This window comes from Bombyx mori, chromosome 14 (assembly GCF_030269925.1).
Source record: "Bombyx mori chromosome 14, ASM3026992v2".
Taxonomy (NCBI): domain Eukaryota; kingdom Metazoa; phylum Arthropoda; class Insecta; order Lepidoptera; family Bombycidae; genus Bombyx; species Bombyx mori.
Window position 1 is genome coordinate 4,613,000 of NC_085120.1, and position 288,358 is coordinate 4,901,357.

The 288,358-nt window shown below is 37.6% G+C and overlaps 7 protein-coding genes and 4 long non-coding RNA genes across 19 annotated transcripts in view; 6 read left to right on the forward strand and 5 right to left on the reverse strand.

The window, feature by feature from the left end:
- Nucleotides 1-1,413: 1,413 nt before the first annotated feature.
- LOC101745336 (zinc finger CCCH domain-containing protein 11A) lies at nt 1,414-13,523 on the reverse strand. The gene is made up of 7 exons (XM_004927248.5): nt 13,362-13,523; nt 13,048-13,129; nt 12,614-12,733; nt 12,295-12,432; nt 11,460-11,562; nt 10,413-10,511; nt 1,414-5,067 (listed from the first exon to the last, which is right to left on the reverse strand). Exons 2-7 carry the CDS (start codon nt 13,105-13,107, stop codon nt 4,034-4,036), a joined length of 1,554 nt encoding a protein of 517 aa, XP_004927305.2. The 5' UTR covers nt 13,108-13,129; nt 13,362-13,523; the 3' UTR covers nt 1,414-4,033.
- A 1,463-nt stretch (nt 13,524-14,986) lies between these two features.
- Nucleotides 14,987-20,186, forward strand: LOC134200082 (uncharacterized). The gene is made up of 2 exons (XR_009974838.1): nt 14,987-15,135; nt 19,688-20,186. It is a non-coding gene; the product is annotated as an uncharacterized LOC134200082 (long non-coding RNA).
- Nucleotides 15,841-59,212, reverse strand: LOC101745477 (protein mini spindles). 3 transcript variants are annotated; one of them, XM_012691332.4, is made up of 37 exons: nt 58,976-59,212; nt 57,505-57,730; nt 55,207-55,337; nt 54,674-54,918; nt 54,026-54,192; nt 47,976-48,214; nt 47,048-47,242; nt 45,520-45,700; nt 45,001-45,134; nt 44,769-44,889; nt 42,022-42,159; nt 41,514-41,721; nt 41,008-41,229; nt 40,303-40,540; nt 39,173-39,331; nt 38,503-38,722; nt 37,086-37,265; nt 36,437-36,606; nt 35,645-35,812; nt 34,942-35,059; nt 34,490-34,607; nt 33,648-33,885; nt 32,797-32,932; nt 31,674-31,864; nt 30,048-30,179; nt 29,302-29,408; nt 28,560-28,745; nt 27,847-27,961; nt 26,751-26,939; nt 26,013-26,209; nt 24,885-25,112; nt 24,046-24,169; nt 22,903-23,103; nt 20,907-21,060; nt 20,290-20,354; nt 19,682-19,810; nt 15,841-18,688 (listed from the first exon to the last, which is right to left on the reverse strand). In XM_012691332.4, exons 2-37 carry the CDS (start codon nt 57,719-57,721, stop codon nt 18,593-18,595), a joined length of 6,057 nt encoding a protein of 2,018 aa, XP_012546786.2. In that variant the 5' UTR covers nt 57,722-57,730; nt 58,976-59,212; the 3' UTR covers nt 15,841-18,592. The 3 variants fall into 3 exon arrangements, with proteins under 3 accessions (XP_012546786.2, XP_012546787.2, XP_062528001.1); XM_012691333.4 differs by lacking the exon at nt 58,976-59,212 and adding an exon at nt 58,791-58,910; XM_062672017.1 differs by lacking the exons at nt 47,048-47,242; nt 47,976-48,214; nt 54,026-54,192; ... (2 more) ...; nt 57,505-57,730; nt 58,976-59,212 and adding an exon at nt 45,775-45,920.
- LOC105841804 (serine protease inhibitor swm-1-like) lies at nt 48,688-55,118 on the forward strand. 2 transcript variants are annotated; one of them, XM_012691336.4, is made up of 4 exons: nt 48,688-48,844; nt 50,413-50,598; nt 51,250-51,444; nt 54,014-55,118. In XM_012691336.4, the coding sequence occupies exons 1-4, from the start codon at nt 48,781-48,783 to the stop codon at nt 54,022-54,024; spliced, it is 456 nt and encodes a 151-aa protein (XP_012546790.1). In that variant the 5' UTR covers nt 48,688-48,780; the 3' UTR covers nt 54,025-55,118. The 2 variants fall into 2 exon arrangements, with proteins under 2 accessions (XP_012546790.1, XP_012546788.1); XM_012691334.4 differs by having other exon boundaries at nt 54,081-55,118.
- Nucleotides 59,213-60,572: 1,360 nt separating the features above from the next.
- On the forward strand, nt 60,573-159,246 carry LOC101736508 (E3 ubiquitin-protein ligase goliath). 4 transcript variants are annotated; one of them, XM_038015299.2, is made up of 12 exons: nt 60,573-60,988; nt 113,058-113,741; nt 128,565-128,762; nt 137,178-137,277; nt 150,489-150,621; nt 151,218-151,335; nt 152,305-152,376; nt 152,549-152,631; nt 154,212-154,308; nt 154,771-154,866; nt 155,729-155,826; nt 156,586-159,246. In XM_038015299.2, exons 2-12 carry the CDS (start codon nt 113,547-113,549, stop codon nt 156,683-156,685), a joined length of 1,290 nt encoding a protein of 429 aa, XP_037871227.1. In that variant the 5' UTR covers nt 60,573-60,988; nt 113,058-113,546; the 3' UTR covers nt 156,686-159,246. The 4 variants fall into 4 exon arrangements, with proteins under 4 accessions (XP_037871227.1, XP_062528003.1, XP_037871226.1 ...); XM_062672019.1 differs by having other exon boundaries at nt 156,592-159,246; XM_038015298.2 differs by having other exon boundaries at nt 60,573-60,903.
- LOC134200079 (uncharacterized) lies at nt 61,012-77,512 on the forward strand. Of its 2 annotated transcripts, XM_062672025.1 has the most exons (3): nt 61,012-76,674; nt 76,758-77,005; nt 77,110-77,512. In XM_062672025.1, exon 1 carries the CDS (start codon nt 63,537-63,539, stop codon nt 64,554-64,556), a length of 1,020 nt encoding a protein of 339 aa, XP_062528009.1. In that variant the 5' UTR covers nt 61,012-63,536; the 3' UTR covers nt 64,557-76,674; nt 76,758-77,005; nt 77,110-77,512. The 2 variants fall into 2 exon arrangements, with proteins under 2 accessions (XP_062528009.1, XP_062528008.1); XM_062672024.1 differs by having other exon boundaries at nt 61,012-77,005.
- LOC134200084 (uncharacterized) lies at nt 77,742-78,726 on the reverse strand. Its single transcript, XR_009974840.1, has 2 exons — nt 78,174-78,726; nt 77,742-77,787 (listed from the first exon to the last, which is right to left on the reverse strand). It is a non-coding gene; the product is annotated as an uncharacterized LOC134200084 (long non-coding RNA).
- Nucleotides 159,247-160,328: 1,082 nt separating the features above from the next.
- LOC101736749 (histone acetyltransferase KAT2A) lies at nt 160,329-181,067 on the reverse strand. Its single transcript, XM_004922572.5, has 20 exons — nt 180,798-181,067; nt 179,526-179,704; nt 178,675-178,801; nt 178,152-178,297; nt 176,698-176,922; nt 175,613-175,662; nt 174,202-174,367; nt 173,193-173,331; nt 172,590-172,673; nt 171,283-171,446; nt 169,195-169,327; nt 168,563-168,635; nt 168,415-168,490; nt 167,693-167,837; nt 167,328-167,488; nt 166,445-166,522; nt 165,332-165,448; nt 164,675-164,765; nt 164,232-164,358; nt 160,329-163,381 (listed from the first exon to the last, which is right to left on the reverse strand). Exons 1-20 carry the CDS (start codon nt 180,877-180,879, stop codon nt 163,315-163,317), a joined length of 2,430 nt encoding a protein of 809 aa, XP_004922629.1. The 5' UTR covers nt 180,880-181,067; the 3' UTR covers nt 160,329-163,314.
- Nucleotides 181,068-189,280: 8,213 nt separating this feature from the next.
- The window catches only part of NGR-A25 (neuropeptide receptor A25), a 102,155-nt gene continuing 3,077 nt past the window's right edge, over nt 189,281-288,358 (forward strand). Inside the window, exons 1-7 of one of the 2 annotated variants that reach the window (XM_038015180.2) lie at nt 189,281-189,833; nt 196,347-196,437; nt 203,148-203,347; nt 235,483-235,624; nt 243,665-243,768; nt 255,026-255,209; nt 281,987-282,203. In XM_038015180.2, coding sequence (XP_037871108.2) covers nt 189,533-189,833; nt 196,347-196,437; nt 203,148-203,347; nt 235,483-235,624; nt 243,665-243,768; nt 255,026-255,209; nt 281,987-282,203 — 1,239 coding nt within the window. In that variant the 5' untranslated portion in view covers nt 189,281-189,532. 2 annotated transcript variants of the gene reach the window in all.
- Nucleotides 253,259-253,741, forward strand: LOC110386220 (uncharacterized). Its single transcript, XR_002431441.3, has 2 exons — nt 253,259-253,560; nt 253,636-253,741. It is a non-coding gene; the product is annotated as an uncharacterized LOC110386220 (long non-coding RNA).
- Nucleotides 265,844-266,182, reverse strand: LOC134200136 (uncharacterized). Its single transcript, XR_009974914.1, has 2 exons — nt 266,119-266,182; nt 265,844-265,973 (listed from the first exon to the last, which is right to left on the reverse strand). It is a non-coding gene; the product is annotated as an uncharacterized LOC134200136 (long non-coding RNA).

Below are 288,358 nucleotides of genomic sequence, written 5' to 3' on the forward strand. Positions count from 1 at the left end.
AGGGTGGGGCAGCCGTTGTAACTATACTTGAGACCTTAGAACTTGTATCTCAAGGTGGGTGGCGCATTTACGTTGTGGATGTCTATGGGCTCCAGTAACCACTTAACACCAGGTGGGCTGTGAGCTCGTCCACCCACCTAAGCAATAAAAAAAAAAAAAAAACCAAAAGATATATGTCAAAAATATATCACACATGACGCATACTTAAATATATATAGATTCACTAGCTGCACCCGTCCGCTTCGCTGGGCATTTAGAAATAACATTATTATTTCTCGCCCCCACAAAGATTATCATCATAACGTCCCCGCAACTGGTGTAGGAAGTCCAACACTAATATGAATATAAGCCTATCCATTAAGCACATGTATTTTCTACATGGATACCAAGTTTCAAGTCGATCGGATGCATGGTTCAGTAGATTTATATATTAGTATAGATGATCATTCACTGCTACATAAGAAAAGCAATTTTGTCTACTAAAGTAAAAGGAAGATGATGATGTCCGTCATTTCTTGGTAGACTGACGGTCCGAATGTATTTATATAATTTAATTAAATGCACGACCTACACTCCACGTTTTCGACTTCCTCCCGTTAAACAAAAGGCGTGCGATCCCAGAGCAACGTCGTGGTCTTGTTAGTACCAAACATTTACTTACACTGACCAGTGTGCTTAGTGCCAGTTTTTTAACGTTCTCGATAGCGTAAAAGTTAACACAAATTTCTATGGAGTTGGTACGTTTGCCTGCGTTTGTCGCTAGGGGCGCTGTTCCAACTGCATACAAATTTAAGTTAACTTTTACGCTATCGAGAACGTTAAAAAACTCGCACTAAGCACACTGAATTCATTCCCAGACTTCGTGATACAGTCGCTAACTGTTCGACCAACGACCAATCATTTTAAATATTTTATGGCTTCGGATCGAGACCTTTAAGCCAAGTCTAATATTTTCTTCTTATATTCTCTTAAAATATGAAAAATTATATGAAGCGAAATGAGATGAAGTTGATTAATTTAAGACTTTAATTCATTGGGATGAAATGGTGTAATCATCTCAATAAAATGGTGATTATTTACTGAAGCTTTTTTGTGGTCATTTTGGAAGAAATCGGGAAGCTTCTACCAGCGGCTTTGGTTTATTTTCTCACATTGTACGCTTCATAGATGCTTAATATTTAACAAACCAACCTTATGACACATTTAAACCTGAAGAAACACTAAAACAAAATTAAATAATTCACACGACCGCTTCTCGTGTTCCCGCCAAAAATTTTAGACTATCAAACACTTATACTGTGGTGTAACTTAATAATCAAAATCATCGACTATGTCAGAGCAATTTTATTAAAATTTTCATCGCCCTCTAAATAAAACCATATTGTTTTATGGAAAATTATTATTAAAATTCAATTAAAGCTTTCGTATTCTTTAATAATAATGCTTAAATGTTAACCTATTCAACTATCTAGTACTAAGTACAGTAAAGTCCAAAAGTGTTATCTAATTACTATCGCGTATTTAATTCTAAAAGTTTGAATTTTAAATAAGACACTTACGGATCGTTTTATTGTCATGGCTCAACACTGAAGTATACCGGGAGACAAAATTATGAGAGAAACTGTTTGAAAAAACCATACGTCTTAGTATTAGTTTAAAAGAGAACTAAAAAATCACTTCCCGAACATTATCTAAACAATAAACAAATTGGAATTTAATTGTCTCAGTCATACATATTATTTACGTTTTACGAATTACAGTTGAGGTTCAGAATAAGTATCAAAAAAACTAGTTTTGATCCGCACACATATAAAGATCTTTACGACTTAGTACCAAAAAAAAACCAACCAATCGACTACTAATAAATCAAGTGTAGAATTATTTAAAATAATTATTACTTTTATAACAATAATTGCAATTCGAACATACAAATTAATAATAGATTACTTGCACATAACGGATCTATGGAGCAACAATCATAATCTTTATTTCGGACGTAAAATGGGATCAAAAATTAATAATTATTGTCCTTACAGAAATATCTGTACGTAATCGTAAAATTTATTCTACATACATCTACTTTACCTAATGTAATAACTAATACTAATTTACAAAAAAAAACATCACAAATTACTTTAGAAAATATGTCCACTCTATTATCATCCAGTTCCTAAATCCAATTAGTCCTTAAAATAAAACCATAGCTTCCATGAGTTTTCCTTTTTTTATTACTTACATCTGTGGATGAGCTTACGGCCCAACTGGTGTTAAGTGATCACCTATAAGACACCAACAAACGTAAATGCCGCATACCCAACTTGAGACATTAGTTCGGAGTGTCAGTTTTATAGAACAACGGCTGTCCCACCCTTCAAACCGAAACGCATTACTGCTTCACGGCAGAAATAGGCAGGGCGGTGGTACCTGCCCGTGCGGACTCACAACACGCCCTACGCAGCAGTAAAACCTGATTGGTTATATATAGCTTAAGATTTATGCCTTTGCTTGACATCTGTATGATGGATGATGATGATAAGAAGGCAACCGGACAATAATAACTAAAGATAAAAACTAATCATTTGGATTGTTAATAAAATTTAAAAGGTAATTGTGAAACGAGTATTTCGGTTTAAACTTGCATTAATAATTTCATTGTATTCGAATACTATACATACATTTTTTCAACTCGTTGCTATTATTTTTTCATGGGATAAATTCTATAATTGGAATATTTACTATACACTGGACGTCACAAAATTAACAAAACGCACCTTTAGAATTATACAGACCTATTTCGAAATTTCTGGATATCGACTTTAAATAAAAAATTGACCTAGAACGACCTATTTCAGCGACTATTAATAATCAAATGACCAAAAGTAGCTTATAAAGGGACAAACTTATCTATCGGTCTCTTTCACTCCGTCCCCCTCCTCTACGTCTTTTCGGTTTGAAATATTTATTCGATATTTTCCAAAAAGCACATGTTTTGGGTTGGGTCTCTATAATTCTAAAGGTGCGAAAAGATCATGAATGATCAAGCAAACAATTATTATGATAATATGATTGCTAATTTAACCACCGCAATTAGCATGTACGCAGTTTTTTTTATCTGGAATTAGCTGAAAAAACTCTGTCATTATGCTATGAAGCTACCCATTATAAGGAGCACAAAGTAATTGTCGTCATCCATCTAGAGATATGAGGTAAGATTATTCATTGCATTGTATGACGGCTTTTCCACCATTCAAACCACACTACTTCGGCGCAGGATAGCGGCGGTATCTATCCGTACGCGTTTAAAAAACCCTACCACCAGTAAAAGCTGGTGGGCCAGTATAAACGCAGAGAACGTTGTTATCGATTCTCCGGGGAATCCCTGACATCATTCATCATTCTCCTGCCATTCTCCCAGTCACCTGGGGTCGGCGCAACATGTTTTCTCCTTCCATACTCCTTTATCATATACAATTTCTTCGCTCACTCCCCTCTTACACATATCGGCTTTCACGCAATCCATCCATTTCTATATCCATTTCCCTGACATCATTCTATGGTTATATTAAGTTATACAAAAATAAGTCTGCGTGATAGCCAATTAAAAATCAAATTTCGGTAACATAATACCGTAGCCAGATATTAATACTAATTAATATTCCAAAATATTTAAACACACGATCTAACTTACTTTAGATCAAATGGTCCATCACTGAGCAAATATTTCCAATGAACTCACCATATTTATGTTCCTTACAGCTACTATTACAATGACTATACAAAAGATATTGCTCTCAAAATGTTTACGTACTAAAATATTTTTCTACGTTTTTTCAATTATTGCTATTTTAATTCGAGTATTCTATAAAAACTTTATTATAATAAAGAGCACATAGAAATCTTTCATTTTAATTTTCAAAATATCATTTGTACTATCATCTTACCAGTCGATGTGAGTTCTATAACACTTTTCGAGTGTTCTATTCAATATACACAGTTGACCAAACTATTCATAGTCACGTCAAATTATATTAATTCATAGTGTCGATTCAAGTCTATAATTATTAAAATCTTTCAGTCCGTCATCGTTGACTAGTGCGTCTATTTCATTAATAATGTCTTCCTCCGATTTTTCTGGTTTGTTGTTCTTATGACAACTGGCCACTACGTCCGGTACATTTTTATCTAGCTCTATAGACGATCCCGTTTCTTCTTGATCCTCGCTCAGATCGACAATGTCTATAGGATCGCCCATTTTAGTCGAATCTACATCTATAACCTCAGTATCAGAAGATAGATCGATATGTTTTTCTACAACCAAATCGACAATTTCCACTTCGTGATCGGAAATGTCTGCGCTGATATCCGCTTCGTCTTTAGAAACATCCTTGCTTTGGCCGCTACTGCACAACCTATTTCGTATGAGCCTAGGTTTGGCGGTGCTCTCGGTGATTTTAACTCTTTTAAATTCGTAACAGTTGTCGATCAGTTCATCGTCTATAGATTCGTAAACATCGGCGGTCTGCTCCGACAATGTCCGTTTCCTAGGATTCAAAGCCGTCACTTGTTTATTATCAACTTTGGCTTGAACCGGCACAGGGGACGCGTTCTGTTCCATTTTCTTATAAACGATGGAATTACTACGCACCACTTTGATAATTTTATTACCGGATGTCGTGAGGGCCTCGTGGGTTGACAGCTTCCTTTTTCTGGTCAAGTTTAATGTTATAGGTGCGACGTGGACTGCCGTCTCTTTTTTCTTAGCTCTTATTTCATCCAACGATAAAACCTTGAAGTCTAACGAGCCCCTCCGTTCGAGGTTCGGGGTCTTACCTGAGATCTCGTCCAGCGATATCTTGTCGTACTTGGACGAGAGGTTCGTCCTGACGATCTTGCGCTCTTTAGGAGCATCGACGGGCGGCAGGGGGTCGTAGCTGTAAAACGCGGCGGCTTCCGCTTGTATTTTCTCCAGAAGCTGAAGCTCCTGAGACTTTGAACGGGCGATATTCTGCGCGTCGTCGGACATGTTCTTAGTGGGTGTGGACGAGGGAACGCTTTCATTATCGGACTCTGCAAGAACACACGAAACGAACCGCTTTATTGGGACGATCGAACAAAAGGTAACTGATTTTCGTAATTAATTTTGACGGGACCCGTCTGCGTTACAGGTTAGCGCGTCGGTGTGTTCTTGTCTGTGAATGAAAGCAGCTCGCTCGACCGGGGCTGAGAGGGTTGGGGGGACGGGGCGAGGGGGGGTGGTCAAAAATAATTACAAAAATCATGTTACGAAACATGTTTATTAACTCGTTGGTATATTCAACACAATTCAAGAAACGAAGCCAATGTAATAATCTGTGTTCCTATATAATTATACATGTGAATAAGCTTAAATGGAAGGTCTTATACATTCTTCGCGTAAAACATATGAAATTCTTACGATATTACATCTAAGATTAACATAACGTAACCCAGTTTTAATAGAAGCAGCCTCAGCGCGCCGAGACCGCTACATAAATAAATTCACCAACCTTCTACCCTTCCATAACATTCGATCCTATAATAACATGAAAAAACCTATATTTATGTATCAAAAAGTGCTTCCTTTTAAATATTAATTCTACTAAAAAATTTTGCACACGAATACATATTTATCCATTATATATTTAAATAAAAAAAAACCTATACCGATATAATATATACCCAACCGATCAATAAGCTCGGACAACGTGCCCGCCGCGGATCAAACAAAAACATCTAATACTAAACAAAATCATATTATTTCAGTCGTGCGTTGAGGCGTTTTAATCGGTTAGTTACAGCGTCAGAGCAATCTGTCAGGAGAAACGCGTTATCGATATAAAATCGTTGAGCCGCCACCGATATCGATCGATGCGTAATAGACGAACAACATTACCGTTCTAGTTTCGTTATACGTCGTATTTAAAAGACCGCTATTGTAGTTGCGGTCGTATCGAATTCCAGTCGATAAAATTATTGATTCGAACATCATTATGTACAGAATCGATTAATTGCATCTGCTCGGGAAAACTGCAATGTTAGTGTCACAGTAACACTTTTTGATATCATTGTACACGTAACACTTTTAGATATCATTGTACACGTATGTAACAATTTTAGATATCATGGTACACGTATAACACTTTTCGATATCATTGTACGCACAACACTTTTCGATTCCGAAGGAAACTTATTGATAATGTCTTTATATTTTTATCGACTTCAAATTCCGCCTTAAACTATAATAGTAAAACGCGTGCGCAACCCGTATTCCTACAGAAGTTTAACAGAAAAAGAATAAAAACAATTAACATTCCAACAATTAATCTAAAAATAACATAAATAAGTTGGTATGTATTAGAAAGAAAAAAAAAAAAAAAGAAACTACACTCTAAACAAAACGATTAATTTAATTATTATTGCTATTAATAAAAATTATTATTTAAGAGCGAAACCAGTTTTTGTCGTATTTTAATGACAAGGCAAACAAACCTGCGTTTTTGTACTAGGCGCTTCGAGAGACAGGTCAAAGTTTTCAATTCAATTTGAATTATCTTTAATATTTAATTGATTTTGCCTTATAATCTTTTATTGTTGTAAACTATAATACTTTTTTTTTTAAATATCCAAGCCAAATCAGAATAGCAGGTTTCAGGTTAAAAGACTTAGTAAAAGTTAATTAGTTTTTAGGCGAATAGATTTTAGATCATCTTCTCTCTATCGACAATTTTATTCAAAGCCTTCAAAGTGAAAACAGTATTTTGTGAAATGCCATTAAAAACTGAACTAAGGGAAAATATAAAACATTTATTTCATTCTGTATTTTAAGCTACCCATTCCAAATTAGAACTATTTTTTTTTTCATTTAAAAATATTTCCGTACATAAATAATGACTAGGCATACCATGGACCATAGACATTTTTTTTTTTTCGTGTCGTGTCTTAATTCATGCGGATTTTTTTTTTGCAATAAATATAGGAACTTCATTCTCAGTGCAAATATTACAAAACAATTTTTTTTTTATCGCAACGAATCTACAAAAAAAACTTTTTGTTTAATTCCAATGTTACAAACAAACGTACGGGCATCGGAAGCATTATTATTATTATTATTATGAAAAATTACCGCGAACGGCTACTTTTTTTTTTTTGTTAATTTTTTTTTCATTCCTAAAATTGATAATACGATCTTAAGCAATTTTTTTTTTCCGGGAAAACACAGTATTACAAGTTATCAACGCGTTTTGTTCACGACGATCATGTCACAAAACCGTGCCTTCATTTTTATATACCTATTTTTTTTTTATTATTAATATTATATTTATTAGCTCTATCTATTCTCAAGGTGCGATTATAAAGTATACCGGGATCTAAAACAGTGGGTATCAAATAAACTGTCAGACCCTAAACACCCTACACACTAACGTACAAACAATTTTAAAGGCATAAAGCTTTTTTTTTTTCATTTTCACCTATATAATATTAAATGAGTTACATTAATTGTGTATATATATTTTTATTTGTTTTTTTTTTAGTTATTTATTTATTATATTATTAAACTATACAAAAATGTACTTTTCTAACGTAGACAAAGATTATATCAACATCTAGTAAAAGAAAAACGCTGTTTCTCAACCTTTCAGAAATACTATTAATGACTTTATATCGAAATATCTCTGTAGAGGGAGCTAGCTGGAGTCATTAGTGAAGATATCTTCAAACACAATTAGACTGCAACACGTTCAATTTACACATACATAATAACAGAGAATTTTATGTGTAATATAACGCCTACATGCTAATTTTAAATGGAAAAGCATTGTTTTTCATAATTTCTAGCTAGGATATGAAAAGATCTTGTGGCTCCCTAACTACATGCAGGTATAAAAATGAGAAAGACACTTTACAAACGACTTCTTCACGGTGAGAGAGCTCGATTGATATTTCTTCGAATATATATATATTTTTATCTTTTTAAAGTATACAAAAACTAAAACTGCCCCTTCTGACGGCCGAAAAAACAAAAAGAACAACTAAAAAGAAACCGTATCGTTATTACAACCTAAGCATTATTTTAAATCCATTAAATATTAAATCTCATTTAAAAAAAAAAAAACCGCTATCATTATAAGGTACTTTTTAGCGTAAACGAACGAAAACCTCTAGAGTAGTGAAATCGAATCAGCTTCGAAATCGTAAATTCATCTAATCAATAAAAAAAAAAGAAATGGCATTTAAAACCGTATAGAATAATATAACCAACACCAAAAATAGAAATTATCAGTTCTCGTATATAAATCAGAACGTTTCAAGGGCTTCAAAGCCTTGACTGCTTTTAGATATTGCTTATCGTTTGCACAAATCGCCTTCGAGTCTCACGAAGGACTTTCATAACCATAGGACTCCTCAAATCACTTACGATGTGAATTAACATCGCAGATTCATTAAAATGTTGGATTCGCTTTTTACACGACACTAATTAAAACTTATTTCGTAGAAATTCACAACGCATCCCGGGTGTGAGAGGAAAACTAAAGCCATTTTTCTCATACTATCGCTCACAATCAGCTCGGACTGAGTCGTAATACAATTATATATCGATTGAAAAATTGCTTTACGTTTCACTCCGGTCAAATTCGTTGATGCAAACAAAAAACTTCACCAAAATGATAACCTCATCATCGTTGGCTTCAAAAGTATGAGATATGTTGGTAATGGCGATAATGTGTCGGGAAAACTTCCTCACCAGCGCGCTATCTAATCACAAGCACACTTCCAAAATTTTAACTAAAACTTAAAATTCTCCTCCGTTTTGCATTACATTTTTTTTTTTCTTTTCCATACCTCCCCTAAATCCAACGCGTCGGTTATTAAAAAAAAACCTCGAAAGTAGAATATTAAATGCAACAAACAACAAACAGCAATTTCACGGAGCCCACGAATAATTCATATCATAGTATTTCATTACATCTCCCGCAATAAGCGAACCAACGAAAAACAAAACCATTCATTATTATCCAACCCTGTTCTGAACTAGGCATGTTTCTATACGCTGTTCGCATTTAATATTCCATTTACATTTCCTCGCCCTAAAATATATTTCATCCCATAAACGAAGCTAGCTCAAACTCTTCGGATACAACGTGTCGTTAAGAGCGAGCGAATAATTTAATTTTATCAAAGAACCTTTTCCTAATTCTATTTTTATTATTTGGCCGTTACATTCAATAATCCCTCGGTTCCGAGTGTTGAAAATACTAATACGAAGAGAAACTCGCCGCAGATCCACTGCGACCTCACAAACACATAAAAGGAACATCACCCAATATAACATTATTGTTAAAATCAAAACTTTATCTTAAACAACGCTCCTTTTGGATTCGCATAGAACTAAACTACGTTAAAACACTTTGGGCTATTGCTGATGAAATGAACAAAAACACTAAACCTCCACTGGTTATCAATTAAAGGCGTGGAGTTCTTTTTTTTTTTTTATTTGTAGTATTGTATTTTCAACATTCAGATTACATTGAAACACAGCCTAAGCCCGAACCTGCCTATTGGGAAGTTTTTTTTTTTTTTTACATAAAACATTTCAAAAGAAAAGCACAGAAATGTTCCGAAGATTTTGTCCAACAATCTGCTTGATAAACAATTTATCCCATCAATAATCAATTAATACAAAATATAAAAAAAAAACATCCTACAAAATCTTCGAGAAACTTTACAGGTCTCCTAATGAAAAATTATTTAACATTAATCAATATTATCTCAAGGTCACCCAATATATGCATTTATGTAACACACAATCTTAATTATCAACATTAATTATCGATTCGAAAGTCATTCATCAAATCTTCACTTGGAGTTTGGACCTACAATCATATCTTGCTGTAGTAGTGACAAGCCTCGGTCACACTAGTACATACACATAAATAGTACAGAAGGCTGATAGAAAATTTTTCAGTCTCATCATACATAATCAAATTTTAAACTTTATATGACTTTACGAATAAAAACTGTGCCTTTCAAACTTGCTGTACTAATTAAGGACCCTTACTAAACTACTACAGTTAACCACAACTACTAAAATGAAGGACCGTTAATGTGTTACTCGGATGATACATTTAAATTTTCATGTTAATAAATGCGTTTCAATCTAATATACTTGTAGCTACGGTTTATACTATAAATTATCGGAATGGAATTTGTAGATGTCAAGCACAGATAACAAGGATCAGCTGGAACCAGCCTTCGGTATCTATCTATTGTGTGATATGACCGAGGACATTGTAAATGCGTAATCGAAGAGACCTTGAGAGGATATTAATTCTTATCCCAATACAATAAGTGTCGGCAGGGGGCTTAGTACATGTAATTTCAGTAGAGACGCATACCTTCGTCGAAGTTGACGACGAGGGGGTCCACGGGCAGCGGCGCGAACGGAGCGCCAGCGTCGTGACGCGGCACACCCAGCAACGTGCTATCCAGCACCACTACGGACATCATCACATAAACATTATTACTTCTCATTAGTATGACTTTCAATTAAAACAGAGTTTTTTTTTATTTATTTTTATTGCTTAGATGGGTGGACGAGCTCATAGCCCACCTGGTGTTAAGTGGTTACTGGAGCCCATAGACATCTACGACGTAAACGCGCCATCCACAAAAAATGTCACCCACAGAGATAAATGATTGTGGCTCACTAATGATTACCATAAGTTCCTTGTTATTACAAAACTCTTCCAGAATCGGTGAGTAAAAATTATTTTGAAGGACTAGAATCTAATATCTCAAAAAAATAATGTTATACACATTTTCAAAGTACCAATTCAAACAAAATCATCAGACCTTAGAACTTATATCCCAAGGTGTAGGTGGCGGCATTTACATTGTAGATGTCTATGGGCTTCGGTAACCGCTTAACACCAGGTGGGCCGAGAGCTCGTCCACACATAAACAATAAAAAAAAAATACAAAATTATGATACCAAAATAAATCTGCAGTAAAAAAACCAAAAAACAAATAAATAGTGTAAAAACAAATTATACATATAAATAGAATTGGAGTGTCTGTTTGTAATATTGAAATAACCGCTTTTGAAATCATCCATATGAATATATATACAGTACATAGACCAAAATAACATTTTTTACAATTTTTGTCTGTCTGTCTGTCTGTTTGTTTGTTTGTTCCAGATAATCTCTGGAACGGCTGGACCGATTTTTACTAGAATTTCATGATAGGTAGCTGATGGTATAAGAAGTAAGTTAGGCTACTTTTTTTAGACTAGCTTCGCCCCGCGGCGTCATTGCGTACCGCGGGTAACATCGCGGTACTCAGCTATGAGTAATAAAATTTAATGTTTCCGAAGCGAAGCGAGGGCGGGTCGCTAGTATATCATAGTTACAATTTTACTAATGCAATCAACATGTATATACCTTGTCTTTGTTGCTGCCACAGAAGCGGCACCGGGGCGGGCACAGCAGGGGGCGGGATGGCTCCCATCGGTGGCTGCTCCACCACACTCTCGTTTAGGCAAGCCTGAACACATGTGTGCCATAAAAAACTTTTAACACTTATATACCAATAATCTTTTGCATGAATGAGTGCATTATATATTCTTTGTGACTTTGGCCTATCCAAAATCAACAGACATGTGAAGCCCTTACCATATGAACGATGTTAAGAGGTATAACTGTTTCTACCATGAAATATTACAATGTGCCAATTTGAAAAATGGAATACCCATTTTACATGTTGAACCTCTTTTCTCAAGGTAGTCAGCAATATGTCTATGAGTAAGCAGTACTACAGTTATTAAAGCAAAAGATGAGTGCTAAACTATTATTATGGAATTGTTAAGGTTAGTGGGATTGTTACGTCAGTAATGGATTGAAACATGTACAGTGCAAGAAAAAAAGGGATATTTCCTGTTTTTAAAGTTAAGTGTTGTCAAGAGAAATGAGAAACAAAATTCTTCATTTGAAGTTTAAATCTAATAAATAAAAATCAATTTAAATTACAATGATTTTTATCACAATTTATAATTATATTTAAAAGTGTAATTATATTTAAAAGAGAACTGCATCACTCCATTTTTTTTAATTGTTTCAATACTTTCTATGATTTAAGGTAAAATTGACACCTACTTTTTGCTTTAAAATTGAAATCATTGTTTCAATTACTTTTAAAACTTGCTAAACATATTGCAATACAAAAACTATTAAACAGACAAAATGTCTGCGCTTGTTTAAGTTCAATAAAGTTGCTTACATGAACAGGTGGGGCAGGCTGACTTGGAGCAATTCCATCAGTACGTGCCTCGGGGTTCTTATGCATGAATGGGCAGTGAATCTTGCGGCAGCCACCAGGTTGGTTCTCCCAGTAGCATGGAATTTGTTTACGATTTTTCTGTAAATCAATAAGCTTAATATTAATTTATACTAAAGTAGAATTTTCTTTTGTATGCATCCAATCTACATAGCTTTAATCATAATTTTAAATCATAACTATTCATTTTAATCTCCTTTTCCTTTACTCCTGTTTTATTTTTAGATTATTTAAATTAAAAAGAAGCATTATAGACACATACCCTAAGCTCCATGTGACGTAGTTTACAGCGTTTATCAGTACATTTCCCCTGTTGCCAGGCTGTGCACATTGTTTCACAGCCTAAGGCTGACGGCTCATGGCGAAACACACAATTATCTCCCTGGAAACAAAAAAATTAGAGACTCAAATTTTTGTACATGTCAAATCAATTGGTAATGTGGTTTTAGTCATTAGTAAATAGGTTTACTTCCAGATAAATAAATTAATCTCTTTTAAAATAAGAGCTACTGTACATTCACTTTACAAATGGAATAATATTATTTACCAGAATTGAAGTGCATTAAATATTTTCCGATAGTTAAGTGTTGGACTAAATTTTAAATAACATGTGTTCAAATAGGTAGACAAAAATTAACACGAAATAACACTAGTACTACAAGAAATAGTAGTGAGTAATTAAACAATAACGCTTACCTTTGTACATGTGGAATAGTAATAAAAGTAACAATCGTTGAATTTACGTGGAGACTCCATGGTATTTTTCGCTATCCGGACTCTGTCAATGACAACACTTTATGAGTACCGAAACAACATAATGATTTCACGATTATTTTTAACACAAAAACGGTCTTTTATATTTTAAGGTTATTTACGTAAACATATGAAACACTATAAATTTATCCGAAAATCGAAATTTTTCGTTCTGACAGCACGTCTAAACGATCAGCGCGGTTAAATTGCAAATTACCAAACTTATCTCGGAACCCTAAAATGATTTGAATACTCACCGAGCAAATTTTAAAACACTAATTAACCTTTAGTTCGTGAAAGTAGTTTATAGAAAATAACAATTTTTGAAACACAAAATTATATTCAAACGTCACAACGAGATGGAAGATGTGGTAGTTGGTAGTTATGGCGGATGTAGAGCTTACGATCTTGATTCGATTTAGACAAAAATCGATTTGAATCTGTAAATCGATTCTTAATTGACTTTTAGAAAATAAGTGGATAAATCGATTGAAAGTACAATTTTAACCATCATAATATTGATTATTGACGAAAGAAATTAATTTTCAAAGCTTCGATCTTTGGCAAGAAACCAGATACGGCTAACTATTAAAATTTAATTACGGCACTCAAAAATTATGTCAGACATGCTTTAAGCTGCCCTAATCGCCACGCTTGGCATGTGGCGGATTGACTATTGCAGTGTGGTGCTATGATACTCGGAGAACGCTGTTGCCCATTCTCATGAAACGGCTGATTGTACTAGCCTTCAGCCATATGCAGTTTGGACGGAAGAAGAACAATGGCGAGGTTTTATTTTTGTATTTGTTAAGTCAATTTCACGAAGCTCGCTGAAGGATTTTTTTGTAAACTATTCTAGTGACTTAGGGGAAGGGGCCTAGGGGACTACATTAACCTGGCGAGTGAAGGAATATAAATACAACACGCACTTATATAACGGTAGGCAGCGGCTTGTCTCTGCCCCTGGCATTGCTGAAGTCCGCGATGGTAACTATTCACCATAAGGTGGACCGTATGCTCGTCTGTCTATGCAGGCAATAAAAATAAATAAAAACTAATTTACTGTAATACTGGCTGGTAAAACGTCAGGAGAGACAAGATAGACGTCATACGATGTGAAACTGCGTTTCGTCGTGTGTAAGTACTTGTACACCTGTACAACACTCACGGAGGAGGACAAGGGGAGGTATTTGTCGACATACGACATAGGGAAGATCTTCCACCGAGCGGGTGATATCGATCGGCAGACCACCGGTCCGAATGTTCTTATTCAAAGCTTGTATGTATGCAAGCTTATTTTGAAAATGTCGTAAGCGAGGTTCAGGCATCTGTCAAATATCTTCTGTTCTGTGATGGCTGCCACCATATCACTCCCCTCCAAGACCGGAAGTCGTCCCATTATGTTAGCGTTGTCCGTGCTGAGATTAGCTTGCAAGTGCTAGTGCTGCTTGGAATCTGCGGTGAGTCGAGACTGATTTTTGGCAGAGAACAGGACACACTGCTCTTAGAACAGATGACCACTGAGACCAAAAAGTTCTCGAGTGGCGATCGCGTACCGGAAGACATAGCGTAGATAGGCTTCCCACAAAGTGGATCGAAGACCTATTGGGGTTCGTAGGAAACCATTGGATGTAGGCAGCGCAGAACCGTGTGTTGTGGCAAGGCTTGGGTGGGGCTATATCCAGCAGTAGACATCTGTGTAGCAGATAGACACAACCTGTAATCCCAAATCGATTTTTAAAAAAAACTGTCACTTTTCCAAAATCGATATGATTCCAATCAGTTAATGTTTTCGATTTTTCGTCATAAATTGAAAACTAACAAGAGGTGACACTCTACAATATTTAATTATACTCATATCTCTATTTAGTCCATAGATAATATAAGAATTTAGTCTGTGATTGTACTCTATTATGGAAATTGGAGGGCTGCCTACTTTTAGCCTCCGTTATGGTATACCTACACAATTTGACGGAAATTGCGCATAAAGATGTCTTGTAATATTATTATGAGGTCTTCTCATGCATATAGGTAAGTAGATTGATGAGTCCGACGGACGGGTTTTAAATATTAGTATAACATTTTTTATGTATCCACACCGTACTTTGTGCGTAGTGCGAGTTTTGTAACTTCTCGGTCGCTCGGTAAAAGTTAAAAAACTCAGTCTAAGCACACAGATGAATTTTTGTTCTATCCCTTTATTCTTGTATCAGGCACTGCTTAGACAGCAAAGGACAAGTCGCTTACCCACTGAATTTCCTTTCGCAATTACGTAGTAGGTAGTAGACTCTTCAAACCACTGCTCTTGTTAGGGCTAGTGTTAGCACGTTCGCTCAGGTGAGCCCGTGAGCTCCTTTAGTCGTCCAGGCGTTGCTGGAATAGCCTCTATCTTCTCTTAGGCTGCCAGCGAATAGGTAGGTAAAAATACTTACTATTGGAAGTACTTGGCGAAAAAACTATCATAGACTTAATAGTTAAATTTGGCTACACTTGGTAAATCCAGCCTAGAATCGGTATTTTAAACTAAACTAACATTCTAAATGACCGAATATTACGGCACATAATTGGCGGTGGCGATAAATTCATGTCTATCGAGGTCCTTTGTGTTTTATACCCCATACCACCTACAATAAACCCTTCCAATTAGAATGTATTATATCTAATAAAGTCAGAGAATGAAATTAGATGGTCGTTTTTGTTACTGTTATGCTGAATTTTGTATAAAATAAAAGGCTGTTTATGTTGTATGAACTTTATTTATTATTTATTACATCATGATTTTTTTACAATAAATAAATGCTGATAATAATTAATATGAAACGTCATGTCTAAAATAAGCAAATTTAATTAACTAATCTATAGAGAGTAACATGTATTCTAATATATAAAAAAAACAAAAAAATAGAAAAATGTGTACCTTCAGTGTCCTTCAGCAATACAAAAAACAATCTGATATAGATGGTGATAAAAAATAAAACGTCGATAATACGAAATTCGTAACGACAACGTTTAGTCGTACGTAGTTTAGTCCAATTATAAAAATGATGATTCTGTGAAAATAATAGTAACTGGTAACAATTTCTAGGAATTGCGGCAACTTAATGTCTATTAAAGGATTTTATTAGTCACTAACTAGTACTAGAACTACAGCTGCTTGTAAACTAAAGAGACAACATTGAGTGAACGGTTTATATTTAACAAATAATTTCAAAAACGTCATAAGAAAATTTAAAATGTAGGGTACACAATTGATTACATACAGTAAGGAGGGAATGAATACATGAAAATTTTGTACATTAAAAAACCAATACTGACGGGAATGTTTCGGTTATAATTTGATTAATAACAGTGGTTACACGGTGTTAATATTCGTATTGCCTCATCTCAGCTTAACAAGTTTTCCAATAAACCTACTGGATGTCAGCCAACTCTTCGATTGTTGTAACGAACACATTCCAAACACAACACTAAATAACATACAATGTGACATCTTCTGTAGCAGAACAATCAATTTCTTTGTCATTATACTGCATGTTCATGTTACTGCCTAAGGCGACAAGGATCTTCATGAACGAGATTAAAATCGAAGTTACGTGCTGCCATATTGTAAAAGATGTTTTTTTTTTAAGTTGTAGATTTTATTCACTACTAAAACTCGTAAAAAGTAAGAAAATACAACTGTTCGGATCTGATGTAAAGAGAACATTATTAAATGTGGATTGCAGATATGCCAAAACCACAACCACAACGTATTCTAGTATATAATGCTCCACTGAAATAAATTACAATTTCAGACAAAAATAACAATTGAAATCAATTCCCAGGCAATATTATGACACGCATCACGATCCTTTATCATATTCAAAGAGTCTTGTCGCCCTAACATTTTTTGACTCAACACATTTTAATTTTTTTCGTCTCATCAATACGTAAGCACTTTAATCTACACAGACAAGTTGACGGAGACAGAATAAATTCGTGTAATGTTCAAATTTAGGCAAGCGTGAAAAGATGTCACATTCGAGATGAAATTTATAATACCACAACAAAACAAACAGAACACATTATTTTTATTCGAGGATCGCGCGTTGCAAACTCGTAAAACAGTCTTAAAACTCATCCAAACATAAATAAGGTTAGCACAATACAATCGGCGTGTGAAGTACTGACACGGAAGTTTCTCAAACAACATACAATATGTAGTATTCTAGAACAGTCCCGCCCGCGCAATACTTCCAACGCATAAAACAAAAATAATTTTAAAACGTTATTATTATTAGTCAAACACCTCCCTCAATCATAGTTTTCACCGGCCATGAAATCTACATTGAGTTCCACACGCGTACATACAAAAATTAGGTTTTTCGCATCTTTTCTATACACTACTTTTTTTTTCGTAAGCGCTATCTCCAATTTATTTATTTGCTAGGGTTTGTAATAATGTTGATGTATCTATAACTATTATGGGGCAGGATTAGTATTAATAAAAGTATATAATAGTGAAATCAAAGGATGCTGTATTACAAACCTATAACATTGTTTATCATTAATCACTTCTTTAGTTTCGTAAGATGGATTATATTACATTCCATTCTTGTATCGCCCTCAAATTTATAATTAATGAAGTATTAATGAAGTTTCATTGGATATTCCAATAATGAAAGTGATCTCCATTTTAAAATTATTAATAATGAAATCAATGAGACACGTAGGCCGATTAAACTGACTAATACATATTCTGTAGAAACTTCTAGAAGCAAGTGCATTACCGAACTGGAACATCACGAAAAAAAAAGCCGATCTAGATATACTGAATTGATAGAATATCCATTATATTGGTTTACACATCAATTTATTTTTGATAATTAATGTCTAATATTATTCTAAGCTCCGTAATATGTACTTCACATTAACTACGGCCAGACAACGTTAATTAATCACACGTTTCAATTTACGCCAATTTTAAATACCGATTTATGACTAAACATGTTTTAGTTCCCTTACTAAGGTCCCAGAACTCGCAAGCACACCTAATACCCTGTCAGAGGCGATACTGTTTAGCGGTATTGTCGTCGTTATATCTTAGCAAGGGATACGAAATTCTTGTGTATGAACTAATCAGGCGTCACAAAAAAATCTACAACGTGTAACTAAATTTCGTGCGTTAGTCGATCACAAGCAGTGGTAATATGTTAAATAAGTCGATTCAAATAATAATTTTGAACTACAAAGCGAATGATAAATCGAATTATTGCTTCGTGCCTCACGAACATTTAATTCTAAGGAAACCTCGAGTGCAGCGCACCGCTTTGTCTAAGGATAACAACTCACAATTTCTTTATCAACGAATGGCACACGGTATTTTCAACTTTTCAGATAAATCACAACAAGATTGAAACTAGTGTTGCAGAAAGAAATTGTGAGTGTGGTTATGAATGGTGTGTGAAAGAGAGAGCTACATAATCCGCGTGGTTGCAACAGGGACCGCCTATCTTTTGGAGGAGCTCTTGATTTGTTGCAGTTTCAGGCGCAGAGCGTCGACCGCCGCCTCGTTCTTGTGTGACAGCGGTTGTGTGGTGTGAAGCTGGAAAATATGATAATCATTAATTAGTATTAGTGTTCGCCTAATTAGTTGAAATTCAATTTCGATTTTCTGTATTACACTTTTGATTTGTCAGAAAACGATAGCAGGCGATTCCGACTTCTCTTTTCCAAAAATGGCAATGGTACTTTTTGAAGACACTTTCCATCTAACAATCTATACTAATATATAAATCTACAGTGGTTTTTACGGATGTTCCGTTATAACTACTGAACCATGCATCCGATTGACTTGAAACTTGGTATCCATGTAGAAAATACATGTACTTTATGGATAGGCTAATATTTATATGAGTGTTGGATTCCCTAAACCAGTTGCGGGGACGTTAATGATGAGAATCTTTGTGGGGGTGAGAAATAATAATGTCATTTTTAAATGCCCAGCGAAGCGGACGGGTAGAACTAGTAGTTGTATACTATAAAAATATTTGAACGCTTTATCAAGAACTTACTTAATCATTGCTTGTTAATACTTACTAGAGGCCACGCAGTAGTCGAAAGTCGACTATAATTCATTGAAATTACAAGTTTCAACATTACTATGGTTCTATTGTTACAGATTTCGCCAAGACTACACTATACAAAAATTAAATAATAAAGATAAACAATATTAACCTATTCTCAATTTGACTACAGACTTTTAAGCAATAACAAAAGTTTGACAATAAACAAAGAGTATATGTGTGTGTGTCAAATACATGGTAGTGTGTGTAATGTTTTCTTTATTGATTTAACGTATTTTTAATCCATAATTTGAAAAAAATATTAGTATTCTGCACTTCTTCTCTACATTCTCTATAAATGTGGAAAATTTCATACTCCTCCGTCCATGCAATTTTCGTAATAAGGGGTACAAAGTTTTTGCTTCACGTATTAATATATAGATATTTTACAAAAAAAAATATCCCCCTACGCATGTACGGCACAGACAGCTTAGACAAATATATTATTTAAAGTTGTGTGTGTGTATATGTACCTCCAGCTGCGGGTCGATGCTGTGCGGCTTGGGCAGCGTGCTGTCGTTAATGGAGTCGACGAGCGCTCTGTTGTCGGCGATGGGCGTGCGAGCTTGTGACGGGGACTCTGTTTTCATTCCAGCTTTCGCCTGAAAATATTCACAACAAAACAATGTATATCTGCTAATGTTCGAAACACAAACATTTTGGAAAAGTATTTTTTCGAATACGAAAAGGCAATAAACGACTATCCTAGGCCTAAACGAAAACAATACTTGTCGTTACAACATTAAGTTATTTTTTCACGGCGCCTTAAGTTTTCTAGAAACCTGCATTAGCAGACAAAGATTGGGCCTGCGTTAGCAAACCAAAATTAAAAAAACTTTTTTCATATTACTGTGTTATGAGTGTTTACGTTAGATTTTTGATAAATATTAAAATCTATTATAATCAATTTACACAAAACACAGTAATAATAAAAACTATAGCCAGAGAACCAACATTAAACTATTTTTAATAATATAACATTTTAGTTTTAATTTTTTAAAATTAAATTAGGAATACAAAGACTGTCAGAAACTTCATAAAGAAACTTTGAAAGCATAGTTAAAATATAAATATGGATTACCTGCAAAGCTCTGAGTCTTTCCAAGAAGATCACATGTGATTTCTCGTCGTGTTCATTACTTATGTCTGTACAACAATAAAACTAAATTACAAATCGTCCAAGGATTAATAAGTCAACAAACGTATGACCACTGGTGGTAGGACCTCTTGTCAGTCCGCACGGGTAGGTACCACCACCCCGCTTATATCTGTCGTGAAGCAGTAATGCGTTTCGGTTTGAAGGGCGGGGCAGCCGTTGTAACTATATTGAGACCTTAGAACTTATATCTCGAGGTGGGTGGCGCATTTACGTTGTAGACGTCTATGGGTTCCAGTAAACACTTAACACCAGGTGGGCCCGGTCATCGTTCTCGTCGAACCCGTCGCTTGTGACGAAGGGGTTGACGAGTAAATGAACCCTCAGACACAGCCCACGAGTTTCTCGCCGGATCTTCTCAGTAGGTCGCGTTTCCGATCCGGTGGTAGATTCTGCGAAGCACTGCTCTTGCTAGGGTTCGTGTTAGCAACGTCATCAGGTTTGAGCCCCGTGAGCTCACCTACTAGTTAAGGCTACGCTGATATAGCCTCTCAAGGCTATCAGCTCAAGAAGAAAAAAAAAAAAAAACAAGAATAGTTCACCAATGTTGTCAGCCTTGTAGTCGTGTTTGTACATGAGCATAGAGCCCAGTTTCCTCTGCTCGGCCACTTCGCGCAGGCCTCGCTCGACGAAGTTGCGGAAGTAGTACGACGAGCCTTGCATGAAAGTCCAAATGTCCACGTCCGGGTGTCGCTCCTGGAAAAACAGTTTTGGAAGCGTCAGAAATATTTTACCGTCGCTTGTGCTCACACAATGTGCTCCCTACTGTGGTTTACAGTGTCCTCGAGCAACTTCCCATAGAAACGAGACTATCGACGATTTGCTACCAGAAGGTTCTTGGTTACTTTGGTCACATTGCTCGGCGGCCACCAGACAACCTTGAAAGATTGACTGTGGTGGGCAAGGTAGAAGGGAAAAGACCCGCTGGCCGGCCACCAAACCCTTGGTCAGATCAGGTAACTGCGCTCACTGGACTCTCTGTTGCGACCGCCCTGAGAGAAGCCGAAAACCGAAGGAAATGGAAGCTGATGGTACAAAGAGCCACAAAGGGCTTTCAGGGACACGACCTTCAGCTATGAAGTATGCGACTAAGAGAGAGAGACTACTGAGAGTAACGTTGCAAATTCGAGAACGTAGTTTACCTTACATCTAGAAAAATAATGATTAATGACAATAGGCAGAGAGTTTGGTCGTTCTACCTTAGACCGTAATTCAGGGTTGTCGATAGCCGACATCGATAATTTTCAGAGCTCATTTTTTTAATGCTTATATTATGTCTTTTTTAATATAAAAAATAGAGACCTTAGGAATTAGAAAACTAGGTAGTAAAATAGATCGGGATAATTTTAGTACAAATATATAAAAAGGTTGAGGACACATACTTTTTTTTTTTTTTTTATTGCTTAGATGTGTGGACGAGCTCACAGCCCACCTGGTGTTAAGTGGTTACTGGAGCCCATAGACATCTACAACGTAAATGCGCCACACACCTTGAGATATAGTTCTAAGGTCTCAGTATAGTCACAACGGCTGCCCCACCCTTCAAACCGAAACGCATTACTGCTTCACGGCAGAAATAGCCGGGCCGGTGGTACCTACCCGTGCGGACTCACAAGAGGTCCTACTACCAGTAATTACGCAAATTATAATTTTGCGGGTTTGATTTTTATTGCACGATGTTATTCCTTCACCGTGGAAGCCAATCGTGAACATTTGTTGAGTACATACATGTTTCTTCTGATTTATCGACTATTACCATTTATATTCCCTAGCCTAAAATTTCTATAAAATCTAATCAGGAATATGTATTGCGATTACGATGTATACGATTCGTAATTCGTTTCCAAATAATTCTTGTCCACCTGATGGTTGTCTGGAAGAGATCGGATTTAGCGATAAGACCTCCAATTGTACTTTTTTTTGTATTTATTGATTTTATTTTTAGTATTTTTATTGTTTAGATGGGTGTACGAGCTTACAGCCCACCTAGTATTAAGTGGTTACTGAAGCCCATAGACAACTACAACGTAAATGCGCCACTCACCTCGAGATATGGTGGGGCAGCCGTTGTAACTATACTAAGATCTTAGAACTTATATCTCAAGATGGGTGGCGCATTTACGTTGTAGGTGTCTATGGGCTTCAGTAACCACTTTACACCAGGTGGGCTGTGAGCTCGTCCAACCATTTAAGCAATAAAAAATAAAAAATAGGTTCTAAGGTTTCAGTATAGTTACAACGGCTGCCCCACTCTTCATACCGAAACGCATTACTGCTTCACGACAGAAATAGGCAGGGCGGTGGTACCTACCCGCGCGGACTCAAGAGGTCCTACCACCAGTAAACAGTAATGTTTCGCATTGTTTTTTTGTTGATGAACAATTTTTTTTTCTATTACCCTTGTCGGCAGACGAGCATACGGCCCACCTGATAGTGAGCGGTTACCGTCACTCATGGACTTCAGCAATGCCAGGGGCAGAGCCTTGCCGCTGCCTGCCTATGTGTCGATACCGGAGTGTTAGAGAGCGCTCGACTGACCCTCAAGTCGTAGAGCTGTACGAGCGCCTCCTTGTGGTGCTCCTTGCTGCCGATGCGCTTGAGGATGAGGGCGAGCTCCTCGTGCACGGCGCGCGGCAGGCGGCCGGCGGTGAGCGCGGCGTTGGGCGTGACGGACGCCAGGACAGAGCCTCCGTTGATCGCGTCCGGAGTGTTTTCTTTCTTTTCGTCCAGTTTCAGTTGCTGTACGTGTAAGCGAACTTTAGAAAAGATTTATTTCAATAATTCATCATCACCTTATATTTGTTACTCTCGAAATATTTTTGAAGTTATACTTCTTTAGGCGCGTTATGAAAAATTGATGAGAGTGAAATTATACGATGCGCGCGCACCGTGACACAAAATTAACAGAATGAAGTTGCCCACTAAATCGCTCATTACAATACGACCGACGTAACTTGGCGAGTCTGGATATAGCCGCAGGTGAACTTTCCGAACCGTACCGAGAATTACCGAATTTATACGATATCAAGAAAAGGGATGTCCAATATGCGTGTTTGAGGATGTTGTTTAATCGATTTTTTTTCAAATTGATTATTATTTAAATTAAAAAAAAAGAAATAAATTTAATAAAAATAAAGTATAACTTCTTACGTGCGTACATAAGTACACGCACCCTTTTTTCTAAATAATAATCTGTCAAAGGATATAAAATTTCTTTTACTCTTTTTATGGTAATGTAAATTCTTTTAAAATACTAGCTGACCCGGCAAACGTTTTGCCATATATAAGATTTCTAGGGAATTACTAGTGTAGAAAAAAAAACTAACTTATTGTAAGTGTGTAAGGATGTGGTAAATGAGTGAAAGAGGCATGTAGCGCTGTGAACGATGAGGGAATATAAAAATGACAAAACCTCATTCAACCACATAATGCCGCATTATAACAAACAAACAAAAATGTTCAAAAAATAAATAATAAATGTTAGGGGTGGACAACCCTTATCACTTAGGGGTATGAAAAATAGATAGTAGCCGATTCTCAGACCTACTGAATATGCATATACTCAACCTCTGAACGAAACTCAAAGCTCTGAACGAAAACCTTACTTCTAATCGATTTGTGGCTATATTTTAAGTATATAAAAATAAAATATAAAACGATATAAACAATAGATTCACATACCTTCAAAACTTTAAGTAAATAAGGGTAGAGGTCAGATTCGTTGACGTCCGGTACCTGGGTGAGATGGTTCACTATCGATGAGCCTTTCATTTTGACTAGAGTATGTACCAATGTTTTCACTGTCCTAGAATATACAGAAAATACTGTTTATATATTATTATCATTAATAATTACTTCTTCTTCTTCTTCTTCTTCCTTCAGTCCACAACGTCCACTGCTGGACAAAGCCTCCTTAAGCCTCGCCACAACGAACGGTCACCTGACGCCTGCTTCCACCGGAATCTCGCGACCCTCAACAGGTCATCGGTCTACCAGGTGGGAGGCCTACCCACGCTACGTCTCCCGATACGCGGTCGACACTCGAAAACTTTTCAGCTTTGAAGGCCATGTGTTCTAACGAGCGAAGCGTCTTGCCCAATAATCACAAATATTTGAAATACATATTAAGCTTATGTAGTAATTTAGTAAGAAATAATTATTATTATCTTTAATCCTTTTTTTTAAAGTGAAACTTTTATTACATCGTCTCAAACTTTTTCGCCTGTGTGTTGAATGTCGCGTGACGGTCGGCTGCAGAGTAGGGATAAAGTGAAAGGGGCTCGTCAGAGCAGCCAAGGCCAATATGGCGGCGCCTATAGTTCGCAGCAGCTGACCGTGTAGTGTATAGACTCATTTGTGCCAGTGCTTCACGATATTTTGTTTGTTTTTGTTAGTATTTAATGTAAATGTTGTTTGTCAGAGTTCAATATCTATAATGTGAAAAAAAAATCACTTTTACCGTGGTTTCATAAAACCATACAATCCTTTTTTTCTTCACACTGAAATAGTAGTTTTCTCACCTGTATGGCGTATCGCTTATATCAGGATTCTTCTTCCAAAAGCTATTCGGATAAGCCTTATAGAACAAATGTATTTTGTACAGCACGGCGTCGTAGTCTATCGAATTGACATCCCAAGTGGAGATCATCTTCAACGTCTTCCAGAAGCACTTGAGGAGGAGGTCCTGGTAGCGCGGGTACTCCGGCTCTGACACTCCGATTGAATCATGGAGCAGGGAGACTATTGCGCTGTATGAAATAAACAAAAGAATATCATCAAATCTGATAAAAGTAAAATAAAATTTCGTATGAGCATGCAGGATATTTGAGTTTACACTATACTAAAGTGTAAACTATAACTATAAATTAAATCATATTTAAACGATCTATGCTATTTTGCTAGAATATTTTTAGGGTCTTTACTGTCTTCGGTATAGGTACAATATACTAAGTTAAATTATTTGTGTTCCTGCTCTTTAGTTTAAATGACAAACGAATCAACAGCCACCAAGTATTACACAGTGGAGCCTACAGAACTTACAAAATGAATGTCAGTGCTAACTTTGGAGAATAGTTTTGGATGCCCTTTAATACACAATGGACATTTATTTAGCAGCATTAACAAATAAATCTAAGATAATTCTTATGAAACACTGAGAAGTAATTTATGAAACTGTTATTTAAAAAAAGGACTTTTAAAGTTTATTATTGTAGACCTTAATGGGTTTTGTGTGTGTTTTTTTTGCTTAGATGGGTGGACGAGCTCACAGCCCACCTGGTGTTAAGTGGTTACCGGAGCCCATAGACATCTACAACGTAAATGCCGCCACCCACCTTGAAACATGAGTTGTAAAGTCTCCCTTTTAACATTTTTTATTGTTTAGATGGGTGGACGAGCTCACAGCCCACCTGGTTTTAAATGGTTACTGGAGCCCATAGACATTTAGTACGTAAATGCGCCACCCACCTTGAGATGTAAGTTCTAAGGTCTCAGTATAGTTACAACGGCTGCTTTACCCTTCAAACCGAAACGCATTACTGCTTCACGGCAGAAATAGGCAAGGTGGCGGTACCTACCCGTGCGGACTCACTAGAGGTCCTACCACCAGTAATAAATAACAGTACAAGAATGAAGTGTCGATGGCTCACCAGAGCAGCGGCGTGCGGGGCGAGTGCTCGAGCACGCGCACGCACACGTTGTTGAGGATGCGCACGAGCCGCTCGGCGTCCGCGCCCCCCGCCGCCCCCGCCGCGCCCCCCGCGCCCAGCACGCGGAGCAGCTCCCCCAGCAGGCAGCACAACGCGCTCTCGCCCACTTGCGAGCCGCAGCCGGCTGTGTCGTAGAACTGTGTGAACAATGTTAATCCAGTTTAATATAAAAATACAATCGATTCGATGTTCATAATAAATAAATAACAGTCAGATGCAATAACACATTCGTTTTATTTTTATTTATACCCAATTAATAAACAAAAGTTAGAACATTCATGATATACATGTCGGAGACGGTCATTAGTTTGATAGCTAAACGAAACGCAGCACGATTCCCGAAAGATTGCACGATTGCGGTATTTTAGAGACTCTGCTAACTGAGTGCTACGCCAGGGTCTAGCCGATGGGGGCGCTTAACCGTCACGTCACTTACCAACCAGCCTACTTGAAGAGCGGTAACTACGTCCTAAGAACTGTAATGCGTTTTCGTTTGCTAGCGTCAAGAGAAAAATTCTAAATTGTTCAAGATATCAAACGTGATGGTGTACTCAATATTTCTATTAGCTCGATCACCCTATGATGTCTGACAATGGTGTTAATAATTGTAGTTTCTCCGACATATATTTATATTCTGAACATCCGTAAAAAAGATTTTGAAGGGTATGGCATGCTGACATTGGTGAGCACCCCCGCGAGGCACTTGTAGGCGGAGAGCGCGTCGTGCGCTGGGGCGGGGGGCGCGGCCCGCAGCCGCCGCAGCTGCGCCGCCACCGCCGCCACCAGCCGCTGCTCGTGCGCGCCCAGCGCCGCGCCGCGCCCCGACACCACCACGCCGGAGATCAGCGACAACGCGCGCATGGCGGCCTGCCGAGCGACATTACATCATCATCATCATTCTCCTGCCCTTCTCCCAGTCACCTGGGGTCGGCTCAACATGTTTTCTCCTTCCATACTCCTCTATCAAATACCATTTCTTCGCTCACTCCCCTCTTTTCCATATCGTCTTTCACGCAATCCATCCATTTCTTCTCAGGTCTACCTCTTCCTCTATATCCTTCTATATTCATAGTTAACACTCTCTTACCAACGTAATTTTCATTTCGTCTCATCACATGTCCATACCATCTCAAACGCGCACTCCTCAGCTTCTCTGTCACAGGTGCCACTTTCAGACTTCCTCTAACATATTCATTCCGTATTCTATCCATTCTCGTTATTCCACACATCCATCGCAACATTCGCATCTCTGCTGCATGCAATCACCTTTCATCTACCACGCGGCATTACATACTGGACTTTATTACTACTACTACTACCCATCAGAGGTAGGCCTCAGTCACTCACGGCACAAAAGCAGATAATTAAGATAAAGTGAAATTTTATGGCAGATCATGAAAGAATCATACTTCAAATTATTTTTAACTTAAATATATTTTTCGAAATGAATATTTACGTATGGACTAGAAATAGTATTTTGCGAGCACTGCGGCCTTTTCTTTTTACATAACAGTGTATTTTTTTTTCTTTTGGCAGCAATTTATGCCAGTGTCATGTTGTAGTGTTTTTGGGATTTAACTAATCCACACTTCACAGCCAGTGTCACAGTGCTAGTACATGGTTATGTTATATTATTTGATTTAATTACTCTAAAACAATCGTGTTTCTGATTTAATTATGTAGTTGAAAATAACATATAGTATTAGTTAGGTTAGATATATATACAGATGAGAAACTAAATTCTAAACAGTGTAAAATAATGTGTTATACGAACATTGAGGTCGGGGCTGGATATGGAGTGGATGGTGTCCGCGAGTTGCGCGTCGTCGACGGCACAGGGCGGCGCGGCCGGCGCGGGCGCGGGGCGGCCCGGCGACGGCGGCACTATGCTGCAACCATATACAATGATATTACTTGTGGTAGGCCTTCTTGTGAGTCCGCACGGGTAAGTACCACCGCCCTGCCTATTTCTGCCGTGAAGCAGTAATGAGTTTCGGTTTGAAGGGCGAGGCAGCCGTTGTACCTATACTGAGACCTTAGAACTCATATCTCAAGGTGGGTGGCGGCATTTACGTTGGATATGTCTATGGGCTCCGGTAACCACTATACAATAAACATAAACAAAAAAAAAAACATTTTTATATCCACATAAATATTACACACAACATTTTACTCTACACAACTCTTTATTTTAAAACAGACAAACTTACATGATAATTGCCAGTTACTGATCAAGGATATAGGGGTGTGAAAATAGGGATTGGCCGTGTGGTGGCTTAGAACAGCTCTTCATCAACCCAGGAGGTTACTACACTAATATGTGTATCTTATGTTTTAGCGGTGGATTTTACAGGCTTGCACACTGTCTCCCACTGTTCATCTCTCTTTCAAAGTGCATTCTAGTTTGAAAGACAGAACTGCCAATGAATTTGATTTCATATACTAAGTTAACAGATAACATTAATATTTGGTTGTGGTTCTACATACCTGGCCCTGACTGGTTGGACGGTGGGTTTCCTCATGCCTCCAACGGGCACAGGGTCGTCCAAAAATTTCAAGTCTGGCTGAGCTAGTTCTGGCCTCCGTACTGAGGGAACTGCTGCGTCTAACTGTGCTATCAGGTCTGGATCTAGACCGAACGGGCCGGTAATGACTCTCGGTTCCAGCGGTGCACTGTAAGTTGAATTATAAAATTAATTAACACTTAATTAAAAATTTAGAAAGATCCTGAATTTCATACAGGTTTTTTTTCCCCTTTGTTATTGAGTTATTCTCGCCCGGAGAATCTAGTATAACCTCACGAGGTTACTAGAATAGGTAGGAAAAAGAAGAAAAAAATTGTAAATTAACATCTTTAAAATAATGACACGCCATTATCTCTGAAGCTGCTTTTAAACTGCGCTATAATATAATAGCATATAGTATATAGCTCATAGCACAACAATATCACGCACCATACATTGTTATGGACATTAACACTATACTGTCCTATATATTATAGGCTAAGTATAGGCTGCTAGTCTGAAAGCAGCTTAAATAGTATTAATCAAAGTAGCTACCTGACTATATTTCCACTTACTACATTTCTACAAAAAACCCTGTCGAAATCTTAATTTAAAGTTTAGTCCACACTGTTGAAGCGCCGGGCGAATAACTAATTACACCTAACCTAAGCCAGCAAGTTTATTTTTATTGTTTCTTTGTTTGCAACACCACTGGTCTAACTTACACGTTCACGGGCGGTGGAGGTTGTTGTTCTTCCTCCTCCTCTTCCTCCTCGTATTCCGCCTGCGGTATAGTGTCAGCTGATATCATGCGACGTGGTATTTCGGGCTCCTTCGATATAAATGTATATTATTGTAATATTCCATTGAATTCACGTAAGGTTTTTGGAGATTTTTCCTAATTAGTTCTCATTAATCGGGAAAAGGTAACCACTAGTAAAGGCAAGTATTGTTTTAAACCTCGCAAGCTTAGTAAAGCTTGTTTTATCGAAATTTTTGTTACTATATTATATGGCGCAAAGAAAAATGAATAAAAATGGAAAAATGACGGTATTTTAATTAGTTGTATACATCTGTATAATTAATGAATTAACCAATTTAATTAAGATACCTTTTAATGCTTATAAATACATTTTTATTAGCAGATTTAATCATTATGTCAACCCTAATAAAAAATAGTAAAGCCATCATTCATATTAAAAAATAATTACATATTTACTTTACTGGTGGTAGGACCCCTTATGAGTCCCCGCGGGTAGGTACTACCGCCCTGCCTATTTCTGCCATGAAGCAGTAACGCGTTTCGGTTTAAAGAGTGGGGCAGCTGTTGTAACTATACTGAGACCTTAGAACTTATATCTCAAGGTGGGTGGCGCATTTACGTTGTAGATGTCTATGGGCTCCAGTAATCACTTAACACCAGGTGGGCTGTAAGCTAGTCCGCCCATCGAAGCCATAAAAAAAAAATTACCTCTGGCTGCTGCAGAATAGGTTTCCCTGTAGCCGACAAAGGAACTACCATGGAACGTCGAGCCTCAGCGCTGCGAGTCTTGCCGGCTCTCTTGATGCGCTCTTCCAGTAATGAGAGGTCTTTGTCAGATATCTGCAATATGAAAAAGTAGTTCATCTTTTTTTTTTCTTCTTTTTTTCCTACCTAAGCTTTGAGCCTTGAGAGGCTATTTCAACCTTAACTAGTAGGTGAGCTCACCGGGCTCAAACCGGAGTGTTGCCAACACTGACCCTAACAAGAGCAGTGCTTCGCAGAATCTACCACCGGATCGGACACGCGACCCACTGAGAAGATCCGACGAGAAACTCAGTGAGCTGTGTCTGTAGGTTAATTCGCTCGTCGAGCCCTTCGTCGCAAGCGACGGGTTCGGCGAGGACGGTGACCGGTGCTTGTGGTACCTAAAAGCACCGTTAATGGATCGGGAGGATCCGTAATGACGTGTTTTGGGCGACGTCGACGAATTCATCAAGAGCACGCTAGTAACTTAGAAGCGCAGCATCCTCGCATCTTGTAAAACATGTCATTGTAATTATTTATTGTCATTCATTATTATTATAACGTACTTGACGTTTAAGTGGATTTATTTATATAAGTTTAGCTCATTGATTAAGCAGTTAGTATACATATCTTTGTTAAAGGTATTTTCAATTTGGGGTCTTGAATTTGTTTGTTTTCGCTACCCTTTCATTACTATATATAGAGGGGTGAAAGGCTATTTGGTTTGAGAGATATTTTTGTGACTTTACAGGCGAGCCATTTAAAGTATAAAAATATCATAAGAAAAACACTTCTTCAGCTATTTAAAAGGAGTAAACTTAATTTAATTTCAATTAAAAACGTCGAATTGTTGATGCCAGTACCAAATAAAACGGACCTTTGATTACAAATATAAATATCGCTTAAACCAATAATAACCTTTCACTCCTCTATATTAGACAACTTAAGTATGTATCTACTCAAGGAAAAAAGTAGTGTCGATTTTTACACGCTTTATATTAGCTTCACTTGTATGTATGTTTGTAACTGACTCCTTTAGACACGATTTTGATCCACTTTAAACGGCCACATTTCATTCAAACTTTGTAGATTCATCGAGGACCGATGACAATACACTAATTTGATAAGATTATTCCATTATTCAATTTCCAAAAAAAATTACCTAAAAAATTAAAAGTAAATAATAGTTTAAAAAAATTAAAAAACTCGCTTTATATAATGCGTGTTTTTTAGTTTTTTTAAACTATTATTAATTAATCTATATATATAAAAGAAAGTCGTGTTAGTTACACTATTTATAACTCAAGAACGGCTGAACTGATTTGGCTGAAAATTGGTGAGGAGGTAGCTTAAAACCAGGAGAAGGACATAGGATACTTTTTATCACGTTCCCATGGGACGTGACATAAAACGCGGCATAGCAAAACGCAACTGATATGGAATAAAAAAACGCAACTGACAGCTAAACATAATATATTTTATGGTTAATTATAGTAGAATTTTGAAGTTGACCGGTTGATGCGTTTGAAACAAACCGTGTGGCGGAACAAAGTTCGCTGGGTCCACTAGTTAATAATAAATCACAATCACCTGTCCAATCATCTTGTAGACTTTCTCTCCCTCGAGGAAGTAGGCGTTGGCGATACAGTTGAGGGCGGCGGAGCGGACCGCATTGTCCCGGTCGCCGATGTGACGCGCGAGCTCGCGGAGTGCGGCGGCGCCCGAGGTCAGCACCGTCGACCCGTACGTCTCCAACAAGTGCCCGATGCACTCCAGGCACTCTGTCGGAATACGACTTTTTAGCGGGAGCTCGAGGAGTGAAGTTGTGTGATTTGTTTTATTTTGTCTTTTGTAGGCAGACGAGCATACGGCCCTGATGGTACCTGATGGTAAGTGGTCACCGTCGCTCATGGACGTCAGCAATGCCGTCACGGCAGAGCCAAGCCGCTGCCTACAATTAAGTACTCTCCGCAAGCTTCGTTTGAAGAAGGATATGTCATACATAGCTCTCAGAAAACATCGTGGAGGGTAGTTCATTCCAAAGCCTGTGTTTCTTCAGGTTTAAATGTGTAATAACGTTGGTTTATTAACTGTTTATCTGTGAAAGTGCACAAATGTGGGAAAATGAAACAAAGCCGCTGGAAGTAACTTCTCGGGTACCTCCAAAAAGTCCAGTGAAAAAATCTCAGTAAGTGACCACCATTTTACTGAGATTATATTTCATCCCATATCATTTCATTTAATTTCACTGTATAATATAATCATTTTTCATAAAAATAAGAATATAAATTATAATAAGACATGACTTAAAGGTCTTAGTAACCAGGTCATAAAATCCCTTAAAAAAAATCTGTCGGAATATGTTGGTTCACGTACAATTGTTGGTACATGATACTGATACCAGATATACTTGTGTTGTGTAAATATAAATTTAGTAACCATTGACTGTGATAGCTATTTAACACCGGGTGGCTCATGACCTTAACCAACTATATTTATACTAGTAACTTTAATTCCTATCTACGCAATATGGTTTTACATCCTATATTTTGTGAATTCTTTTCAATTTAGGACACTTGGGAATTTCTATGAAAATGTATATACATATTTGGAAAACACAGAGAAACATCAAATAAAATTATTAGTAAGAGGATATATTTTTTTACAAGAGTTTAAGTTTTTTATAAGTTATTATAATATAATATGTGCTCACCGGCTCTTTGCCTCGCATTCTTAGATTTGAGTCCCTCCATGAGGTACCCAAACAATTTTGTAACAGAATACACAACGCATATTTGTCTGAAGAGTGCTTTGACTCCGTTGCGCACTGTATCTTTTGGATCCCCCACCTGTTAATAATAAAAAAAAACTTTTTGGATACTTACTATGGGTGAGAGTCAAATGTATTTATCACAAAACACTGCACATTAAACATCTGTTAATGTAGCTTATATTATATTAGATTTTTATTATTTTTTAAACAGTAAAAGTTCAGGAAAGTACTATCTTCTACTTTGTAATTTTTATTTTTATCTACTATCTAAATTTATTTTTTTATTTTTTTATCTACTATCTAAACTATTCGCGACACTTATCAGTGTTTCGATTCACATATTTACGACTTGAATTAGTTATCATCTTGATAGTTTAATCTATAATTTTATGTCATACACAAACAATAGAGCATTGTCAATAATCACTTTTGGGAATTAAACATAATCTCTCTAAGTCTATTTGAAATTTTGTTTTAATTTGTTACTGGCTCTTGTTGATATCATAGTCTGATGCACCTTCAGACATGAGCTTGAAGTTTAAATTCTTCTGTATTCTTCTGCTGTTTCCTGTTCAAACCAGAACACATGTCTGCTTTGAGATTGAAATGATTCTGATATTGTCATTATTTGCCATCTATAGATCAAAGTGCTAGTTCATAGAAATTCTACATTTTTAATGTTCTTCAGGAAAGTATCTAATGTCGATTTACTTAATTTTTTTTAGAATTATGATAAAACTATTTGTTAGATGAATTAAATATTATCAATATTTTTGACAAAATGAACTGACCTTTAACACCAAATAAGGAATAAAACAATTTGCTTCATATTCCGCCATTGTGTAGTCGCAATCTATGAGATGGTGAAATACCATAGACAAGTACTCGAGTCCCTTGAGTATGACTGATGGATTTGTATCGAAAAATCGCAGAGTCAGCCACTTGAGGACCAGGTCCAAGTTGGAAACTAACGCTGGACCATTCTCGTGAAGATCTTCAGATAATGCTTCGATCGCTTTTAGATGATATCTAGCAGGAAAAAAATATGTATACATATTTATGGGCAAAGAAAAATAATACCATATTGCTTCTGTTTCTCAATTGCTTTAGTTTTCCTTTTCTCTTATCTACAAGCTTTGGTGTTATCAATTTCAATGAGTAAACTAGTATTAAAATGAAACATAATAAAAAATAATTTCCGAGTACTAAAGTATTCATATTCATTAATGATATTTCTTTCTTTCACCATAGTTCCAATGATCACCCTTATCAGTCGAAATGTGAAAGGTTAACACAGAACTAATGTTGATGTTAACAATTTCGACGGAATCGGGTTTGTTACACCTCACTGACACCAGATGGCGCAGTTTAGCGACCTTACTAATGGCTGCTTTTGTCAGTGCGAGCGTGTAGTGCGTTTATCCTAGTGCCTCTGTGCTTCAAAATTAAGAAAGTTTGGAAAGAAGTTATCATTAATCAATTTTAGTAATATTTCCCTTAGAAGGAAGCTAAGGAACTTATTCTGTAGACTAATGAAGATGCAATACTAATTACCTTCGATAATCTTATAATAATAATATATCGTAACATATGGACCATCTATCACTAACAAAAAGCAAATTCTTATTTTTACCTGAAATCACTATGAAACATGTTGGCGATAAGTTGTTTATTGAGACCGGCGGTGCCCATTTGATCTTTGAGTAGCTCGAAGAACTCCTCTCGTGGTGTTGTGAAATTCCATTTCAATACTGCTCATAAAAATTATCAATTAATAACTTTTAATTATCAATTAATAACATAAATGTGCTATGCTATGTCTCGTGGAATGATTATCAAAATTAGACTACTCTTAAAATTTTTGCATTTGATATGTGAAATATCATTTTAATTTAATTTACTAAATTATTAATTTTTTTGTTTTTAGTTATTCCTAAAGGACTCGATAAATCATTATAACACGGATTTTCTTTAATACAGTTAATTAATGTTTTAAACTTTTTAAATTATTCAATACCAATAACAAAATTCTGCATTAATAAAACACACATAATTTTATCAGAGTTAGGTAAGAAATAAACAAACCTTTTAGTTTCTGGTCGTCAATAATACGTTGATTCTTGGCATTGTTGTTCGGTAATAGCGGGGAACAATCCTCATCGTCTTTCTTACCGCGACTTGATGCCGACGACGGTTTAACCACCTGGAGAAATTTCAGTTTCAGTGAATAGCACAGAGGTATCTCTTTAACATTGACTAAGATGCATCTACAATCAAAATTGAAGTCGTCATGACGTAAAGGACAATAAGGTTTGTGTTCTCGTAACTACTACTACTCTCCTTAGCCGATTTCGATCACGGCGACCACTTCACACTCCGTTCCTAATATATATATTTTAATTTATTGATGCACAAAACAAATTACAATAATTACAGTCCATATTAGCTAAATCGTACAAGTAGTACCTAGATCTAATCAGGATTGCAATCTAAATAATATGTGCACTCACCAAATCCATATTAATGTACATAGCTTTGGCTATTGAAAACACAATTGAAATTACAAATATTGATAACTAGCCATTGTTAAATAGGATATCCTTCACATATTTGACAAATGCCCGAGTCTAGGTTCAAAGATATCAAGGTTACTGTGACCTTTAGCCAAATCATTTGATCTTATTCCTAAACGATCGTGCACATTGCGGACAGTGTTTGAATTCCACAGGTAATTTTTTAAGGGAAACAAGTACTTACACATGTTCGTGAAAATAATAATTACACTAACCTTTCCTTTACCTACAGGGGCGCTTTTCTTTTCTGCTTCTTTCTTCATTGCCCCTCCGGTCTTAACTCCCTTGGTCTCCTCCTTCTTGGTTTTGGTTGGTAACGGTTGAATTGGCAAATTTGGACGAGCTTTGTCTAATGCTGCCAGAACTACTGTTTTGGAGCCGGGCTGTTGAAATAACAATTTATTTACGAACTATTATTAATCTTAATCAGTGTGATTTCAGTTTTCTTTATTTTCATATTATTATGTTTCATATCTGCTTTTTTTTTATCTTAATCTTAAAATCTCTACGTATGTTTAGAATATCCAGGGAAATAACAAAATAAATTAATTACTTTCATATATGCATAATTCATGATAAGCGAACAAAAGATAAGAAACGGAAAAACGCAATTGCAGTTGCATTACAGCATAATTATATTGATTATCTATTTCCCAATAGTCTATTTGCAGCACTCCATTATCAGTAATTTAGAGTTTAAAAAATTTACTCATGCGCTGGACCATTTTATCTAATTATTATCTTGTAGTTAGAAATTACAAAATCTGTATCTGTACTAATATATAAATCTACAGTGATTTTTACAGATATTTCGTTATAACTACCATGCATCCGATTGACTTGAAAATTGGTATCCATGTAGAAAATACATGTACTTAATGGATAGGCTAATATTTATATGAGTGTTGGACTCCCTAATAATAACGACAATAAATAATAATGTTAATTTTAAATGCCCAGCGAAGCGGGCGAATACGGCTAGTATACTAGCAAAACTAAACTCTAACCTTCAATTTTTCAAGCTGCTTGTGCATCGCTTCGTATCCCAAATGCAACATGAACGGGAAAACGCAGTCCCCTGCGGCTTTCCGCACGTCCGCCGCCCGGTCCTCTATACACGCGAATAGCGTCCCCACACACACTGAGAGCTCTTCTCTTGGAAATGATTTGGCAGGTACTAAAATAGAAACGATTTCATAATCAATACTGGTGGTAGGGTAGGATCTCTTGTAAGTCCGCACGGGTAGGTACCACCGCCCCGCCTATTTCCGCCGTGAAGCAGTAATGCATTTCGACCCGAAGGATGGGGCAGCCGTTGTAACTATACTTAGAACGTATACCTCAAGGTGGGTGGCGCATTTACGTTATATATTTGTAAATATCGGTCGGTAGGCAACGGCTTGGCTCTGCCTGTGGCATTGCTGAAGTCCATGGGCGACGATAGCCACTCACCATCAGGTGGGCCGTATGCTCGTCTTGCTAGTCTGCCTATAAGGGAAATAAAAATAAAAAAAAGAAATGTCTATGGGCTCCAGTAACCACTTAAAACCAGGTGAGCTGCGAACTCGTCCACCATCTAAGCATTAAAAAAAATTGATAATGATAGTATATTAAAATCTTCTGATACGAGAGGCTTCCAAGATCAATGGTCCTCACCATTAGGCAGGTGTTCAGCGAGCCACTGCAGCAGCGAGGCCCTGAGTACAGGCGAGCCCGCCTTCAGCGCGTCGAACAGCATCTCCCCGTCGAGCGGCGCGGCGGGCCCGGCCTCGCGGCACCACGCCTCCACGCACGACACCGCCGCCGCGCGGATCCACTGCTTGTTGTCGCCCAGGGCTGCAAGTTCAAAATCAACAATCACATATGTGGCGGGTAGCCATCACAGAACACAAGATATTTGACAGATGCCTGAATCTCGCTTACGACATTTTCAAGATAAGCTCGCATATATACAAGTTCCAAACAACAACATTCGGATATCCATTAACGGTGTTTTTAGGTACCACAAGCACCGGTCACCGTCCTCGTTGAACCCGTCGCTTGCGACGAAGGGCTCGACGAGCGAATAAACCCATAGACACAGACCACTAAGTTTCTCGCCGGATCTTCTCAGTGGGTTGCGTTTCCGATCCTGTGGTAAATTCTGCGAAGCACTGCTCTTGCTAGGGTCAGTGTTAACAACACTCCGGTTCGAGCCTCATGAGCTCACTTACATACGTTAGAGCGAAGCTGAAATAGCCTCTCAAGGCTATCAGCATAGGTAGGAACAAAAAAAACATTTGGGCCTTCGGTCTACCAAAAAAATATCACCCGCTCGGTGGAAGATCTTCCCTTTGTCGTTTAAGCCTCCCACACCATACATACATCTATCTAAACGTGCTTCGAATTTGTGATCAGGCGTATTCTTTAGTAATCAACGTTTTGAGGTTTCAAACGGTTATTTTTATTTTAGTTATTTTCTAATCTCAAGTGTGGGTAACTTTTCAAGCTCGTGGTCAAAATAAGCTTTTGTCCTAATTGCCGCTATATATAATCTCTGAGTTCTGGCCTCCCTTGCGTTAAGCAACGGCACTATGGTGATCTATTATAAATTATAGAAGAGCGACGGTGGTTACTGACGGACAAGTGGAGCACAGTCTCGAATGTGGCTAAGAGATAAAAATACAGTAATGTAAAATCAAAAAAATTAAATGTTTTCTTTGATTTACATTCTTCCTTTATAAAAAGAAACCACAAATACACATGAAAGATTACAAAATTGAAAATTCTATTTAAAGCGATTTAATTCATGTTAATATTTCTTGTCCCAATTCTATATTCAAACTTGTTTTGCGGGTAAATGATAAATATTATTGAAAAAAATACAGTATTAAAAAAATAATTAAAAAAACAGTAAATTCAAGAGGTTTGATAGCCAAATTAAAGTACTTCCACAATACATATATCAGATTTTACTACATTCTCTTAGTTCATAACTTTTAGTTTTATAAAACAAGACATTAACAAACTACTGCAACTTCAAATTTATAAATGCATTATAGAATTTGTGAAGAAAACAAAGAAATCAATTTACCTTGAAAGAATGCCGGGAAGAATGTCCTTACGTGCTGTTTGCACTTAGGGCCCATCGCTGTGGCCAGCGCCTCGCATATATTGAGAGCGGTCTGTGCTAGTTTGGAGTTGGAGTCCAGCAGGCGGGCGACCAGGGCCGGCGGCAACTCGCCCAGACTCGGTTTTATTGGCGATGAATTCGTTATTATTGCCTTCACTTTGTCTAAAGCTTCGTTACGAACCTAAGTGTTGAACATTCAAAATTAATACCAATGTTTTTATATTGAAACTTAACAATAAAAATAAAAACAGACAGTATCCAATAAAAGCAGTCACCGAAGTCCCGATGACAACACAGGTTGCTGCCACTTCCAGTTATATTTTACTATATTTTTCTTTTACATATGTTAAGATTTTTCTGTCCTCCATTTATTTAGCTTTTTAAATTAGTCTATTTATTGAAGATTATTTTTAACATGCTCAGGAGTTATTTTTGTAATACTCATCAGAAATACTCATCATATTGTAATGTGTCGTCAGTTACTGTTTAACTTAAAATACTTTTATCATTAAGCGACACTTCGACATCGATGTCGTAGCCACGACCAAATAAATATGTCAATATGCCAGATGTCTTTTACCCCAAAAATCTCTTAAACTGTAAAAAAAAACTCATTTTTTTTATTAATCACCTTCCAGTTCTTATCATTCATTTCGGCCACAAGCGCCTCCGTGATGAGGGGCGCGATGTCCGTCCGCGGCCGCGAGTCCTCGGCGGGGGCCGGCTCGTCCTCAGTCGCGTCTTCGTATACTTCTTCTAGGTCCTCGCCCATCGACACTTTGCTGGCGGACTATTATTATAATAAAAAATATATCTATTAAAATGTTATAAATTTGAAAAAATATACCATATTGAATTAATCTCCTGATAATGATACAATTATTTATTTGAACTTCTATCTTCATAAATGAATAGCTGTTCGTTAGTCTCGTTAAAATTCCAGAACGGCTGGACCGATTTCGCTAATTTTGGTCTTGAATTATTTATGGAAGTCCAGAGAAGGTTTAAAGGGAAGGTTTAAATAAATATGAAAATGCTCGGAATTAAATACAATTAACAATTTTGTTTTTCCTTTGATGTGTCCCCCGTCGGACGCATTTCTTTTGTTTGTTTTAAGTTTATTTTATACAAAGGTCTTTTATTTCTCGATTGAGGTACTAAGAAGTCTGCCGGGTCAGCTAGCGTTAAATATAAACCTAAAATGCATTCACAGCATTTTCAAGACGATTTATACTCGGAATAAACCTCATCACCGACAAAAACGTGGCCTGAACGACTTTGTCGTTATGTTAACTGTGAAGTCGTCGTGGCTTAAAGGATAAGACGTTCGGTGCATTCATGTTGAGCGATGCACCGGTGTTCGAATCCCGCGGGCGGGTACCAATTTTTCTAATAAAATACGTATTTAACAAATGTTCACGATTGACTTCCACAGTGAAGGAATAACATCGTTTAACAAAAATCAAACCCGCAAAATTATAATTAGCGTAATTACTGGTGGTAGAATATCTTGTAAGTGAGTGCGCACGGGTAGGTACCGCCTATTTTTGCCGTGAAGCAGTAATGCGTTTCGGTTTGAAGGATGGAGCAGCCGTTGTAACTATACCGAGACTTTAGAACTCATATCTCAAAGTGGGGGCTCCGGTAACCACTTAACACTAGATGGGCCGTGAGCTCATCCACCATTCTATGCAAAAAAAAAACTTGGAGGAAAGATTGACGCTTGTAGTAGGAAAGAGTAATAAGTGTTTGCTAAGCTACCTTGGTGACACTGCCGACCTGCCTGGTGGGGGTCGGAGGCGTGCTGTTGGCGTACTTGTCGAGCTCCAGGCTGATGAGCTGCTTGGTGGCCGGCTTCTCGCTGTCGAAGTGTCCGATGAGCGCGGGGCCCACGTACAGCGACAACACTCCCAGGAAGTTCACTACCGAAGTGCGGACATTGGGGTTCGTGGCCGACAGAGCCTTCTTCGAGTGCGCAACTATCGACTTTATGTTCATACTGCGAAAACATTTAACATAATCTTATTTCAGTTATTTGAGTGTTAATTATTAAATTTTTTACTAGTTGACCCGGCAGACTTCGTAGTGCCTCAATAGATAAATAAAAGACGTGAACTTATGTATAAAATAAACTTAAAACAAACAAAAGGAATCCGTCCGACGGGAGACACATCAAAGGAAAAACAAATTTGTTATTTTTATTTAATTCCGAGCATTTTCATATTTATCTACCTTTTAAACCTTCTCTGGATTTCCACAAATAATTCAAGACCAAAATTAGCCAAATCGGTCCAGCCGTTCTCGAGTTTTAGCGAGACTAACGAACAGTAATTCATTTGTATATATATAGATAGATAGAAGATAGATAAAAGATAAATAGAGAATAGATATACAAATTATATTTATTATAATTATATTATTTTATCTTAAAACGACTACTTTGTATAATACTGATGATGAACTCACTTGAATCCAAACTCTTTGATTGCATTAGACATCCAGTTGAATATTTCGGACTGAACTTTGGGATTCTTCTGAGAGTCCATAGCGAAAGTCAATCCTTCGTTTAAGACATGTTCGAGGCCGCACGACTCCGCCAGGGAGGTCAGACAATCGGCTGACAGAGCAGAGCAGGAACTCTCGCCCAATTTCGTGACTACATCTTGGAGAATGAAATCTGCGGCAGTTCTGTAAGTTGTTTGATGTTAATATTCTTTGTAGTCTTTGTGTAATTTAAAGTGCTTCACAAATTCACTTTGTTATTTATTATATTATAGTATTACATATTTGTATTTCAATTTGTTTATCAAATTTTATTAATATTCCAATCTATTATGGGAAAGTTAGCCTTATTTTATAATGGACAATTTCATTTACTGTATTCCTTACACTATAGTGGCAACACAATTTTTTTTATGTAAAAACCATTTTATTTACCCAATTACTTTACTTATTTAATAAATTCAACTTACGTGGAAATCGGAAAATTCTCTGTAATGTACTTGCATACTTCTAATCTTGCTTTGAGAACCTGTACATTAGTGTCTTTGAGACCTGGTTTTTTGTTCAATATACGATACAGTACTTGGGCTGTGGCGTCGTTTGTAGATAAGCTTTGTACTGTAGAGTAATAAGACTGGACAGCTGACAGACGAGTCTTCCAATTGCTGTCTCCAAGACCTGATGGTACGACACAATAACAATATAGAGCGATACAGACTTGCTGATACTGATAATATTAATTAATAGGAGTAATAATTATAGTTGTGTACCTTTTTTTAGTGCTATGGTGGTTGGACAAGCTCACGGCTCGGCTGCTGTTAAGTGGTTACCGGTTATCTATGTGATATGCATCCTATGTCTCAGTTTTATAGTACAATTTTTTATAATATAATTTCCTCATGATTGTACTATGATCTTCATGTATCGAATCGAATTAAGGGTAGTGTAATCATTATTTAGCAAAACAAACAAACTTACCACTAATAACATCAGGGTTAAGTAGTTGTTCAGCGCGTGCGTCTATTTCTTCAGAAGACAGTTCTTGTTCCCTCGGAGGACTGATCTGACCTCGTCCTGCTACGGGCTTCTTTGTGGCAGCACTGCTCTTTTTTACGGCTGTATTAAGACATTCTCAATAATAATAAATAGATTAGTTGTCATACTTCAGTTACGTTATGAAAAACGAAAACTATAAATACTCCAATTGACTTTTGGAAATACAGCTGCTAATGACTACTGTTAACCATCTTGGTTCTGTAATGTAGATACAGAATACAGATCCTGGTCTTTAAAACGTCAGATTCAAATATTCTTCGGTTTTTGGGAGTCGTAAACACAATTGAATGAAGATGAGCATGAAGATGGTACGCCTTTGCAAGACTTAGGGGCAGTGACGAGGAGATGGCGCAACTACTGCGAGAATCTTTATAGAAACTCACATGAATGCAACTCACCACAAGATACAACAAATTGGTGCGAGTTAACGCTAGAACCACCCATCCTTGAATCAGAGATCACGGCTGCTATAGACGCGCTTAAATACAGGAAAGCCCCTGGTCCAGATCGTGTTACATCGGAAATAATAAAAGTCATGGGTCCTAAAGCCGTAAAAGTCCTACACAGAATTTGCGACAACATCTGGCGAACTGGAAGATGTCCTTCAGACTGGACTAAGTCGATCATATTACCTCTTCACAAAAAAGGGATCCACTTTTTTTTTTTTTTTTTATTGCTTGGATGAGTGGACGAGCTCACAGCCCACCTGGTGTTAAGTGGTTACTGGGGCCCATAGACATCTACAACGTAAATGCGCCACCCACCTTGAGATATAAGTTGTAAGGTCTCAATTATAGTTACAACGGCTGCCCCACCCTTCAAACCGAAACGCATTACTGCTTCACGGCAGAAATAGGCAGGGTGGTGGTACCTACCCGTGCGGACTCACAAGAGGTCCTACCACCAGTAAATATTATAACTAAAATTATCTAAGTGCGATAATAATAGAACCCTTGCACTGATATCACATGCCAGCAAAGTGATGTTACATGTCATCAATAACAGGATTCGATACTATCTGAACTGGCAAATACCACAGGAACAGGCGGGTTTTGTAAAGGGCAAAGGAACCCTTGAGCAAATTCTAAATATTCGCCAATTGATCGAAAAGGCCTACGAGTTCAACACACCCACCATCTTTTGCTTTATCGACTACAGTAAAGCCTTTGACTGTGTTGTGTGGTCGGACCTATGGAAGGTACTTAGTGAACTGAGAGTACCTCTACACCTCGTTGCCCTCATCCGCTCTCTATACCTGGACAATCAAGGAATGGTAAAGGTCGAGAACTGCACATCAGAGCTTTTTGGTTTCGGTAAAGGGGTAAGATAGGGATGTATCCTGTCCCCTATTCTCTTTAACGCCTATGGAGAGTACATAATAAGGCGGGCATGTGAAGGTATGGGAAGCCGGAGTCACAATAGGTGGCACTAAAATAAGCAACCTCCGCTACGCAGATGACACCACACTTCTTGCTGCAAGTGAAGTCGAGATGGTGAACCTCCTTGCTCGGATCGAGAACATCAGTTTGCTGTTGGGTCTAAAAGTCAATCACAGCAAAACCAAAGTGTTGATTGTGGATCGAACCAACAGCCTTGAACTAACGGGAACGCTGAACCTTGACATCGTGAGCGACTTCGTCTACCTAGGATCTAACATTAATAACACAGGATCATGCGAAAAAGAGATAAGGAGACGTATAGGAATGGCCAAAAATGCAATGTCCCAGCTGCATAAGATATGGAGAGAACGTAACATCACGCGAAAAACTAAAACCAAATTGGTGAGTTCGCTAGTTTTCTCCATATTCAGTTATGGCGCGGAGACCTGGACAATGAAGAAGGCCGACAGAGACCGAATAGACGCTTATGAAATGTGATGTTGGAGAAAAATGCTACAGATTCCATGGACCGCCTTTCGCACCAACGTGTCTATTCTGAGAGAGCTTCATATCAAAGCCAGACTTTCCACTATATGCCTTCGTAGGGTGCTGGAATTCTTCGGACATATTGCTCGTAAAGAGGGTCACAATCGTGAACAGCTGATGGTGACAGAAAAGGTAGATGGCAAACGTCCTAGAGGACGCAGTCCCACGAGATGTTCGGACCAAATACGATCTTCTCTAAGCATCAATTTCCACAATGCCCTTCATGAAGCAAAGGATCGTAGCAGATGGAATGAAATCGTACGGGAGAAACTGATGCAGCGGGGGAGTCTCGACCCTCAGTAATGAGGAAAACGACGCGAGGAGGAAACATAATTAAGACTAGTTTTTGTCATTATGTTGTTTCCGAAAATTTTCTTTATCTTTAAAGTATTCGAGATTAAGGCGTAAAAGTACTTATAATTATAAGACTAATTTTGAGATTTAATCTCGCATTTTTTATTTGTTATTTGTTTGTTGTTGTTTTATGCTGTTTCCGAAAATTTTCTTTATCTTTAAAGTATTCGAGATTAAGGCGTAAAAGTTCTTATAATTATGACTACTATTGTATGCTTATTGACATACTGTTTACTTTTAAGGATAATTTTAATTGTTTGGATAACTAGAAAGCGTCTCGGTTAACAAATGTTTGATTCATTTGAAACATTACAACAGTGAGTGATGCGTTCAAGTTATTACAGGGAGTACAAATAAAATATTAATTACTATTTGCAGTTTGAAACTTACCTGAGGCTGGTCGCTTAACAAGTTTGGGCTGGGAGGAACCAGCTGTCTTGGTGTCTTTTGCAACAGGAGCTGATTTTGGTTTAGCTTCTTTTGGCGCTGTTAGTTTTACTTGAATAACAGCCTACAATATAAATATATTAATTATATCATAAATGCATAATTTATATTCCACATAATAGAACAACGACAAATATAATTTTTCTGGACCCGAATTGTATTATTTCATATTTACCTTATCTGCAAATTCCTTGATCTTCTGTTCCTTCAGGTTGTCCAACTTTCCAATATGCGGTGCTATGTTCTTCTCGCCCACCAGTTTAGTGGCCGTGCCTAGAGCTTCTGCAGCCGCGTCTCTTACAGCTGGATCTATTTGTAATCGATTATATTTTTTATAATTAGTAGACCATTATCATAATATTCTGAGTAAACATCATCAAACAAGTCTGGACAGGATGTCTACACATAGAGCTCCACTCATGTGTCCTTCGAGCACGATTTGACAGATTCATTCGCGAAGCAGCTGCTCTTGAGTTGTTAAGTCTCCTTTGGAGGCGCTCAGGCAGCTGTTAGCAAATACCCACCCTTCCGGGCTGAGCTTTTGCAACACCTTCGTCCACACATCCTGGTGAAACTGGAAGGCCTCAGGGCCACCAGTAACCCCTCATTCATAAAAAAAGTTAGAGCACAGTATCTATACACTGTTAGACGTCACTCATAAACTATCAAAGGGACAGTAAACTATAAAACTCACCAGCGCTCTCCAATAGTTTTAATAAGCCTGCCACATAGGCCTTTAAGAGTTTCTTATTAAAAGCGGCAGGCTGAGTGTGGCACAGCGCGCGAGCCAAGAACAGGGCGCTCTCGGCCTTTATAGACGGGTTCTTATTGTCAAACGCAGCTAGCATGTCTTCCATTATTACTTCCAGATTGGTCTGAAAAATTGTAAATTTTTGTATTGTTTGTTCATTCATTCAATCAGTAATAATATACTATCCATATTTATTACATTAAATTCTGTTAGAAGATCGAATTTACTACCAACTTGTATTGTTCCATCATTACATTTAATTTTGGGTAGTTAAAGTAATCATCGAGTGATTCTATCAAATGTTTTCTTCGATTTCCACAAGACATACAAATTAAAACTACTTTTACGGTACACCACAAGGCCTGTAAAGTTATCGAAATAATAAAATGACCATGATATACGCAAGATTAAATCACAAAAGTGGTTTTAATCATAATTTGTAACATCTATACTAATATATAAATCTAGCGGTTTTAACGGATGTTCTGTTATAACTACTGAACCATGCATCCAATTGACTTGAAACTTGGTAGTCATGTAGAAAATACGTGTACTTAACGGATATGATAATATTTATACGAATGTTGGACTCCCTACACCAGTTGCGGGGGCGTTAATGATGAGAATCTTTGTGGGGGTGAGAAATAATAATTTTAAGTAGTGGTCCCCGCAGTAGTCGAAATTCGACAATAATTAATTGAAATTATAAGTTTGAACATTCTTATTGGTTCTATTGTCAAAGATTATTATACTACTATAATCACATATTTCACCAAGACTACACTTTACACTTATTATTAAAGACAAACAATATTCAATCTATTCTCAATTTTACCACAGACTTTAAAGAATAACAAAAGTTTCACAATTGACAATTTAGAAAGAGTATATTTATCACTGAAGTATGAAACCAATGGAAATGAATAAATAATGTACAACCCAAAACAGACGGCTGAACTGACGTGACAATGACATTTGGTGCGCTAAGCATGGCAGATTTTCGGCCTCATTAGACATTTACGTATATTCATGTTTCATTTTATGTACGCACTGAAATGCTGTTATATTGTTTTCCTGCGAGTTACAGTGCTGAGTGAGAAAGAGATAGATATATGTTTGTGTGTGCCTTCAAAATGGGTGCTATTTGCAATTGTACGTACGTATAGAACAATATGTCGCGTCCCTACTTTAAAGGTCTATGATATTTATACATATGTGTTGTGTCAAATACACGTTAGTGTGTGTAATGTTTTCTTAATCCTAATGTATTGTTTTTAAAAATATTAGCATTCTGCACTTCTTCTCTATATTCTATATAAGTGTGGGAAATTTCATACTCGTCCGTCCAAGAAATTTTCGTAAAAAGGGACACAAAGTTTTTGCTTCACGTATTAATATATAGATTTTAAATGCCCAGCGAAGCGGACGGGTATAGCTAGTAGTCTATATATTCAGATGAGTGCGGACTCACGGAAGGGTAGATGGCGTCGATGGCCTCCCGCAGCGCCGCGACAACGTTCGGCTTCTTCTCTTTAAACTTCTCGAGGATGGCCTGCACGCAGGGCGCGGCGTAGGGCTGGAAGCGGGCCCGCAGCCCCGCCGCCACGCCGCCCAGCAGCCGCCCGCCCGACGCCACTAGCATCACGTTCGCGTCTTTCGCGATCACCTGATGAGAGGACCTCTTATGAGTCCGCGCGGGTACGTACCAACGCCTTACCTATTTCTGCCGTGAAGCAGTAATGCGTTTCGGTTTGAAGGACGGGGCAGCCGTTGTAACTATACTTGAGACCTTAGAACCTATATCTCAAGGTGAGTGGTTTATTTACGTCGTAGATGTGTATGGGCTCCAGTAACCATTTAACACCAGGTGGGCTGTGAGCTTGTCCACCCATCTAAACAATAAATAAAAAAACACGTGCTTAATGACGCAACAATGACATGCTACCGTTTAGATAGCCGACGTGGAGTACCAGGTATTGCAGTGAACACCAACATCTACGGACTAGCACTGCTACATTCACATTGATTAGGTAGCTATATTATTATTATTATTTTTTTGTTTGTTTCCCCACTAAAGTCATGTTGAACGGTATCGAAAGTGGATTGAAGATAAAATAAAAATAAAAATAACCATAAAAATCCAAAAAAGAGGTCCAGGTGGCAAGACCCTGAGTGGGTGTGAATAAAAATTAAAAATGCTAGTGAAAATACAAAAAATACCAATACGGCAAATAAATCTTTCCTCAGCTATATCACGATAATTACGCGTGAGCGAAGAATATTAAAGCATATGTGTTAATCTATTAGTACAATTAACTGGGAGTATAGTTAGTACTTTCCTACTTTCTATGAGAGTAAATAGCGAAACCAAACTTTCTGTCCCAGTGCGATATAAATACCTTCTTGAGTGCTCTGACAAGATCAGCATAATCCCCAGGCTCCAACTTGGGAGCAGTTTTCAGCAATGCCTCTAGAGCATCAAGTGCTTCTTTTCTATCTTTCCATTTCTTGGCTTCCAATTTATCATAGAAGTCTTTAGGTAGTTTGGATAGAATCTCGACAGGATCCAATAGATCGAATGGATCCACATCTGTGCAGTCTCCACCTCCAGTATCTGCATCCTCGTCTTCGGCACCGCCTGACAAAAACATAATAATATACTGATGATAAATGATTTTTGGAACGAAGTTCCTTACGGCAGGCTTGGAGGGATAGGGATTTTGCTGCGCGACCGAACTGAAAAAAATGTGATAGTAAACCGTAAGAAAAAATCCGTGGAAAAAAGTGCGTGGAATAAAACCATTAAATGAGACGAGCGCAGGCGCGACAGTCGCATACACAAGCGAGTAGTGTATAATACCTTTCTCTTTCTCCCTCTTTCTTTTACTTTTACATACTTTCCTGCACTTAAATAAAAACTAATCATCAAAATTTCAGAGAAAAATCAAGAAAACCTACATAAAATTGAGCACGATTTTTTTTTTGCAAATTGTGTCGATTCTACATTAGCCGAAGGAACTTCGTTCCTACCTGGTGTCCCACGACACCACATATTTTTATTTTTTATTTAAATGTTTACTAAAGCATCCTTAACATATGTTTAGGTACTTATATATTTGTACAAGTGCACGAACTTGTATAAACGGCGACTATAAAACAGTTAATAGCCTTGATAAGCACTTCAGAAACCATTCTTTGGTGAAAATGTTAAAGACGTTCTTGTTTGTAGCCTGTATTGCTAATGTGCTTCTGGCAGACTCTATTGAAGGTATTTAACTTGCATTATAAATTTCTTACGAAATTGTGTAACTAGAGAAAACTGAAAAAAAATATATTCATACAGCACAAATTTAGACATCGCAATTAATTTCTTTATTTTATTTAAAAAAAGTTGTTTAATATTTATATCCGAAAATTTTCATATTTATATTCAAAAAATCAGGCAGCGAGATTGCGTAACAAAAAAAAAGTACTCAACAGAAGACCACTAACGAAATTAAAGAAATAAATCACTAAAATAAAGTTATGTGGTTTGTCTCAGGATGTTTCGTGATAAAACAAAAAAAGTCCCTCCCAAAAAAACCTGTTTGCTTAGAAAAGACACTCTCTTAATTATTTTAGTAAAATATTTACGCTGCATAAAAATTAACTATGTCTATCCCGATATAACAACAAATATTTCAAATTTATAAAATGTGAATAAAAATTGTCGTAAAGTTCTGGAACTTTCGACGAATTTCAAATAATAGTTCACCTTTTATTTTATTTGGGAATAGTTTTTTTGACAGTGTTTTTTGATCCGCCCTATGCACCAATAAAATAAATTATTGATATTTAATTTCTACATTATACATGTATGCTAAAAGACCTCATTGATAAATAATAAGTCCCGATTAATTTTCAATATAGACTGGGGTGCCGTTATTCTAGAACCACTGTCTCTCGCAACTAACCGGTAAAAATAATACCCAATACCGTAATTTTATTAATACCATGAGAGTTGATACGGGAATGATATAGGCACGACTTGTACTTTGCACGATTTGTGCTTCACCAAAGCAATATTACGGTTCAATCTGAAGACTACGACAACTATTATAATTACTTAGGTAATTTAGATTTGAATTTTATTTACTGAGCTAAGTATGTGGGACCGTGCGCATAGCAATTAAAATGGACATTAACGGCTTAATAATAGTTGAGTTATGAGTACATTTTTGTAGACTGAAAAAAATCGGTTAAATAAATTCTCTTAATCTTTTTTTTTTTTTTAAAAGCAGTACCCTACTCACTCCGAGAATATATTTATGAAATGACTATAGTCTAGGTCATTTGTAATAATGCCCAAAGCTTATAATTCCTTCCTTCAGGAGAATTTGGAATTATTGTCTATCTTAATACAATATGGACAGAACTGAAATCTTAAGGTTCTTTGTTTTAAAAATGCAGAAATATTTATTTATGAAACTTCACAGACACAAATACAAATTGCCCAGCTTAATGCCATCGGCATCCTCTACCAGCGAAGCAAGGATGATGCAGAACAAAAACCTAATAGATTCAAGGGATGATAAAATAAACTAAAACAATATAATATCCTTAATATCTGGTAAGCAGAGTGAGGGCCAGCTCCAACAGTATCCTGAGCATGATCGCAAGCAGGCTGGACTGTATATACATGGGTCGCTGTGGTGCCATCTCCCATGGGATGTTACCACAGTAATTCATTGTGATGTAAATATAACTACTAACATAGGTCTAAGTCTTATTAACAATTTATATGAGTCATGGTTACTTGAAATAAAAACATTATTATTATTATAATATCCTTTATAGAAACATGCGGAGGAGATCCTAACGCAAGAGCCGGTTGTGGGAGTAATTGTAACAGAAAATGCTCCGATATTGGTGCAAATGAAACAAAAGCTTGTACTTCAGCTTGCCGTGTCAACGCCTGTGATTGCAAAGATGGGTATTATCTCGATGAAAACACCGGAAAATGTGTGCTTCCTAACGAATGCCGTACGTAGATTTACATTGTCGTTACATCATCATCGCCTCGAATACTTTAAGAAGGAATAACGTGATACGTTACTATAATTTATATTGTCAACATATATAACAACGTTATCGTCATCACCGTTACTACAATTAATTACAACCATGTTCACAAAACATTGGGATACTATATTTTTTAATTCGAGACCCCTTTTGGAAATTTCATCCAATAAAAAAAAACGGTGCGTGTGCCAATTGGTGCACGTGAATGAAGTGAAACTTCTTTTTCGATGTGTTAATAATGTGGTTTTCTTCATTTTTCATCCTTAAATCAGATTGTTCTTATAATAGGGAATGCTGTGTATAATATATGCGAAATCTTCAACATTAATATTTTAAATATGTTAAATTATAGTTAGAAAAATAAATATACATATTATTATATATATTTTTTTAAATACTTCATTAAAATATTGAACGCTACTCGTTGCTAACGCTCGCGCTGGCCTATAACAGGTATACTACGCGCATGCGTTCGAGTGCTACGCATTCACTGTCGGTCTGTCTCTTTCTAGTACGGTAGCGTTAAAGTCCCATTAGAAGCTTCACTTCAATAATAATAATAATCTTAACTTTCGACCAAGCCTTAATTAAATTTCATTGTTCGTTTTTTAGCTTCAATATGCGGTCCCGATGAAGTGTATTCCGATTGTACAAACGGCGGTTGTAATGCGAAAAACTGTACACAATTAGGCAGACCCGTACCTTGCGTTAAGATTAATCCTAAGAATTGCAAGAAAGGTTGCATTTGTAAAGAGGGATACTTACGCGACGAAAACGGCTTATGTGTTCCTGAACAATCTTGTCCTTGTGAGTATTTTTTTAATTCTTAGTTTCAAATTTGGTCATTGTATTCAATACATTGTTTGCTAACATTGAGCATTCAATGACACATGTATTTTGAAATACATATTATTATGTAATCATATTGAGGGGTGAAAGGCAACTTTTAAGCAACAATTCGCTTAATACGTGACATTTGTCTTTGTAATTAAAGGTCCGTTTTATTTGGTATTACTATCAACAATTCAGTGTTTTTAATTGAACTTCAATTGAATTTACCACATTCAAATAGCCGAAGAAGTTTTTGTTATTGTGTTGTGTTGATGACATGTGTAGTAGCGTAGATGCATGTGACTAGGAGATGTATGGAAATGGTAGTGCAAGGTAGAGGGGGAAGAGGTCGACCGAAGAAGACATGGATGGAGTGTGTGAATGACGATATGAGAGAGAGAGGAGTGAGTGTTGAGATGACGACTGATAGAAGAGAATGGAAGAGAAAAATTTGCTGTGCCGACCCCACCTAGTGAAAAAAAAAAAGAAGATTGTGTTGTGTTGATATTTTTTCCACATAAAACTTTAAATGGCTCTCCTGTAAAGTTGCAAAAATGTCACTCAACACAAATGGCCTTTCATCCTTTGATATCCAATATTCATATTTATTTTGGTTCATATATATTCATAATATATTTGTAAGTTCAAATATGGTTAATGCAAATCAATAATTTGAAAGGACAATGCCCATTTTCTATGGGCGTTTGGGCTCCTAAAAAAGTTGTCCTGTCATGATGGTTTTAACTTAATTTGATAGACAAAGAAATATCGTTTCATATTCAGAAAACGATTTTTATATTCTCACCCAGGTTTAAGAGAAATCTGTTTTTTTCTGCAGCTAAAATTAAGTTGTTGTTTTCTTCGAAATCAATAATCGCTCTCATAATTATTTACAGTATTAAATAAGTTAATTGTGGTTAATGTTGCTAGAAATAAGCCCTTACGTACATTTTATTATTATTATATCCTCATAATAATAATAAAATGAAAAGAAAATCCGGAAGCCGGCAACGATATTGTTGTTGTTGTTTTAAAGTCACCAATAAGCAGGCAAGGAGCGTAGCCTATACAGCCTAGTCTGTCGAAGTTATATATATTTTTATGTCAATAAAAAGCCGGTGTATCTCTTTTTATTGCTTTTTGGGAGTTTTGACGTCAACTCGACGAATACCACATTGACTGAGCATGAGTTTACGCAGACCTTTTATACACAATATTACAAATACAAATAATACAAATTACACAATAAACTATTAAAAAAACATTAAAATAAAAATTCAAGTGACGCTTCACTCGGGTTGCTGCCGAAACTCTCTGATCATATATAATAAGAAGAGTAATGGTAGGCCATTGATATTTTTACTAATGGAATCATTAATATCTAAAAATATTAAATAATTCATGGTTTTAAGTAATAATTATTATTACAATAAATATTGAATTGAACAAAAATAAACTAAGAAGCCTGTGAATTATAAGCATTAGCTTTTTTTTTTTATTGTTTTTCAAGTCACAAACAACTCTTTCGTTTGACAGCATATAGGTTTGCTATAAGGCTGTATGGGCTAAGCCCTTTGCCTATTGGCGAATTTAAAAACTATGGCATGGATAGTTTTGGGATGTTATCAATTAAGTAATTTTTTTTTTGGAAAACAATGCCAGGTTGAAAGAAATGTTGATACATAAACTAAACAACGTGAAAAAATAAGGCATAGTTTTTCAAGTACAAATAGTTTTGACATAAAGTTGGCCCACTTTTGGGCATTGTCCTTTCCTGTAAAGTTGTTAGTATTTCAGAGAAGATTTCAACTATAGTAACGTAAATATAAGTGATAAGAGGCCCCCAAGCTTTACAATTAGCCAAAAAGATTTGACTAGTGCATCCTACGGGCGAATGCATACATAATTAAATCAATAAATAAAACATTACGCACACTACATACCATGTATTTGACGCACACACGCATGCATACTATTTATTGTCAAACTTTTGTTCTTGACGTCTGTGGTTAAACTGTCTTTATTAATATTTTTTAATATTGTAGCCTTGGCGAAATTTGTGATTATAGAAGTATAAAATAAAATCATAATAGTGTACAAACTTACAATTCCAATTAATTATAGTCGAATTTCGACTACTGTGGGACCTCTAGTAATGTACAATTCCGCAGATTTTTTATATACATACAATGTCTATCTCAATAAAATATTTCTTGGAGGAAAAGCTACGAATAGTTCAACTTCATTTATTCTGGACGAGGTGCCCCGCAGTTTTACTTGTATTTTTTTTTTATTGCATTGATGGATAGATGAGCTCTCATCCACCTGGTATTAAGTGGTTACCGGAGCCAATAGACATCTATAGCGTAAAAGCTACCACCCACCTTAAGATATGAGTTCTAAAGTCTCAGTATATTTACAACAGCTGCCCTACCCTTCAAACCGAAACGCATTACTGCTTCGCGGCAGAAATAGGGTGGTGATACCTACATATGCGGACTCACAAGAGGTCCTACCACTGGTAAAAAATAATATATGTTTACAGCATCATACTAACCGTCTGTGGTATCAGCGGTGGGGGCATCCCTTGTCTTGTGTTGTTGGGATCGCAGGTAGCGCGTGGGCTGCGCGCCGCCACCGCCGCTGGTGAACGCCTCCCGCAGCTCTTGCTGCACCACCGCCTGCAGGGACGCGATGTGCGGCTCTATCGCGGGGCCTATCCATCTACGAGTAACATCGACGCGCTATTTGGTTTAAGCGACTATTTCGCAACGTTACAGGGGAGCTATTTAAAGTTTTAAATTTGGAATAAATATCGTAACAAAAAAACTTCTTCAGCTATTTCAATGGAGTAAGCTTTATTGTAACTTTAATGGGGGGGGGGGGGGGTTAGAATTTATCTCAAGATTGGTCGCACATTTACGTTGTAGATGTCCATCGGCTTCAGTAACCATTTAACACCAGGTGAACTGTGAGCTTGTTAGCTCGTATAGTTACAATATAATATATTTGTTATATGGTTCGTTTTTTTGTATTAGCAGATTAGTATTTAGCATAACATTAACCACAAAAATAAATGTCGCACATTAAGTGAAATGTCGCTTAAACCAAATAGCGTTTCATCTCTCGGTAAGTTCTTGATCACATGGCAGACTGTCGAGAATGAAGTATACAAAAATATATTTTTAAAACGTTCCACTCATACCTGTGCATTTCCACAACTAAGGCTTTCATCTCGTCCCTGACAGTTTTATCTCGGTCAGCGAGTAGTACAGGTATTTTCTTGACCATAGGTTTGATGGCTATAACTTTATTGCCGAACTGTTTGAGGGCAGTATTCAAAGTCGCGACACAGGCTGCTACCACTTTAGGATTCTTCTGCTCCATGCCTTTCAATAATTCTTCTTCAACAATTTCGTGTTTCTCTATTTCTATATACATTAGGGTTATCTGCAAATATTTTGTTTTGTTTTAGTTAATGTCGGTATGATATGAATATGTAGATTAACAAAATACACTGGAAAAGTTATAAAGTATATTATTATAATAAAGTTACAAAGTAGTTATTAAAAGATATAAATTATGAAATGTTATAATATTATGCATCCAGAGAGTTTTAAAAATAAAAACTATTATTTTGAAAATCAAAATGCTTTCTCTAATAAAAATTATGATACCTGATTCTTCTAGTAAGTAAGTAAACTTAATCAATATTACATAATATGATGTATCTCTCACCTGTAAGGCCAAATCTTTAGTTTTAGTCTTGGGTGCGGAAAAGCACTTGGCAATAATCCCGGACATGACCTCTCCAGTGGTCTTACCAGCATGGCCGCAGTTCTCAACAAATACAAGAGTAGCTTCCAATCCTAAACAATATAAATTGTTGAAACTATTTAAATCTGTGTATGTGTTTTTGTGTGTGTGTTTTCATTAAAATTAACATATTATTTTCATATAATTACTACATAGTATAAAACAAAGTCGCTTTCTTTGTCCATAAGTATGCTAAAATCTTTAAAACTACGTAACGGATTTTAATGCAGTTTTTTTTAATAGATAAGAGTGATTGAAGAGGAAGGTTTTTATGTATAATAACATCCATTAAATCCATTAATAATAAATTACAGCTTCCGAACCGAAGCGAGGGCGGGTCGCTAGTAGTCTATAGAGCTTTTTATGCCTCCAAACATAAATTAACCATTGATGTACCGGAAGAAGACAAAAACCTGATCATCAACATTCGTCGATTTTCGATATTTCAACACTTGAATTGATTTTAAAGTTTGTGTGAACATAATTGGAGTCAAGGTACATAACACGCGACAGTGTTAATACTTTGAACACGTGTCATAGATGCCGTACAATAAGCTTCATGTGCTCGCTCGCATGCATTGAAGCCTAACAATTGAGAATTTCGCAAATCGACTTACGAATTCGTTGATTCATTGATTTCATATTAATAATGACATACAATCCAAACTGGGGTCTGCAGACTGATTTAGAATAGGTTGTGCTGTGAAACTTTTTATCGGTTGTTCATAACCGACAAGTTGAAAACGGTTTGATGATTAGCTGTCTTGAACGGCACCGCTCCATCTCTTGTCATGAGTGTCGGAAATGACGAATGAGGGAATTAACGGAGAATAAGCGACAGCACTTTTCGAGTGTTCTATTAGCATACTGCAGTTGCCAAGTGGGAATTATTAATTACCACCACCATCCTATTCTTTTCCATGGCATAAAGTAAGCATTTGGTTCGAGAGATGGGACTGCAAAGAAAGATAGGACAACCTAATTGAGATTTCTAGCCCAAGTCAGTGGCAGCATTCAAGATATGTTGTTTATGATCTGTGGTCAACATTTAATACGAAATATATGGTGAGCGCTGCCCATCACCAACATTGCCATGAACAACAATCCTTTATTTTAAAAGTAAATGCAATTAGATTTTCAACTTCTATGCCTCAAACTTAATGAGAGTAATCTCTTTAGGTAAAGGGTATAAACAAAGCTGACAGTGAGCTAATCTGCCTCTAATAACACAAATAAAAAAAATCTGAAGTATGTATGTTTCTGTCAAAATGGAAGCCTTTTGGATCCAGTGATGTAGACCCAACTATGTGACATCAGTATGAATACCATAAACTGTGGCCAAACAAACCAAGATTTACTGGTTAAATAGGAGTATTGATGAATCATAACCATATCCTATTGCTTGCTGCATTGAACAAGAAAATGTGATTCAAATTGAAGGTATTAAATAACTTTCAACAGTTTAATTGTATGTCCAGACAATGAAATTCTGAGTCATACGTTATTATTTGAATGTATGAAGTCTCATATTAATCACTAAAAAGAGTTACACACTTGTATGCAAATCATTATTTTTTTTGCTCCATCGGTTTGTTGATTTATTAATTAAGGAATAATTTAAATTTTGAATAGTATAAATATATAATTAATTATAATGTAACAATGAATGAGACTTTAGATCTCAGACTTATTTATGACCTGTAAAAAACTATTCCATATTCCCTATATCTTTTTTCTATATCTTAATAATTTCTCTTTCTTTATTTTTATTATTGCCTATGGCTGTAGTCTAGATTGTGGTTTGCCCAATGTTTAGTATCCAGGTGCTAATATTGGTTAAAGGCACAAATATGTCACTATCTTAAAATTCTATCTTGTCCTTATGGTTTGTTTGAATAAATATATCAGATGGAACACATCAGAACAGATAGCATCTGAGAAATACTAAACAAGAGTTTTTTAACTATAAATTATAACACTATAAATTATTTCACTATTAATTATATATAAATTATAATTAAGTTTCACAAATATTTTTTAATTTATATTTCACAAGGTAAATGTAGTTTTCAATATTATCTTATACATATATAACTTAGCCTTTATTGTGATCAGTAACAAAAACACATTCAATGATTTTAAGTAGAGTACATTTAAGTAATCATTTTTAAATTCTCAACAAAAGCTTTTAAAGGTAAATAGATATTAACAATTAAATACCTTTTTCCTGAGCGGCAGCATTGCTGTCAGTCACAAACTTCTTGATTAATCCCAAATACTTGTTCCATTCCGGTGACTTCTCGTCGTCAATCTGATTGAAGAGTTTGATTGTCTCCTCATAGCCTGCCACTCTGGCCTTCCAGAGCTTGTGAACACATTTTTCTTCTGTTGGTAACTTCTTGTATTCATCTTCCATATTGTGAACAGTTTGTGTCATTTAGTACTTCTGTAGATGAAATTTAATTTAAATGAAATTTACCCGTAAGAGAATTTTCGAATTGCAGAAACATGTTAGTAAATATTATTTGATATTTTAACAATTCAAATAATCATCAGTTGTAAAAATAGCTTATTCAATAATTTTATCTTCAATGGTATTGAACTAAATATTAAGTGCAATATGATCGAAGATCCATAGATGAGCCACATTAAAAATTCATCTTAGAGATAATTGTGTATTGTGAGCCAAATAAATACATAAATAATAAATAAACAATTATGTTGTTACATTATAGATCTACGAAATATAGTTTTATAGTTATCTAAGTTCATTTTACAATCAAATTACACATTTCATATCTTCTATGGTAGTTTTAATAAAGTGCACCAACAGTTTCATCCATATTATAAGTTGAAAAAAAAACCACACTTTTTAATTTACTGTTTAATGTGAATTTGCTTTATTGTTTGTTAATTTAGCTTTACTGTAAGTTTTAACATTTGTTTGATCAAGCTTTACTAAGCCTTTAAGGATGCAATATCCAGGACTCTATCAGATCAGTCAGTTTAGTTCACACAAGTTGGGCCCTTGGCCGTAGTCCTAACAGCAAAACACACAATTCAATGCAATAAAAATCAATAAGCCCAGAACCTAAAATCTCCAAGGAATGCAGCCTACTGCCACATACATATGATCAATTAACTTAAGTACACAGTGATCACTCCGAATATTTAAATAATACATAAAGTATAGCCATTAAAGGAACATATATGGCAAAACAATGTCAAGGTGGGGTTGATCAGGCTTTAGCAAAAATAAGACGTATACAACCATCTTAGGAAGTATGTAGTATAGAATAATTTTAAATGAAATGTAGTGCATTCAAAGAAAAAATACATTTGAGGTATTTAAATTTCGAAGTTTCATACACTATGTTTATCAGTTAAGTGCCAACTTTCTTCACGTGTACGCGTTTATTTTTGAGCACGGCAGAACATTAAATTTGCTTTCATAACGTTTCACTGCAAAACAATGGTGATTCACCAACAGCTGAATTTGAATCTACCTGGGCGATATTGCGGAACAAATCGTTAATTGCATGCCAGTTCATTTATAGCCGTCCCCGATTCATATCGAGACATGAAACTGGATCTATACCGGCCTCGGCCAGCAACAACGCGAATTACGAACGCTCAACAACGGTTACTTTCCACTTTACAAACAAATCCAATCAAATGTCACGATACGCACCTTAAAAATCGTTTTCTCTGGGTAGAGGCTTCACCAAATAAAACTATAATAACTGTTACAGTAGAAACAGTTTCTTCGTCACATTATCTTAAACGAAATATATTTTAACCGACAAACAAGTCTGTCTTTTTTTCTTTAGTCGTCGTTTTTTTTATGTTTGCGAAATGAAAATGGACGGAAATGTTGTATGGTGTTACCAGCAAACTGTACTTACTTTCTGCTATTACGGGGCACTGCATGTACTCAATTAATGTATATCAACACATTTTTCAGACATATAACTTCAGTATATAAGCTATGAAGAGAAATGAGTTGTCCACTACGAAATCGATGTAAAAATACTAGAAGGGAATTGGAAATTAAAAAAAACTTATTTTAGATGAAAAAAAAATGAAAAAGAGGACGCACGCGTTCTTCCGAAACTTTCCAAATCTTCCTAGCAATGTCTTTAATTTAAATATCACATGAATAATATCAGCTTAATATCAGTTTTACTTCTCAAGATCAGTTATTTTCAATAATATCCGACATCTTAACAGCCGCATCATAATAGCCATAGATTAAATTTCGCCGCATTGGTTTTGCAGCAGAATAAATTAAATATGTTTTATAAGAAGAAGGGTAACTGATGATGACTGAAAAAGAGAGCTAGTTTTACCAGCCAGTCGTTTTAACGCTTCCATAGTATAAAAGGGTCTCTTTGGTGCATACTTTGCTGTAGCACAGGTGTCGTTCTCATGGAGAATATCCATATTAATGATAATTTTTACGATGGGACTTGAAAATTTATGTCAAAAACTTGTACTATCTATAATGGAAATAAAAGTTTATCAATACCGGTGGCTATACTAAATTAATAAAAGGTGTAAAATGAAACTGTTCCCAAAATGGAAGTAATTATTTAGCTAAATAAAACAGAAAATAAAATAAACTAAATCGAGTAAGGTCGACATAAACAACTACGCTGTTGATCGACCTTATACTTGGCAGACCAAATAATATTTATTGATCTGGGAAAATTCATCCTGTTTAAATTCAATACAAAAAAAAACTGAGTATGAATACTTTGTCATTGTGAGTTCACATAAAATGAGCACGCAATAACGTGGAAAACTGTATTTCATTATTTATAAGTGTAAAACAGTAGTAAATTTAATATTTGATTATTATTTTTTAGTGCTATTGGGTTATAAATCATCAGCGTTCCTATCTATTTCTGTTTTTGGTACGACACGCTATTTTTAATATAAATGAATCAAATCAAATCTACCGTACGACTTATGGCCTACAGTAATACTTAGAACTCCGGCTTTAGAAAAAAGAAAACATAAAAAACGGAAATAATGATATTTTTATGAAACTGATTACAAGAACTCACTATGGACAAAATGCCCATAAGCCCTGCTTAAAGTTGTTTCAACTTCTATTTTGTATATAATTTAATTACTGGTATTATCGTTCAAATTACTGTAATGTCAATCATAGAGTTACTATTCTAGGTACTTATTAACTCCATGATGTCAATCAACTGTCCACATTTCATTCGTTCTAAAATAATATTTTGCTCATCATTCATTCATTCAGAAGTGATCGTCATCAACTTGAGTTAGTTCAGTTCAGTCAGTCTCGCACTTACAGTATCTTAATTTCAATATCATTCAGTTGATAGAAGAGAAACGGGCGAGACGTATGTCGCGTTTCCATCGCGGCTACCGTGCGTTCGTAATTCCCACTGTCGAAATCTTGTAATCCTGTTTATTGCTTGTGAAATCATTCTTTTACCTTATTGAAGTTTCAATATCGTTGATAGTTTGAAGTATAAACATCTGTGTAATACATATTTATTTGGTGTGCAAGGTGTTAGGGCAAGAATTTTGGTTAAAACCAAGTGAACTCAATAACTGCGTTTGCATAGTATGCTTCATATTGTGAGTATTTTATAGTACGTTTGCAGTATTATAAAGATAAGGAGAGTGTAAACCATTTAATGTCGTCCACATAAGTTTTTTTCTTGTAAGTATTTAAAATATGTCAGAAATCACCATTGGGTTCTTTGTTTAGCTGTCCGTTACTGTGAGCGTTTTGATGTTTTATTTACACGGTTAATCTTCATTCAAGTAATTTTGTGTAATAGTTATCTTTAAAAAATTGCAGCCTAAAATTATTTTTGTGTTTAATTTTATTAATTTAAAGCCGACATCATAATTAGTATTGTACCTACTTATAAACGCCTGTTGCTAGAGAATACTATCAACAAATTTCTCTTATATCTACCATATAATGATAATAAGCTGTTCTTCGTGTCTTCGTTTATACGCAGTCTATAAATTAATATGCGACATTGAGATTGACAGAAAAACAACGTTGCACGTCATGTGTAAACTGGACTGTATTTTATTATATTATCATGCATACTCCACAATCCAAATCCACACAATTGACCGAGAATTGTACTTGAATGCGGGAGGAGCACGGGAATAATGTTGCAATATTAAGTTACTTTCCGTCATTATGACTGCCACACCACAATTACTTTCCTACCTAGTTGCCTAGGAATATAGTTAAGTAGGTATGTAGTTATTGTAACGAACACGGGCCGTAAGAGCGTAAAGGATTTTGAAAGGTTTCGAATGTTCAGACAAATTAACTTGTTATGTTAAGTCGGCGAATCTATTTTTGAACGTATTTTTATTTATCACATCACGCAAAACTTGAATCTGAACTTGATCCGATCACGTGATGTTCTTCATAGATCCGCATCTTTTTCTCAATTTTCTAGAAGGCAAAAAAGACCCAACCGCATCATGAGATGCGAACTTGCATCCTAGGAATTTACGTTGGGCGAATGATAAGGAGACGAACTAGATACTCGGCTGCCAATTAGAACTTCGAAGATCAAGGTTTTAGTCTAGTGGAAATATTTTTTCTTTTTAATGATACCCACATATTGTTTCATTAAGTATATCCATTGTTACCAGTCAAGCGTTGCAGAACTGTAATATAACTAGGTACGAGGCGATTCTCGCATAATGAATGGAGCGGCTTGAATAATATTATATCGAATCACCAATACACCAAAAAAACATTTAGTTTGCAACCCGTAACAAGTAAGCACTATCTCGTGTGCTACATACACCGAAGAAAATGAGCTTCATAATTTTTCAATAATCGTGTCGTACTCAATAGACCCAAGCTAAAATTTACTCTGTGCTATAAAATAGTTAACTGCTGGCAACACACGCGACAAAAACATAACCACACTCGGAACTCCTAAGAAACCTTTTACTAAAGATATTGATTCCGATCGGGAACGGGCCCCGTAGTAAAGTAGCCAGGGTCACTGACACATAGATCAGCGAGGCGATGAAAACATACATTGAAATCATTCGATCATTGTTAATGCATAAATTCTAAATATTCAAATGTAGTTAACCTTGAAAGTTTTGATAATAAATAAAAATAGAAAAACTTTTGTCGATTAAATATGTTCGTTTTAATTTAGTGAATTGTTTATTTCAAGTTTATATGTGTTTTTGCACACAGAAAAAGATAGAAGGATAAAAATAAAATTAACATAAAAATGTAAAAAAATTATATGATATTCCAATTTTGTGCGCTTAATGTATTTATTATACCTACACGTTCTTATATAGTCGTCGTGGCCTAAAGGATAAGACGTCCGGTGCATTCGTATCGAGCGATGCACCGGTGTTCGAATCCCGCAGGCGGGTACCAATTTTTCTAATGAAATACGTACTTAACAAATTTTCACGATTGACTTACACGGTGAAGGAATAACATCGTGCAATAAAAATCAAACCGGCAAAATTATAATTTGCATAATTACTGGTGGTAGGACTTCTTGTGAGTCCGCACGGGTAGGTACCACCGCCCCGCCTATTTCTGCCGTGAAGCAGTAATGGATTTCAGTTTGAAGGGTGGGGCAGCCGTTGTGACTATACTGAGACCTTAGAACTATATCTCAAGGTCTGTGGCGCATTTACGTTGTAGATGTCTATTGGATCCAGTAACCACTTAACACTAGTTGGGCTGTGAGCTCGTCCACACACATAATCAATAGAAAAAAAATATCCTTCACCGTGGATGTCAATCGTGAACATATTTTGTTCAGAAAGTATGTGACATATTAAATTTTCTCTTGATTAACTTACGTCACTCTCCGATCCATAAACTTCTAGTCGATTTGTAGATCCATTGTACGTAAAGTTACGAAACAGACAGTACCTTTTTTTTTCGGGCCGGGGGCCGAACCTCCTAGGAGGTCCCCGCGCATAAGGGGTGCGCGGGGTATGTGAGACTCAACGATCTGCATGGTGTTGTGAGCAGACCGCGGGCCCAAGGATTTTAGGGCCCACCCACTAAACGACTCCCCTGCACTCTTACACCCGACGTCCGATCCCCTCCGAGGCCAGAACCCGGATGAGGTAGGGGAGTTACCGCGGTCAACAATACAGCCAGACGGCGCGGCTCACCCCAAGGACGCCCAGCCGACGGAGCCTTCGAGGCGAATCGAAGGCTCTGAAACGTCGGCCGTCTCGGTATGGCAGCCCGTCAGGCCGCCCAAACGGTGCCGCTGGTGTCCCGGAATACCCTGCTGGACCAGAACCAGCATGCCGGGTCGGGGCGCGATAAAGAGCGGAAAGAGCGACCGCCAACTGGTCGCTCTTTCGTAACTCCTTGGCAGCGCGCTACAGTGCTGGTAGCGCGCCGCGCGGCCTATATCCCCTCAGGTCGCCCCTTGACCTTCACCGGGGGGGGGGGGGGCGCTACCTACAGGGGCCGGGACGTACGGGCGTATTCCCGCCTCCGGCCCCCGGCTCGACGGCGACTGATCGGTGCAGAAAGGGAAGAGCTCTCCCTCTCTCGTTCCGCCGCCTCCTTCTGCGAAACGGTGGACTCGCAGAAGTCGAACATCGCCATCCAGGACTCGTCGCTGCTGAGCATCGTAGCCACGACGCGCGGTAGCGAGAGGTCCTCTCCTATGACCGCGACGAGGGCGGCGCGTTGCTCGTCGAATCCAGAGCAACGCGCCGATGTGTGTTCCGCTGTGTCTTCCTCGTCGCTGTCTGCGCAAAGGTGGCACTGCGCCGTCGGTTCCCTTCCGGCTATCTTGAAAAGGTACCGGCCAAAACACCCATGGCCGGTCAACATTTGTGTCAGCCGGAAGGTGACTGGGTGGGCCGCATCCGCGGTCGCGGCCCACCCAGTCCGCGAGAACCGGGCGGACCGCCTCGACGGTACGGAGGCCGGCCGACGGGTTCGCCAAACGACGAGACCATGCCAGCACGGACCGCCGAGATTGAAGCCTCTGCGCTTTCACTACACCTTCGCCAGGGCGCCCTTCCCCCCTAGAGCGGAGGTCGCTACGCCACCTGTAATCGGCAGCGAGCGCCTCCGCCTCCAGGTCCAAGGATGGCGCCCCGGCGAGCAAGCACGCCGCATCGAAGGAGACGGTGCGGTATCCTCGGATCGCCCTGACCGAGATCGCGCGCTGCGGACGTCGCAGCGCGGCGACGTTCTCGCGGGTCAGGGCGTGGCACCATACGGGAGCGCCGTATAGTGCCATCGACCGCACCACCCCCATGTATAGGCGGCGCGCCACCTCATCGGGACCCCCCACGTTGGAAGAAGTCGACTCAAAGAGCCGGCCGTCGCCATCAGCCGAGGGCCCAATTTTTTAAAGTGAGTGAGGAAGCTCCACCGACCATCCAGTTCGAGGCCGAGGTACCTTAGACCGGTCACCCCGTCCCCGACGCGAACGCCTCCGATCACGAGGTGAGACAGTAAGTACCTACACTTTCGTTTTTTAAAACCGTGACTTGTATTTTTGAGGTAATTCTCTCTAATCCATTAATAATTAATTTTTGCGTGATTAAGTCACTAATATCCCACAATTTTTGTCCATTTATCATTATAGTAGATCCTAGATATCTATATATTAATACGTAAAGCAAAAATAAGTATATAAAATATAACTTATGATGAATTGCATAAAAGAATAAAATGAAAATTAGTCTGTAATGTAACTACGTCATACATGCCTTTTTCTGTTTATTCCTTTTGATTAAGATAATGAATTCGTGAATTCGCAATGTAAATTATACAAAATATTTTCAAGTCATCGCAGCCACTGATAATTTGAAGGTCATTTCCATATTGTCGAGGAAAAAAAAACAGATAATTGCCGTGTCGTTCCTCATAATATGTTCAGTGTTTTTTGCAATTTGCTAGATTCGTTATTACGTTTTTACTTATCAACTCTGCGACAAGTTTGTCAAAACATTTCTTTGAAAAAAAAAAAAAAAACTTGTTTCAAGAGTAAAATCAATTTCCGCACCAAATATTATTTGTATTCGCCTTCGAACTGATAAAAGTGTTGACATAAATCCTATAATGCTATCAGATTCAAACGAAATAAAATACGTACATACACGTCGTGACAAACAACACTAAAGCTTTGTTCGGACTAGGCGAGTATTTTAGTCGAGTACCGAGTAATTTAGTTACTGGTGGTAGGACCACTTATGAGTCCGCACGGGTAGGTACCACCACCCTGCCTATTTCTGCCGTCAAGCAGTAATGCGTTTCGGTTTGAAGGGTGGGGCAGCCGTTGTAACTATACTTGAGACCTTAGAACTTATATCTCAAGGTGGGTGGCGCATTTACGTTGTAGATGTCTATGGGCTCCAGTAACCACTTAACACCTCGTGGGCTGTGAGCTCGTTCACTCATCTAAGCAATAAAAAAAAAAAAAGTAGCTAAATGCGTCTGAGCACCAAAAATTTTGTCGAGTAGGCTAGTAAATAATTTAGTCAAGTCAGTCCATTTTGTTCTATTTTTTCGGGCGAGTAGCGAGTAGTTTAGCCACTAAATTACTCGGTACTCGACTAAAATACTCGCCTAGTCCGAACAAGGCTTTACACACTCGGGCAAGTTGGGTTTCTCCTATATGCCCTCACAGCTGTCGCTGGTGATGAATAATTCTTGAAATCTAGAGAAACTGTATAAATCAAACGTGTATTTGGTCACGTACACTTCTGCATACATTCTGCTTACAGCCTACACCAGTTCTCCACCGGCTCGCCAATAAACTACAGCATTTCACATTCAAATAACATGTTTGAATAGGTTCCGCGGGATTGAAATGCATATTTTATTTTAAACGAAGTCTCGTAATTTAACTAATCCCTGCAGTGAATACAGTAAAAGATTTTGTTGAAACATTAACTGATTTTACCATGACGAACGTGTAAATGTGTCGCGATAATTAGTAGCCCACTGAGTTTCTCGCCAGATCTTCTTAGTGGGTAGTAGATTCTGCAAAACACTGCTCTTGCTGGGGTTAGTGTTAGCAACGTCGTCAAGTTCGAACCCCGTGAGCTCACCTACTTGTTAAGGTTGCGCTGTAATGGTCAATCAGCTTAGGTAGGGAAAAAAAAGCGATAATTCTATTCATTTCATATTTTATAACACCTCTCTGGTCGTGAAGATGAAAACTCAACTCAAGAAAAGTAACAGACTTCAAGATACCGTCAGTTCTTTCAATGTGCTATCAAACTGAAATAAATGTCAATAAAAATTTATAGTTTTTTTTTTTTTAGATTTTTTTAGTTTTTTTTTTTAGATTATAGATAAACCTTAGTCTTTCGTAATCATGAAACAAAGTATACGCGACGTCTGAATTACTATGGCGGATATAATAACCATAGATAAGATAATATTTCTGGTAGCACAGACGTTACATAGTTGTACTTTTTAAATCCTCTTGCAGTCTCGATACATGTGGCTTGAAGTTTCAATTTAAATCTGGCTATCTAACGGATGATTTAAGGTCGAGAATTTACTTACCATTTGTATATTATTATTACCACCGCACTCGAGACGAACATAAACACTAAACAAATGACGTTATTTATGATACAAAATAAGTACAGGTGTGTGATGTGAATATAAATAGACATAAAGATTTTAAACTTTTTGCTGTGTTTTCGTATTTAAAAAATGGGAACATGAGAAAAATACAGTGCCGCGTCTCGAGAGCTGGTAAAAAACACCAATCGAGATAATTGATAACATAACAGGTCTTAGACTATCTATCTCCATATATAAAAATGAATTGCTGTTCGTTAGTCTCGCTAAAACTCGAGAACGGCTGCACCGATTTGGCTAATTTTGGTCTTGAATTATTTGTGGAAGTCCAGAGAAGGTTTAAAAGGTAGATAAACATGAAAATGCTCGAAATTAAATAAAAATTACAATTTTATTTTTCTTTTTATGTGTCCCTCGTCGGACAAGGATTCTTTTTGTTTGTTTTAAGTTTATTTTATACAAAACTTTAAATTAGGTCTTTTATTTATCGATTGAGGCACTACGAAGTCTGCCGGGTTAGCTAGTAACCAATAAAAATATTACGCGTCGGCATCAAAACAACCTGTCACAGAAAACTTTACACTCTTAGAAACATCATTTTTATGCTTACAAAATTTGACGTATATAAGTTCTAATTTAAATGAGAGAATTGTTAAGTACAACCACAATTTATCTGTTAAGAATGTGCTCACAATGGTGTATCGGTGTATGAATGAAGTGCGCGTATCCCACGGTTCTAATTGCGTTATGTTTCAAGTAAATAATATATTCATAGTTGAAATGGAGGTCAGCTAGTAATGGTTATACACGAAAATAAAAAAAATGGCGTACCGCCTCTCGTCAAGTGAGTTACGTTAATTACTATAATATACTAGTGTTCATAAAATAATCGAAATTCAACCATAGTTACTGACCCTGAAGATTTAGATTGATTTTATCCGTGTAGTGTAACTACATCGTTTTTTTTTTGCTTTTCGACTGGCGTTTTGAACAAAAAACATTCAAAAGAATAAGACGTTCATCGAAATCGCCTCAATAGTTTTTCACCGAACAAACAAACACTATTTTTTATTATTAGCCTTAACTTTACAAAAAAAGGTTTTAAAGTTAATTAGAACATTGCTGATGAAAAGCATCATACTATCAAACATCATCATCATCATAGTCTGTTACTCTTGGCAGAGCGGTCGTGGTCATGATGTGGAATCCTTGTTTATTATAGCCTTGACAGTTGTTCTCCATAGTTTGCGAACTGAGGTTTGGCACACGCACTCGTTAAATGAAGTTTTGGTAAGGTTTTTCACTTGGATCAGTCCAGCGCATGGGGCTTCGTCCACGAGGTCTTTTACCGTTTATCATACTATAGATAACCCTAAAATATATATATACAATCTCTCTCGCTCACACAGACACACACACGCGCACGCACGCACGCACGCACGCAAACAAAGACAGAAAAGGATTATTTATCAAATCACATGTGCTCATAAGTAAGTCGTCTAGTCTCTAATTCTGAATCCAATATGTGTTCGTAATTGGATGTTCGATGACGACAGACACGTGAGTCGCGATACGTGAGCCTGCACTCGTCAGGATTCCAAATTACATTATTTGATTGACACTGCAGACGTTACTTGCATTTGTACTAGAGGACAGAATACGACGCATTTGAAGCTTCAATTAAACAGCTTAGAGCAGGGGTTCTCAAATTTATTTTGTCTACTGCCTACTTTGAGAATAAATTATTTTTTAGCGCCCCCATTTTTTCGCTTTCTTAAAAACCACTATAGCGAGAACACAGCCGGAGTCTTAGGATCCTTCTAGATGAAATTACAAATCGCCTTTAAAGCCTCCTACACAACGCCCCCATTTTTTTCTGGGTCTCTTATCGCCCCCCTTTAGGCCTGTAGCGCCCACAAGGGGGCGTTGTCGCCCACCTTGGGAAAGGCTGGTCTAGAGAGACCATATCAGCGTAACCCTAACTAGTAGGTGAGCTCACGGGGCTCAAACCTGACGATGTTGCTAACACGAACCCTAGCAAGAGCCGTGCTTCACAGAATCTACTGCCAGATAGGACACGCGACCCACTGAGAAGATCCGGCGAGAAACTCAGTGGGCTAAAACAGTGCTCCGCTACGTAAATCAACTTTAATGAATACGTTTCGTATTCAATTCGATTGCTGCGAGTCTAAGATTAAAACGACTTTTACGCCTTAATCTCTAGTTTTTTATAGTTCTGATCACGGAATAGATAAATAAGGTTCCTTATTATCCTACCTTATTTATCTATTCCGTGGTTCTGATATTATTTGCGACTTTTCGAATACTTTACAGTTTTCGTTGTCAGTAACGACTAACTGTTACAATTGTACAATTGTACACAGTACAATTGAATTTGAGCGACATTTGAAATATTGTGTAATTTTGGAACGAAGTTCTTTATGGGACGATGCAGAGGGTTACCCTAACCGGGAAAAAACGTCCGTAACGTAAGATTTTTTCTATTTCGGCCGTAAAGCAGTAATGCGTTTCGGTTTGAAGGGTGGGGCAGCCGTTGTAACTATACTTGAGACCTTAGAACTTATGTCTCAAGGTGGGTGGCGCATTTAAGTTGTAGATGTCTATGGGCTCCAGTAACCACTTAACACCAGGCGGGCTGTGAGCACGTCCACTCATTTAAACAATAAAAAAAAAAACATCCATAATACTTCACACGGTGTTCGTCCGCAATCCATTTTCAGAGGTCCTGTTTTGGCCAAACATGATACGTTTTTTATTGAAAATAAGTCTTACCTCCCATGTCAGTGTAATGTGACGTGCTCTTGTTTTGGAAATTGTCTGATGTTCGACACTTGTGTGGTTTTCGTTAAATGCTATCAGATGTGTATGCAATGGAAACCACATGTGAAATATTCAGTTAAAGAAGTATAGGCTGTCGATACGCGTCATAGTATATACATCGGGTTTGTTGCAAGCGTAAAGTTCTATCGTGAGACGGGTCAACGATTTCTTACACAAACGCGGCGGCATTTATTTTAAAAATAAAATGTACTTCATAGAAATTCTGTTTTGATAACATAGTTTTGTTGCGTTAGTATTAAAATTAGAATCTATCGAATTTATCCTACGGGTTCATTACTGTGCGTTTATATTAATATAGTATACATATTTTTAAAAATATATCCACGGAAACAATACAGGGACGTATATCTATATTAATATATAGTGTTTTTACGGATGTTCCGTTATAACTACTGAACCATGCATCCGATTGACTTGAAACTTGGTATCTATGTAGAAAATACATGTACTTAATGGATAGGTTAATATTTATATGAGTGTTGGACTCCCTACAGCAGTTACGGGGTCGTTAATGATGAGAATCTTTGTGGGTGTGAGAAATAATAATGTTAATTTTAAATGCCCAACGAAGCGGATCGGGTACAGCTAGTTTATTTATATCAATATCATATAGTTGAACAGACTTTTAATCGCCAACGCAACGTTTAAATACAAATAACAGATCGAGACAAAAGAATACCTTGGACGTCACCCTACTAATGATATAAAACCTACGTGTTTTAATTTATTGTTACGATAAAAGTTTGTAAACAGTACATCGTAGTTGATTGTACCTTCTCATTTAATTAGGGCTGCGAAGTCAATAAATTTATGTACGTAACTAAATCCGGATTATAAATTAAGTTGAATGAATTCTTAAATAACAAATTAGAGGCTAAACAGGAAGTGTTGGCACAGGGAAAAGGTTTCATTCAGTCTCGCTTCGTGTCTGATTAAGAAATACTTCCTGCGGTGCTGACGAATATAGCTATACGGAAACTGAATGGCCTCGGGTTGCGCTGGTTGCTCTGTACTCTGCTGAGCGTGGGTGGTAACGGATGAGCATCGAAAACAAAATCAACAAACTTATTTTAAGAGAGATCATCAATATCCTGAACTGCTGTAACAGTTTGGCGATCTATAGTCAATCGTAATTATTGTATGAAAACTAAAAAAAAAAAAAGTGGTCAAATAGTAAACCGAACTAACAATTAATTTCATCTTTTTTTACTGTTTTTTTTTATCTTTTATTGCCCGTGTAGGCAGATGAGCATACGGCCCACCTGATGGTGAGTGGTTACCTTCGCCCATGGACTTCAGCAAATGTAATAATAAAATAGATTAACTACTGATGGTAGGACGTCTTGTGAGTCCGCACGGGTAGGTACCACCGCCCTGCCTATTTCTGCCGTGAAGCAGTAACGCGCTTCGGTTTGAAGAGCGGGGCAGCCGTTGTACTATACTATTGTATAAAAATGTTGTTGAGGTGTACTATTAACAATACATTAATAAATAAAATACGTACATTCAATAAATAGATATATACCGCTTGCATATAATATGAAATCACTATATGATTTATATACATAACGTAGTGATTATAGAGCTATTGACAATGCTTGTGGTCTTAATCTGTTGAATGTCGCGATATAAATAGACACAGCTTTGAGCTTTATATCGAGCGGAGAAGGGACGCGTGGATCTCGTTAAATTAACTTCGGTGCCATGTTAGTGTGACCATATGGTGGGACTGTGGAACGCATTTTAATTGTCTATTTGTGTTTAACGGGGTTTATTACGTTTTTAGCCTTCAATGTTATTACATGTGAGTGGACATATTCATAGCATCGTATACATTTAACATACCCTCTAACATCTGGAGGTATAATAACCATTTATTTGTCAAATTATAATAACTACAGAACGGGTACAAAACAAATAGAAGATATGCTTTTAAATTGAAATATTCTGTGATCGAATATCTACCTATACGTATTTATTCTCAATGTAAACCATTTTCCTTCGACAGACAATGTTTACCGTTATCATTATCCTGCCCTTCTCCCAGTCGCCTGGGGTCGGTGCAACATGTTTTCTCCTTCCATACACTCTATCATATACCATTTCTTCGCTCACTCCCTTCTTACCTATGTCTTTCACGCAATCCATCCATTTCTTCTTAGGTCTACCTCTTCCTCTATATCCTTCCATATTCATAGTTAACATTCTCTTACCAACCTCATTTTCATTTCGTCTCATCACATGTCCATACCATTTCAAACGCGCACTTCTCAGCTTCTCTGTCACAGGTGCCACTTCAGACTTCCTCTAACATATTCATTCCGTATTCTATCCATTGTGATGATGATGTTTACCGTTATATGAGTAAAAATCACAAAGGAACAATATAAAAATAGTTTTAAAATAATTATGGTGTATTTTCTATAGTAAACTACATTGTAGGCTATTTTTGAAGTTCGTCTGATACAGACATTCAAAATGATTTGTAAATTGTAAAATAAAACAAAAAATAAAGTTATTTCACGTTTAAATATGTTATTAATTTATAGCAAAACAAAGAAACGTCTCGAATCGTGTATAGAAAGAAAAAAAAATGTTAATTTAAACAAAGAGAATCTGAAATGTTATTCATTAACTTAATTAAGTGACGTCTACGTTAGAATAGTTGTTTTCGTGAAATTTCGTTAATTCAGAGTGTGTACTTAATTAATTTTCGAGTTTTTTTTTCCTATCTATTCTAGTAACCTCGAGGGGGTTATTCTAGATTCACCGAGCGAGTAGGTGAGCTCACGGGGCTCAAACCGAGAGTGTTGCTAACACTGGCCCTAGCAAGAGCCGTGCTTCGCAGAATCTACCACCGGAGAACGATGACCGGTGCTTGAGGTATCTAAAAGCACCGATCGGGAGGATCCGAAATGACGTGTTTTGGGCGACGTCGACTGTTTACCATTCGGTCCGCAGGATCGGGAAGCCACGATGAGAAGAGGGCTCTCGTGTTGTGCCGCTTTCTCGAAATTTGCGCACTGATACCGGCTGTACGTACATACTTACTGATGGAATTTAGGTCCATGTCGTCGTGGAGGTCCACGTTTCGGATGTATTGTAACTCCACTTGTACAATCTTTAGATATGTGCTCACTACAGAAAACACCGCTTTTTTCCCGTTTTTTTTCAGACTACCGCCTTTTTTATTATATCTTGTCCCCACTACTGCCATTTCTCACACCGACAGTGTTGCTATTTGGCAATCCGAAAATTTTCTTAGTTTTAACATGATCATTTTAGCTAGTTTACAACAAACCTTACAGTCATTTGATAGTCTTTATAATATAAAACTTAGAAATTAATATTTTCTTAATATGAGTCGTGGAAGTAACGTAATTGTGATATCAATAGGCTTTCTCGTAGCTAGCTACACGGCACAGCTAGCTACAAGGCACGCTAGCCACGAAAAGCTGGAATCACCTCTTAAGCTGTCTGCGAATATGTAGGTACATAAGGGGGAAAAAGCTCTCTTGTAGCGGGCATCGTTAAGAGAAGGTTAAGAGTTAGTTTGGCCAGCTGATACAATACAAAAACAGGTTTCCCTTTTTCCTGTAGTACTAAAGTAATTTGGCCTTGAACAGCTATTTTTTTTATTTTATTTCGTGGATGAGTATGCTAGTACGAGCTTATTGTAGCAAACTGTTATATAGGTAACAGGACTCATAGACATAGTAACCTGAATACCATGAACCATAAGGAATGAGGTCGAAATATTTGAAATCGAAATGTTTAAAATAAAGTACTGGTAAAATATAGTCTACTGGTGGTAGGACCTCTTGTGAGTCCGCGCGGGTAGGTACCACCACCCTGCCTATTTCTGCCGTGAAGCAGTAATGCGTTTCGGTTTGAAGGGTGGAGCAGCCGTTGTAACTATGCTTGAGACCTTAGAACTTATATCTCAAGGTGGGTGGCGCGTTTACGTTGTAGATGTCCATGGGCTCCAGTAATCACTTAACACCAGGTGGACTGTGAGCTCGTCCACCCATCTATGCACAAATAAAAATTAAATAAAACTGACAGTTTCATGATTTAATTGAACTTCAATAAAGTTTACTCCATTCAAATAGCCGAAGAAATTTTTTTGATACGATATTTTTTCCAAATTTTAAACTTTAAATGACTCCCCTGTAAAGATACGAAATAGTTGCTTAAACCATTTTTTATTTATTGCTTAGATAGGTGGACGAGTTCACAGCCCACCTGGTGTTAAGTCGTTACTGGAGCCCATAGACATCTGCAACGTAAATGCGCCAAAATTTACTGTAACAATACAGTAAAATTGTCTTTACTACTACTACGCAAAAATTTAGATAGTATTACAAATGCAAATACAAGTTAGATTGTAATATTAATACAGAACTTCACAAAAACATACATGCATGTAACCATTACCCAATTCCGTCCGAATCCTTGAAATAACAGCTCGCAAACGTTATATGTACATAAACCAGTTACATTAAAATGATGCAACTCGCTTCGTGCCGGTTTATTTTAGATTTTTATCGGAGTTTAAAATTTGAACCGAATCTCGTTAGTTGTAAAGTTCGATTTGTCTTAACGCATGATGTCGGTTCGCTGGAGATGTATCCAGTTTGAGGGGTTCCGAGTGCATTATTAGGTCGGATATCGGGCCTGTTTTGTAACAGTTTCACGATTAAGATACGGATAATTGCGTAATACTGTAAATTAAACACAATAAGGCTTTCTATAGAGTCTAAAATTCATTGTGTGGAAATAACTCGAATTGGATACTGGAGCCCAGACAACCATCAGATCAAATGTTTATGAAAATTTTGGGTAAAAGATGCACGGTAAACCCGTGGAGCTACGAACCGTCAACCTGTTTATTACTTTTTTAGGCAGCGGCTTGGTTCTGTCCCTGGCATTGCTGAGGTCCATGGGCGACGCTAACCACTCACCATGGGTGGGCCGTATGCTTGTCTGCCTAAAAGTGCCATAGAAAAGAATACTACGGTGAAGTAATGCATTCCGATTTGAAGTATGGATCAGTCTCTATATAATACAGTCGGCCTCATGTTGTGGTGTTTGTTCACTTATTACCGGGGCACCATAAAATCGTTCACTCAGCCATTCATTAAAAAAAGCCAAAAAAGGCCAGAGTAGGAAACGTAAAAAAAAAAAGTAACCCTTGACTTCTATACGTGTGCAAACCAAAATTTAACATAGATATTTCAACAAACAACCTCAGTTCCGTCATCATATATTTAAAACGTTTACAATTGCAAAACACAATTATATATCAGATAACATCGTCCAACCGAACAGAACATTTCGTGAATTCAGACAGTTAACTTAAAACTATTTATAATTTTAGTATCAACGAAAACAGGTTTTTAAGCAATCAAAATTCAAATCATTAGGTAGGTACGTTTAAAGATTTCGATAGTGTGCGAAAAATCCTTCCTTCGTCGATTAAATATGTTATATAACTTTGAAAGGAGTACGTGCTGTTGTATGCATCGACCTCGTTCGATTTGTCAAACTTGATCATGATCACGTGGAAACGCTAACCGCTATGAACATCAAGAGACCTCGACCAGGGTCGGTCCGTATTTCCAACCTCTGTTCGACAAAGACCTTTGATTATTCTTAACTTGATTTGGAATATGTCCTGGTGAATGCAAGTCGTAGCGATTCAGATAAATGCACGAAGGCTTCTAAAAAGAAATTCAAATGTGGATGTTCATTTAAATAGGCCTGTACGGGCACAAAACAGAATAATAGGTTGGGGAAAAAGTTTCTTCGAATTTTTTAAGAAAAATCACAAAGTTTTTTAATATAGTTTATTTACAAACTAAAGTATGTAGGTCCCATTTGTTCGATAACTTTATCATATCATCGTATTAATTATCAATCGATTGATTTATCGTATCATCTGAATACTTAAAGCGAATAACAAAGGATGGTTGGCCAGTTCACTATTAGGGCCATTTTGCCGAAATGGTATTCTTTATTATTGTCTCCTTTCAATAATTGCATTTTCGTGTTTAATTGGATTCCAAGGTCAAAAGCCCAATTTGTATTTTAAAATACAAAGAACAAATCGTAAATTCGCCATGAAGGTGATAGATTTCCGTGTTTAATAGAAGTTGTCGTGGTCTCTGAGATAAGGCGACAGATGCATTCGTATATAGCGATGCGGCTGTGCCAGTGTTCAAATCTCGCAGGCAGGTACCAATTCTTCTGATGGAATACGTACTTAAAAAAATTCACGTATGACTTCCGTAGTGAGATGAAGTGAAGAACATCGTCTAATAAATATCAAATATAATTTACGCAATCACTAGTGATAAGGCGTCTTGTGAGCCTGCGCGGGTAGAGCCTGGAATAGCCTCTTACGGCCGTTTTCAATAACGTATCTGAGTTTTCGGATAGATAGCTATCTCCGAATATCAGCAAGAGCGTATCTATCCTTAATTTGCGTTTCACAATCACGGATAAGTGCTATCTCTCTTTAACCAACAGTAGATAGCTTCTTCCCTCCGATTTATCCGAGCCTCTTGATACGTTTCGTTCTACTACAAATACGAAACAACATCAGGATCAAGACTTATTTTATTTTATTCTAAATTATAACTATAATTTAACCAGCATATTGTAGACTATCATAAACACATTTGTTTATAACAAAAAGTAATAAAAACATATGTAGATTTTTTTTAAATTGGACGTATTGCTATTTTTATCCTAGTCGAAATTATGAAACGAAACGTTTTGACAGTCCGTTTGCCAATAAGCAGTGATCAGTTTCTTTTGTTTGTTTTTCTATTGTTTACCTACTATATTAGATGATGACTTACCTCCAAAACGTTTTAAAACTTTCGTTTATAATTCTAAGTGTGTTTATAATTAAAGAGCTACAGTGAAATAAAATGAATTCTGTAAGTATCTATGAACTACATTGATAATAATAATTTTACTTTGAAAACTTTGAGTTCAAGTTTAGAAAATATATCTTTTTCAGTCAAGAAAGGTAGCACCCATGACAAAGGATGAGACGATGATTCTAGCAGAACTTGTGGCGGCGAAAAAACATATCAATAATGAGGCAACAAATGCCACAAACAATAAATTGAAGGAGCAGGATTGGCAAACCCTTGTAAATGATTTTAATTCATCGATTCGTCGTTTCCCATGAACTCCATCGCAGCTTCGACTAAAATGGGAAAACTTAAAGAACGCTGCGGCAATATAAGAAACAACCTTAGTAAGGTTAGTATAATTAGTTGATTGTTTGTCTCTAATAACACATTGATAAACATGATTTTTTCTTCAGGTTGCCGTAGTATTTGAAATAATTATGCTCTTTGTTACAGGCTGGAGGTGGTAAGGATTGCAGATGAAGTTTTGAATAAAGCATGCACATTGTTGTAGGTCACATATAATATTTTTAACACACAAGCGGAAACAAGATGGAAGAAAAGAAATGCAAGGCTAGCATAGGGAGAATGCATTAGCAGAATATCTAATAGCAAAAAAGAGACTTGACTTGGAAAATGAAGAAAAGGAGATTGTTGTAGCAAAACTTAAGTTAGATTTAGATAATTTAAAAAATTAAAAATTACTTAAAAGGAGTATTATATTTCATAAATTAAGTAGGCAATAATAATTTTATGTTAGATAGTTTTTTAAGTATATGTACAAATTCTAAATTAAATATCTTGCATGTACTAACTACCATGTAATTATCATTTTGGAAAATAAAAAATAGTCAAATTATCTTTGGAGTTTATTTCATAAATTATCTTTGGAAGCAATTATTTATAAGTACATAGTTGTATTTCAGATGTAAGTTTTGAAAAATTGTTACGAACAATTATATTATTTTCCTGTAATGTATCTGCGACTGAAATTTCTGATTCTAATTCTTCTAAATTCATACTTCTGATGATATTATGCAGCATGGCAGCTATAATAACAGCTTGCATATTTTCTAGTTTTAATATACTTTTCAATGATATACAGGGAGTCTTCTTTTACAAACACCAATGCATCTGAAAATTATACATTATTCTTATACTGTATTGTACTGCTTGTTATACTGTATAATTATACAATTATACAGTATAACAAGCTCTTAACTAAAAAAAAAGATTACCTCTCTATAGTATTTCTTGTTTTAATATGTGATTCATTTTAAATCGTTCCGATTGAGTATGTGGGTTAATTAATCACGTTAAAAGATAGGGTTGTGGGGATAGCCTCTATCGGCAAGCAAATAGCAATTTCCAAGTCCACCTTGTTATCAATGTTCTCTTGATATGTAGATAATTTATTATAATAGTGTCATATTAAATTCATATAAACACCTAAATATATAATATAAATAAATAAAAATATAATAATAATATATAATAATAATAATATAAATAAGAAATACCTTTTCAATCGGAATGGTTAATTATAGTTGTATCATGAGTAGACCCAGGCCATCAAGCAACAACATTTTGAAACATCAATGATGCATTGCACACAAATTGCACATTCAAAATACTCTTTTTCTATTTCTAAATTCCTCTCCTATATTTGAATCTGTAACACAAATATAAAATGTAGAGGTATCAGTGTGTAATAAGAATGAAGGTAAATAGCCTACCAGGTTATAGTATTAGTATATGAATGTCATTTAGGGCACCATGGGAATCCAGCAGTATTATAGAATTCCTATTGAGTGTGATTTTGTAACACAACAAAAATTAGGTATAATTTTGCTATTGCTATAAACAAATATAAGTTGTAATAACGAGTACTTTTATGGTTAAAATTTATCTTACCTTTTTGACGTTACACTCAAATATGGTCTCATTAAATTAATCAATTCATTCACAACACCTTTGCTCAGAAATCTATAGTCAAATTCGTAATTATTGATCTTCGGCATGTAATTCAGACGATCTTTATTTTCCTAACCATATGATATCGGCCTCACTATCACAATCCATTATCATTTGAAATAATTCCATATCACTATCATCACTGCTACAATATGCCAATATGGAGAGAAACAATTATTAAATTATAGCGATTTACTTTCGAAAGATAAACATGTAACCGGCCGATTTTGACAGATAAGCGAATGCCCATACTAGAGATAGCGCCGCCTACCGGAGAGTTACTTAAAACTCATATTGAAACGGAAGTAAGCACGATTTGTATGAGCGTTCTATCTTTAGCAGGCTATCCGTCCTCCCGACGATGGATAGATAAATCCGATAGGAACTGCTGCCCGTCGATAGGTTATTGGAACGTAAGTAAGGACAAAAATATAGATTTGTCTATCTTTAGTAACCGAAACTAGGGATAGATAGGTTATTGAAAACGGCCGTTAGGCTACTAGGGGATAGGCAGGGAAAAATAGTAATTAAAAATGAGACTCAGAACTCCTGTTTCAAGGTGGGTGGCAGCATTTAATTTGTTGGTATCTATGAGCTCCAGTGACCACTTAACACCTGATGGGCCGTGAACTTGTCCATCCATATTAGTAATAATAAAATTAACGACTTCAAACCACAAAAGATTTAAAACCTTAAAACCAGAGTTTAATTCGATTCTCTTCATTTCTTGCTATCTATCTATGGGTAAGTACTTCTTGAAAGGATATTGGGGTTTCACCCCAAAAACTTTTGCAACAAAGAAGATCGTCATTGTTTTCAGAGTTAGGTATATTATAGACAATAGCTGCTTTGTAAACGGTCATCTCTGTCGACTTTGCAGCTATTTTCGACGAAGTTTGACAACAGTCGTCTTGGGTAACGGTATATTTTCAAAGTAATATCGTGTTTTGTTGGGTAGGCCCTGGTCCAAATGTTGTTGTGCGGAACTTGTATATTACACAAGCTTATCTCGGGCATGGTTTTGCCAGATTTCTTTTATTATAATAAGACGGCTACCGCTGAATTAACAGCCTACAACACTGTAGCTTGTGCTAGTAAGCTTAGTAGGCTTGGTGTTGGAATTAGAAGTTCTGGTTGTAAACTGCGGTGGCACTTTTTACTGGTGGTAGGACCTCTTGGGAGTCCGCACGGGTAGGTACCACCACCCCGCCTATTTCCGCCGTGAAGCAGTAATGCGTTTTGGTTTGAAGGGTGGGGCAGCCGTTGTAACTATACTGAGACCTTAGAACTTATATCTCGAGGTGGGTGGCGCATTTACGTTGTAGATGTCTATGGGCTCCAGTAACCACTTAACACCAGGTGGGCTGTGAACCCGTCCATCCATCTAAGCAATAAGAAAAAAAAAACATAGGCGTGTTAAAGCGATGCGGGTGTTGTGAACTATACCATAAAACTTCTATCAGAAGTATAGATTATATTATTATCAGGAAAATATTTTTACTAGTCATTTCGGAATTATCTCGATCTCGAATTCACCCTAATAATGTATGAAATAATTTAATGATTATAATAATTTTGACACACCGAATGTGGGGCATGTTTTGAATGCATTTGGATTAATCACAAAATCATGTCGTCAACGTGTGTACACATTCCAAGTTGAATACATAAGTTTGCGCTAAGCAACATAACAAAAATGCTAACTTCAGTTTGTGTATTAAATACATTAATTTTGTCTATATAAGGTTTGTGTATAAGGAGCATCTCAAATTTATTGACCTACCTTAAATTTTCGAATAAATAATAATCAAAAAGCTGAATTACTTTTGAGTTAGTGAAAATAGAGAATGTAGGTGATGTTGTAAACGAAAGATCAAAGTGTTCATTTTGGAATAGAACAGAACGTAAAAGGTGTTTAAGAAAATAAAAAAATCAGGTCGCACTTGTAAATTTGAATTAGGCGAAGTTTGCTATATGGAACAATAACCTAATTCGTATAAAATTTACTAGGAATTTCACGTAAATTAATTCAAGTCAGTCAATTCGGAGTCTTGGAACTGTTGCCGAAAACTACATGATGAAATAAAAACCCTAAGCCGTGATAGTATGTTTAATTAGATTTACGGATTCGCGAAAACCGAAAAAAATGATGGTTTTTTAAGAAGACTGTAAACCAAAAAAATGGTACAGCAGGTAAAGAGCAACTCACACGATCGGGTGGGTCGAAATATATAGTATTTAATTAGTAATGATAGCTCGTTATCTTATTGTATTTTCGTAAATCGGTACCTACGACTGTTATCAAATAAGATCCTCGACCGTGACCTATTCAACAGTTTTATCGATTAACGAAATTAATAACATAAACAGCGTGTAAATAAGTTTTATTATAATGTGGTTATGTTACATTGAACATTTCCTCAATTTTCCGTTAAACGTCTTGCTAACAACATGAAATTAGTAGACTAAGGTGTGAATTCATTTAACTGTAGTTCCTTGAGCAAAGTTGTTTATCGTAATATCCTTCGAAGGCTCCTTCATTAGTGTAATTTTCTAGAATAGCTTAAGTGTAATAAAAGTTTAATGTAAATGTTTAAAATCATCCGCAAGGCCGAAAAAAAACTAGAATTTCGTAAGACTTGTATATTTTATTTAAGTTTTCACTGTCACGTATAAATGAAACGTTAGGTAAATGAGTGAGTCGTAATTGCATGGAATGAATAATTGTTCTGGGTAATGGATTATGAAAAAATCAAATAAATGCAAGCAAATGATTATGGAAATTTTATTTGAATATTTTATGAGTATATACGCCCGGGCGGGTAGGTGAATTCACTAACATTAGCCCACTCGCCCATTCGCAAAATCTACTACCGGATCGGAATAACGACCCACTGAGAAGATCCGAAGAGAAACTCAGTGGGCTGTGTCTATGGGTTAGTTCGCTCGTCGAACTCTTCTTCGTAATCGACGAGCTCGACGAGGATAGTGACCGGTGCTTGACCGGTGCCTAAAAGCACCGAGAGTGAATCCGGGATATCCGACAAGACATGTTTCGGGCGACGGCGGCTTTGCGTGCCCCCCTGCAGTCGGCTTAGTAATTAGCGACGGTCACGATAAGAGGGTTTTCGTGTCGCGCCGCTTTGTCGAAGTAGCTTCCTGACGCTTCCTTAAGGTACTTACGTATCGGTACTAACTTTAAGTCGTCGTGTAAATCTACATTCCTCGCATACCACGGTGCTCCGACGTCTACCCTACAGAAACGGGATTGTATGACCTGGAGAGCGTTAATGTGTGTGCGAGCCGCGTGAGCGAACAGTTCATTATAATTTGCATAATTAATGGTGGTAGGACCTCTTGTGACTACGCACGGGTAGGTACCATCACCCTGCCTATTTCTGTCGTGGAACAGTAAAGAGTTTCGGTTTGAAGGGCGGGGCAGCCGTTGTACTGGAATAACTGAAACTTAGTAGAGCCGTTGGTAGAATTATTGACGTGGTGGACATCTGATGTTTGGGTAACCACTTAACACCAGATGGGTCATGAGCTCGTCCACCCTTTAGAGCAATAAATAAAAAATATGGTTCCAGCAAATTTCTTTCTTTTCCTAAACTCAAATTACCTTTGCGGTATCCGTTTTCTTTCGGTAGAAGACAGACAGATAGATGATTGGACTATTCGTTTGGAGCAAGTGTATCGTTTCTGAAGGAGCATACTTTGTAGGTGATAAAATAAATGTGGGTGATCAACTGACATTTTGTGCATTAATGATATTTTCTCGGTACTTTCTTGACAAAGTAGTACTTAGTTAGGACGGTTACTTATTGTAATTAAACAAAATTTTATTATTTTAGATTTGCGCTCATCGCTTACCTGTCAATAAGCTGTTCGTTTTCAAGATAAAATGTAAAACTATACGCTTTAATAATTAAAAGAATGTTTTTAATCAATAATTGTTTCGAGCTGCAGGCGGCTTGTTCCGGGATAACGAGTTTATCAGTAAAGTTTTTTGGGTCAGGTGACCCAAAAAAAACTATAGATAAAAGTATTAAAAGTATGTAACAATAGTCTTTGCATTTAAAAGCCGTGGCATAGATACAGGCGTTCCGTACAACATTGACTTCGGTTATACAAACATCAAACATGAAAATCAGGACAGCAAAAATTTGAACTGAATGGTGCTACCGGGAGAGGGAGAGGGATAACTAACTAGATAATACCTGGAACGCGAATTACCCCAGATTTGCATCTACCATTGTATTGGAATATTGACAGTGTAGCTTCGTGATATTAAGAGCTATGCGTCACGTTTTTTATCTTTTTATTTATCGCATCTTTAGAATTATAGAGACGTATTTCGAAATTTTTTGATTTCGATTTTAATTGAATATGCAATTTCGAAAAGGGCACATGTCGCATATTTTGTCAAATACGTTTTTTCATATACATGTAGTTTTGAGGCTTATCTACACACCCATTTTATAATAATTCCAGTAATATTCAATTGCTAATTAACACTAAAATATATCTCAAAAGTTAATATTTTAAATTTTACACTGCTTTAGAAAATAATCAGTTTTTTTCATTTCCTGAACATTTTACATTTTCAGAGATGTGCCCTTTTCGAAATTGCATATTCAATTAAGTAATGGACATAGAACGACCCTCTTCAGCGACTCTTATAATCAAACGACCGAAAGTAGCTTATAAAGGGACATACTTATCCTTGGGTCTCTTTCACTCCATCCCCTTCCTCTATGTCTATTCGGCTTGAAAACTATATTGAATGTTTACCAAAAAACACATTTTTTGGGTTAGGTCTCTTATAATTCTAAAGGTGCGATTTGTAAATGAGCATACGGCTCATACCACTAAGGGTTTTGCGCTTTGGGTGCATGTAAAATAAAGTAAAATATTTTTTTTACCGTTGTAGGTAGACGAGCGTACGGCCCACCTGATGGTAAGTGGTTACCGTCGCCCATGGACTTCAGCAATGCCAGGAGCAGAGTCAAGCCGCAGCCTACCGAGCTAGTTTGCATACGTATATCTGCTGCGTGACAGGATGCCGCGAACTCCATACAAACTCCAGTTTTAACACGCTTTTTGTATGTAGTTTTTCTTAGCTTGTTATCTACGTTATTATAGTTTTTTGTGTGTAACGGAATCTTTGGATGTCATTTTCGCCGACTTCAAGACGTCCGATTAACTTGATTAACTTTAGTTGGAGTCATCGTGGCCTAAAGGATAAGATGTCCGGTGCATTCGTATCTAGCGATGCATCGGTGTTCGAATCCCGCAGGCGGGTACCAATTTTTCTAATGAAATACGTACTTAACAATTGTTCACGATTGACTTCCACGATGAAGGAATAACATCGTGTAATAAAAATCAAACCCGTAAAATTATAATCTGCGTAATTACTGGTGGTAGGACCTCTTGTGAGTCCGCACGGGTAGGTACCACCGCCCCGCCTATTTCTGCCGTGAAGCAGTAATGCGTTTCGGTTTGAAGGATGGGGCAGACGTTGTAACTATACTGAACTATACTATACCTTAGAACTTCTATCTCAAGGTATGTGGCGCATTTACGTTGTAGATGTCGATGGGTTCCAGTAACCACTTAACACCAGGTGGGCTGTGAGCTCATCCACACACCTAGGCAATAAAAAAAATATAAAAAAAAAACTTGAACATTTGCACACGCAAATGGTAGTGTGCGGATTCACAAGATGTCCTACCACCAGTAAAGGTGTAGTATTATGTATGTAAATAGTGCTACGCGCTGGGGTTCGCGATAAGTAAATAAAATTCTATCGAATTACAATTGAAAACTGTATTTGCACTTAGAACACTTAAAAACTTCACAAACACTTTTAAAATTCACAATTCGCTTCTTCCGCTTCGCTTCAGGTGATCCGTTCGCTGTTTCGCCTCGAGTATTTCCGATTACTGACTTCGTGCCATCTCTGCAACGCTTTTATAGCCGATACCACATCCCTAGAATTATCGAGATTATTTCACACAAGTCGAGTATTGTGTTTCCGCTATCTGACAATAGATGGCGTTGTGTTTCTCGAGCGCTCGAGGTGCTACTAGATCCTTCGATATTCGTTCGACTATTCGGTGATAGAAGTCGTTACTCTTACGGGCGTAACAATAGTATGTAAATCTGGTACCTACCACCTTGCCTATTAATGCCGTGAAGCAGTAATAATTGCGTTAGCCGTTGTAGTTTAATTGAGACCTTAGACTTATGTCTCGAGGTGGGTGCTGGCATTTATTTACTTCGTAGGTGTCTGTAGGTTCCGGTAACCACTTAACACCAGATGAGTCGAAGCTCGTCCACCCATCTACGTTATAAAATAAACGCATCAAGGACCGATGACAATACAATAATTTTGTAACATCGCTCTAATACCCTGACCAAAATCAACAGGATAAAAAAATTAAAACCGATTGTTAGCACGGTTTGCAATTTATGCAATTTATTTTTAAATCTTTTATACATTGCAAAAACACAATAATAAATTATAATTGTTTTCAATTTGAAATAAATAGTTAGAATATAGCCGGACAAAAAACAAATTAACATTTTTGAAGTTTTACCAATCGTTGCTTAAACTTTCTATATAATTGAGAAAAAGCCTTTGTTCTGTCTGTTGATTACATAAAATGCAATAATTAATTCGATTTATATAAGAGATATCTAATTTTAAACCAATGAGTTGGACAAAATTAGAAAGGCAACTTGTTTTAAGACTACTATGATGACCTATTGAGCACGGAAACATTGTAATAAAACACTGACTATAGTATATTTCTAGACTTCTAGACTTTTACGTTTCATCTTCACTATACGAGGATCGCGGGTGTTACATAGACATCAACCATCTTCACTATAAAAGTTAGGGTGTTTTTTTATTATTTCAATCACCTGTTCTTAGTGCGTCATTTGGGTTTCGTCAAATTTTACAATAAAATTGCACTACTGTCCGGAGTGTGTTGAAAAACTTAAAAATACAAAATAAGAATAAATTTCAATGCTCCGTCTCGAAAGATAACGCTAATGTACACAGCACAAAGGGGATGGCCCATTTTAGGCCCAAAGCGGACAATAGATTATAGAAAAAATACTTAGTGCATTAATTTTGTCATAAATAAATATGCATTTACTTTCTTGCAAATAAGCGCCACTATAGTTTACAATAAGTAGTTTAAAAAAAGTAAATCTATTGAAAAAACAAGGATTTTTATTTTTGCGGGAAAAATATTGCCAGCTTCAAATCCTTTTACGTATGAAGTAAATATTTTGAGTATATAAATAAAACATATAAATAAATCATTTTAAGTATTATCATTAATCAAACGATTTTAATGGATTTTATGCACATAAAATAACATCGAAGACATACCCATTGGACTTTAACTTGTAACTATACTTGAGACCTTAGAACTTATATCTCAAGGTGGGTGGCGCATTTACGTTGTAGATGTATGTGGGCTCGAGTAACCACATAGCAACACCAGGGTGGCTGTGAGCTCGCCCACCCATCTAAGCAATAAAAAAAACTTTACTAGTATTGTTATTTAAATATGTACAACTAAAACAAAAACATAAAAAATAATGTGTACTCGTAAAAAAAAGATTAAGATATAAATCAATTATCGGTTATTTAAAAAAATAATCGATATATGAATTTCATGTAATTATTTTTCTTTATACTGACAACACTGAATTTAATCTGACTGACTGATACTTCGCTTGCTGCTTGTGGTGTTGTGCTTGCATACAAAATGGATGTGTTTTGATTTTTCTTCGATTTATTTTACTTTTATCAATAACGTTTCATACTACGACTAAAAAACATTGTGTGAATTGTGGTTTTACTCTGACCGAGATTTAAAACCGTGTATATGCTCTCCTTTGCTATTTTTAGATGATAATAATTGTGTATGAAGATGAAGAAAATATAGATATTTAAAGAATTAAGTGTGTTTTTATACCCTATTGGATAAAAATACATTAGGAACATCTTAAACATTAAGAAAAGAAAAGTTCTTGAAGTATCTCACAATCCGACACTTATTTATATAGAAAATTAACCTCAAAACGAGTTTTTATTTTTATTATATTTTTTATAATAGTGGCGTCAATTTCAATATATTTTTTAGAAATCCAATACATTTAAGAATTTGAATCAGTACATTTTTATAGTAATATTTGATGTCCATCTTGGGCCTAGCACACTATGGAGAGTGGGCAATCCCCTTTAGCAAGTTTTAATTTGATTACAGGATGTTTTTGTGTTCGTAATTCAAGTCATTCTCGAACACGTTTTAGGTACGTGTTTTTATTAATTGAATATTTTGTGACCTTTATCTAAAAAGTAATTACTAAGTACGGAAACAAAAATGTGGTTTTTTTCCTTCTTTTTATTACTCTTGTAGGCTGACGAGCCTGAGTGTTTACTGTCGTTCATGGGAAGGCCTATGTCCAGCAGTGGGCAGATAAAGGCTGATGATGATGATGATGATGATGATGGACATCGGCAACGCCAAGGGTACAGCCAAGCCGTTACCAACTTCAAAACTACTATGAAACCGTTTGCCGAACTTTCTGTCCTTGACATCTGTCTAATTGACAGCCGGTTGTGAAAACTGATTTGACGACCGAAACAGAACCGGTTCTAATATTTTGTTGCGTTATAACAATAAAAAATATTATCACTTTTACTGTGCTGGTGCACAGATAAATAAGCAATATAAAATAACCTTGAAATTAACAAACATGTAACTGTAACATGTGTAAAATGTAAATGTAACAAAAGTAATACGGATCGCCCACCATTCCACCAACAACGCGAACTAGTTATATCCTTTATAAATTTACATGCAAACATATTATGTTGTATACACCATAATAATAGTGATGTACGCTCTCATATAATAATATAAAATATTACGAAAGCACGAGATAAATATGTTAAGCGAACCGAGTTCTATCTCTGAATTTATTTATTCTTTACTAGTCGCTGTTACAATGCTTTCAAAATTATTGTCTATACATCCGTCGGAGAATATCTCTTATTTTAAAGGTTGGAAAGGTCTAAAGCAGATAAACCGACAATTTAAGCCTCGGACATATATTTTAATAATAATAATAATAAATATTTACTAACAATCACGCCACGTTAACTGGTCCCGTGATAAGTTCGTAAAGAACTTGTGTTACAGGTACCAGATAACGGAAATAAATGTAAGATTTTTATTATACACATACATATATTTAATATACATCCGTAGCCCTGGAAAAGACATTTATATTTATCATACAAATATCTTCCCTTGGCGGGATTCGAACCCGCGACCCCCGACTACACCAGACGGCCGTTAAAATATTATCAAAGATACATTATCACTACGAAAATAAACTCAATAAGAGTCATACTGTCATTGTAATTTTTCAAGGTAGTTTCGTAACGATAATATTATGTACTTGTATGGACATTATCATATGAAAATTATTCTCAAGCATTTCTTTGACGTCACCGTTTCCGTATTGAAGTTTTAACGAGTGTTAAAACTTCAATACGTAACTAACTTCAAAATGTAATTTGTTGATGATATTAATGTTACTAGAGGTCCCGCAGTAGTCCAAATTCGACTATAATTAATTGGAATTGTAAGTTTGTACACTATTATGATTGTATTTTATACTTCTATAGATCACGAATTTCGCTAAGACTACACTATAAAAAATATTAACAAAGACAAACCATATTCTATTCTCAATTTGACCACAGACGTCAAGAACAAAAGTTTGACAATAATAGTATGCATGCGTGTGTGTCAAATACATGGTATGTAGTGTGTGTAATGTTTTCTTTATTGATTTAATGTATCTTTTATGCATTATTTTTAAAAAATATTAACATTGTGCACTTCTTCTCTATATTCTCTATAAGTGTGGAAAATTTCATACTCCTCCGTCCGCGCAATTTTCGTAAAAAGGGATACAAAGTTTTTGCTTCACGTATTAATATTAATGTTATATTGCAATAGTACGTACGCTTACAAATGTCTCGCTTAGAATCCGCTCGTTTATTTCCTGTAGCAAGCGCCAAGGATCTTCCTGTTTCACGTTAATATCCTTTTATCGAACACACCATATACAATAGTCTTACTAGTCTTGAACGGTTTAAGTATTTTTGCTTTTATTAGTATTTTATTATTCCGAGGTGTTCCAGAGTCGCAGAAATAATTAGAACAATTTTACGGATGAAACTCGCGGTTATATTTTTGAAAATAAACAACTTATTACGTCCTTGACCACGAAATATTGCAAACGCCTGAGATTTTCAACTGTAAGACAATGTAATTAAGATCATTTCTTAAATCGTTACTGCTGTATAGTTTTGTATTGTGCCCGTAATATTCAATCGTGATTTAAATCAAAGTTTAACATAAACTTAGTAGTTAATTAAAATGTGATCCGCAGATTAAACTTATTTACTTAAATTTGTTTAATTTAAATAATTGGTGCTGGTTTAAAATTTAAAATGTTTGACCAAAAATTAGTAGTTTTCGTAATTGTAAGTTTGTGGTAAAGTCCAAATAAGGTTTTAATGTAAAGAAACTGTGAACAATCCCATAGACGCAAACTATTGAGTTTCTTTTCAGCGGGTCGCGATTCCGATCCGGTCATACAATTAGCAAAGCACTAGTTTCGCTACAGAAAGTGTTCGCAAACTCTCACAAAAATTTGCACTTGCCTTATACGCCTTACAGCTTCGTGTGTTGGCAACCAGCTATTCGATAGAACGATAACAAACAAAAAGGAAATTTGAACGTGCTGTCTTTTTTGTATTTTGTATGTCGGAGACGGTCATTAGTTTGGTAGCTAAACGAAACGCAGCACGATTCCCGAGAGATGGCAGCACGATTGCGGTACCGTCGGAACTTGGCTAACTTCGTGCTACGAAAAAGCCTAGCTGATTGAGGCGCGTAGACGCCATCACACTTACCAACCAGCCTTCTTGTAGAGCGGTGCCTTCGCCCTGAGAACTGTCATTCGTTTTCGTATGCTAACATCAAGAGAAGATTTCTAAATTGTTCTAAGACAACAAACGTGATTGGTGCACTCAATATTTCTCTTAGCTCGATCACCCTATTCGCCCCTATGAAGTCTGACGATGGTGTTAATAATGCGGTTTCTTCAATATATTATATATGTTTGTAAAAAAATAAGCAACACATAAGTTGTGGGGTATTAGCTTAATATAATAAAAAACAATAGGTGTCTCTTTTCTCTAATTATTTAATGTAATTTTAGCCATAAAGAATTCACTTAAAATTAATATATAATTACGCGGTATTTACCCAATTAATTTTGCATTAAATGTAATCATTGCTTATCATTATCTTAAATTATAATATACAGCAAGTCGTACTAAAGTAAATGACCGTATATGAAACAAGACATAAGGAATGAATGTAATTTAACTGTTACATTCATTGCCACATTTGTTTGATTATCGTTCGACGTCGTATTTCGCCTTGCCTTCAACGATTGTATTGAGGAAACAATGGGAACACATGTGCATATAAGTATATATATGCTAATACAAATTACGTTGTCACGATAAACTCGAATTGTGCTTACGTTCAATGCGAAATCGGTAGAAAGAGTTGATCGACATAAATAAAAGAGGCATTGGTTTCGCTTGTTGAATGCGAAACCAGGACGAATATAAGTCGTCGTGGCCTAACGGATAAGACGTCCGATGTATTCGTGTTGAGCGATGCACCGGTGTTCGAATCTCAGGCGGGTACCAATTTTTCTAATGAAATACGTACTCAACAAATATTCACAATTGACTTCCACGGTGAAGGAATAACATCGTGAAATAAAAATCAAACCCGCAAAATTATAATTTGCGTAATTACTGGTGGTAGGACCTCTTGTGAGTCCGCACGGGGGGGTACCACCACCCTGCCTATTTCTGCCGTGAAGCAGTAATGCGTTTCGGTTTGAAGGGTGGGGCAGCCGTTGTAACTATACTTGAGACCTTAGAACTTGTATCTCAAGGTGGGTGGCGCATTTACGTTGTGAATGTCTATGGGCTCCAGTAACCACTTAACACCAGGTGGGCTGTGAGCTCGTCCACTCATATAAGCAATAAAAAAAAATTGTCATAAAGAACCACTAAGATACTATTAAGCCTCTGTTTTTGAAGTGAAACTTCTTTAGAATCGTTGTGATTTCAAACTCGATGAAACGAAAAAATAAGTCCATAGAGACACAAACACATAAATGTATAGGATTCAGCCGCGAGAGAATGAGATAGAACACATTAGACGTTCTCGGTCTCCTCTTTGTGCGACTCCTCGTAGCATCCCCACTATCGTCTACTAAACATTGTCCATATGTATGCTCCTGTGTAGTGGGATAGTCGGTATATCTATATCTTATATAAGTTTCACTTCTACCGTGTGTGACTTGCACACACACACACACTTTTTGTGTGCAGTGTTAAAAAGTTGAGTATAGTTTTAAAACATGCAAGGTAAACATGGTGACGTCAGTATACAAGGCGGTATGTCGATAGAGTCGAGATTTTTTTTATTGCTTATATGGTTGGACGAGCTCACACCCCACCCGGTGTTAAGTGGTTACCGGAGCCCATAGACATCTACAACGTAAATGCGCCATCCATCTTGAGATATAAGTTCTAAGGTCTCAAGTATAGTTATAACGGCTGCCCCACCCTTTAAACCGAAACGCATTACAGCTTCACGGCAGAAATAGGCAGGGCGGTGGTACCTACCCGTGCGGAAATACAAAAGGTCCTACCACCAGTAAGATTCGGAACGAAACTGTTGGCTTACCGTATTGCTGTGAGGACTATGAGTCTAAATTACTGTGGAATCAATATAGCTTTAAAGGCGTTATTGACTTTTACTACAATAAACCCGTTTACATCGAATACGAACGATGACGGAGTTGCTGCTCTGCCAGCCCTGACGTCGTTGTTTTCAATTACTATTCCAATGTCCAGACCATACTGTGCCAAGGTTACAAAAAAAATATACAAAACACTTACCTAGAAATCATCTATGAAATTGAGGTAAAACCAACATTGAGGTGATGTTTCAGGGGGCATATTGTTGAAGATAACAAATACATCTATGTTGCACAAACAAACTCAACAATATTCAAGAGGCTCTTTTGCTGTTTGGTCGCCAACATAACCTTGCTGCAATGTAAAACAACAGGCATACTAATAAACATTCTAAATAATCGCCCTTAAATATATTTATTTCAATATAATTGTTATAATCAAAACGTTTCAATAATCATTATTTTTTGAGAAATATTAGAGACCAGTACTTATTTAAAATAAGTAAATAAGATTTTATAATTTTAAATTTGTCACACAGCAACCCAAAAGCATGACACAATTACGTGTTTAATTATTTTAATAGTATCTTATCGATGGTGACGTCATCATTTCTTTTGGCCTCAAATGACGTCACAAATAATGACATTACGTTCAGCCGAGTTCCTTCTTGTGGTATAGTTCGAGGAGTAGGATAGTTGTGGTCGTTAGCCCAATGCGTTTGAGACTTCAAGTATCTTATGTCTCGAACCCAGTAACTATACTTGAGACCTTAGAACTTAACTACACACCACTCAAGATGGGTGGCGTATTTACGTTGTGGATGTCTATGGGCTCCAGTAACCGCTTAACACCAGGTGGGCTGTGAGCTCGTCCACCCATCTAAGCAATAAAAAAAAAAAAAATATACACATCTTTCATTTTTGGCACGCACCTACAAGCCCTACTATTTCCTAAGCTTTACTTAACAATCTCTTCTTAAAGATTTACGCAATAAGTATACTAGTTTCAAGTTTCCTGAAACTCGTACACACGTAACGGTATGTTGTGTTTTACAAGTACCCACAATAGGCTTTTATTAACATTAATGTGAACAGAAACTTAGCGAGCATAGGATGACCAATAAATACGATTCAACACAGCTGAAACTTACGTAATGAGCTTTAATGTTGTGGCACTGTGGTGTATCAAATGAAAGTGTTTGTTAAACAAACGTTAAACTAAACACAATGTATTGTTTTGTACGGTTGCAAACAATTGTGTGTGATTAATACAAGATTACATCACTAATCGTACCTCGTTATTATACAGGTATACCTTTATAATTCTTAAGATATTATTAATGAACGATCAGATGTTTATCTTGATTTTTGCAATACGTAATTATTTCATACGGGCATATTTAACCCTTTGATTGCCATGTAAGGTGCCTTACGTAGCGCACTGAAGTAATATAGCTTGCAAATATCTTTAAAAATGCTAGCAAAAAGGTTCAGATTGCATTGGCCAGACTGATGTTTTACATTACATTAAAGAAACAATATTTTTATCACCCTAACATCTTAATCGACACTTTCACTGGTAAACCCACTCTAAAACTGGGTACCAGTAATGCAACAAGTAAGCCCACTGAATTTCTCGCCGGATCTTCTCAGCAGGTCGTGATCCGGTGTCAGATTCTGCGAAGGACTGCTCTTGCTACGACTAAATACTCTCAGGTTGAGCCCGTGAGCGCACCTACCCGTCCGCGAAAATATGAAATAACTATCCGCCAGCTACCAGCTATTAGGTAAGAAAATAAAAATAAAAAAAGCTGGTTAAAATAATGAGTTCCGGTTCGAGGGATTTACCGACTAATTTGACAAACCATATCTTATCAGTCGGCCAGATATATTATTCTGGGAGTGGTTGTGTTACTAGTCTGTAAATAAATCTGCTTAGTGCATTGCTCACAATGTTGATGCGCCAATCATCAGCGTGTTGATTTATATTAAGTATTGAAAATCCAGTTTTCAAGGTAATAAGGATATTGTATCTTCTATACAATAAGTGAAGATGATCATAAACAGACTTTTTTCTGTTCGTGCGTTTGTAAACCTTAATTTTCATAATAGCTGAACTGGTTGAGGTGCAGTCCCTAACAGTATTCTGAGATAAAAACTTGGCGAAACCTTCAAGGCCATTTGCTGGCAAATAAAAAGTACTTACTGGTAAAATGATTAACTGTGTTGGGGTGCCTTTTGGATCGGCACAGGTTAGTACCACCACCCTTTCTATATCTGCTGTGAAGCATAAAATTATTGCAGTTTGACGGGTGGGGCAACCTTTGTACAATAAAACTAAGACGTAAACTGCATTTCTCAAGGTGGAATTTACGTTGTCGATATCTATGGGTTCCGGTAACCATTCAACATTTGCATAATATCAGGATTATATTTATAGCAAAAATTTGATCAGTGGTCCTTTTTAAATTAATAAAAGAAATATATCTACAGCTTAAAAATAATAATCTGACGATTTCATTATAAACTAAAGTTAATTACGACCAACAATTAGTACATAATAACGAATCATGACGATCAACAACATGCAAAAGTTCGCACGTAAACAAGATGGATGAATGCGATTGGATTGTCGTGATGAAATAATCGTTGAACTGTCGATAATTGTTGTTATTTCTTGAGAAAATTATATAAATGGAACACGACTACGTTATGACCGTTGCGAAAGTTAGATGAATTACATTTGCCGTAAATACTCGTATTTCAATCCGACAAAAATATACCTATAGAATATGAACAAATAAACAAGATTGAGGATGTTAAAGACTCAAAATCTTGTTTAAGGAATGCAGGGAGAAGATTGTTCGTGATAAATAAATCTTGCTAATGAGACTAATTTACACTTCATCTTGTTTATTTTTATCATAAAAATATCCTTGGAACGTGTTTAAATAGGAAGGCTTAATACTGATATCAGTTTTAAGAGATCTTGAAAAACCATCTCAAACAATATGCATCCTTAAATCTATAAAACGAACCTATCTTAATCTTCTTTAGTGAAGGCTGCCTGTCAGCTGCGGAAACTTTTGAAGACACAGAGTATCTTCAAATAGTTATACAATTGAATGAAATTTGATTTATAATTTATTCTATTTCTTCTTCTTGCGCTTATCCTACATTACGTGAGGTTGAGGAAGCATGTCTTTTTATTATGCTGCATAGGGATTTGGCAAAGACTTCACGTCTATCTGCTTGACGTTAACTCTCCTTAGGCTGTTTATATCTCCAGTAGTATATCCAAAGCGAGGTTCCATGGGGAGGAACTTTTCTATTTTTTCTGTTGGTGTTTCGTTTAGTTCACCCGTTTTTGGTTCTTTGAATTACGCTATATTATTATGAAAATTACACTAAAATTTAGATTTTCAAATACCGAAAAATAAAAATTGATTTTAATATTATGGAACCACGGAACTTGAAGATTTGTTACTATGAGGGTATTTAGTAATTCTAAAAATGCTTGAAAATAAATTCATGATAAATAAACTCCCGTTTGTGTCTTAACAAATGTTACCGATATATAAAAAATAAAGTTGTAAGTCGAAAATACTTTCACAAATTTGTGAAATAGCATGGTGAGTGATGTATAATTCTGCCTCGTTATAACGTGAAGCAATGACGCGTTTTAGGTTCTCAGAACATTCTAACCGTCACACTAAATTAAAACTGTGACCCGATTTGGCATTAGTTAAGCTGAGGGATGGATGGCTTTCGTGTTATATGTTTTCTACATTCTAGTATCTGGTTGAATCCAAATTGGCTCATCTCATCATCATCATGCTTTCCTATTACCCTCTGCTGGGGTGTAGGGCTCGAATCAAATTTTTCCATTTGTATCGGTCTTGGGCAGTCTGTTCTAGCTCCTCCCACGTCATGCCCAAGACCCCTAGCTCCTGCTCCACCGAGCGACGCCAAGTTGTTCTGGGGCGGCCTCTCTTCCTTTTACCAGACACTTTCCAGGTCAGTGCTCTCTTTGATAGGTGTGTATCGGGCTTTCTCAGAGTGTGACCAATCCAATGCCACTTCCGCGTAAGGATCTCCTTCTCCATTGGTGTCTGCCTAGTGATCCTCCACAGCTCTTTGTTAGTGATCTTCTCAGGCCAAAAGATTTTCAAAATCTGACGCAGGCACTTATTCACAAACACTTGAAGTTTTTTGATCAAGTCCTTGCGAACAAACCAAGTTTCGCTCCCGTACAGCAATACAGACTTTACATTTGAGTTGAAGATCCTCACCTTTGTTCGTCTTGTTAAGGTTGAGGAACTCCACACTGGCCTAAGTTGACTAAACGCGGCTCTGGCTTTATTTATACGAGCCGCAATGTCTGCCTCGGTGCCTCCCCTATCGTCCACAATGCTCCCCAGGTAACAGAAGCTTCCCACCTGCTCGATGTGCCTCCCTTTGATCGACATAGGAGCCGAATCGGTGGTTGGCTCATCTAGAAATACTATTTTAATGGGGGAAAAATCATAGCTTTTTTGAGCTCACTGGCTCAACCTGAAGAAATTCGCTAACACTAGCCCTAGCAAGAGCAGTGCTTCGTAGAATCTGCCACCAGATCGGAATCTCGCCCCACTAAGAAAATCTGGCCAGAAACTCGTGGGCCATGTCCATGGGTAAAAATTTGTACCATACGCTCTACTTCCGTATGATAGCAGCGAAACCTTTCTATCCAATTTTTATGCAGTATAACGCTTATCGGAATAACAAATACAGATAACAAATAGAATCACGTTTCTCATGTCTTAAGCAAATAAGAAAAGACAATAAATAATAACTCGCCTTTGTCTTATTTATCTAACGAAGTTAGGAACTGTAGTAAAAGTTTTAATTATATTCCGCTAGTAATGCAGTTAAATATACTATGTAATTAAAATGCGGTATTCCGTGGTGATCTGGAAGGAAATTATGATCAATCCATTCAGATACACTACACGACACCAATAAACATAAAATGCACTCCCTGTTTACGTAGATAGAAACCAACAGTGATAAATCTATACTAATATGTACATCTACAGTGGTTTTTACGGATGTTCTGTTATAACTACTGAACCGTGCATCCGATTGACTTGAAACTTGGTATCCATGTAGAACATACATGTACTTAATGGATAGGCTAGTATTTATATGAGTGTTGGACTCCCTACGCCAGTTGCGGGGGCGTTAATGATGAGAATCTTTGTGGGGATGAGAATCTTTGTGGGGATGAGAAATAATAATGTTAATTTTAAATGCCCAGCGAAGCGGACGGGTACAGCTAGTTATGTATATATCTCTTCTTCTTCTTTATTTTTTATTGCCATCTTCTGGGGTGTAAGGCTTGAATCAAATTCTTCTTCCATTTGCATCGGTCTTAGGCAGTCCTTTCTACCTCCTCCCACGTCATGCCCAAGACACTCAGTTCCTGCTCTACTGAGCGACACCAAGTTGTTCTGGGACGGCCTCTCTTCCTTTTGCCAGACACTTTCCAGGTATTATGTATATTATGACAGAGATAAATTATGACCCACTTTAAACACGGCATTCAATATTGAGCCAACCCTGCACCGAGTTGAATGTCACCGCGTGAGACTTAGGTAAAATATGCTAAAAAAATAATAATTATAATCGAAGGAAAAATAGAAAATAAAATTTTTTAATTGTCTTCGAAGGCAGGCGAAAATACGTCCCACCATGGTTAGTGATGACCAATATCGTCAATTTCAGAGGCACCACCAAATTGCTCATAGATGCTGATGATTTTCGTCATACTTCGTTTCAGAGGACACTTTGAGAGATAGTTCAGTCAGATCCGTGTGGTACATCGCGGAGTTCATCTCTACCAATGCCCTGTAGAAGTGGTTACCGTGGTCAATAAACATCAACAGCGTAAATGCAGCCACCCGCCTTAAAACATGAGCTGTTCTAAAGTCTCAGTTTTTCAGTACAAAATGGCTGCCTCACCCTTAAACCGAAACGCATTACTTCTTCAGGACTGAAACAGGTAGGGTGGTGATATCTATGTGCATGCTCGGAATCAAGACGTTCTACCACCAATAATTACGAAAACATTATTCTTTCACCATGGAAGACAATCGTTCATTTAAATCGAAAAATTTTTAAGTACGTACATGTTTCTTTAGAAAAATTGTTAGCTCTCTGCGAGATTCGAACACGGGCACAATTGCACCGCGTGGTACTAATACACCGGGTGTCTTATCCTTTAGGCCAGACACAGATTGGTCACATAAAAAAAAAAAAAACAATAATTACTATTATTATGCATAAATGACAGAAGATCACGATGTTTTGTTAACGTTTTGGTCTGAGTAGTACTTTTTTAGTACAGCAATGCACACGAGTATACAACAATAAAATTACTGTTTCACGACATTCAAGTCCGTGCCACGAGATATTCTATTGTTTCAATACAAAAACTACGTTCGCAATTCTACTTTCTAGACACTGGTTCATTGTCTGTAATACAATACCCAGTAGACTGGGCAGTTGAAGTGCTAGCGACTGTTTTGTTTTACTGAAATTGTGATATTACGTTATAGAGCCTTTGTTGGAAGATTTCATTGAGCGAATGCCTACAAAAACGGGGCTATTTTGTGTTTGAATAGCTGACGAAGGACTCGTAACCTAAAAATTACATACTCGGTTCAAGTTAGAATTGTTCCGAGTTTCTAGTTCTGTAGCAGGTAGGTACCAGTTTTTCTATACAGCCCTAAAAATATACACGAAATGTGACATATCCTTAAAACTCTCAAGATGTATGCGGACTTAGTGGCAGTAGGGACCCGCTCGTTGCTATATTGGAGAATTTTAATCTATCTGGGTCTGGGCGTCCAGAACCATTATGTGTGTGTCTATGAGCACCGAAATAGTTTAGCAATCCCGAGGCGTTAGCTAATTCTATAAGGTCCACGTACCACAGTCACTTGTCATTTTAAAAACGAGTATATTGAAATAAACTGCGATTCGTATCCATTCGTGCCATATTTTTCTTGTCTCATTAAGAATATATTACACTGTTGCCAAACTAGCGAGCTAAAAATCAAGTTTTTAACATACACGGAATAATACGGAACCGGACAGTTAATATGGTATCGAAGTTGTGGCGCATGCTCAACATTAACTTAGTCATAACACGTGACGTCATTCGGAGCCAAAATAATCTACGAGCTACTATGGTTAGCTCGTAATTCAGAAACGACGACCTGATTCTGCTGGTGGACTACTCATTCGTATAATATAATTGAACAATAAAATAAACATGAAAATACTACTATTAGCTCTGGCTACTTGCACTGTCATATCTGTATGACAGTGCACGTTTAAAATTGTCGTTATTTATTGTCTAAAGTAGGTATGCCACATATGCCCTCGCACTGATAATCGGTGGGGCACTGTTGGTAGGACATCTTGAGTCCGCACGGGTAGATATCACCATCCTGCCTATTTCTACCGTGAAGCAGTAATGCGTTTCGGTTTGAAGGGTAGGTTGATACAGACAACCAATGAGGGACAGACGACATGGTCAAAATAGGTGGTAAAGACTGGATGCGAAAGGCAAGAGACCGAAAAGATCAGAGTGCATATGAAGAGACCTACACTCGGCATTGACTGGACAGGGATTGAAGAAGAGAGAGTAAAGTAATTAATGCACTGTTTTGTTATTATAACTACATATTACATAGTGTATGTCGGCGTAGTGTACATCTGGTTCTCTCTTCGAAGTTAGGTACTAAGCAGACGAACCAAGATTAATATATACAAAACTATAGTCATACTGTATGGACGCGAAGAATGGACGATTGCACGGAAAGAAGACACAAAACTTGTCGTTACCGAGCAAAAGGTACTAAAAAGTTACTAGGACCAGTTCAGAGACATGACGCGTCCGGAAAAACAAAGATCTGGAGAGGGTTTTTGGTGAGCCAAATATTCTGGGGGAGATTAAGGCGCGGAGGGTCAGATGGCACTTCGGGGTCATAGCGTCAGTGCAGTCGTAGTAATATGCCGGCAATACGCCAGGGTTCTTCACAAGTAAGGTCTATTACAACGAAAATACACAACTAACTGTAGAACTCCGCTTCCAACAGTCAGGAAAGAATACACAGCTTGCAGTAGTTTACTTAATTCTGTATTGCTTTATTTGTAACTCCACTTGTGCAATCTTTAGACATTGGCTCACTACCGAATACACTGCTTTCGGTCCCGTTTTTTCAGACTACCGCCTTTTTTATTATGTCACGTCCCCCCACTACTGACATTGCTCCCACCAACAGTGTTGCTATTTGGCAATCCGAAAATTGGCTTAACCATAACATGTTAAATTTAATTTAATTATTTTACAATAAACCTTACATAACGGCTGTCTGGTGTGGTGGTAAGTGACATGGTCACTACACAAGGGGGTCGCGGGTTCGGATCCCGCCAAGGGAAGATATTTGTATGATAAATATAAATGTTTTTTCCACGGTTATGGATGTATATTAAATATTAAAATTAAATATATGTACGTGTATAATAAAAATCTTACATTTATTTCCCTTATCTGGTACCTGTAACACAAGTTCTTTACGAACTTAGCACGGGACCAGTTAACGTGGCGTGATTGTTATCAAATATTTATTTATTATTTATTTATAACGATATTTGTGATGGTTCTAGCAAATACAACTTCTTTTATACAAATAAATTGAATTACTACGCAACAATTTTTGAAATGTTGCTTAATATTCCAAATAAATATTTTAGTAAATTTTACATGATTCTGACGTGATTTATTTCACATAAATTACGTATAAATAATGTAAACAAACAATATTATTATCCAGTCTGAGAATAGATGGTGCCAACAACAAGATTTGCATAAACAATTATATTCATGTTAATTATAACATAATTTATTTTGAATATTTATGCTTATTAATATTTCTGTATTTTAACAGTCATTTGTGTTTTCAAACAATATGTTAAACATTAAACATCTTCTGAACATTATCACATCAAAACATTGTCTACTAAATATTAAATATGATAGAATAGCAGTTTCATGTTACTATTTTTTTATTTTATTTTTATTGCTTAGATGGGTGGACGAGCTCACAGCCCACCTGGTGTTAAGTGGTTACTGGAGCCCATAGACATCTACAACGTAAATGCGCCACCCACCTTGAGATATAAGTTCTAAGGGTCTCAGTATAGTTATAACGGCTGCCCCACCCTTCAAACCGAAACGCATTACTGCTTCACGGCAGAAATAGGCAGGGTGGTGGTACTTACCCGCGCGGACTCACAAGAGGTCCTACCATTATAACAAACAAATAATAACATAGAATAATCTAAACTATAAATCATGTTAATTGTTGTCAAAAATGGCGGTTCGCGCCCATATCTATGTACATACATAAAAAATATGCAAATTCCTCTTTTAATTGGAAATCAGTTAAATTAAGTAAATCATTTAATATATATTCAGCAAACGTGTTCCACTAAAAGTGTATATCGCAAACAACTCGTTTATCCATGAGCTTGTACAAACAACAAAAAAAAAGTTTCATACATTATTTTAATAGTGAAACAAAAGATATCATATGGGGTCACGTACGTTCGCGGGCCTTTGTATCCGATTTCAATGTCGTCTGCCTGTCGTCTTCTAGAATTAACACACCTTTATCATCGCTGATTCATTTTACGGCTGCATCGAGCGATTGTACAGGGACTGTGATAATGAACTTTAGTGCCGTATGGCGATTTATTACTTATGACAATGAAACAAAGAGATTAATTTGAAAAATGTTTATTATGAATAAGGTATTCGGTTTTTTTTAGTAGTGCTTTTCGTGTTGTGCTGATTAGGTGTGCTACTACATAGTAAGTAAGGTGGCTTATTAACTGTTTAGTATCTGTGAAAGTGCATAAATGTGGGAAAATTAAACAAATCCGCTGAACGTAACTTCTTGGGATCCTCCAAAAAGTCCTCTGAAAAAGTCTCAGTAAATGACCACAATTTTACTGAGATTATATTTCATCCCATATCATCTCATCTCATTTCATTTCATAATATAATTTTTCATATAAAAAAGTTTTCATTGAAATTAAAATAAGACTTGACCTAAAGGTCTTAGTTACCAGGTCATAAAATAACTTAAAAAATAAATAAAACCCCCTGACTAACAGTAAAAGTAGCCTTAATAAAAAAGATTTTGTGTTGTTGTGCTTAAACTGTTTATGCTCGATCGCCAATAGTCTAAAGAATTGTGACCTAGCAGGTATTCGAACCCTGACCGCAGTTTAACAACGCGACATCGACAAGGTCGACGCTTTTGGCGAGTTTTGTAACAAAAATACTAAAATTTTTAGCATATTTATGTTGTGCAGGATATTTTTCAGGGTATTAACATCAGTTGTTTATTTAGCTTGAATTGTTCAAGAATTGTATTCATGTTTCAATTAATAATAAATAAATAATAAATATTTACTAACAATCACACCACGTTAACTGGTCCCGTGATAAGTTCGTAAAGAACTTGTGTTACAGGTACCAGATAACGGAAATAAATGTAAGATTTTTATTATACACATACATATATTTAAGATACATCCATAACCCTGGAAAAGACATTTATATTTATCATACAAATACCTTCCCTTGGCGGGCTTCGAACTTTAGGCCACGACGACTTCGTTTTTATTATTATTTATTTTTATTTATTTTTATTTTGTTTAGTGGGTGGCGCATTTACGTTTTAGATGTCTATGGGCTCCAGTAACCACTTAACACCAGGTGGGCTGTGAGCTCGTCAACCCATCTAAGCAATAAAAAAAAAACGAGAAAATATTCATCTCATAACTCGAATGAATACAATGTTTGTCCGATTTGTGTTCATTAAGTTTCCCTCTTCAACTAATTAGGTCATCAAAACAATTTCAAATTGTTCTCATAATGAGGACAGGATGGTCATAAAATGGTAAACAAAATGAAGCAGTCATTCTTTGTAATTTCAAGAGAGCGTGATTAGTCATAGACGAAGCATTAGTCATTAATAAACGACAGTAGGCATTTATTATTTACTACTTACCTAATTTTTTTTTTTTATTGTATTGTAGGCAAACGAGCATACGGCCCACCTGATGGTTACCGTCGCCCATGGACTTTAGCAATGCCAAGGGCAGAGCCAAGCCGCTGCCTACCGTTTAAAACTCTTACTCTGATATTAAGAAATAATGTATAAAAGCTTATTGTGGTGAAATAAACTTTTTTGGGGTGAACGACGGTTGAGCTATTTTACTATAGAACTAGAATTAAAACATACTGGTGGCTGTAGTACCTCTTGTGTCCGCACGGGTAGGTACTACCACCCTGTCTATTACTACCGTGAAGCAGTAATGCGTTTCGGTTTGAAGGGTGGGGCAGTCTTTGTAACTATACTCAGACCTTAGAACTCATATCTCAAGGTGGGTGGCGATATTAACTTTGTTGATGTCCATGGGCTCCGTTAACTACTTAACAATAGGTAGGCTGTGAGCTCGTTCACCTGTCTAATCAATAAAAAAGGCTAGCTGTTTTTATCTCCTTATAATTTTATATTATTATGCAAAATTTACAATAACCTATTATAATTCGGAAATGCTGATGCGTGAAAATTTAAATAAAAAACTTATTACTACTCAGAGAATTATATTACACTAGATGATGACCGAGCTTTGCTCTGTTTTTTATTTTGATAACGCCATCTTGTTGTGTCGGTTATTTGCCATCAATTAAGAAAAATAGTATTATTATTCGCCAATAGATGTCGGGAAGAGTTGATTATTGAAAACACGCATAAAACAACATTTTCTGAAAAAAAAAAAAAAAAATCGTAGCTAGATCGATTTATCGCCCCCGAAATCCCCTGTATACTAAATTTTATGAAAATCGTTGGAGTCGTTTCCGAGATTCAGATTATATATTATTATATATTAATATACAAGAATTGCTCGTTTAAACGTATAAGATAAGATAAGATTATAGTAATAGTATTTAGTGCTATAACTTTTAAATACTAAACAACTGAACTAGTTTGATATGGCTTCCATCAGAAGCTAAGAAGGATAATGTTTAAAATGCAAGAATAAGATAAAACCCCGCTTAATATTGCTGCGAAATCTGAGAAAGTCGCTAGTTATTACCATTAAAATCAATTCCAAAAAACTGTCGACTCAGTTTTAACGAATAGAAAAACATAAATCGTATTGCATAACGTCAGACAAAAACCTGGAGGTTTTTTTTTGAACACGGAATCGAACAAATTGTATTGTAAAAATGTTCAAACAAAAAGTGTTCAATTAACTAAAGAGCCGCTCCATTTCGTCTCGTGATTGGCAACAGTAAAAACTGGCAGAGGACAGGAAGCCGCCTGGCGTTCCGTCTGACTAATGGAAGATACTATGGGAAAATTGATTTTATTTGGTTTAGAACAACGGCTCCCAAACTTATTTTGTCTACTACCCACTTTGAGATTATTATTTTTTAACGCCCCCATTTTTTCACCTACTTAAGAACCACTATAGCGAGAACTCAGTCGGCGTCTAAGAGTCCTCCTAGATGAAATTACAAATCGCCTCCCCGGCCTTTAGAAAACGCCCCCATTTCTTTCTGGGTCTCTTACATACCTACGCTTGGGTCCTCCAGCGCCCACAAGGGGGCGTTATCACCCACTTTGGGAAAGGCTGGTTTAGAACAAGTTATTGTGTATAGACTGATATATCTTTGAATATATAAATATCCTATTTTACCTTTAGAATCCGTTCTAGTCTAGTCGAATCTAGTCTAAAACGACTCGTTACATTATAACACCAATTTCATCAGTTACCATATTATCAAAGTTTTTATGTCTATTATCTGTTACAGCTTTGTAGTAAATTCTAGAAAATTATATTAAGTTAGTTGTAAAAAATTAATATGTGACAATAAAGTAATATTTATTAATTCCTATAGTAGTTTACTATTACTATTATTACTATTATTAATTCCTATAGTAGTTTTTAAACCTGAGTAGATAGCTCAGTGACATTTGTTGTCTTCAGAGATAAGATTGAGGTTGAGGCTCTAAAGATGAGACAGCCATTATATAAAACAATTGAGACTTTGAATTCATATTTCTAGTTGGTTTGTGGGCCGTGAGTCTCACCCATCTGTGCTATAGAAAAATACGAACTCTTAATTATATAGAAAAAATAAGAAGAACTTAATAGAAGCTAGGTGAGGCTGAGGTCGGTTCTTTGACGACTAACCTGAATAATACGTGAATATAAATATCCGGTAATTAATTAACTTATGCACATTGCCAAATGAAATTCTTCACAAGAAATACCAAATGTCATAAACCACTTTTCTTATAGCAGCCGCAATCAATCATAATATCAAAAGAAAGGCTGTAACCTCGACATTAATGTGAAAATAAATAACGGCGCTTTTGCCCTGAGTCCATGACCTTAAAGTCCAATGTCGTGCACCACCATTAAATCCCAAGTTCACAGCCTTCGTGCAAATGGCGAAGTTCAAGCCAGGTGGGCCAGTCACGCGATGTTTTGATTTAACTCCCCCCATGTTTAGTCATGGTGGTCGACCGCTGTTTATCGATATCGATAAAATGTATACATACTAGTGTTCGCCCGTTGTCTTATTGAATAATGCTATTTTAGACTTTTGGTATTTTAAAATGGAAATTTTAGTGTAAAAAATAATAAAATAAAGATTATAGAACCAAAAACGGATGAAGTAAAAGAAATAGCAGAAGAAAAAACATTTAAAGACTCTCGCTATGGTACGTTGCTATGCATTTATGGAGATATTATCCAAGGAGGGTTGACGTCGGACAGGAGGCCGGTTCTAAAAAACATTAAACTTATCGTTCATACTAGAATTGATTAGCGGTACCCGAGCCAAATACCTTGTCACCAGTAACGTAACAACGCAAAATAACGTTTCAAAATATTTGTTGATCTATAACAGGAGACGAATAAACGGTCTATCTTTTTTTTTTTAGTAAGGGTGTATCTCAATAGAGATTGTATGGCCTTTAAAAGAGGAAGGCGCCACTGTTTCATAGTAGTACTAGAGTGTCGCAATAATATATTTTTACTGGTGGTAGGACCTCTTGTGAGTCCGCGCGGGTAGGTACCACCGCCCTGCCTATTTCTGCCGTGAAGCAGTAATGCGTTTCGGTTTGAAGGGTGGGGCAGCCGTTGTAACTATACTGAGATCTTAGAACTTATATCTCAAGGTGGGTGGCGCATTTACGTTGTAGATGTCCATGGGCTCCAGTAACCACTTAACACCAGGTGGGCTGTGAGCTCGTCCACCCATCTAAGCAATAAAAAAAAAAGCCCAACATCATTAGGATGAATCCAAATAAACATATCCACAAACTTTCTTGAATAATTATTACAGGTTTTACGATTAATTAAGATATCAATATAATTATAAAAGTTTTCACGTTTTGTGGTGTTTGAAACTAACGCGATTGGCAATAAGTACTTTAATTTCTATTTTATCCACGTGGATATTTAGAGCTGTCATCAGTATTGTGAACACAAAACGGTACATTACTGACCAAAATTGATTTAGCTGAAGTGGTTAACGCGGCTTCATTCCCGTTGTAGTACGATTTAAAACGTAAATAAACTTATTAGATTTGATGATAGTGATTCTTTATCTGAAAATTGGCTGCGTTGTTGTGTTATACTTGAGAAACGTTGACCATCCAGAATAAGGCGGACCGTATGGTAATTGGAATTTAAAAAAATGTCGTCCAAATTATTTAAACGATCCAAAAATAATATTTAAAATTTACAATTCTTCAATTCTAATTTATTACGGACAAATTTAAAGTTTGTAATATTATTTCATCGGTTTTTGGACATTTTCAAACGCAAACATAATATCACGAATTACGTAATAAGCTTCCTCAATAAAAAGTGCTTAGTAAATAAAATAAACAAGAAAATGCTGCGTTGTTTGTGAATGTTACACACTGTTAATGTCAATGTCGTGCAGACCTTGAATATTTTTGAGACGGCCTCTTTAAAAATCAGTCGAAATATTAATAATTAACACAATTACATAATAATTTCATAACATATATATAACTATGCGCGTAAAGCTTTTTATACTTAACTTTTTGAAGTATCTAAGATATTTTCACGTACGATAAAGGAATGATATCAAAGCAGTTTTTTTTTCATTAATCGGAACTTTTTTATTGCCTATGGGGCCGAACGAGCTCACGGCCCAGCCGATGTAATTTTATCGGAGGCCATTGACATCAACAGCGTAAATACCGTCAAACACGCAAAATTATAATTTGCGTAATTACCGGTAATGGTAGGACGTGTTGTGAGTCCGCACGGGTAGGGACAACCACCCTGCCCATTTCTGCCGTGAAGCAGTAATGCGTTTCGGTTCAAAGGAGCAGCCGTTGTACTTTAAAAACGGATACATTAGAACTCATATCTCAAGGTGTGTGGCGGATTTTCGTTGTAGATGTCTATGGGCTCCTGTAACCATTTAACATCAGGTGGGCCGTGAGCTCGTCCACCCATCTAAGCAATAAATAAAAAAGCCCTCCTTGAGACATGAGGTCTCAGTCTCAGTTTTATAGTCCATCCTTCAGGCCAGAAAGCATTAATGTTTTGGGGCGGAAATACAAAGGGTATTTGTACATACTCGTGCGGTCTTACAAGACTCCCTGCCACCACTATGGGGGATCTGTTAATTCGCTCAGTTTTATTAGTAAACTAGCTTTTGCCCGCGACTCCGCGACCGCGTGAAATAGTTACTATGGCATGATACTAAATTTTATCCCCACTTCATTTACGTAGAAAGTGAAAATATTTTTGAAGAATGTTAAGGAGCTATTTAAACCCCTATTTTGAAACATTCTTTATTGGTGCTCCACTTGTATTGATATTACCGTGATGTTATATAACCTATAGCCTTCCTCAATAAATGGGTTATCTAATACTAAAAGAATTTTTCAAATCGGACCAGTACTTTCTGAGATTAGCGCGTTTAAACAAACAAACTCTTCAGCTTTATAATATTAGTATAGATTAAAAATCAGATGTGATCTCCCCGCTCAATAACAAGTATTGAGGTTCCTCATCGATATATGCAAGTTATTTAAAAAAAAAAAAAAAATTCATTTAAATTGTTGATGTCATGTTTGTTTGAAACTTGAAGAACTACATAGAAAATTCGCCGCCTTGCTCGTATTTCCAATTAAATCAGCTTCAAAAGTATAGAAACGAGTCTCTCGGCCTCAACATTCATATCATGGTCTTAAATAATATGAACTGTAATTCTACTTTAGGTATTTAAATAAATACATAGTTTTAAATTGTTACCTTAAAAAATTGATTATTAAAGTGAGTCTTTTTTTTCTTCTACTACAAGCTTTATACTCCCTTGATTTTCTTTATTTTTGATCGACCCTAATTCAATGCCTGTTCCAAATCCTAATATATTTGTTAAGACTTTCAACATTTATATTTCTCTGTGTTCGTGTCTCGTATTTGTGTTTCAACTGTGTTTTACTGGTGGTAGGACCTCTAGTGAGTCCCCGCGGGTGGGTACCACCACCCTGCCTATTTCTGCCGTGAAGCAGTAATGCGTTTCGGTTTGAAGGGTGGGGCAGCCGTCGTTACTATACTTGAGACCTTAGAACTTGTATCTCAAGGTGGGTGGCGCATTTACGTTGTGGATGTCTATGGGCTCCGGTAACCCCTTAACACCAGGTGGGCTGTGAGCTCGTCCACCCATCTAAGCAATAAAAAAAATTAAAAAAATTGATTCCCGTTGAAAGATTACGTTCGTGATAGATCGAACCGTGTAACTTTGGCGTTTAATTTATTAATAAAATTAACCAATGAAAATAAATGTAATTCGCCCGGATACCGGTAATAGTAGTTTCTAGAAACGCTAGAGAAGATCATAGCTTGGGTGATGTTGAACGTGGAATGAACGTTTGCCGGAATGAATTGTGCCAATATTCTGTAACAAATAAAGGATTAGAGACAAGTCATCCGGATCCCGGTCATCCGGTCATCTCCAAACCAGGATTCCCTGTGCTATGGAATTTTACAGGAACTAGGGACAGATATACATACTTATATACGCTTAGATGTAAAAAAATATAGATAATAAACACCTAGACAAAGAGAAAACAAAATTGTTCATACACGAAAGTTTGCCCGATGCAGGAATGTAACCCAAAAACTCAGTAGTCAGGGGCTCTGGCTAAATCGCCACCGATTCACTCAATTTGTGTTTTTATATTCGATATTATATACAGTCTCGAATTTTTGTATCGATAATGAAAACTGCGTGTTTCTACACTATAATCGAATACCCCGTGTTCTGTGTGAAGGGCACCCTCAGTCACGGTTACAACCTTGCTTTGCGGAAGGACCTTGCCAATATAAGCCCTATTGTGCTGTAATAAAATAATAATGATCAAATGGGAACGACTGACAATCAATGATAATAAACCTCATGGACTTCGGTAAGATTAATTTTACGATTAAATACGGTAATATCGGTAATCCGATTCCGATTCGGTGATAGATTCAGGGCAGCACCACTCTTGCTAGGGTCAGTGTTAGCAACTCCTCCCAGGTTGAGCCCGTGAATTCTAGTTGGAATAGCCCCTTAGGCCATCGACGATTGAGTATGAAAAAAATCATTAATAAGTTTTATTTCTTCGAATAAACGCAGGGCTTCCTGTTATAAGGAAATTAACAGGAAAATATACCTTCTTCCGATATACGATCTATCAATATATGCGAACAGAAGTATGTAATTAAGCAAGCAAATATTGAGGAACGGTAAGACAAATAATAGCACGAGTAATATAAGAAACAGTATCGTAGTATGAGAACGTAACGTCTTACATGTGCTTTATAAAGTATGTATTGGTTTTTGAAAATAATATGGAAAAACTAAAAAAGTAAACAAGAAAACAAAACAAAAAAGTTCTTTTTTATGTTTATTTTAAAACTAGGTACGAATTCTTTTCGAAGAAACTAAATCATTTCTTTCTAAAAGATCCACAAACAAACTACTGTTGTACTGCTCTACGACTTGCTTGTATATATGTTTACATTTAAAATTTTATCTATAAGTTATTGACCGACCTACTTTTTATTCGTATCTTAAGGCTAAGACAGAATTATCTTTTAACGTTACATAGTAACAACATTTGTTTGTGTTTGTGTGTGTTTTACGTTATTTTTGACTATCGCGGATTTTATCATCAGCAATATTTTATTGCCCTGTTTTGAGTGCATTGTGAGGTCGATTTGATACGACTGGCTCTTCAACTATGACAGTTTATCGACCCTTATTGTAATTGATCTATGTAAACATTTAAAAAAAAAATACATCTTTCTTTCAATTTTTTACATTCGACAAGCAAAGGGGGTCTAAGTCATAGCGCCAGCGCAGTAATAGTAGTAGTTGTACTGGTCTATAAAGTCGCCGTCTTAATTGTCGTTTCATTAGTCAGAATTATAAGGCATACATAATAAAAGGTTTAATTACGAAGGTTGTAAAGAGCCTTAAGATTTACCGCAATACGCTCTATGTAGTTCTATCAAAGAGCAAATACGTACTTTTTAACTTTTCGTAATCATTATCTCCGCAAAGCGTAAGCACACAGCAATAGTTACATTATCATAGAAGAATTACGAATGAGACGTTTTTTTTTGTTGTGTGTGCAAATAAGGAAACCTGCACGTGACATTGTCAGGATCTAACCGTAATAACCAGAAATGGTCGATTCGCATCTTTCCTCGTGCGGAATTACGTTATCAATTACATATTTCTCTACACGCGCATTATTATTATTATTATTATATTATAATACTTTGTATTAATTGTATGTATATTTACGGAGATATGTATGTGTATATGTATGTGTACATATATGTATATGTATTTCACTGGAATGGTACACCGCGCGTAGTTCGTTTCCAAATGATTCTTGTCCACCTGATGGTTGTCTGGAAGAGATCGCTTTTAGCGATAAGACCGCCAATTGTACTTTTTTGTTTTTAATGTATCGCACGGTTTATTTGTTTTTTGGTGTACAATAAAGAATACTCTCTCTCTCTCTCTCTCACGCGAAAGTATTAAATCCTCGTTAAAACCTTCATGCGTGATATTTTCTTTTATTTATTTATATATTTAGTACTCTGCGTCTACTTGAGAACCAAGCGTTATGATTAATCGTGATTAATCTATCTTCTTCTATCTTCTTATATATAAAAATGAATTGCTGTTCGTTAGTCTCGCTAAAACTCGAGAACGGCTGGACCGATTGGGCTAATTTTGGTCGTGAATTATTTGTGGAAGTCCAGAGAAGGTTTAAAAGGTAGATAAATATAAAAATGCTTGGAATTTAATAAAAATAACAATCTTGTTTTACTGTTATCGTAATTACTGGTGGTAGGACCTCTTGTGAGTCCGCAGGTACCGTGAAGCAGTAATGCGTTTCGGGTTGAAGGGTGGGGCAGCCATTGTAACTATACTGAGAGCATAGAACTCATATCACAGTGGGTGGCGGCATTTGCATTGTAGATGTCTATGGGCTTCAGTAACCCCTTAACACTAGGTGGACTGTGAGTTCGTCCACCCATTTAAGCAATAAAAAAATGTCTTCTACAAACATCGGTTTTCATTATTCAAAGGGCGGTGATAATCAAAACGCAAAGTATATAAAGAAGATATTTAAAAATACGGTAAGGTGTTTGGCGGTAGTAACGCTGTGATGTGAGCTTTAGCTACTAAACGCATATCTGTAATAAAATAAAAGTTGAACGAAAACACTCCAAAAATTAGGAGACTAGAAAAGTCGTAAACTCGATTACAATAAACAGTTACAACATAATTTTAGCGCTCTTGATTATTATGATTCATCGAATTTTTACAACGAATCGGTTCATTGACCGTGCTATCGAACTGTATCTTAAGTTTGAATTAAAACTACCATGTAAACAAAACAAACATATCCACCAGACTAAATTATCATAATAATGTTATCACTGCGACCGGTGGTGTTGTGTTACAAAAAAATACACTGGTACTTTTTAATTTTTTTTTGTTGATCAGGGTATTGTATGTACATCTGTATGTACCGTCTTATATATACATGTAAATTGTACTTATAATATTTTAAGCTTAGTATGTTTGTGAGGCAAGATAATATGTTGCTTTTTATTTATCTTTATTGGCTTTGATGGCAGCCGAGCTCTTGAACTAGTGATTACGTCAAGGATATGATAAAGTCATTGCCGCTTCAGAAAAGAGTTCGAAGTTTCGTGTATTTTACACTTCGCCTAGGACAACCCTTCAAGCCGAAACGCATTTCGGTTTCGCGACAGGAATTGACAAGACAGTACTTACTACACGTGCGATCTCCCAACACGCCTTAATTGTATAAATTGCGCAAATTGATTTTACGGGTCTTATTTTTGGTACACAACGTTATTCTCTCATTATCGAAGTCGTTAATGAGCATACTTAAGATACGCGTGCACGTACCGAAAATAATATCTGATAGATTTGAACTTTGAAACTCTATGCATCACTCTACACGAACACACCGGGCGTCTTATCTATTAGTTAAATTTTAAATGAATAAAATTAATTTATTTATTACTAATTATATTATAATTATTAATTAATAAAATTAATTAAAAAATCTGTTGTCTGTAAAGTCGGTTTACTGACGATAGTTGAACGTGACAACGTCATAAGAAAATACTGATGGAATGGTTTCATTGTTCAAAAGAAAATTTTAATTTTATTTGTTTGATAGATATTTTGTATGGACAATTGAGACCACATTCACTTTTCACTGAACTTCATACTTGACGAAAACATGTAAATGTATTATTGTATAGCAGCTGTCCACGCGGATGCATCGCTCACTCAAGTAGGAGAGAGACAGATGTCGAACGCTGCCGAACGCGGAGGCCGATTGTGCCTCTTTGTCGCTCGTTGCGCGCTCTCGCTTGCACTTCAAGCCTTAAATGGAACGCCTCAATGAGTCATGTTTTTTCGTGCGTGCAGCCGGCTCCATCGAATTATAAGACGTTGTCGTCAAAAAGTAATCTAATAAAAAAAGCGAGATAGTAGTAGAATATTAACTCTTGTTCGAGTGTTTACCTGGTGACATAGAGCTAGAATCTTCGCCAGTCAATCAATCTTTTAATGAACTAATAATAAAAAAAGCAGGAAATTACCAGACGATTCACACAAAAAAATAAATTGTCGGCTTCCCAGAAAATAAAGTTTACTTAACGCTGTGTTGATTCGCACAATCTTATCTCCCTTTAATATTATAGGACTTGCGAATATAACTAAAGTGACTGGTGCGTACGTGACCGAGGTATTACTAAGCATAACTGACGTCACAATTCCATTGTTCCAGGTGCCCGATGCTGTGAAGTTCCTTGCCGGTTATGGGGCCGCGGTCGACTACAAGCACATCGTGATAACAATGCAGTATAAATTCGCGAAGATATCTTGACGATAGCTTCGTTACCGCCGCTACGTGGGTAAATCAAGATATCGAAGAGTTTAAAAGTGGAACATCAAAGACCTCTCTCGAGTTTGCTTAGCACGAGAGTTCCTCAAAGGAAGCTAGTGTTGTGCGCATACTTCTTTCTCCAAATAGCGCGATATCGTTATCGCCCTAGTAAATCCATAAGTCTGTTTTCGTTAACCGATAGCAGTGATTGTCGATAAACTCGTGTCGATTTATCGTGTAACGTTACATATCTAAGGTTCGTGTTTGTGCCGCGACGTGTGCCACTCGAATCGCTACAGATGTTAAAAGACAATTAACAGCTGTGTTGCGTCACGTTCCGTGTGTTTGTTATCTATTGTATATCGAATATCGTATGAGTGAATTGTGAAAATGCGTGCGGAAGAATTGTGGTCTGGTTTAGCGGCTCTGGGATGGATGGTTCTGGTGGTGAATTGCCATACGCCCGGGAGCGAACTGGAGACAGTACGTTACGGCCCGACAGATGAGCGCTTGTCCAAGACGATAGCGAATATCAACATAACGTACACTGACGAGCACGGAGTTGTGTATTCGGAAATATCGGAGGTGAGTCTAGAAAATACTAATATGACAAAAAAAAAAATATTGCTTAGATGGGTGGACGAGCTCACAGCCCACTCGTGCGCACCTGGTGTTAAGTGGTTACTGGAACCCATAGACATCTACAACGTAAATGCGCCACCCACTATGAGATATAAGTTCTAAGGTCTCAGTATAGTTACAACGGCTGCCCCATCCTTCAAACAGAAACGCATTACTGCTTCACGGCAGATTAAATTTTAAGAGTAAATTGCCTTCAATGAACTCGACGAGTCTCATTCGAGTTTTCAATAAGCCGCAACTCAACTTGGTGATTGTGAAATATGTATATAAATTCCGAAATAATTTAGAATTAACAATACGATCCGTCACATAATATAAATTCTTAAAAATATATATTATAATATTTTATATCTACTATATTCGTATGTCTGACGATAATGTATTTAAAACCGTAATCCCTAATGCGATCAATTTTATTACAAGCCGATAAATACTGCCGTGACGGAATTAATGAGTTGAGAGAGTGTTGAATTATTCAAAACTTTACATTAAAATTTAGGCAAGAATATAAAATACATTAAATAGAAGAAAAAGGAAATAACAAAAGAATGGTGACTGATTTATTGTTCCGTTATCATCGTACAACGACAAAAATGCAATAGCTAATAATATTTTTAATTTATTAACACGACTTTCTTATCGGTGTTTCAGACTATTATAAAGCTATAAAATATTCGTCTATGAATGTGTTTATTAACCTTAATTTCAAGGATATTAATCGTTCAAAATCTAAAATAATCTTTAAAGTTAAGAGCTACTTCCGTATTATCTTTTAGGGCTTCATCCGCCTCTTTTGAATGTACTGTATAAATAATACTTTACGATTTGCACATTATGATTAAATAGGTCGTCTGGTTAAGGTAGGGTAATGGTTCGGTAATGTCGAAAATTATAGATAGGGACGTACCTTAACATCTGAAGCGAAGTTTAAAAGATCTGTTTTATTACGTACTAGCTGACCCGGCAGACTTCGTAGTACCTCAATCGATAAATAAAAGACTTTTTTAAAAAATAAACTTAAAACAAACAAAAGGAATCCGTCCGACGAGGGACACATCAAAGGAATAACAAAATTGTTATTTTTATTTTTATTCTGAGCCCGCACACGCATAGACACCCTCCAATCTCTACAATCCCGCATTTGCAGGTTAGCGGAAAAGATATGAAGTCAGCGTCGGAACAGTACTTCGATAAGGTATGCGTCATGATAATCGCCTTATCGTTGCCGCCGCTGACTACTCCCCGAGTCCTGATTACACATGAACCAGTCACCGTCGACGCCCTAAACACGTCCTTACGGATCAATCAGATCCAATAACTCTTGCATTAGACGCCTTAAGCTCTAACACTAGAAGCAGACTTAGGGTCCCCAGTAGCCGTACTCGTCGAACTCGGCAAAGAGTTCGACGTACAACCTAACCTAAACATCAGCCCGCTGAGTTTCTCGCCGGATCTTCTCAGTGGGTCGCGATTCCGATCCGGTAGTAGATTCATTCACGAAGCAGCTGACCTTGAGTTGTTAGGTCTCCTTTGGAGGCGCTCGGGCAACTGTTAGCAAATCCCACTCCTCCTGGCTGAGCCTTTGCTCGCCCACCTATCCTGGTGAAACTGGAAAGGCCTTCGGGCCACCAGTAATCCCTCATTAAAAAAAAGTATGTGTGTTCAAATTATACTTTAATGATTTTTTTCACAAATCACTGGTAGCGATTATAGCAATGGTAAGGGATCACGGTCATTGATCTGAGTCGCCAGGAGTGAAACGAGGCATCGCGGCGACGCCCCGTCACCTACACCTCACCTATTGGTATTCTATTGATTAATTGCGTTATTTATGTGACCATGACTAAAGATACTATAAATAAAATCGTATAAGTAATCGTCACCCATTTGAAGGATTATTTACAAAATTCTTATTGATGTGAAAGTTTTATGTGCGCGATTGGACTAAGATCAAGACCCAATGAATTTGAGTGCGTTCTTACTTTATTGGCCCATAGAATGTTCAATTTTGTTTATGTACTGAGCTCGACGCGATATTTTAGTGATTCGATATACGTGATCAACTTTGAAATTTTCACTCATTCTAATGTCTAAAATACGAAGAATAAGCTTACTTTCCTAAAATAAAATTGAAAACTTAACACAAAAGTATTCAGTATGTAAAGCTATTTATAAATTACAAATTACTTTGTAGACTTAAAATGCATTTTCATATAAAAGCACACATCATAGGGAAAAACATAATGGCTGAGAAATTTGAATAGATGGAATATAAATCCATATTTGATTTTAACTTTTTTCTTTTTTAGATAAATTAATAAAAAATCATGTTTTTGGGCTCAAGTGTATCTATCTAATTGGGATTCGTTTGTGTTTTCACAAGTCGTGTAACTGCGGTGACACGAACCACATAAATAGGTTTAAACGAATGTGTATCATAACAAGTGCATTGGCTCTCGTTGCGCTCGTGCTCGTACCAGTTCACACCAATTGATTGTGGCGTTCACTTCTACATTGGCCTGGGCTATAAATTTTTACGAGAAAACTGTTTTATTACTGTGGGTGTACGCGATAAAAATACCGGCTATTTATAGTGCAACATGTTTTAACTAGCTACAGTTGTAATTAATCTGATTGTTGGTAGGGCTTTGTTAATTCGCCTGGGTCGGCGCAAAGGCGGCTCTTGCTTATATAGCGCCCGTGTGCAATCATTACCCTAGTGCCCTTTTTTCCCTACCTATTCGCTGGTAGCTATTCTAGTTACACCCGGATGGGTAGGTGAGCTCACGGGCTCAACCTTAGAAAATTTGCAAACACTAGCCCTAGCAAGAGCCGTGCTTCGCACAATCTGCCACGACACGAGAACCCTCTCATCGTGGCCGCCGGTAACTACATTCCCGATCCTGCGGACAGTATGGAAAGCAGTCGACGTCGCCCAAAACACGTCATCTCGGATCCTCCCGATCCACTAACGGTGCTTCTAGGTACTTCAAGCACCGGTCACCGTTCTCGTCGAACCCGTCGCTTGCGACGAAGGGCTCGACGAGTAAATTAACTCCCAGACACAGCCCACTGAGTTTCTCGCCGGATCTTCTCAGTGGGTCGCGTTTCCGATCCGGTGGTAGATTCTGCGAAGCACGGCTCTTGCTAGGGCTCGTGTTAGCAACGTCGTCAGGTTTGAGCTCCGCGAGCTCACCTACTAGTTAAGGCGACGCTGATATAGCCTCTCAAGGCTAAAAAGAAAAAAAAAGGTGGACGTTTACGCCAATTAAAAAATCAGTACTCACTTTTAATCTCCTACACGCGTCTCATAACAATTTATAATTTAAATATATTTTAAAAGAATACTGTATTTGAAACTCAATATTTGAAAATAAATCATACGAGAGTGAGCTATTGATAATTCTCGAGGTATTATTGAATAGGGATAAAAATCAATATACACAGTTCGTTGTTACTGACCTAATTTGGACGAAATTCGTTGAAACAGTACTTGCGCAATACTCGGTTTACGTCCGATAATAAAACTACTTGTAATTAATTCAGTTTCGTATGTATTTGTAAACTCATAGTAACAAACACGATTTATGTTATGTAAAAAAGGGCAATGCGATCATGGCTTTTTCTTTTGTTCGCTCGGTGAAAAATACGTTAAGCAAGCGTCACCCGACAAACAGGGACAGACTGACGAATTTTCGAATTAAATTCTCGAATTTGTTCGAGCGTTCTTTAGTGGTCTCTGCTTTCATTTTTACGAATTCGTGACTTTACTATGTTACGTTTTGATCTTCTTTGAGTTTCTCTTTTCCTAGTCAAAATAACTAGGATTGCGATTATTATAGTCCTTAACATAATTTAGTGAAGATACGAAATCTTGCACTATGGAGTGCCCTTATGGATAATTGTCTATATGTATATTAATATCTGAAGGACAAAAACTTTGAACAGCTTCTTAGGCTCGTTACGCGTACTGAGCACCGTGCTATTTGGCAAAGGTTATGCGGAAACGGATTGTTAAAAGATTTTTTTTGTGGGATACGTATTTAGAGTACACTCAATTCCACTTCGATAAAGCGGCACGACACGAGAACCCTCTCATCGTGGCCGCCGGTAACTACATTCCCGATCCTGCGGAAAGAATGGAAAGCAGTCGACGTCGCCCCAAACACGTCATTTCGGATCCTCCCGATCCACTAACGGTGTTTTAGGTACCTCAAGCACCGGTCACCGTTCTCGTCGAACCCGTCGCTTGCGACGAAGGGCTCGACGAGTAAATTAACCCTCAGACATAGCCCACTGAGTTTCTCGCCGGATCTTCTCAGTGGGTCGCGTTTCCGATCCGGTGGTAGATTCTGCGAAGCACGGCTCTTGCTAGGGTTCGTGTTAGCAACGTCGTCAGGTTTGAGCCCCGTGAGCTCACCTACTAGTTAAGATTCCGCTGAAATAGCCTCTCAAGGCTATCAGCTTAGGTAGGAAAAAAAAACCAGTCAATTAAATTAAATAATCATTGTTTACTATCATCATATGCTATAAAAAATTATGTATCAGTTATATGACCTCTACAGTTTTTTTTTATTGCCCGTGTAGGCAGACGAGCATACGTCTCACCTGATGGTGAGTGGTTACCGTCGCCCGTGGACTTCAGCAATACTAGCGGCAGAGCCAAGCCGTTGCCAACCGAAAACTTACTGAACGTACTTACTCTTGTCACGGCGACCTAAATTAAATCTTGACCTCCAACAAGAGAATGTCACTTTTTGCGATTCTGCATTGTTACGTCAGTTGGCGAGTTTTCCAGACCTGTGTAATTTAGACGACATTCTAGCCTTACGTTTGTATTGTATTAGCGGTATAGAAACGCGAGCTCACGATTCATCTGGTATTGAACTATTGTCAGTATATCCATCCAACCTTGAGACGCGAGGTTTAAGTTTATATTAGATTTCAATAACAAGCTATACTTCATGAACCTGTTGGACGAGTGAAAGATCACTAAGTATTCGACCACAAAGTACGCTTTAACAAATGTTTTAGTTGTTTATAAATGAAAATTCATAAGCAAACTCACTTTGTATACATACCACTACGACTCAATTTGTAATATTAGTCATGATTAAACAATATGTTATAGTTTAGTATATTTTTATTAGTGTTTTATAAACTGTTAAAGTGAATCAAAATAAAACAAATTGAAAAGGGGACAAGTTTACTTCGTGCTACCTACCTATTCTCGTCGAAAACAAAGCAATATTTAGAAAAAGTCTTCCGTCATTTATTCTTAAGTATAGATAAAGAAATTGATAGTATTATGACACATATGTACCTACACGAAATTCATATGTGGTGTTTAGTCACGTAAGCGCTATCAAATAACTCTGTAATTTTCTCGGATGGAAGGATTGCTGTTGTCCCGGAAGCCTTTCTAGCTTCACCAGGTCGGATGAGTGAGCACGGGCTAAGTCGGGAGGGATGAGATTTGACACAAACCCCCCCAGCGCTTTATGACTCAAAGACAGTCACCAAGGTCCGCCGAAAAACTTAGTGGGCTGATGTTATTAGCTAAGTGTCACGTTGTCCAGTGATAGGTACGGTGGCCAGCGCTACAGTGATGCTAGCGTTAGCAGCGGGGTATTCCGTAGGATAACCCACTCTAACCGGCGCCAGCTAGGCATGCTTCGGGTAGCCTGCCGACCCAGAGGACCGCCGTCGCGGCGCGAACGACCGCCGGTCCGGCGTCCGATGGGGAGGTTGGTGGGAGAGATGTGCTCCGTACTAAACACTTCACTTTCCCCCCTTTGCCTTTTCATGAGTTCTGTCGCATCCGAGGTTCGGACGTGGGTTTTTGAGCGACAGAAGGTTTTAGTCAGTTCGACTACGACATGCCCCGCCCTCCATCCCCAGTAGAGAGCGGAAGCTCGGCGATTTCCCCCTGACCAAAAAACAAGCGCTAGCTCTAGAAGTGTCCAGTTCAGAGGTCAGCGGTGGTTGGCTGCTGTATGACCCAAGGTTGTAGTTAGCGGCGGTCACGATCGTGGCAATTATGGTGTTCCGAAGCAAGGTTCCGACGCTGACTTCAATATACTTGAAACATGTAAGACCTAGATCATAGTGAAGATCCACATGCCTGACAACGGTGCTTCGAGGGTTATCCTACGAAAGCGGCATTCTAAAATTTGGAGGGGGTATCGAAGACCACATTCGGATAAATCATAGTAGGGGCTGACGTGGATGGTCCCCAAGTTTGACTTACGACGATGATTCCGGTTTTACGAATGTATATAGGGGGCATGCTCATCATTTATCTTGTGACTCTTACAGTACTTGTCGTATGTTGGCAAATAAGAACATCATTTGGACATTTTATGAGTGTTCGCCTCTGTGATGATAACGATGGATACGCTAACATGCCCTCAATATTCGTTAAGTAGCGTTTTCAATTCAAGATTATTCTGGTCGGGTTCCGATCTGTCTAAATTATCATTTATACCATTGAGAAGATAGGAATGTTATCAATGTGAGAAGATTAAAAAAAATAGTCAACTAGTTAAACCGAAATCTTGAACAGAAAATACGATTGACTTTCAATGCGGCGGCCATATTGGCCATATTATTCAATATAATTTAACTAATCGAAGTACATATTATTTTAATTCGTTTAATTTTGTTGCGGTTTTAAAGGTCAACGCAAATATTGTTTTAACGGAAATATTTATTTTCACAAATTAATTTATTTATAATATTTATTATAATATTATATTTATTTTATATAATATTTATTTATATTTATTTTATAATATTTATTTTTAATAGGCCAGGCAGAGTCAAACGGCTCAAAATTAGGAATTAAAAACACTGAGGTAAAGAGCAAACAAACCTGTTTATCACACGAATGTTTGCTCGATCTGGGATTCGAACCCACGACTCTCGGCGCAATGGTCTGCACCGCCGAGTCGGTAATTTGTTTTATATTGAATTGCATATGTAAAGAAATACACTATGTCTGATTTTCGATTGTAAATTTCATTCGCAACGAGTCCAACCCAACGTCGACGTAGGGCTTTACCAAATTTGCACCACCAGTAGAACACAGAAGCAATATAACGACGAAAGATTGATAGTCCATACTACCTGGAGCCACTGCGGTCATCCACAGTGCGTTTCCAGAGATCTTTTTTGCCACGTACCATCCGGCTATGGAATGAGCTCCCCTCCACGGTGTTTCCCGAGCGCTATGACATGTCCTTCTTCAAACGAGGCTTGTGGAGAGTATTAAGCGGTAGGCAGCGGCTTGGCTCTGCCCCTGGCATTGCTGAAGTCCATGGGCGACGGTAACCACTCACTATCAGGTGGGCCGTATGCTCGTCTGCCTGCAAGGGCAATTAAAATTGTAGTGTTTACTAATTCAATGAAATTTTCGCTTTTCACTGATCTCCATACTAATTTTCATACATATCTATATATTTAATACGCGAAGCAAAAACTTTGTACCCCTTTTTACGAAAATTGCGCGGACGGAGGAGTAGAAATTTCCCACACTTCTAGAGAATATAGAGAAGGAGTGCAGAATGTTAATATTTCTTTAAATTATGCATAAAAAATATATCAAATCAATAAATAAAAAAACATTACACACAACACTATGTATTTGACACACGCGCATGCATTCTGTTTGTTTTTTTGTCAGACTTTTCTTATTGCTTATAGTCTGTGGTCAAATTGAGAATAGATTAAACATTGTTTGTCTTTATGAATATTTGTCTAAAGTGTAGTAATGGCGAAATCGGTGTTTATAGAAGTATAATCTTAGTCTTTGATAATAGAATCATAATACTGTACAAACATAAAATTTCAATTAATTATAGCCGATTTTCGACAACCGGGGACCACTAGTCTACATAATTACGAATCGAAATAGATTAGTAACAATTTTTTATTGGTTTGAAGATGATTTTGGTGGGTGAATTTTAGGCTCCTTATAATAATAGCCCTTCGCTCGTCCATCCAAAAAATGTATAGGTAAAAAAAAACTGCGTAACTCACGTTTAAGGAAGCGGAAACGCCTACTGTTTGGCATTACGATCACGAAGCGAGACAAGCCCTCCATACAGATGACTCAACACGGCAGGCACTCTTTGTTTCGGCTAATCTATTCAGTGGCGCTTTTGGTGTTGCCAAAAATAAAAATAAAATATATTATTTTTTTCTTGAGGACAGCTTCGAATTTCGGACGGCTTAATGTTCGTAATGCTTTTGATAAAAAATATTCGTATAATATTTACTGGTGGTCTCTTGTGAGTCCCCACGGTTAGGTACCACCACCCTGCCTATTTCCACCGTGAAGCAGTAATGCGTTTCGGTTTGAAGGGTGGGGCAGCCGTTGTAACTATATTGAGACCTTAGAACTTATATCTCAAGGTGGGTGGCGCATTTACGTTGTAGATGCCTATGGGCTCCGATAACCACTGAACACCAGGTGGGCTGTGAACTCGTCCAACCACCTAAACAATAAAAAAAAATCGTTGGAGAAAATTCGGACATGAAACATTACTGAATTTTCTTATTTTATCACGAGTAGTAGATAAAATTAAAACTAGTTTTACTACTTTTTAATTCGCGTTTTTTTATTAAGATTAAACCATCAAAGCAGGTTTTATTAAGGGAAACAATGCCCATTATTTGTCATGCTGTAGTAATTATCTATAACAAAATAAAATTCGAACTCAATTAACTCTAAAGCTGAAGACACGTTTGCATTTAAAATTAGTTAAAATTAGTATCGTCACCAATTAATTTATACTCTTGCTCCTCTGATGTTATCAATGACTGGTGCGGCATAATGTTTAAGCACTTTATTAGATAACACTATAATAACAAAACCCGGTCGCACACTTGAATTCCGTTTTAATAAACAAGAATATAAAGAAACGAAACTTTTAACAATTCCATCATGAACATATTCGAGTCTTAACTTTTTTTTTATTACTTGGTTGGGTGGACGAGCTCACGACTCACCTTGTAGTAAGCGGTTACCGGAGCCCAACAGCTAATAAAATTCGAACATTAATAACATTAGAACCGTCGGTCTACCCAGAAAGTACACCGGCAATTTTTTCCCTACATATACTGATAGCCTTGAGAGGCTATTTCAGCTTCGCCCTAACGTGTGTAGGTGAGCTTACGGGGCTCAAACCGGAGTGTTGCTAACACTGACTAACACGGGCTTCGCAGAATCTGCCACCGGATCGGAAACGTGACCCACTGAGAAGATCCGGCGAGAAACTGAGTGAGCTGTGTCTGTGGGTTAATTCGCTCGTCGAGCCCTTCTTCGCAAGCGACGGGTTCGACGAGCACGGTGACCGGAACACCGGCTAGGTAGAAGATCTCCCCTTTGCGTTACTCTCCAAACATTTAACAGAATAATTATAAATATAACTAAATTGTTAATTTATTTTTTATGAAACTCTGAATTGTTTAATCTGTGGCGGCTAGTCTAGGTTATAAACATCACTATTTAACGAGTTCTTACCACGAGTTTCACGATTTAGTAAGTTCCCCATATTTGGGTTTCGTTCCAAGCGCCATCTTCACGGATAGACTACCCACCCATACGCGTATTCATTAAATGTGAAAATCGTGGTAAGAACTGATGTAAGTTCAGTGGAATTTCAACTGGTAATCTGTAATTAACAAAATGTGTTGAGTAGGCTACGGGGATATCGAAAATCAACGATAAATTATAAATTTTTGCATGTAAAGATTTTTTGCATCACTTTATTAGAAGAATATTATCAAGAAAATCATCGTTAATACGATTGACGTCGACTATCCTACTTAATTTTATCGTGAAATTGGTACATATGTCAATGACCTCGCGTTTATTACAATCGCGAACAGATATATTGACATCGAGCGGCCAAATATGTAGAATCAAATAAGTCGATTTCAAATGTTTCTCGTATTTTTAAAAGATTTTTATACCTTATCTTCTTATTTTTATCATCTAACAGATAAAACTGAATGCTTGTGGTTTGTTTGTTTTTGTGATCGTAATCAATGGCAAATGTGGCTTAACCGATTGATTTGGAACTCCCCACAGCTGTTCTTAGTAAGTCGGGTAAGGTTCTGTTTCAGTACCATCAACGTATAATAGGGACACTCGACTAGATCTAATAAATGTGTCTCGCACGCTAGTTCCTGACAGTCAGGTTAAACACCAAAAGACATGGCTTGGGACAGTAAGTGGCCAGTTCCTCTACCTACAATCTACTTACAGCGAAGCGTGCTGTAAAATAATGCTCAATATAATATTATTTTTAGTGTCCACCTTAGAACTCATTAAAGGAACCCATATATATTATACCTAAAGTACTTGACGAAGAATATCACGTATTTATAAGGTAAATTTCTTGTCTCCTAGATAGGGTCGCCACAACATGCATCCACAAAGTTAAATTTCACTTAAATTTCCCGATCCCTTTCCCAGCGAAAACACTCCTCAAATATAGAACGTCAGATATTTAAAAAAAAAAACTGGTTAGTCATTAAGTAAATAAAATAATAATAATAAATATTTTACTAACGATCACGCCACGTTAACTAGTCCCGTGATAAGTTTGTAAAGAACTTGTGTTACAGGTACCAGATAACGGAAATAAATGTAAGATTTTTATTATACACATACATATATTTAATATACATCCATAACCCTGGAAAAGACATTTATATTTATCATACAAATATCTTCCCTTGGCGGGATTCGAACCCGCGACCCCCTTTTGTAGTGACCATGTCACTTACCACTACACCAGAGACCATTAGGCAACAACTAGGGATAATCTAGATATTGTAATCTGTAATTAGTAGTTTACCAGAATTTTCTACCATAAATCGAACAGAAATTAACAAAGCTTGTTTTAAACATACTGCAAAGTCTTCTGCACAGCCTTGAGTTCCGATGTTTATTCAACAAGCATGCGGTCGCTTTGCTGTCATAACCATATTAATTTACAATTCAAAATACAGACGAGAACTAATTTTATGTTCCGCAAAAGAGGTCTATATGTGTAAACTTGAAACATTTCGTTATCTTGTTCATTTTAGAATATATTATGTTGCGATGTGCAATATTATGGAGAATTAATTTAAAAATTATTGCGGTGAAATTTTTTTTTATATTGTGGTTTATCTCGAACCAGTCAAACCAGTACACATTTCTTCGTAACTGTCTAGAATGAATTTCAATGGTGTTATACCTAGAGCCAACAATTTACAATGACCCAAAAAAGCCCAATGGTTGAAGTGTTGGGCAATTGTGTTTTCCCATCCCCTAAAGTCCAAGTATCAATTCCCACCTACCATGTACCCGCGTATAATGACGATTTCACCTTCGAAAATTTACAAAGAAATCCATTTAGCGTCGTACGAAATATGAGTATATCAGTAGGTCCTTTAAAGTAAACCGATTCGTCCATTTAAAGTATGACTGTTTTATCAAAATTGAAAAGTGATATGAACACGCAATGTATGCTTTTGTGCGTGTGTTATATTGTTTCCATGTCTTGTTCTAAGCAGACAGTATGCGTATGTAATCATACAACACAATAAACAGAACATAAATGAATGTTTGAACATCCCATCGTGTTTGTACAACGAAAGTTTCAGGGATTATTCATTTTATTCAGTAACGACAATAAAATATTTAAAATTTTAAGCTAGTTGTATGTATATGATTGGCCATAAACCGCTAACTTACGGCTTTTTACCAACGTGTCTATCCCCGGTCTTGCATGGCCTCGAAATTGCGAATCATTGCTCGCGTATATGATGAAGCACAGGAAAATGCAAATGTGCAAAATTTCATGATGACACGTGGATAGTTCCACAAGAAGTTGTCTACATTGGCAGTTGACATTGGTTATTCGAACACGAACAATTAATAGACTCTTACACTCGCCTTGGATCATTTTGCCTCTGTTTGTTTTTACTTCGGCTTGGCTATCATCTAGTTTCGTTGGCGCCAATTAGGCCGCGAGACTGCCAACAAATTATACAACAAACACTATGATAATCGCTCACAATATAAAGTACAGACAGAAGAAACACTTTATAAAATATTGAAAAGATTGTCTAATGACTATGAAGACGATTTAATTAAGTCATTATCCAATGGAAAGAAAGAACCGGACCAAGAGTCCATTAATAATCCATTAATATTAAGTCAATTTGATATTAGCGTGAAGTGCGTTCAATATTTAAAAAATATATCGGAAAGGTTGGCACGAGTTGTATACACCCCTATTTTTTAATTAGTACAAAAAATTTAACTGGGCTCTAAGTATCTTTAACTAATCATATTTGTGTAGTTAAAAATAAAAAACACTAAGTCTCAAAACTGTCCACAAAAATACGTAATAACTGGTAAATGCTAAATAATTATAAAAAAAATCAATCAATGACCGATAGTAGGTACGTGCGGCAGGGTTTGGGTACCTACGGGGCGCTGCTCCATTGATAAATTCCGGGAAACTCAAGTCGAAGCCCACCAACCACCCCTTGTCCCTCTGCGCCCGCGCCGCGCCCCGACGCAACAACGACAAAAAACAGTGCTAAATTGTTATCCGAAGTGTGCGCATGCTTTTTTTCGTTGCAACAGTTGTTTGTTTAAGTTTTCCCTGACGCGATGGCTTATCAGTTCACATCACGGGAGTATGTAGCTATGCTTCGTGCGTACTTTTTGAGTGGAGAAAACGCGAGTGCAGCTGTACGTATGTACAGGGAAGACACCCAAACGCTCGACAGCCAAATGTGCGAACCTGGTAAATGCTTACCAGCGTTTACTAGATCACGGTTCATTCCACGCACGGTCACCTACGTACGTCAAGAACGAGGAAGACCAGCGTTGTCACAAAATCTGTACGACGATGTACTAGCGTATTTTGAAGAGGATCCCTGGCGGAGTACAAATGACGCTGATCGACGGTTTAACATCAGCCAGTCCTGTGCCTGGAAGATTATTAATAAGGCTGGATTACATCCATATCACTAAGGAAATCTCAAGAATTAACGCCCATGGACTTCTTTTTGTGGAGTGAAATTAAGAGACGTGTGCACAGAAGCGAGCGAATTAGGCTCGAATGATTAAAACAGCGCATATTGGACGCTATTCAAGAAGTGAAAAGACAGAGAAGCGTACTTTTCTCGTTAAAAACAATTTAATGAAACGAGCCCGTCTGTGTATTAACAATAGTGGCGGACATTTCGAAGGACAATTGAAATACTTGTAAGTTTAGTAAATAATACCTATGTAAATAATTATTGTAAATATCACCTGATTCTAACTTCATAAATATGCCAAAATTTCTCTTTTCTTTTAGTACAGAATACCTTATTTTATTGTAATATTTGTTTATTGTTTTCTAATCACATATGTATTTAATTAATTGTAAAAAGGTAATTTTGCCGGTCCTAGGCCCGGATGAATATGAAAGGAGAGGTTAGAATTTAGAAAATTAAATAAAGTAGGTAACTACATCACATGTTCTTTTGTTTCATTTTATTGTCTAAGGCCATCTACGTCACAAGTGCGACAGTACGAATGCGAATGAGTAGGATGGAATACCATCAATGAAGTTCAATGAACTAATGAATGGTTTGTAAAGTAATATGTCCATGATTTCAGTGAGATTTTTTACAATAAACAAATGATAATAACTTTGCTATTTAAAGGTATTATGAAATTTTTCCGTCACATATATGATAATAATGTCTTCCCTAATATGTCCTTAAATTTTTTGTACTAGTTATAAAATAATGGTGTATACTAACGAACTTCGAGCCAGACATTCAATTTCGTTAGATGGGATATAAAATTATTGTTAACTAGCGACCCGCCCTCGCTTCGCTTCGGAAACATTAAAACACAAATGAAACAAAAAAAAAAAAATAAAAAAAAAAAATAGTAGCCTATGTTCATCAGGGACAATGTCGGCTTCTAATGGAAAAAGAATTTTTCAAATCGGTCCAATAGTTTCGGAGCCTATTCGAAACAGACAAACAAATCTTTCCTCTTTATAATATTATTAGTATATTAGTATTAGTATAGATAACAAACATTAATAAGAATGAAAGTGTGCTAAATGGAGCAAAACCGGCCGGATCGTCCGACCGTAACCTAGGATTCCCTTTACTTTGGGAACAAGATATAAATGCGTATATAAGTTTAAATATATTCATATATAGATAATAGCTATCGAACGAAGATAGAGAAGAATACTAGACGAAGAGTAACTTGTTTATCACACGAATGTTTTCGCGATGTCGCAATCGAAAACAACCCTCATCGCAAGAGTCCGGGGCGTGAACTACCGCACGCTAAATACCGCACCAATTTTCAATTGCTCAATTGATTTCAATATGTTTTTGATTACATAGTTAAACCGTATTTGGGTACTCCAGATAGTTCTGGAAGCTTCATACATAATATGTTTCAATATCAAACAAGTATGTTCATTATTGTTAATGTTACGTGCGTATCTGTTATCGTAATCGTTTGCGGTCATCAGACGGGGTTATTGCTTACGGATGTTGTTACAGCTATTCCTTATCAGACTTTAGTGCAACAATTGAAGGAGCTCCAGGTCACGCGCACTTGTTAACGAAATTGAATAATGAAGTTAACATCCTTGCTTACTTATACCTCAAACAATTCAAACAGAAACTATTTGTATTTTGTTTCGTCGGTAATGTTATTGTATTTTTGTTTGACAGTCCGGAAAATATGGCGAAGGATTCGTTGGGTCATCGAGCGGGGTCGGCGTGCACATCAGAGCCAAGGGCCCGGGCGGGGAAAGGGACCACACCGGCTGCTCGTGGCCCCTGCTGTCAACCACCGCGCCCAATGAACCTTTACCTCAAGAGCCCTGGATTGCTCTCATAAGACGAGGCAGCTGCAATTTTGAACTAAAGGTAACTCTTCACCAGCAAATTTTATATTAAATAAATCCTCCAAAGTTAGTCACTGGTGGTAGGGCGTCTTGCGTGTCTGCACGGGTAGGTACCACCACCCCGCCTATTTCTGCCGTGAAGCAGTAATGCGTTTCGGTTAGAATGGTGGGGTAGCTTTGTAACTATACTGAGACCTTTAGAACTCATATCTCAAGGTGAGTGGCGAAATTTACGTTGTAGATGTCTATGGGCTCCAGTAACCACTTAACACCAGGTGGGCTGTGAGATCGTCCACCCATCTAAGCAATAAAAAAAATTTTGTAACGTCAATCATACTAATTGTTCCCTTCTCTTTAAAGTTATGTTACACACAAAATATGTACCGCATTATCTATACTTAATATTATAAAGAGGAAAGATTTGTTTGTTTGTTTGTTTCGAATAGGCTCCGAAACTACTGGAACGATTTGAAAAATTCTTTTTCCATTAGAAGCCGACATTGTCCCTGATGAACATAGGCTACTTTTTTAACTTTTTTTTTTATTTTTATTTTTTTGGTTTCATGTGTGTTTTAATGTTTCCGAAGCGAACCGAGGGCGGGTCGCTAGTAATTAATAAATCGGTACTTTTCTATATCAATATATAGTCGTCAATTCTAAATAATGTAGTATTCGTTGGTATACAAATAATATAATCTATATTAAAACATCATAATAAATAGTGGACTATTAACCCAACGAAATGAGTGTACCTACAGATATCAGACACAGAGTGAACACACCGGCCTTATCTTTATTGTTCACGTATTATCGACTTTTATGTCCACGTTTTTTCGTTTACATTATACCGGCCGGCACTCATTTGAAATACCACAATAGTACAACAAATATAAAAATTCTTCTTATAAAAATTCTTCTAATAAAAATTCTTCTTCTTCTTTTTCTCCACCTTATCCCACTAGGTGGGGTCGGCACAGTTAATTTTTCTTTTCCATTCTCTTCTATCAGCCGTCATTTCAACACTCACTCCTCTCTCTCTCATATCGTCATTCACACACTCCATCCATGACTTCTTCGGTCGACTTCTTCCCCTCTACCTTCCATTTCAATACATCTACCATACATAAAAAAAAACATTATTTTTCGTAAATAATACCTGCTTGACGTTTCTTTTAATGGGCACGGGCGTCGCCCATATCTAGATACGAATGTGTGTAAAATTATCGTTCATAAATTCGATGGAACTATGTCACGAGTGAAATAAATTTTCACCTACCCTCTTGAGGTTATATCGTTGCTTTTGCGGATCAAGATCGTTCGTATATTAATCTGAAAATGACTTTGTTTTAGTAGAACAACGTACTATTTTCTAACAGTCACATAATATAAACAAAATTTATAGCACATAAAATACTGAACACCAATGTAAAAAGTAGACTTGGTATCCGGTTTTCTTACAATACATTTTGTGCCGACGTGACGATCGCTGGATGTTACATAAGTATAAAGAATGAACCTATAGCTATCTTTAAATAAATTACACCGTGATGTCCTCTGTTAATTGGCATATTAAAAGCTTTTGAATCAGCGAACAAATGACAGTTTTTTTTTCTGTGTCGTTTTAAAGACTATCAGCTAAATTATTGCGAATACTTAGAAGGATTTTGTTTATATTCTATTCTTTATTAAATCTTAAACGTCTTTGGCGATAGCTCGATCAATGTTTGTATTGATTTTTAATAATATATTTACCTTAACCCTACATACATTTGATTTGTAATGTAGACGAATAGTGGTAGGATACAGTAACATAAAATAAAAGACGTAACAGAATTTTCTGACATAATTCTTTATACTAGAGCTCCCGCAGTAGTCGAAATTCGACTATAATTAATTGGAATTGTAAATTTGTACACTATTATGATTGTATTTTATACTTCTATAATCACAAATTTCCCCAAGGCTACACTATAAAAAAATATTAATAAAGACAAACAATATTTAATCTATTCTCAATTTGACAACAGACGTCAAGAACAAAATTTTGACAATAAATAGTATGCATGCGTGTGTGCGTCAAATACATGGTATGTAGTGTGTGTAATGTTTTCTTTATTGATTTAATGTATTTTTTATGAATTATTTTAAAATAATATTAGCATTGTGCACTTCTTCTCTATATTCTCTATAAGTGTGGAAAATTTCATACTTCTCCGTCCGCACAATTTTCGTAAAAAGGGATACAAAGTTTTTGCTTCACGTGTTAATATATAGATTTTCGTTCACACGACGAACCCAAGAACATTGTTCTGAATTTTTCTACAATGACGTTCTCTGATATCGAAGATTGATTATTCGATAGCAAACAGAAAACAAAAAATATACTGATAATAATTTGCATAAATTACTTGTAGATAAATAATTCGGAATTTGGGTTAAAAAAATCAATTATAGACGTAGGACAAAGGTGTTTTTATTATATTTTATCAATCGTACAGTCTAAAAATAAATTATGTCGTCATAATATTATTTATCTACATTATTTATTGTTTGTTCGTCATAAACTCACGGTGTTTTGTGATTAAAGTATCATATGTATAACGTATAATACGTATGCTTATCTATAAGAACTTTTTACTATATTAAAAAATTCAAGACCGTTTTTTTACCCATACAAATTATAATAAAGCCTAGTACAGCAAACAAGAAAACAAACAAATAAGTAAAATAGAATTTTTATTTTGTGTTAGGGTGACAGCGAAAAGCCTTTGAAAATTCAACTCTCAACTCAACTGCTCAATGGCTCAACTCTATTATTTACAATTTGGTCCTCCTAGCCCTTGTAAACATCATAAGACTTTCATCGTTTACAAAAATCGTCGTGGCCTAAAGGATAAGACGTCCGGTGCATTCGTATCTAGCGATGCAACGATGTTCGAATCCCGCAGGCGGGTACCAATTTTTCTAATGAAATACGTACTTAAACAAATGTTCACGATTGACTTCCACGGTGAAGGAATAACATCGTGTAATAAAAATCAAACCCACAAAATTATAATTTGCGTAATCACTGGTGGTAGGAGCTCTTGTGAGTCCGCACGGGTAGGTACCACCACCCCGCCTATTTCTATCGTGAAGCAGTAATGCGTTTCGGTTTCAAGGGTGAGGCAGCCGTTGTAACTATACTGAGACCTTAGAATTTATATCTCAAGGTGGATGGCGCATTTACGTTGTAGATGTCTATGGGCTCCAGTAACCACTTAACAACCAGGTGGGCTGTGAGCTTGTTCACATATCAAGGCAATAAAAAAAAACACGCAATGATTGTTTTTGTGCGTGTGTTAAGTAAGATAAGTAAGTCTTTAGCTTAGGGAAGCGGGTACCTCTATATATTTCATGTATCGCGAGATTTATTATAAAAATTTTTAGACGCTGAGTATAATCAAACTATTAAAACAAATCAGACCACAGGTGTTAACTAAAATATGAAATATACATTATTTCGTTTTATTGAAATTCGAGTATTTTCCATCGCGTTATTTTATTTCAATTCTGATTTATTTACGAAACTTAACGTGCATATATTTTTAATAGCTCTAATTTAATGCATCCATTTACCATTAAGAACTAATCATTAGCGAGATAAATAAAATAAAAAGTCTTGAGCATTAGAAAATGAAGAAAAAAAAACGATGACATTTAAAAAATACAAGTCGTAAACCGAATTCATCTAGAATCTTTAATAAATTATGATCAAAGATTTTTATAAAGCTCTCAACATTTACCGCAGCCTTTATAACCTTAGGAATTCAAGCAAGAATTAATTATTAAATACGTTTCGTTTAAATTTATTAATTCACTGATTTCTTTTTATCATTAGTATATTTTTTTATATTTAGGTCATGCTGAAGATTATTTCACAACAAAAGCTTTTTAAGTTTTTATTTTAACTAGCTGACCCAGCAGACTTCTTAGTGCCCTAATCGATAAATAAAATACCTAAACTTGTGTATAAAATAAACTTAAAACAAAAGGAATCCGTCCGACGGGGACACATCAATGGGAAAACAAAATTGTAATTTTTATTTAATTCCGAGCATCTTCATATTTATCTAACCTTTTAAACCTTCTCTGGACCTCTACAAATAATTCAAGACCAAAATTAGCCAAATCGGTCCAGCCGTTCTCGAGTTTAAGCGAGACTAACGAACAGCAATTCATTTTGTATATGTATAGATTACTTCTAAGTTAAATAGTTTTTCTCTACTCATGTTTTGACCTTTCCTATTGGTGTTAAATTTATTTAGCGGTTGTTATCTTTTCTTAGTTCAATTACTTAGCTAAATTCATGCAATGGTGTCGAAATATGCCTTTTGATCCAAAATACGTATACAAAAAACATGGTAGAAATATTATTGAAATTTTATTTTATTTACTTTTATTTTTCCTACATTTATTACTACTGAATATTAAGAAAAATATCTCGTACTTTGATTATTAAGTAGGTACATCTGCTAGTTCATGCATAAGCCCAATTAATAATCTCGCCTTGAAAGTTAAACGTTTTATTCGAAACTGTAAGATTGACATAAAACAATTAGCCTTGTATTAATTCAATTCAACTGCACACAAGTACTGGATCATTGTGACCCGGATTAATAATCCAAGACTGACGTAAAAAAAAGGTTATCACAACAGCGGGATAAGAGCGAGATAAAAATTTAAGCTAATTTATTGGTAAAATGGCGTCGGTTTTTTTATTGCCTTTGGCCTGGTATTAAATTTAAATTTGGTCCTGACCCGCTTTTCTGGTTGATCTTGGACCCCCCAAACCAATCTGAAGATTTCCCAACAAAGACCATCGGATACTTACAGCTCTTGCTTTAGATCGGATGATTTTATTGCCTTTGTAGGCCGACGAGCTTACGGCCCACCTGATGTTGAGTGGTTACCGTGGCTCATGGACTTCAGCAATGCCAAGGGCAGAGCCAAGCCGCTGCCTACCGTTTAATACTCTCCACAAGCCTCGTTTGAAGAAGGACATGTCATAACGCATGGCATAGCAAATGTGTGCTTGTGACTGACAGCATGTGTTTCTATGGTATGTAAAATGGGCTAAGTGATAAAAATGTGATACCGCAGACACCAAACAACTTTACAAATTATTTAAAAAAAAAACAGTCTTAGAAAATAGCCCTTCGATAATCTCAGCCCTTTTTTCACGAAAAATCCAGTAACTATCGGTATTCGTCTTGGAGGCCGACATAATCTGGCTAGATTCCTAAGTGGGCTGGGTGTAAATTGGATTCTCCGAGAAAACCTTGCGGTATCGCTCCTCTGTGCCATATTACTTGGGATGGCACAGTAACTCCTTATCCATAAAACTGCAGAGAAAAACACTGCATCATATTCGTGGTTTGCCCCATCCGGCAACAGAATGATCCTATCATTTTAATAGCGATATCTGATCATCCAACTCTGTCGCTTTTGGATTTATCCAAAATAAAACATTAGAGGTCAGGCGTGTGCGCTCATCCCGCAAAAATTATTGGATACATATTTTTTGTTTTACTCCATAAACCCTTGGTGTCTTATGTAAAGTAAAACAAAAAAGCGGCTTGGCTCTGCCCCTGGCATTGCTGAAGTCCATGGGCGACGGTAACCACTCACCATCAGGTGGGCCGTATGCTCGTCTGCCTACAAGGGCAATAAAAAAAAGTCACGATATATTATTTAAAATAAAGCTATCAAAGTTTATAAGAGCATTTACATTTACAACTCAATATTAGCCTTATAAGTTATTTAAATCGCGCTATGTTTATGATATATGTACGTATGTATGTATATTATGAAAATGAATTTCCATTCTATTATTTAATTTTACGCGAACGAAATCGCGGGTCACGTTTGTACTAATCATAACATGATATTTGGTCAAATGATTTTGTGTTACGTTAATTAAATGATTTCCATTCATTTATTCTTATATTGATCATTAAATAGAATTTGTAATTAACATTGAAAACTATTCATATCAGTTCACGGCGAATCGCAAAGTTGTGACATGTTTAAATTTGCTGTGTGTCGTTTGGCTATTATTTATTCCATGTATGCTTGGTGAAGCGGCTTGGTTCTGCCCCTGGCATTGCTGAAGTCCATGGGCGACGGTAACCACTCACCATCAGGTGGGCCGTAAGCTCGTCTGCCTATAAGGGGCAATAAAAAAAAGCTGGTTTAATCCCTTGAGGTTACCAGTAGTAGTAGGTAGGCAAATAAAAACATGTATTGTCAGCAATGTCTTCTTAAGATCAACTCTCTCTATATAACAGCTAACTAAAGATTTCCTAACCACCAAATGCCTATTTAATTAAAGTCATTTTTGAATCTTCTTCTTTTTCCTAGCGTTTTCCCACTTAAACTCCTCCACTTAGCCCGGAGTATCGATGGAAGAAAAAATATGATTGTTTCAAAATTAGGTATGGCTTGGCCAATATAAGCATGGTTGTTTATTTACCGTTGCCGAATCTAAAACGATCTAGACGCATATTGGTAATAATAATATTAACTTTGACTATTTTAACTCAAAACTTTACATTTGTTGTTTTGTTTGTTGTTGCAGTATATGTAAATAGACGAACTATCTCATGACGAATCTGATGATAAGTATGTATGGGATTCCATAGACATCACAACGCGTATTCCTCGACGAGCCCTGATCCTGCTAGGATCGTAGTTTTAATTGTATCAATTTCGCTAAGACTAGAGAATATATCGCGTTTTCTTGCGTAGAATTATAAAGCGTATTTAATAAAGCTATTTATAAACAAAGCGCTATTTCCGTTACAGCCCGCAACGACCACGCTAAATGAATGGCATTCGAAGCGTTGCTAAGACGTAAACATTTGAAAATAGCTGACTTTGAATATTCACTAATTTTCATTTGAATTCTTAGTTATGGTTTTCATTGTCATCTCTTTTGTTACCATTTCATGAGAATTTCTGAACGGAATCATCAATGATCAATGCAATAGCTTTTCTGTCAAGAGTCTTCGTACCTAGCTCTAGGAGGGGAAACTTTTACGTGATCGTAAAGTTAAAAAACTCGCACTAAACACACTGGTCTATTTATAGTTAAAAAAGATCGCTACTCAGCAATGCTAGTGAGGCAACTTATATAATAGTGATAACCGGTCACCATCCTCGTCGAACCCGTCGCTTGCGACGAAGGGCTCGACGAGCGACTTAACCCACAGACACAGCCCACTGAGTTTCTCGCCGGATCTTCTTAGTGGGTCGCGTTTCCGACCCGGTGGTAGATTCTGCGAAGCACTGCTCTTGCTAGGGTCAGTGTTAGCAATTCTCCGGTTTGAGCCCCGTGAGCTCACCTACACAAGCTAGGGTAAGCTGAAATAGCGTCTCAAGGCTATCAGCATAGGTAGGAAAAAAAAAATAGTGATAATCAAATACTATCTATTATAACGGGAACAAAAAAATCTTAACTTCTACGTATTAAGAGTGGTCATTGGAATTTTTAATGGGACTTTTGCATTTCGATTTGGCCGTGAATAAAACCGCTAATGGGCATCAACTGGATTTCTCTTTTAAAGTTTGACATTTAGGTCGCTTTTATTTTTAAAAAAAATCTGTTCCTTAACGTTCTACTGGTATAAATTTGAAAGTTAGTAAGCATTGATGGAGGTTTGTTAACTCTTTCACGCAAAAACTATTAGACGGATTTTTATTAACCTACACATCGCACCTTTAGAATTATGGAGAACTATTTCGAAATTTCTGGATTTCGACTTTCATTCAAAAATTGACCTAGAACGACCTTTTTCAGTGACTGTTTTAATAATCAAATGACCAAAAGTATCTTTTAAAGGGACAAACTTATCTATCGGTCTCTTTCACTCCGTCCCCCTCCTCTACGTCTTTTCGGTTTGAAAGCTTTATTCGATGTTTTCCAAAAAACACATATTTTGAGTTTGGTCTCTATAATTCTTCTTTTTTTTAATTGCTTAGATGGGTGGACGAGCTCACAGCCCACCTGGTGTTAAGTGGTTACTGCAGCCCATAGACATCTACAATGTAAATGCGCCACCCACCTTGAGACATAAGTTCTAAGGTCTCAGGTACAGTTACAACGGCTGCCTCACCCTTTAAACCCAAACGCATTACTGCTTCATGGCAGAAATAAGCAGGGTGGGTGGTACCTACCCGCGCGGACTCCCAAGAGGTCCTACCACCAGTAAAATTCTAAAGTTGCGACATTGTAGTACTTAATAAATCAAAACAGTATATAGACAATAAAACAATACGTTCAACGCACGACACAATAATGGCGCGCGAGTAGTTTTAAGAATTGATGTTTTTTTATAGAATCTGCGTCAGTCACAGCGGAGCATTACCGGGTTTCACTGGTATATGTTTATTTCAGGTGCAGAACGCGTGGCGCGCCAACGCTACCGCAGTCCTTATATACAACGACCGCGATGCTCCAGATCTCGACAAAATGAAGCTGTCCACGGATAACGGACGTGAGTACCGTTTTCATGCTCGTCACAACAAGTTTTTTATTGATATTTTTTAGCCTACCTAACAGCTAATAACCCGAAGCTATGGGACTATTCTGGCTTCACCTTGACATTCAGCCTTAGACAGCAAGAGCAGTTTTTCACTGAGTCTACCACCAGATCGGGATCGCTGATCCACTGACAAACTTTAACTGTATGTAGGACTGTAATGAGTTTTTCTTTAATTTTTTTTATCTGCCAGTAGCTTTTAGGGACTGTTCTGGCTTCACCTTAACTCTTTCTCAGCCTTAGAGAATTTTCTAACATCTGCCCTACTAAGAGCAGTGTTTCGCTGAATCTACCACCGGATCGGAATCACTGATCCACTGACAAACTGTAACTGTATGTAGGACTGCAATGAGTTTTTCTTTAAATTTTTTTATCTGCCAGTAGCTTTTAGGGACTGTTCTGGCTTCACCTTAACTCTCTCTCAGCCTTAGAGAATTTTCTAACATCTGCCTTAGTAAGAGCAGTGTTTCGCTGAATCTACCACCGGATCGGAATCACTGATCCACTGACAAACTGTAACTGTATGTAGGACTGCAATGAGTTTTTCTTTAATTTTTTTTATCTGCCAGTAGCTTTTAGGGACTATTCTGGCTTCACCTTAACTCTCAGCCTTAGAGAATTTTCTAACATCTGCCCTAATAAGAGCAGTGTTTCGCTGAATCTACCACCTGATCGGAATCGCGATCCCCTGACAAATTGTAACTGTATATATAGATAGGACTTTAATGATTCTTCTTTAAAATTTTTATTCACTTTTGGATAAAGGTAAATGACGTAATATGCATTATGCATTTTTATTTATTTATTTATTTATTTATTTATTTGGGAAACAAACAGTACAATACAAAACATACAATATTTAAAAAAATATAGCTAAAACAATAACCAAATATGTTTCCACAATCAAAATCACATATAAGTAGACAGTGAACAAGAAGAGAAATTTAGAAATTTAAATTACAAAAAAAAAAACAAAAGCAACACAATACGCACATATCATTTTATACATTAACTCACACTATAAAACTACAACACTTATCGGGCCAAATCACCCTATAAATACTCCAAAATAGCTTTTCTATATGCTACAAGTGACAAGCAAAAGATATCAGCATTAGAGAACTTAGCATCATACAACCTACAAGATCTACGGACAAAAGAGTTAGAAGCATATTTCGTTCGAGCCGTGGACATGTGGAAGGTCTGTTTAGAACGCGCGGAAATACGACTACATTTAAATGAAATTTTGGAAAGTAGATAGCTAGAATCAATCTCGTTATTTATTATTTTATATAAAAACATTTGATCCCTCAGTAGCCTGCGATCGACTAGAGAGACAAATTCTGTCGGTTCTGGAGAGTTAAAGCGACGACAATGGTATAAAAGATGCTTAAAAAACTTTTTTTGGACTCTTTCTAGTCGCTGAATATAAACATTATATTGGGGGTTCCATGTGACGGAGCCATATTCCAATATAGACCGTACAAAACTGTTGTACAACAGAATCAAAGTAGATGGTCTTTTAAAGTCTTTACCAACTCTAAGTATGAAGCCTAACATTCGAAAAGCCTTATTTACTATTTCATTAACATGAAAATCAAAAATCAAACTGGAATCCAAATAAATACCCAAATCACGAACAACTGTGGTGCGTACCAAAGTTTGACCATTAATAGAATAGTCATACAAGATATTCGATCTTCCACGTGAGAATGTTATAATAGTACACTTATTAGTATTCACTGTGAGTAAGTTATTTTGACAGTAAACAAATAAGTTGTTCAAATCATCCTGTAATTCCAAACAGTCGTTTAAGGACTTTATAACTTTATATACTTTTTTGTCATCAGCGTACATAATGAATTTGGATTTCCTGAAAACATTCGAAACGTCATTGACATATATATTAAATAACATAGGACCGAGATGAGAGCCCTGAGGAACTCCCGAGGGAACAGGTGCAAATGATGAACAAAAACCATTGAAAGTCACAGCCTGACTGCGATCTCTAACATAAGACTCAAGCCATCGCAGCAAATCACCGTGGACCCCAAGTCCATGCAATTTCTCAATCAAGATGTCAAAATTTATTCGATCGAACGCTTTGGAATAATCCGTGTACACCACATCAACCTGATGACCATCCTCCATGGAGCTCAATACATAATCCAAAAACTCACAGAGGTTTGTCTCAGTAGATCTATGGCTTATAAAACCATGCTGTTGCTCTATAATATGAGGCCTAATCAATGGAAATAAAAAATCATAAACTATACGTTCAAACATCTTAGGGATGGCACAAATTTTAGAAATTGGTCTGTAGTTAGCTATGTTATGTTTATCACCGCTCTTAAAGACTGGCACCACGAACGACCGCTTCCAAATACGGGGCATAACACCAGTTGATAATGAGTGATTAAAAAGAAGATGCAAAGGGTAACACAGCTGAGCGTAACATTGTCGCAAAAAAACAGGCGGAATACCATCCGGACCAGCACCCTTGGAAATATCAAGATTTTTTAAATATTGCTTGACTTTACCCACCGAAATAAAAAATGAAGAAATATCTACACAGTTAAGGTCGTAAGAAGCAGGGGTATAACTTAACGATGATGCTGACTGTGTATTGTTAGTTAAAAAGGCAGAACCAAAATGAACATTAAATAAATTACATATTTCAGAACCATCAGATGAGCACCTATCATTTAAGAACAATTCGTTAGGAAAATCCCCAGCACTCCTCTTGGATTTAACAAATCTCCAAAATTGCTTACTGCACTTCAAGATATCATCCTCACACTTTGTTATGTGTGCATTGTAACAGCAAATTTTTAAGGCTTTTTGTCTATCACGAAGAACAGAAAAACTTGAATAGTCGGCCAATCGACCATAACATTTCCATTTCCTGTGAAATTTTCTTTTTTCTTTAATCAACTTGATTAAAGCAGAGGAATACCAGTAAGGGAAATTGGAGTTACCTCTTACGACCTTCACAGGCACATTATCAGAAATAATCTTGTCTAAGATTTCATGAAACTTGCCCGCGGCCATGTCGACATCTAAATTCATAAAAGATTGTTTCCAATCAATTTTCGAAAGTTCCTCGTTAATAATAGAGTAGTCACTTTTATGAAAAAGCAATATGGACCGGCCAGGAGAACGTAGGGGTCTCACGTCTAACCCCTGAATCTGAATATCTAAGGCTGGATGATGATCATCCTCAGATACAAGAGGAAGGGACGAACGAACAACCTTACAAGCACAATTACTTATTACTAAATCTAAGCATCTTTTATTTATATTAGAAATCGAATTAAATTGTTTAAAACTATTAAAAGCTAAAAAATTAGAAAGACCAAAGACAAGTGAGTCCCACCGATCACCATTCAAGAGTCTAGCAGGTCCATCAACACCGATCAGCTCCCAAGAAGCATTCCTTATATTGAAATCGCCGACGCACAAAAATTCGTCACCGGGATTAGTAATAATTGTGTCAGAAATATCCTCAAAAAAACCAATTTCATCTTCAAACTGAGAGGAACATTGAGGAAAATAGCAACAGTAAAGATGGAGTAGTTTACTAACGTTATTGTGCTTAATATTTATTTTTATCGAAATAATATCAGCTGATCGGTTTCTGTTGGAAGGGAGACAGGTTAAATTAGAAACGGTAATTCCTCTACGCACAGCAATAAGTACCCCGCCACCCAAAGAATCATTTCGAGAGTTATAGTTCCGATCGCAACGGTAAACAACAAAACGCTCATCAAACAACTCCGAGTCATAAATACCCGGCATTAACCATGTCTCACTAAGACATATAATATCATTATCACATAAAATAATGTTTCTATAAAACAAATTAGTTTTACTACGTAAACCACGAACGTTCTGGTAAAAAATCTTTAAATTAGCCATTAGAGAGAGAGAGAAAAAATAGATCATATAAATAATTAACCAACAGTATTAATAGTCCACGGCTCAAACCACAGCATAATAATTGACATGTCAATATATAAGTACCTACACAAACGAGAATATAGATCTCAACATTAATCAAACACCCACCCCAGGAGTAAAAGTTCCAAACGAACAAAATAAAAAATTCTCCAATGCTAAACAATAAGTATGTTGCTATATCATAACAAGCCTTACATAATAATGTTATTAAAATAGTTAAAAAAACATTTAAAAGTTTCTCAAAAAACTGAAATAGTCCGATCATCAACTTTTGAAAAGAAAAAAACAAAATTATGATATATTTTACATTACAAAAAATAGCATGTACTTTAAAAATAATGAATATAATAATAAGGAAAACACCTATATAATTTTTTTTAAATCATCTTGGGAAGCAATCACGACTGGCGGACTAACATCGTTTTTTCGCACCAGTACAGTACAATTACGTACCCACACGTATTTATAAAATTTTTCCTTGGCTAAATGTTTTACGTTTTTTAACAAAAGTTTATTATTTTTCGTGAGGTGGTCATTAAAATAAAGCCTAGATGAATCATGTGGGAATCCAATATCAGAAGATTTCAATTCCTTCAATCTCCGCAATTTAGCCAACATGTCATCCTTCCTATATCGGGATACAAATCTAAGAATAACTGGCTTTGATCTGCTACTGCTTCTGTCCATCGGCGCAACCCTTGTAACAAAATCGACGTCTATCTGAGGATTCAAGGCAAAACCCGCCCTCTCGGCAATTTTCGAGACCAATTCTATTAGATTTTCGCCTTTCCTTTCGGGGATACCCAGAATTTCTATATTAGATCTCCTGCTCCACTGCTCTTTTAAGTTGAATTGAGAATCAATGGATTGTATTCTTGAATCCAGTATACTGAGCTCGTTTTTGAGTGTTGGAATAACTTTCAGATGGTCATTAAACTCAAGAAATTTATTTGATATGGCTTCATACTTGTCACTAATGAAGGAGACACTATCACGAAGAGTTGAGATTTCACTCTTGAGTTCAAGAATAGTGTCCCTGAAACAAGCAACAGCTTCCTGGACTTCCGCGCGCACTATACTCCTGACCTGTTCCAAAGGGACAACCTGTAATTCAGGTCCCTCACGTTCCCTGGATCCAGTACGCAACGGTCTCATCGTAACATTGGATGTATCAGGTGCTCGAGGCCTCACATTACCTCGGACAGGAGTGTCATCATTAACAGTGCGTGATCTAGTCGCACAATTAAGACATATCCATGTAGACTTAAATTCTGAATCCGGCGTCCAATCCTTTTTTGCAGGAAGAACACAGCCGATATGATAATAATTTCTACACACTGTACACACCAAGGTTGACTTCTTATTGTCACGAGTATTGACCACTTTATTACAGCAGGTGTACTCCATAATAAATTATAAATTACGAGATTAGATTCAAAGTAATATGAAGGCAATGTATAATTTAGCAGGTGAGTTCAGTTAATTGTTGGAGCAACAGGGCGACGACCAAACGCAGGTCCAGCGACGCAAGTTCACGCCCGGCCACACGAGTACTTTTTTGAATGTTTGTAATTTCTTCGACTCGACACACTCAAAGCGCACACGCGTGTCAAGCAAACAAGCACCCACAGGCAGGCTCAAGCGAGAGGCATCCACAATAAGAAAGCTAAGGCGTATCTTACCAAGCTTCTATCTCTGTTACACCGCCCAAAAGGTGGAGTCAGCTGTTAAAAACGTTAAGGAAGAACAAGGAGCCACCGATGAATTGAAAACGACCAATCACAATTTAAAATTAACAAATTTAAACTTAAATGAAACGATAATGCCACAACAACCACGGAGACGTCCACTATCTACGGTCGCAACGCACGAATGTATAATAATATGCAGTTTGAATTTATGAAAACTTTTCTCACTAATTTTTGGGTAGCAAAATATTTCTTTTTAAATTTGCAATTCTACACGAAACCTATTGTTTACATTCAATGTTTTGTACAAAACACTAAACATTTTTAATTTATTATCCTTCACTTCAATATCATTGCTAAAAAACAACCTGTATAGATTACGAGTGGTAGAGGTGAAACCACTATTCGATATCAACCTCTCGCCGGCTAAATCCTGTAGATAGAATAGATAATGGTATGATTGTCTCTTTTTAGTGTCGCTTTTCGAGTATCAAATCGTAACGATACAAAAGAAATTTTACATTGTCTTTTTATATTGAGAATATCAAATTCACGGATAGCATTTAAAATACAGAATACGACCTCAATTTCATTTATCAATTCTCTTCGTCTATCCGAATTGGCCGCGGAGCTTTTAAGCACATACCTTCACGTTTCGATATTATGTTTGTAACTTTATTTTCTAACTAGTCTGGCTATAAATACTGTTACATAAAAACTCTTCTTTTTTTCAATTTTTTAATTATTTTGAATTTGGAACATGTATATTATTTTAAAAACTTCTTTCTATTTTGCGGCATTTAAGAAATTTATTCATTTATATTACATTATATTATTTGTTAAACAAATAGTATTGCAGTGATCAAGACACGGCGACATTGAGTCTTTTAAAAAATCTTTGGAGCAAGCAGTGGTGAAATTTTCCTTGGAAACAGTGCGTAAATCCATAGATTAAATAAAAGCCATTTCGAATAAAATATATTTTATATTTTTTGCTGAGACTTTAATAAATATGTAAGTAGGTATTCATTTTAATAATATTACATTACTTCATTATAAAAAATGCATTTTCATTTGTAAGAGAACTTATGGTTGGACTAGGTATTTAACAATAAACTATCTTACGAATTAAAATACCTTCAATACTTGTATCCCATATTCCGGTGTACCTCTTTACATTTTGGATTCACTTGATCTGTTACTTTTTGTTAAATATTTATTAGATTGTTATCAGCCTTGATATTACAAGGTCCGTACATAAAACTTGAGGTCACTAACTTTTGAAATTTGAATAGGTCTATATGTATTGCTCAAAAGAATGACACAAGACAAAATTCGTTGCATTTTTTATACATACATGTTTAATATGAATAAAGTAGAAAAGGATTACAATAATGTTGACACTTCATCGGAAGCAGGAGTTCGCTCGCTGAGGGTTTCTCTTCATTTCTTTTATAGTAATTATGTTAGACTTTTGTTCGTTTAAAATATTTGCCAATGAAGAAATTACAAAATAACAATTTGTCTTTGTTGGTTCGTCTCAGAACTTTCGTTATTTTTGGAAGCGGTGGCTTTTGACATTCAATAATGATTTAACAAGAGATTTAGTTTTAAATAAACAGTTCTTATCTAAGACGATATTCTAAATTAAATTCAGTTTTAATTATAATATATTGAAGACTCGCGAAAACCGGAAAGAATAGAAAAATTTATATCTGCCACGTTCTAACACTTGCGAAACGTTTTTGGCGAATTCCGACATGGAAATGCTTTGAACATAGGCAAAGAACATAAGCTGCCTCTCGTACTGTTTAGCGTGGTTTTTGTTCCCACGATATATGTATAGTACGCGAACAAAGCTGCGGACAGAAAGCTAGTATGAAATATTTATTCGTTTGGCAACGCGCCAAGCCCTTTACTTCGCACACCATTTATATTTTATACCAATACGTCGTCAGCAAGGTCGTCAAGTGCAATGTACCTACTTACCTGTAGGTACCTTGTGGGCGGACATTAAGATTCAACAGATGCCGTCCCTGCAATGTCCGTTACAGCTCACCTAACAATTACAGAATTAAAACCCGTTGTTCGTTTATCTTGCGCTACTTTGTAAGGGCGACTTATCAATTGAAAGTTATACCGTGTTACGCTCCACTAAGGCACCCGTTTTAGATTAAAGAAAACGAAAGTCTTACATACTTATATACTTTTACTGGTAGTAGGACCTCTTGTGAGTCCGCGCAGGTGGGTGCCACTACCCTGCCTATTTCTGCCGTGAAACAGTAATGCGTTTCGGTTTGAAGGGTGGGGCAGCCGTTGTAACTATACTTGAGACCTTAGAACTTATATCTCAAGGTGGGTGGCGCATTTGCGTTGTAGGTGTCTATGGGCTCCAGTGACCACTTAGTACCAGGTAGGCTGTGAGCTCGTCCACCCATCTATCAATAAAAAAAACTGCTTATTCTTCCATCAACTTCGTTAGTACTAATAAAACTACTAATATATATCGTCCCTAATACCTAAGCACATCTCGCGCAGCTCAAAGATGTTTCTAGAACGAATTACAGCAAAAGAGAGCATTTGCCAGCGTAACATAGCTTCGCATTGTTTAGACATATTTAAATTAAGCTCGTCCACACATTTAAGCAATAAAAAATATTGACTGTTTAGTAACGCGTCTGCCTGAATGGCATAGTTAAAAATTGTATAAATAGTCTACACTAGTGACTAGTCGTTTGTATGAGATACTCTACTCTTTGTAAACAATGAATTATTGTCAATAGACGCTTGTGTGCCACGAGGTTTTATTGGAAACATCATGGAAACAATTATCAGATTGATACTTAATATCATGTTAACGAGGAGAATGCGGCATGCATGTAATGTCGTAAATGTGTTTTTATTACCACCGTAGGCAAGCTAGTGTATTGTGATCGTCACACGTGATTTCGGATCCTCCCGATCCACTAACGGTGCTTTTAGGTACCTCAAGCACCGGTCATCGTTTTCGTCGAACCCGTCGCTTGCGACGAAAGGCTCAACGAGTAAATTAACCCTCAGACACAGCCCACTGAGTTTCTCGCCGGATCTACCCAGTGGGTCGCGTTTCCGATCCGGTGGTAGATTTTGCGAGCACGGTTCTTGCTAGGGTTCGTGTTAGCAACGTCGTCAGGTTTGAGCCCCGTGAGCTCACCTACTAGTTAAGGTTACGTTGAAATAACCTCTCAAGGCTATCAGCATTGGTAGGAAAAAAAACAGAGACTGTACAGCTGTTTTGGCAGCTTTACGAAGATTTTTTTTTTAATTTACGTTGCGTGGCGCACTATTTATTTCGGCAAATTGTTTATAGTTATTAAAGTGCTCGACTGTCGTGGCCGTTTTTAATGGAAAAGTGAACAGGAAAGTTAAGTATTTGAAGAAAAAAAAATGGCTGTTACTTTGCCAAACGGTAAGCAGCTGCTTGGTTATATCCCTAGCATTGTACACGTCCGTGAGTGACGGTAACCCCACACCATCAGATGGACTGTATACTAATCTAATCATTCAATCGTAGATAACACGTACCTAATTTGAGGTATGTCCACAGTGCTCCCAATGAGATGCAATCGGATTCAATCGGATTAACACTGTCAATAACATTCGAATCTGCATTAACTGGCAATCTGAATTAACTGGTTTACTCACAGAATTATTTCTCATCTAGAACAAAAATTATCTTTGTTGTACATTATGTTTAGTTTTCGCCAGTTTCGACTGGCGGATGTAAATCGCTGAACTAATAGTGAATTTTGAATGAAATGAATTAACAGTTTGTATATTCTTCGATGCGCCTCCACTCCGGATGAATCATCATCAGTTCGGAGAACGAGTCTTCCCAATTAATAAAGATATTGTTGGAACGTTTTAAAAACTGCGTGTTGTTTTCGGCAGTAAATTGTAGAAGAGTTTTTTTGTTACATTTACTTTGAGGCTAAAGTGTTCACGGTCCAATATACTAAATATAAGGTGAAAGCCGTCATCTCAGTTGAGGCTATGAGTAGTACAAATGATTAGTACAGTCGATGTCTCGAATTTTATCGCAAAGGATATCCCACTACTTCAATTAGGCAAGAAAGAAATGGTACACAGCGGCTTGGCTCTGCCCCTGGCATTGGTGACGTCCATGAGCGACGGTAATCATTTACCGGTGGGCCGTATGCTCGTCTGCGTACGAAGGCAATAAAAAAAAAACTGCTTCGCAACAATAGGCAGGATGCTTATGCATGCCAAAAAATAATTAAGAAACATCTGTCACTTGAGGTCATTGGCGGACATACTAAAAAAATCGTATAAAAACAATCACTCTGAAATGTAACATCGAATATATTTTACCGTATTCGTTCCATGGATGTATTAGGCCATGATAACGGCCATGGCGCAACACATTGGCGCGTCTCAAACCTCTGTCGAGTGTTTCGGGACATTTTTATCTAAGGTGGCCCGGGGGACTTGCATCTCTGAAGCAAGTACATAGGATGAACATATATAATATATTGATTGATTATTATGTGTAATTTAATAAATCTATCTACCTATAACCTAACTTTACTTCACTTTTAAAAAAAATACTGTCGCGTATTGTAGTATGTCGCGAATTTATAAAAACTGCGTGTCGCCGAGTAAAAAAAAAGGTTGAGAGCCACTGGCTTAGTATATTCACAATATGTAATGACAATGATAACATGCTATTTTATTACACCAATAATCGTGCACTATATAGCATTACATATTGCCTCCCGTTAATACGAGATGCATTATTATCACCTACGTATATAACTAAATTGATATTTGATTGTGTGGCTTTTATCATGAACAGAAACCGTTCATAGGAAAATTACACACGTTTTTATTAATGTTTTTATCGACACAACTATTATGAACAAAATTAGTGACGTTTAGGAGAGATTATTTTTTAAAGTCTATATTGTGGGCTACATTATATTTCTCCTGTGCGTGTGTTTGTCACTGAACTCCTAAACGGCTGGACCGATTTGAATGATTTTCTTTGTATGCATTTGGATGGCGCCCTGGATGGTTTAGATTCAAAAATCAGCCCGGCAGATGGCGCTGCAGTCGGTGTATAGATTATTTATCTTTCCTAGAAATTATTTATATGGCAAAACAACGTTTGCCGGGTCAGCTAGTAACTCATAAATACTTTTACATACACATTTAATCAATCTTTATTTCTTCCCTCTATTGACTCTAACTTTTTTTCTACTACCTATGCTGATAGCCTTGCGAGGCTATTTCAGCTTCGCCCTAACGATCCTAACATGTAGGTGAACTCACGGGACACAAACCGGAGTGTTGCTAACACTGGTCCTAGCGAGAGCAATGCTTCGCAGAATCTACCACCGGATCGGAAACGCGACCCGCTGAGAAGATCCGGCGAGAAACTCAGCGAGCTGATGCATGGGTTACAGAATCAGCTCTCCAAGATATCCGATATAGATGATTAGCTAAATATTAACTCAGTAAAAAGCAATATAAGTTTATGAAAATGTGGTTTTGAAAGTACCTATGCATTTTAAATTTCTGTGAAAATTCACATTCGTATCTTTGCTAATATATTTGATGAGAATGAAGTTTATAAATGGCAGTCTAAGCCTAATTTTTATTACCGAAATATTTCAATCACGTGGGTTCTTAAATAAAACACTAAACGAATTATCAATACTACCCATAGTATTCGTTGATGTTACTATTTTGACTTTGCATCCGTATTGCAGTAATACGATGTATGCTCAAAATTCTAGAGAGCCGTCAGACACCAATTTATCTAAAGAAATATTTGCTTCACACGCGCTCACGGACTGCTGCCAAGATAAGTGAATAACACCGTCTAGTGTTATCAAATCTATATAATTTATTTATTTTAGGCTTTTTAGCGAGAGATTCAATGTCGTTTCCTGAGCTTACGATTACGTGGTTAGCGCAACATTCTGTGTCACTGCCTGGAAGAGTCGAGCGTTTTTATTTCGAAAATTTAGTACAGTTTATCACAGTGCAGTTCCGATCCGGTAGTAGATTTATTCGCGAAGCAGCTGCTCTTGAGTTGTTAGGTCTCCTTTGGAGGCGCTCGGGCAGCTGTTAGCAAATCCCACCCCTCCTGGCTGAGCCTTTGCTCGCCCACCTGTCCTGGTGAATGCGGAAAGGCCTCCGTCTTACCAGTAATCCTTCAGTCGTAAAAAAAACGAATCTTTTCTATTTCTTACAATTCATATTTTTCAATTAAAGTATACGTTTTAAAAGGTAAACGCTCTTGTACAAAAACAAGTTTAAAAATACTTTAAAAATAATTAAAAGAAGTAATTAGTAAATGTTCGGTACGCGCTTTATCATCGCATCTTAACAATGAAATGTTCAGATAAAACGATAACGGTACATTAAGATAGTCACTCTCCTTATGATAACGTTTGTATTGTAATTACGCAATTACTACAAAAGTATTTATAAATGACAATCATTTTTTTTTACGTTTGGCAGAAACGAAATTCCGAGAACCGATTTGAACAGTTTGAAATGAAATGGAAATGAATTGTGTTTAAATTTGTTTTAATTTTATTTTATTGCTTAGATGGGTGGACGAGCTCACAGCCCACCTGGTGTTAAGTGGTTACTGGAGCCCATAGACATCCACAACGTAAATGCGCCACCCACCTTGAGATATAAGTTCTAAGGTCTCAGTATAGTTACAACGGCTACACACCCTTCAAACCGAAACGCATTACTGTTTCACGGCAGAAATAGGCAGGGCGGTGGTACCCACCCGCGCGGACTCCCAAGAGGTCCTACCACCAGTAAATATATTATAATAATTGTCTTGTTAAATTATTATGTCATATTTTCTTTTAATCTTATAATATTTATAAGTAATTAGCCGTACTCGCCCGCTTCGCTGGGCATTTAAAATTAACATTATTATTTATGGTCATTATTACTAGGGAGTCCAACGCTCATATAAATATTAGCCTATCCATTAAGTACCTACAAGTATTCTCTCCAAATTTGGATTCCTATAATGGAAAATGTTGAATTAATTATAAAATTAATTCAACATTTTTACTGGTGGTAGGACCTTTTGTGAGTCCGCACGGATAAGTACCACCGCCCTAGCTATTTCTGCCGTGAAGCAGTAATGCGTTTCGGCTTGAAGGGTGAGGCAGCCGTTGTAACTATACTGAGACCTTAGAACTTATATCTCAAGGTGGGTGACGCATTTACGTTGTTGATGTCTCTGGTAACCGCTTAACTCCAGGTGGGCTGTGTGCTCGTCCACCTACCTAAGCAATAAAAAAAGTTAACGCATCGCTTTAGTATGTTCGTGTGTCGTAATATCTTATTCTGAAGCGAAGATATCTAGCTGTCTGAGTTATTAGAACTAGATGAACTAAATGAAACATTTGATTTTTTAACTGTGCTGCTATATATATGCAAAAAGTCATACATAAAGTTTGTATCATTTCGTAATTGCAGGTAATATAAGTGCCGTGTTCACGTACAAGTGGAAGGGAGAAGAGATAGCGCGTCTCATTGACAACGGCACCAGAGTCACCATCGCTATAATCAAAGGGAGGTCCTTCGCAATCATACCCAAAGACTTCAACAAGTAAGTGTTGTTATTATTACCATTTGATTAACACTAATCAAACCAACACTTACTGGTACCTGTTTCTACCATAGCGGGTAGATAACGGTATGCGACGAGTAACACACAAAATTAACAAAAATTTTTTTTAAGAAAAAGTATAATAACTCTAGATTAATTGGTAACAAGAAGTCATGAAGTCAAATGTGCAAAAGCAATACGATGTTAAGTGCATTTTCAATGTAAAAGTTCAAAATGGGTCATTTGGCCCGTTATGGTATGTTTAGTGTTAAAGATGCTTGTATTGTTATTACTGTTGGATTATTTACATTGATTTAATTGAAATGAGGTTATCAATTTGAGTCTACTTTATATGTATACGTACCTCAAAACTTTCTTCTAGGTGAACCGATTTTGACGATTATTTTTTAATTGCAAACTGGTGCTTCTCATGTGATCCCATTCAAATCTGTTGAGTATGTAATGCATTATAATTTATATTCAGTTGACTTGGCTTATATTTATGATATTCTCTTTTTTTTTATTGTTTTATTATTACTAAAATAAGTTAGTAAACCATTGTGCTTATTATAAACAGTCGTCTGTAATATTTCCAGGACATCAGTACTGTTCGTGTCTATATCTTTTATCGTGCTCATGGTTATATCATTGGCGTGGCTCGTCTTCTACTACATACAACGTTTCCGATATATACACGCCAAAGACAGGCTCTCTGTAAGTATCGAATAAAATTAACCACACACACAGAGAGAGAGAGAGAGAGAGAGAGAAAAGGAGAGAGGGAGAGAGAGAGAGAGAGAGAGAGAGAGAGAAAAGGAGAGAGGGAGAGAGCGAGAGAGAGAGAGAGGGAGAGAGAGAGAGAGAGAGAGCGAGAGAGAGAGAGAGAAAACATACCTTATTGCACACCAAAACAATTAAAAAACTGACAGCAAGCAGATATAGCTGTACATTTACATACATAATAATATAGTTGTACTTGTTGTAAATAATGAAGTCGTCGTGGCCTAAAGGATAAGACGTCCGGTGCGTTCGTATTTAGCGATGCACCGGTGTTCGAATCCCGCAGGCGGGTACCAATTTTTCTAATGAAATACGTACTTAACAAATGTTCACGATTGACTTCCACGGTGAAGGAATAACATCGTGTAATAAAAATCAAACCCGTAAAATTATAATTTGCGTATTTACTGGTGGTAGGACCTTTTGTAAGTCCGCACGGGTAGGTCCACCGTCTTGCCTATTTCTGCCGTGAAGCAGTAATGCGTTTCGGTTTAAAGGGTGTGCAGCCGTTGTAACTATACTGAGACCTTAGAACTTATATCTTAAGATGGTTGGCGCATTTACGTTATAGATATCTATGGGCTCCAGTAACCACTTAGCACCAGGTGGGCTGTGAGCTCGTCCACCCATCTAAGCAATAAAAAAAAATCGAGTCTCAAAGACCCTAAACCTATCCCACGTCAACCCTATTGATCTAAACAAGCACACATTCTATTACTGACAGTATTCCGAAACTAAACTTTGAGAATCCTGAGCATAGTTTGAGAATACACGTTACGAATTTGGGATTTCGACAAACAAAAACATTTTTTTAGCCCTAACCGAGAAATTGCATTGTTGAAGTTCTAAAGTCGGACCATGACAGCCTTAGAAATAACATCGCAAATATTCATTTGTTTATAGAAACGTCTGTGCTGCGCTGCGAAGAAAGCTTTATCTAAAATTCCCGTTAAGAGCTTAAAGACTGAAGACAGAGTGAGTGACAGTTTAATTCATATTCAAAGTGTATTTATGATTAAATATTAGAGACTTTTTATTGTATAACTGAAGTTCTCAACGAACTAAATCTAATTAAACCGAAAATAAATTCATATAAATTTGTAGAATATGTCGAGGCGATAACTAATGTCTATCGTTTTAATTCAAGGAAGTGCAAGGAGACGGCGAATGCTGTGCTATATGTATAGAGCCTTACAAAGTATCAGAAACATTGAGGTCTCTGCCGTGCAGGTGAGATATTGTTAAAAAAAACAAATACGATTTTGTAACAAAAAACAAATTACAGATCCACTTTCAACTATCCCAAACTACGGGTTAGTCTATTCTGTGGAGGGACGAGCTCACGTCTGGTGTGATTTTTTGGCGGGAACGCGAAGAGTGAAGTTGTGTGATTTCTTTTATTTTGTCTATTTAGTGTTTCTTCAGGTTTAAATGTGTTATAACGGTGGTTTATTAACTGTTTAATATCTGTGAAAATGCACAAATATGGGAAAATGAAACAAAGCCGCTGGACGTAACTTCTCGGGTTCCTCCAAAAAGTCCACTGAAAAAATCTCAGTAAATGACCACCATTTTATTGAGATTATATTTCATCCCATATCATCCTCATTTCATTTAGTTTCATCCCAGTTGATTAATGTCTCAAATTAATCATTTTCATTTCATTTCATTTATCTCCATAATATCATTTTTCATAAAAATAAGAATATAAATTAAAATAAGACATGACTTAAAGGTCTTAGTTACCAGGTCATAAAATCCCTTAAAAAAACATCTGGTGTCACAAGTGTTTTCCGGAACTTATAGATATCACAACCCGACTGCCGCCATCCACCTTGAGACTTGAGGCCGAATTCTCAATTGTATTGTATAAAAACTATTCCTGGCAGAAAAAGACTGGGTAACAGTAGCTTCCTGACGGAGTTACCCGATGAAATAACTAAATACGCAACTTAGTAATTTTACGGGTTTGATTTTTATTATAATATGTGTTTTTCTTGGAAGTCATAGGAGTTACATATTTTCTTAGAAAAACTGACATTTGCTTACGATGTCTGAACCCATAATCACATCGCACGAGCACACCAGGCGCCTTGTCTCTTAAGCCACGACGAGTTTAATAAAAGATGTGATTTTATTTTTTATTGCTTGGTTGTTTGGACGAGCTATCAGCCCACCTGGTGCTTAGTGGTTACTGGAGCTCATAGACATCTACAACGTAAATGCGCCACCCATCTTGAGATATAAGTTCTAAGGTCTCAAGTATAGTTACGACGGCTGCCCCACCCTTCGAATCGAAACGCATTACTGCTTCACGGCAGAAATAGGCATCGTGTTGATACCTACCCGCGCGTACTCACAAGAGGTCGGTCCTACCACCAGTAATTACGCAAATTATAATTTTGCGCGTTTGATTTTTATTACACGATGTTATTTTGAACATTTATTGAGTACGTATTTAATTACAAAAATTGGTACCCTCCTGGGATTCGAACACCGATGCATCGCTCAATACGAATACACCGGACGTCTTATCCACGACGACTTCAAAAGCGCAAGTCGGCAGTAGAGACGTATCGCATGTCGTAAACAGTTTTGCTATAAGGAAACAAGGAAAAACGCTTACCCACTAAACCCCAATAGTGTTTCCTGTCTACGACTCGTGAAAACATCACTATACATATTCTCACAGCACACTCACTCTACCGATCTGTTATCTAATCAGTCAAGAGAACTTTACGTCTAACTAAATATACTTTAGACTCAATAAAACGACAAACGAATTTCCTGTTTTCTTTCTCAATTTTCAGGCACGATTTCCATAAGAACTGCATAGACCCGTGGCTGTTGGAGCATCGGACGTGTCCCATGTGCAAGATGGACATACTAAAGTACTACGGGTTTGTGGTTAGTATACACTCATGTAGCATTGTCAGCGTCTATAGCCTTTATGTATTAAAGGTACATGACATTACATGACTACACAAATTATCATCATCATAGTCGGTTACTCTTGGCAGAGCAGTCGTGGTCATTCTTGTTCATTAAAGCCTTGACAGATGTTTTCCATAGCTTACGAACTGAAGCTTGGCGCACGCACTTCGCTGAATCTGCCACCGTATCGGAATCGCGACCCACTGAGAAGATTCGGTGAGAGTGGATCGAGAGAATCCAAAAGGACATGTCTGCGGTGACGGCGGCTATCGCTGCCAGTGGTCATCCAGTCTCCTCCTGCTTTGGATACAATCTCGCCCTGTTAATGGGCACCGTCTATTACGTGCAATAAAAAAACCACTTAATTTATATAATTGTAATTTATGTTCTGGTAACATTAGTGATTAAAATATTTAAATTTACCTTTTCTTACAGTTTACTGGGAGTCAGGAGAGTATTCTGCAGTTAGAAGTGGAGGAAACGAGAGGCCACGCATTGAGTCCCTCTCGTAATAGACATCCATTAACTTTGGTAATTAATTCATTGACTACTTATTAATGTCTAACTTTTGTATTTTTTTTGGACTATAATGAATTCTTCTTCTTCTTCTTCTTCTTTGTCGTTTCCTCATTACTGAGGGTCGTGACCACCTTGGTCCAGTTTTTGCACCAGCTTCCTCCAATGTTGCCTGCATTCGGCCTGCTTGATGGCGCCCGGGAATTTAGAATTTAGAAATTAAGAATGCAAAAAGACAAGTCTTCGTTTTTTTTTTAATTATATTAATTTCAATTCGATTTATAGAAACATGAATATTATAGCACACAATATAATGTGTTTATATAAATCATTAATACCAAAGCAGATAGTGTAAAAATATTAATTCAATTTGAACGTGGTCACACTATGAAATAACACCGTGCCAACTTGAAAGATGTCATTTTTGACAGTTGTCAATGAAGCCACATAATTTAATAGTGCAAAAAGTATCTCTTTAATAGAATTTCTATATGTACGTAATTAAAATGGAATCGAATTAACTCTGTGTCTGCCATGTAGGTCACCAGTGCCCTACGCGGCGCATTGAAGTAATTATATCAATTTCTGTTACGCTTAATACGCCCGGATTGCCTAACTTTTCCTCATTTTGGTTTTTAATGTAAGTTTTATTCTTTTAAGTTTCTTAGAAATATGTTCATTTTGAGTATCTTCAGATTCGTCTTTCTCGGAATCTACTAGATATTCCGGCAATTCAGAAACAGAATCGACATAATTACTTAAGCGCGCCGCGTAGGGCACCGGTGACCTACGTGGCAGTCAAAGAGATTGCGTTAAATGTCTCTTTAATTTTTCCTTGTATAAGCTGGTTAAGTATTGGTTTTGCTTCGTTGTATAGTTAACGAGCGACAACTCTTACGACGAGGCGATCAGCGAACGAAGCAGTCGCGCTTCCTCGCCGGATCAACTGGTTCCGCGCTGTCCCCACGAGACCAGGTATGTCAACCATTTTTTTTAATTTTCTTTTATTGCTTAGACGGCTGGACGAGCTTACAGCCCACCTGGTGTTAAGTGGTTACTGGAGCCCATAGACATCTACAACGTAAATGCGCCACCCACCTTGAGATATAAGTTCTAAGGTCTCAGTATAGTTACAACGGATGCCCCACCCTTCAAACCGAAACGCATTACTGCTTCACGGCAGAAATAGGCAGGGTGGCAGGAGCAGGGCAGGAGAAATACCCATTCGCTCGGACTCACAAGAGGTCCTACCACCAGTTGTATTGCGGTAGTCCCAAATATGACGTATATTTGGGACTACTCTCGCACTCAAGAGGTGCCGATGATACCGCTTCAGCCCTGTTAAGGATATTGTAGGGAAGTAACAGTTTTTTGTAATTAAATTAGCAGACGAATTCTCCTTAAGCGAGTAATGAAACAAACTAGGTCTCTCTCAGTGATATACAAAATTATATTCCTTCAAATATTTTTGTGTCGCGGCTCTTACTTTTCTTTTTATCTTATAGTCTATAGCCGAAAAACTCAAAGATAACAACAGTAACCAATAAATAAATAAACAATAATAGCTGGGAACAAATCACGCACGATCATCCGGGCCGGGCTCCAGTAACCACTTAACACCAGGTGGGCGGTGAGCTCGTCGACCCATCTAAGCAATAAAAAAAAAATACGTATTCCGAAAGTCATGAGCTCTAGTGAGCAAGTGTAAAAAATAGATTAAATAGCGTATTTTAGTTTCAGATCATGCACATCAACTCCATCCGGATCACCGCGACCAAATACCTCGCGACAACACGACGTCGCCTCCACCAGCACCTCCAACGCTCAGGAGTGAGGAGTCAGCCCTGATTAAAAACAACCCGCCTTGTGCCAAAAGCATTCGCCATACTCCATACTTGTAGTCTGTGGTATTTGAAGTCAGCGTTATTTATGATCGAAATTGTCTACGGTACTTACAGCCTGGATTATCTATGATCACATAGACCAAAGTGCTATGGATATTGCCGTAACAAAAGTGAGAAAGTGATGTGTTCATAATAAAGAAAAAAAAATACTCAAAAAAAAGTTTATAAAGATTTTTGTGTAACTTCCAGTGATCGGAACGTGTAATGGTGGCCGACAAGTGATATTTTGTGTTTTCGTTTTTAAGAACATTTATCGCGTATTTGTTTTTTTTTTCAAGTGCAGCACCGAAAACTCCGCCTAGTCAACGAAAAAGTGTTCATAATATTGTCAGAAATTAAACCTGAAAATAAGCATTGTTCCCTCAGTATGTTCACTATGGCCGCGAAAATTAAGTAAAAAATAAAACTCAAATTATGCCACTCGCAATTATTTAAGTAAGTATAAAATAGCACTATAGTCGTATTTTTTATTAGATGAAGTCAATTGTCAATCACATCATATAGTTGAAACTATAGATGTATAAAATATAACAATTATAGGTAGGTAATGACATTTAAAAAAAAAACTGATTGTAGTTACATACTACTAGTAACATATATTTGAAAAATTCAATACAATTTTATTTTAAAATAGAAATAATATTCTTTTATAGTTTGAAATGATTAACTATTCACACTCATTGTTTATTCATCTGATTTAACGAGAACTGAACGTATCACTTTTTTTTTTTTCTTTTTTAAATAAATATAAATATTTACTAACAATCACGCCACGTTAACTAATCCCGTGCTAAGTTCGTAAAGAACTTGTTACAAGTACCAGATAACGGAAATAAATATAATATTTTTATTATACACATACATATATTTAATATACACCCATAACCCTGGAAAGACGTTTATATTTCTCATACAAATATCTTCCCTTGGCGGGATTCGAACCCGCGACCCCCTTGTGTAGTGACCATGTCACTTACCACTACACCAGACAGCCGTTCATATTACTTTAAATATGGCAACATTATTTTACAAAGTGACATTAGCTACTGTCAGGTGGCTTCGTCTAATTAAAAATGCGACTATATGGTCGAATGTAGTCGAAACGCTTCGAACCGCCAGACCTGGAAGCGCATTGTCTGGAGGGCGGTGGTCGGGAGTATGGGCGTCCTAACAGGTCCTCCTGTACATACAGCATCAGCGCAACCACGACCACCACTCTGACAAGAGTGGCCGACTGAGAAGAAGAAGATAGCATAATTAATAGCAAAATCTGTTTCAAATGAAATTGAATCTTTTCGAAACCGTGCATTTGCCTTCAAATTGGCCAAAGAAGTTTTCATATTGAGGAAACAATTTCCACTTTGTACTTACAATACTACAATGTGCTCATTAAACTTCTCGCGAAAGAAGTACTTAAATTGGTTTATGATCTCATTAAAATGGTTTTTTTTTAAATTAAAACTATACTAATACTTCAGTTTTGTCAATTCAAATTGTGTAAATAATTAGTTTAATATCCATTTTGTTTACTTGAAAATTTATTTTCAATACAGAACACTGTAGCGATATTCATTATCGTTGATATAAAGTTATGATATGGTAAAGATATCACAGCTGATGTTATTTCAAATACTGTAATTTGGTCTAATGTATCCGTCCATAACATATTATGATAAAACTTAATCTTGTAGCTTATGAAATTTTATAAAAATACTAAAATAATACATAATATAGCTATTGTTAATATTCCGTGTTAACCGTGTTTTACACAAATGTAATTTTGTAATAAAATATTTTTTTAATGTCATAATGTATTTTTGGGAAACATTCAAATCTTATATGAACGGCTGTTGAATAAAATGTCAAAACAATGTCAAATATTTATCAAGGGTTTAAATATAATTTATTGTTAAGTCGTAAATAAAATTAACTGCCCGCCATAAAAATTCGTGAGTACGAACTATAAAACAATTACATTTTATAATTCATTACACTTACATTCATTACATTTGTGACAAAAAAATATTAAAATATTTAACTTTATTGATGTTTGCAAGTAATTAAATGTGGTCAAAATTACAAAAGCCACGTGTTAACCAAATTTTATACAGAGGACCATATGGTATTTTCAACACTTATTTCGTGACTCTCGAGTTGAATAGGCAATAAAATCTAGTCTGAAAATTTATCGCTTTTAATTACAGTAAATAATAATTAAAACACAACATTTTTTCAACACACAATAAAAGTGTACTTCAAAATTCAACTGTATTGTTTTAAAGGCGATTTTATTCAAACTTTATTTTAATTTTAAGTTTTATTATTTAAGTAAGCATTTAAGTTATGTACACAGATAACATTAAGGTACTTGATAAAATAACGAGGAGACTGGCATGTACTTTTAAAATGATCGAGTTTGTGAACACATTCCCTTTGATTCGAATGTCAACGTGTTAAATAGGTGTTGTAATAAACCAATACAGTATTGAAATTTGTATTTCATTGAATCTTGTTGTTTATGGAAACTGTAATCTCAGTTATCTTAAAAAAAAAGGTTTAAAAAGCTTCAACATTTTGAATTGATTGAACTAGTTATTTTTCATTAAAGATTTTAATTTTGCCTTCGAATTATTTATGGTATATTGATATTGGTATACTGACATTTGACAACACAGTCATGTCATTGGCAACACGCTTCCATTCCCTGGATAATATAAAAATACTATCTTCGCAAGTATGATAAATTATGTAAATTTGGAAATAAATATAACTTTGCAAGGTTCGTGTGGTTTATACTACCTTTTTGTTGAGATTAGATTATCAATCATCAGATAGACTTATCACTTAAATAAATTAAAGCTACTTTTATGTTTTAATCTATAAATAATATATTTATGAGCAAACTCTTGCACTTTATGATATCTTTGACTCTATCACACAGATAGATCTTATGTTTTGGCATGGACACTCCTCCGATATTACGCAATTCTATGCAGAATCGATCTTGTCGCTTCGCTTAAATAGTTATTACAAGTCAATCAATCGATTTGTTAGATACATGATTTTAGTCTTCCATTTAAATTTTCGATTGTTTCACGGGACTTTCAATGGACAATGACCATTTCCTAATTCCAATGATATAGTAGTAGGTAGTACTATTAGCAAAGACGCCCGGTATACCCGTATCGAGTAGTGTAACTGTCCTCCTCCTTGAGTCGCATTCTTCATGTCTGAGGGTCGCCAATGCTGATAGCCTTGAGAGGCTATTTCAGCTTCGCCCTAACATGTAGGTGAGCTCGCGGGGCTCAAACCGAAGTGTTGCTAACCCTGGCCCTAGCAAGAGCAGTGCTTCGCAGAATCTACCACCGGATCGGAAACGCGACCCACTGAAAAGATCCGGGGAGAAACTCAGTGGGCATCTCCTCCCATTAACTATAGTAGAATTTAAATTTGATAGCAGTTACCAATTTTTCCTAGTAAATAACCAACTTTATGAACAACATCCATTGCTGCTCTATTACTGGCGATACTAGGGGGCATTTAGGTTGAATGTTGAGAAAGTAAACAACGTAATTAGGTACAAAAATTTAATATCTCGTAAAGATACATTACACTTCAAAATTTTATTATCCATTCATTACCAGGTAAAGTATCAAAATTTTTAGATGACGAAAAAACTAGCGTTTACTTGTGGGCGATTTCACACAACGCTTTTTCTTTTCTAAATGTACTTAAATTTTTGTTACGAATGTTATAAAATTAGTAAAACATAATAAAAATAATAATAGAGTTACATACTTCTACTACTACACACTCTGCTGTGGAAAAATTTAGTTTGAGTAAGCAATTATTGATTTTTAAACGTTGAACTAACAATCTCTTGCGTCAAAGAAAATCATACAATACATTCAAAACGTTATGAATTAAACTTAGAGATTAATTACTACACATAAAAAAAAAACATATTTAATTTCATAATTTTACCAAAGAATTATCACATACAAAACAAAGGACACGGCCTCTCGTACCGCATTCAGCAGTCTTTAATGCTTTTAACGTTCGAACAATTAAACATCATCACATTCTTCTTCGATCTCTCCTTAAAACTTAAAGAACTAAATAAAATAAAAAATCAATTACAAACTAAATGTTAATATTGTTTTGTTAGATCCTCTCGATCGCTAGTGACGCGTGTCGGCGTCTTTGAACTCCACCGGCGAATAGAGAATACAAAAAAAAACAATACCGTCACACACGAAATACAGAAGTCACACGTAGAAAGTAGCATATTAAAAACCGACCTCCATTTAAATACGAATAACAATTGTGATTATATTACGAATAATACCTACTAAACTGTATTATTTCTATGAGTCTTAAATTGGCGCTTAATTATTATCGATTTTTATATATCGATACATTTTTGTGTGCAATTTCGATATGAAGCGCGTCTTGTCGACAGCAATATCGAACGGTGAGGGAAGCGGCATGACACTCTCTCATGCCGTCTCGCTCCCTCCACGCGCCCGCGACTGGCGTGTGTGCGTGCGCGTACTCAACACTGTTGCTTAATTGTGTGAGTGGTTTACCTCATATGCCTTTTTCGTTTTTTGTAGTGAAACTTCTAATGCGACTTTCAACAAGGTTGCGTTAAACGTTTAACGCTACCATACTAGAAAGAGACAGAGCGAGAGTGAAAGCGTGGAACTCGAACGCAGGCGCGTAGTATACCTGTTACAGGCCAGCGCGAGCGTTAGCGACGAGTAGCGTCTAATATCATAATGAAGTATTTAAAAAAGTATATATATATATTTTATCTATCATTTAAAATATATATAATATAAATGTTGAAGACGTCGCATGTTTTATACACAGCATTCCCTATTACAAGAGCAATGATTTAAGAATGAGAAATGAAGAAAACCACAATACTACACATCGAAAAAGAAGTTTCACTTCATTCACGTGCACCAAGTTGCACGCGCACCGTTTTTTATTTCTTTTTAATTTGTTTTCACTCCACAATTTTATAATAGTTTTAATTAGTTATACACATGCCTTACATCTGCCCCGAGTCTGATGGTCGCCTATTTTTTTTTGGAGTTTACTCCTTTAGAATCGATTTACATATATAGGCCCGGGGTATGAAAATTATGGGGACCAAAATCGTACTAGCATGTCACACGAAATGCGTTATGCGCCTGATTGGCTCCTGATTGCGTGATGCGTGCGCGCGCCAATCAGGAGCCAACGCGCGGCCGCGTTATAGCAGGTGACGCCGGGCTGCTGCGCCGGCAGTCCGCCACAAAGCCTCGTACTGATCGCGCGTTTCTCTCATTATTGTATTTTCATATATTTGTTAGTCGTTTGTTTTGTGTCTCGTTAATTTGTTAATAATCTGTAGTGTATCGTGTTGTCGTAATATAGAACTATTTCTCGTATTGTTTCGTTTAATTTTTTATATCCAGTAAACTCCAGTCGTGCGTCGGAGCGGACACACACACTTTTTTTTATTATCGCAACTTGTTAGCTCCACGGTTATCTGTTCACGAAATTTTTTTGTTGCACGCGGTATTACGTACAGATTATACTTACTATACACAAGTATAGGTAAATACGTGCTATTTTTAAAATAATTTAAGATTCATACTAGTACTCTTAATATTTTTAATATCCTAATCATTTAGTTTGTTTGTAGATTCAAATTATATAATATTAATGTTGCTACTACGATTCTTACATAGATGTTTCGAAACTATTATTGAAAAATTCTGTAAAATATGTTTTATATTAATAATTGGCAGTATGTAGTAAGTTTTTAAGTACAATAGCAAAACTTTTTTTTTACATTGTAAAAACTTACGTAGTTAGATTATCGGTTAACCAATACTAAGTCCATCGGCCTATATTAAATCAGACAATTATGCAAAGGCTGAACGTGGATTGAAGATGCAATGGAACTAATTGTTCGTGATTGCTTATATAATCGTAATAAAAACACGAAAACCGCGATTCAATGTATCGTAAATAAAAATCAGCTGTCGCCCGCGGTCAATGACCTCAAGTGACGCTGCGTTCGCTTTACATTGCGGATTTAAGACATAACTAAAATTACTAAAACAACAATAATTATTTATATTGAACTTAGCCGAAGAATTTTGTTTTAAAGTAGCTATTGGTTAATTGAGGAGTTATCTACTACATTATACAAAATATAAATTTTAAACCTTTGATATACGTACGTAATACTAACTATATACACCAAATTACTTAATTTTCTAGACATAGAGGCATATTTATTTATTTATATAATCGTATTTACTTTAAAAAAATAATTTTTCTATAGATTCATGTGTTTCTTGGAGTTCTTGAGTTTTAGATTAAATTATTTAACGGCACCTGATTCTAAACACTGTTTCATATTTCGAGTTTATTATATGTTATATTTGTGAGTGAATTCTTAAATTTACGTACTCTCTACGGTGGCTTCAGGCAGTTCGTACATTTCGTGAGCACCCGTGAGTTCGCCCACAAAGTACTCGTCGAAATTAAACTTCGATCATTTATCCCACAGTCCGACCTCTTTCATTTTAGTTTGGAAATATTTCTCAAGTGTGTTCGCGCACCTAGAAGGGGAGAAAGTAAAATTATAACAATATATAGCATTAAAATTAACAGTGAAAACTTAACATAGGTAAAACTAAAGTATTTAAACTGGAACATTCCATAGTTACTAGTCGCATGTTTGGATTGCCAGTAAGTAGTAAGTACTAGAGGTCCAGTGTCTAATAAGACATCCAATTTATTAGATAATTGTTCTATCACTGACAAAAAGCCCACGTTAGTTTCTTGCCGGATCTTCTTAGTGGGTCGCGTTTCCGATCCGGTGGTAGATTCTGCAAAGCAATGTTCTTGCTAGGGTCAGTCTTAGCAATTTCGCCAGGTTTGAGCCCCGTGAGCTTACCTACATGTTTGGTAACGCTGATATAGCCTCACAAGGCTATCGGCATAGGTAGAAAAAAAAAACTGACAAAAATGTTGTGCTTTCGCATTTAAACTGTTGTGTTGTAAATAAGACATTTCGGAACTTCCCGATACACTACCGGTGGTTTTAGGTACCTCAAGCACCGGTCACCGTTCTCACCGAACCCGTCGGTTACGACAAAGGGCTCGGTTAGTAAATTAACCCTCAGACACAGCCCAGAGTTCCTCGCCGGATCTTCTCAGTGGGTCGTGTTTCCGATCTGGTGGTAGATTCTGCGAAGCATTGGTCTTGCTAGGGCCAATGTTAGCAAAGTGTCCTAGGCTGAGCCCATCGGCTACAAGTTTGGTGAAGCTAGCCCTTAACCCCTCGCGGTTACTAGTTTATTTTTATTGCCCTTGTAAGCAGAGGAGCATACGGCCCGCCTGATGGTGAGTGGTTACCGTCGCCCATGGACTTCAGCAATGGTACATAAGTATTAAAGTTCATCGCACCTGTAGTAGTCGGTGTCGGGCGAGTTGTAGAGTCTGCAGTTGTTGAATATCCGGGTCATGTCCGCTATGAACAGCCGCTTGGACACGTAGTAGCGCGCTTTGAGACGTTCCCCCATCGTGCGCAAGTCTTGCAACACAAAGATAAACACATACTCACACACATACAATATATAAATCTACAGTAGTTTTTATGGATGTTCCGTTATAACTACTGAACCATGCATCCGATCGACTTAAAACTTAGTATCCATGTAGAAAATACATGTACTTAATGGATAGGCTAATATTTATATGAGTGTTGGACTCCCTACACCAGTTGCGGGGGCGTTCATGATGAGAATGTTTGTGGGGGTGAGAAATAATAATGTTAATTTTAAATGCCCAGCGAAGCGGACGGGTACAGCTAGTCTGCCTATAAGAGCACTAAAAAAAGATAGACTCACCCATCGGATACTTGATGTGATCGTAGTAGTCCGGCACCTCCGCCTTGTCGACCGGCTTCAGGAACGGCCAGGCCGTCGCGTGGTTCTTTACCTAAAACGTTATTGACAATCAATCGAAATTCAACCTTAGGCCTTGATACCTCAGACTTAGATTACATTAACGATCATTACATTTTCTTTCGTTTTAAAATTATAACCTTATATCTCGCCAATAGTTACTAAGAAATAAGGTAACGCATACAAAAAGAATACAGTCGAATTGAGAAACTCTTCGTTTTTTTAAAGTCGGAAAATACGTCAGTACTATTAACCCTTCGCACTGAAGTACTTAAGTCAATATCTGTTACTAAGCACCTGGAGATTGCCTAACTTTGCCTTCTTTTGTTTGTTAATGTATGTTTTAGTTCTCTTAAGTCTCTTAGAAATAAGATTCATTCTCAGTATCTTCAGATTCGCTTTCGATTCCGGCGCCTTAGTAACAGAAATCGACAAACATGGCAGTCAAAGGGTTAAAGAAGAATAAGGCGATTGACTGTTATGTCTTTGCCTATTTATATACAGATTTTTAAATGAAGAGTCTATTTTTTTGGGACGAGTATTATTTCCGCCTCGTGATGTCCACGGTGGTGGTGTCTATAGTGACGTGCATATACTGACTGCGTGCAGCACGTTCCGCAGGGTGACGGGGTCGGGGTCGGGGTCGTGCGGGGGCGGGGGGGCGCGCCACCCTGCCTCGCGCGCCCCGGGGATGCACTCCGGGGGGAGGCTGCGGACCTAGAACAATACACGACGAAACTAAATTCTTAGTGGTTGAGCTCACAGACCACCTGGTGTTAAGTGGTTACCAGAGTCCATAGACAACTACAAAGTAAATGCGCCACCCACCTTGAGATATAAGTTCTAAGGTCTCAAGTATAGTTACAACAGCTGCCCCACCCTTCAAACCGAAGCGCATTACTGCTTCACAGCAGAAATAGGCGGGGTGGTGGTACCTACCCGCGCGGACTCTCAAGAGGTCCTACCACCAGTAAAGATTCTATTGATCGATTTTTTTTTATTACTTAGATAGGTGAACCGGATCGGGGAATCGCGCTCGTGCCGTCCTCCCCGGCCTCTGGGCCGAGGATCCGAAGTGGAATCCCCACTCCCTTTCGCACTCCTCAGCTTCACCTCACATAAGCAAACCCCTAACCCCTAGCATTCTTTGAAACAGCAGTTCGTCAATCGATCCACTTCAGTCAGTCTATGAGTCGAGAGTAACGTAAATGCACTTTCTGAATAAGTATGTCAAACAATTCAATAGGTTTACGTTTTTTTTTATTTTCTTTTATTACTTTAAAATAGTTCCGATTACTACCTGACTCCGTGTTATCTCTGCAACGCTTTTATAGTCGATACGACACCCCTAGAATTATTGAGAATATCCCTCACAAGTCGAGAATTTTACATATGCGTTTCCGCCATTTGACAATAGATGGCGTTGTACTCCTCGAGCGTTATGGACGTTACTAGTTCATTTGATATTCGTTTCTGCTTTTCAGCCATAGATGGCGTTACTATTACCGGCATAACAATATCTATGTTATGCCTTATTATTTTATTTAGTAAATTATAAACTTAAGCACATGTATTGGGTAACATGTCAGTTCACTGTGCATCTGTTTTAATATAAGCCGCACTTAGTAATCCTTTTTAAGGAAAAGGAGTGTAATTACTCTAATTAATAACACTACAATCTAATTTTAAAGAAATGTCTATATGTATACATACACCTTCCTTGAAGCAAGTGAGGCCGGGATAAATTTTTCTAACTTCCTTCTGTCGCATATCTATAAGTTTCTTTACGATCTGAAATGAAAGTATTTTTATTGTTTCAGATTCTATTTGATATACACAGGACTAATTACACAAATACTTAATACATGATACCTATACCTACCTAACACAAATACTTAATACCTATAAGTTTTTTTTTTTTATATTTTATAAGTATATAAAGAAAGTTACACAGCTTAAGTTTCTTAAAATTCTCAGATGTTAGTGGTATCAAGTGTAAACTATTTCCGCCGTGAAGCAGTAATGCGTTTCGGTTTGAAGGTGGGGCAGCCGTTGTAACTATACATGAGACCTTAGAACCTATATCTCAAGGTGGGTGGCGCATTTACGTTGTAGATGTCTATGGGGCAGGTGGACTGTGAGCTCGTCCACCCATCTAAGCAATAAATAAAAAAACAGAGCGTAGTCGGAATGCTAACTATATTCATTTACTAAGCCAATGTCGCTTTGTCGCCAAGCAGCAATGTAACGTGTAGCCAGACGCGCGGCGGGGCACCGTCACAACAGAGTCCATTTACCAGCTGTTTTTTGTTTGTAATACATTACGTGCAATGCAGTGTATTATCATTTTTCGCTACTTAAACGAACAAGGCCTCCCTAGTACAATTTTGGATGTTTAACGACAATGGGAAGACCCTTCACCGAGCGGGTGATATTGCTCGGTAGACCGACGGTCCGTATATAGTGTTGTTCGGAACTTGTATATATGCGAGCTTATCTTGAAAATGTCGTAAGCGACATTCAGGCATCAATTGCGTTGTATGATGGCTACCCACCACAACAACATTAATAATTTCAAATATCAGTAACGACGTACCTCTTTCTGCATCCTAATAACCGAAGTGAACTGTGTGTATACTATTCTAGGGTTCAATTCGCAGTGCATGAGGGTTGCTCCCTCGTAGTCCTTTATGTATCCTTGGTACATCGCCCTCGGCAGCTTAATGTCTTTACTGAAACCCTGCTTCTTGAAGTAGCCTGTGGAATTAAACAGACCAGGCTCGGAGATCAGAGGATCTTTAGTGACTGTATTCTGTGAGTGTCAGACGTAGCCTTCTGAGGCTTGACAATCAAAAGTTATGAGGTAACACATAAAAAAAACAGTCGAATTGAGAACCACCTCCTCTTTTGAAGTCGGTTAAAAAAGGAGCTACGTTACCTTGAGAAACTAATCGCGCTCACCTATTGCAAATTCATCAGCGAAGGTAAGGAAGTGCAGTATATTGTTTCGGATGTGGTAATCCTTGAGGTGGTTCATGAGGTGAGTGCCGTATCCTTTCACTTGTTCGTTGGACGTGACCGCACAGAATACTATCTCGCTGAAGCCCTGTCAACAATTTTGAAGACGTGAGTGGAAGAAGGGGTTAAGTACGATTTTTGATATTTTACATCGAATGAAGGTGTTATGTGCCTATAAACCTTATTTATTACTAGTGTTAGGACCTCTTGTGTCCGCACGGGTAGGTATCACCGCCCTACCTATTTCTGCCGTGAAGCAGGGCAGCCGTTGTAACCTTAGAACTTATATCTCAAGGTGGGTGGCGCATTTACGTTGTAGATGTCTATGGGCTCCAGTAACCACTTAACACCAGGTGGGCTGTGAGCTCGTCCCCCGTGTGAGCCACCCGCGCGGACTCACAAGAGGTCCTACCACCAGTAATTACGCAAATTATAATTTTGCGGGTTTGATTTTTATTACACGATGTTATTCCTTCACCGTGAAAGTCAATCGTGAACATTTGTTGAGTACGTATTTCATTAGAAAAATTGGTACCCGCCTGCGGGATTCGAACACCGGTGCATCGCTACATACGAATGCACCGGACGTCTTATCCTTTAGGACACGACGACTTAAAACTTTAATTTTAAAATTCGCTAACACAACTATATATCCCTTTACATACTTGCGAATGGAATGTCCTGAAGCAGATGCCACCAATCGGCCTGCCTTCTTTGATCAGAGCCAATGTCTTGTGTTTCCTGTAAGTATATTCAAATTTAAGCTTTATGTATGGCTTCATAAAAGTCATTATCCTTTGAATTAATACTCACGGATCGAACACTAATTGCGATATGTATTCTTTAGTCATTTCCGGTAGTTGGTGGGAGAAAACGTTGTGGAGACCTGGAAGCAACGCCGTACACTTCATTATATGTATATTTACTGATAATATTACAATCAGTACAGTTAAGTTGTTATTAAAATAATTATAAATAGAAATGCTTTAACAAAAACCAACTTCAAATAGGAAAAAAAAAGATATTCCAAAACAAACTATGTAATATAAACTAAGAACAATCATCATCGAAATCGGTTGGCGTGATATTGAGTTATTGAGTTATTCATCTATTTGTCGCGCACGTACTTAATGCAAATTTAAGACTTATATGGTTTTCTTATGGATACCGTTATCAGAACTGGACTAAATTGGGAATAAAATGGGACCACACGGGAAGCGTCAGCTTTTAAATTAAAAAAAAGAATCATCAAAATCGATTCACTCAGACAAAAGTTATGAGGCAACAAACATAAAAAAAACATAGAGTCGAATTGAGAACCTCCTTCTTTTTGAAGTCGGCTAAAAAAAAATCTATAACCATGTTTACAATCCGACCGAGACTATAATAATATAAATTAACGTTTATTAATTTTAATTATATTTAGATAATTTCTACATACTCACCGATCAACCATAGCATTGTCTGTTTGTTGACGGGCCCAGTCAGAGAGTTGCCGATCACATGGAACTCTATTAATTTTCTTTGTTCTTCGATTTTGGCCGCCTCGTCGCGCGGTGCTTGCGTTTGGAATAATGCCTGAGGAATTAATCGATCATTTGGTTTGTTTTGTATAATGTTAAATTATATCCGTATCAGTATTTTCATTCGGCCTTTTTCTAGTGCGGTATAATCAGAAGATCCAGTTAGGACGAGACAGCGATCGTGCATACAACTAACACTGGTAGGCAGCGGCCTGGCTCTGCCCCTGGCATTGCTGAAGTCCATGGGCGACTGTAACCACTCACCATCAGGTGGGCCGTATGCTCGTCTGCCTACAAGGGCTCACTTTGCTTGGTTTATGGGTCGTGAAGAAATACCCCTAGACTGAGAGTTTGTTAGCCTATCTAGGATAATAAAATGTAGCGACGTCAAGGTTTTTTTAAACTTCAACTGTAATGCGAGCACAAGCCGTGAACGAGTTAACGGTTTGAAAAATCACACAGGGTTGCCATTCCAATATTTAAATATGACTAAATATAAAGTTTACTATTAGTACTCTACCCTGTATGGTAGAGTTTACGGCAATAATTTAGTTTTTTTTAAGGGATTTTATGACCTGGTAACTAAGACCTTTACGTAGTCTTATTTTAATTTTAATGTAAACTTTTTTATATGAAAAATGATATGAAATGAAATGAAGTTGATTAATATGAAACATGGCATGAAATGAAATGGAGATGAGATGATATGGGATGAAATATAATCTCAATAAAATCGTGGTCATTTACTTGAGACTTTTTCAGAGGACTTTTTGGAGGACCCCGAGGAGCTACGTTCAGCGGCTTTGTTTAATTTACTTACATTTGTGCACTTTCACAGATACCAAACAGTTAATAAACCACCGTTATTACATATTTAAACCTGAAGAAACACTAAATAGACAAAACAAATCACACAACTTCACTCCTCGCGTTCCCGTCAAAAAGTCCGTAACAATTTAGTCGAGTGTAATAAATAGATAGAAAGTAGCGGAAATAGTTGGAGGAGGCCTTTGTCGAAAGGCACACCGGAACGAGTTACATTTTGTAGCAGAACTGTAGATTTTATTTTTATATTTTGTTTTCATATATCAAATTGTAATTTTTTTTAATCTACTTAAAATTGTTAGCGTAAACTGTAGAATTTTCGGGAAATAAAGGTATTATTATTATTACTAGCGGTCCCCTGGTAGTCGAAATGCGACTATAATTAATTGAAATTAAAAGTTTGTGCACTATGATTCTATTGTGAAACACTATTACTTTCTATAATCACAGATTTCCCCAACTTCAGACAAATAGGTACTAATAAAGACAAACAATGTTTAATCTGTGCTCAATTTGACCACAGATTATAAGCAATAAGAAAGGTATGACAATAAACAAATAGTATGCATGTGTGTCTGTGTGTCTAATACATTTATTTTCTCCTACCTACGCCGAAAGTTCGGTTTTCCTTCCAGTGTACAGGGAAGAAAGTCTAACTCTTCCTCCCTGGCGCATGCGCGTTAGTGTCTACGTCTGCTCTCACGCACCTAAAATTCTCCGCCATTTTTGTACTCGGGTAGTTTGCAATATTGCGTTTAGTGTAAAAGTGAAATAAACAAAAGGCAATAAAATTTAATAGTGAAGTATTAAACAAAGATGAATTCATCAGACAGTTCTTATTCAATTAGTAGTAGTTTGTTTAAAAATTAAAAAACAGTTAAATTTAATTTATTTTTTTATATTTTATTTTTATTATTTTTTATAGTTGGATGCGGAAGGCGGAGGACCGCATTCTGTGGAAGGCATTGGGGAAGGCCTATGTCCAGCAAAGGCTGATGATGATGATGATGATGATATAAAAAAATATTAACATTCTGCACTCCTTCTCTATATTCTCTATAAGTGTGGTAAATTTCATAATTCTTCGTCCGCGCAAAAGTGGTACAAAGTTTTTGCTTCACGCATTATTATATAGATAATAAGCAAATAAAGCTGTTCGTTCGTCGGGAGCGAGCGCGCACGTACGTCCGGTCCGCACATGTAGTTGGGGTCGGAGATAGTCGCCACGATGTCGGCCACCGTGCGCTGGCTGACGTCATCGCTGCCCTCAGAGCACACGCGGCGCCGCTTGCCGCCCGTCCCGCTCACACTCACGCCCGCACGCTTCACGCCCTCCTGCTTTATCGAACCTGCAACATAGCGTTTGTTTAGTGCCTACACTATCGACACGCTATGATGGCCGTTTTGACATATTACAATAGTGATGTGAAATGTCAATTTATTCTCGAAAAAAATATAATGAAATCTATTTAGTTTTTATTGCAAGTAGTACCTGATTAAAGAGGTTTGTTAAAACAAAAATAGAAATGCTTACTTAACATATTTGAACAATCTGAATATTGGAATTAAAATGATTTTTTTTTTTTTAATTTATTGCTTAAATGGTTGGACGAGCTCACAGCCCACTTGGTGTTAAGTGGTTACTGGAGCCCATAGACATCTACAACGTAAATGCGCCACCCACCTTGAGATATAAGTTGTAAGGTCTCAAGTATAGTTAAAACGGCTGCCCCACCCTTCAAACCGAAACACATTACTGCTTCACGGCAAAAATAGGCAGGGTGGTGGTACCTACCCGTGCGGACTCACAAGAGGTCCTACCATCAGTAAAAAAGATATACATACTTTATATGCACACAAGAAACAAGAGACCAAAAAAAGTTGTTACAAAAGGCTATATTTAATCAGATCACCTAATCACTGCTATCATTCATTACCTACATTAATTGTAAGTTCGTTTTCTAAAATATTATCTATGTTAATATCTCTTTCATCCTTGAATTTTTTGTAAATAAGTACACCAATAATTATAATCTTATAAAAATAAAATAAAAAAATTCGTAGGACCCTAATATATATAGTTTAGAAATCAATGTAATAAATAAATTTTGTGCCCTAAAATAATAGATTCGATAAATTTGATGACTAACTGTACATCACTATTGACAATAAAGAACAGCAATTTGCTCCTTCAAATGTAATTACTATTAATACGAAATTTCATGAGTGGATAAACGTCAAAACGGTCTTCATAACGTGCCAGTAGAATAGTGATTTTGATTACCTTACTCTGGGACTCAGTATCGATTCGCATTCAGAATCGATATCTTTGTTAATTTTTTTTGTACTCTGACTATATTCTGATCACTGTCTGTCACAATAACGACACCTGTATAATCGTGAGGTTGAACTTTAAGGACATATTGATTGAAGACATCAGTGTCAATTATTAAGGGCGTTAAAAAATTTGTATCGAAAAGGAAATTATTTACCAGATGACAGTGTAACCGTCGTGAACCCATCCTTACTGTCTCCGGATGCCGTAACTCGTTCAAATTCACCGACACGACGACTTGCTGAAAATTATAATAACATGTATATTCGGGCACCAGCAGCAATATTTTTCTTTTAATTATATTTATAATCCTTTTTTTGTATAATGTATATTAAATATGTTTTTAATAAATATAGTTTAAATAATAAAACATAATAAGAAAAGCTAAAATCAACCTTATTGATTTCTTATGAAGCATCTCGGTCCCATATAATTTTACTTATTGCGAGAGTTCGTGTTTTTATGTAAAAAAATCCTCACTTAAAAGTTCATTAAAGTAATGGAAAAAAAGGAGGAACTTTTCAATTTAATGCTAGACAGAGAGGTACACTATAGTGAATGGACGTCATGTTATATTCGCCATTAGCTCTTTCATTAGCCGAAGTTTATTCTATTCTATTATATTATGTGGTCGAGCTATTTCATTATTAAAAATTACAAAAGGCACTAAGTTAAGGCGTCCATAGTGTCTTAACAAAAAGGCTTAGTTAAGAAAAGGTTCGTGTGTCATTAAAAAATGGTCCCAAAGCAACTGACTCACAAGTTTTATTATCCAGCATCGCTTGTAAATGATTAGGCGGCACTTGCTTGTAGTCCGGGTCCCAGATCGGAGAGTTTGGACTAAATATTTCTTCTTCCAATAGAGCCAGGAACCGAGGGAAGTGGGTCAGAACCAGTACCTGAAAATAACAATCAAATAGTCATAAATTTTATACGGTGTTGTAAGGTCAGCTGAGGTTACCTTTAGATGGGCGATAACCACATAAAGTAGGTTGTGAGCTTCATTTAAACTAGTACTAAGAAAACAACATTCTATTAGTTGTTAAAAAATCGATTTAGTAAAGGAAACCGAATCTACCATTAATATGGGAAGTAATTTGACTAACCGTTCAGTAATAAATAATGATAAAATCATTTATTGTCTTTCACACAGACATAGATTATTATAGGTAAATCAATAAAAGACAAAAGGAGGTGACTCGGCTGATGCTGTTCAAAGTGGACGCTGATTTTCAGTTACCCATTAGGTGTATTGCTAATTTTAAGGTTTTTTTTTGTTTGAGAGTTTACTGGTGGCCCGGAGGCCTTTCCAGTTTTACCAGGGCAGGTGGGCGAGCAAGGACTCAGCCAGGAGGGGTGACATTTGCCAACAGTTACCCGAGCGCCTCCAAGGGAGCCTTAACAACTCAAGGACAGCTGCTTCGCGAATGAATCTATTACCGGATCGGAATCGCGACCCGCTGAGAAGATCCGGTGAGAAACTCAATGGGCTGATGCTTAGGTTAGATTGCACGTTGAACTCTTTGCCGAGTTCGACGAGTACGGTTACCGGAGGATTCTACTCCTAGTGTTAGAGCTGAAGGCGTCTAATGCAAGGGTTATTGGATCTGATGGATCCGTAGGGACGTGTGGATTTTAAGGTTTAACGCCCGTGACATACGTGGTTTAAAAAAAAACTACCCTAACACTCTTTCTTTAAAACTGGCAACACTAAGATTTTTTTTATTATCCTTCCAAACGAGGAATGTGTGTAAGACCAAGGTACCTACCCTTTTCTCTGGCGGCATTCTGTCCCTCTCCAAGTGGCACTTGTCCATGAGCTGGCGGCACACGGACTTGAACACGGCGCGCAGCAGCGTCCGTCCGAACACCAGCGACGTGTCGTAGTGGGGCAGCGAGTCGCAGAACGCGGGCACGTGGCAGAACACGAGCCATCTGGAACCAACGAGCGGGAGCTTTGTCGCTGGTAGCTTGATAGGCTATCCCAGCTGCTCGCGAACTCAACTCCAGCGAGTTTGCTATAACTGGGCTTATGAGCCACTGAGATGATCCGGCAAGAAATTCGGTGAGTTGTGTCTATGGTTCTACGGGACTAGTTTGCAGGAAGGATAATGACCGGTGACCAGTTCATGAAGAGCTTAAAAGCATTGAACTATTTGTAGTTGTTAAAAGAAAACGGATTAGTTCTAAATGAATGACTTTACTGAAATCAAATATATCCAGTACCAACTCAAGTTCATAAAAAATGGTTTGTACCGAATTTCAAATTGAAACATTCAATCGAAATTAATGAAAATTGTATTAAAAGATTGCATTGAAATCATCCGTGTATTTTTCTTAATGAATAGTGATGCTAAAATAAAATCATAAGGAGAACTAAAATATGAAAACTCTTTCTGGATTCGTCATTTAGTTTTGATGGAAATTAATGAACTTCAAATCGCAAGTGTTCACGATTGTGCGAAAACTGACTCTATTAATGTGATTGACTGAATATACTAGGGAGAAGATCCGGTGAACTCAATGGTCTATGAACTCTATGGGTTAGGTTGGACGTCGAACTCTTGATCCTATTCGACGAGAACAGAGACTGACGCTTGGATAGCGTAAAAGCACTGATCGCGTGGTTGCAACGGACGAACGACACGTTACGTATAGTTATGCTCTACACAGTTAGATTGCTTGGATTACTTTCTTAAAGAATCAAAGCTACAAAAAATTTAGATAATCCTACACTGATGTTTGGTCAATTCTATAGGGAATGCAAGTTTTTTTTTTAAAGCTTAGATGGGTGAACGAGCTCACAGACTACCTGGTTGTTAAGTGGTTACTGGAGCCCATAGACATCTACGACGTAAATGTACCTTGAGATATAAGTTCTAAAGTCTCAAGTATAGTTACAACGGCTGCCCCACCCTTCAAACCGAAACGCATTACTGCTTCACGGCTGAAAAAGGCGGGTGGTGGTACGCGCGGACTCACAAGAGGTCCTACCACCAGTAAACCTACATGATCCATCTATTAGTACCATTATCCTCGTTTCCAGATAATATGATGAATTTGGGATAGTTAACATTCGCAATGTATTTTCCATAAACTCGGCAAGCCACTTAATATTAGATGAGCTATCCTGGTTGAACGCATAAAAACTGATAGACCTAATTAAAAGATCATAGTTACCTCGTATAATTAATCTGGTAGGCTGATATATCTTCAGGGTTTGAAACTTGCTGAAATAAATATTCACTAATTTATTTTCATATTATTATTAACAAAAGATACAGATACATGAGTCGTCTATTATCAAAGGTGGCAATCTGTGCATTTGGACAAAAAAATGTTATTGATATGTCAATACAGATTGATTTGAATATAATCGTCTCCTCCAAAGAATACGGTTCAAAACCTGCATTAAATAAAGGTTAATACTTAACCTGTTATTTATCTAAGATGTCGTTCAGAAGAGTTTTGTGACTGCCAATGGAATACAAAGTGAATAATTCGTTTTTCTGATTTACCAATAATTGTCCAAAAGTCACATTGCCGGCTTTGATAATAGTCGACTCACATAATAACTAAAATAGAAGTTAGGATTGGGAGAGGTAGTAGGTTGGAGGTGGCTTCAAGATAAAGCTTGGGACATAGCGAGCGTTTGACCGTGGGTTGTGTGAGAAGCTAACGCTGAGCTTGGAAGGGCCCCCAATTCACCCTGCGTACGAGCTCCGGGATTCACTCCGACCAAGACACGACAGGTTTTTTACACCGATTGGCAGGACAGCTTCCCGGAGCCGGAATTCATTAGTGACACCCAGGTTCATGCCTAATGATCGGCGAGCGACGGTGGTGACCGTTTCACTATACCTCCGCCATATCCCCGTCCACAGATCTCGTAGCTCGGGGGTGTGGCATCACCACAGTTTACCCCCAACATGGAAGAGGAAAGGAGAAGAATAGAACTGGCTCTCCAACCCACACGGCGGAATACAACTAGGTTATTTGGCGGCGGACTTTAGTTGGAGAGTAGTCGCCAGCCAGTGGGATAGTCCTACCACAGATGTTTTCGGTATCCGTTCAGCACTACCCAGAGCTCACTTTTAAGATATCGTGGGTTAAGCCCACGAAAGCGGGAAACATCAATCTCCATACATTCCTCAGGACACAGCAGAAAGTCTCAATTTTCAATCTTAACACCTCATGACACGCACGGGTAATTATCTAACTTAATTATATAAAAACATTGTTTCATAATGACTTATGGAACTCACCAGCTTCCTGACGCTGGGCGTTTCAAAATTCCAATGATTGAAACAGTGAAGGAACATCTTGGCCAAATCGTACATTGTTTGCCATTCCCTTTGTGGTAATGAATTGAACTTGTAGAGAACGAAGTTTGTTATTGCTTTAGCTATGGAAGGCCTTTCGAATGGAGGTTGTCCCAGTGGTCCCTCGATCCGAGGCTGGGAACGCGTTAAGATGCATTTACGAAGTATCTGAAAAATATTTTAATCTATATATATAAAAATGAATTCCTGTTCGTTAGTCTCGCTAAAACTCAAGAACAGCTGGACCGATTTGGCTAATTTTGGTCTTGTATTATTTGTGGAAGTTCAGAGAAGGTTTAAAAGGTAGATAAATATGAAAATGCACGGAATTAAATAAAAATTACAATTTTGTTTTCCCATTGATGTGTCCCCGGTCGGACGGATTCCTTTTGTTTGTTATAAGTTTATTTTGATACAAAAGTTTAGGTCTTTTATTTATCGATTGAGACGCTACGAAGTCTGCCGGATCAGCTAGTCTTATAATAAAACACCACACAGCTTTTATTTAATTACTGCGCAATTTATAAATAACGTGTAGCGGTTGAAATTGTTTGGCAGACCGAGGGTCCGAATGTTATTGTTCGGAACTTATTCAGGCAATCTTGAAAGTGTCTTTCGAAATTCAGACACTTGTCCAATATCTTCTGTTCTGCATAGTGGCGGTCTACGGTCCAATGTTTTTTTTTTATCATTCTTTATAGGTGCTCCTGTAAGTTGAGCGCATAGCATTTTATGATCTGAATGAAAAGTTCTGTTTAAGTTTACGTCTTGAAGGTTTTTGGGCTTTTTGGCCAAGATAAAGTCAATTTCTTTTTTATATGTTCCATTTGAAGAGATCTGTGCCAGAGATTTTTCATATAGAAGCCATTGAGAATGGTCAATTTATTATCTAAAGCAAAAGTGCCTGTGTGCCTCCATCTTTTACCATGTGCATATTTTCCCATTGCATTATCTTATTTATTAACGTTACACCTTCCTATTTCTGTAAGAAGTACTAAGTCTAAGATTGTTATTCTTTCTAATGTGACTATTATTGCTTCAATTGTGTGCAAGTTTCTTTTTAATTTGAAATCCTACACAATAGTCCTGGTCCCACCTTTGTAATGTTTTTTTTTATTTATTTTTGTCTACCTATGCCATTAGCCTCGAGAGGTTATCTTGAGGACTTTAGTATAGGACCTAAATCTTCTATTCCTTCACTAGAAGATATGCTTTTCAATTCACTGATTCCTTTTCCAACCTACATTATGTCTGCCACGGCTATTTTCGAGTTCATGAAGTTTCTCAATACTTCATAATAATTATATCCGAAATGAATTTGTTAATCTTAGAAGGTCATGGTGTTTTTCCTCTGCGCGGACCAGTCTGCTTGGGGTAGCGAATTTAAAATAACAAACCTTAAATAAATAGTAGTAAACTTGTTTAGTGTTGTGGTCATCTTCTCTTTGCATCGACATAAATATGTTCTCTACGTCTACAACAGCACCGAGCAGCCTATTCACTTCTGCTACAGGCAAACCTTGTAGCTGACTTACATGTTTCTCTGGAAGCAGATACACAAAATATATCTTTGAAAATCCTATCCTACCTAACCTCCTAACCTACCATATTCCATTCATTAATAATGATAGCACATTCTGTAAATGAATGAAACATGAATTTTCTTGAATGAGAAATTTTTATGCTTAGTTTAGTAAATAGTGTTTCGTAGTTGTTTTCGGTATGTTAGAGTAGTTCTTTACTATTCATAAGACATATTGTAAATCAGAACAGCACTTATTCAATAAATTGAAAATAATTAAACGACGTGCTATTGAATAAAACTCTTAAATCATTTTACTACAAATTGTTTTTAAGACAAGTTTCAACCTAACCCTCTAGAAATTAAAGGCATTTATAAACTAGATTCCTCATTCATACCTAATACATGGTTGCAGTTTCTACACACGTCATTGAAGCTGGCAAGGGGCTGATTATCAGCCCGAGGAGTCTTGCCCGCATGCTGTGTTACTGGAGTCTTCCATCCATTGCAGTTACAATCTGGTGTCTACCACAAATATTAAAACTGATAGCTAATGATATATTGTCAGTCAAATTTGAATAAGTCCATAAACTTATAATGTTTGATGGTTAATGGTACTACTAACATCTAAATAGAAAATATTTGAATTGAGTCGTCTATTATCAAAGGCGGCAATCTGTGCATTTGGACAAAAAAATGTTATTGATATGTCAATACAGATTCATTTGAATATAATCGTCTCCTTCAAAGAATACGGTTTAAAACCTGCATTAAATAAAGGTTAATAGTTAACCTGTTATTTATCTAAGATGTCGTTCCGAAGAGTTTTGTGACTGCCAATGGAATACAAAGTCAATAATTCGTTTTTCTGATTTACCAATTATTGTCCAAAAGTCAGATTGCCGGCTTTGATAATAGTCGACTCAATTATAACATATTTTTTAATGTTTCTTTTCATTTTATTATTTCACAGAAGGCAGAATAATTAGAATTTGCGAAAGGATATGAAATCTAGAAATTAGATACTTATATTGTTATACAGTACACTTAACATTATGTTTTTCAAAATCATTTTCATCATTCATTGCTATTTGCTTTTAAGTTATGGGTATAATGTTAAGTTGAGATCAAGAGGAGTTACTTCGTTTTATTAAATAATGTTTTCATGGTTTTTAATTCCTTATCGCTTAAAAGTCATGATAGGACATCATTACATTCAGTGCATTAGTAACATTTTCATTTACAATACCTGACAGGCTGAATATATAGCTAGTTTGAGTAGTTTTTTATTATGGGGCCAGTTGAAAACTTGTTGTTTTCTTTGTTGTATCCTTTGTAGGTTAGACTGCCGGGAAGCCTGTCCTTCACTGCCTGCAGGAGTCCCGGCATTGCTTGATGATGCATCATCTGCACTTAAGCTTGATGTAGCTAGAGGAAAGTTTGTAAATGAACGCTGAGTTATTGCGGTAGTTTAGTAGCAAATTATAATAAATTTATTTGGAATTAAAGGAGAAGTTTGTTTTTCTTGGTGTTGAGATCTCCTGTGGCTATACAAAGCACACTGTGCAAGTTACTGTTCACCTTCAAATATCAGATCAATCAGATTACATTCCAAAATGACTATTTTACCTAGTAAAGCCTTCATAATTGCTTTGACAGATACAAACAAGAATGTAGTGGTAATTTTTACTGATAGCACTTTTTATTTTATTACTTGAACAAATATTCGCCAGCACCTTAATGATTATTAAACCTCTAATGTTGTTGTTGTTGTAAGCCTCTAATGATTATTAAACCTCTAATGTTCATTTTCAAACTTATTGCTTACACAGTTTCATATCCATGTTTGGGAATAGCAGCCTTTGGTCATTTTGTTTCTATATAATATTTTTATATATAATGACAAGAATAATTATGAGGAATGGATTTATCTGTCCCGCCATGTACATGGTGAATATCTGCTAATTCTTCTATGTAGTAATTGCAAGTTGGGCCATCACTTAAAATATGCTTTTCAATACATGGCCTATTAGTCGCCATACTTATATAAAGCTACACCACACCTGGTTTATAGCGGTGAATATTGTAATGAGGGTAGTCTGAGATAAGAAAGTTTATGAGAATATAGATAGACCTGGTTATGTAGTAGTAGCTCAAGAAAGTACGGTTTCCAGCCTTTCTGAAAAATAGCTGATCAGACTATCACTATATAAGATTCTTTTATATGTGTATGTAATAGAGAAATTACAAGTACTAATGGCTTACAACTATCTATAGAATAGCGGGAGAAATTACCACATACAAAACACAGTTGAATTTCGATTTTGTTAAAATTTAGCTCAATAGCTAAATTTACACACATACATTTAAATTTACAGTTACAATTAACTTGGTTCACGTGGTGTTTTCATTTTCAACTACATATATTAAAAAAGCCGATAAGATGTTAAGGTCATTATTCTGGTGATTTCTATACAAAATTATTAATTATAGTTGAAGAAGCGTGATTTTGTTTATTTACCTTCATGTGTATGATTTTGTGAGGAGTCTGGCTCTGTGCTTGTCATTGCTATGTCAGCTATTTCGTCAGTCGCTTGAGACATAATATACAATCACAAACAAATTTTTGTCGCAGTAATTCTTCCCGTAAATAAGAAGTCAACGCTCTCATTTATGTATTCACTGCATTTTGGAAATAGTTACACTGATAACATGAAATAAGGCGCAAACAACAGCAGTCAAACTTTTTATCAGAATTAGACAGTTGACGTTAACACAGATTTCAGATTCAAATGACAAGTATTGTCTCCTTCATAGATATTTTTTTTTTGGTACCATTTTTCCTTGTTAGGAAAGGCAAGGGAATCTAAGCCCATACAGCCTTGTCTGCTCTATATATTCTCTGAAATAAATTTTCAAAAAAGCCGAAGCCAGGTCTTATATGATATATCTTCATAGATAATACACTTGTCTCCTTTTTGCTATAATCTATGGAGGGTAGAGGTAAGGAGAACCGTCTGGACTTTTTGGCGGGAACGCGAGGAGTGAAGTTGTGTGATTTTTTTTATTTTTTTTGTCTATTTAGTGTTTCTTCGGGTTTAAATGTGTAATAATGGTGGTTTATTAACCGTTTAATATCTGTGAAAGTGCACAAATGTGGGAAAATGAAACAAAGCCGCTGGACGTAACTTCTCGGGATCCTCCAAAAAGTCCACTGAAAAAATCTTAGTAAATGACCACCATTTTACTGATATTAGATTTCATCTCATATCATCTTATTTAATTTCATCCCAGTTGATTAAAGTCTGAAATTAATCATTTTTATTTCATTTCACTCCATAATATCATTTTTCATAAAATTAAGAATATACATTAAAATAAGACATGACTTAAAGGTCTCAGTTACCAGGTCATAAAATCTCTTAAAAAAAAAGGAGAACCGTCTCTGGTAGTTTTCCAATAACAGCACAAGAGCGCATTAAGCGGCACAATGCATAAATAAGCTTCAGCATAATTCGGCATTGTGCGTCACTGAGTCGCATTATGCTCTGTAACTGGAAAACTACCTGTATTAGTTTTCCAATTACAGAGCATAATGCGACTCTAATATGCGAATATTATATATAAAACTTGATTACATTCAATTACTTATGATCAATTTATATTTAGTTGGAAAATGATCTGCGACAAATTTTTCCTGTAAGCTATGAGAGAATTAGAAAAAACATCTATTTCATCACTTAAAATTAGTTCAGCGCAATCGGACAACCCCGAATGAACATATGTTGTTGTTCAAAGCAGGCATGTAATTACCAATTATTCTAACAAATTTTGTTACTAAGGAATAAGTGATTAATGGTGGTATGGCTCATCATACGAGACTACTTGTCGAACCGTTCGTTCCGATATCGGGTCGAGGGAACGCACTCTCGCCCCCGTCACGTTACAGCCTACAGCCGGAGTCCCGCAAGGCTCCGCCCTCTCCCCGTTACTGTTTAATTTGTATATCAATGATATACCCCGGTCTCCGAAGACCCATCTGGCACTCTTCGCCGATGACACGGCTATCTACTACTCGTGTGGGCGTGTAGGAAGAAGTCGTTATTGCATCGACGACTCCAGACCGCAGCCACCACCATGGGACAGTGGTTCCGGAAGTAGCGCATCTACACAAACCCCATGAAAAGCACAGCGGTGCTCTTCAAAAGCTCTTCAAAAGGGGTCGCTCTCCGAATAACACCTTGAGCATTCCACTCCAGACTAGGCGCGTTAACACCTCCGCTTCCGCCATTCGCCCAATTATCATGTACGACCAACCCATACCGTGGGCCCCGAAAGCCAAATACTTAGGTGTCACCCTCGACAGAGGGGTGACATTCCGCCCCCACATAAAGACGGTACGCGACCGTGCCGACTTCATACTAGGACGCCTCTACCCGACGATATGCAGGCGAAGTAAATTGTCCCTTAGAAATAAGGTGACACTCTACAAAACTTGCATACGCCCCGTCATTACCTATGCAAGTGTAGTGTTCGCTCACGCGGCCCGCACCAACTTAAAATCATTCTAGGTTATTCAATCCCGTTTTTGCAGGATAGCCGTCGGAGCTCTGTGGTTCGTCAGGAACGTCGACCTCCACGACGACCTGGACTTAGAGTCCATCAGTCATCTGCAGTCGGCGTCGATGCGCCACTTCGATAAAGCGGCACGACACGAGAACCCTCTCATCGTGGCCGCCGGTAACTACGTTCCCGATCCTGCGGAAAGAGTGGAAAGCAGGCAACGTCACCCCAAACACGTCATTTTGGATCCTCCCGATCCACTAAGGGTGCTTTTAGGTACCTCAAGCACCCGTCGAACCCGTCGCTTGCGACGAAGGGCTCGACGAGTAAATTAACCCTCAGACACAGCCCACTGAGTTTCTCGCTGGATCTTTTCAGTGGGTCGCGTTTCCGATCCGGTGGTAGATTCTGCGAAGCACGGCTCTTGCTAGGGTTCGTTTTAGCAACGTCGTCAGGTTTGAGCCCCGTGAGCTCAGGTTAAGGTTACGCTGATATAGCCTCTCTATAGGCTCCGGTAACCACATAAACCAGGCAAACCGTGAGCTTGCCCAACAATCTAAGCGATTGAAAAAAATTATTACATTAAATTTTTTGTTTAATTAATTTTTTTCTTGTGTAGGGGAAAAATAACTGTCGTTTTTATTAATATTGATAGCACTAAAATTCATCAATAGTTAGGCACTGAACGAAAAAGAAAATAGATTTAAAAAAACAGCAGAGAATGGTCCCAAATTGTTTTTTTTTTATTGCTTAGATGAGTGGACAAGCTCACAGCCCACCTGGTGTTAAGTGGTTACTGGAGCCCATAGACATTTACAACGCAAATACGCCACCCACCTTGAGATATAAGTTCTAAGGTCTCAGTATAGGGTGGTACCTACCCGTGCGGACTCACATGAGGTCCTACCACCACCAAATTATTTGTTTACCAATATTAATAATTAAATTTTTACCAAATACCAAAAAGAATTATCTCTCAGACTGAAGCGTCAGCAGCGAGAAACAGAGGAATGTTTTTGTAAACAATCATCAAAGTGCCATAATGAAAATATCCATTAGTGATATTGTGGGAGAGGGTGCGTTTCACGGGACCGATCGCAGCTTGTGAACCCGCGTCACGTGTCAAACTTTCGCTATCTGGTCAGTTCACCCCTCATCAATCCTTCTAATCTATCTATCGGCTATGTCGCACCTACCCCGAAAATATCATAAAATATGGTCTCTTATTAGCCAACCAAGGCGAAGTTAAGGATATTGTTTTAAAAGTTTATGAAATTACGAAAAAATAAAACTTTGATTCCCCTGGATCACCGTGTACTTAATCCAAAAAGAAAACGGCATCGAGTTTTTTGTTTTAAGAATATTATAAAACTACAATCATAGATGTTCAAATCGTTATTGGAGCGTAATTGGAGATGAAGCATGCCTAGATTTTACATTCCGGAAAGAAAGCAACAGTCTTCCTTTTGTGCGTGCGTACTGTTACAAGTGGTCTCTATGAACTTCATAATTCTAAGCCTTGATCCTATTCTGCCTGTTCAACAATCCTTTCTGATATTTAATAACGCGTATCAGAATGCTAATCTCTCTAATGCTGGTTTCATATCCCAAATCTGACGGTTATGTCCAATTCAAAATAGAATTCTTTTGTTTTACTATATTGTACTAAGTGTTGTCAAATAGGTCTTAATTAAAAAGTCTCCATTTCAGACCTCATAACAGAAAGATAAGTTACGGTTCCAATTGAAGAATAAAATAGTTTTCTTTGACAAATACTGTTTTGTTTGCTTATGTGTTTGGTCAAGGAAAAACTACCAAGACATCTTGCTGTATCAAGATCAATGAAAAGACTACAGCACGCACCGGAAACAAGACAGTCATTTTTAACTTCTACAACGGTTGAGATCGTAACAAATCAGAAATACAGCCAAAACCACGTCTATGTTTTTCGCCATTTAAAAAAAAACAAGATTTGACATTTACGGAGCTAGAATAGAAGGTGAATACACTTAATATATCACAGATGAGTGACAGGACTTAGTAGTATTGTGGTCTGACTGTCAATTAGTTCCCGAAAACCGTGCCTCCAGACTAATCATACGCCTCCGGACTACCAGTAATCTCTTAAACATAAAAAAAATCATACTTAGATTTTGAATATAAACGGATGAAAAAGCTTTTTAATTAAAATGATGAATTCGTTTAAAGCAGAAAATATCTTACTTTACATATAAATTGTTTTTATTTATGAGTTACGCAAAACTTTCCGTATACTCTCTCCGATGTATGAGATGTATCCCTACATTTCGTTTGTCACAGAAAAAAAAAAAAAGCTTAATTTTACACCAATTTTTTTTGTGAAATATTATATGTGGTTTTTAGAATATGTTGATTTTCTTTTTGTCCAAAAATGGGTGGACGAGCTCACAGCTCACCTGGTGTTAAGTGGTTACTAGAGCTCATAGACATCTACAACGTAAATGCGCCACCCACCTTGAGATATAGTTCTAAGGTCTCAGTATAGTTACAACGGCTGCCCCACCCTTTAAACCGAAACGCATTACTGCTTCACGGCAGAAATAGGCGGGGCGGTGGTACCTATCCGTGCGGACTCACAAGAGGTCCTACCACCAGTAATTACGCAAATTATAGTTTTGCGGGTTGGATTTTTATTGCACGATGTTTTTCCTTCACCGTGGAAGTCAATCGTGAACATTTGTTAAGTACGTACATAGGCGGCACTGAAAATTTCGGGAATTAACGAAGTGACACAACATTACTATTTAAAAATGTATTTATTGCTTTTCGAAGTATTCTCCGCGAAATTTGACACATTTTTCCATACGATGGAACCAATCATTGAAGCAACCATTCCATTCGGAAGTTGGGGTCTCCAAAATGGCCGTTTTGTAGGCGTCCACAGCTTCTTCAGGTGATAAAAATCTCTGTCCACGCAATTTATTCTTTATTTTAGGGAAAGTATAGAAATCATTAGGGCTTAGGTCCGGGCTGTACGGCGGATGGTCTAATAATTCTGTTTTCTTGCTCTAAAAACTCTTTTGTTCTGTGCGCGGTGTGAGAACTCGCATTGTCGTGATGGAGGATGATGCGGCGGTTGCAGTTCTCTTTACGGAGTTCAGAAACGTCCTGTGGCAAACAAATGCTAGCATACCATTCTGCATTACCCGTTCTTTGTCCCTCAAGAGGAATAGTCGTAACATGGTCGGTTTTGGAGACAAACGTGGCCACCATTTTTTTTGCAACACTCCGTGAACGAACAATTTTTGTTGGCTTTAACTCATTTTCGAACACCCAAACTCGTGACTGGTTTTTTGTTTCGGGTTCGTATGCGTATATCCAGGATTCGTCACCTGATACAATGTTGTATACAGACAGCATTTGAGGATCCTGCGTGGAATCTTTCGAGAGTTCTGACGCACCAAGTAACGCGAGCCGCTTTTTGCTCTTCACAGAGCGAATGCGGTATCCATCGGGAAAACAATTTTTTTACACCTAATTGTTCATGCAAGATTATTTGTATTTGACTCATGCCAATGTCTAAAGTTGCCTGAATTTCGCGGTATGTCACATGTCGATCTTCCTCAATCAGCTTACGCACAGCATCAACGTTTTCTTGGGTGACTGCAGTTTTTGGACGACCTTGACGGGGATCATCACTGAGCTTGACACTTCCACGTTGAAACTCAGCAAACCAGCGATAAATTGTGGTTTTGGATAGGGCTTCATCACCAAATGCAGAAATCATCCGGTCAACACACTGTTTTTGTGTTAAACCACTTCGAAAGTCATAATAAATCATCGCTCTTGAATATTCTCGAGTCAATTCCATTTTCTCAACGACTAAACAAGTTTGACAAAACCTCGTGACAAGACCGAGAATCTTTTTTTAAATAAATAAATGGTATTCGATTTTTAAAACCAAGGAGTTTTCAATTAAAAAGATTTTAATATGACAGGAACAGTGGAAATATTCCATTCCCGATACTTTTAGTGCAGCCCTCGTATTTCATTAGAAAAATTGGTACCCGCCTGCGGGATTCGAACACCGGTGCATCGCTCGATACGAATGCACCGGACGTCTTATCCTTTAGGCCACGACGACTTCATTCATTGTAATTAATTTTGACCGAAATGCTTATAAGTCGGTTTTTTTATGGGCTTGAATGTGTTAAGGAAATTAAAGAATAGCGCTAGCGATGGTACCCAAGCACTATTGTGTGCGGTAGCAAACCATTGATCGTTTAATGTTTGTTACACAATGTTGCCATCAGCGAAATTGTTTAACCGTGTTAAAAACGTATGTATTTGTTTATAAAAATACGTACATACCTGCTTATAGGATTTGGACGCAGGCATTGTCGCATTAATGCGACTATAACCATTTTATCCTTTAGGCCGCGACGACTTTATTGAACAGGAGAATTCGGATTGGGAGGATTTTTGATTTGGGGCTATTTGAATTGGGAGTATGTGGGATGTGGAAGTTGAACATCACCAAAAACTCCTGCGCTCACAGCCGACGCCCGACTCCGGACCCGGCTGGAACCCAGTCAGGGCCACTCAGACGACGGGACAGGGTTGACGCAGAGCATATTGCATCCGTTCCCGTCTGATGGCCGCCTGCGAAACGACCACCGGTTCCCTTGGTTACCGGTTGAGAGCCCGTCTTAATGGCGCCACGCTCCACCTTCCCCCGGAGCGGTTGGGGGAACGCGGCCTGCCATCACCCGGCTTCCTATTACGGGCGAGTGTGCCGTGTACGCCACTCCATGCCTGGGTCTTTCCCCGCACAAAGCAGGTGGAACCCGAAGCTCTTAGGGGGCCGGGTCACGGATGGGACCCCGGTCCCGACCTCCTGCTTGGCGGCGGTGGATTTCTGCGTAGTGAGGAGAGCTCTGCCTCACTCGCCCCGCCGCGCCATCTCCTTCGGCGAGATGGTGCCCTCGCAAAAGTCGAGCATAGCTTTCTAGGACTCGTCGCCGCATCGACGCTATGACGTCAGGCAGCGACAAGTCCGGTCCTATCTTTGCGACAGCGAGTACACGCTCCACGTGTCCAGGTCGTGACCGCAATGGTGGCACCTCGTCGTCGGCTCAGCTCCTATTCGGCGCAGGCACTTCCCGAAGCATCCGTGCCTGGTCAGCACCTGCCCCAGATGAAAGGTGAATCGTCCTCCGCCACAATTCACCCAGTCATCAAAGACCGGGTAAACCGCATCAACGGTCTATAGACTCTACGTGGGGTTGGCCAACCGCCTCGACCACGACTTGAGCACGGACCGCCATGAATGGGCCTTCCGCGCCCGCAGCTCACTTTTGGGGTGAGGCCACGCCGATTTAGATTTTTTTCCAAGCACTAGAGAAAGGCCGCTACAGCGTTGAAAAGGGTTAGAAGGATTAGAGATGTCGTAGTATCTAGCAATGATAGCTATCAATAAATTTTGTCTTTTGACCTTGATCACTTTATTAAAAGCTTAAGGTTAGTTTTCCAAAGTTACTTGGTATTCGGGGTTAGCGTGTATTTGTTTTGATCTCGTTTGTGTGTGTTTTTGTAGGTACCCATGCCTCTAGAGAAAATGCTAATTTGGGGCCTTTGAATATGAATTCTGACTTTATAGGTAAAAAGTCTTGCAAATTTTACTCATGTTACATCAAGATACATGCTTTCAGTTATGTATGACGTAATGATTGCTACATATTTCCCTAGATCAATATGTATGATGATAAATCGCATTATCGCAAACGTAGGTCTATAGATTTACCAGTCACGTTTTTAATAGAGTTACGAGCTCCTTTAGAATGCTGCTCGCATTGAGAAGTGACATTGGAATTGCAATTCGATAGAGTAGAATAGATGGACAGACCATTGTTATCTTCAAAAACTTAATAATTCGGCGGACAATTTGAATTCAAATTACTTTAACAGGTAATTTGATCGCATAGTCCACTTTCTGTTCACGAAGGGTTCGGCGAGTAAATTAACCCACAGATATTCTCAGTGGGTCGCGTTTCCGATCCGGTGGTAGATTCTGCGAAGCACTGCTCTTGCTAGGGTTAGCGTTAGCAACGTCGTCAGGTTTGAGCCCCGTGAGTTCACCTACTAGTTAAGGCTACGCTGAAATAGTCTCTCAAGACCATCAGCTTAGGTAGGAAAAAAAAAGGATAGTCCTGAGAGTCGTGTAGGATTCCGAAGCGAAATGGCGAACACTTGAAGCCAGCCATTCCTCTATCAGGTACATAGTCATTACAATCGCTGATTGGCTTAATACATTCTTTTACATAACTCACCATTTATAACATGTACAAACTACGCTGAGTATTGTGATTGTCCAGATTGTCCGAAATACTACTATACAGTGGCGAATCTGTATTAAATTTTGTCGAATGAAGTGTACGAGATGTGACGGAGTCGCCGTGCGTCAGTTCGCGTTGATAAAGATCCCCGTTACGACATGTCTCCGTCGTGCGGACAACTTTATCTACGTAAAAAATACGTAACGGCTTTTTCTATGTAAAACTATAGAATGCTTATAATCTCTTTTTCTCAAAAAAAATACATACCCAAAACGTAAAATAATTTTTTAAAACATTCTAGATATTTGTTTTAAACTTTTAAATATTCGTTCAAACAGTTGTTTATCTGGACGCGGAATAATTATTATTTTTATCAAAAATGGATACTGGTTCGTTCCTTCGTGGAAACGAGACTTATGATGAGTTTTTCGAACGGTGCAACAATCTTTCACGTTTCGATTGCACTGAAGAAGAAATGCTATGGTGGCTAATGGGCTCCAGGAGGCTGCCTCTCAGGGAAATAATCCCTATTAGCATTGTATTAGTGGTGATTTTCCTTACTGGCGTGATCGGAAACGTGTGTGTTTGTGTGGTCATAGTTAAACATCCAGGGCTGCATACGGCAACTAATTACTACTTGTTCAGTTTGGCGATTAGTGACCTGCTGTTGTTAATGTTCGGTGAGTATCTTTATATTAATACGTGAGAAAGTAAAAACTTTGTACCCCTTTTTACGAAAATTGCGCGGACGGACGAATATGAAATTTAGTAGAGGAGTGCAGAATATTTTTTTTTAAATTATGCATAAAAAATACATTAAAAAATAAATAAAAAAAAAACATTACACGAACTGCCATGTATTTGACACACACACGCATGCATACTATTTGTTTATTGTCAAACGTTTCTTATTGTTTAAAGTCTGTGGTCAAATTGAGAATAGATTAAATATTGTTTGTCTTTATTAATATTTGTCTAAAGTGTGTAGTCTTGGCGAAATCTGTGATTATAGAAGTATAATAAACTTTGGCAATATAATCATAATAGTGTACAAACTTATAATTTCAATTAATTATAGTCTAATTTTGACTTCCTGCGGACTACTAGTAGTTTTTAATAATGCGATGAATGGCTCTCTCTGCCATCTGCCAAGATCGTCTTGTGAGCTTCTTCGAAAACATCATGCGGTCTCCCAGACATGAATTAGAGAAGCTCATAATTTTGGGTCGCATAGAAAGCAAGCGCGCCGTGGACAGAACACCAGTCAGATGATCAGATCTAGTTAAGAAAGCGGTTGGTGGTAGTCTAGACCATGCGGACCATGCCACCCATGACCGAAACCTATGGAGGAAAGTCACATGTGGTCGCTCGTCCTAAGCAGTGAGGGAGCAATGAAGAAGAGAGAAAAATGAATGCTATGAGTTTTTGGGAGCTTGTAGTAAGACGGGCCCACCCCAGGTGAGCTACATGTGGTTTTTGTTGCTCATGGACTATTGCTATGCTGCTGGCCACTAGGGATTCCTTGTAAAGCTCCTTTCATGAAAAAATGTCATAAATTAAGTTTGAAAAAATTAAATTATTTAAGTCACGTAAATGTATAATTATGAGATGAGAGAGCCAATAGTTGTGCAGAGGATTCGAGAGGCTGCTTTATATGATGAGATTAGATGCACATTGAAGACATTTTTATTTTAGTTTTGTTATTTTTTAACTTTTTCATTTTTGGTGTAAAGTAAAAGATTTTATTGTATTCTGTATACCACTTTATTACTATTTTGTTTAAAATCTCGACTACTGAATTCATTTATAGAATTATTTGCATCAATTCATAAGGGCGTATCCGAGTTTCATTGGTCTGATCTGCCCCATTGTTCTTTAAATGCTTCAAAAATATCAGAATATCCCGCGTATATCTTACCTAGTAAGTATCTATTTGAGTAATTAGAAAAAAGCCTACGCTATCAAAATAACTATTAGATTCATGTGACATGCATTTCAGAACGCCACAACTATAAACGATTTTTAGAGTTTAATCTCGTGTTTTTTATTATCATTATATTATATTATTTTTGTACAGTGTAGGTATGTAAAATGTTAACAATTTTAAATATAGTAAATAAAATAATGACTAAAAAGCAAGACGAAACCGTAAATAGCAGTTTTAATTGTATCTATGACAATCGAAAACTAAAGAAAATTCTATTACAGCACGACTTGAAAGGGCGACACCCACGGAATAGATAAATAAGGTTATTTATCTATTCCGTGGCGACACCGGATTAAATAATTGTAAGCAAGTCAGAAATGAACAGGAAGGAAATTACTCGCGGATCCAAAAAATACCAGACCTGCAACGCCCTAATTATGTAAATTTAAATATTCGGGCGTGTTTAATTTAATTGTACGATATCATTCCTTCCCGGGAGTTGATCGTGATCACGTTTTCGTCACTAATGAGCTTAATTTCCACCTAGGTAGTACAATTGGAACGTGCCTTAGATATTATTTTGTAAATTCTCGGTCTTATTCATAATAAGCTATAGGAGCTTTGTAAGTAAGAAGACTGTCAAAAAGTTATATTCATAATTAAAAAAACGAAGACCGTATAAAATCATTGGGGTTCATTCAGTTGTGAATTCAAAATATCCATTCAGAACCATATTTAAAATGCTTCAGTTAATTGTAGCGAAGGTCACATTGTGCACACTCGCTCAGAAAAAGTGACAGATTTATGATCTTTCTTAAGTTTTGACGAAGATCTCTCACACAGCAGTCAGTCTTTAGGGATTATCGAAGGCTAGATTTGTGGGTGGTTACGATACGGTCATTTTCATCTTCCAAGCCCGAATAGCACGCCGTCTGCCTGATGTTGATTGATTACTGTCGATCGTGCGTCATCAGCAATACCAGATATTAGTGACTATAGCTAAGGGCTCTTTTCACATATCTTTTAAGGAACACATATAAAACTTATTACTGGTGGTAGGACCTTTTGTGAGTCCGCACGGGTAGGTACCACCACCCTACCTATTTCTGCCGTGAAGCAGTAATGCGTTTCGGTTTGAAGGGCGGGGTAGCTGTTGTAACTATACTGAGACCTTAGAACTTATATCTCAAGGTGGGTGGCGTATTTATGTGGTAGATGTCTATGGGCTCCGGTAACCACTTAACTTTTGTAATTTCTAGATCTCTGTAAAGATTTTTGTTCTTTTATGAGTTTTATCGTGTATCCATCGGAAGTTATTGTGTATGTATCCAGATATTATTTTAAGCCAATTAAGATATGGATATATATTAAACATTATGTTTTTTTTTTTCTTTTTATTGCTTTAATGGGTGGACGAGCTAACGATCCACTTGATGCAACACAAGTGTAACCGGAGCCCATAGACATCTACAACGTAAATGCCGCCACTGACCTCAAGACATGAGTTCTAATGTGTCAGTTTTTATAGCACAATGGCCGCCCCATCCTTCAAACCGAAAAGTATTACTGCCTCACGGTAGAAATAGGTGGGGTGGTGGTACCTACCCGTGCGGGCTCACAAGATGTCCTACCAGTAAAAATCTTCTATCTGTTCATATTATTAACTGGTGGTGAAGGTCTACCGTGAATTCGTGAAGTAGGTACTAACATCATGTTTATTTCTGGCGTGAAGCAGTCCTGCGTTCTGGTTTGAAATATGGAATAATTGTTATTCAAAACAATTGATATTTTGCATGCTCGAAGTCGTCGTGGCCTAAAAGATAAGACGTCCAGTGCATTCGTGTTGAAGCGATGCACCGGTGTTCGAATCCCGCAGGCGGGTACCAATTTTTCTATTGAAATACGTACTCAACAAATGTTCACGATTGACTTCCACGGTGAAGGAATAACATCGTGTAATAAAAGTGAAACCCGCAAAATTATAATTTGCGTAATTACTGGTGGTAGGACCTGTTGTGAGTCCGCGCGGGTAGGTACCACCGCCCTGCCTATTTCTGCCGTGAAGCAGTAATGCGTTTCGGTTTGAAGGGTGGGGCAGCCGTTGTAACTATACTGAGACCTTACAACTTATATCTCAAGGTGGGTGGCGCATTTACGTTGTAGATGTCTATGGGCTCCAGTAACCACTTAACACCAGGTGGGCTGAGAGCTCGTCCAACCATCTAAGAAATAAAAAAAAAAAAAAAAAATGCTCTTTACAATTTCACGCGGTTCGGTAGTAGACTCAGCGAAGCACTACTTGTCTTAGGGTCAGTGCTAGTAAACTCTTTCAGGTTCAGCTCGTGAGCTCACCTATCAGTGCGTGAGTAACTAGAATAGCCTCTTAGGTTACTAGCGATTAGATAGGGGCAAGACAATTTCACTTAGTTAATATCAGGTTAGTCTTGAGCAAGCCCAGTTAGAGCTGAAAATTAAAAATGCTATCCGTAGACATTCGCCCTCCTCCCGGGTCTAAGCGTAATATGCTACGCAGACGATACGTTGGTCGTGGCCTGGGGAGGGAGTTTTACTGAGACTGCCCGTCTTGCTACCGCTGGGGTGGCGTATGTCGTCGGCAAAATTAGGAGATTGGGTCTCGACGTGGCACTCAGTAAATCCGAGGCCATGTGGTTCCACAGGCCCCGGAGAGTGCCACCTGTCGATGCCCATGTCGTGGTTGGAGGCGTCCGTATTGGGGTCGGGGTGCAGTTGAAGTACCTCGGCCTCATTCTGGACAGTCGTTGGACCTTCCGTGCTCACTTTCAGATCCTGGTCCCTCGTTTGTTGGGGGTGGCCGGCGCGTTAAGCCGGCTTCAACGTCGGGGGACCTGACCAAGTGACGTGCCGTCTCTATATAGGGGTGGTGCGGTCAATGGCCCTATACGGGGCGCCCGTGTGGGGCCAATCCCTGGCCGTGGGGGTAGCGAAGTTGCTACAGCGGCCGCTACGCACCATCGCGGTCAGGGTCATTCGTGGTTATCGCACCATCTCTCTCGAGGCGGCGTGTGTACTGGCTGAGACACCGCCTTGGGTTCTGGAGGAGGAGGCGCTCGCCGCTGACTATCAGTGGCGGGCTGACCTTCATGCCCGGGGCGTGGCGCGTCCCAGCCCCAGTGTGGTCAGAGCGCGGAGGGCTCAATCTCGGCGGTCCGTGCTGGAGTCATGATCCAGGCGGCTGGCTGATCCTTCGGCTGGTCGTAGGACCGTCGAGGCGATTCGCCCAGTCCTTGTGAACTGGGTGAATCGTGACAGAGGACGCCTCACTTTTACTTCGGTGAGTTCCTGCACCGTATCGGAGCCGAGCCGACGGCAGAGTGCCACCATTGTGGTTGCGACTTGGACACGGCAGAGCACACGCTCGTTGCCCCGCACGGGAGGGGTGGCACCGTGTCCTCGTCGCAAAAATAGGAAATGACTTGTCGTTGCCGAGTGTTGCGGGCTCCGGATAGCCTGCCGACCGAGACGGCTGGTGGTCGTGGCGCCGACAACCGCCGGTCCGGCGTCTCGAGGGGGAGGGTGATGGGAGAGATGTGCTCCACACTAAACGCTTCACTCTCCCCCCTTTGCCTTTTCATGGGTTCTGTCTCATGCGAGGTTCGGACGCGGGTTGTTGAGTGACAGGAGGTTTTAGTCAGTTCGACTTCGACATGCCCCGCCCTCCATCCCCAGGGGAGGGCGGAAGTCCGGCGATTTCCTCCTGACCAAAAAAAAAAACAATCCGTAGACATTCACTTTTTGTTCCTATTATTTTTTCGTCTATGTCTACACTAACAACCTGAGTCCAGAGCGTCTACATTTTTTTTTGGCTTTTCTGTCTTTCTCCACAAAAGTAGTATGAAGGGTCAATTCAGATTTCAGTTACAATAAAAGTAATTGCTTTGAAATTTTTCAATAACGAACGAGCTTTGTGCAATCAGTCGCAGACTTTACTAACGAATTTATGTATTCGATAATGATTCACCTCTTCTGCAGCTGTTTTATATTTAAATCACGCTTCCGCACACATTACCGACTACACAAGATAATCACGAAAACTATAATTTTAGTGACGACTATCAAAAAATGGCTTTGGAGAAACAAAACAATCATATTCACGGAGTCCGTTTTTGCAAAATCAAAAACGCTCACGACTTGAGTGCATTAATTTCCATTAAAACTAAATGACGAAGATAGAGCGAGTTTTTACATTTTAGTTCTGCTTATGATTTTGTTTTAGCATCACTCTACATTAAGAAACGTTTACGGATGATTGTAATGCAATCTTTCAATAGAATTTTCATTAATTTCGATTTAATGTTTCAATTTGAAATTCGGTACAATCCATTTTACGAACTTGAGTTGGTAATGGAAATAGTGCTTAATAGTAAACTCATTCGTTATGAATTAATCAGTTTTCTCCTAACAAGTACAAATTGTTGTTTTAGTTTGGTGCTTTTAAGCTCTTCAAGCACCAGTCGCCGTCCTCTCCTGCGAACTAGTAGGTACATAGAAACAGCCGACTGAGTTTCTCGCCAGATCTTTTAAGCGGGTCGCAATTCCGATCCAGTGGTAGATTCAGTGAAGCACTGCCATTGCTATGGCCAATGTTAGTAAAGTCTTTCAGGTTGAGCCCGTGAGCACACCTACCGGTCCGTGAGCAAATGTAATAGCCCCTTAGGCTACCGTCGATTAAGTAGGGAAAAAAAAACTTTTTATTTAAGAAAGATCGATAATTATCAATATTTCATTTGGGATAGTTGAAAATCTTTGAGAAAATATCTTTTATAAAGCCATGCGAAGATCGATGTTTTGTAAAACAATTTAGAAGCCAGCTCGTTTGAGAATTTAAAATGTCTTCTTATAAAATGTTATTATTGTGAACTTTGTCTAACAAAGAAATGTGTTTTCGGGGTCTTTCATTTAATATTTAAGTCTCTAGCTGCACATTTTGGGATTTAGTTTTGTTTTAATTAATTTTTAGTCGTCCGTAATGTATGTAGTTAATGAGTATAACAAAAATGCGAGATTAAAAACCGTAAAATTAATTTTAATTTTATCTACGAATCAGGAACACCGAAGCAAATACTAAATTTTAATCTATTTATTTTAGTGTTATTTATATTTATTAACATAAACATATACATAATTTTTTTAAATATATTTTTAATTTTGAAAAGGAGGCTCGCAATAAAAAAAATTTGTATCATTCTAAATTCGGAAAGTTTTGAATTTGAAAATTTTGTTCCAGGTCTCCCCAACGACTTGTCAGTGTATTGGCATCAATACCCTTACAGCCTGGGCCTCGTGTTCTGCAAATTGAGGGCCTTAATATCGGAGGCGTAAGTATCGTTTTTCGCTGGATACCTTTTTGACTACAGCAAATTAATTTGAACATTTTTTCACCTGTCAGTAAATGATTATTGGAACCCAGTAACGTTACTACGTAAACGCCGCCATTTACCAAGGAGTGAGATATAGGAGCGGAGTTTTAATTGTAGAGTACAATTATTATTGCAAAATTGTCTTACCACTCCTTAAACCGGAACGTATACAAAGCTGCTTCACAGCAATAATAGGCACTTATTAATCTTATTATACAGTTAGTGAATAAAAGGTTACGATGTTAATAAGTTATCTAATGGATAATTACTAATTCAAAATTTTAACAAAACAGAAAATAGTTTTTTTTATTGCTTAGGCAGGAGGACGAGCTCACGGCCCACCTGCTGTTAAGTGGTTAGCGGAGCCCATAGACATCTACAACGTCAATGGCGCCACCTACCTTGAGATATGAGTTCTAAGGTCTCAAGTATAGTTACAACGGCTGCCCCGCACTTCAAACCGAAACTCATTACTGCTTCACGGCAGAAATAGGCAGGATAGTAGTACCTACCCATGCGGATTCACAAGAGGCTTCTAAACCCGAGAATATATCATAGGCGTTCTATAGGTACCTGATATCTATAATCACTCTTTACCTGAGTATTACAATTAAAAAATATTTTCGCTACGCTTCAAGCAAGTGACAAACGAAAAGTCTTTAGACCTTCGGCTTCGAAGAAAATATTCCACAAAATTGTTATTAATTGAACGTGATTCACGGAAAAATTAAGTAGCTCTTTAACGTTTTTTTGAGGCTATAACTTTAAGCCGTAATTGTTTTGTTTTCATTAATTAAGACAAGTTTTCCTTTTCGTTTTCAAAGAATTTGTCGCTATGAAAGCTACTGTTGCTAACGAATTATAACAATAACAGCTACGATATTACTTAATTATTACGAAGCGAGAATTATTAATAGTTCATTCCGAATTACTTTTATTAAATTATATCCTGGGGTCAGATATTTGGGACACGAGAATGGAAAATGAAAAAGGAGCCGAAAATTAAAGTAGAATTTCATGTTCCATGTAATTGTTACAAATAAATAAGTGTTGTACTAGTAGAATAAAGATAAGACTAACTACTACAAATCATATAATTTAAATACTGTGACGCCTAACATGGGTAATTGTAGTATTTTCTTAGTATATTCTTAGATATAATTAAAGCTACTTTTTTGGGTTAATCTCGCATTTATTGTTTCTATTAGGGGTATTAGTGTGATAATCACTGAGATTACGTTCGTGTGATTTTTGTTGCTATAGCTTTGTTTGCTCTTAAAAATCCGACAAAGAAATTTTTTTACCAAAAGAACAGCCACACAGTTTTTCAAAATGTACAACTTTATTTTAATATCCCGAAAATATTGACAATTACAGGCTTAAGCTATGTATGTACTGTTGACTGGATAATAGTAATCGTAGGAGTAATTCAAATTGAGAAATTCAATTTCTAAGCTTCACAAAATAGTATTGTTGTTTAAGTCAATTCATAATTCATGTACCCACAAATAAATGGAAGGAAAGATGGCAGACGTTCCTTACCACAGAGCTATTTCAGGTCAGAAACATGCGCCTGTTGACTTTTTAAAACGCTTCTATAGATTAAAACATTATTAAAATATCTGATTCTTCGAATACGGTTCTTCATTAATATCATATCAGAATTAAACAGCAGACTTTGCTTAGTAACCGTTAAAACTTACTGCGAACATTCCGGACTATAATAGAAACTTAACTTATCTTTGATACAATGTAGGCAAGTGGCTCATACAACAATGAACAAAGTTAATCGTCAACAATGAATTGTTTAGAAACTTAATTAGCTAATTTGATTAAGGCCACGCTATAATATAACAAAGGTTGGCAAGCAAATGTCCTGCAAGTTAACAAATACTAGTGTTCCCGCAGTAGTCGAAGTTCTACTATAATTAATTAAAATTATAAGTTTGGACATCATTATGGTTCTATTGTCAAAGATTAATTATATTTCTATAGTCACAGATTTCACCAAGACTACACTATAGACATATACTCGAAATATTAAAAATAAAGAATATTAACTTTTTCTCAATTTGACTACAAACTTTAAAACTCGAGAACGGCTGGACCGATTTGGCTAATTTTAGTCTTGAATTATTTGTGGAAGTCCAGAGAAAGTTTAAAAGGTAGATAAATATGAAAATGCTCGGAATTAAATAAAAACAACAATTTTGTTTTTCCTTTGATCCCCCGCAGGACGGATTCCTTTTGTTTGTTTTAAGTTTATTTTATACAAAAGCTTACCTAGGTCTTTTATTTATCGATTGAGGCACTACGAAGTCTTCCGGGTCAGCTAGTAATGAATAAAAATCATTTAGTTTTCTTTCATCTCTTAAATTCATTATTGCTGTCAATCATCTCACTAAAACCGCATTGACAGAGCCTGAGGTCCCGGAACACAGCCAAGGGTGTCTGATTCGCGTAGGTCAGTGATGGGCAAAGTACGGCCCGCGGAAGTATTTAATCCGGCCCGCCAAGAGTCCATCCATCCTAAATATTCTAGTCAGCGTTTTGGCGCGTAAAATAAAATCTGACGTCTATAATTGAAAATCTTCGAATTTTTAATGAAAGCTCCAATTCGTCAGGGGTGTTTTGAGCTTTCATTATCTTATAATTGACGTTTGATCATTATAATTATCTGGGCAGTCTGTCACAGGTATTTATTGAAAAAAAAAACATTCTTTTCACCTATCTATCACACGCCTCACATCTCACACGCCTAACAAGGCGTAAAAGTAAAAGGTATTTTGTTTATTAAAAGGCTTTAATACAAAATGCATTTTTTCTATAATTCTGGCCCTCCTCTAGAATTTCTTAAACTTTCTGGCCCGCCATTAAAAATGTTTGTCCACCACTGGCGTAGGTTATGGTGTGAAGATTTACTTGCACAAGGTTGCACTCTACCGCACTAATCCTGTCTTACCTGATTGGTGCATTTTAAGTTACTAGCAGCATTTATATTAAGGAATGTCACGTTCTTACAGCGAAGCAACCATGTTGCCAGTACGAAGCTATTCGGTCAATAACTTAGCTTCATAGCTAGCATCAGACCGCACATAAATGAGGATCTACAGCAGTTTTACGAGACAATACAATGTATTTAAGTTCAACTAGAATCCTCTAAAATTCGTTTACGTCTGCGGTATTTTTTTTTTTTTTTTTTTTTTATTGCCTTTGTAGGCAGACGGGCATACGGCCCACCTGATGGTGAGTGGTTACCGTCGCCCATGGACTTCAGCAATGCCAGGGGCAGAGCCAAGCCGCTGCCTACCGTATCATTTAAAGTAAGCGGTAAATTGAATATATAAATAAATAGAAAACAGTTTTTGTACATACATATGTCCTAAACCATGTTTTCCATTGTGATTAGGTTTGGTTTAGTTGTTGTAGGATCTTGAGAAAAAGAAAATGTGGCGCATGAGTAATTTTAAACTATTTTATTTTACCATTTAATAATTTATAATGATTGATAGTCACAGCAGAGTCGGCTTCACGAGTGCTCTATAAAGAAAAGAAATAAAGATACACACTTACTGTACGACTGTATTGACTATTAAATGTTTCATTATCATATTAATAAAGTTTCACATTACCATACACTTTTTTATTCATTTTAAACGGTCAGAAAAACCGATATGAAGAAAAAGGACTCAAGCCAGGACTGCTTTGCCGTGCAGATCTAAATCTGAAGAATTAGGTAGTAATAACGAGTCGCAAACTAAAGCCAAGATTAAATAAGAATATCCAGTTTTTTTTATTGCTTAGATGAGTGGACGAGCTCACAGCCCACCTGGTGTTAAGTGGTTACTGGAGCCCATAGACATCTACGACGTAAATGCGCCACCCACCTTGAGATATAAGTTCTAAGGTCCCGAGTATAGTTACAACGGCTGCCCCACCCTTCAAACCGAAACGCATTACTGCTTCACGGCAGAAATAGGCAGGGTGATGGTACCTACCCGCGCGGACTCACTAGAGGTCCTACCACCAGTAACTACGCAAATTAAAATTTGCGGGTTTATTTTTTATAACACGATGTTCTTCCTTCACCGTGGAAGTCAATAGTGAACATTTGATGAGTACGTATTTCATTAAAAAAATTGGTACCCGCCTGGGATTCGAACACCCTGTGTATTGCTCAACACGAATGCACCGGACGTCTTATCCTTTAGGCCACGACGACTTTCAAGTTTTTTGTAAGCTCCAGAATCTATGTTTTCTTTCGTCTGGCTTTAAATCTAAATAATGAATTAGTTAGCGGTTAGTTCGTAGTCAATTAGGAAGGGGGAGGAAGGGATATGCAGATTTGCTATGTTATTTTTTTCTGCTACCTATGCTGATAGCCTTGAGGGGCTATTTCAGCTTCACCCTGACGTGTAGGTAAGCTCTCGGGGCTCAAACCGGAGTGATGCTAACACTGGCCCTAGCAGGAGCATTGCTTTGCAGAATCTACCACCGGATCGGAAACGCGATCCACTGAGAAGATCCGGCGAGAAACTGAGTAGGCTGTGTCTATGGGTTAATTTACTCGTCGAGCCCTTCGTCGCAAACGACGGGTTCGGCGAGGACGGTAACCGGTTTGTTGTGTGACACGATGTCATCGCATGAAAGACATCTAACTAAAATGATCTGAATACTAAATATTTTAATGCTTACGCATGATGCTGTGCCTCACATTGAGACATTATAGAGGTCCCAATTGTAATAACGGTCCTAGATTAATCATATAAAAGTTAGCACTTATCGAGTAACTTTTCGAGAACAATTTACACTTTCATAAAACTGTGTAGATATTCTACGAATATTAAAATGTTAGACTTTTCAATAAATCACTCTAATATTTATTACGAGTATATATGAAAATGTAAATAGACCGAAAAATGAGGCACTTCGAAAACCTAATAGAAATATTCTTTTAAGTTTAGTTTCACGCAAAGACAATGTCATTACTCACGTAGTGCGCGGTTTGTTTATGATCTTAGCATTACTGATGTCCTTGAGCAATTACGACTAGTCTCCAGATGAGCCGTTTTATACGTTTGCCATTGAAGGCATTCCAAAGGTGTTGCTTGAAAGAATTAGGAAGAACATAATAGGTAATTAAAGATACTTTTACGGTTTAACTTAACGTTTATTGTGATAATTTTATTATTATTCATTTTAACGTTTCAATTGCTGACGACTAGGATTAGCGAAAACGAAAAGGAATACTTACTATAATCTCCATGAAGTTAAAAAATGGACGCAAGCCTTATAATTCACTAGCTTTTGCCCGCGACTTCGTTCGCGTTCACAAATAGTGCCTTATTTTAGAACAAATTTGGTTCGCATAAAAAAGGCTATAGTGAGCCAACCTTAACATATAGACATATGCTGTCGCGGACTTTTTTTAGATCTTTTGAAGGGGAACAATTCTCTCATACATTATTTTAGCGAAACTTTAACCGTTTCTGCAGCGCACACAGCGGAAGCTCTCGAAAGGAAAAAAAAAACCGATTTTGAAACATTCTTTATTGGTACTCCGCTTGTTTTGATCTTAGCATGATGTTATATAGCCTATAGCCTTCCTCGATAAATGGGCTATCTAACACTGAAAGATTTTTTCTAATCGGACCAGTAGTTCCTGAGATTAGCGCGTCCAAACAAACAAACACTTCAGCTTTATAATATTAAGTAGTATAGAAGTATAGATAACAACAAATTACTGTTTGAAGTGTTCAATTTGTAAGGTTGGAAGAAAAAATATTTTAAATTCTCTTGCGTCCGGGTGAAATCGTTAGAATTCTGCCTAAACGTTGAGAATGTGGGCGGGATATACACTCCAATATTAGGAGCCGAACCAACAAGATCCTATGTCGCTCAACTACTTATGTCCCAGCTTCGGATAAACTCAAACAAGTTAGAAACGGTTGACGTGACAAGTATAACACACCGAATCTAACAGTCTTAAGAAATAATCGCTTAACCCTTCGATTGCCACCGGTGCCTTACGTGGCGCACTGAAGTAATTAATATGTAAATTTTTGTAACCAAGCGTCTGGATTTCCTAAATTTGCCTTCCTTTGTTTTTAATGTGTGTTTTAGTATTTTGAGTCTCATAGAAATAGATTTATTCTTATTATCTTCGGATTCGTCTTTCCCAGAGTCTACTAGATATTCCGGCGCCTTAGTGGTGGTTGGTTAGTGATGGCCTTTTTACTGGTGGTAGGACTTCTTGTGAGTTTACTGGTGGTTGGACCTCTTGTGAGTCCGTACGGGTACGTACCACCACCCTGCCTATTTCTGCCGTGAAGTAGTAATGCGTTTCGGTTTGAAGGGTGGGGCAGCCGTTGTAACTATGCCTGAGAACTTATGTCTCAAGGTGGGTGGCGCATTTACGTCGTAGATGTCTATGTGCTCCAGTAACCACTTAACACCAAGTGGGCTGTGAGCTCGTCCACTCATCTCAGCAATAAAACAAAATTGTAACAGAAATCGACATAATTAATTCAGTGTGCCCGGTAGAGAACCGGTGACCTACACTGCAGTCAAATGGTTAAAGCGAATTTAGAATAACACAATAGGAATACGTATAGATAGGACTGTTGTACGTATACCAAGGATTTTGAATAATCAATATTTTCTTTCAGGGCTACGTACGTTTCGGTCCTGACTATATCGGCGTTCTCACTGGAACGCTACCTGGCGATATGTCACCCTCTGCACGTATACGCGATGGCCGGCCTCACTCGCGCTTCAAGGATCATACTCATTCTGTGGATTATATCCGTCGTCTGTGCTTCGCCTTTTGCTGTCTACACCGATATCACCTACCGAGATTACCCGCCAAGTAAGTTGCACATTTTATATGTTAACTTCATTCGATTCTTCTAGGTTGTGTATTTTTGAAGTTATACTTCTTTAGGCGCGTTATGAAAAATTGATGAGAGTGAAATTTTACGATGCGTGCGCACCGTGACACAAAATTAACAGAACGAAGTTGCCCATTAAATCGCTCATTACAATACGACCGACGTAACTTGGTGAGTCTGAATATAGCCTATATAGAATAAAGTATAACTTCTTACACGTGCACATAAGTACACGCACCATTTTTTACTGATTGTAGGGCACATTATAAGTTCGCGAGGGTAGGTATACAAGCTGTGTGATTCAGCTAAATCGACGACGTAATGTCTCAAGGTGTATCGGAAACGACATTCCCGATCCTGCGGACAGAATGGTAAACAGTCGACGTCGCCCAAAACACGTCATTTCAGATGCTCCCGATCTACTAACGGTGTTTTTAGGTACCCCAAGCACCGGTCATAATTCTAGTAGAACCCGTCGCTTGCGACGATGGGCTCACCGAGTAAATTAACCCTCAGATACAGCCCACTGAGTTTCTCGCCGGATCTACCCAGTGGGTCGCGTTTCCGATCCGGTGGTATATTCTGCGAAGCACTGCTCTTCCTAGGGTTAGTGTTAGCAACGTCGTCAGATTTGACCCTCGTGAGCTCACCTACTTGTTAGGGTTACGCTGAAATGGTCGCTCAAAACCATCAGCTTAGGTAATAAAAAAAAGGTGTATGGCGGAATTTACATCGCAAGGTCTATTATATACGGTAATCATTTAATAATTTTTGAGCTACTTAATCAGAGGATTAAAACATTTATACCGATATAAATTATGAAAACTCGTGTAATTGTGTTGACATTTTGAAAAAAATAGCAGATCGTATTATCTTATTGTTAGAATTTAACAAATTTTTAAATTAAAAATGTCGTTATATACTAAACTAACGGACCCGGCGAACTTTGTTCCGCCACACGGTTTGTTTCAAACACATCAACCAGTCAACTTCTAAATTCTACTATAATTAACATATATCATTGTCCAAAATATTTTAATACAAGGTATGAATTTGAGACTATATGTCGAATAAATAACATAGACTTTAAAGATTGCAATGAAATTACAAAAAAAGAGGAAACATTGAATAAATTTATGATACATTTAAATGAAATTATTTATAGCTTCAAAAAATTTAATAACACTTAAATATAATTTAATGCACTGTGTTTTACATTTCTATTTACACTTTTACAAAACATTATATTAACCACTTACAAAATTACATGACATCTTAGTTTCGTTCATTTACATATAAAATTATATATTATATTTATATACTGTCTACTCAAAACCCCCCTTAAATTATTTTACCTCTCATAATAATTATATTCTAATATTTAAATACCTATGCATCTTGTTAAATTTCGAAGTAGTCAATAGCGTCGAAATTTAATAAAAGTATCTATTAGCTTTAACAAAAAAAAAAAAACACAATAAACCATAGAATACATTACGTTTAGCTGTCAGTTGCGTTTTGTTATAGTTACCACGTTTTATGTCAAGTCCCACGGGAATGTGATAAAATTATCCTATGTCCTTCTCCTGGATCTAAGCTACCTCCTCACCAATTTTCAGCCAAATCAGTTCAGTCGTTCTTGAGTTATAAATAGTGTAACTAACACGACTTTCTTATATATATATATAGACAACAATTAATTTAAATATAATGGCGCGTCTTAATTAAAACGAGCTGGCTTAATTATATTTTACCCTAGAGCGCATCGATGTCGGTCTATGAATAACTGCAATTGGCAGCAAATAGGACGTATTACTTGCAAGCTGATCAAACCTTTTCTAAGATTTATGTTCGCAGTTATCTTATTTATGTGTATTTTTCTTTTATTTATATAAAAGCTCTTCACAGACATTCATCGTAATTCTCAATACAACGTGACCTTTAACCTAACTCCATTATGTTATTGTACAAGAGTTTGTTTGAGATGCCAAAATGTGTTTGTTGTATATTTTTATTTTGAAATTCAATCAATGTTGATTTATAAAAATGTTATCTTACTGGTGGTAGGACCTCTTGTGAGTCCGCGCGGGTGGGTACCACCGCCCTGCCTATTTCTGCTGTGAAGCAGTAATACGTTTCGGTTTGAAGGGCGGGGCAGCCGTTGTAACTATACTTGATACCTTAGAACTTATATCTCGAGGTGGGTGGCGCATTTGCGTGATGTCTATGGGATCCAGTAACCACTTAACACCAGGTGGGCTGTGAGCTCGTCCAACCGATTAAGCAATAAAAAAAAATTATTAAAGAAATCACAACGCTTTTTTTACATAGTTCAATAGAATGTGGTTTGCGTGTTGTTCATGTGTTCCGTTTGGGGCAGCCTTTATTAAATGCGAAAGATAGTCCAATCTCAAGTTTCAAGATGGTAGCATTCAAATTGCGATACCGGCAATTAATTCGTCAATCTAGCGTTACCTTCCCCGCGTCGCTCAAGGACTGGAGTCTGAAAGTCTGAATATGTTGAAGGCTCAAGCAATCACACATACGTGGGAAGCATACTGGTTCGGCCCCTGGTATTGCCACTCGGAGAGGCCGGCGAATGGATTTCCACGGTGAAATACTTTGGAGTGACTATCGGAAGCCATCTTACAATTTGACCATACCTAAAAAATGTAGCTACACAGGCGAGTGTCATGCGTTATCTCCTATACCTCATTATCGCGTCCAACTTAAGGTTCCGTTCGAAGTAGTGCGCATATAAGGCGTACATTCGCTCGCAGTTCACTTATGCTGCCCCGGCGTGCTATGCCTTAACCGAATTCACAGGCTGCAAGACGCTGTGTAGCGGGTGCCATCGCCTATGCTCCTCGCTTCGTACAAAATGACTTCATCCTATGGGATCTGCGTATGGAGAGCCTAGACAGCCCGATCAGACGCCTGAGTATCTCAATGGCGCCATACTATCGGCGAGTGTCGAACAGAGAAGGACCGTGACCTCAAATTAAAACCGATTCCATTCGACATAGACCAACCGCCCCTCGCCGTTGGCGGACTGATGCGCGCCGGTTTTATGTCTGTGAGTTCGACTTCGCTGAGCGTCGGGGTATAGTTTCACAAATATAAGGAGCCGTGACTCATTTGTAGTGGCATTTGATGTCGTCGTGGCCTAAAGGATAAGACGTCCGATTCATTCGTGTTGAAGCGATGCACCGGTATTCGAATCCCAGATGGGTACCAATTTTTCTAATGAAATACGTACTCAACAAATGCTCACGATTGACTTCCACGGTGAAGGAATAATATCGTGCAATAAACATCAAACCCGCAAAATTGTAAGTTGCGTAGTTACTGGTGGTAGGACCTCTTGTGAGTTCGCACGGGTAGGTACCACCACCCCGCCTATTTCTGCCGTGAAGCCGTAATGTGTTTCGGTTTGAAGGGTGGGGCAGCCGTTGTAACTATATTCGAGACCTTAGAACTTATATCTCAAGGTGGGTGGCGCGTTTACGTTGTAGATGTCTATGGGCTCCAGTAACCACTTAACACCAGGTGAGCTGTGAGTTCGTCCACCTAACAAAGCAATAAAAAAAAAGACGGCGTCGATAGTAGTAGTAGAAGTAGCCTATCGCTTGAATCGGTTACTCCCAGGACCTCTGACCTCATCGGGTGACTACAAGATCGATCCAGCGTAATAGAAAAAGAATCAGATTTTCATTTATAGTCGTTTTACTGAATTGAAAATGTATTTCAGAGAAGAATTTGATTATTGCGGTTTGCCGTCGTGTTTTATATTGACAGACGTGATCGTGTTGTCTCGATGTCACTCAATACGTACATAAATCAAGTTATAAAAAAGAAATCTTAGTTTTTTCTTTCTTTATTTTTACATTTTCTTTTGTGATTATAAACTTGAAAAACTTTACGGTCGTCCACTTGATTTAAGTCTGATTTTAAAGAATTGCTTCAAGAAAGTGTAAACTTCTTCTTCTTGGCCTTTATCTCATATCATGTAGGGTCGGCATAGCATATTCTCTTATTATGCTGCACAGGGATTAGGTATGAGTTTTATAGCCGGCCTGACATTCACCATAAATCTCCAATAAAATGTAACCATACTCTATAAAACTAATTTAAGATGTCACTTCATAAAAACTTACTAAAAAGCATTAAATCGTGTTAACCTATCGTTACGGTACAGATTTCAGATATAACAAGTCATCTTAAAACTGTTCATAATTTAAAAATCGATTTGAATGGAAATATTATTAGTACTTTTAGCTACGATGCTACAATAATACTATGTCGCATTAAAATGAGTTACTGTGAGTATAAAATTCGCTAAATGGAGTATTTTCATGAGTATTTTTTTCCAACTATTCTATTCCAACTCCCCACGGACCGGGTCGGTGTTAAGAGTCGTAGACAAAAACTAATTTAATCATTTAATTATGCTTTTATGATTTTCATTCCATACGTTTTGACATCTTACTCGTTCAAAATACCTTAGACCTTTTCTCAGATGATGAAAGAATAGCATATTTTTTATTTTTTTTATTGCATAGATGGGTGGATGAGCTCACAGCCCACCTGGTGTTTACGGTACAGGGTAGCCGAATAGTTTGAATAGGAAGGAAAAACGCAGGCCACGCCATGTAGGGCACCGGTGACCAACACGGCAGTCAACGTGTTAAAACACTATAGTCTGCCCATGATCATACCTTGGTTCCGTTTCTTCATATCTCGTAATGATTTTGGTTTCGGCACTATTTTCAAAAGAATATCCAACTAGTCTGGTCTGACTACTGTAATTTGTCCGAAATTGCAACTTTAACAAGGGCCAAAAAAGACGATAATCAGAAAGTTCTTGAAGACTTTACTTTAACTGTAGTTTCATTATTTTAATGTCTTTGTACTAAGTTCTCATCGTGTCCTCTGTGTGGTGGGAAGGCATGAAGACATTACTGTAACTGTAGTTACATTAATTCAATGTCTTTGTACTAAGATCTCATTGTGTTCTCTGTGTGTTGGAAAGGCAACCGCCGGCGCTGTTTTTTAACGATTTAACTTTCAATCTGTTTAATAAAAGACAGAAAGTAGGGACGCGTAAGTAATTGACACAGGCAAACGATTTGAGGATTCAAAAGGTTAAGCTACTTAGTAAGAAAACCTCGGAAAAATGCCGTAGGATGCAAATGTATAATTACCTAAAAGTCCGTTATGTATATATTAATACGTGAAGCAAAAACTTTGTATCCCTTTTTACGAAAATTGCGCGGACGGAGGAGTATGAAATTTTCCACACTTATAGAGAATATAGAGTAGAAGTGTACAATGCTAATATTTTTTTAAAATAATGCATAAAAGATACATTAAATCAATAAAGAAAACATTACACACACTACCATGTATTTGACACACACACATATACTCTTTGTTAATTGTCAAAATTTTGTTATTGCTTAAAGTCTGTAGTCAAATTGAGAATAGGTTAGTATTGTTTATCTTTAATATTACGAGCATTTTTCTATAGTATAGTCTTGGTGAAATCTGTAACAATAGGACCATAATAATATTGAAACTTATAAATTCAATTAATTATAGTCGAATTTCGACTACTGCGGGACCACTAGTTTAAAATTATTTTTTAAACTCATTCAAGTAAGCCATAGTAAAAAAAAAACTCCAAAATTACATCCCTTTTAATATCTTTCAATCGTAAATCCATCGATGATTATCGATAGGAATAATTCCTTTTATTCCGAGAAAGATTAGGGAACTTTTGTTCTTTTATGAAAGCGCTTTGAACACCCACATGGGAAATCAAATGATTTTGCGTCTATTGCGATACCTATAGGTATTTTAAAATAAAATTGAGTATTTTTCTTGTTAGTTACCGATGGTGATATAATCTATGCACTCTGTGTTTAGACAAAAACAAAAAATATATATTTTTATAATATAATTCTTGTTCCGATGGTGATATAATCTATTCACTCTGTGTTTAGACAAAAACAAAAAATATATGTTTTTATAATATAAATTGTAAAATACTAGAATTTATCATAATCAAATCAGAAAAAAATCATCGGGACAGCTAGTTACGAAATGAAATTGAATTTATTTTTATAACTTCAACTGCTTTAAAGAGCAAAAGGCATACTATAGTAGCCTTGAAAGCTTGACCCTGTTTCACTCTGCTCCAAAATAGTCTATACTAATATTATAAAGAGGAAAGATTTGTTTGTTTGTTTGTTTCGAATAGGCTCCGAAACTACTGGACCGATTTGAAAAATTCTTTTTCCATTAGAAGCCGACATTGTCCCTGATGAACATAGGCTACTTTTTTAAATTTTTTTATTATTATTATTTTTTGGTTTCATGTGTGTTTTAATGTTTCCGAAGCGAAGCGAGGGCGGGTCGCTAGTTTGTAATAAAGAGCTGCTTAGTATATCAATGTTACCAGTATATTTTTAAGATTTATTGCAACATTTTTTTTTATTGCTTAGATGGATGGACGAGCTCACAGCCCACCTAGTGTTAAGTGGTTACTGAAGCCCATAGACATCTACAACGTAAATGCACCACACCCATCTTGAGATATAAGTTCTAAGGTCTCAATTATAGTTACAACGGCTGCCCCACCCTTCAAACCGAAACGCATTACTGCTTTGCGGCTGAAATAGGCAGGGTGGTGGTACCTACCCGTGCGGGCTCACAAGAGGTCCTACCACCAGTAATACCATTTCCATTGTTTACATAAACCTGTTCTTATTTAAAGGCAACAAAGACGGTGTACCTAGATTCGTTTGAATATCACTATATAGTGTTCGCTGCATGTATTTCCAATAATAATCTTGGGAGTAATCCAAAACATTAAATTTGCTTGGTACATTTTCAATTTGTCGATCTTGATTCTTATTAAATGTACTTTTACGGCTTAACTTGAAAAAAAAAACTGTAACGTATTCGAAGCGTGAGTTTTTTTTTTATTGCATAATTGGGTGGACGAGCTCACAGCCTTCCTGGTTTTAAGTGGTTACTAGAGCCCATACACATCTACAACGTAAATGCGCCACCCACCTTGAGATTTATGTTCTAAGGTCTCAAGTATAGTTACAACGGCTGCCCCACCCTTCAAACCGAAACGCATTACTGCTTCGCGGCTGAAATAGGGAGGGCGGTGGTACCTACCCGCGCGGACTCACAAGAGGTCCTACCAACAGTAAAAAATACAATTACAATAATCTCAAGATTATTTTTAGTTATGTAATTTAAAAGTAAAATTAATTTTAATTGTGTCTACGACTCGCGAATCCCGAAGAAAACCCATTATAATATAATAATTTATTATCCACAGGTATTTTAAATTGTGTCCAAAGAATATCCTTTCGGTAAACCAAAAACAGATACCGGGAATTCGAACCAAGTGTACCTAAATTTACACGTAACAAGTAGAAAACACGTTCAAGAGAAACATAAACTAAAATTAATTAATTTTAATCTCAAACTCAAACGTTTATTTATTTAAATTAAGATGATAAACGAAACCTTTGCTTCACGCATTTTCGGTAAATAATTTTCTGTTACCTAAATAGATCTCAGGGGATTAACTTATCTTTAATGACCAAAAATAAATCAAATCCGCAAAATTCTAATTTGCGTAATTACTGGTGGTAGGACCTCTTATGAGTCCGCACTGGTAGATACCACTGCCCTGCCTATTTCTGCCGTGAAGCAGTAATGCATTTCGGTTTGAAGGGTGGGGCAGCCGTTGTAACTACATTGAGCCCTTAGAACTTATGTCTCAAGTTGGGTGGCGCATTTACGTTATAGATGTCTATGGGCTCCAGTAACCACTTAACACCAGATAGGCGGTGAGCTCGTTTATCTAAGCTATAAAAAAAGTATCACAAGTGATAATTTCGTTATTAAAGTCGACTTTTTTGTTATGATATGACATATTAAATTATCAAAATACAATATAAAGTATCAAAATGAAATACGTTTTACTTTCAATTGCCTCGTTTTTTTATTGCTCTTCTAGAACGGCGATCCTTTAGCTCTGTGGTCCCATTGAGGGTACTGTTATAAGGATTCAGACGAGAGCCTTTTTAAAAAAGAAATTTAATTAACTGAAAATAACATTTATTTCACAATCGAGGAAGTCGAGTCCTGACCTGGATACAGAATTAAACCTTACAACTAATAACAAGATTAAAAATGTTAGGTCCGTAAAATTCAGTGCATTTGTTTGCTTATCGCTTTTATGTTTGTGTCCGTTATAAGAGAAATAATAGGCGTTTGTAGTAGGTATAAAGCTATCGGGTGCGGAATACCCATAAATGAAAAGTTTTATGAGGAGATATGGGGACAAAAAAAGTTTGGGAATCACTGCCCCAAGTGGATATAACAGGTACCTCGTGGATATAACACTGCCTACCTGTGATTGTCGATTGAGTGTCGTGAATACCAACATCCACCTAGAAAAGAAACTATGATTAAGTTTTATATTCAGAATCATGAGATTTGCACAAGGATTTTTGCTTTCAGCCCGCGTAAGTACCACCACCCCGCCTATTTTCCGCCGTGAAGCAGTAATGCGTTTCGGTTCGAAGGGTGGGGCAGCCGTTGTAACTATACTGTGACCTTAGAACTTATATCTCGAGGTGGGTGGCGCATTTACGTTGTAGATGTCTATGTGCTCCAGTAACCACTTAACACCAGGTGGGCTGTGAGCTCGTCCATCCACCTAAGCAATAAATAAAAAAAAAGTTATGTACCCAAGTAGTCAGTGAAGTCAAAACGACTATTCAACAATACAATTTCATGGCTGAAGGTGCATGACTGCAGTGTGATGTCTTCCAACTCTAGTAGCTATTTAGTAGTTGCTGTGTTCCTTCGGCCATTTATGCGTTAGGTGTTCTAGATTCACCGAACTAGTAGGTGAGCTCACGGGGCTCAAACCTGATGACGTTGCTAACACGAACCCTAGCAAGAGCCGTGCTTCGCAGAATCTACCACCGGATCGGAAACGCGACCCACTGAGAAGATCCGGCGAGAAACTCAATGGGCTGTGTCTGTAGGTTTTTTTACTCGCCGAGCCCTTCGTCGCAAGCGACGGGTTCGACGAGAACGATGACCGATACGCTCATATTTTTTCAAAGAACGGCTGAAATGTTAAAAAAAAACATGTCGTATGCCGCAATATTCGTATTTGCATTTAAATATCCACGAATAAACCTTTCGCACTGAAAATTGGCACAAAGCAATTATTTTTTGTTCAACGCCCACAAAATGACAAGGCAAAAAAAGAAAGAAAATGAGAATTTTATTTTTGGCCATACAATGTTAATATGCTAGAATAGAAAGAATGACGTTTCAGCATTAAATCTATTTATTTTTAAAAGATTTTTTAATAGAAACGATTCAAAAATCACCCGAGGGGATGAGAAAAACCCGTCAATTGTAACCAATAAATCGCATGCAATAGAAAAAGCCAGTGTAAAAGAATTTTCAACTTTTCGAACCGCGTTCAATTAAATACTCGGAAATCACTAGTAGCTTTCGATGGTTTTTTTTCTGTTTGAACGAGTTTGTTATTTATTATTTGTATTAAAAATACAATCTTTTAGTTTTGTGATATTTCCACTAAAACTAAACAATAATTCTCGATAAATTTAATCCAATATATTTCTAATAATAATAATAATAATCCAGTGTGCGTCATTCTGGGCGTTTTTGAATTGTCCTATACTTCGATGTATTTATTATAAATGTTTGTTCATTAAACATGAAAATTCGTTTGGATGGATTTCGTTCTGTCTAGAATTACCTACTTCATAAAACAACATGGTAGGCAGCGACTTGGTTGTGCCCTGGCTGGCATTGCTGACGTCCATGAGGGACGGTAACCACTTACCATCAGGCGGGCCGTATGCGCGTCTGCCTACAAAGGCAATAAAAAAAGCTTAACGTTTAGCAAGCTTTTCAGGCTTCAAAGGAAAGTAAGCAATGATGTTAGTGATGCTGCAATTGTGCTCTTACCTTGGAGTCATACGATATAATTTGATGTAAATACATACACATATATATTATCTATCCCAAAATGACAAAATCCATCAGTTTTGAATATGACATCGTTATTTTGTGTAGTCGGCACCTTAATGCCTAAAATGCCCGTTGTACTCTCAAATGTACTGACTCAAATCATGCGTTCAATTTTTTTTCTCTTATAACCGTTTCTTCTAAGTTCACGACACGTATGTATGTACATACCTTAAACGGTTTCTCAAGCGACTTTCTTTATGAACGAATACGTGCGATAAAAAATTAAATACATTTGTGATTTTTCTTCAGAAGAGAGCAACTGGATGAAGAAAACGAAACAGAACAAAAAACGTTGCGATTAATATAAATGAGTACAAAAACACCCGAGATTAAACCTTAAGGGCGCCCTTGATTACGTCTACGACTCGTGTAACTCGAATAAAATACTCCATTAAAGGTATTTGTTCGATGTTAGTGACGATAGTGCCTAATTACGTCCGGCCTGTAGTCCAAGAAAATAATTGAATAGAGAAAAAAAGAATTAAATTCAAGTGTCTGTCGATATCTTTTGTTTTCGGCACGGTCAAATGTAATTATCTTTTTTAAACGGCTTTATTTAGCTCGACCCGTACGGAATTTATTTGTTTATTTATTTGGGGCAAAATTAGAAATTGAAATTTAAGTACCTTCCCGTTGTCAGATTGATCTGAAATTTGGTACACACATTTAATTTAGATGACAATACAATATAATAAAATCAATAACATTATAAATCTAAGATGGCCGCCGATACAAAATGGCGCATTACATATTTTTCCTTAACCCCCTCAATATGGGTATCAAATGAAAGGGCTACACTAGTAAAACACGATGATTATGTCAAAATTTAAAATTCAAGATGGACGCCGTTCCAATATGGCGGACTAGGTACATATTTTTCCACAACCACCACAATATGGGTATCAAATAATAGGACTACACTAGCAGAATACTGTCATTATGTCAAAATTTCAAATGCAAGATGGACGCTGTTACAAAATGGCGTATTAGGTGGGGGCATGATTAGTCGTGTCGAGAACAGTTGCGTCCAAGATTGTGCGACGTTAGAGGGGCAGATAAAAAAATATAGGTAATTAGATACCTCGTTAGTAAGCGGCAGCTATACCCCCCAAGTTAATGTAATAGGTTAAAACGTGCCGAGGACTGTATGGCATTAGGGTGGATAAAAATGTAATTTCGTAAGCGCTTCCCCCTCAAGATTGGGCGCATCTTGTTGTATTTTAAGCCTTGCCCCTTTACTGGACCTCTGGGCCCAGAGGCCCACTCACTTTTAAATCTGTTCAAATTGACTTTGGCAAAGACGGCATGCACGTTATTTACCCTAAAGCCATACAGTTTCCAGCAAAATTCAATTATGGTACGGCTGAAAGAAGGATGTTGCCCTTAGTTTTGTCATGGGCAACCACCGTCCATAAAATGCAGGGCAGCACCGTCGACCATGCAGTAGTATATTTGGGCTCAAAATTGTTTGAGGAAGGACAAGCATACGTGGCTCTAAGTCAAGTCAAGTCTCTGGAAGGTATCTATGTATTGAGGAATTAGATTGTACTAAATTATCAGTAACAAACCATGTAATAATGATTCACTGAATGAATTAAATAGAATGAGGAATATTCGGTAGACAATTTCACTAAATACTAAAAACAAGAAAATAAAAATCGGTAAAAAAACTTTTAACGTTAAAACGAACCCTGCCCGCACGTTTTTATTTTAGCCTAATATGCCTAAAAGCTATTCTGCCTAGTACTAAAATATTTCTGAACTAGAAGGTCAAAATACCTACTTGTTATAGTGTGGGCTGCTTAGTTTACCTACCAAGCAAACCCTGGTGTTAGCGTTCTTTCATGAACTGCCTTTCGGCCGCTGACATGGCTCATGTTATGACAACCACTACCATCAGAGATATTAATGACCGAGATCACCTACGTAGGTTCATGGGTAAGTAACTATTTATTTATTTTGTAGTTTTCAGTGCACATAAAATAAAACCGTTTAACTTAAAAGTTTTTTTACCGATTTTTATTTCATTTAAGCTAAATAGTTTTCAATTCTCATAGCATGTTCTTGTGCGTTGCTCCAATTTAATAAAACTACTGTATAAGATGAAATCAGGGTTCGTTTTAACGTATAGTTTACAAAATAATTGAATTCCTTTAAAAAATATGAAAACGTCCTTATTATTCACATGTCGAGTACGGTCCGCTTTGCTGAACAATCTTTGATATGACTTTGATCCAATTGAAACTTCACGGATCACCTGTGTAGCTTAAATACGAAATCTCAATCTGAAAATTTCATAGAAATCGGTCCAGTCGTTTCTGAGTCAGGACTGAACGTAAATACATTGACTTTTAAATATATATATAGACGTGCTTAGTTAATGCATAACAGCAACGGCTACCTACATTATGAACACTATTATTTAACGGGATATTATAACGATTTTCATATAAAATGAATTCCCTATATTTAGGGAAACCTCCCGAATACTTCGGGAATCGGGATATGGTCATCAGGTAATGGGGTTCATAATTTAACAACAGCGTACATTGTAATCTACTACTACACTACTAAAATACAACATAATACGACGAATGATACTTTTTTTAGACTATCGATATTAGAAAATAAAAACTGCTGGAGCCGAGATTGAAGGATTAAGAGGCAATTACCAGTGTTAGATAGCATGTGCGTTGATAGGTAGGTGGTCCGTGAAAATAGGCATCTGTAAATCGGCAGACGAATGTTTTTTTTTTTAAATCACAAACTAAATATATATTTTTTCCCTACGTATGCTGATAGCCTTGAGGGGGCTATTTCAGCTTCACCCTAACATTTGTAGGTGAGCTCGCGGGGCTCACCGGAGTTGCTAACACTGACCCTAGCAAGAGCAGTGCTTCGCAGAATCTACCACCGGATCGGAAACGCGACCCACTGAGAAGATCCGGCGAGAAACTCAGTGGGCTGTGTCTATGGGTTAATTCGCTCGTCGAGCCTTTTGTCGCAAACGACGGGTTCGACGAGGACGGCGACCGGGACACTAAATAGTGAACGTATCGTTGGATCGATTTCACTAAGTCAGGGTCAAATGAGAAACTTCAATATTCTGGTAGCACTTTTAAAAATATCTTCTAGTGTTATGAAAATAGAGGTTGTAGATGCCAGCTTATTTATTCGATAGATAGATAGAAGAGATAGAAATCGACGTGGCCTAACGGATAAGACGTCCGGTGCATTCGTGTTGAGCGATGCACCGGTGTCCGAATTTCAGGCGGGTACCAATTTTTATAATGAAATTAAATACGTACTGAACAAATGTTCACGATTGATTTCCACGATGAAGGAATAACATTGTGTAATAAAAAATGAAACGCGCAAAATTATAATTTGTGTTAATGGTGGTAGGACCTCTTGTGAGACCGCGCGGGTGGGTACCACCACCCTGCCTATTTCTGCCGTGAAGCAGTAATGTGTTTCGGTTTGAAAGGTGGGACAGCCGTTGTAACTATACTTGAGACCTTAGAACTTATATCTCGTGGTGGGTGGCGTATTCACGTTGTGGATGTCTATGGGCTCCAGTAACCACTTAACACCAGATGGGCTGTGAGCTCGTCCACCCATCTAAGCAATAAAAAAGAATGCCTGCTTATTTATTCTACAATATTACGGCCGAACCATAAAAAATGCGGGGTAATCCATACACCACAGTATCCTGCCTATTATTGGCGCGAAGCAGTTATGTGTTCCGGTTCGAAGGGTGAGCATCCGTTTTATAAAACAATGTGGACCGTTGCGTTCATGTTGTTTCCTATGAGCCCTGATCACCAATTTACAATACGTATGCGGCTTTCTCGCTGAGCTGGGCAAAAAAGAAGAAAAATAATACCACAAACAAAGCTGGTTTGAGACTACATATATTTGTATATTATTGGGTAGTGACGGTTTTACGGTCCAAAGTGGAGTACATGATAGCTTCGCGGTTGAATAACTAATACCTAAGAATAATTGGGAACAAATCACGCACGTTCATCCGGCCCAAAATTACGATTCCTTGTGTTATGTGTACCAGAGATCGACATACATAGTTATATACGTTTAAATAAATACATATATAGATATAATGATATTGGGTACTTCAGATTAAATAAACAATAAAAGGCTTAATTGCGTTTTCTGATAAATGTATAGTGAGAAAACAACATTGAAAGCCCTTAATCTAATAAAATTAATATTTTTAAACAAACTGAACTTTTTTTTACTAATGTCAAACTTCACTGAATGACATGACTGAATGAAAAATCCTTTTTAGAAAACTAAAGAGTTTTAGACTATAAAGGTTTTTCTTTACATAGATAACGATACCCAAATGAAGAGCAAGCAAATCTGTTTATCACATGAATTTTGGCCCAATGTGGAAATCGAACCCATGTACCTCGGCGCAGCAGTTAGGAACGCTAACTAATGCAACACTAAGTCAGTCAAATCAGATAGGCAGAAATAGGTTTAATGCTTAATCCGCTGGCACTCATATCGATAGTCCTATTCTACGAAGTATAAAAAGCAGAAATGAGAAAAACGAACGGTATTTATCATTTTATTCACGTTCCACGATTCGTGAAAGATTCTTCCGCTTCTCTGGTCGATTTGCGAGATAATCCGCCAAAAATCCTCAGGTAAAGTAGCGAACATATGAAATCCGGAGATTTTCCGCTTCCAAGAATATTGTGATCCCCAGAGTGCTTCAAAGGCCGCTGTATCGAGTGTATGTAGACTATAAAATAATATGGTTATAGTTATTGTGAAGTGTTTTGTTAAAGTTAGTTTTGTTCCGGTGTGATTATGTGCTGATTGCGAACGACGGATTCTTATTTGATTCCCGCTTCGAATATGTTTACGTGAATTAAATTAGGCGCTGACTCTTAACACAGAATGAGCTCCCTCCAGTGGCGGATTTACCCTAAGGCCCGGTAGGCCCGGGCCTAGGGCAGCCAGATTTAGGGGCGGCCCCGATCGTGTCAAAAAACTTATACAGTTACCCACACTTCCCACCCGCACTTGCGATAATATGTAGCTCCGTACAAATTAATTGTGTTTAATTAGATATTCAAATATTTAACTCGCAATTAAATGTTGAAAGTTGATAACACTTGTGTAAAAGTTATCATAACCAAGTATGCCAAGTTGGCAGAGTATGTTAGAGTATAGTATTTAATATAATACATTAATCAATATATAAATATTTAATAGATTAACTATAGTAGAATTATTTTGTCCATGCCGTTTGGGTCATAAAACATAGCCCGGCTAGGGCGGTGAGCATGTTGCGCGGGCGCAACGCCATTATCGATAAAAAACAAATGAGTTATCGAAGGCAGGTACACGGCAGCGGGGTGGTATACGAAGGGTAGTGAGACATTGTTATGTTATGAGTCATTTGTACTTACCTGCAAATTATAGTACATTATGTCGAAGAGAAATGTGTTTTTACGCATTCGTTCACGGAATTTCTTTAGTGACACAATTTTGCTACTCCTTTGTTTTGTATAAAAACGGCAGATTTTATTCAAAATAATAATTGCACGTGTCGTTATCAACAATGTGTTAAAAATTTTCAATAAAATAAGAATAGATCCCGAGAAGTTACAAAATTTATAGTAACTTTTAGTTAATTTCCGCCGTTCTCGTTAACTTGCTGCGGCGATATGTGGTGTAAGTGTTCGATTTGTGTTTTTTCTTTCATTTTTATTACTAACCCACAAAATGACAAAACTAAATACACTATCGATAACGCTTATCGACAACAATAATGCGCATCACTATGCCCGTCCAAAGGCTCGTGAGTGGAAGAAAGAGCGAAATACTCGCTTCACCGCTTCGATTTTTTATGATCCAAACTGCACGGACAAAATAAATTCTACTATAGTTGTAACAACTTATGTACCATATTCTTGCGAAAGAAAACTATTTTTTTTTCCTAAATTTCTAAATCTATTCAGATGAAAGTTGGCAATAAGGTAATTTTATTATGTAGTCTATATAGTAGATGCTAAGAAAGGGGCGGCTGCTGGTTTGGGGCCTAGGGCGGCCGAGACTGCAAATCCGCCGCTGGCTCTCTCTGTAGTTCTCTAAAGCTCGGAGCTCTACAGACTAGGAGTTGGAATAGTATCGAAAAAGACACGTTATAATACTGGTTTTTGATCAAACAACAAGAGTACGAACAGGTTTTTTTAGTTCAGTACTCATCAATGCGGACCACTTTCACACCTGATACAACTTTAATTTTTCTCGGCTGTATCTCAATCGTTTTTCATGTTTGATTGTCACTGAAAAGCAAATAGTTTTCTCATTAAAAAGTTTGGGATCAATTTTTTTGCACCTTCACAAAAAAAAAGAAGTAAAAAAAATAATTATTAAAAAAAAATTAATCTACATCTTGAGGAGTCACTGATTGTAGTGGATTTTTTATCACTGGGTTAACACTATTTAATATTACTTACTTAGTTTAACAATTGAATATTGAGTTTTATTTACTTAAGTAAGCGTTTGTTTTTTTTGTTTCGTTTTTGTTCTTTAAGCATTTTCTAGTTTATACAGGGGCTATTATTGGAATTCAACTGTGAGGTATGTAGATACAGTGCTATCGCCAAATTATTAGAAACAAGCGGCCCGCTCCGGCTCCGCTCGGATCTTTAACAAAAATTTCAACGATATTTTACGTTGTTTTATTTTTTTTAAATAAAAGAACACTTATTGCGCCATAACTATCATAGTTAGACATAATATGTCGCGACACTTTTTGTAAATATTAATGTGTTCTACAAAGTCGTAGTACATTATCATTATTTTATTTTATCATCAATAGTTTTCACAGGGCACACGATGAAAAGATATTTTAGGTAATTTTTTTACACCTTGGGTTACATTATTGCAGTTTTAGTAAGGATCCCTATTTTTTTTTTTCAAAAAACATTTTGACCTGTGCTACTCGGGAATAGTGTAGCTTTCAAACAGTGAAAGAATTTTTCAAATCGGTTCCGTAGTTTCGGAGCCTATTCAATACAAACAAACAAACAAACCTTTCCTCTTTATAATATTAGTATAGAAGTATAGGTAATATTAGTATAGATGAAATGAAATCAAACTGAACAACGAAGACAGTAACAAGCTTAGGAGAATATTTTTGTACCAGAATTTCCATGAGTCTGGATCTAATGCTAATCACTCCTAATGAGATAGTTTGAAATTCCGCTTGACACTTCTTCTTCGTTCATTGAGCCATTATGAACGAATACAGCGAGGGTCCGTTTTCTTATCTTATTTTTTCCTTCCAATTTACTTGATCTTGAATGACCTCAAGTTTGAGAGCATAATTACTGAATTCGTAGACAGAAGAATTTGAAGAAGAAAATTTACGGTTCAGTTATAGGTATGTGTACGTTAAGGCCTGAAGAAGTTATGGTTACGAATGTTATCTATATATTAATACGTGAAGCAAAAACTTTGTATCCCTTTTTACGAAAATTGCGCGCACGGAGGAGTATGAAATTTTCCACACTTATAGAGAATATAGAGAAGAAGTGCACAATGCTAATATTTTTTTTAAATAATACATAAAAGATACATTAAATCAATAAAGAAAACATTACACACACTACATACCATGTATTTGACGCACACACGCATGCATACTATTTATTGTCAAACTTTTGTTCTTGACGTCTATTGTCAAATTGAGATTAAATATTGTTTGTCTTTGTTAATATTTTTATAGTGTAGTCTTGGCGAAATTTGTGATTATAGAAACATAAAATACAATCATAATAGTGTACAAACTTACAATTCCAATTAATTATAGTCGAATATCGACTACTGCGGGACCTCTAGTCTATTTAAAATTTGTCAAGTCTATGATAAATATTTAAGAGTACCTAATTAGTATGATTAGGTGACTTAGAATAAAATTATTCTTAGATAAAATGGTTACTGATTTGAGAGATTATGGGAATACGCTAAGAAATATTTATAAATGCCTCATTATATAAAAATACTAGCGACTCGCCCTCGCTTCGTTTCGGAAAATGTAATTTATTATTCATTTTTCCACTATTTAATGGATGTTATTATACATATAAACCTTCCTCTTCAATCACTTTATCTATTAAAAAAAGCGCATTAAAATCCGTTCTGTAGTTTTAAAGATTTAAGCATACATAGGGACAGACAGATATAGGGACAGAGAAAGCGACTTTGTTTTATACTATGTAGTGAGTATTCTACACTAAACTGAAATACTTTTTACTGTTGGTAGGACCTCTTGTGAGTCCGCACGGGTAGGTACCACCGCCCCGCCTATTTCTGCCGTGAAGCAGTAATGCGTTTCGGTTTGAAGGTAGGGGCAGCCGTTGTAACTATACTGAGACCTTAGAACTTATATCTCAAGGTGTGTGGCGCATTTACGTTGTAGATGTCTATGGGTTCCAGTAACCACTTAACACCAGGTGGGCTGTGAGCTCGTCCACACAACTAGGCAATAAAAAAAATAAAAATAAAATAAAGGTCTCGTGAAAACACGCTTTTCCATATAATTCCGTTTTCCTCTGCAATTTTAAGATTTGGTATTTCGGGCTCGATTCTGTGTAAGGCCACATATTTGCATTTTCATTTTATTTGCAAAATTTATGCGATAAATGAGATGCTATTCTCGGCTGTTTTAAAATTTAAATTTATTAAAACATTTCAAAATTATAATGTGCTCTGTCAATTCATATTCCAGATTTAGACACTTTAATAGTAATGTTTTTTGTTTGCTAATTTCTTTCCCAAATTCACGATGCGCTTAACTGTTTTTTTTAAATTTTGTTGCCTAGATGGCTGGACGAGCTCACGGCTCATCTGTTCTTAAGTGATTACCGGAGCCCATAGACCCACCTTGAGATATGTTCGAAGGTCTTAGTATAGTTACATAGACATATAATTCCACGGTAATATTATACACGGTAAGTATTAAGCGGTAGGCAGCGGCTTGGCTCTGCCCCTGGCATTGCTGAAGTCCATGGGCGACGGTAACCACTCTCCATCAGGTGGGCCGTACTGCTCTCGCGTGATACTCGCAATCGATACCGACTCAGTGACAGAAAATTTACAAGTGTTTTTTCTTTAAGTTGGCATTGATCGAAATTTTGTTTATATTATCGTTAGTAATATTATTTAATGTTGAAAAAAATTGAAAGGCTTTCGTTTCGTCGTAGTTTCTTAGAAATAATCAATGTTAATTAAAACTGTGCTAACTTAGCGCACTCTGCTGATGCATTTGAAAACTAATTCACGTTCCAATTAAGCTTCAGCATAATTCGGCATTGTGCGTCACTGAGTCGCATTATGCTCTGTAATTGGAAAACTACCAATAGCTACGACATTGATCTAGGTTAAAACCGAAAGGTTCCAACGAAGATGGTGCGTATGAAATACATTACAGTACAGTACAGCAGGTAGGGAGTGGCTTGGCTCTGTCCCTGGCATTGCTGAAGTCCATGGGCGACGGTAACCACTCACCATCAGGTGGGCTACGCTCGTCTGCCTACAAAGGAAATAAAAAAAAATTGCTAAGAAATTCACAATATTGACGAATTTTCCCACTGAGATGTACATGTTTCAATCGATAACTGACCAAAACACTTAAATTATTGGATTAAGGCCAACAGAAGATAATCTTGTATGAGCTTCGTATTTCAAATTGCTATTATATTCATTTCTAAACCAATGCATACTGCAGTACTAAATCAATAATATAATTTAAATAAACGATGTTTGCTTCTTGTTTAGGGATAAAATTTAAAATTTTATTACTGGTGGTAGGACCTCTTGTGAGTCCGCACGGGTAGGTACTACCAACCCGCCTATTTCTGCCGTGAAGCAGTAATGCGTTTCGGTTTAAAGGGTGAGGTAGCCGTTATAACTATACTGAGACCGAACTTATATCTCAAGGTGGGTGGCGCATTTACGTCGTAGATGTCTATGGCCTCCAGTAACCACTTAACACCAGGTGGGCTGTGAGCTCGTCGTCTACCCATATAAGCAATAGAAAAAAAAAGGCATAAAACCACAAGATATGTACCTTCCTACCTAGGTATGTACCTTCAAGATACCTTACTGACAGAGATCTGTTTTAGTTTTCTAACGATAAAAATAAATTTGTACAGCCTAATTTCTTAACAACAATACTTCTATTCTTTTAAACATAATTAGGACTTTTTGGCGGGAACGCGAGAAGTGAAGATGTGATTTGTTTTATTTTGTCTATTTAGTGTTTCTTCGGGTTTAAATGTGTAGTAATGGTGGTTTATTAACTGTTTAATATCTGTGAAAGTGCACAAATGTGGGAAAATGAAACAAAGCCACTGGGCGTAACATCTCGGGATCCTCCAAAAAGTCCACAAAAAAAAATCTTAGTAAATGACCACTATTTTACTGTGATTATATTTCATCCCATATCATCTCATCTCATTTCATTGAATTTCATCCCAGTTGATTAATGTCTCAAATTAATCATCTTCATTTCATTTCACTCTATAATATCATTTTTTATAAAAATATGAATATAAATTAAAATAAGACATGACTTAAAGGTCTCAGTTGCCAGGTCATAAAATCCCTTAAAAAATAAACATAATTAATTCGAGCATCTATTGTGCTTAATCACGTAAACGTTACAAGACAAACATACTGTTCATTCTCAGTGTGTAATCAAAAGATGTTTGTTTATTCGACAAAGGCTCAGCCTGCCCTACACGAGATTGTAAGGCGCTCTTGAACAATATAGGAAACATTTGGGTACTTCGGATGCTCTTGAACCAAATTCCAAGGGTTGTGATGGTTGAAGGCTGTCAAGCTATTCCACATTTGGATGTTTTATTTTTTTAGACACTGTTATGATTTAAACGGATAATTTATTTGTCTACGCTAAATTAAATATCGGTTCATTTCAAGTTTCTGTATTTAAGTACAGCAGCTGCTGCGACCGGCGGAAGTTCTGGTACAGATTTCTAAAGTGAATACCTAATATTTATGTTTGACTTGTGAAGTTAAATTTTCCAAAGTTTGGGATTGTTTTTTTTTATTGCCCTTGTAGGCAGACGAGCATACGGCCCACCTGATGGTGAGTGGTTACCGTCGCCCATAGACTTCAGCAATGCCAGGGACAGAGCTAAGCCGCTGCCTACCTGCTGCACTGTACTGTAATGTATTTCATACGCACAATCTTCGTCGGAACCTTTCGGATTTGACCTAGATCAATGTCGTAGCTATTTTGTATTTTTATTTCTGCAGACACACATACGGGCAAACACGCACATTATAATAATACTGCATGCGGATGCATTTTATATCGAAGTCATTCATTATCCATTCCAAGGCATTATTATAAGCTTATCAATGAACAATTACTCAGACATTGGAGTTGTTACTATCACAATAGAGGGTTGTTTGGACAAGCTGTATATCCTTTTTTGCTCCATGCAAAGATTCTTACTGCTTTGATCAACGAGAAGTGCTCGTACTGAATGAAGCATAATAATTAATAATAATAATAAGTATAAGATAGACGAAAACGAAATTGCCCATCATAATAACATACCGTCAACATAAATTTTCCTTACTACACGCTGCATTCACTTGGTTTAGGCCCGTGGATGTGGTTCAGACTAGCCAAAGTGCTAAGAAAAGATTACCTTTCTGAAAAATAATAATAATAATAAGTATAATAAGTAAGAAATTTCCTGCAGCTTGAAGAAAACCAAACTTACTACACGCAATAAAAACTAGCATAATTATTAACTCATAACTAATGTATATTAGTTGACCAAAAGCCCGTATATGCAGTTCCACCGGCTCTGTCGACAGACTGAACTGAGAAAGGGGAAAAATAATAATAATAATATTTATTCAAGCCTCTTAAAATACAAACACGTACAAGAAGTTATAACACTAGTAATACTATAACAGTATACATGGCTTTTTTATGAGGTACACAATAATAATATTCCCTGACTTTTATGCTAGGAAAACCTGTGTTATTAAAGTCAGTGGTTCAGTGCTAGGTCACCAGGTAAGGTAAGTAATGTACGGTAATGTAAGGTAAAGTAATGTAATGTAGTGTAATGTTTTATTTCTATGCTTTAAGTTCCGCTATTAGCAAAATAGTTAAAAGCAAAGTTAGTAAGGGTCGGAAGAGCAGTATAGTACATTAAGGACTTCTACTTAATGTTACAAAGTTGCTGGCGGCATCCAGGTTGTGGAGTATATATTTAGATTGGTGAGTCATTACCGTGCGTCATGGATGTCGGCAATGCCAGGGGCAAAACCGTTCAGTAGGTCGTGCATAAATCTACTAAGATTACTAAATTTAAAAATAATATTAATAAATTTTAATTTATTAATTTTAATTTAATTTAAATTAATAAATTAAATTAATTTATTAATTTAAATTAAATTAATAAATTTCCGGGGTTACCGGAGCCCATATCAAATCAAATCAAAAAAAAATATTCAAAATAAATGAAAGTACATACTTGTTGAACGTCAAAAGAACTACCGCCAATTCACAAGAACTAGCCTCCGTCCTGAGAAGAACTGGCAAGAAACTCAGCGGGCATGTCTTTTTTTTTAAATACTAGATTTTTTTTTTATATTAGATTTTTTAAATATTCATTTTTACAAGGACTAATAACGTAACAATTATTGAAATATTGAAATGCCCGGAGCGCGCAACTCATTCCCACTTTGTGCTATCTTCTAGATAATCATTGACTTTATTGTAAAGCTTTATTGCATAGACTTCTACAAAGTAAATGTGCCACCAACCTTGAGAAATAAGTTCTAAGGTCTCAGTATAATTACAACGGCTGCCCCGCCCTTCAGACCGAAACGCATTACTGCTTCACGGCCGAAATAGGCAGGGTGGTGGTACCTACCCGCGCTGACTCACAAGAGGTCCTAACCACCAGTAATTACGCAAATTATAATTTTGCGGGGTTGATTTTTATTCAGGTCTGTTCCACTCAGTGCCCACGGGAAGCTTTTTTCGGGACCGTTACTGAATTAAATTATGTTTAAACAAGTAGCAGAACAAAAATCTTGGTCACGTATGTACCCGGGCGCAATAATTATACCGGCTGTTCTAAGTAATAATGCCGGGTTTTATTAACTACTAGCCGTATTCGCCCACTTCGCTGGGCATTTAAAATTAAAATTATTATTTATTGTCATTATTTTAGGGAGTCCAACAATCATATAAATATTAGCCTATCCATTAGGTACGTGTATTTTCTACATGGATACCAAGTTTTCAAGTCAATCGGATGCATGGTTCAGTAGTTATAACGGAACATCCGTAAAAACCATTGTAGATTTATATATTAGTATAGATATTCCTTTTTTTGTGAAGGATTACTGGTTGTCCGAAAGCCTTTCCAGCTTTACCGGGACAGGTGGGTGAGCACGTGCTCGGCCGGGAAGGATGGGATTTGCTAACAGCTGACCGAGCGTCTCCTAGAGACCTAACAACTCAAGGGCAGCTGCTTCGCGAATGGATCTACTATCGGCTCGGAATCGCAATGCGCTAATCTTCTATCCGACGAGAAACTCAGCGGGTTGACGCATGGTTTGCACGTCGAACTCTTTGCAGAGTACAGTTACCAGAGTCTCTACGCCTGCTTGTAGTGTTAGAGCTGAAAGCGTCTAATGCCAGAGTTATTGGGTCTGTAAGGTCGTATTTAGGGTGTCGATGGTGACTGACTTCTGCGTGAGCAGGAGTCGGGGAATAGTCAGCTTCGGCAACGATAAAGCGATAATTATGACGCATAGACTTAACAAAGTAACTAATATTCCCTATAATTGTTAAATATAATATACCAAAAAACAGTTAGGTTATCGTTTTAATCACGTATTTGATTAGGGAAAAAAAAACATGTTATGTATTTATTATAATTTATTTCTTCTCTTTCGCGAATGTTGCCAGGCTAATAAATAATTATCTAAATGAGCGTTCAGAGATACCTGCAAAGGAACTGGTGCAAAAATACTCCTATTTCCCTTATAATGGTTAATTCTAAAATACTTCACGTGGAAATTCTTTGCTCTTACAGAAAAAAAAGTATATCTAACATGCTTTTATTTCGGGAAATGGATGAATCCGCAATGAATTTTATACATAAATCATGAATTTCAAACAACACCACTTTAAAAGATTTATTTGAAAGGGTCTCCAGCGAATCCCTTCGTTTTTTTTTAAAACCCCGTAAAGTTTTAATTAAGAAGTATCCTTCTTTTTGTTTCTTAACGCTTTTATGAGAATTTTTATCATCGTTCGTTATGTAACTATACTGAGACCTAAACTTATATCTCAAGCTGGGTGGCGCATTTACGTTGTAGATGTCTTTGGGCTCCAGTAACTACTTAACACCAGGTGGGCTGTGAGCTCGTCCACCCATCTAAGCAATAAAAAAAAGAAGAGAATTCTAGCTTAGTCATTGAATACGAAACTTTTTTGCTATTCATGTGTTGATAATTACACGTTGCGAATTTTAAACAATATGCCAGATAACGAGCTCTTCTGTTCTCGAACAGTATAAGTTGTGGAATTCCATTATAATAGAATAAAAACAGATGTATCTCAAAAAATTTCAAGCTTACACACGCAATTTCATAGTGATTTCGAATCATAGTGATGATTTCATAGTGAATAAACTTTTTGATTGCGGTCGCTTCTACCACCTGTGGGTACCCCATTGGAAAGACATACATTAAACACGTAACTTTTCATACTTTTGTGGAATTCGTTCTGATCACAAAGCTCTTTATCGTAAGCCCCCGGAATAGAAAGCAAAAAGAGAACATATTAATAGACAATAAACAGAAGTTCAAACTGAAGGAACAAAAATATGTGTGGTGTCGTGAGACACCGGATAGGAACGAAGTTCCTTATTAAAAAAATATTAATTTTAAGTTCTATTCGAGGTGTAAAGAAAATAATTATTCGGGTGTACATTTTTTATTATAATATTTTTATTGATAAAAAAAAACTACTTTACAAAGTTATCAGCTTTATTTTATTCAGAATGATTTATAAAAAATATATAATAATAATATACAAAGAAAGAGCTATTTATATGAATGATATTATTAAACGTCATCACGTAGACCATACATTAGACACTGAATAGCCATCATACTAAGGCTATACATAAATAATAAAAATCTTACGTTACGGACGTTTTTTCCCGGTTAGGGTACCCCTCCGCATCGTCCCATAAGGAACTTCGTTCCAAAAGCAAGCTAGATATGTTAACTAATAATGTTAACACTAGCAATAATTTTCAACTAAGTACATTCATTTTTATTTTTATTATAAGTACATTCAAAGCACTCATGGTCGATTGTGGCCGTAAATTGGATCCCGAAACAGAGAACTGCTGATTATACGCTAACTAGCAATTCTGATATCCTGCGGAGCCGTAGGCCACGACACGGACATTGGACATACATATATCAATAATAAAACACTGTTCATTATATTATTGACTGGCGGCTAGCCTCGACTGAGCTCGAGTGAATCAGGATTTTATGTTGAAATAACATTACAGTAATTATGTTTTATATTAAAATGTGTTTGTTTGTCCATATTTCATATCGAAACAAAGCAACAGGTTAACATAATTTGTAAATTACAAAAGTGAGTGTAACCTTTTAGTATGAGTGTAACCCCGAAAAACATATAATTCTAATTTGATATAGTAAGCTATATTGATACTTTTCCGAGACCACGCGAGCAAAACCACGGTACCACCTATTACATTATACATGTAAATATATTATTGTAATTTAATATAATGTATAAATAATAATGTATACATTATTGTTTCTGTTTGTAAACTCCTTCATTTAAATGTGGCGAAATTCCTTTCCAAAGCAGATATATGAGATATCGTGATTTTTACTTTGAAATATGGGTATCATTCATTCCAACCCTCTTATCGTGGCCATCGCAAATTACATACCCGATCGAGACCGACCGAATGACAAACATTGGCCTTTGCCCTAAACACGTCATTTCGAATCCTCCCGATCAACTCTCGGTGATTTTAGGCGTTACAGTCGAACCATGGAAAGGGTTCGTCGTGCAACTTAACCCAAGAGGGCCGCGATTCCGATACGGTGTTTTCTTAATTTTTATTTTTTGTATTGCCGTTTTAGGCAGACGAGCATACGGACCACCTGATGATGAATGGTTACCGTCGCCCATGGACTTCAGCAATGCCAGGGGCAGAGCCAAGCCGCTGCCTATCGTAAAGCGTTCAGCGAAGCACTGCTCTTGCTAGGGCATATGTTAGCAGACTCCTAAGCCGAGCCCCATAAACTCGCCTACACGTTCGTTGGAGCTAGTATAACCCTTAGAGATTACTAGCAGTAGGTAGACAAAAAAAAACCATTAATTCCTTGTTTTACTTGTCTTAGAAGTGAAATTACCAAAAATCTTTTACAGTGCACACTTCGCCAGGACAAGCAATTTATAATAGTGATTATAAATATTTAAATTATTTTCTCACACTGGTGACGTTTCCGCCGGCTATGAAATAGCACGCATGGTGTTCCATGTTATTCTCAATCCTTACGATAAATCAAAATTTAAACGACAACTTTGTGGTAAATAAAAAATCGGTTGTCTGTAAAGTCGGTTTACTGACGATAGTTGAACGTGACAACGTCATAAGAAGATACGCCTCAGAGCGAGGTAACGCCGCATGAGTCATGTTTTTTCGTGCGTGCAGCCGGCACCATCGAATTGTCACATCAAAAACCTTATAGTGTTTCTAATGTACCGCAATGTTTAAAAACAATTTGTAATAAAAGAATAATATGTGAATCGAATATGTACACGCGCTCGCAAAACTATTGAAACTCAGCCATAGATCAAGAAACGAAGTTTCTGACAAATAAATACAATCGAACGTAATCTGCACGGTACAAAAGTTTAACGCCCACAAACGATTTAATGAACAGCGAAATAAAAAAATAAAAAAACGTTATTAATTTTAGTCTCTATACAGTCTTAGCTTAAAGTTGTATTTTAAGTGCACAAGTAAACAAGAAATTGAGTAATGTGTCTGGATCTGGATCTGTTTATTGAGTCGTAATTTTTCAGAATCGCCTACCCGCCTCTGGGATCGACAGCGGGTGTCGAAACGATAATAGAACGATGCGTAGTGCGAAATCCATACTAATGTCATGAATGTGAAAGTTAAGATGTTTGTAGGAACAATCACACAAATGTGCCTTTTTAAAAAAAAAAAAAAATATTGCTTGGATGGGTGGACGATCTCACAGCCCACTTGGTGTTAACTGGTTACTGGAGCCCATAGACATCTACAACGTAAATGCGCCACCCATCTTGAGATAAAGTTCTAAGGTCTCAAGTATAGTTACAACGGCTTCCCCACCCTTCAAACCGAAACGCATTGCTGTTTCACGGCAGAAACAGGCGGGGTGGTGGTACCTACCCGCGCGGACTCACAAGAGGTCCTACCACCAGTAACTGGCTGAACGTATTTGAATGAGTTTTTCAAAAAATATAGCTTACAAACTGAATTAACACTTGGATATATTTTCATGACAAATGCTATATCTGCCATAAATAACACGGTTTTGTGCCCAAAACACGTCATCTCGGATCCCCCCGATCCACTAACGGTGCTTCTAGGTACTTCAAGCACCGGTCACCGTTCTCGTCGAACCCGTCGCTTGCGACGAAGGGCTCGACGAGTAAATTAACTCTCAGACACAGCCCACTGAGTTTCTCGCCGGATCTTCTCAGTGGAGGAGTTGTTCGAGATGATACCGGCATCTCGTTTTTACCATCGCTCCGCCCGCCACCGGAGTAGAGTTCATCCATACTACCTGGAGCCACTGCGGTCATCCACAGTGCGTTTCCAGAGATCTTTTTTGCCACGTACCATCCGGCTATGGAATGAGCTCCCCTCCACGGTGTTTCCTGAGCGCTATAACATGTCCTTCTTCAAACGAGGCTTGTGGAGAGTATTAAGCGGTAGGCAGCGGCTTGGCTCTGCCCCTGGCATTGCTGAAGTCCATGGGCGACGGTAACCACTCACCATCAGGTGGGCCGTATGCTCGTCTGCCTACAAGGGCAATAAAAAAAAAAAAAAAAAAAAGTGGGTCGCGTTTCCGATCCGGTGGTAGATTCTGCGAAGCACGGCTCTTGCTAGGGTTCGTGTTAGCATCGTCGTCAGGTTTGAGCCCCGTGAGCTCACCTACTAGTTACGGCTACGCTGGAATAGCCGCTCCAGGCTACCAGCTTAGGTAGAAAAAAAAAAAATGGTTTTGTGTTTCCTGGTTCGCTAATGTACGTACTAAAGGATTTATAATTCGATAGATTTATGGACCACAGAACGGCACATGTACCTATTTATTTTGGGAAAATGGAACGTATCTTTTTATGGCTAAATTACAAATTGAAAGTAGACGAAACCGCGGCGCACGTCTACTGTTAGATAAATACAACTTTATGTTCGCTGGACTATCTGTGCCAGAAAAAAAATTGGGCTATTCGTACTGAATGCTTGAATAATATCTTGGTTGTTTTGATTTAGCTTTGTATGAATTTTCTCTTCTATTAAACGAAGCTCGTATGGGCAATAATTTGGTATGAAAAGTGAGTTGGTAAAGTAATATCAAACTTCAAGTGATCTTCATAACCCTTATCCAAATGTAAAGGCAAAGAGAGCCGGATTTATAGAAAAAAGAAATCAGTTTCTAAGCATTATTAAATTAAAATATATAAGCTTGTAGTTGATTTTTCAGAAGTTAATGTTCGTGGACAAGCTATTAGTTTGGATAGCCGGTGTTAGCCAACAAAAATAGACTTAGTGAAGCAGAATTGTTTTCTAAGTCGTAGCCAATTAGGCTAAAAATGTTGTAATAAAAATGGCACTTATATGGGCCAATTACCCTGTCATTTGTATTTGATTTTGTTAAATATTTTTTAAATTACTTTCATGCTAGTAATTTGTTGCGAGCACATTTTTATTAATTTATTTCTAAACTTAATCTATTAATATGACTTTAAGTAATCTCTAAAGACCTCACCCAATTTCGGTAAGCAATAATTGTTCCTGAAAACGTAAACAACAGCATATTGAGGCAATGAATATTACGCTAATAATATTCATTGCCTCAATATGTTGTTGTTTACGTTATGCTGGGCACTGTTAATTTTAAAATACCTTCATGTTCGGTGCGAATTAATTAGATATTTAGCAGAAGGAATGCTTTTAATAACGTGACCCGGAATAGTCCAGTACATATTATGGCCTATCGTGTCTCAGGGACATTTTTTCGTGTTGTTTTTGTTACCTTTAGATTCTCATCGGAATAGTTGAGTACAATTAAAGTTAATTTATCATGGTCATGGCGTTCCGCGAGGCTGAGGAGCGCGAAAGGGAGTGGAATCCCTCTTCGGCTCCTCAGCGAAGAAGGCGGGTTGGGCGACGCGGGCACGATGCTCCCGTTAATCTCCCGTAGGGACTGTTGGGTACTGGATGCGGGGGCGCCCGGTGCTCTGCTGTCGGTTCCGTGGTGAGGCGGCGCAAGGTGGCTCCTATGCGCCACTCACGGTGTCTCCCGAGACGACGTCCTGCGGGATCTTCCCGGGGATTGGATCCCGTCCTATTGTCAGGACGGGTACCGGCGACGGCGAGCCTGCGGCGCGCATTGTGCGGTACCGTAGGTTTCGTGGAGTCGGAGTGGTGGAGCTCGATGGGGTTTAGTCGGTAGTCGGATTTGCGCGGCGGGTCCTGCGTGGTAGACGCCGCGCAGCGCCTCGCGCGCCTTTCTCAAGGCGTAGTCTCCCGGTAGGAATTGGAAGAAGAGGAGGACTTTGGTCTTCCTCTTCTCCCTCTTCTTCTCTGGAGGCGCCGGAGTCCGACATAACCCGGTCTATTACCCCTCTCGACCGGGTATCCGTAAATGGATTCCCCAGCGTTAAAAAAAAAAAAAAAAAACAAAAAAAAAAGTCAAAGACGTTGAGTGACGCGGGGGTACCTGTTGGCTGCTTTCAGTTTTGATTGCGGACTCATGAAATAATATTGAATGTGCATTTACTAATAGGAAAATTATAAACATGTGTATTTTTATTTTTAATAAATATAAGGCTGGCTTACTAGATATTTTTAAAAGGTTTCTTCTTCTTCTCGCATTCTAAGAATTCTTATTATGTTACTCAAATTAAACATGCACGGTACATACCGAATTAACTTTTAGAAGTGCTTCCTGAAGTATACTAAAGATTTCAGAATATTTTTCGCCTTTCGTGATTTTGTATAAATATTAAATACAAAGTAACACTTCGATCTTCGTTATCTCAACGCCTAACAATCCCTTTTATAAGTGAGCACCAATTTACTCAGTGAGCACTATTTCCTCATGAATTCAAATTAATGTGTTGTTGTTGTTGACATTAAATTTATCAACTACATTACTCACCAATTAAATCGATCTACAACTTTATGCTATATAGAAATATCGAGCTCTCAGAAGTTAAGTCTGGCGGTAGTACTATATAGCTATATAGTCTATGGGCGGTAGCCATCATAGATATTTGACAGATTCACATTGATGTTTGACAGATGTTTGAGATATAGTTTTAAGGTCTCAGTATAGTCACAACGGCTGCCCCACCCTTCAAACCGAAACGCATTACTGCTTCACGGCAGAAATAGGCGGGGTGGTGGTATCTACCTGTACGGACTCCCAAAAGGTCCTACCACCAGTGATTACGCAAATTATAATTTTTGCGGGTTTGATTTTTATTACACGATCTTATTCCTTCACCGTGGAAGTCAATCGTGAACATTTATTGAGTACGTATTTCATTAGAAAAATTCGGTGCATCGCTACATACGAATGCACCGCACGTCTTATCCTTTAGGCCACGACGACTTTTTTACCCCGCCTATTTCTGCCGGGAAGCAGTAATGCGTTTCGGCTTGAAGGGTGGGGCAGCCGTTGTAACTATACTGAGACCTTAGAACTTATATCTCGAGGTGGGTGGCGCATTTGCGTTGTAAATGTCTATGGGCTTCAGTAACCACTTAGCACCAGGTGGGCTGTGAGCTCGTCCACCCAACTAAGCAATAAAAAAAACATTTGGAAGGAACATTATTTTTGCCGTAGATTACCTAAGGCGCGATGAGACAACTGCCGTTTAGTTGTTTCCGAAGACAATAATAGAGGTGTACAAAAATACGCCATTATCTACCCCGACATGAGAATTCGAAGTCTCAGTCGTAATTTATACTCGTAATAAATCTTATACGTTAATTAAATATGAGATTCGATACGTGTTATGCATTTAGGTTATGACGTATGTCGTATTCATTAATCCAAGCAAAAAAAAAAACAATTACGAAGAACTTTGATGATATTCTCATTTAATTTTGGTGAAATAGTGATTTAGTTTTTAAATCAATTCTCCTTCAAAGTATATGTCACAATGTAGAGGAGGGTTTGCCTTCCAAAGGCGGACGATAAAGCATGGACAATCTCTGAAAATGCACTTTCTATGGACGCAGCATCTCAAGCAGCGTGAGCAAAAAGGAAATGACAGCATTTGGCAGGAAATGACAAGTTATTGCTCAGACCAGATTTTTTATTATTATTTATTTATTGCTTAGATGGTTGGACGAGCTCACAGACCAACTGGTGTTAAGTAGTTACTGGAGCCCATAGACATTTACAACGTAAATGCGCCACCCACCTTGAGATAAAAGTTCTAAGATCTCCGTATAGTTACAACGGCTTCCCTACCCTTCAAACCGAAACGCACTACTGCTTCACGGCAGAAATAGGCAGGGCGGTGGCACCTACCCGCGCGGACTCACAAGAGGTCCTACCACCAGTTTGAAATCCCAAGAATCCCAAGAAAGTCTTTTTGTTTTAGATTCCGGCAACATTTCCGTGGACTCGGCATTCTGCGCTTTAATGGCATCCTCGCCGCTACTGGAACTAAGCAGCATCTTCTTCTTCTTCATACCTGCCGTTCTAATACTGTGTCTCTATGTCAGGATGGGTCTACATATAAGGTAAGTGCTGTTAGTTCACACAGCCTAGTAGATCTTGTGACTCGCAACTTTGACTATCGAACCACGAGACCTAGGTCTGCAGTCAATATTTTTATTTATTTATTTATTAAGTTGCACCAACAAAGTGATCATCAATACAAAACATTGACAAATTGACAAAAGTTCATGGCAGATGTCACCTCAATTATAGGTGCAATCGACAGTGCATTAACATCAAAAATAAAAAAAATATACAGCTAAGATTTGAATACATTTCATTCATTGCTTAAGATTAATTTAATTGGGAGATGATCGGCGACAGATTTTTCCTGTAAGTAGTGAGACAATCAGAAAAAAAAAAACATTTTGACAAAGATTGCCGGGTGATTCTTTTACTTCTGTTTCTTTGGTATTTTATTTCGTGCACTTATAACCCAAGAGAAAAAGCCTATTATTTTGATGATGTGGAGGTCACGGGATGAGACTCGATCTCTGGGTTGAACGATAAGGCTTCCAGAGGGTTTTTGACCATAGAGACCGTTCTTAATGTAATTGCCCTCTAAGGAAAGACCCTCTCCTAGAGCGAGGTGACTTGAGTGGTTTAGACATTACCAATGCGTTCAAAAACCCCCCTGATCCCTGGTATGATACATGGGATCAACACCGAGTGCTATTCTCATTGCCGATCGGCTCCTACTTCGGTTCGCTAGGTTGACCATTTGCACTGGTCACGGTCTGGTTTCTGGTCATGCGTGTTGTTCTTAGCCCGCTGCTCTGGAAAATCGGGTAAGACTGAGAGCTGAAAGGTGCCTTTCTTCCAAATTTCAACGCCGTCTGCTATGCATTTATTCGTTACTTATAATCCAGGATTATTATGATTGCGAGTTTGTCTATATTGACATCGTCAGAGTAGCATGCAATGCGTTAGGACAAATGTCGACTCTAATTTAAAAAAAAATCACACTAATACGACGGTGATTTCTGCAAAAAATGGATCTTTATGTATTTTTTTATACTGGGATTTTAAATATGGGGACGGTGCGATCAATGGCCATATACGGAGCATATACGGGGTCAGCCCCTGGCCATGATGGTGGCGGAGCAGCTGCAACGGCCATAACGCACCATAGTTGCTTCGGTGAGTTCCTGCACCGGATCGGAGCCGAGCCAACGGCAGAATGCCACCATTGTGGTTGCGACTTAGACACGGCGGAGCACATGTTCGTTGTCTGCCCCGCATGGGGGGTGTGGCGTCGTGGCGAGAGGGCTGGTGGTTGTGGCGCCGAAGACCGCCGGCGCCCGGCGGTCCGGCGTCCCGAGGGGAAGAGTGTTGGAACAGATGTGCTCGGCACTAAACGCTTCACTTTCCTCCCTTTGGCTTTTCATGAGTTCTGTCTCATGCGAGGCTTGGACGCTGGTTGTTGAGCGACAGGAGATTTTATTCAGTTCGACTCGGACATGCCCCGCCCTCCATCCCCAGTGTAGGTTGGAAGTCCGGAAATTTCCTCCTGACCAAAAAAAAAGTCGTGGACGGTCATTAGTTTGGTAGCAAAACGAAGCGCAGCACGATTCCCGTGAGGTGAAAACACAATCGTAATGTCATCGAAGCTCAGCTAACTTCGTGCTACGACAGAGCCTAGCCTATCGAGGCGCGCATAAATGCCATCTCACATACCAACCAGCCTTTTTCAAAAGCGGAGCCTCCATCCTAAGAACTGTCGTTCCTTTTGTTTGCTAACTTCAAAAGTAAATTTCTAAATTGTTCTAAGACAGCAAACGTGTTTTGTGTACACAATATTTCTCTTAACTCGATCACCCTAGTTATTCGCCCCTGTGATTTCTGACGATGGCCTTAATAATACGGTTTCTGCGATATATATATTTGACGGCGTTAACGATATTTATGTTATATAGCACGTGCAATAGGAGTGACTCACACAAGCCAGGTGCGCCGGCCGTGTCGTTCCACTCGTAAACAACAGCTGCAACAGAAGTGACTCATAAGCCAGCTGCGCCGGCTAGTATAAAAAGGCGGAACGTGCCTTGAAATGAACATTCGTTGGACTGCGCTTGCCTGGTGCACTTACTATATCCTTGTTACGTTGTGTGATTCAGTGACTGTTGTACGTACTGGTTAAAGTTGGACAAGTGTTAAAGTGAATTGTTAAGATAACATATTGTTGATTAAATCAGGAATCAAAAAGTGATATCGTTTTACTTGGTGTTCAACAAGATAATGTCTACCCTCAAGCTTACATCAGAAGTGAGATCAGGACTCTACTCTCACTGGCGTGACGTGTTTGAACATGTTCGAAGTACAGCAAAAAAACATGATGCAGATCAGAATACTAGTAGTGGTACGCCACAAGAGCGTGAATGCAGCATACGTAAGTCGTGTAATAACGTCTCTGTTACCTCGATGGAAGATCTGAGCCACGAAGAAATCGTCACATCTTACGTTCTGGCTCATGTTGCCCAGTTTGACTGTCGACGTCATCACATGGCGTTTACTAACGGAAATACAACACGTAACAAGCTATTTCAAGAAATTAAGGCAAGTGCAAATCTCAAGTGAAACTTCGATCGCAATAATGGATCTGTCATGACGAGTGGGTAGTTCCGACACGAATCGTTTGACTACTGCTAGAGTTACATGGCACTAGTACAGTAAACCAGGACATGAGAGACTGTGAATTGTCGCTGAAATTTTAGAATCTACTCGATTCAATACCAATAACACTACACGTTCGATGACTTCGGGCTCCAGCAAGTAAGCAAACAAGAAAGCAAGCAAGTTTCCGTGGGGAAGAAAAATTGAGACATCTGAAGTCGTCGTGACCTGTAAGATAAGACGTCCGGTGCGTTCGTGTCTGGCGATGCGGCGGTGTTCGGGTTCCGCTGGCGGATGCAGGTTTTTCCGGTGAAGTGCGTGCTTGTGCGTGCTTGAAAGTGTTCGCGGTTGGCTTCCTCAGTGTGGGAGTAACATCGTGTAAGAGAGGTGGAACCCGTAAAATTGTAGTTTGCGTGGTGGCTGGTAAGATTTGTTGCGGTAAGAAGTTTGCATGGTGGTAAAATGTCTTGTGAGTCTGCACAGGTAGCCGGAGGTGAGACTTCCGCGGTCGCGGCCCACCCAGTCCGCGAGAACCGGGCAGATCGCCTCGACGGTACGGAGGCCGGCTGACGGGTCCGCCAAACGACGAGATCACGCCTCCAGCACGGACTGCCGATATTGGAGCCCCCGCGCTCCGGCTGCACTTGCGCTAGGGCGCGCCGCCTCGTAGGAGACTGTGAGGTATCATTGAATAACTGCGATCGCGCGCTGCCGGCGTCGCAGCGCGGCGACGTTCTCGTGGGTAAGGACGTGGCACCAGACGGGTGCTCCGTATAGTGCCATCGACCGCACGGGTACCATCACCCTGCCTATTTCTGCCGTGAAGCAGTGGTGTATTTCGGTTTGAAGAGTGGGGCAGCGGTTGTAACTATACTGAGACCTTAGAACTTCTATCTCAAGGTGTGTGGTGCGTTTACGCTGTGGATGTCTATGGGTTCCAGTAACCACTTAACACAAGGTGGGCTGTGAGCTCGTCCACACATTAATACGAAGAGCATAATCAAACGTAATTAGATACGAAGTTTAAAGGGCCGTTTAAAGTAGTTGAAGTATTGGATGGTGTCGATTTAATTTTGACTCTCACACATTCGCTTAAGGCTCGAGCTACTACCTGCCTCACAGAAATACAGCCTGCAAAACCTGAACAACCTCCTCATCCGTGGGCGCCCGGCTCTCGCCTGCAAGTCGGCTGTTACGTGTGCGGTGATGCGAGCCATGTAGCTTCTGGGTGTTCCATGCGCTACAAGAAGAAAAACGACACTGCTCCAGGTGCTGTGGCAGGTTCAACCAGAGACGTCAACGTGTGTTCCAGAGCTTCAGTGTGTTACAGATAAGTGGTTTTGGCTCCCCCTTTATGTTCCATTCAGGGTCAGAATGTAGTCTTATAAAACAAAGCCATAGTAATTTATTCAATGGTAAGCGGTTTCATGAACAAGTCACCGTAGTCACCCTAGACACGTCCTTACGGATCCATCAGATCCAATAACTCTTGCATTAGATACCTTCAGCTCTAACACTAGGAGCAGGCTGAGCAACCCCAGTAATCGTACTCGTCGAACTCGACAAAGAGGTCGACGTGCAACCTAACCCATGCATCAGCTCACTGAGTTTCTCGCCGGATCTTCTCAGTGGGTCGCGATTCCGATCCGGTAGTAGATTCATTCGCGAAGCAATTGCTCTTGAGTTGTTAGGTCTCCTGCGGAGGCGCTCGGGCAGTTGTTAGCAAATCCCACCCCTCTTGGCTGAGCCTTTGCTCGCCCACCCGTCCTGGTGAAGCGGGAAAGGCCTCCGGGCCACCAGTAATATTTCAATCATCTGCAGTTTTGGAAAACGATAGGTATAAGTTGAGACATATAAATGGTTCTAGTGTACAAAGTTCCCCATGAAAACTTACGCGAAGTACCTCGAGGCCCGTCAGGCCTACTAGAAATTTCTGAAAATTATAGTGACGATGACGTGACGGCGTACACAGATGGGTTAAGTAATCTTGTTAATGAAACTGATCTTAATGATGACGACTCTATCACTGACAATAGAAGCGACATTTTTGTCCGCAAATAGCGATACAGCAAACATAGTCTGTGGGTAGTGATACAATGTCTGTAAGCTCAGGCACCTCAGGTGCAGGTGTTAGAAATGTAGAAAACGATGGTCGGTCTCGCACTATTTCTGAAGAAATTCCGTATAAATGTTCTGGTTTAAGAAATGTTTTAACCAACGCTACCGTACACGCAGATTAAAAAAAAAAAAAAGAGAATTGTATGTGGCTAGAGAGATGTTAATCCGGACTAGCAAAAAAAAAGAGAAAAAAAAAAAAGAAAGTGTGAAGTCATTGAAGGGTCTGTCCGGTCCAATGGCTTGGCTATAGGGATTTTCATCCAGATTAGCCACAACAATTAGCTACAGGGATTGCGATTCGGTCTAGCATTATCCGGTCCAGTTCGAAAAACTGAAGGGATAACAATTCCGGTCTAAGTTAAAAGGGACATACTTACATACCTGAAGAGTTTTAAATGAACTGGCCCAGGTATGTAAGCAGTCTGAAGGTTATTTATAGCCAGTATAGGATTTTCTGAAGAATTATGCGAACCGAACCGTACTAGATTGTTAATATCATAGACCACGTTTTAAGTTGCATCCGTTAATGTCAGGATGAACGAACACGTTTGTTGTTCACAGACATACCATAAGAATGCGCGCACGAGGACGAGCGCACGTCAGTATGGCCGTGACGGCGTTAACGATATTTATGTTATATAGCACGTGCAATAGGAGTGACTCACACAAGCCAGGTGCGCCGGCCGTGTCGTTCCACTCGTAAACAACAGCTGCAACAGAAGTGACTCATAAGCCAGCTGCGCCGGCTAGTATAAAAAGGCGGAACGTGCCTTGAAATGAACATTCGTTGGACTGCGCTTGCCTGGTGCACTTACTATATCCTTGTTACGTTGTGTGATTCAGTGACTGTTGTACGTACTGGTTAAAGTTGGACAAGTGTTAAAGTGAATTGTTAAGATAACATATTGTTGATTAAATCAGGAATCAAAAAGTGATATCGTTTTACTTGGTGTTCAACAAGATAATGTCTACCCTCAAGCTTACATATTTATATTATCTAATACGATGTGCCTCGCAAAATTAGCACTACGACCACGTCTCAGTTCGACAGAATATTTAGCCTTAATTGCTTTAATCCCTTTGTTAACGAAACACATCGTTAATCCGAGCACAAACTAAATTGATTATGGAAGCTCTTAAAGCTCACACAAAGCTACAAGAAAGCTAGAGCATTTGATTCTAACAGAGTTCTAACAGAGCTGCCTATGATATTATTAAGGTGTCCTAACGTTACCGGCATCACATAGAATATTATAACATGTTTCGAATATAATTTTATCTCGTCACGGTTTTCAGGAAAATATATTATGAAAATATCATATTACCAGCCAACCCATAATAACATTTTAGAGATCCCAACGTTCAAAATTCTCTACTGAGTTTATCGGGAAAGCAATAAAGCTTAGATTAATATTGCATTTTCGAAGTTAAATTTAGACTTAGGGGATATTTTACTATAGAAACCAGAATGAATTTCCATCGCAGCATTGTCGAAAGAGATCTTAAGACCCAAGACTTTGTACTGCTTTTTCGTATTCTTGTATTTTATGTTGTAAATGAAATAATAATATCACTAGTAAAATGAATGAATAGAGAAACTGTAACCCTGAGTAAAAAAATCCACCAATGAAGGAAAAATAAAACGACATTTTCTGAAATTATTAACGCAACTTTATGAAGGAATTATTTAACATGAAAGAATAAAGGATGATGATGATGAGAATAAACATTTCATTAAATCTTAAATTAACATAGAAAATGTTTTTTTATTTAATTGAAACATAGCAAGAGACACCTTTTAACTTAAGGATGAATCTTTATTTGAGGCACGTTACGGCGTCGGTTAATAGATAATGGAATTTACGAAATTATATTTGTTGTTGTGCCCTATGAAAATAAAATATGATTTTTTTTTATTGCCCTTGTAGGCAGACTAGCATACGGCCCACATGATGGTGAGTGGTTACCGTCGCCCATGGAATTAAAAATGGTTTATTAATTAATAAACTTGAGTGATAAACAAAGTGACATTTTATAACACGATACGATTTAGCTTTACAGTACAGACTTTTAATTTTAGAAATGATATCAAGATTGAAGCTATTTCTTTACGTCCCAAAATATAGTGACAACAACTTTATATTCTCTAAATTGCTATATGTACTCATTTCTAATACACGAAATCGAATACCTATATAAATTTTAGGGCATATATAAAGACACCGCCAAAGGTAACCTTAATCGCAAGGCAGTCTAACACAAGAACTAGCTCACGCTCTGATCAAATTGGGATCAGCCGTGTAATTCTAATAAATCTGTCTACCCGTACGTAGCAAGCGCTCTCTGCGCGCGCACATATCATTCCCACAAAAATAGCATGAAGGTATTTCCAGAAACACCATAGCGCTGATTCCTTGCTGCGATAGTGTGAGTTTGTATAGTAGAATTGCACGGATACCGGCGATTTATCAACGTCAGCATGTCTTATGCTATGTAGTGACAAGATTTACGGACCAGCTTTTGTCGCAATGGACCAGCAAACACCGTTATCAATGATTTGCTCGTGATCCTGTAAGAATATAGTCCGCTGCTAAGTGACGAACGGTTTTCTAAAAATAAATTACGTTTTTAAGGTGCAAAGTAATTGTAAATTTCACTGTTGCTCTGTTTGCAAATGAAACATATTCTTGGTGGAAAGCAATCATTGGTTACGGGTCGGAAAGCAGTAGTAGTAGTAGTAGTAGTAGTAATAATATAATAATTTATTTATTAACATTGAAAACATTTACACATAACAGTTTGCTAAAAAGCCTCCACACTAAGCACTGCCTGTCTCCTGAAGAGTTTTTTTACAGGACTCACGGTGATCAATTCCAATAGAATTGAACCGAATTTATGTTAACTTCATAACCAGACTCACAAATTTCGCAGAAATCCCGTCTGACAAGGGTTAAAAAATTCTGGAATCTTAATGTACGATTAATTATGTTTTTTTGAACTTTTTCTCTCGAAGTTTTGCTCTAAATACATCCTAAATACGGTCATGTCATCAGGTCCTATAAACGAAAAAAGTTGAGTACTCTAATGAGTTTGTGAAATTAGACATAGTTATACTTAGAAATCGGCTTTTATACTGTTCTTTAGGATAATATAAATTATAACTAAATGAAGAAGAAACCCACAGTATAAAATCTTGGTCTAAATCTAAAACTTTTTGGTTCAGATGATAATTAGATCAAAACATTTTTAAACTTTCATTAATTAAGATAGAGATATGAATATTAAAATAATCAGTTCTACCTTCCAACTGAGGCATGTATGTTTTGTTTTAGATCCACCAGGCTGACTGAGAAGACAAAGCTTGGATTGCTGAATGGACATGTTCACGGCGAGACGCGACAGGCTAAGTCTAGGAAGGCTATCATTAGGATGCTAGGTGAGCTTTTTTAAACCTACATACGGCTCTTAAAAATTGTAAAAACAGTAATTTTTCACATCCAAAATCGAAAACATAAAGTTTCAATTAGGAAAACTTTTTTCAAGGACACTCAAACATCGTGACATTTTTTAGGTTCGTTTGCTTAATGAGAAAATATTGTAGTCCTGTTGCTTATAAGCAAAAGATAGGCAAATGATTCTAGTAAGGTTGAATAGCGAATCTAATTAACTTTTGGGGCCTTTGGAAATAAAAAAAGGTAGTTTTCAGCGCGTCATTAAGTTACGCGCCCTTATGTTATCAAGCTACATAAATTGTATTATCGTAAATATTTTCTATATTTTCTTTATCTAAGCATTTTTATCGGTAAAATTTAGTCATTAAATTACGTGACCCTATTTTATTAAGTTAAATAAATTGTTTTATCGGAAAGATTTTCTATATTTTCTTTATCTGAGCATTTTTCTGAGCAAAATTTAACATAAAAAATAAATACATTTTCGGGACATTGAGTTAGTAAATAATACAATCACACTAAATAAGTGTAGCATAAGGTTGAAATCTCAATGAACTTTTGGGGCAGATCGTGTTATTGCTTCCCCTTCAGAAATGAGTAGGACAGTAATTTTGGGACAAATACTGAAATATAAAAAAAAATATATGTTAATATTTTCCTATGAATTTTCCATTGAAGCTATGAATTGCCAATATCGCCATATCCCAACACACACACAAAACCTTATCGGAAGATATTGTCATTCGTATATAAAAAAGTACCAACTTTTTGATCAAGCAGTTGGCGAACTTTCCACAATATATTTGTAAGTATACGACGGAGAGAAGATCTTCCACCGAGCGGGTGATATTACTTGGTAGACCGACGGCCCCAATGTTGTTGATGGGCGGACGAGTTCACAGCCCACCTGGTGTTAAGTGATTACTGGAGCCCATAGACATCTACAACGTAAATGCGCCACACACCTTGAGATATAAGTTCTAAGGTCTCATTATAGTTACAACGGCTGCCCCATCCTTCAAACCGAAACGCATCACCGCTTCACGGCAGAAATAGGCAGGGTGGTGGTACCTACCCGTGCGGACCCACAAGAGGTCCTACCGCCAGTAATAACGTAAAGTAACTTGTGTATAAGCTTATCCTGAAAATGTCGTAAGCGATATTCAGGCATCTGTCAGATATCTTGTGTTTTATGATGGCTACCCGCCACAAATTTACACACAAAGTGTGGTCACTATAGTACAAGACTGAACGTCCGGTTCCTATGAGATAAAATTGATTTACGACCCCTTGCCAGGGGGAGTGTTGTTAGAAATTTATTGTTGAATCAGATATGTTCCTCCTATATCGAACAATTAAATTATTAGACTGATACTCCATGTACAAAGTATTATTTGTTTTTACCCGGGAATGTGTGTTTATTAATTGTGTTGATTTTATTTTAAAAATCGAATCGTAACTCAAGTATTATATTGAGGCCTTAGAACTTAGAACAAAAAGTCGTCGTGGCCTAATGGATAAGACGTCTTGTGCATACGTGTTGAGGCGATGCACCGGTGTTCGAATCTCAGGCGGGTACCAATTTTTCTAATGAAATACGTACTCAACAATTGTTCACGATTGACTTCCACGGTGAAGGAATAACATCGTGTAATAAAAATCAAACCCGCAAAATTATAATTTGCGTAATTACTGGTGGTAGGACCTCTTGTGAGTCCGCACGGGTAGGTACCACCACCATGCCTATTTCTGCCGTGAAGCAGTAATAGGTTTCGGTTTGAAGGGTGGGGCTGCCGTTGTAACTATACTTGAGACCTTAGAACTTATATCTGAAGGTGGGTGGTGGTTGTAGATGTCTATGGGCTCCGGTAACCGCTTAACATCAGGTGGGCCGTGAGCTCGTCCACCAAACTATGGATTAAAATAAATATACAAATTAAGAACACAAAATATATTTCTTAACTTTAAATAAATCTTTTCACGATTATTCAAACGAAAATACTTGATGTTGCTTCACCTGTTAAGTTTCGGAGACCTATGTCAACAGTTCTGACGTGCTCCTGGGACCCAAGACCCTGATGATTGATGAGAAACTAACTTTCGTGTTTTGAAAGCGTTACGTACCATCAGATGTACGGTGATTTTTTAATTCGTTTCAGCTTAGATTTATGTACCGTTGATCTGGTTTGAATGGCATTGTAGTAGTATGACGTGCTGTGATATATCTTAACAATCACAACAACTCAACAACTTATCAAGGTTAATTGATTGAAGTCGTCGTGGCCTAATGTATAGAATGTTCAAATCCCGCAGGCACGTTAGAATTTTTCGAATGAGTGACGTATTCACGAATGACTTCCACGATCAACGCATGATATCTTGGAATAAAAAATAAACCAGCAAACCCACAGACACAGCCCACTGACTTTTTTTTATTTTTTTTTATTGCCCTTGTAGGCAGACGAGCATACGGCCCACCTGGTGGTGAGTGGTTACCGTCGCCCATGGACTTCAGCAATGCCAGGGGCAGAACCAAGCCGCTGCCTACCTACTTTCTCACCGGGTCTTCTCAGTGGGTCACTTTTCTGGTCCGGTGTTAGCTTCTGCGAAGCACTGCTCTTGCTAGGGCTAGTGTTAGCAACACCTCCTAGTTTGAGCCTCGAGAGCTCACCCAGACGCTAGGGTAACACTGATATAGCCTGTTAAGGATATCAGCATAGGTGGGAGGAAAAAAACCCAGCAACAATTACAATTTAATATTGTATTGCACAATTTAATATTGCAGTTGGTGTTAAGGCGTATTATGGGCTCGCTCATATTGGTACCACCATCCTGCTCATTTCAACCGTATTCCGGTTCCGGAAAGATATGGCATTCGTAATAATATACCATTAGATATTCATTTAAATTAGGGTCTAATTGCTCCGATTTCCACTTAAAATTGAGAAATTAACTCCTTTGCTGATCTACTGTATAAATAAACAATATGATAAATCAATAAAACTCACATTTAAGTACATTCACATTTTCACTGGTCATAAAATTTCGCCTATAGTTGGTTAAACTAGAAAATACGCTACGAAGATTGAGGTAATCTTATATTATTCCTCCAATTTGTCACTGTCACGTAGCCATTATTTTCAGCGCCTGGTTCGGGGCTATTTTACAAAAATAAGGAAGCTGAAACGTTCTGGGAAGGATCTGCAATATCGAGTTGAGACATAAATGTGTCCAAAGATAAAAATACGAAAATCTGCGTATCATATTAAATTGAGAAAAATATTAGTACTAGTCGAAATTTTTATACTAATGTAGAAACACAGTCATGACATTGTTACGCGGTGAGCGGTTTTGTAGTTTTAAAAAAAACTTTATTTTGATTCTTCTTCCTATTCGTACACTCTTGACAGAGTGGTCGTGGTCATGCATCAGTCGGATCCTGCGATACCGATGCTCTCGCGATGCGACGCCATGTGGCACGATGTTTCGCAGAGTGAGAGCAATAATTTATGTTGGAGTGAATAACAGATTTTATGAGGTCGGTCCATCGTGTTGGAGATCGTCCGCGAGATCTTTTGCCCTCGACTTTCCCTTGCACCACCAACCGCTCAATGGAGTCCTCATTACGAGTGATGTGCCCGAAGAAAATTTTATTTTAATACACACTGAATTTATTTATCCTTTACAAAAATCTGTTAGTACACAGACAGAATTAGGATGTTATAAACTTGAAGATTCATGTCGAACTCTTAAGTTTCAAGGCGAAAGAGAATTTATACATGAATAGTATTTACTAAACAATTAGTAAATGAGTCATTTAGACTATAATCCTTATTGGTAAACATATTTAGAATCCATAAGGACACAATTAGTAAATGACAGAATATTATACTAATGTGAAAGGAATACAATATTAACTACTGTTCTAATTACAAATGAAGATTTGATGTAAAGTAAACAACTATACTTAGTCTGGCCATAAATACTGTTACAATAAAAAATAAAAAAAATCTATTGCAAATAACATTTATTACTTTTACAGTGTGTTAGTTTAATACATAAATATAAAACAATTTAAAGTATAAAAAGCTTATTCGAAGTGGTCTTCATTGGCTGCAATACAGTCCTTTAAACGTTGAGGCCAGTTATCAATAGAAGCACGCACTCTTTCCATGGGAAAATTTTTCACTGCCAATCGCACGGATTGTTTTAGGGACTCCAAATTATCACGGCGTTTAGAGCAAGCCATACTCTCTAAAACTGACTATAAATCATAATCCAGCGGATTAAGATCGGGACTAGACGACGGCCAGTCTTCAGCTCTGATGAAGTCCGAAACGTTCATTTCCAACCAAGACTGCGTACACCGAGCTTTATGACCTGGCGCCGAGTCTTGCTGGAAGGACCATTCTTGATGATTGAATATGGTGTTGTTAAGGGGCTTCACTACCTTCTCAAGAATGGTATCTTGATACACTTGTGCCGATGTTTTTTCACAAAATATGGCTCAGTCACTTCTTCATAGCTAATACCCCACCAAACCATCACTGAAGTCGGATAGTGCCCACGTTGCACTCTGTCGACTAGTTGGGAAGCTTCCTTAGAGCTTTGACCATAAATAAGGTCATTTTGTATGTTAAAATGTTGCTCAATTGTAAAAAATTTCTCATCCGTAAACAAAAATTTTCTATGACCTCCCTTTGCGTACCGCTTCAGTAGTTGTTTCGATTTTACCACCCTATTCTCTTTTAAATTATCAGTTAAGAAATGACCAGTATGTCTCTTATAGGATGCAAGTCTTAAGTCATCTTTTAAAATACGCGATATGGTTTGAGTACATTATGATCACATAATGTACAATTGAATGTAGGGGATGATTGGTCCTTTAAAGTGTCTGCAAAGCAATTTGGCCGACAGAAAGTGTCTGGGAGTATTGGCGACTTATTTTTAAGGATATTTGCCTAAAAAATGTCAAAATCAGCTTTCAGAAAATACGTGAAGTAGGTCATGATTTTATGTACCTTGAGTACCTGATACGTGAAAATTGGCCGTCTAAGCAAGGTAGCAGGTAGGCATGCGTTCTTAGTACATACTAACACTACGCAATCGGCCACATTTCGTTCGTCAGAAAATACGTGACGTCTGGGGGCCCTGGGATCTTACTCTATTATATAAATTGCACTATAACAAAATAAAGCTATTGACACAAATTCGCTTATCGTGTTCCCGCCAAAAAATTTTGGAATACTTCCAATGAATTCCCTTGCAAACCCATGCTTATTTATGCGTCATATAAAGGCAACGGTATAGCCGTCTCAGCCGCAGAGGGGCTAGCTAAAACTTCTTGGTGGAACAAAAAATGTGTATGAAACTCAAATAATACTCGTATATAGAAAGAAAGGAACATTTTCAAAATGCCTGTTAGTATTAATCAGGCAAAATTGGATATGGTCTTAGCAATACGAGCGTAGGTTGATAATCGCATATTTAAATCGTGTCTTTAATTTGAATTCGTTAAAATATGTTATATAAGTACATACGTGGTTAATTAATTTATTCACGTTGGACTCAGCAGTTGAAAACTACGGTTTTTCATTATTTGATCAGACGGCACTTTGAGAATGAGCGGTTTGTCTTTTAGCAGTGTACTTTTACTAAGAATTTACTGGTGGTAGATAGTTGGATAATGTGAGCACCATCCCGCCTTTTTCTGCAATGGTGTGTTCATGCGTTCTGTTGCTGCGTCACGGCAGCAGACCTCATGTTTCAAGGTAGGTGGCGGTGGTGATGTTATTGTTACGCCGGTAAGAGTAACGTTATCTATCGCCGAATAACCGAACGAATATCAAAGGATCTAGTAACGTTTAGAATGATCGAGAAGAACAACGCCATCTATTATCAGATAGCGGAAACACAATACTCGAAATGTGTGGAATATTCTCGATAATTCTAGGGATGTGGTATCGGCTATAAAAGCGTTGCAGAGATAGCACGCAGTCAGTTAGTCATCGGAACTACTAGAAGCGAAACAGCGAAAGGATCACCCGAAGTGAAGCGAAAGAATTGAATTGAGAATTTTAAAGTGTTTGTTGAGTGTTGTAAGTATTCTAAGTGTTAACTTGTAATTCGGTATAATTTTTTATTTATCCCGAACCCCAGCGCGTAACATTTTAAATATTTACGAGCACCAGAAACCACGTAACAGAAGCGATGCGAGTTCGTTCAGCGGTCTATAGCAAAAAACACAAAACATAGACGATTATTATTTCTCTCTCGGCACACCTCATCAAAGCTTTTGTTTAATTACGAGTTACAGTTCGTTCTACATTTGTTTCTTAATAAGAAATCTCGTGAAATTTCTAGAGAAATTTACAATTACAAGTAAATTTCTGAGTAGTTTTCCATGTTTGAACATTCTATTATACTACATGGAGTAGTTAATTTAAATTTATTATTATCTCGTACTCGGATGCTATAGGTAAGTATGAATTTGTCGAAAATTGTAAGAGCTTTAATCAAATGTATAATACTGTCACTTCTAAACAGTGATAGTAATTTACTGGTGGTACGACCTCTTGGGAGTCCGCACGGGTGGATACCACCACCCCGCCTATTTCTGCCGTGAAGCTGTAAGGCGCTCCGGCTTGAAGGGTGGGGCAGCCGTTGTAACTATACTGAGACCTTAGAACTTATATCTTACGTTGTAGATGTCTTTGGGCTGCAGTAACCACTTGACATCGGTGGGCTGTGAGTTCGTCCACCGATCTAAGCAATAGAAAAAATCGTTTCTCGTTATAATTGAGCTGTAAACAAAACAGACAGTTGCTCTCCTTATGGCATTTTGCTGTGAATAAAGAATACCGCTTGAGATATAACTTAAGCAGGGTTGTCACCAGACAAGCGGCCGGTCTCAAAATTTAAGTCAGTTGTCCTGGCCCGACTGAGCCCGTGCTCGTCCATCTGTCCTGGTGAAGGGCCTCCGGGCCAACAGTATTCCTTCAACACTAAAAAAAACTTATGTGGGTATAACGACGGAGGGAACATTTTCCACCAAGAGGGTGATATTTGCTCGGTAGGTTGCTTCTTGTTTTTTTTCCCTACCTAAGCTGATAGCCTTGAGAGGCTATATCAGCGTCGCCTTAATGAGCTCACGGAGCTCAAACCTGATGACATTGCTAACACGAACCCTAGCAAGAGCCGTGCTTCGCAGAATCTACCACCGGATCCAAAACGCGACCCACTGAGAAGATCCGGCGAGAAACTCAGTGGGCTGTGTCAGAGGGTTAATTTACTCGTCAAGCCCTTCGTCGCAAGCGACGGGTTCGACGAGCCCTTCGTCACAAGCGACGGGTTCGACGAGAACGATGACCGGTGACGTGACCTAATGGTGTTGTTTGGAACTAAAAGTTCCAAATCTTATACGAGATTCAGGCATCTGTCAAATATCTTGCATTGTATGATGGCTACCCGCCACACTTAAGTCAAATACCCATGCAGCATGATAAAAGGACATGCTGCACCTATCGCAAATGATGTGGGATAAGTGCAAGAATAAGAAGAAATACAAACACATAATAATTATACTCATTATACTTGCTATAAGATAGGAGTTAGGTCGAATGGTCGTTTATTTACGACGATAAACTAACCGTTAACATTTAAGTTCTATATAATCCCGAACTTAGCTTCAGGATGAAGATAAGGTAACGACCCTGTCAATCGATATTTTTTTAAGGAAGTTACAAATCTCTAGGGATCACTTATTCGAAATTTCCTCGAACGCTAACATAAGCTAGACTCCGATTATGAAACAGCCTATAGACAGGGTGTTCTTTGTTTGTTTAACAAACTCTGGCAATAGGAGCATTTTAAGTAACATTTTAAAAAGTAAGTCATCTTGTTCATAGTCATCAGGAGTTTTTCTTCTATTGGGTAGATGGTTGAATAGCTTCTCTTAGTGTCAAATGATTACTTCAGCAGCTACCCAGCTTGACTTAAGAGGTTGGAGATTAAAATATTTGTATAACCGCGGTCGCATCTCTCAGACCGGAACGCATATTTCATTCGCGGCGGAAATGACGAGAAGGATATACTATTTGTCTGTTACTACGTTCCGTGCGAGTTCATAATATGCCCTACCACTATATAATGTCGATTAGCGATCGCTATAATATTCAGGGGACGCCTGTGTCCATTCTCCGACTAATCTCTTAATTTATACGACACTTTTCCAGGCTGAAGCCGCGCAGCCAGCTGTACTCTAAAAACCAAACTGACCAATAGAAACATATAGGTAATTACATACCAAATGGAAATGCTATGACGTAATTATTAATTTCGGTTATCACCACAAAGATACTTTGCGGGAACCCTCATAATCAAAATTATTAACATATTTAAATTAGATCTACAATTCTCGTGTTATGTTGGAAAATTATACTTTATTTAAGGGTTTAATAATCACGACATCAGTCGACTGCCTAATCATGGCTGCTCGCTTTGATCCGATTTTCATGTAAATATGTGGCAATAGTTTCCCATTACCCTAAGGCTTTTAAGCCTGCGGTACTTTGTACATATTCAGCTATTAATGATTTTGAGGGATCCTTCTTCCTCAATGGTAGTCCACTAATGAATTTCTGTATTTTATATCTATAATTATTTGTTGTATTTTTAGGACCAAATATTGGAATGATAATTAATTAACTAGATATAGAATTTCTCAATTAAGTTTTAAATATAATTATTACACAATATCCTACTATCCTACTAATATTATAAACGCGAAAGTTTGTAAGAATGTATAAATAAAATTTTTGTGTTCAAACTGTTGACTGGTTCACAATAAACTGGGCATTGCAGTCACTAGCTCTCTAACTAAATGCTTGTAGATATCTGGGAGTAAGTTTCACCATACTACCTTTTTGGGCCGAGAAGTACTTAAGCGTTGAGGAGAGCCGTTGGACCATACAAATGAGGCTTCGACTTAATATCTCAAGGCGGTATTCATGTTGTGATGTCCATGAGCCCCGACAACCACTTAACACTATGTTGGCTGTGAACTAGTTCAGTCATCTACGCAAGAAAAAACATATTAAACGCATAGACCTATATAGTAGGGACGCGACATATTGTTCTATACGTACAATTGCGTATATAAATAGCACCCTTTTTGAAGGCACACACATAAACATATATCTATCTCGTTCTTACTCAGCACTGTAACTCGCAGGAAAACAATATAACAGTATTTCAGTGCGTATATAAAGTGAAACATGAATATACGTAAATACCTAATGAGGCCAGAAATCCGCCATGTTTAGCGCACCAACTGTCATTGTCAGTCATTTCAGCCGTCTCTCTTGGGCTGTACATTATTTATCAATTTTGATATCGATTTAATATGATTGCTTATATAAAATTTATTATTTTAGCATGGTACCCCGCTTAAAACATGCCATTTTTCGGTCAGAATCTATTGATCATGACACTAATCATAAAATGTGTTTAATAAAAGGTTTCATACTTCAGTGATCAAAAGACTTTCGTTTCATGAAGCTGTCACAAATATAATCTGTCTACATTTTTTACTGTCAAACTCTTTGTATGTTTCAAACTTATAATGATTTTCAAAATTAACTCCGTTTTTATTGTTTCATACTTTGGTAGGAAAATTCAAATGAGGTTTGGTTGTGGAATTTAAATCTTCAGCCAGAAATTAAAAAGTTGATTATAACTTTAGAAGTAGACAATACAAGAAATCACATTACAACTTTGTTGGTTTTGTTTTGTTTCAAAGAATTTAGAATATTGTTGTAATTCATTTACTTATTTGGTAACTTTGATTTCAGGGGAAATTAATTGATTTTGGTGATTCTCCTGTGTACCTACAATTTAGATTGTTTATTTTCTTGTATTTTATTTGTATACAATAAAAGATTATTCGATACTATTTTATATGAATAGTGTGAATGCCACTGCTCTATTACAGACATAAGGTCGATGTTTATTTCCATTAGAAAAACGGATATTTTACCCCACGAATCTAACTGCATATTTGCTTATGCTGTCAGAAATAGGAAGGTGTTCCTTAATCAAGACAGACATTAAAAAAATGTTTTTATTCTTTTATTTTTAGACGAGTTGACGAGCTTATAGCCCACCTGGTGTTAAGTGGTTAGAGCCCATAAGCATCTACAACGTAAATGCGCCATCCACCTTGAGATATAAGTTTTAAGGTCTCGGTATAGTTACAACGGCTACCCCACCCTTCAAACCGAAACGCATTACTGCTTCACGGCAGAAATAGGCGGGGTGGTGGTACCTACCCGTGCGGACTCACAAGAGGTCCTACCACCAGTGTGAAATAATTGTAATATTTTAATTAAAATAAATTACTTGTGATATTTCGAATACTTCACAGTTTTCGTGTTCGCAAACGACCTCTGGATTAAGCCGTAAAATCTATTAAACGTCTTCGGCTCGTGGAAACCGAAAGAAATGCTCAAGCACTCTATTACTGGTGGTAGGACCTCTTCGGAGTCCGCGCAGGTAGGTACCACCACCCCGCCTGTTTCTACCGTGAAACAGCAATGCGTTTCGGCTTGAAGGGTGGGGAAGCCGCTGTAACTATACTTGAAACCTTAGAACTTATATCTCAAGATGGGTGGCGCATTTACGTTGTAGATGTCTATGGGCTCCAGTAACCAGTAACACCAGGTGGGCTGTGAGCTCGTCCACCCATCTAAGTAATAAAAAAAGATGTGTGGTGTCGTGGGACATCGAATAGGAACGAAGTTCCTTATTATAAAATATTAATTTTAAGTTCTATTCGAGGTATGTATAAATAAAATAATTATTCGGGTATACATTTATAATGATGATTTTTTTATTGATAAAAATAAAAATAATCGCAAGGGTTAACCACTCCGCACTGAAATGGAGCAGCCTCGCCCTGGGGAACCGCCTGCATGATCACGGTATCCCCCACGCCATATAAATATGATTTAGCAAGAGAAATACGAGAACGTCTATCAACTGTGTAACATCTCGTCATTGCGATTCAGGAATTGTTGAATTATCGTGTAGCGACATCTGTTGATAACAAACTAAATAAAAAAAATCTTACGTTACGGACGTTTTTTCCCGGCTCGGTTCTTCGCATCGTCCAATAAGGAACTTCGTTCCAAAAAAAAAACACATTCGTTTAGTAACAAGGAATATTCTTGTTCGTTCCAACAGCGGCTGTCGTGATCGCATTCTTCGTGTGCTGGGCCCCGTTCCACGTTCAGCGCGTGTTTTACGTCTACGGCTACAGTCTCCCGCATTACCACGTCATCAACGAGCACCTCTTCAACGTCGCCGGCGCCCTATACTACGTGTCTGCTACAGTCAACCCGATCTTGTACAATGTAATGAGTGGAAGGTAAGCCAAGAACAGTAGAGTAGTTTATTTCTCGTGTTGCAGATTAACAGTTAAGAGATACGGAGGCTGATTGGGGTATCGCCACAGATTTTGCGCTATGTGACCGTGTTGTATTGGTATGCTGCTTCGCATTTCAGATCAAAAGGCAAAGGTGGACAAAACAGACTAGATACTTGGATTCAGTAGTGAGTTCATAAATAAATAATCATGTTACGCGCTGGGGTTCGGGATAAATAAAATTCCACCAAAGTACAACTAAAAACTGTATTCAGTACTTAAAACACTTATAACACACAACAAACACTTTAAAACTTTCAATTCGCTTCTTCCGCTTCGCTTCAGGTGATCCGTTCGCTGTTTCGCTTCGAGTAGTTTCGATTACTGACTGACTGGGTGCCATCTCTACAACGCTTTTATAGCCGATACCTCATCCCTAGAATTATCGAGAATATTCCACACATCTCTAGTAGTAGTTTCCGTTATCTCACAATAGATGGCATTGTAATTCTCGAGCATTCTGGGTGCTACTAGATCCTTCTATATTCTTTCGACTATTCGGCGATAGATGGCGTTACTCTTACCGGCGTAATAATCATAATCCGGCCCTAAAACTAGAAGTCTATGTGCAATGGAAACCAAAGATTGATATTTAAATTTATATACGTTAAAATATATACACAAATATAATTTTATCATCGCGCCAATATTTGTCCGATATTGGAATCGATCCAACTTTTGACCTAACAGGGGTGCCAGCATTTTATGTCAGTGCATTTGCTTGAAATACATTTAGTATTTAAATGCATTCTGGTTTTACGATCCTGACGTATGCAGATACCACTGTGTATTGATTGTCTTCACGGCATTCATATCACGTTGTGGACTCTACGGACTAAAACCACATAACGCGAAGATGGCCGTCAATTCATCGCAAATCTATGGTTATAAAATAATAAAAATAAGGTCCGAATTAAGATGCTCTGCTCTACTATTCTGTATTACTTCTTAAATTCGATTAAAAGTATTTTTTATGTACTGGTAATAACAGCCTGGCCACGGGACATTCGCCATTATGAATATTCGCGAGGTGCGAACGGCGAAGCGTCTAGCGACTAAAATAAGCGCATAGAAATATACTTATCAAGCCACGCGCACCGGCGACCGGCGAAGCGACCGGCGAAATGTACCGAGCGAATCGCGTGGGTGACTTACGATGCGGCGGGCGAGCAAAACAAATGCATGAATAAGGACGGCGCAAGCCACGGAGTCGAGCGGTAGTCGCGGCGACTAGTACAGTGATTAAATGAGTTTAGTTGTTTTCGCCGCGAAAATTAAACGCCGAAATTTTTATATTTTATACTTTTTATTTTAAATTTTTAAAGTCGTCGTGGCCTAACGGATAAGACCTCCGGTGCAATCGTGTTGAGCGATGCACCGGTGTTCGAATATCAGGCGGGTACCAATTTTTGTACCATGTAATAATATAATGTAATACGTACTCAACAAATGTTCACGATTGACTTCCACAGTGAAGGAATAACATCGTGTAATAAAAATGAAACCCTCAAAATTATAATTTGCGTTATTACTGATGGTACCTCTTGTGAGTCCACACGGGGGGGTACCACCACCCTGCCTATTTTTGCCGTGAAGTAGTAATGCGTTTCGGTTTGAAGGGTGGGGCAGCCATTGTAACTATACTTGAGACCTTAGAACTTGTATCTCAAGGTGGGTAGCGCATTTACGTTGTGGATGTCTATGGGCTCCAGTAACCACTTAACACAAGGTGGGCTGTGAGCTCGTCCACCCATCTAAGCAATAAAAAAAAATATAGCTGAAATAAGCTCAGAATAAGACCAGCTATTTGGAAGTCTAGCCACCCAAAGTATTTCTCGTACTTCTTGTGGAATTCTCCATCTATACTCCGATTCCTATTCAAATCATGTACTCCACAATCTTTTCCAAATAATAGGTCCTGAACCAAAAAAACTATTAATTTGTAAGCAATATCAAGATAATTTCGATATAGACATTTCGCTGTCGGACTTCCTTACTAGTCGCGGCGGCGAACGGGACTCCCCGTGGCCTGCAGACGGTGCTGCGCGAATGGTCGCCTCATCCACCGCTTCGTCGTTCGCACCGCCGATCCCCGTGGCCAGGCCGTAAAACTATATACAGTCTTAATTGAAGCGAAAATCTACATTACGGAATCTTAAATCGTTTCCAGACACAATCTTACTGAATCTTAAAGAAAACATGACTTGTCCTTCTTCGAACCAGGCTTGTGGAGAGTACTCAACGGTAGGCAGCGGTTTGGCTCTGCCCCTGGCATTGCTGAAGTCCACGGGCGACGGTAACCACTCACCATCAGGTGGGCCGTATGCTCGTCTGTCTACAAGGGCAAAAATAAAAAAAAACAATCTCAAACTTTGGAAAATTAAACTTCATAAGTCAAACATAAATATTAGATACTAGCTGACTTCGGCAGACTTCGTAGTGCCTCAATTGATAAATAAAAGACCTAAGCTTTTGTATAAAATAAACTTAAACCAACCAAAAGAAATCCGCCCGACGGGGGACACATCAAAGGAAAAACAAAATTGTTATTTTTATTTAATTTCGAGCATTTTCATATTTATCTACCTTTCAAACCTTCTCTGGACTTCCACAAATAATTCAAGACCAAAATTAGCCAAATCGGTCCAGCCGTTCTCGAGTTTTAGCGAGACTAACGAACAGCAATTCATTTATATAAATAGATATATAGATTCACTTTAGAAATCTGTACCAGAACTTCCGCCGGTCGCAGCGGTTGCTGGACTTAAATACAGAAACTTGAAATGAACCGATATTTAATTTAGCGTAGACAAATAAATTATCCGTTTAAATCATAACAGTCTCTAAATTGTTTCAAAAGCTCGGTATTTAATCGAATAGGCGCTTTATTGTTTTTAACTTTCTGAATTTATCAAGAATTTTAATGAATCGAAACTCAGCGTTAATAAGTGTTATTTGTGAACAATTAAGCCGACAAACTCTCTTAAAAGTTCCATTATTTATTATTTCCTAAATTCGATAACAAAAAGCTATAATTTGTAAATCTAAACAGCAATGATTTGCATGATAATATACCTAACATCACACACACCTTTAGAATTATAACGATATATTTCGAAATTTCTGGATTTCGAATTTAATTCAAAAATTGACCTAGAACGACCTTTTTAAGCGACTCTTAATAATCAAATGACCAAAAGTAGCTAATAAAGGGACAAACTTATCTATCGGTCTCTTTCACTCCGTCCCCCTCCTCTACGTCTTTTCGGCTTGAAAAGTATATTCGATGTTTTCCAAAAAACACATATTTTGAGTTGGGTCTCTATAATTCTAAATGTGCGACATGTAATCTCGAGGATCTATTCTGGGTTCACCCTGAGTGGTGAGCGAGCTATACGAGTATTATATTATTGCTGAAATAGCAATATTTCGATCAATCTACCACCAGATCCGATTTGCGAGCCACCGAAAAGATCCGGCATAAAACCCTGTGATATTTTATGGTTTACAGTTATTGAGAAATCTTTTATAGTGCTCGCTTAGTTCCACGATGGTCGAATATATTCCATTGAAATCTATTGGAAAAATGATAACTAAATTTTTCATGTTACTAGTTAATAAATGATAACACGCGTTTAATTAGAAAAAAATGGATCTATTTATTAATTAGTAAAATAAATACAGTGCTTTTTAATTAGAAGGATATTTTTCTGTTCTCTCTGTTTCGTATCATATAATCATCGTGGGAAGTGTTGTGGGAATGCCGTCACCTATTTTCGACGATCGCACCACCGCTCTACTGAAATAAAGCTCTTAATGTACTGTAGTCCTCTGTTATAATCTCAAATTACTGACGGACCCAATGTTTAGATGATCTTACTAGGAAAATTTTCAAACTCACACATTTCTTAAAAATCCGAAACAAGATAATTGAAATCATGGATATTATAGACTTTGTCTAATATCGATAAATTGAGAACATTATTTGTAACTTTACAAGCGACTTTTTCAGATTGTTGATAGTAGCATTTTACGTGGTAGACGGTAACGGTAGGTTGCACGTGCATACGAACCATCTCTCTCTCTCGGTCTCTCTCTCTCTCTTCCCAGCTATTTACCCACATGGTGGTGGGGTCAGCTTTCATCACTTTACTCCTCCACTTCGCTCTGTCTTCGACATCCTCGTCAGCAATATTGCATTCTCTTTTACCCTACAGCACTACATCCTTCCACCTTATCTTGGGTCTACCTCTAGGTCTCTGACCGGGGAGGTCAAGCAGTAGCGCCAAATATCCAACGAAAAATACGAACCAAGTTTGTCACTAATATGTACCAATATTGAGTTCAACATTTTAAAAATTAAGACAAAGAGTCAATAGGACTGTTAACGAAGCAATCTACATAAATTACATTAGCTGTTTGACTTTTGAAATGACATCTTTCCGAATCGCTGAGCTGTATTGAATAATTAGTGGATATTTTTGGTATGGTAGGGCGTATTCACAAGCGCGCGCGGGTAGTTATTACCGTCCTGACTAGTTCTGCTAGAAATTTGGCATACAAGACAATTGAGACATCAACCTCAAGATCTCATTTACGTGGTGATTTTCCTGGACTTTGCTGATAACTTTACATTGGTGAGGCAGTCAACTTTTTTAGACATTGAGTGCAACAAAATGTCTACCGCAGAACCCCCACTCAATCGCCTTAAGCACTGTAAATAAATGCAACGTAGAGACCGCAGTTTAGAATACAAGTAAAATATACCGCACACGCCAGAACAATTCGGAAGCAATCTATTTTCTCACGGACCCAATAAATGTCAGAAGTTTACGTTTAATTAGCCGTACGATTGTGATTTCGAAGTAGCGCTTGTTCAGAAATGGAGATTCACGGTGAAAACTTTTAATTTAATACTGTTCCCTGCGATTAAATTTTATAGTATCTAATCTATATGTCGGCGCACGCTAGGGATGGCTAAGCGGTAGTTTCCGTCATCACTCGTATTTGGTTGAACTCAGTTTATAAAAAGTCAATAAACCCTTTTAAATAGTAATTATTGAAACTCAACACACACAACTTTCACAATGACAGGGTAAACCGACAGTTTCGTTCCACATACCGACAGACCGACTGACTGACTGCCAGAGACTCACCGAGTGAGACGGACGGACCGTCTGATACGGACTGAATGACTGTCTGACACGGAATGCCACGACTCTGTCCACGTACAGCCATTTTATACTGTGGCGTTACGGAGTCTACCCTATATTTTGTGATATTTATCAAAACAACATTTCATCATTTAAAATAATAGTCAAAACAACGTCTTAATATTACTAAAAGTCGTTAACCACGACATATACATATAAATGAAATTAGAGTGTCTGTTTGTAGTATTGAAATAACCGCTTTTTACTACATGCATATGAATATATATAGGTATACGGTACATACACCAAAATAACATTTTTTACAATTTTTGTCTGTCTGTTTGTTTGTTCCGGCTAATCTCTGGAACGGCTGGACCGATTTTGATGAGATTTTCACTAATAGGTAGCTGATGATATCAGGAGTAACTCAGGCTACTTTTTTTAGACTAGCATCGCCCCGCGGCGTCACCCGCAGTTATTGTCGTATTGCGCGCATCATGGCGGGACTCGCCTATCAATAATAAAATTTAATGTTTCCGAAGCGAAGCGAGGGCGGGTCGCTAGTTTTAAATATAGCTCTGTGGCATTGCTGTCATTCCATGTATAAATAGGGGATAGGTGAAATGGACAGCGATAGTAAAAGTCGCCTGAAGTTATAGTTCAGTTTTTATTCCTTTTTCATCTACCCGCAGGTAGATTAATATTAGGGATATTTACATTTGGGAAAGACTCAATAGTCAGTCAGTAATGTGTGAGGTTTTTAAGTTACTAACATAGATTATAAGTAAGTACCTGGATGACCTAAATTTTTTTTGTAATAAATTGTGTTTTTTAGAAATTATATTTAAATACGAATTATATATTGATAAAATGATGAAATATAAATAATATTTTTCAATCTTACCGACAGAATAATAATAAAATATGAACTGGTTATTTAAAGAAAAAATCAAAATTATCGATAAAGTTGATTATTGAAAACACGAATAAAACAACATTTTCTGAAAATAAATCGTAGCTAGATCGATTTATCGCCCCCGTAATCCCCTGTATACTAAATTTTATGAAAATCGTTGGAGCCGTTTCCGAGATTCAGATTATTTATATACAAGAATTGCTCGCTTAAAGATATAAGATACTAATAAAATGTATAGTCTCTTTACTGAAATAAATATTTAATAATAATAAAAAGCGGTCGTCATGGCTTAAAGGACGGGACAGCCATAATGCTGTACAATTAAGACTACCTCTTGTAACCAGTAGGATAGAGGTGTTCACGTGGTGATGTCTGTGGTCTCTAGTGACCACTTAACACCAGTTGAGCCGAGAGTCTACGCAATAAAAAAATAAACAATAATAAGTTCAAGATGGCGACGACGTCTTATAATGACGAAAACACAATACTTTATTTATGTTTATTTTAATATTTTTGATTGAATTTAAGTACTTTTGCCTTTTAATAATTTCATCACAAAATATTTCTAATGTAAATAATTCAAAAGAGACTAACTCAAGGACTCTCGTCAAAAATTGAAGACTCGAATTTATAAATTATTAAACCTACAATACACAACGACGGTAATTTAATTATAATAAGAAATGTTTGGGGAAAATCTTCAAAATGTAATGACAATGAGATACTAATAAACAACAACTAAAAGCATTGAGCTTACTTTTAATTTCCCGAATATATTGGAGTATTACAAACAGAAACTATACATTGTAGAAATTTCTTAAAATCCCGCTGTCACAGTTGTCTGACTCTCGACAATAGAACATACCGTCAAGTAATTTGAATAAAATGATATAAAGAGAGAGAGAGAGCATTCTTTATTGTACACCAACAAAAGAAACAATGCGAAACATTAAATACAAAAAAAAAAAAAGAACAATTGGCGGTCTTATCGCTAAGAGTGATCTATCTCTTCCAGAAAACCATCAGGTGGAAAATAATCGTTTGGAAAGTAATTACACGCGGTGTACCAATCAATTGAATATAAATATAAATAAATGCAATATAAATACACATACACATACACATACATATACATACACACATACATACATATACATACACAAATTCCTTACATCTATACATTTAGAAATATATTTACAAATACATACATACAAAGACATATAAAATGACAATCTCGAAAAACTACTCATTACCGACAAAGTGGAAGGAAAAAGGCCAAGCGGGCGTAGTCCCATACGCTGGTCTGATTAAATTAAAACGGCATTAGACTCCAATATCAGTGTCACTATGCACTGCGCAGGGGACATAAATAATTGAAGGCCCAGAGTCCAAACAAAAGTGCTCCGTAAAGGTCAGGCACTAAAGAACACGATGCAAGGAGGAGTTACACGCGGTTAGTGCAACCTTAACATCAGCTAGCTGATTTTCTCACCGGATCTTCGGAGATGAATCTATAAAGCAGCTGCCTTGAGCTGTAAGGTCTCCCTCGGAAGCGCTCAGGCAGCTAGTTGTTATCAAATGCTACTGGTGGTAGCACGGGTAGGTACCACCACCCCGCCTATTCTGCCGTGAAGCAGTAATGCGTTTCAGTTTGAAGGGTGGGGCAGCCGTTGTAACTATACTTGAGACCTTAGAACTTATATCCCAAGGTGGGTGGCGCATTTAGTCGTAGATGTCTATGGGCTCCAGTAACCACTTAACACTAGGTGGGCTGTGAGCTCGCCCACCCATCTAAGCAATAAAAAATTTAAAAAAAGCTGCTCTGAGCTATAAAGTCTCCATCGGAAGCGCTCAGGCAGCTAGTTGTTATCAAATCCCAACCCTCCTGCCTTATGCTGGTCCACCTGTCCTGGTGAAACTGGAAAGGCCTCCAGGACACCAGTAAAACCCTCCTCGCAAAAAAAAGTACAAACGTGAATCATGTCAAAAAGGAAATAGGCTCTCTTGTAGATATTACGTAAAAAACCTAATAATAAGTTCGGGGCAATTTGTTAGGCTCTGTCCATAACTATCAATTACTTGTTATTTACGACGCCTATTTCTTGTTTACGACTAAAAACAAAAACATCTGTGAAAAACGCAAGTATTTTACTATTGGATTCAAGTATACTGAAAGCCCAATTGTTTTTCATAACAGAAATAAAGCGACGGTCGTATAGTCGGTAAATTATTTTCCCGATATTCAATGAAACGCTAACTAGAAGCTTCAAACATCAATATTGACCTGAACTTCCGGCATTATCGGTTTTGGTTACAAAATTCTGTACTGGTGGAACTCGTCTGCTATTGTTTACTTTAAATTTAGGTTTAGTTATTTATGCAGAAAAAAATTCAAAGCTTTATTTATTTACGGCGAGTAATATGAAATATTAGACTTAATTACATAAGAGATAGGTCTCATAACTGGAATAACATATTTCGTCTCACTACTGCGACAAAAGTCGAAGATATAATATTAAATTCAAGTGGATCTCCCATTTCAAGTAAGTATGTTCACATACTTGTAATATTTGCCTAAAATTTAAAGCAAAAGTAAAATTACGACACGGTTCATAGTAAATAAATACGGAATACTTTGGTAATATTTGAAGGTGGTAGAGGTAATGTAGAAAGGTAATATTTTGTCATTGAAATTAAAATTATTTTTAAGATTTTATTTCGTGCTTATTATTTTCGACATCTTAAATAACCGACAGGCCCACTGTGTGCTTAGTGCGAGTTTTTTAACGTCTATATACAATAGCGCAACAAATTTGAGTTAACTTTTACGCTATCGAGAACGTTAAAATACTCGCACTGAGCACACAGATTAACCCATGTGGTGGCCACGAAAACAATTCGAATGTAAATTTAGTACAACGTAAAATAATTAAAATGATAACAACACATTTAGTAATTCGTGTGTATCGACACAGCGTATATTTGGTGTCAATGGACGATCCCATGTCGAGTTCTACTGATTGCTCAAAGACAAAATTTAATTTAAATTAAGATAATTTCATCGATAGTGAAAACAATTTATTTGCTCTACTAAAGAAAATTAATTACAATAATTGATAGTTATAGAGCAAGAGCCCGCGACAGCCAGACCTTCGTTATTTTATAAAAGCTGAAAGTTTCTCTGTGTATGTCTCCAACACAGGTAAGAACGACCCCCGATTATAGAGTTTCGATTGTGGTTACTTGGGCAGGTAACAGGCAGTAAAGGTATATAAAATAGTACCTTAAATTCGTTAAAGTATAAAGGTTTTTTTTTTAATATTTACTCCAGAATATCTTTAGAAATCATGAAATCCGTTGCCGGACACTTTTTCCAGTTGTTACCCCCTGCCAGACACCCCTAAACTTTAATAAATTTTAATTATACTTTCGTTATACTATAAAAGCTAAATTTTATATATGTTACTTAGGGACTTATAAAAATATGTTACCCCAATAGCCGGACAGTTTTAATGGTTCTTACATCTTGCCAGACACATTGAGAGCCCGCTGTAGGTGCGAGCGCGAGGTAGCAACTGTTCAAGCGGGTGTGAGCGAGATAGAGTGCTTAGTCTATTGTGATCTTTTACTGCACATCAGCTGTCGTTTATAGGATTTATCCGTTCTAAGCAGTGATATCGAGGCGCTACTCGGCATGGGAAGCTCTGTCATTCTGGCGGGCGACCTAAATTGTAAACACATCAGGTGGAACTCACTCAACAACTGTCCTGGTGAAGCTGGAAAGGCCTCCGGGCCACCAGTAATCTTTCAATCATAAAAAAAAAGGATTTATCCTGCGTTCTTCAGGAAAGGAAAATTAAAACCATACAAAACATTTAAAAAATATCCAGAGTACCAGGAAGCTTTCAAAAATTTCCGTAACAGCGAATCAATTGAAAATTTAGATCAACAACAAAACATCTATAATAGAGGTCTATATGCAATGCTTACAATGTCCGTAATGTAATTGATATTGATGCTGCTCGACTTCAATTATTCATCGACTCCTATACAGTCTCTAATGTAAACGAAGCTTTTGACCGAAAGAAATTGCGAAATTTTGACGTTATATATATTATAAGAAAATTATAAGAACGATTAAATATTTTTCTTTGACATATAATATTTTGTTTGTACTTTATAATATTAAAATAAAATTTTTTATTTTCTATAATATTGCTATGAACGTAATAAAATAATTTTTTTATTGGATATCTTAAAAGATCACAATAGACTAAGCACTCTATCTCGCTCACACCCGCTTGAACAGTTGCTACCTCGCGCTCGCACCTACAGCGGGCTGTCAATGTGTCTGGCAAGATGTAAGAACCATTAAAACTGTCCGGCTATTGGGGTAACATATTTTTATAAGTCCCTAAGTAATATTGTTCCTATCCCAAAAAGCCCCAATCCTATTTTGCCATCTCAGTTCCGGCCTATATCTATACTTCCTTTTCTTTCCAAAGTCCTTGAGCACATTGTCCACCGTCAGCTGTCGTCTTTTCTCCTCTCCCACAATCTTCTTAGCTCCTTCCAATCTGGTTTTCGCAAGGGCCACAGCACGGTTACAGCTCTTCTAAAAGTGACCGATGACATTCGCTGGGCCATGGAAAACAAACAACTAACTTTATTAGTGTTGTTAGATTTCAGCAGCGCTTTTAACTCTGTTGACTTCGATGTTCTGCTCGAAATACTCAAATCAAACAATATCTCCTCATCTGCTATTAACTGGTTTGATAGTTACCTTCGGGGGCGCTCGCAATGTGTCCGTCTTGACGAGACTTTCTCGGATTGGCAGAACGTCAGTGCGAGCGTTCCCCAAGGTGGTGTTCTTTCTCCTCTTCTGTTTTCTGTGTTTATAAACTCTGTCACTAGGCTTATATCTTCTAAATTCCACCTCTACGCAGACGATCTCCAGCTATATCGCCACTTCTCGGAGCCTGAAGTTGAATCGGCTATTGCTGCGATGAACAGTGATCTGAAGTCTATCAGTGAATGGGCAAAAGCCTACGGTCTGCACATTAATCCGGGAAAATCACAGGCTATCATTATAGGGGGTAAACAATTGCGCAGTAGACTCAGCGATCCTATACTCCCCCCAATTTATTTGGATGGGACTCAAATAACTCTAACCGATTCAGTTAAAAACCTGGGTGTTATTGTAGATCGACATCTTTCGTGGAGTTCTCACGTTGCTGAGATTAGTAGGAAGGTGCACTTTGCCTTGCACTCGTTGAGATGTCTGCAGGGCTTCTTACCTCAGCATACAAAAATATCTCTCATCCAAGCTCTCATTCTACCCATAATTGATTACGCCGATGCCTGCTACTTGGATGCCACTGAGGAGCTCTCAAACAAGCTTGAGAGGATGCAAAATCTATGTATCCGTTTTATATACAATCTCAGAAAATTCGATCATGTTTCTCATTTTCGCAAAGAACTTAAATGGCTCCCTATACGCCTTCGTAGGAATACTCGAATATTATGTCTCCTATTCAATATCCTACATAAGCCCACTTCTCCCTTATATTTACGTGAGCGATTCTCTTTCATTCGTTCTCCTGATGCTCCCTGCAGGTCCAACCAACGTTCTGTTTTGTTATTCCCTTCCCACAAAACCAATTTCTATTCTCACTCCTTTACTGTGCACGCGGTCAGACTGTGGAATTCGTTGCCGGCTGACATCCGAGTTTGCAAGTCTGTTTGCGTTTTTAAATACAAGGTCAAACAATTTTATCTATCATCAACCGAATGATCATGGTTCTATACTCTTCGCATATACGAGTGTTACTGTGTTACTTATAATATTTGCTATGTGTATGTGCTATAATTCTCATGTTGTATTTGTTATTTTAGTTATGTGTTCTACACACACTTATCACTTTTTATTATTATTCTCATTATCCTCTCGCAGGTCTGCTGGAAGAGATTTCTCAAAGAAATAAGCAGTGCCTTTGTACATAATTTTCCTATTACTCTGTACTGTGTCTTGTTTTCTGTGTGTACATAAATAAATAAATAAATAAATAAAATAAAATATATAAAATTTAGCTTTTATAGTATAACGAAAGTATAATTAGAAGGGTGACCGGTCGGACCCATCGAGCTACAGGCCTATCGCGATAACTTCCTTGCTTTCCAAGGTGATGGAGCGAATTATAAATACACAACTCCTGAAGTATCTTGAAGATCGCCAGCTGATCAGTGACCGACAGTACGGTTTCCGTCACGGTCGCTCAGCTGGCGATCTTCTTGTATACCTTACTCACAGGTGGGCTGAAGCCTTGGAGAGCAAGGGCGAGGCTCTTGCTGTGAGCCTTGATATCGCGAAGGCCTTCGACAGTGGATCGCAAGTGGATCGCTAGCTTTTTGGATGGGCGGAGCATCACGGTCGTTGTAGACGGTGACTGTTCTGATACCATGACCATTAACGCTGGCGTTCCACAAGGTTCGGTGCTCTCCCCCACGCTTTTCATCCTGTATATCAATGACATGCTGTCTATTGATGGCATGCATTGCTATGCAGATGATAGCACGGGGGATGCGCGATATATCGGCCATCAGAGTCTCTCTCGGAGCGTGGTGCAAGAGAGACGATCAAAACTTGTGTCTGAAGTGGAGAACTCTCTGGGGCGAGTCTCCAAATGGGGTGAATCGAACTTAGTTCAATTCAACCCGTTGAAGACACAGGTTTGCGCGTTCACTGCGAAGAAGGACCCCTTTGTCATGGCGCCGCAATTCCAAGGAGTATCCCTGCAACCTTCCGAGAGTATCGGGATACTTGGGGTCGACATTTCGAGCGATGTCCAGTTTCGGAGTCATTTGGAAGGCAAAGCCAAGTTGGCGTCCAAAATGCTGGGAGTCCTCAACAGAGCGAAGCGGTACTTCACGCCTGGACAAAGACTTTTGCTTTATAAAGCACAAGTCCGGCCTCGCGTGGAGTACTGCTCCCATCTCTGGGCCGGGGCTCCCAAATACCAGCTTCTTCCATTTGACTCCATACAGAGGAGGGCCGTTCGGATTGTCGATAATCCCATTCTCTCGGATCGTTTGGAGCCTCTGGGTCTGCGGAGGGACTTCGGTTCCCTCTGTATTTTGTACCGTATGTTCCATGGGGAGTGCTCTGAGGAATTGTTCGAGATGATACCAGCATCTCGTTTTTACCATCGCACCGCCCGCCACCGGAGTAGAGTTCATCCATACTACCTGGAGCCACTGCGGTCATCCACAGTGCGTTTCCAGAGATCTTTTTTGCCACGTACCATCCGGCTATGGAATGAGCTCCCCTCCACGGTGTTTCCCGAGCGCTATGACATGTCCTTCTTCAAACGAGGCTTATGGAGAGTATTAAGCGGTAGGCAGCGGCTTGGCTCTGCCCCTGGCATTGCTGAAGTCCATGGGCGACGGTAACCACTCACCATCAGGTGGGCCGCATGCCCGTCTGCCTACAAAGGCAATAAAAAAAAAAAAAAAATAAAAAAATTAAAATTTATTAAAGTTTAGGGGTGTCTGGCAGGGGGTAACAACTGGAAAAAGTGTCCGGCAACGGATATCATGATTTCTAAAGATATTCTGGAGTAAATATTAAAAAAAAAACCTTTATACTTTAACGAATTTAAGGTACTATTTTATATACCTTTACTGCCTGTTACCTGCCCAAGTAACCACAATCGAAACTCTATAATCGGGGGTCGTTCTTACCTGTGTTGGAGACATACACAGAGAAACTTTCAGCTTTTATAAAATAAGGAAGGTCTGGCTGTCGCGGGCTCTTGGGCTATTAACCACGGCATTTAGAATCCTCCTGATCCACTAACGGTGCTTTTAGGTACCTCAAGCACCGGTCATTGTTCTCGTCGAAGCCGTCGCTTGCGACGAAAGGCTCGGTGAGTAAATTATCCCACAGACACAGCCAAATGAGTTTCTCGCCGGTTCTTCTCAGTGGGTCGCGTTTCCGATCCGGTGGTAGATTCTGCGAAGCACGGCTCTTGCTAGGGTTCGTGTTAGCAACAACGTCAGGTTTGAGCTCTGTGAGCTCACCTACTCGCCCGGTTACGCTGACATATCCTCTCAAGGCTATCAGCTTAGGTAGGAAAAAAAAGAGAGTTAACTTAAACAATCAACTATATCTATTACACCAGCCAATTTTAATTAACAATAATGTTTGCTAACCTAATCGAACCCAACGCTTTCTAGCTAAATATATTTTGTGAATGACACAAAGTAGATGAGGGTTGAGTATAAATATTCGGTTATATCAACTGAGAGGACGCATGGGTGAACGCATATACATATCTCTCCCCTTAATGAATTCTATTCTATTATTGTATTTTCAAAACAAGTTTAACACGCAGACAGCAACCAGACATGTGTGCACAAATTGATTACGATCACCGGATGTATTGAATATCCATATCAGGTATTAGACAGCTATTATTACCTTCGTGAATATTTTTTTTGTGGTCTTTGGATGTTTGGCGTTTAGGTGAACGATCTTAAGGCCCATCTGGTGTTAAGTGGTTACCAGAGCCCGTATCAAAAATGTAAATACGGTAGGCGACGGCCCACCTTTAGTCATGTGTTCGAAGTCTCGGTTGTATTTATTGTATAACGCCCGCTCCACCCTTCAAACCAAACACTTTTTTTCCTACCTATTCTAGTAACCTCATGGTTCATGGATCATGGTTCTATACTCTTCGTATATACGAGTGTTACTGTGTTACTTATAATATTTGGTATGTGTATGTGCATTACTATAATTCTCATGTTGTATTTGTTATTTTAGTTATGTGTTATTTGTTCTACACACACTCATCACTTTTTATTATTATTCTCATTATCCTCTCGCAGGTCTGCTGGAAGAGATTTCTTAAAGAAATAAGCAGTGCCTTTGTAATTTTCCTATTACTCTGTACTATGTCTTTTTTCTGTGTGTACATAAATAAATAAATAAATAAAATAACCTCGAGGGGTTATTCTAGATTCACCGAACTAGTAGTAGTGAGCTCGCGGGGCTCAATACGATTCAATCAGTTGAATGGAATATTTTAATTTTATTCAACTGATAATTATTTTAAATAGAACAATAATAATCTTTAAAGTATTTTGGGTGTTCTACAATTAACAATCAACGTTCATAATCAATTCGAGCGTCCATGTAAACCAACCACTTTATTACACTCACACACATCGACACAACACAATCAGATTCAAACTTATTCTGCAAGTTATCGTTCGACAAAATTCATCTACCTATTTAACTGCCTTACCTTTACCTTAGTTGGACTACCTGTGTTCATTAATTATGTTATCATTTTTTGGAAACATAATGTGTTTCTTTAATTGGCTCATGTTTGGGAAAACATCCTCTGTACCCTGTGTCTAGTTAAATGCTGTTGAAACATTGTTGATTAAATAAATAAATAAATGTATCTTTTTTATTTGATTGGTTTTGGTAATCTTACGTTTCAATGATACCATGTACACGTATGGATTTGTTGTTGTTGTCTGAAATAAATAAATAAAATAAATAATTCACTCAAACCGGGAGTGTTCCTAACACTGGCCCACTGCACACTGCAAGAGCAGTGCTTCGCAGAATCTACCGCCGTATCGGAAACGCGACCCACCATTACTGCTTCACGGTTCACGGCAGAAATAGGCAGGACCGTGGTACTTACCTGTTAAAATATCATATCTATTTAATTGCATATTTTAGTAGTCAAATATTGCCAAACTCTTAAAGGGTTGTGCCCTTTCAATAACCGATTATAAAAAGCTATTGGCTGTTTTCACGTAATACTCCTACTAGGCTCGGAAAATACCGGCTAGCATAATTGAAAATTCCTGAGCTGCCTTTCAGTACAAAGGGACAGATACAACTGTTTTACAAAATTTTATGTTAGAAAAATTTGCTTATTAAAATTTCCTATTTTTTTCTCGTACAATGAAATTGGTGTGTTATATCTGTTTTCTGTTCTTAGCTTTTGCTTCTGCATATCTGCGTTGCTTTAAAGTTGGAAATCGAATATAATGTTACTGGTGGTAAGACCTCTTGTGAGTCAGCGCGGGTGGGTACCACCACCCTGCCTATTTCTGCCGTGAAGCAGTAATGCGTTTCGGTTTGAAGGGTGGGGCAGCCGTTCTAACTATACTTGAGACCTTAGAACTTATATTTCAAGGTGGGTGGTGCATTTACGCTGTGGATGTCTATGGGCTCCTTACCACCACTTAACACCAGATGGACTGTGAGCTCGTCCACCCATCTAAGCAATAAAAAAATAATAATAATACAGACATTATTTACATCATCATTATCGTCATAGTCTGTTACTCTTGGCAGAGAAGTCTTGGTCATGTGGAATCCGTGGTCATGGGTCATGGTGGTTTATTTATAGCCTTGACAGCTGTTCTCCATAATTGAGGTTTGGCGCACGCACTCTTTAAATGGGGTGTTGGCAAGGTCTTCCACTTGATCAGTCCAGCGCATGGGGCTTCGTCCACGAGGTCTTTTACCGTTGACCCTACCCTGAACAACAAGTTTCTCGATAAACTGCTGACCGTACATACATTACTTTATTATTTTCGTTAATTTATTTTTCCTTTTTTATTTTATTTTAATTATTTATACTTCCAAACTTACTAATGTTATAAATGTGAAAGCGTGTTTGTTTTTCCTTCTTTCATGTCGAAATAAAGTAACGGATTTACATGATTTTTTTTTAAGTGGCATAGCGTACACTTTATCAGGAAAAAACACGTAATTCCCACGGGAAACTAGACTGACACTTTTCCTTCACCCGCTGGCGAAATCGCGGGTAACAGCTAACTCTATACTTTATTATTATTATTTGATCTTTTATTATTATTTAATGAGTTTATTTTATAAAAGCCTGGCGTTATATTAATTTTGATGTATTTTTGTGAATTCAATTTTTTCTTGCTTAATTGTGGGAACGAGCTCGCAGCCCACCTGGTATTAAATGGTTACCGGAGCCTATAGACATCTACAACATAAATTCCGCCACCAACCTTGGGATATAAGTTCTAAGGTCTCAGTATAGTTACAATGGCTGCCCCACCCTTCAAACTAAAACGCACTGATGCTTCACGGCAGAAATAGGCAGGGTGGTGGTACCTACCCGTGCGGACTCACAAGAGGTCCTACCACCAGTAAAAATTGAATGCACTAATCAGTAAAAAACAACGAAATAATCCAAAATCTTAAAACATTTCTTTATCATATCAAAACATGATACTTAACAAAATTTGCTTAATAGAAGACGGGTGAAAAGTTCAACTGCTCGTCTACATTGTAATTATTTGTTTTTAATAAAGCAAAAGTTTCTCATAGTTTGTGAAAAGAAAGTTTTACAAGGATAATCAAGGGTACAAGTACAGAGAGAAAGTATCAAGTTTTCTTGTTAACACAATAATTACTTTGTTGAGAAAAGAGATCGGTATTTATCTATTGTTTTTATTATTGGAGTTTACTCCTTTAGAATCGATTTACATATATAGGCCCGGGGTATGAAAATTATGGGGACCAAAATCGTACTAGCATGTCACACGAAATGCGTTATGCGCCTGATTGCGCATGTCACACGAAATGCGTTATCGCAGGTGACGCCGGGCTGCTGCGCCGGCAGTCCGCCACAAAGCCTCGTACTGATCGCGCGTTTCTCTCATTATTGTATTTTCATATATTTGTTAGTCGTTTGTTTTGTGTCTCGTTAATTTGTTAATAATCTGTAGTGTATCGTGTTGTCGTAATATAGAACTATTTCTCGTATTGTTTCGTTTAATTTTTTATATCCAGTAAACTCCAGTCGTGCGTCGGAGCGGACACACACTTTTTTATTATTAAATTCAACGTGGTTCGATTTATGTTCGATCGGGTTCCAACTTATTACTGATAAACTTGGTTCATTAAAAAGTTTCATTTCACGAAGAAGAAGAAAAGGTTCACGAATTTATTGTTTGATATAAACAAATGAAAAAAAAAAAAGAAATACCAAATTATCCTTTATTCACGTTGTATATAGTCAATATCGTGGACTTTTTTTATGGGGTCGATGAACTATCCTGGGCCGATCTCCCAGCCGTTGATGTGATCAAATAGCCGCCCTAACTGGGCTGCCAGTCGAGAAGCTGAGGATCGGACGAGGTGGAAACAGCTCACGAGACAGGCCACGGTCAAGTTTCAGGGACACGACCTTCAGTAATGAAGAAAGCGACGAAGAAGAAGAACTGTAGTGAAGAACTTTTACTGGTGGTAGGAGCTCTTCTGAGTCCGCGCGGATAGGTACCACCACCCTGCCTATTTCTGCCGTGAAGCAGTAATGCGTTTCGGTTTGAAGGGTGGGGCAGCCGTTGTGACTTTACGTTGTACATGTCTATGGGCTCCAGTTACCATTTAACACCAGGTGGGCTGTGAGCTCGTCCAACCATCTAAGCAATAAAAAAAAACAACATAGTAGACAGATGCCTGAATCTCGCTAACGACATTTTTAAGATACGTGTGTACAAGTTCCTAACAACAATATTTGACCCATGTCGGTCCGTCTAACGAGCAATTTCATCCGTTCGGTGGAGAATCTTCCCTTTGTAGACCTCCAAAGACCAAAACTTTTGAACTAAAGACGACCGTTGTGTATGGCAGTTGTAACTTCAACAAATCTGTTAACAAATACAGTGACGTCACGTCACGTGATACGATTAGGAATGACCCGACACTTTTGTTTCGGTATTGACCGGTTTTTGGATTCGGAACTGTTATGGATAGTCCAAAGTTCTGTGCAAAAGTTTGCTAAGTAATAACCCCAACATTTCCACACACGTATGAAATCATATAAAAAGGGACAGAAAGAAAAACACTTAGACCCTTAGCTTATTTCTGCACGCGTTCTAAGCCCTGTCCTCGTGTAATGTGACCTTCAACAGTATAAGTACACCCCCATTCTAGTTAATATAGATTTCATTAATTTTACAATTTCTTTTATCTCTTTTCTTCCTTCGCTTTTATCTCTTTACTTCCTTCTCTTTTATTCCTCTATCTATCTACTAGCGTCTGTTACAAAAGCATCAAAATATTTTTCGTTAACGCTTGGAGTTAATGACGACTAAAGTATTTCTGGGCCACCGCAAGGACGGTACAAAATTCCGTCGAAAGTTTATTCTGTAAATTAATTTCGAAGAAACAATGAACGAACAAGTTTCCGCAATTCATCTGCTTATTCATTTTCAATAACCCTGCTTAGAGCTTAATTTGTATACTAATTAGCAGACCAGCCACTAGCGTATTTATAGGGCCTGATGCCACTACAACTTCATCTAAATAAAGGGTTGTAGTACATACTCACAATAAGACGTTCTTGACCAGTAATTACACAATATTTTTTTTCGGGTTTTATTTTTTCTGACAGATTTTTTTAAATAAGGCAATAATGGCGGTCAAGTATTCGGCATAACAGATAGCTACTTAATCATTGCTCATGGATTTTGGGTTGGATAATTTCTGAGGAGTAACGAGATAACTGCCTATCAAATACAACTCCTCAAAACCTTGAAGAACGGAATTACTAAAAAATCTCGCTCTAAAAATGATAATATTATTAGCTATATTCAATATGCTTTGGAGGATGGAGTCGCTCGCGCCCGCAGGAAATACCTTCAATACCCTGCACGTGTCCTCCGGGTGGTGCAAAACGAGCTTGACAACGCCGAGTTTCGGGCGGCGGATTCTGATAACCCGACCCCCAAACTGGGGAAACTCACTTTGGAGAGGCTACAGGGGCCTAGAAGAACTAAAAATCTTCAAAAAAACCTGGCGTAGAAGGCAAGGGGAAACCACTACGACTATCTCCCTAGAGAATGTCCCGACCTCAAATGATGAGTACAGTAAATGAATATGCGAGGTCGGATGATCCGACTGACAATCGGCGCTCGGTGATACCCGGGTCATCGCGTGTGAAATTGGCTACCGAAGGCACCGTACGGGCTCGGCATCAGACCCGGACGAATGCAAATGCTACTGATGACCATAAGAGAAAGCTTCCGACCCGACATCCACACCGAATTGGAGCATGGAATGTAAGAGGTCTAGTACAGGAGGGAAAACTGGAAATCGTCGAAAAGGAGATGATCACTCGTCGGTTGACTATACTTGGACTGTCAGAAACACATGTCAAGGGCTCAGGACACTTCACAATGGCGGAAGGAAATACATTCTACTTCTCAGGTCACGAAAGTAAAAGCCAGAACGGGGTGGCCATCATAGTTTCACAGACGTTTAAATATGCGGTCCTTGGATACAACGCTATCAGTGATCGTATTATGACTATTAAACTTAGAGGAAATCCGCTACCTATAAATATTGTCCAAGTATATGCACCAACGGCTCAGTCTTCAGAAGAAGAAATCGACAGTTTTTATGGAACACTGGAAGACTGCATTAATGCTTTACCACGCCGTGAAATGCTTTTCGTGCAGGGTGACTGGAATGCGAAAATTGGCGACACTAGCAGAGACGATCATCTGCGGAAAACTGTGGGGCACTATGGACTCGGAACGCGTAACGATAGAGGTGAACGATTCCTGGAGTTCTGCGTCGGAAACAGCCTCGCAATCACCAACACATTTTTTCAGCATCACAAACGCCGACTATACACATGGAAATCGCCAGGTGACCGGTACCGGAATCAAATAGATTTTATAACTGTTGACCAAAGATGGAGATCGAGCATAATTAACACCAAGACCCTACCCGGTGCAGACTGCGGTAGCGACCATCAACTGCTGATGGCGGAGGTGCGCGTCCGTCTTAAATCACCTAGACAGCCACCAAAAAAGCCATTAAGACTTTCAAGCGGGGAGATAGAATACTTCCAGCATATAACAGAGTCCACTCTAGGGACAGAAGACGTAGCGGAGCACACAACTGAACAGCAGTGGCTGGTCTTTAAAAGACATATCAGCGAAACTGTTGAATGTATCAAACAGCGACGGAAACCACAAGGTAAAAAGAGAGGCTGGATCAGTGAGGATACTTGGACCATCATTGATGAAAGAAGGAAACTCAAAGCAAATGGTCTTACAACACCCGCCGAAAAGGCAACGTACAGAAGTTTGTGCAAAGACATCCAAAGACTTTGTAGGAAGGACAAAAACTGCTTCTTCACGAGTATTTGTGCAGAAGTACAACAACACGCGCAAAAATATCAAACAGCGGATCTTTTTAAAAAAGTAAGACTATTAACACGACAGTTTAACGCTCAGTCGTGGGCAATTGAGAATAGAGATGGGGAAATCATCACGGAGATCGATAAAGTTGCAGAGAGATGGAGTGAATATTGCGCTGATTTGTATCATCTTGAGCACGCTATGGATGGTTCTGATCCTCTGGAAGGATGCATACACAACATGGAGCTGGAGCCGGATATTCTATACACAGAAGTAACTGCCGCTATTGGAAAATTGAAACCAAATAAGGCAGTCGGCATCGATAATATTACCGCCGAAGTTTTGAAGGGCCTAGGAGAGAAGGGAGTTGCGAAACTTGTAGACTTATGCAACTCAATATGGCGAAGCTGTGAATGGCCGAAGGATTGGACTCACTCTGCGATACTGCCATTACACAAAAAAGGCACTACCAGGAGGTGTGACAACTATAGAACGATTGCCCTGATATCACACACTAGCAAAGTACTGCTGCATGTCATTAACTCAAGGCTTAGACACTTCCTAGACTGGCAAATTCCACAAGAACAAGCAGGATTTGTTAAGGGAAAGGGTACTCGCGAACAGATACTCAACGTAAGGCTTATCATAGAAACGTGCTATGAGTATAACATCCCGGCCGTTCTATGCTTCGTCGACTACCAAAAAGCCTTTGACTGCGTTAGTTGGAAGCATCTATGGTACGTGCTTAAGGACATGGGCGTTCCCATGCATCTGATTCAGCTGATGAGAGCCCTGTACCTGTCGGGACGGGGATCGGTACGGATCGGCCCAGCACAATCAAGAGAGTTCCGATTTGAGAAAGGAGTGCGCCAGGGTTGCATCGTCTCGCCCATACTTTTTAACATCTATGGCGAATACATAATGCGCAAAACCCTAGAGGAGTGGGATGGTGGCGTCACAGTTGGGGGCGTAAAGATCTCGAACTTACGATACGCTGATGATACCACATTAGTGGCGTCATCAGAAGAGGAAATGGAGGAGCTGCTGCGACGTCTGGTTATAGTTAGCGAGGAAATAGGACTAAAGATCAACCAGTCCAAAACAAAGATCATGATCGTGGATAAATACGGCACCCTTAACGAGAATAATATTCTTGGCCAATACGACATCGTCAAGACTTTCGTGTACCTCGGCTCGATTATTTCCAATAGAGGTGGATCGGAAACCGAAATAAGGCGACGCATCGGAATGGCCAAATCCGCTATGAGCCAGCTAAACAAAATATGGAGAGATCGAAACATACTCAAGAAAACGAAAGTGCAAATTGTTGAGACGCTCGTTTTCTTAATCTTTTTGTATGGGGCTGAGACCTGGATCTTGAAAGAGTCTGACAGGCGACGCATAGACGCGTTTGAGATGTGGTGCTGGCGGCGCATGTTGCGCATCCCTTGGACGGCTTTCCGGACGAACGCTTCCATCCTCAACGAGCTAAAAGTTGACCAGAGGCTATCCACCAAATGTCTATATAGAGTGCTCCAATACTTTGGTCATATAGCAAGAAAACCCTCTGACAACCTGGAGAGACTCATAGTGACGGGTAAAGTGGATGGATGACGATCCAGAGGTCGTAGCCGAAAAAGATGGAGTGACCAAGTGTCTGAGTGTTTGGACATGAGACTGAGCCACGCACTTCACTGTGCCACAGACCGACATAAGTGGCTACAAATTACAAAAAAAGGTCACAGGCGGGCGCATCACGATGCTCAGCAATGAGCGATCGACTGAAGGAGGAGGATTCAATATGCATTTTTGCACTCTGCTGAATGTTGAAAATCAGCAGAGAGACTAGGATAACGTACTTTTGTGATTCAGGGTAATAATATTCGCTTTAGATTACGTGTTGACTTCAATGATAAATAATTCTTAGCCTTGATAGGTGAAGATTGTTGTCAGTGGTCTATAAGGTGGTATAAGGTTATATATAACGCCAATGATATCGTTCAATTAATAATTATAATTTATTTAAGTGACAATAACGTTCTTAACGATCGAATCGTTAGTTTGTTGAGCAATTAGTAGAGTTGCATGTTACTTTTTTTTTATTGCTTAGGTGGGTGGACGAGCTCAAAGCCCGCCTGGAGTTAAGTGGTTACTGGAGCCCATAGACATCTACGACGTAAATGCGCCACCCACCTTGTGATATCAGTTCTAAGGATTCGGTAACCAACCGTTTTCTACGGTAAAAATACACACAGCTATATAGCCATAAACACATTATAGCCATAAATGGTTATTTTTAAATAAACTTACTCTAATTAAAACTACTTTTACTAACTAACTGACCGTGACTGTAGTCCACGAGCATGAAAACTGTAATGAATTCGAAATGTCAGAAATAATGTAATGACAATTAAAAAAACGAGACTAAGCCGAAAAATACTTTAAATTATGTCTACGAGTTACGACTCGGGAAATCCAAAAAAAAAACTAGAAATAATCTACTCTGCTGAGGTTACAGGTTGATTTGAATGTTTGGGAAATGAAAATAATTTGAACCTACTGAAATTATCTTCGAAAATCACCCCATATCTTCCTCTTGGTGTCGGAAAGGCGATTCACCAGAGAACGTTCTCTAAGTATGCAAACCATGTTGCCTTAGTGTAAACCCAAACTAAACTATTCTGTGGACACAAAATACATATATAATCGTATTAATTTGAATTTAAAACAAACGTAGCTAAAGTTTTATTAAAGTCGAAACGACTGTAATTTATTTTCAAGTCACGAGGCTGCAAATCCGATTATTAATTTATTCCTATAATTAGCGTGTGAGAATACGGTGAGAGTTCTCTATAACAGCAATTTTCTGTGGGATTTCACGAATTTTCAATTACCACTGCAGATGTACTCGTCAGGGAGTATCACCGCTGCCCACCTTTAAAAAGAGGGTTTCAAGTATTGATCATTATTCAAACCGGAACTTGACTACTTCAAGACGCAAATAAGACTTTTATTGCCATTGTAGGTAGACTACAAAGGACTTAACTGGTAATAAATAGTCATTGCAGCTCATGGACACCGCCTACTGCTAAATTCTAAAGGTATCTCGAATATTTGCCCTCTATGTGCTCTATATGTTATTGCGAAAAATATTACGGTTCTATTACACAACGGTTTTTGTTGATTCCGGAAATTGTTCGAAAACACATACAGGATATGTTTTACACTTGATAATACTATGTCAGCTGCACGTACACAAATACCAGTTAACCCTCGTAACTTTGTAACTCGGACGCCTCCAGCTAAAATTGTATTTGATGTATATTCTGACTGCTGGAAGAAATTTTGATACAGGCAGTGTTTTAGTGACAGCTTTCTCTGTTGTAACTTTTTTATGTACTACTAGCATTTGCCCGCGACTTCGTCCGCGTGGAATAGTTACTTTGGCATAACGCTAAATTTTACCCGCAACTTCATTTACAGTATTGGAACTCAGGATTGGAACTTCATTACTGAACCGGTAGATGGCGTTGAAGAAGCTAGATTTTGAGATTTTTTGACAAACAAATTTTTAATTTTTCGTAAAAAAAAAATATTTTTTTTAATAGAAAGTATCCTATGTTACTTCTAATACCTCCAAGAATATGTGTACAAAGTTTCATGATGATCGGTTGAGTAGTTTTCGCGTGAAAGCGTAACAAACAAACTTACATTCACATTAAAATTTATATATTAGTAGGGATGTTAGTCAATGACTGACATCGGGAAACATTCGTGTGATGAACATTTGTTGGGTCCTTATCTCGGTGCTTAATAGCTATATTAACGATATTGAAAGGTATTATTACGCGCTGAGGTTCGGCATAAATAAAATTCTATCAAAGTATAAATTGAAACTGCATTAGCACTTAGAACACTCGCAGAACACTTTACACCAAGTAATTCGCTTCTTCCGCTTCGCTTCAGGTGATCCGTTCGCTGTTTCGCTTCGAGTAGTTCCGATTACTAACTGACTCCGTGCCATCTCTGCAAGTCTGTTATAGTAACAACTGAGACTTAGGGCTCATGTCTCAAGGTGGATGGCATCATTGACGTGGTTGATGTCCATGCACCGTGAGCTCGTGCACCTATATTAGCAATAAAAAATTATTATTATTAGTAATGTTGACATCGATGTGAATTAATTAATGGGGGTAACAATATGGAATATGTATGTTGCGTTTTTTACAAAAATATATAATTGTATTGGCAGTTAATAAATAAGGAAAATCAGGATCGTGGAATGACCTATGTTTATGAGCTTCATACTTAATCCTAGGTGAACGGTGAGGTCGTTTACCGCTATAAGCAGCACTTAAATCGCACTAAAACAATTAGTTTTAAAACAAAATATTGAGATAACACTTCTGAGCATTGAGTTCGATCTCATCACGCGCCGGATACTTGATTGTGAAGACAACGAGGTTACGTATGGGACAGCGATTATATTACTACGTGCTGGGGTTCGGGATAAATAAAATTTTACCGAATTACAAGTTAACACTGTATCCAACACTTAGAATACTTAGAACACTTAAAACACTCAACAAACACTTTCAAACTCTCAATTCGCTTGTTCCGCTTCGCTTCAGGTGATCCAGTCGCTGTTTCGCTTCGAGTAGATCGGATTACTAACTAACTGCGTGCTATCCCTGCAACGATTTTATAGCCGATACCACATCCCTAGAATTATCGAGAATATTCCACACATCTCTAGTATTGTGTTTCCGCTATCTGACAATATATGGCGTTGTACTTCTCGAGCGTTCTAGGTGCTACTAGATCCTTCGATATTCGTTCGACTATTCGGCGATAGATGGCGTTACTCTTACCGGCGTAACAATATAATACGATTGAAACTTCGTTCCCACATCTCAGACTGGGAGCGGCATTCGAATTGTGAAACCTATGGTACCAGTAACAACTGAACGCCAGATGGGAAGTGGGGAGCGACTTACTTATCTACGCAATAAAATAAAATACTAATGTATAGTTACAACGGCTGCCCCACCCTTCAAACCGAAACGCATTACTGATTCACGGCAGAAATAGGCGGGGTGGTGGGACCTACCCGTGCGGACTCACAACAGGTCCTACTACCAGTGACTATACTTGTAACTATACTTGAGACCTTAGAACTTATATCTCAAGGTGGGTGGCGCATTTACGTCGTAGATGTATATGGGCTCCAGTAACCACTTAATACCAGGTGGGCTGTGAGCTCGTCTATCCATCTAAGCAATAAAAAAAATGGTTTTTTTTGCCTGTGTAGGTAGACAAGCATACGGCCCACCTGACGGTGAGTGGTTACCGTCGCCCATATACATCAGCAATACCAGGGGCAGAGCCAAGCCGCTGCCTACAGTTTTATAATAATAAAATTTCTCATTCAGGTACCGTCACGCCTTCCGTGAAACCCTGCTCTGCAGCAGGAAATGTCATCGCTCCCGCACCGGACACTTCGACACGGTTTGCCGCGAAGCTACTCCCGTCAATTCTACTACCAGCCGAACCAGAGAGACAAGGGTCTCGTTTATCAGCAAAGTCGATTACGTAAAGGACCCGACCCCGTATTGCATTGGAGAAGAAGAGGAACTATGTGACTTTAAGGTTTTCACTGTGACATGATTGCGTAATTAAACATTTCAGGATTTTCTATTAAAGATTACCAAATATAAAACAGATATACATTTTCAAAGGACTCAACCAAACACAGTTAATTAAATGTAAATCATTCGAAATATCTTGATGGGTCTTATATACTTTGATTATTTAGAGTTGGTAGATCTACATAAAAGACTATTTATATACGTTAAATGAAATTATAAATCAAACTGCTACAATGATTCTCAAATACGGTGCGAGTTGTTTTAAACTTACGCGGCAATTTACATTATAATACACGATGTTTTAACGGGCTCTTACGACGATTTTCAAATTTAATGAGTTTCCTATATTTCGACGCGTTACAAGTGCTATGCTGATCCACCATCGCTTCCGTTTAGTCCGGACTCTATCCCGTCTCCCCAGGATACCGCTGAAGCCATAGACATCGTAACGTCACACATCACCTCGACATTAGATAGGTCATCGAAGCAAGTTGTAGCGGAGGACTTCCTTCACCGCTTCAAATTGCCCGACGATATTAGGGAACTCCTTAGAGCTAAGAACGCCTCGATCCGTGCGTACGATAGGTATCCTACCGCGGAAAATCGTATTCGAATGCGTGCCCTACAACGCGACGTAAAGTCTCGCATCACCGAAGTCCGAGATGCCAGATGGTCTGATTTCTTAGAAGGACTCGCGCCCTCTCAAAGGTCTTACTACCGCTTAGCTCGTACTCTCAAATCGGATACGGTAGTAACTATGCCCCCCCTCGTAGGCCCCTCAGGCCGACTCGCGGCGTTCGATGATGACGAAAAAGCAGAGCTGCTGGCCGATACATTGCAAACCCAGTGCACGCCCAGCACTCAATCCGTGGACCCTGTTCATGTAGAATTAGTAGACAGTGAGGTAGAACGCAGAGCCTCCTTGCCACCCTCTGATGCGTTACCACCCGTCACCCCGATGGAAGTTAAAGACTTGATCAAAGACCTACGTCCTCGCAAGGCTCCCGGTTCCGACGGTATATCCAACCGCGTTATTAAACTTCTACCCGTCCAACTCATCGTGATGTTGGCATCTATTTTCAATGCCGCTATGGCGAACTGTATCTTTCCCGCGGTGTGGAAAGAAGCGGACGTTATCGGCATACATAAACCCGGTAAACCAAAAAATCATCCGACGAGCTACCGCCCGATTAGCCTCCTCATGTCTCTAGGCAAACTGTATGAGCGTCTGCTCTACAAACGCCTCAGAGACTTCGTCTCATCCAAGGGCATTCTTATCGATGAACAATTCGGATTCCGTACAAATCACTCATGCGTTCAACAGGTGCACCGCCTCACGGAGCACATTCTTGTGGGGCTTAATCGACCAAAACCGTTATACACGGGAGCTCTCTTCTTCGACGTCGCAAAAGCGTTCGACAAAGTCTGGCACAATGGTTTGATTTTCAAACTATTCAACATGGGCGTGCCGGATAGTCTCGTGCTCATCATACGGGACTTCTTGTCGAACCGCTCTTTTCGATATCGAGTCGAGGGAACCCGCTCCTCCCCACGACCTCTCACAGCTGGAGTCCCGCAAGGCTCTGTCCTCTCACCCCTCCTATTTAGCTTATTCGTCAACGATATTCCCCGGTCGCCGCCGACCCATTTAGCTTTATTCGCCGACGACACGACTGTTTACTATTCTAGTAGAAATAAGTCCCTAATCGCGAAGAAGCTTCAGAGCGCAGCCCTAGCCCTAGGACAGTGGTTCCGAAAATGGCGCATAGACATCAACCCAGCGAAAAGTACTGCGGTGCTATTTCAGAGGGGAAGCTCCACACGGATTTCCTCCCGGATTAGGAGGAGGAATCTCACACCCCCGATTACTCTCTTTAGACAACCCATACCCTGGGCCAGGAATGTCAAGTACCTGGGCGTTACCCTGGATGCATCGATGACATTCCGCCCGCATATAAAATCAGTCCGTGACCGTGCCGCGTTTATTCTCGGTAGACTCTACCCCATGATCTGTAAGCGGAGTAAAATGTCCCTTCGGAACAAGGTGACACTTTACAAAACTTGCATAAGGCCCGTCATGACTTACGCGAGTGTGGTGTTCGCTCACGCGGCCCGCACACACATAGACACCCTCCAATCCCTACAATCCCGCTTTTGCAGGTTAGCTGTCGGGGCTCCGTGGTTCGTGAGGAACGTTGACCTACACGACGACCTGGGCCTCGAATCAATTCGAAAATACATGAAGTCAGCGTCGGAACGATACTTCGATAAGGCTATGCGTCATGATAATCGCCTTATCGTTGCCGCCGCTGACTACTCCCCGAATCCTGATCATGCAGGAGCCAGTCACCGTCGACGCCCTAGACACGTCCTTACGGATCCATCAGATCCAATAACCTTTGCATTAGATGCCTTCAGCTCTAATACTAGGGGCAGGCTTAGGGACCCCGGTAACCGTACTCGTCGAACTCGACAAAGAGGTCGACGTGCAACCTAACCCATGCATCAGCCCGCTGAGTTTCTCGCCGGATCTTCTCAGCGGGTCGCGATTCCGATCCGGTAGTAGATTCATTCGCGAAACAATTGCTCTTGAGTTGTTAGGTCTCCTTCGGAGGCGCTCGGGCAGTTGTTAGCAAATCCCACCCCTCTTGGCTGAGCCTTTGCTCGCCCACCTGTCCTGGTGAAACTGGAAAGGCCTTCGGGCCACCAGTAAACTTTCAATCATAAAAAAAAAAAAAAAACAAGTGCTATGATCACGGGTAGAAACATCGGGAACTCGTGAAAATTTAATGTGAAAAGCGTCGTCAGAATCCCTAAAATACGCGGTTGAGATTCGATTCTATAATTTCTATCAGGCGTGTTAGCTCTCTTAATAAATTAAAATTTAAATGTGATTGGGATTCGTTATGGTACGGAATATAGTATACACAAAAGAGCTAAAGTGAAAAGAAACAGAGTATTTCTCATGAGAATTATTCTTGAAAAATAATTCAGAATAAACTGCTTTTCCAAATTGTCAAATGACGATTGAAAATATCTTCAAAGTTCTTTCAACCAATTAATATTCCTATCGAAAATCTTAATCTTAATTTAGAGATTTATCAGTTGATTCAAAATTGAACATGGATGAAATTACTTTAGAAAATATCCGATGATCTTCGATTAGACTACGTCAAACTGCAAATCATAGTTTGGAAATCTACAATTGTACACTGAAAACAAAAAAAATAATTTTAACTGTACGTAGAGACTTGCAGTAAAATTAACAATGGTATGTCATATAGGAACCTCGTACAGATTGATAATCCGTTCTTCATCCTTCTCAATTCAGCTAATGTTGCAGTTTCAAGTATCTGAAAACCATCTTTCCATTCATATAAAACTGCGGCATTATGTGTCACGATCGCTCAAAGTCACCCAGAGAGCAATAGGGAGGGCTATGCTCAGAGTTTCCTTACGAGATCAAATCAGGTATGAGGCGATTCGCAGGAAATCCACGTTAACCTAGATAACCCAAAGGATTGCGACGATAAAATGGTAGTAAGTAGGGTAAATTGCTCGTAGAACAGATGGGTCTTGAGGCCGAAAAGATTTCGAGTGGCGAACGCGTACCTACCGGAAGACTTAGTGTGGGTAGGCCTCCCACAAGGTGAACCGACGACCTATTGAGGTCCGCGGATATCCGCTGGATGCGGACAGCGCAGGACCGGTCGTTGTGGCGAGGCTAGAGGGAAGTCTATGTCCAGCATTGGCCGTCTGTGGGCTGAATTATTGATAGATGTATCACGGCAAGTCACTCGAGACATATTTATTAAGAAAAACAGCGGTAGGTCATACGATCAAGCAAGTATAAGATTTTAAGCTGGTAATACGTTCCTTTTGGTTTGATTCGTTACCACTACACTTGTAAAATCATTTTATTATATTGATACTAATTTTGATTTTTATTGTACCGCCTTAATAATAGATTAACATGTTTAATTATTTCTAAAAAAAATACGAAAATAAACAAACTTTAGTTGCCACACTAAATACTTAATAATAAGCCTAAAAATAAATAATATAAGTAAATACTAAATCTGTACTATATCTTTAACTATTTGTAAAACTATTCTAGTCTTAGAATATGTAGGTGTATCACAATAGAAGCGATCTCTAACATACTTTATTGACTCAATTCTGATTGACCCTTCATTGCTTAACAAAATCTGAAAATGACAAAATTCGTTTTTGATATATCTATATATTAATACGTGAAGCAAAAACTTTGTATCCCTTTTTACGAAAATTGCACGGACGGAGGAGTATGAAATTGTCCACACTTATAGAGAATATAGAGAAGAAGTGTACAATGCTAATATTTTTTTAAATAATGCATAAAAGATACGTTAAATCAATAAAGAAAACCTTACACACACTACATACCATGTATTTGCCGCACACACGCATGCATACTATTTCTTGTCAAACTTTTGTTCTTGACGTCTGTTGTCAAATTGAGATGAAATATTGTTTGTCTTTGTTAATATTTTTTATAGTGTAGTCTTGGCGAAATTTGTGATTATAGAAGTATAAAATACAATCATAATAGTGTACAAACTTACAATTCCAATTAATTATAGTCGAATTTCGACTACTGCGGGACCTCTAGTTTTAATAAACACATGAAATATTCTATATTTCTCACTGAAGTCCACATATTAAAATTTTTGATAGATAATTACTGTTTCTTTCGTGATTTGCGTTTGTTTTTCGTGGTTCATCTTCACAACGAAAAATAATAAAGAAACTTATTATTTCAACGATAACATTGGAAGTGGAGTAACATTGAAGTAATATTGGAGTTTCTTTTAGTAATGGGTACGGTACAGCAATAGTCCAAATGAGATTATACAGAACTTGCGCAGTGCAAGAATTGCCAATAATATATTATAGTCAATGCGACCTAGATTTATTATGTTTGGCGATCTCTGCCGCTACATAAAACTCTTTGTCATCTATGTACATAGATAAGATCACTGTAAGTTTGACTTTTGTGCTACATAACCCACTTCGTTCTTATATGAACAAACTAACATGAAGCGTGAAACAATTATTATTGTTAAAATAACAGGGAAAGTTTATGTTTATACTATTTGATATAATTACCGTAACTTATTGTTATTTACGGGTGAAATGTTTAGCAGTTCTCGATAATTGATTTAACCGCATTCGCCAAATTTTTGTTTACAACTTTACTAGCTTTTACTAGTGGATTATTCGCATTAATATAGAAAATATGTGTTTCTCGAAAATAACTATTCTCTGAATGAAAGGTAATCTGTCTTCTTTTCGGTAGCCATGACAAAGTTTACGAAAAAAAATCATGATCGATTGAGTGCTGACGTCAAAGCGTAGGTAAGTAAATACACTTTCTTGTTTATAACATTCGGCTAAATCATAAGACTCCCCGAAGAAAAATAAAAAACGTTGTGCAATTATTATTAAACTTTAAGTGTCCATAATCAATGCTTTTTGCCTTCTATCTTCTCTTTAAGGTTTGACATTTTAAATACACTACAGTTCAATATTAATTGCCCGCCGAACCAGATCATTAATCATTTTTTCACTCGTAACAATAGACGAAACGCTATTTCAAATTTATTTCAGTTTTGCAATTGTACTGTAAATTTATTGCTTGTTTATTCGATTGAAAGAAAAATAACCACACTTTTTCTATTTTTTATTTATTTTGTAAAGATTTTCTATGTGATTTTACTTATTATAGTTTGGTGGATTGTGAAACCGCCAAATGCCGTATATTCGTAGAATTAAGTTAAAGAATTGTTTGTTCTATAGTCGATATCTCATTAGAAGAAGCATTTGGCTGTAATGTGACTATCCAAAATTTTATTTTATTCTTTCGCCCGCAATCAAAAACGCCGATAGAAAAGTTGAGTTAAAAGTGTAAATATTTATTAATTTATACTATTTACGTAAAACAAAAAACTAGAGAACCGATATTGGTCTAGTAAGCCCACAGAGATACTCCACTTATTTCTTCCGCGATGAAGCAGTGATACGATCTTTTTTGTGAGGTGGTCTCCCATAAGTCTCAGGCCTACAGTTTATACTGTAGGCCTGAGACTTATACTCAGGCCTACAGTTTATACTGTA

Bases quoted from the DNA above. Each gene is read 5' to 3' on its own strand.
- LOC101745477 (XM_012691332.4), bottom strand. From the start codon at position 57,721: ATGACACAAACTGTTCACAATATGGAAGATGAATACAAGAAGTTACCA. The intron at 45,701-47,047 runs GTGAGTCCGCAC...ACAATTTTTCAG, and splicing joins TCGACGCCATCTACCCTTCC to ACCAATCTGGAAGTAATAAT. The intron at 26,210-26,750 runs GTCAGCATGCCA...TTGTTCACACAG, and splicing joins TCGCGGGGGTGCTCACCAAT to TTCTACGACACAGCCGGCTG.
- LOC134200079 (XM_062672024.1), top strand. From the start codon at position 63,537: ATGGCAGCCCGTCAGGCCGCCCAAACGGTGCCGCTGGTGTCCCGGAAT.
- LOC105841804 (XM_012691334.4), top strand. From the start codon at position 48,781: ATGTTAAAGACGTTCTTGTTTGTAGCCTGTATTGCTAATGTGCTTCTG. The intron at 48,845-50,412 runs GTATTTAACTTG...TATCCTTTATAG, and splicing joins TCTGGCAGACTCTATTGAAG to AAACATGCGGAGGAGATCCT. The intron at 50,599-51,249 runs GTACGTAGATTT...TTCGTTTTTTAG, and splicing joins TGTGCTTCCTAACGAATGCC to CTTCAATATGCGGTCCCGAT.
- LOC101736749 (XM_004922572.5), bottom strand. From the start codon at position 180,879: ATGTCTCAAGCGACTGACGAAATAGCTGACATAGCAATGACAAGCACA. The intron at 169,328-171,282 runs GTACGTGCGCGC...TTAATTCCTCAG, and splicing joins ACTACATGTGCGGACCGGAC to GCATTATTCCAAACGCAAGC. The intron at 166,523-167,327 runs GTACGTCGTTAC...CTTTCATTTCAG, and splicing joins TTATTAGGATGCAGAAAGAG to ATCGTAAAGAAACTTATAGA.
- LOC101745336 (XM_004927248.5), bottom strand. From the start codon at position 13,107: ATGGAGTCTCCACGTAAATTCAACGATTGTTACTTTTATTACTATTCC. The intron at 11,563-12,294 runs GTAAGCAACTTT...ACATGTGTTCAG, and splicing joins AGCCTGCCCCACCTGTTCAT to GCTTGCCTAAACGAGAGTGT. The intron at 5,068-10,412 runs GTATGCGTCTCT...GTGTTCTTGCAG, and splicing joins CGTCGTCAACTTCGACGAAG to AGTCCGATAATGAAAGCGTT.
- LOC101736508 (XM_038015299.2), top strand. From the start codon at position 113,547: ATGCGTGCGGAAGAATTGTGGTCTGGTTTAGCGGCTCTGGGATGGATG. The intron at 151,336-152,304 runs GTAAGTATCGAA...ATTTGTTTATAG, and splicing joins ACGCCAAAGACAGGCTCTCT to AAACGTCTGTGCTGCGCTGC. The intron at 154,867-155,728 runs GTAATTAATTCA...TTCGTTGTATAG, and splicing joins ATAGACATCCATTAACTTTG to TTAACGAGCGACAACTCTTA.